At 46.7% G+C, this 225698-nt stretch overlaps 7 protein-coding genes and 1 non-coding gene across 36 annotated transcripts in view; 2 read left to right on the plus strand and 6 right to left on the minus strand.

The window, feature by feature from the left end:
* Positions 1–5117, minus strand: part of ARHGEF19 (Rho guanine nucleotide exchange factor 19) — a 14678-nt gene extending 9561 nt beyond the window's left edge. For 3 of the 7 annotated variants that reach the window (XM_045063820.1, XM_045063821.1, XM_045063819.1), the window contains exons 1-2: positions 745–2390; positions 60–341 (exon numbers count right to left, since the gene is read on the minus strand). In XM_045063820.1, coding sequence (XP_044919755.1) covers positions 60–341; positions 745–1342 — 880 coding nt within the window. In that variant the 5' untranslated portion in view covers positions 1343–2390. Of the gene's footprint in view, positions 1–59; positions 342–744; positions 3341–4887 lie in introns of those variants that run through there. The other 4 variants (XM_045063822.1, XM_045063818.1, XM_045063817.1 and 1 more) reach the window with 4 other exon arrangements.
* A 1857-nt stretch (positions 5118–6974) lies between these two features.
* On the minus strand, positions 6975–14495 carry LOC101674750 (anoctamin-7). 2 transcript variants are annotated; one of them, XM_004741395.3, is made up of 6 exons: positions 12689–14495; positions 11565–12479; positions 10926–11099; positions 8084–8149; positions 7426–7554; positions 6975–7177 (listed from the first exon to the last, which is right to left on the minus strand). In XM_004741395.3, exons 3-6 carry the CDS (start codon positions 10944–10946, stop codon positions 7100–7102), a joined length of 294 nt encoding a protein of 97 aa, XP_004741452.1. In that variant the 5' UTR covers positions 10947–11099; positions 11565–12479; positions 12689–14495; the 3' UTR covers positions 6975–7099. The 2 variants fall into 2 exon arrangements, with proteins under 2 accessions (XP_004741452.1, XP_012904107.1); XM_013048653.2 differs by lacking the exons at positions 10926–11099; positions 11565–12479; positions 12689–14495 and adding an exon at positions 8371–8724.
* A 2965-nt stretch (positions 14496–17460) lies between these two features.
* CPLANE2 (ciliogenesis and planar polarity effector 2) lies at positions 17461–21287 on the minus strand. Of its 4 annotated transcripts, none has more exons than XM_004741391.3 (6): positions 21216–21287; positions 20588–20701; positions 19443–19595; positions 18801–18925; positions 18416–18552; positions 17461–18185 (listed from the first exon to the last, which is right to left on the minus strand). In XM_004741391.3, exons 1-6 carry the CDS (start codon positions 21280–21282, stop codon positions 17936–17938), a joined length of 846 nt encoding a protein of 281 aa, XP_004741448.2. In that variant the 5' UTR covers positions 21283–21287; the 3' UTR covers positions 17461–17935. The 4 variants fall into 4 exon arrangements, with proteins under 4 accessions (XP_004741448.2, XP_004741446.1, XP_004741447.1 ...); XM_004741389.3 differs by having other exon boundaries at positions 20588–20736; XM_004741390.3 differs by lacking the exon at positions 21216–21287 and adding an exon at positions 21124–21206 and having other exon boundaries at positions 20588–20736.
* A 9108-nt stretch (positions 21288–30395) lies between these two features.
* FBXO42 (F-box protein 42) lies at positions 30396–135860 on the minus strand. 3 transcript variants are annotated; one of them, XM_045063824.1, is made up of 11 exons: positions 135639–135860; positions 78591–78858; positions 73766–73882; positions 66416–66550; positions 40352–40505; positions 39318–39428; positions 37778–37874; positions 37244–37300; positions 36118–36234; positions 35137–35280; positions 30396–31206 (listed from the first exon to the last, which is right to left on the minus strand). In XM_045063824.1, the coding sequence occupies exons 2-11, from the start codon at positions 78838–78840 to the stop codon at positions 31192–31194; spliced, it is 1197 nt and encodes a 398-aa protein (XP_044919759.1). In that variant the 5' UTR covers positions 78841–78858; positions 135639–135860; the 3' UTR covers positions 30396–31191. The 3 variants fall into 3 exon arrangements, with proteins under 3 accessions (XP_044919759.1, XP_004741445.1, XP_044919758.1); XM_004741388.3 differs by having other exon boundaries at positions 30396–35280; XM_045063823.1 differs by lacking the exon at positions 36118–36234 and having other exon boundaries at positions 30396–35280.
* Positions 83849–83921, minus strand: TRNAK-CUU. Its single transcript has one exon. It is a non-coding gene; the product is annotated as a tRNA-Lys (tRNA).
* Positions 135861–144911: 9051 nt separating the features above from the next.
* SZRD1 (SUZ RNA binding domain containing 1) lies at positions 144912–168082 on the plus strand. Of its 7 annotated transcripts, none has more exons than XM_045063831.1 (5): positions 144982–145049; positions 160840–160963; positions 161564–161613; positions 163358–163609; positions 164844–168082. In XM_045063831.1, exons 2-5 carry the CDS (start codon positions 160922–160924, stop codon positions 164944–164946), a joined length of 447 nt encoding a protein of 148 aa, XP_044919766.1. In that variant the 5' UTR covers positions 144982–145049; positions 160840–160921; the 3' UTR covers positions 164947–168082. The 7 variants fall into 7 exon arrangements, with proteins under 7 accessions (XP_044919768.1, XP_004741439.1, XP_004741440.1 ...); XM_004741385.3 differs by having other exon boundaries at positions 144983–145049; positions 163355–163609; XM_004741382.3 differs by lacking the exon at positions 160840–160963 and having other exon boundaries at positions 144934–145049; positions 163355–163609.
* Positions 168083–168638: 556 nt separating this feature from the next.
* Positions 168639–205447, minus strand: SPATA21 (spermatogenesis associated 21). 5 transcript variants are annotated; one of them, XM_045063827.1, is made up of 15 exons: positions 205404–205447; positions 205165–205253; positions 200393–200636; positions 198067–198218; positions 195273–195471; positions 190361–190623; positions 189944–189992; positions 188395–188855; positions 187904–187992; positions 185490–185627; positions 183276–183347; positions 183041–183158; positions 170337–170509; positions 169354–169528; positions 168639–168817 (listed from the first exon to the last, which is right to left on the minus strand). In XM_045063827.1, exons 3-15 carry the CDS (start codon positions 200510–200512, stop codon positions 168760–168762), a joined length of 2067 nt encoding a protein of 688 aa, XP_044919762.1. In that variant the 5' UTR covers positions 200513–200636; positions 205165–205253; positions 205404–205447; the 3' UTR covers positions 168639–168759. The 5 variants fall into 5 exon arrangements, with proteins under 5 accessions (XP_044919762.1, XP_044919761.1, XP_012904072.1 ...); XM_045063826.1 differs by having other exon boundaries at positions 205331–205435; XM_013048618.2 differs by having other exon boundaries at positions 205165–205443.
* A 3213-nt stretch (positions 205448–208660) lies between these two features.
* On the plus strand, positions 208661–223832 carry NECAP2 (NECAP endocytosis associated 2). Of its 7 annotated transcripts, none has more exons than XM_013048587.2 (8): positions 208663–208818; positions 210981–211081; positions 213714–213818; positions 213905–213986; positions 214949–215057; positions 217694–217871; positions 221719–221806; positions 222597–223832. In XM_013048587.2, the coding sequence occupies exons 1-8, from the start codon at positions 208727–208729 to the stop codon at positions 222643–222645; spliced, it is 804 nt and encodes a 267-aa protein (XP_012904041.1). In that variant the 5' UTR covers positions 208663–208726; the 3' UTR covers positions 222646–223832. The 7 variants fall into 7 exon arrangements, 6 of the variants coding, with proteins under 6 accessions (XP_044919769.1, XP_044919770.1, XP_012904041.1 ...); XM_004741376.3 differs by having other exon boundaries at positions 208664–208818; positions 221722–221806; XR_006601674.1 differs by lacking the exons at positions 221719–221806; positions 222597–223832 and adding an exon at positions 215914–216006 and having other exon boundaries at positions 208661–208818; positions 217694–217799.
* Positions 223833–225698: the final 1866 nt, after the last annotated feature.

Genomic DNA, 225698 nt, shown 5'->3' on the forward strand with positions numbered 1-225698 from the left:
TGCCCCATGCTGCATCTGGTTCATGGCCTGCTCTTAGGGCCCAGGGGAGAAGCTGGTACCTTCCCGAGCTGCGCCAGTGCCTGACCCTGGGGTCAGCACCCTGGCTGCTGAATTCCGCCCCAGACGCAGGGAAGAGTGCAGGCGGGTCATCAACTCGGAGGCTGAGAAGCGCCTGCGCTCAGGCCCCTCCAGGCCTACCCTGGAGGGTAGGGACAGCTCCGGTGGCCTGGGCTCCTCTGTGCTCAGGGTCTGCTCTGCTGCCTGGCCAGGCTCGAGGAAGACAGCATGGGCTCCGGGGCTGCCAGGGAGCTCTTCACGCTGATAGACCCGCATCTTGCGCCCTGTGGGGAAGTGGGGTGAGCGCACTGGCTGGCATCCACTAGGTGCTCTCTCCACTCCTCCCTGTTGCTACCCTGTGGCCCGGAGCATCTGAGGGAAAGGTCAGTATTTTGGCCAGGATCTGGTCCCCATCCCCAAATGGGATCAACAAGAGGGCTAGTAGAGAGAACAGAGCGCCTGACTGCAGTGGACAAAGGGCCAAGAGCTCAGGACAGCCCCTCATCTGCTGTGCAGCCTCTGAGAAGTCACCTGTCCTCCCTGATTTCCAGTTCTCTTGTCACTAGAATCTACCACTTGTCCTGCCTGTTTGGGGGAACTGTGGGGCTTATGAGTCTTAAAAGTGCCACCCAACTTCTCCCCTGTCTGTCCCACTAGGCCACCACCCCCTCACCCAGAGTGACTTACATGCAGATTTCTTCTCCGAACCGTGACTGGCCCGGCGCTGTGGCTGTGGGTGCTGGGGACTCCAGGGTCCCTCCAGAGCTTGGGGCTGGGCACTAGGACAGTGTGGCCAGCTGCCAGCTCTGCTGGGCCGCAGCCCCCCACTGGTGGAGATCTCGGTGTCTGGGACTTCCGGGGATGGTGGCCATGGCAGCCCTTGGAGAGGAGCAGGGGTCCCCAGGGACCAGCGGCTGCCGGGAGCCCGAAGCTCCTCTGGGGCAACAGGGAAGAGATCCAGACACACAGGGCTCGGGGGCTGCAGGGTGGGCAGCTCTGCAAAGGACAGACTCTCCTGCTGGCACACAGCTACTGGGCGGCGGTCAGTGCCACGTGGCCCAGCCAGGTGGGACGGGAGGGTGGCAGGTGGCCCACAGTCCATTCCTCCTTTGCTCTGCCACCCACCTGGGCCTGCAGGGGAAAAGGTATGAGAGGCAGACACAGAACAGGAGGCTGGCCAGCAAGCCACCTTTGTCTTGGAGGCCTGGACAAACCCTTGTGTACACACATGCGCACACATCTGTTCAAGCACACTCACACACCTAATCGCATAGTAACAGCTCATACTTACTGGGCACTTACCAAATGGCAGGCCAAGTGCTTTTTATATGTCATTTCATCTAATCCTCACCACCCTGAGGTGACGCTAGTTTTATCCCCATTTTTTTAGGTGAGGTCGGGGAGGCACAGAGGTTATTTGGCATAGGGGAGAGCCAAGATTCAAACCCAGGCAGTCTTGCTTCTGAGTCTGTGCTTTGAACCAGCTCGTGCATTTTCAACTCTCACTGACCTATGATCAGACACACATACATATGTTGTCACACAATCTGTGTATGTTCCATGCACATGCACACATGCTTCCTTCCAAGGAGACACATGGACATACACACTTTCATGGGTACACTCAGACACTTCATATTCACAGGCTTACACATTCACACTTTTCACACAACTACATATATTCACAGACTCTTTCTCTCTCTCTCTCTCTCACACACACACACACATGCTGACCTATTAGATATTTATGTATCTGCTCAAGCTTTCTCACACTCCTGTTCTATTCACACTCACACACCGAGATATCAACGCACACACACAGGCCCAGAAGTCCTTGCTTTGGTGTTACCCAACCTCCCCTCCCATGCCCAGAGTTGCAGCCTTCAGCTCTGAGTAGTGCCCACACCCTGCCAGGCTGGCTGGGAGGGTCACAGACTGGCAGGCGGGCCACCACGGAGATCAGGCTAGGCCCTCCCGGGAGAAGGGCAGGGAGATGTCCCAGCTCCCCAGTTTGGGGCGAGAGAGGGGTTCTTCCCTACCCGGGCTCTCAGCCCCAGATCTAGCCAGGCTGACTGGGTCCTCTCTGGGCAGGAAGTCATCCCCAAGGAGTCTGCCAGAGCCTCGGGACAGGCCTGATGACAGAGGGATCTGAGCCCTCACAGCCCTTCCCCAGGCCCTCCACCGGCGGTCCTCCCGCAGCCCCTCACCTCTCCAGCCGAGGGCCGCTGCTGATCTTGTTCTGCTCCTGCTCCCCGCGGCTGGGGAAGCCCTCTCTCTGCCCAGCTGGCTGGGGGAGATCCCACCCAGACAAAGAGTTTGATTCATCAAACCCTGTGGTGAGGCAAGCGGGAGGGAGGGAGGGAACAGGCAGCGGGCTGGGCGGGGGCCTACCCTTGCCTGGCCTCACTGTGGGCAGGCGGGGCAGCAAGGACCCCCCCCCCCAGAGGCCCCCTGTGGCCAGAGGAGCAATGCCCAGCCTGGCAGGGCAAGGAGACCCAGGAGACAGAGATAGAGACCCAGAGATACGGAGAGACTTTAGGCAGCATCTCAGGACGGGAGACACCAAAACACTCCAACCCAGAAAACCACAGATGCCGAGACATTCAGGGACCCAGGGATGGAGACAGAGAGACAGAGATACCGAAAATGTCACAGACCAGATACTCAGAGACAGATGCAAAGCCCAGAAAAAAAACAGGGAGACAGATGGACAAACGTTTTGTGGCCCATGCGTTGCCAGTCTAGTGAGGGAGCTAAAAATGAAGACAGTTTCAACTCAGGGTTGGCAGGAGCCAAGCCAGAGGAACCATCAGCGCTGGGTTCGACTTGACCTGAGCATTCCAGGAAGGCTTCCTGGAGGAGGTAACGGCTAACTGTTCCAGCTGAAATAGCCAGGGACCCAGTAAACATGGATAAGGAGAAAATCTTGACTTGAGAGAAACGGTGACGGTGTCAGTGACCGAGGGATGAGGGAGGGATGGAGGAGAGTACCGGGGGGAGGGGCACCACTCTATCTGCACAGCTTCTCCCCTGCTCTCTTCAGTGCCTGCCTGGGGTGGGGCTGCTCCCAAGAGACAGTTACTCTGCCAGGCCCTCTCCACAGGGACAACTTTAGCATGTACCTTAAACCTCTGTCCATCTGAGCACATCTCTGTTTCCTCATCTGATAAATAGGCCACTCATACCAGCTTTAAAACACTAAAGTGTGAGGGGCACCTGGGTGGCTCAGTGGGTTAAGCCTCTGCCTTTGGCTCAGGTCATGATCCCAGCGTCCTGGGATCGAGCCCCGCATCGGGCTCTCTGCTTGGCAGGGAGCCTGCTTCCTCCTCTCTCTCTCTGTCTGCCTCTCTGCCTACTTGTGATCTCCATCTGATAAATAAATAAATAAAATATTAAAAAAAAAACAACACTAATGTGTGAATCAATGACAGCGCGTGTAAAGCCCCTTGCATGTGGTAGGAGCTTCGTAGTTGATAGTCATTCTCCTGAGTATTATAATTAGTCTTTCTCTAGTCGGGCAGGTGGCCTGGGTCATCCCACGGATGGGGAAACTGAGTCAGTGAGGATGAGACCCACCGTTCTTTGTAGGAGCGTGAGGAAGGAGACTCGGGACCACTGCCTGCCAGAGAAGTCTCTTTCTCTCCAGGACTCTGAAGTTCTTGACATAGAAGTCCCACTTGCTTCCGTGAGGACCCGTGTGCAAGAATACACACGTGCTCTGCTCCCCTTATATCCTGGGAGATCCTCTCCACTTGGATCTCGGAAGCCCCTGGAAGGCAGGGAGCACACCACCCCACACCCTCCTGAGTTACAGGGATAAATGAGCAAAAACATGGAAGCCTTGGGGCAGGAGCACCCCCTATTAAGAGCTTAGAGGAGAAGCCTAGGTGAATGCCAGGGGAAGGTGGTAGGTTTTCTGTAGAGAGGAGGCTGGAGGCAGGTCCCTAGGGGAAAAGTCAGGGATGAGTCAACCTCCACCTCTGTCAGACCAAAAGGCAATGACCCATCTAGCTGGGATACCAGCCCTATGGCCTTCCAAAGATGTGGCCCACTCAACCTTGGTGCTCGGGACCAAGGAGACGTTGAGCTGTGTTCATATTGTGTGCAGCTCATCTCTGCTAGTAAAAAAAAAAAAAAAAAAAGGAAAAAGCCTCAGGAAGAGAACTGGCCCCAAGTAGCATGTTCATTCCCGGCCCCAGAAATGATCACTGAATATTCTAGTGCCAAGGGTCATTCTGGAACCTATAGGGGAAAACCCCTAAGGTTCAAGCCCAGTGTTGACACTACCAGCTGTGTGGCCCTAGGCGAGTCATAGCCTATTCCCGGGCCTCTGTGTCCCCATCTGTAAAGTAACATGGGAAGTCCCTCTTGGCTGCCCCCTCTAGGAAGCTCATGTCATCATGAGTGTCTCCATGGCCAGAGAAGGACAGTAGGGACCAAGGAGGGCTCCATCCAGTGGACGCTGCTAATCACACAGACAAGGAACCCACTTGACAAGGCTGGCAGGGAGGGTCTCTGGATACTACTGTGGTTCAGGGAGAGCACCTCTGGCTTCCTACGCCCAGGATTTCCCTGGCCCCTCCCTGGTCCCCCTTGCCCCAGTGCCCAGAGGAGTAGGGCCCTGCCATGGCCCCTGTGCCCTTTCAGGGACAAAGCCGAGTGGAAGGTCATGGCCGGAAGGGGGATCCAAGCCAAACAGGCTGTGGAGCCTCAGGAGGCCATAAGTGGGTGGGAGCCTGGATCAGAGGCCAGGCCGGCAGCACAAAGGACGCACTCTGGGAACACGGGCGGGAGGAGGATAGTACTGCCGGCAGCAGGGTGGGGCCCTACCTCAGCCAGGGAGCTCCGTCCAGCCTCCGACACGGTCCAGGGCTCCAGACCACCTGGGGGCTCTGGGGTTGCAGCTGGGTCCTCAGGGGGCGATGTCAGCATGGCCCCTGAGCCGGGCAGTGCACGATCCTGGGTATTGTGTGGGGCGGGGAGGGGGGGAGGCGAAGGCGGAGGGAACCTCGCAGGCAGGCGGGCGGCTGTCTCAACGTGCCTGCTCCCCGCCCCCCTTCCCCAGAACCGGTTTGGCCAGTCTGGGGTACAAGAGGGGGGCTGGAACAATGGGAGTCCTATGCCCAGGAGAGGTTTTGAAGGACCCCAGACCGATGTCCTAAAGATGGAGGAAGCACTGCTTTTCTGTCCAAGAAACAGTTCACCCCTCTTCTGAAGCTAACCCCCACATAAGACATGCTGGGGGAGGAGTGGCTTCACAGAGAAACTTCCAAGCCTTGGACTCCTCAGGGACCCTGAGAACTCTGTAGTTTGCTGACCCTCTCTGAGCTGGCTACAGCACCCATAAAATAGGAACACTCGTTTCCATGGTGGAGAGATGGAAATCACGAAAGTTGGTGATGTGAGGCATCGAGGACCAGCCCGACCAACCCTTTCAGCATCACTGCTGTCATGAATGACCCATCCTCCCCTGCTGCCTGGAATGACCCACCTTGCCATTTCCAATGGCCTCCTCCTCCAGGAAGCCTTCTGGGTCTGTAGTCCACACTGAATGAGCCCTCAATAAACCAACAGCCCAAGCAGAACCAGCCTCCAGTAAGGAGACTGCAGCAACCATGCAATCATCCCAAGCCCATGAAAGGGAAAGCTGTTCTTTTCCTAATACTGCCTGCCACTTATTTAAGCGCTCCATAATGGCCAGACACTCAGTGTTAATTCCAATATGTACACAAATACCAATACTCATGTTGTGAATAAATTATTGTGCACTATGTGCCAGGCACTATTCTGAGCACTTCACATCTGTTTACAGGTTTCCCCCACTACCCCAAAGTAGAGCCTTCCTACAAAAGCTTTCCTAAGCCAAAAATGGCACAAAATGAAGAAGCAGTTACCATTAATGTATATGGAAAAATGTTTTTTCAGCATTTCCATACCCCCAAAATAACCTCTCTTAGACTTTTCTGATACTTGAGGACACATCTTCCTAACAGATGGCAAAATTAATCGAGATAAAGGACAGATGCTCCTGGACACAGTTCAAAGTTCTGGTAGTTTGATACTGAGTTGCCGAGTGTGGGGCGGGGAAGAGCTTGGTGGGGCAGGCTCTCCGCTCAGGGTGTTTGCTGCCTCTATAACGGATCTTTGCAAAACAAATGTTGAATGCTATTTCCTCCTTTTTTCACCATTTTCCGCAATAGCAAACATTTTCTCTGTATTTCCTCTGGTTGGTGAAAACAGGTAGTAATAGAGGTCTTTGGGGGAAGCCAAGTGGTTGTAACACAAACTTTTGAAAAGCAGGGTATACTGTATTCATTTACTCTTGGCCACGACCCTGTTATTGCTCCCACAAGTACATGTTAAATCAGGGGGGATTATCCCATTCAATCTCTCATCAGCTCTATGAAGTCTCTATTTTATAGATATGACACTAAGGCCCAAAGGATTAAATCACTTGCTCAAGTTCATACAGCCAATAGGTGTCAGAACTCATACTCAAGCCCAGGTCTTTGACTCAGCCACCAACCTCTGTCCTAAGCCACAGCCCAGGACCACGTGACCAGGCTTTTGGGAAGATCTGGTGAAAAGTGTGTAAACGTCCATTGGGAGGTGTTTCAGCTCCCCTGACTTAAACCCTCTTACTATTACTCATACACTGCAGGCCTTCTTGAGCATATGGGGCAGGTGTCCAGGGCCCAGATCCCCTACCAACGGGTGACCATTCAGTACTGAGTGATTAGCGTCCCTCCACTCCTCGATCTCTAGAGCACGCAGACATGATGAAGAGACACTGCACAGCGTGTGTGTGTAAACCAAGTGTCCGTGGAGAGGCGGCACCCTGGGGGGCAGAGAGGTTTGTTGCCAGCACTGCACGTGGAAAAGGAGACTGCGACAGGGAGAGGGAGGCAATGCGAGACTAGCGGTCTTCAGAGAGCTTTAATCCTCACAGTCCAGTTCAGAGGCCGACGTTGGGGCCGCTGGCCAAGGTACTGCCCAGACCCCCTGCCAGAGGCAGAAGACCCCCCCCAAGGGGAAGGAAGCATCAGGAGAGCCCAGGATTCTTGAAAGACCGTTCCGCCTCACTCGCCCCGGGTCCCGGGCTCTGGGGACAATGCCCCTGCTGCAAAGGACAGAAAGCATGGCTTGGTCAGGCTAAGTAAATTGGTCCTGGAGAGCAGAGGGGACTCCAGTGGGGACACTGTCATAGAAGGGGCGGGAAGTGGGCGGAGTTTGGAGAAGGAAGCCGGCCAATTCTCCCTATGGGAGAGGCCAAACCAGAGGGCGTGGCAAGAGAGGGCTGAGCTAAGGCCTGGAGGCGGGCCGAGGGGCGTGGTCAGGGAGGGGCCAGGGTCTTTTAGCCGCGCTGACCGAAGGCAGCACCTCCCGGTTGTCCGCAGGCTCCTGCACGACCAGACAACGCTCGCGCTTCATTTTGGTCACCAGGGCGGCTGGAACGTCGGGCACGAGCCAGACGAGGAGGCGCACGAACACCACGTGCTGGGGGCATGGGGGAGCCAAAGAGACAGTGAATCCCTTAGTTACCTTCATTTATCGACGCTTGCTGAATGCTAGGCTCTGTTCTGAGGTTTCCCGGGTATTAATTCACTTAATTCTCACAACACTAGGAGGTGAGGACAGTTACTACTCCTGTTTTACAGATGAAGAGACTGAAGCATAAAGCGGTTGTCATTTGCCCAAAGACACAGGCATAATTCGAAACCTGTAACACTAGGGACCCTGGTAGAGGCCGAGCTGGAGAAAGGATCCTAAGCAAAGCTGGAGGGAGCATGCCTCCTCTCCTTCCTTCAGGTCGTTGCCTAAAGAGAACAGTGGTAGTGGTAGTGCTGCTTATTGAGCACGTACACAGTGCTGGACACTGTGTAAGGGCTTGGCACCGAATCTTCATAACGACCCTATGAAGTAGATACTACCCTATAGCATACCCCCCGTTTACATCTGGGCCGCGGCAGCGCTTAAACTTGAACTTGAACCCCAGTGTGTCCCACACACAAATAGCTGAGCCTACCTCGAAGGCGACGATGAAGCCCAGACGCAGGGCCAGTAGCTTCCAGTAGAAGAGGGTGAGGTTCCCCTGTGGGTCGCAAAAGGCCGCGTACCTGAGCTGAGGAGGGCACGGGGTCCGGCGAGTCTCTCCCGCCCCTCCGGGCCCTAGAGCCTGGCCCCGTCCCCTCAGGATACTCTCCCCCCCTCCCTCGCCCCCGCCCCCAGCTCTGCCCAGCAGTCCGCTGCGCAGACTCAGCTTTCTGTCCTCCCAGTCAGGCCCCGCCCCATCCCTCCCACCCACGGACTCACCGCTCTGCCTCCAGATTCAGCGCCCCGGCCCCCCAGCCAGGCCCCGTGCTTCCTAGGCTCAGCGCTCCACCCCTCCCAGACAGGCCCAGAGGCCCTCCTTGAGGCTCTCATTTGGAGGGCGTGAGGTCCACCTGGGCAAGGTAGATTGGAGGTGCGGGCGCAGTTGTGCAGTTGACTAAGCTGCACAGAAGGCTGTGGTGTTCCTACTGCCGCAGGAGATGCATTAGGTCCGCGGTGGAGGCGAGGAGAAAAGCTTGCAGGGCCAGAGGGACTCCAAGGCCCAATTCCCCAGCTACCCTGGGTCCAAACCCATTCCCGTGGGCAGGATGAGCCCGCGTCCAGAATCCTGGAACTCTACCTCTTACCTTCCTATCTCTGACCCTGGAATTCAGCCCCCATTTCCCCATTGCTAAGCCGCCTTTCCCGGACTCTGATCTCTATTTCCCCCTCTGACCCTGTATGCCCCTCCTTTGCCCCATGCTCACATTCACAATGAAGGTGAGCCATGGCCTTAAGCAGAGGCAGCCAGATTCCAGTGCCCTGTACCTGCTCAGCCTCTGGCCTCCAAAACTCACAGGGGAACCTGTGATAAATAAAAAATAAACGGCTCTCCAACTGGTTGTTGTTGAGCAAAGCAAGCAGGGGTGCCGGCGCAAGGGCCCAAAGCCCCCTCACCATGACAAGGATGGCTGCAGAGCTGGTGAGTTGGTGAGGAAGGCAGGAGCAATGTGGGAGGGAAGTGCGACTCCTTCAAAACCCTGTCACTGGGATCTGGGCCATCTGTGGGCCCAGAGTGGCCAACTCTGGACATGCACACTCGTGTTCAGAGAGGCAACAGGTGTGCCTCCTGGGGCCCAAGAGGCTGGGTGTTACAACCGCGGGGTGGGGGGAGCCCCCATCTTTTTCTGCCTGTGTAGGGAGTTCTGGAAATACAGGAATGAGGTCCAAGTCATTTTTGTCTCTGCAGGGCCTTTCCCCTCAAGGTTCTGGCTAAACACCTGTGGATGGATGCATGCATAGATGGAAGGTACGTGTGATGGACAGGAGAGGAACCAATGGGTGGGTAAACCGGATAGGAAAAATTGGCAAATCTCCATGAGTGGGTGCACAAGTGAGTGAGCAGAAGGGCAGATCGGTGGACAGACAGGTGGATAACTGTGGATGAGCAGAGGGATGGCTGACCGGCATGAGGACGGATGGACAGATAATGGATAATGCACTAGTTCATTCAATAACTGTGAACTGGGGCGCCTGGGTGGCTCAGTGGGTTAAAGCCTCTGCCTTCAGCTCAGGTCATGATCCCAGGGTCCAGGGATCGAGCCCGCATCGGGCTCTCTGCTCCGCAGGGAGCCTGTTTCCTCCTCTCTCTCTGCCTGCCTCTCTGCCTACTTGTGACCTCTGTCTGTCAAATAAATAAATAAAATGTTTAAAAAAAAACAACAACAAAAAACTGTGAACTGACTGCGGCACCTGGCTGGCTCAGATGACTGAGCATCCAACTCTTGGTTTTGGCTCAGGTCCTGATCTCAGGGCCATGAGATCGAGCCCCGTATCAGGCTCCAGACTCAGTGCAGAATCTGTGTGAGATTCTCTCTCTCTCTGCCCTCCCCCCAAAATAAATAATCTTTAAAAGAATTATTTTTAATAATCTTTAAAAGAATAACTATTAACTGACCACATACGGTTCTGCAGTAGATACTAGATATGCTGTGGTGAACAACCTGGGCACGGCTTAGGCCCTGATGGAACCACAGTCTAGTTGGGGAGACAGACCTCAAATGAACAAGCACAAATATGTAATTGTGAACAAGTCCGATGAAGGACTGATCTAAGTAAGGAGTTGTGGGGGGGGGGGGGAAGCATCCCACAGTGGTGGCGGTAATGGCAGGGAAGATCAGTCTGTGCAAAGGCAGGGCCATTCTTTAGGGTGCATGAGCTGTATACCACCATATTCTAGAGGGCACCATTCACATTGATTTTGCTACCTCTGTGTTCCCTGACTGCTTTCTCGGTCCTCCCACATCTGTTTAACCTCATGCAGCCCATAGGGCATAATACGACCCCCTAGAAGGTGTTGAATGAGGGCAATGCATGATGTGATTTGTGTTTTCAAAAGGTCACCCTGACCCTGAAAATGAATTAAGTAGGGTAAACATGGAAGCAGGGAGATCTTGGGAAAGCTACCACAGTGGTCCAGGTGAAGCGGTGTGGCTGGGACAGGGGGTGGGGATGGGGGAGGGAGCGGCGGTGGAGATGTGGACAAGCAAAGAGATTCAGGATCAGTGATGGGGTGTTTGGTGGGAAGCTGGCTGGATGGGTGAATGGAATGCTTCTCCTCTTCCTCCCTGTGCCAGAGTTTCTCTTTGAGACCCTAAATATGCCCAGTGTTTAATCTCACCAAACCTGGTTTCATCCTGATCTCAGGGGAGGGTGGTAAGTAACCCAGGAGGTGTGGGAAGGAGCCAGATTTGGAACCTGGAATGATGGTCTCTGGTCTGGGCTCTTCCCAGCATGCCTTGTGGTCTCTGAGAATTCTGGGAAGTGGAGTTCCGGACCTGGCAGGCTGTGCTGGGCATCACTTCCTCTTCCTGGAAGCCACTGAGGTCCTAGTGGTGGGCCAAGGGGATGCTCTTGCCCTTCCAGTGCTGCAGGAAGGCTGTGGCTCAGAAGGGCTCAGAAGGACATGAAGATGCTGAAGAACACAGTTGCCAGATAGAGAAGCAGCCCAGCTGTAAGGGAGGGAGAGAAGACACACTGCAGGACCAGAACTTCCTTCCCTGCAGCCAGGCCCAGGTGTTCCAAGCCCTGTCCATTCCCTTGTCCCTGTCTCACCTGGCCATGGGGCAGATCTTGGAAATATTCCACGTGGCACAGGTGTTGCAGAGTGGGCACATAAGGAAGGCACCCTCATGGCCCAGATCTCTTCCCTGTGAGCTAAAGCTGCCCATCCTGGGAAGGGCTGTTCTCAACCAGCCAGCTGATCTGGCCCACCCAGCCCATCCTCCTGCCCCCGGCTCCAGCCACTCATGGTGTGTTGGTACCCATGGTAATAAGGCCAGAGATAAAGACCAAGGTGCCCCTAAGGGCAGCAGACAGGCTGTGTGCAAAAGCCAGAAGAGGTGACAAAGTCCGTGAGTCATCATCACTGTACTTGACCTCAGCTCCCAGCCCCCACCCCCCATTGCCCGACTCACCTAGCCAAAGTCGATGGCCACTGTCTCCCCAAAGTATTCTCATACAAGGTGTAAGGGTTGGTGCCTGTGCCAGCATCGCCAGGAGGCCCAGGATGAGTGCAGCAATCGGTGAGGGTTGGGGTGTGCCTCAGGCACCTGATACCCGGGCAGTGCAAAGGGGTCCTAGGCAGATGAACAGAGGGAGGGCTGCAGGGCGGTCCCAGAATTCCCTCCTGATGCCCCAGCAGCAGAAGAGGGCTGAGCTCTGTCTTCTCTCCTTCACGCAGTGGGAAGCCTGTAGCGCAGACTCCGGCCAGCAGACAGACTATGGCTTTCTGCTCCCCATTGACTGCCACCTGCCTGAGAGGATCCTGACATCAGCTTCCTCCCCATAAGGTCCCAGGTCCACCCTCCCCAGGCAGCTGTCTTGCCATTCATGTCTCTGTGTGTTGGAGAAGTACGAGTGGTAGGACGCACTGCCTAGGAATCGGTGAGCAGAGCAGGGGTCAGACCTAACACAATGGGATTACAGGGTCTAATTTCTAGGCTGGGGCAGAGGGTGGAGACGTAGCAGTTGCTAAAGCCAGAGAGCCCATCTACCCACGAAGCTCAGCCTGGGCTGGTGTGTTCCAGCCAGATGGACAGCTGAGGGGGTACTGAAGAGGTGGGAATCAGGTATCAGGAGCCGCTAGAACACAGAATGGCTGAAGACATAGCATGAGGGAGGCGGGAGTTGCTTTTCTGAAGAACTTGGGAGCCAAGCGCCCCGCCCCTCCGCGGAAGGCCCCGCCCCCTCACGTAGCTTGCAGGGAGTTGCGGGCTGGGAGCGCCGGATAGTCCCCCGGCTTGGCCACGTGTAGCTGCAGAGAGTTGTATAGGCAGGCGCAGGCGTCGCAGCGGTTCTTCCGAGCCGTCCGAGGCCAGGTTGGATCGGGCCTGGGGGACAAGAGCAGAGTCACCCGCGCCTGGCGACACTCCACACCCGGGCCGACTCCTCCCCGGCCCACTACTCAGTCTCAGTTTCTCTGCGTAGAACCAGAGCAGCACCCGGGCTGCGCTCAGCTTGGCGAAGTGCACGGCCTGGGCGCGGGACCGTGCGCCTGGGGGCCAGGGTTCCCGGTGGGCCAGAGCCCCGAGCCCCTTACCTTGAGACCCCGGCTGGGGCTGACAGATCCCGTTGTGCGCGAGGGTCCTTTCCGCCTTCAAAAGCATTTTGACGCGCCTTTTCTCGTTTGAAATTCAAACGAGGAGGGAACTAGCGCCCCCGTTTTATAAACGTGGATACACGCTGAGCGGGCCGGCGTCCTCGAGCAGTGGCTGCTGTTTCCCAAGTATTGGGCATCTTCAGTGTGTCAGGCTGAGCGCTGTGCACACTTCGCCCACTAAAGCATCAGCCCCTCTGAGGGGCTGACACGACAGTAAAGTCCATTTTACAGATGAGGTGGTGCAGTCGCTTGCGCAGGTCCCAGAGCTTGTTAGGGGAGGCCGCGCTCAGCTTCGGGTACCCAGCCGGCTCAGCCCGTCTCCACTGGTTCCACTGGAGCGCACACTGCGAGCGCCGCCGCGCGGGGGGAGAGGGCACAGCTGCCCATCCCTTAAGAGCACGAAGACTACGCCATGGCAGGGAGGACAGTTAGGAAGGGTCCGCCTCTTTCTCTCCCGGGCGGGAGGCAGGGGACTGGGTTTATCAGTCCCACTGAAGCCAGAATTAAAGGAAGTAGGCTGCGCTGCAGCAAGAGGAATTGGGTTTGTTTCCAAGGGGGAACTACCCACTGCCCGTTGCAAGCAACGGACCAGAGATGCCACAGGCTTGCTCACAGAGGGAGAGGGGACTTAAGAGAGGGCCGTCCGTTGGCTACTCTGGGCTCGGGTGATGTGGGGCAAGAGTCTTGTCTGGCCCAAGTCTCGCCGAGTTTGGTTTTCCCGTCTAGGAAAAGGTTGCCCTGGATTCTGAGGCACAAATGCTGACGCAGGACGGGCAGAGACGGGCGTGGTCCGGGTCCTTGTCCTCAGTGCCATTGCCGTCCTGGGCGCAACAGGACGGAAGTGCGGGGGAGAGGAGTCCCCTGCAACCTGCAGTTGCAGGTGCCAGGAGTGTCTCCATTCTCGGTGGGCCCAGCTGGGCTGCCCCTCCCTCTGCCCACCAGCCGCCCATCCCTGGGTGAGTATGCAGTGTGGCAGCCCCTCTGCCGCTCTCAGCCCAGGAACAGCCACCACTACCCTAAGAACAACGTGGAAGATCATAGCCAGCCTCTGTGGTGCCCCTCAGGTGGTGCCTGGTGCAGCGCTGAACATTTACATACCATTTACTTACAACTCCCAGAAGCGGGTGTTGTTATCTTCATTTTACAGAGGAACACGCAGGAATTGAAGTGAATGGTTCAAGGTCCTAGTTCTCCTTCGCCTTCCTTCTGGAGCCCCTCCCCACCCTCAGCTCTCCGGATCTACCCCTACATTCAGACTGGAGTAGAACCCCAGCTTCTCCATCCCCACTGCCCCAGCCTTTGAGTCTGAGGTCCAAGGGAGGGGAGAACCTCCACCCTCTCACCCTTCACTCCCCACCCCCAGTTGGGCCCCCTCCGGTCCACGCAGCTCCAACTTGTCCAGGCCCCTGAGCCTCCTACCTCCATCTGGGCACTTCCCTCCCCTCCCCCAAGCCCGTGCCTGGCACATGGGGATCACAGCTGGCACCAGGCTGCCCAGGGAGTAAGATCCACCGCAAGACAGGAAACCCCCACCCCCACCCTGGACTCAGCCAGGGTCCTGCATCCCCTTCCTTATGCTGGGGCCAGGTTCCTTGCCAGGGGGTCCTCCCACTTGCCCAGTTGCCCAGGAGGCCAGCCAGATCTGGGTGGCAGAGGGAAGAACTTTTCAGTGACCAGCTGGGCATGGCCTGGGAAGGGAAGCAAGGGGTGGGGGGGCGGAGAAAAAGGGAAGGAAGTGAGGAAGGAGGTGACAGCACTGTATCTCCCCTCCTCCGGGCAGCCCCAGGCTTCACAGCTGGCAAAGCTGGGAGGGCCAGGAGTGGGCCAGTGAGGGGCTGGACCAGGAAGACAGCATTAGGAGATTGGAGGGGGGGATGGCTCAAGGGAGGGGCGTGCCTACGGCTGAGAGCATCAGAGATGCTTCGTGGCTCTGCAACCCTGGGCAAATGCCTGTCCCTCTCTGGATATCAGCTTCCCTAAGTCTATTTGGGCTATTATAATAAAATACCATAGACTGGGTGGCTCATAAACAACAGAAATTCACTTCTCACAGCTCTGAAGGTAGGAAGTCCAAGATCAAGGCACCAGCAGGGGCCTTGAGGACCATCTTCCTGGTTTATAGCCTGCACTTTCTGCGTCTTCTTCGGGTTGAAGGGGCTACAGAGCTCTGCATGAGGCTCTGCCCTCAAGAGATGATCACCTCCCAAAGGCCCCTAATACCTTTGCTTTGGAGATTCGGATTTCAAACTATAAATCTGGGAAGATCGGCAGCGGGGCTGGGCCACAGCACAGCCCACCTGCACCCTCACCTCAGGAGATGGTCCCTCCTCCTCCAGGCTTCCCTCCAGAGCCCCAAAGTTCAGTGGCTCCAGGGCCCTGGGCAGCAAGCATGGCTACTCTTTTCCCAAAGGTCCCTCTAAGTCAGGGCCCACCCCTGAACTGTTGTGGGGCACAGTCACTACCCCTTCCTCCCAGGGACCCTCAGGGCCCATGGAGGGGGTGGGGTGAGTGGAGAGGTATTCGTCTTTGAGCTGTTGTGATTTTTTTTTTTTAAGATTTTATTTATTTATTTGACAGAGAGAGCACAAGTAGGCAGAGCGTCAGGCAGAGAGAGAGGGAGAAGCAGGCTCCCCCCTGAGCAGAGAGTCCGATTCGGGGCTCGATCCCAGGACCCTGAGACCATGACCTGAGCTGAAGGCAGAGGCTTAACTCACTGAGCCACCCAGGCGCCCCTGAACTGTTGTGATCTAATGGTGGAATTTTTGGCACCAAAGCGGGAAGAAGGCAACTTCTTGGTGGCCCTGCGACACTTCACTGAAGTGGTCTCTCTCTCCAAGCCCTTAGAGGGGGGCTTCATCAGGACCCCAGACCCTCTCCCTGGACAACACACACAGGACCTGCCACATAATCTGTGGTGTGCAGAGTTTCAGGATGGCAACAGCAGAGCATTAAACCAGGTGGGAAGACCCCTCTGAGTGTGGGACCCACGTGGCAGGCCCATGAAGCTGGCCTGAACCCACACAGTGTGTCTACACACGCTTCTCGCTCTCCCTGTAACCTGCCCAGAGGACACACTGCAGGCACAGCCACCGGCTCTTACAACGGTTGCTCGCGGTTCCTTCCTCCCTCAGGCTCCCAGGTCTGCACTACCGTGGAGCAGCAGGCTCACGTGGCACAAGGGCTGGGCTTCCGGGGGCTGGGAAAGTGGGGCTGGGACAGCAGGCACTGGGCTGCCAGTCCACCGCCCTCCCCACCTTGTCCTTACGCAGCAAAACAGCAAAAGGGAATTGTTCACCTCTTGGTCTGGGCTGAAGGAGCGTGACAGGTGATTCTCTGACTGGAGCAGGGCTAACCGGGAGAAAACTGTCCTGCTGATGCAGAGCTGGTACCCTAGAAGGAGGCAGAGGCTTCCTTTTTGGGGGAGATTCAAGCCCAGAGGTAAGTGCTGGACGTGGGGCAGCTGGTGCTCACAACACAGGTACCAGTGCCTGGGAGGCAGGGTGTCACATTCAGGCCCAGAGGCCACCTTCTCTGGGTCCCACTCCCAAGCTTTTCTGTTGCCTGCTGGGGTAAGGTCTACTGGAGCTAAGAACAGAGAATGGGCTGAACTCACTGCCCGGAAGCAGAGCTGAAGCCTACCATGGGAGGGTCTATGGCACCTGCTGCGCGCCACTGTGAGGCATGGGCTCCTGCCCAGGGAATATTCCTACTCTGGGGTATGGGTAAGCTTGGGTCTCAGCTCTGAACCAGAGTTGGGGGTAAGAAGGCACTAAAATCAGCCCTTTAGGTCCTGGAAGGGGTGACGAACCTATGGGTAGTGCCCAGGGTGGCAGACATGGTAGACACCAGGCAGGCAATCAGGGTGTCCAGGAGTGGAGCCAGAGTGCAGAGGTACAAACCTCCTGTGCATGTCAGCAGGGGGTGTGTAAATGTGTGGACAGCAGCATTTTAGAAGGAGTGTTAGGATGGGGTCTTGCATGTTGATCCCATCTTGCATGTTGTACAGAGCTGCTGATGCTGCCTTTTCAAGAGGGGGTTCCAAGGGTCAGCTGGCTTTTGGGGTCACATATCTGGGCCCTCAGTCCCTTCCAGCTGGCTCAGACTCAGGCTGGGCCTCAGCCCACCATTGGGGGGTGTCAGAACACATAAGGGCCCTCTTCATAGCACCCACCCCCACACTTCAGCCTGCATTCACCGGTGTCTGGTAGACGGGGCAAATGTGAGACACAAGAATGGGCAAGTTCACTCGTTTTCCTTCACCTGCCCTTGCTGGCTTTCCATAGGGCAGAGCTGCCTAACAGGGCAACTCACTCCCTGACCCCACCTGGTCCAGTCCCTGGCCCTGTATAGTGAATTTTCTGATTCTCCAGGTTGGTGGGGCCCCTGTTCTAAGCCTAGCTTGACACCTTCCTGATGGAGAAAGGTGCTGCAGAGAGAGAGGGCTCACCTCCTGAACACGTTGGTGGACTACATTTCCCAGCATGCCCTGCCTCATGTAACCATGTGACTCTGTGTTAGCCAATGGATGGTGGGCAGAGGCCAGGTCCTTGGAGACCTTCTAGATAATCTTCCATTTGTGCTCATTCCCAGTGGGCTGATTGGGGGGTTGAAGTCCCAGGCCAAAACAGGAAGCCACATGTTAAAGACCTCAGAGTCAGGGTCTCTACATGAGTTCAATGAGCAGACAGAGCAAGAAAAAAACTTCTATAGAGTTAAACCACCAAGATTTCAGGATTTATCTGCTACAGCAGACGGCTGTAATGTAGGCTCTTGATTGAAGTCACTTGAGGTCCAGACCCAGCGGGGACACCCCCTCTTCCCAGTCACCCTCTCTGGGTGCTGCAGAAAGGGGGAGGACGGCAGGCAGCTGGGGGAACAGCTTGAGCCCTGGGGCCCTGCCCCTACAGTTCCTCAGCTTCCAGGGCCTAGACCCTCAGGTCAGAAGGAGAAGACCAGGGACACCCAGATGCCCTCAGACCACTGGCCCACTGAGCCTCGTGCCCCCATCTCACTGTCAGGAATTCTGCATGGAAGGTGCTGCTGGGGCAGGAGGCTTCTTCTCAGGGCACCATCCTCCCAACAGGGCCCTCTGGCCAGTCCTCGGGATGAGATCAGACATTTCTGCCTCAGCCCTAGGACCTGGCTGCTGCCCTCTGCCTTGGGTCATGTGAGGGTTGGGAGTAGGGATCAGCTTGGGGTGTTCTCAGAGGTGTTGGGAAGCACGCCAGCTGCCACCTGGTCCTGATGCCACAGCTGTTCAGCCAAGCCATTGAGCACATGGGCAATGTCGGCTAGCCCGGCCCGCCCATCCAGAGTGCGCCCATCTGCCAGCCGCCGCCCTGGCACACTCTTCACTCGCAGGAGCGGCAGTCCCCAAGCCTGCCGGAAGGCTGTGAGGTCCCGCTCAGGCACATCTGTGTGCATGTACTGGTCAAATCTGCAGGAGGGTCAAGGAGCCTGGCCGGGTACCTCTGTGTGCCACCTCATCACACCCAGCCTTAGCCCTCCTCCCTGGGATGGTGGCAGGGGGGAGCACGCCTGCTGCCTTTAAGATAAAGTCCATGGGACTAGACCCCACAGCTGGGCAGAGGCAGGGTTCCTGATCCCCTTGCTCCATGCCTTGCCAAGTGTGGCCTCTGACCGTCCTAGGGGCCACCCAAAGGATACTTGGAGCCGATGACCATCCTGACAACACCAGGGGCCTCGCCTGCTACTCGGGCCAGCTGTCCAGGGAGGTCTTCAAAGGACGCACGGTCGGTGAAGGAGAAGAGGAAGAGGAAAGCATCTGTTTTCTCCTTGCAGGCCTGGGTATGGAGAGGCTGATGAGAGGCTTATAACCACAGGCCCTAAGAAGTCTCAGCTCACTTCCTCCCTCCGCAGAACCAGTCCCCACTGCCAGCTCAGAGCTCTCCCACCTGGGGCAGCACCCTCAGCCTGTGCCCAGATCTGGCTCCTGCAGATCAAGCAGGCTGGGCTCAGACACTCAGATTCCGAAGCCCATCTCAGACAACCAGCTCCTCCCGGACCCTCCCAGGCCCGCCTGTCGGCTCACCGGCAGCATGTGATCGAACTTTTTGAGTGCAGACTCCCCACAGTCCCAGAACTCAAAGCGGAACATGACAACACGGTCGCTGGCCTGCAGCTTGGCTGGCCAAAATACCACAGTGGTCTGGATGCCTGGGGAGGGTCAGCCATTCAGCATGGGGAAGGCAGAGTGGAGAGGGTTAAGGGGACCAGGAAGGAATAGAAAGAAGACATGTCCCTGGTGGGTCACCAGCCTGAGAGGGAAGGCATAGTCACTGACCTGGGAGAATTCTCAGTCTGATGGGAGAAAACACCTGCCTAGATAAGCCTCCAGCTTGCTGGAGAGATGCAGCTTAGCCCTAGACGAAGCAGTTTCACTTGTATGCACAGGGGACCCAAAGGTACAGGATACTGGATAATGTTGCAACCTGCTGGCCAGCGTCCAGTGGGAGGACACACGAAGGGAGGGGTAATGCTCCCTGAGCACCTCTCTTGAGCCAGCTCAGTACTATCTCTAGTACTTTGGGGTTGGTACTATTACCTCTGCTGAACAGAGGAGCCAGATGTAGGCTCAGAGAAGTGAAGTGACTTTCCAAGGTTGCAGAGTAAATGGTGGGACAAGGGCCAGTCTCTCCTCCATCCCAGGCAAGGCCTCCCTGGCTGGACTCACCAGTGGTCTCATGGTGTATGACGGGTACCTCTAGGCCAGCCAGCTTGGCCACCAGCGCTGTCTTGCCCACGCCACTCTTCCCAGACACGAAGATCTTGTAGCTGGCTGTGTCAATGGCCACGGGTGGGGGCAGCACTGGTCGCTCCAGCAGCCCTGGAACAAGAAGGGAGCCAGAGGGGGTCAAGAGGTCCGCCCCACCAGACCCAGCAACTCTAAGAGCTTTTCAGTGCCTGCAGCCATGGTTTTCTATGCTCATTACAGAGGCCTGGGACACAAGGGGGGTCCCTGGATGAGCCCTGCTAAGAAGCTCACAGCTCACCTGTGCTCTATGAGCGGCACCAAGACCTACTCCAAATAATACCAAGTTACTTGTATCTGAAGTTGGATGCACGAGATTGTTTTTACTGATACTATTATCCCATGTTCTAGATTTCCCACACGTAAAGGCAAGGTTTTTCGTAGTTTTTCCTCAATGGAGAAATATTAGCAAAAATATTCTCAATTACTTCAAATAAACTCAGTACAATCAATAAATCAAGATCTTTATGAATCCTTTTAATTTGAAAAAAAAAAAAAAGAATTATGATACATCCATAGGCTTGGGATCTGAAAGTCCTAAGTTGTGGGCTGCCCTCTCATTTTCTGGCCAGAGCTGAGCCCCCACAGCGGATGCCAGGCCCCTCTGCTGATGTCAGCCCAACCCTGGGTGAGTTGGCTCATCCTGGGAAACATGAATGTCTTGTCTTAGAGACAGCAGGTTGTAGAAGAGGCATGCCTCTGATTACTAGGCTGGACCTTGGAGAAGTCTGTAAGGTATACTGCTGAGGGTAATTGGGAGTCTGTTGTATAACGTGCCCAACAGAAGGCCTGGCACAGGGTGAGAACTCAATCAACAGCCTCTCTGGTGACAGTGGTTCTTGGCAGCGTTTCGGCTGTTTCCATGTCCCTGGCTCTGATGATGGAATTAGCTCTAAGGTGATTCGGGGGTGGGAGCCCCAGAGATAGGGCTTCCAAGGGTCTCCAAGGTTGAAGAGTGCAGCAAAGCAGGCCCTCACTGCCCTACTTCTTCACTCTCCCCAGGGAACAACAGGTGACACTTCTCACCAGGGAGTGACAGGCGACAAGCCCGGGGGTCAGGCACTTACCAAACACCCGTCTGCGGTTCTTGCGTAAGATGCAAGCCAGGTACTCCTTGCCCTCAGCACTCTCGTGCCAGTCTGGAACAATCACCGAGCCCGGGGCAGGTGGTCTGGCCATGACTGGGCGACCCGAGGGGTAGGGAGATGGCAGAATGCTGAGTAGGGGATGGGAGACGGTAACCGTCCTGAGCTGGACCTGTGATCCCACTCAACCTGCTCTCTGACTCTCCTCCTTGGGGTGGGGGATCAGTCACGGCACCCCACCCTTATCCCCATTAACGCTATTGGAACCCGGGCTTCCTTTCACGGTCCTGGGGAGTTACGCAATCCCCGTCTCCCTCTTATTACCCAGAAGGTGCAATCCCATAGTTACTTCCCCATATTGCTCCCTGGGGGATACTCATCCCATTCATTGCCGGGGGTGGGGGTGGGGCATTTGCAGAGCCCTCCCCTCCCTTGTCATCTCCGGGCGGGCGGGGTTGTTACGTGGCCCTGCTTCTCCTCTGCCTCGATCCCGACTACCTGGGCCACCCAGCCCTCACCATCAGCGGGGCCCGTCGGCGAACGGGCCGGTGAAGAGCTGGTCCCTTTAAAAACCCAGCCCGCGCCCCCACCGCTTAGCCCGCTCGGGTACCTTCCGCCCGGCTCGCATCCGGCCTCGGAGCCCGCCGCCCGCCCAGGCGCGGGTGTTTGAGGCGCATGTGCGGACGCTGTTGTCAGGGAGACGCCGGGGGGCGGGGCTGGCCCCACTTGACAGTCCGCGGCTACCTCCCGGCGGCGACACCCAGGGCAGAGCCTTCCACCCTCATTGTTCAGTCCGATCCCCCAGGCATTCCTCCAAAAATCTGATCAACTCCCGCGTCTCCAGGAGCCTTCCCTGCCTCTCAGTGCCTCAATCTCCCTTCAAGAAAGTGGAGGTAAAATACTATTGCCTCCTAAGGTGTTTTGTTTTGTTGACAACAGCGCTCGGCCCATAGCAGTGCTCAGTAAGCTACTATTCTTGCTGTTACTATCGCTCTGTTAATTCTGCTCGCAGGACCTAAATGATGAGTTAGACACCTGTGGCTTCACCAGTGGGGAACCAGAAGCTCAGAGCGTGACGGACTTGCTCAAGGTCTTAAAAATGAGTCAGAGGCCCACAGGATTATGCTGGCCGGTCATTCATTTATTGATTGATTCATCCCATTCATTCAGCAAATACTTACTGAGCACCTACTATGTGTCCGTGCACCCCGCCCCCTGGCCCTGGCAATACAGAGACTACCAAGACCTGCTCCCCTCCCTGAGCTGATATTTCAGCACTGACGCCTACAGCCCCTCTCCACTGTTCCAGCAACAGGCACCGGCCTGTTTCCAGAAGGTGGGCGCTCAGGAAATGCCCGCTAGTGGGACTGGGTGTGGGTGGGTCCTTCCTGATAGATTGTCTATTATGCTTGATTTTCACCAGTATCTTCTTGCAGGGCCTTCACATTGGGCAAATCCCTGTTTTGTAAGGAATAATCTATAAGTTAACTTTTATTGAAGGCTAACTAGGTGCCAGACGGTGGGCGCTTTATAGCGGTGACCACATTTAATTTCATAAACAAGCCTGTGGAGGAAATATTATCCTTATCTTTTACAGATGAGGAAGCTCTCAGAGACAACGTGGTTATCTGAGGTCACATCATACAGATGGTCAGTGGGAAAACTAGACTTGGAGCCCAAGTAAGCCTTCTAAGTCTAGAAAACTAGACTCTGTCCTGCCAGACTGGGTCTCGCGTTTTTTACCCTCTGCCCCCAGCCACTAGGAGGGCTCTTCTTGGTAATGCTGAAAGCGTTTGAGGGCCATGAACCCGCAAATGACTGTGGCTCCTTATGTCCAAGAGAGTAGAGGGGATGTGGCCGTGTGAGACAGGGCGCTCGCTTTCAGCTTGCTTCCACAACAGCCAGGCAGAAACACAACTGAACACCAGTTCTTACAGGATCCTGCAGCTCGAAACTCTCGCCCACATTCCCAGGTTGCTCAGCTTCCTTTCCTGCAGGTCTGACCGCATCTGCCCAGAGTCAGGACTGGTCACAGTGTGTGAAGCGTTCTCCCTCCGTGGCAGGGCTCAGATCTCACTTATCTGAGTTTCCAGACTTCCTATTTAGCCCTGCTCTGTCTTGGCTCTTGGAGGTCTCAGAGACAGTGTAAGGAAATGAAGCAACTTGGCAGAATGAGCTTGCCGGTTCACCTGGAGGCCGAAGGTGAAGTCCTCTTGGACAGAGAGGGAGGCTGGTGATCAGAGGAGCTACTGGCCAAAGGTTCCTAGGGGAATGAGCCTTCACTGCCTCAGGAGCCCCAGAAAGGACACCAGTGAGCAACAGGAGCCTGTTCCAAACATGGATTCTTGGGGCCCATCCTCCAGAGATTCTGCTTTGGGGGCTGGATGGGTCTGTGAGCTTGCACACTTAACAAGAGCCCTGGGCAGTTCACAAGGTGGGTTCTGAAGCAGTCTGCGGGGGCTGCCCTAACAGAACACCACAGACTGGGGGGCTTCAACAACAGAAACCTATTTTCTCACAGTCCTGGCAGCTGGAAGTCCAAGCCCAAGGTGCCAGCAGGGTTGGTCTCTGATGAGGCCTTTCTTCCTGGCTTGCAGACAGCAGACGCCTTCTCTGTGCACACTTGTTCTTGGTGTGTCTTCGTCTTCTAAAGACACCAGTACTCCTGGGTCAGGGCCTTGCCTGATTACCTCTTTAACCTTGATTACCTCCTTTAAGGCCTATCTCCCAGGAAGTCACATTGGGGGTTAGGGCTTTACCATATGGATTTGGGTGGCGGGTGAGGGGGGGGGCACACAGTTCAGTCCGCAGCAGGGCCACAGATCTCACGTAAACACTGCTGCTGGCAGCAGGAAGCCAGTCGAGGGTTAGAGCTGGGAGTGAGGTGGTTCAGAATTTCATTTCAAGAGGATGCCTGTGGACTGTTCTGGTCTGGTGAGTTCCACTTTCCTGTGCCCACTCTGACCACTAAGTTGAGGGTCCTCCAAGCAAGATGCTTTTCCTTTTAAGGCCTAAGGTGAAGCAGGTTGGCCATTTATCTAAAGGCCCTTCTGATGTAAAACTTCCCAATTAATCCACTCATTTCTCATGGTTTGGTCTCTCTCCATCCCCCAAGTTGATCGAGCACCTTCTGGACAAGGCCCCATAAGGCCTGGAGAGGACTTATCAAAGCAGGGAGAGACAGTCACCTGCCTGAAATAGATGGCCCAGGGGGGCAAACACACAGGACTTCGGGGGCGGGGGGGGGGGAATGGGACGCCCAGGGAAGGTAAGTGGTGAAGGGACATGGGTTGTGTTTCTCTCTCTTCTCTGCCTGGACACTGCAGCGGTGTCCTGCAGGGTTTCCCAGCTTGCCTTCTGGAATACCACAGAGGCACGAGAGTAGTCTTTAAGCAGTGTAAATCCAGCAATGCCACACCCATGCTTCCAGTTTTCCAGTAGTTTTCACTGCACTCAGAATAAATCCAAACCTCGTGCCTTCAAGGCCTTCTGTAACTGGCTCCTCGTGCTTTCAAAGGGTCACCCTCTTCCCCTTGCCTACTGCACTCCAGCGCGCCCGGCCTTCTGTTCCCACACAGTGCCCAGCACGGCGCTCTCTCCATCTCCCCCCTAACCTCCTGTGCGTGGGCTGCCCCACCTGCCGGGAGCCCTGCCCCCTCCCGCACTCACGGACACGCCCTTCCTCCCTCCGCTGACTCCTTCACATCATCCTGTTCATGATTCTGAAATTTTACTTTTTTTGTTTTTTTAAAGATTTTTTTTAAGTAATCTCTCCACCCAACATGGGGTTCGACCTCACGAACCTCAGAGTAAGAATTGCATGACCTACCAGCCGAGCCAGCCAGGCGCCCTTTGGTTCTGGAATTTTAAAATTTATCGTCGGTCTCTCTCACCAGAACATAAGCTCCATGAGCATAAGGGCCTTTTTGTTCTGTTCTATCCCCGTATCCCCTCCACCTGCAGTCACGAAGGACCACAGACTGCGGCTTACGCAGCACAAACGTGTCTTCTCACTTCTGGAGGTCGGCAGTGAGAGAGACAAGGAGTCGGTAGGGGCGGGAGGGAGGATCTCCTCCAGGCCTCTCTCCGGCTTGTGGGTGACCGGGCTCTCCGCAGGTCCTCGCACTGCCTTCCCTCCGTGGAAGTCTGACTCCAAATTCGCTCTCCTTAAAAGGGCACAAACCATACTGGATCAGAGCCCACCCTGATGGCCTGGTTTTAACTTAATCACCTCAGTAAAGACCCTATCTCCAAATATGATTACAATCCGAGGTATTAGGGGTTAGCACTTCAGCATAAGAATTTGGCGGGGCGGGGCTGGGAGGGGCAGAAGGACACAATTTGGCCCATAATAATCTCTACCAGCTGGAGTATGTCTGACCCAGTAAAAGCTCAATAGAAATGTGTTGGCTGACTGGCTGTGGCTGCAGCTTGGGAAATGGCCTGAAGAGGGCGCACCGGGAAGGAGGACCGGTTAGGAAGCTGGGCGAACATCCCAGGCCCGAGGGGATGCAGACGGGTACTTGTCAAGTGTGGACAAACACACCTTGTGGCAGGCCAGACGCTGGGAAGGCCACTGGGAAGTAGATACGGACCCTGCCCTTGTGGATCCCACACTCTGGTGGGGACTGCGATTAAATAACCAGGCAACTGCACTTAGAAACAGGACAGCAGGGTAGAGAGAAAGGGCACACTGGAAATGTCTAGATCCTGTTTAAATATAAAATTTGGGGCTGAGCTGCCAAATTATCCCCAGAGAGTTCTTCTGAGCCTGGAATGTGTGAGGCCTGCTTGGCAGCAAGGCTGGTGTCCTTGACCTGGACAGCCTCATGTATCACTTCCCTGCTTACAGCCCTCTAATGGCCACCCACTGCACCTAGAGTCATGGCCACCCCAACCCCTCCCTCCCCATGGCCTAAAGGGCCACCTGCAACCTCTGCCTTCACTCACATACTCCAGACATGCTGGCCTTTCCTCTGCTCCTTGAACTTGTCAGTTTCATGCCTGCCTCAGGGCCTTTGCTGCTGCTGTTCTCTCTGCCCCGCTGCTCTTACATTCGGGTCTCAGCTAAAATGTCACCTCCTTGGAAAGGCCTTCTCTGGTGAGCCTAAGCCCATCACATTTTGTCACATCCCAACTTTATAATCCTCACGGTCCTCATCTGGAATGGTCCTGCTCAGCTCTTTACCCATTTGTTCCTTCTCCCTCACCCCCCACTGAAATGTCAGCTCCACAGGAAGGGTCTGGCACACAGCATTACATGCTTGCTTAAAGCAGGAGTGGGTGCCGGCCTCCTGTTCTCTTGATGTAGTCAGCCGCCAGGGGCTGAGTTTTCTCCCTATACATTTAACATCCTCTTGTGGTCGCCCCCACCTGGGTCCAGACCCCACGCCTGCCTGCCTCTCATCCCCCTCTCCAGTTCTGCCCTGTGTACTCAGGTCACACTGACCTTCCTCAAGGTCCCGGAAGGGCGGGTCACACTCAGATTTCTGTGCCTCCGCAAAGGCAATTCTCTCTACTGGAACACCCTTCTCCTTTCTCCCTCTGGCACTGGCCACAGCGCCTCTCACCCTCCGTTCTTGGGATTCCCTAGCCCTTCATCTGATTTCTTTCCTTCTAACGGGAGCAAGTACAAGCTCTTACCTTCACTGAAAAAGAGCTTTGTTTCCTGACTTGATTTAATCTGTCTGCAGCCATTTTAATCCAATAGTTTCCCGGTGAACTTAAATTCAGTTGACTTCTCATTCTCTACAGTTTTATCTCAATCTCCTCAAGGTTGTTTCTTTTTGTCTCCCCCTCCCCTGGCCCTGGGGCTCATTTTCCGTGTGTAGGACGGGTTACCCAAATGCCAGGGAAGCACGTGTGGGGAGGGGAGCACCCTCTCCTTGGACATCCTCTGTTCTGGACCCTGTGGGTCTCCTGCTCCAGGGAGAACTCTCTTTCAGAATTCCGCCATGGCCCCATCTGTGCTGGCCTCTCCTCCCACTGTGGCTGGTCATACGCTTCTTTCCCTGCTACATCTGAGGCAATAACCCCTGGTCATCAGATCCATATGGCTCACTCTGCATTGCCCTCAGCGCTTCTGATATGCCAGATCTCCCACAGCTCCTCTGCACTTGACCTGGCCCACAGTGAATGGGTCTTCCCCAGTGTGAGGCCTGGAGGACAGCCGACATCCTGCATTACGGACTGCCCCAGGCCAGGCCTGGGGTCCCCCAGACAGACTTAATTCTCATCTGCTCGCTGCCTCAGTTTAGTGGGGGTGAGGCTGGGGTATGGAGAAACCCATCTCTTAGCTCTCTCTGGCTTCCGAACAGCTCTCCTGCCCGCCTGGCTGTTGCTTCCAGACAGTTCTTTACCTTCTTTGTGTCTTTTTAGTCTGTTACCTAGGACTGTCTTCGGCTTCTGAAGCTCAGTGAAACAACCTCCCTGGTTGGTCAGGAGGCTGTGGGAAGCTCCAGGCGCAGGCCTCTTTTTAGCCATCTGTGTCCCTGCGCCTCGAGGGCCAGTCCACGCTCAGGCGAAGGTGTGCGGGAATGACTAATCCCCAGGGCAGTGCTGGGCTCTCGTGCCCTTGCTGATGGGTGGGCAGGAGCTTCCTTCTTCCTTCCAGGTTTCTGCCTGGTAAGGCCTGGACCCCAGCCCTCTTTCTCTTTCCTACAGTGGGTGGGCAGACAGGTGCCCCGGTGGGGAAATGGCACACTCTGCCAGCCCGCTTAGGCATTTTCTTCTAACATCAGCTCAGCTTTGTGAGTGCTGACAGGGCCTGGGCCCAGAGCCCAGCCTGGTGGGGAAAACACTGGTTTTCCCACAGCTGGGGGCTGGGGCAGAGAGGGCAGGGAGCCAGCCTGGGGGTGGTGCTCAGAAATGTGGCAGAGTCCAGGGATGGGGTCCTACCCAGGCTTTACCAACAGAGAGAAGGGAGAATGGGCATTTTTCTCCTCCAGCCCATTCAGTTTCCCTCCGAAGTCGGCCTCTGATAGAATGCCTAGGATGCAAAGCCTTTCACAGGGTGCCCCCAAGTGGTCTTCTGGGGAAGCACACCCACTCCACAGATGAACAATTACTGCTGAATTGCTAACCTGTGAGGCTAGCCTCGACCCAGGTTAGTGATAAAACTGAGGCTCAGATGGGATCAAGAGACTCCTATGTGACCTTTAGTTGTGGGATGACTTGTCTCAGCCCAAAGTGACAGTACCAGCTTTTGAACCAAGGTGTTTTCTGGTTGAAAGTCAGCCCACGTCCCTGTCCTGCAGCCTCTCTAGGCTGAAAGGGCATGGAGGGGTCTCTTGTCCCATTTTTGATCTGACGCACACATCAGCTCTGTCATTGCCTCCCATGCAAGTTCCCAATCTCTGAGCACTTCCGTAACAGTGGAAGCATGACCTCTCAGAGCATCTACAAGAGCTCTGGACTACTGCTGGCTGTGGTCAATCAGAGTGGGGAGGGGACAGTTATGGCCACTGAGGGCAGAAGGCGGACCCGGGCTAGGTATGCTCCCCCATCTCTGGGGAGGTGGTAAGGCACAAAGAAGCAAGGGTGGACACCGGTCCCCTGTGGTAGCACGACAAGCAGACCAGCCTGCAAGATTTGGAGGTGATGCCTCCTGTCCTGCTGGATATGAGGGTGCTCAAAGGTTGGTCTTTCAGGGTTCCCCAGATGAGGGTGATGGGATAAGCGATAGGCTACAGGACTCGCTGAGGGTAGGGACATGGGCAAGGCCTCGGTCTCCTCGTCTGAGTCAGTGATTCCCACACCGCTTACTCACAGAGCCAGTTAGAAAAGTAAACCCAAGTCCTGGGAAGGAGAAAGGGCAGTGTCGAGTGGCCCTTTCCCTGTAGGTGCTGTCATTTAGACCTAAACGTGCACAGGCCTCTGGCCCATCAATACCGAGGGGAGTGGCCCGGGAGTCTCGTGCTAGAACTGCATGGGAAGGCAGTGGCCGCCGCCTCCTGCCAGGCCTTGGGGGAATCATGGATCTTCTCTGAGGTGTGTTCTCCCTGACACTGGCATATCCTCTCTTCTCTGTTCCCACGCACCCTCTGACCTGGGGCCGATCACACTGCTGTCCTCACGTTCAGGTCATCATCTCTGGAGCAGGAGCATGGCCCGTGGTGGGACAGACTACATTAGGATGCTGTCTGGGGGGCTTACAGGCCAACCTATCCTGAAAGCTGAGTATGTGGGGTCCTCCCCAGGCACTGATGTTTGCCTCCTTCCGCAGGACCACAATCGCCCCGGCACCCTACGCACTAAACGCCGCCTCCTCTACAACATTCCAGACTGCCCAGGCAATGCCTGAATTCCCCCAGCAGTGCCAAACTGGTTCTGATACATACAGCTCTGACCATAATGGAGTTCTTCCCAACGATGAGGAAATCTCTTCTCTACAGCTTCTACCCACTGGACCTTGTTCTGCCCAACAGACCTACAATGAGCCCAGCCCTTCCACAAGGGTGACTGAGAAAGAATACAGAACAGTGGTTCTGCCTCTTGCCAGTTTAGCAGCGGCCAGCACATGGCGCTGGACCCTTCGGACCCAGGACCCTCCTGCGGCCATGCTTTAGTTTACTGTGTCTCAAAGTGCAGTGGGATAGACAGCATGCTGTTAGAAAGGGAAGTTTCATGCCACATCTTGGGAGGCACAAATGTGCAGCTAGCATGAGAGCTGCAGGCTCGCGGCACCTGAGCCTGGGACAGGGTCAGTACACGGTACTCACCGAACGAAAAGAACATAATGGTGCTCGGCACAAAGACCCATGGGTATAAGAAACTGGCATGTGGTCAGCAAGTGGTTTCAGCCCTCTACCCTCATGGTGCCTGTCTCCTCCCAGGCCCCCACGCAGCTGGGCAGACTCCTGTCATCAGTCCCCAACTGACACTTCCAGAATGGGAGCCAACTGAGTGTGCCCTTGAATCCAGGCAGAAGGATACCTTAAGTGCCAGAGGCAGAGTTCAACTAGCAAACCAAGGAATTCAAGTCCAAAAGGGAGATTAAACAATGAGACAATTCTGACCTGATTTATGGCAGCAGCTGCTGCTTACTGCTCTCGAGAGGCAAAAGCCTCAGAGGTTCTCACGCTGACATCTAAAAGATGACCCAGACAACCAGAGACACGCATAATCCTCAGCAGGGACATGCTTGTAGCAATTTACACAGCGAGCCTAGCCCTTTCCTTCCCCGAGCCTCTATTTTCTTCCAAGGTTCATTATAAATAGTAGCCACCATCTACTGAGCACTCACCATGCGCCAGACACTGTGCCTAGTGCTTTCATACACAACCTCAGCTAATCCTCATGAAACAACTGTATTTACAGATGAGGAAACTCACGTCCAAGGTTAAGCAGAAAGCAGGGGAAGGCAGGATTAGAACACAAGCCTCTGGGGCTTCAGGCTTGTGTTTCTAACCATTTGCCGTGCTGTTTCAAGATCCAGGGGCCCTGTGTCCTCCTCTTTGCTTAAGAGGCCAGCGATGATGTGGTTGTTGCTGTCCTGGTCCCTGGGGCCCTCCTCCAGCTCAGGCCCTCTCTTGAGTCTCCACCACAGGGCAGTGCCTGAGACTCTGAAATGCCAAGTCCTTCGAGCATGACTAAGAGTTGCCTCTTATTCAATGGGAGCTGTCCCCAGGGAAGGGCAGCTCCCCACCTCTACGCCCAAACACAACCTTCCTAGAGTGGTTAAGGGCAGGTTTTCCAGCTACCTTGCTTCCAATTTCCATCTCCAATCTCAACAGCTTCCATGACAGTTCCGTTTCTTTCTTCTTTTCTACTAATAAAACAGTTAAGACAATTCTGTCCATTTTGTTTTATTTGTTAAATCGCTAAAAAGTCATCAGGGAAAACCTTAACAAAAAAATGAAATTGACAGATTTAAATACCAATGAAGTCCACTTTTCATTCCTACACTGTTATGTGCCTAAAATGACCATCTCAGGGTAAGCCATCTGGGACCCCTGAGTTGTATGGGAAACATCACTCACAGCACCAGCTTCGCCAGGGCACGCCCGGGGTGCGCTGACATGAACCCTGGTTGGTGGGAAGGGAGCAGAGCGAGGACAGAGAGCAAGGGTGGAGCCAAGGCCGAAGGGCTGCTCTCATAGGACAATGAACACAGTGAGAGGGAGCCACTTACTGGTGACCATGCAGAACATGCCTTCTGCAGTTCGTGGGGAGGCCGCACGGGACGCAGGCCTCAAAGTTCGGCTTCCTTGCCCCTGGGTGTGTTCAGATCCTCCCCACTGACTTGTGCGCTGGTAAGAGAGCAGAGACAACGCAAAGCAGAGCACATCACCATGCCAGGATCACCACAACGACAAGGACAGACAGACAAACCCACAGGAACATCACTTTTAAGGGGAAGCAAAGAAGCAAAGCAGAGGGAAACCCAGAGAGAGAAAGTTAGAGGAAAGGAAGTATCCCTCTGTTCTCCATCAGCTGGTGGCTTTCTGTTCTCCAACGTCAAGACTTCTCAAGTTGGTTTTCTTTTGTTGTCCTCTTCTTTTCTTTATTTTAGAGAGTTCCAACACAGTTCCTGGGATAGTTCGTGGTTTTAGCTCTTGATATAAAACTCGAAGATTAAAATTAGATCAATCTGCAGAGGGCTGGGAGGAGAGGAAGGCCAGTATTACCTTACAACTAAATGTAAGCTTGTTTCAACACCTAGTTTGTGCTCCTAAAATACAGAAGTGTGTGCGGGGGGTGTGTGTAAAGGGGTGGTTGCGCAGCCCACCACCCATGAAATGTGAACGGAAATACAGAAGCCTCTCTACTGCCCGGCCTGCAAGGTGAGAAAACAGAAGCCCTGTCCAAGAGGCAAGGAAGACACCGAGACTCTCACAGGAGGTCCACGAGGGGGCCAGGGAAGTCCATGTGACGTGGGGCTCTCAAAGGCACACTTGCAGGAGTGGAAGGGGTTAAAGCTTCAAGTAAGAAACACCATGTATTTTAAATACTTCAACACTGACAAATATTTGCTAATTTAGGTGCTCGTGAAGGCCAAGGAAACTGTCTCATTTTTCTCAGTGAATCGTTAAGACAAAATTGGCATCCTGTCCAAACCAGAGTCGTGGTTAAATGTGCCCTCATGGAAGCAGCCAGGGTGTTGGGGAATGCTCTCCACAGGGGGGACACCTGAAGTTCCCCTGCACACGCGGCTTCACGGGGCCCTGAGGACACAACCACCCTGTGTGGAGATGCTCTCCTAAGCTATCTGGCCACAGTGCCCAAGAGCCACCAAGGCCACCACCACCAGGTGCAGATGAAGGAGATGTTCCTAAGGAGCTGTCAAAATACAGCGCGCTTCTGAGCAGTCTGGGTAGCACTGGGTGCCACGGAGCTCCAAGGAGCCAGCGACCTTCCAAGGGAGTCATCACCTCCGCTGCCTGCATGTTTGGGGAAAACAGAGGGAACCCACAAGCCAACAGCTGGCTGAGGAAGGCCACAGGACTAAGGGAATGGTCACAAAGCTGAGATTCCGAACTCTCAGGCTTCCAAATACTTTATATTTAAACAGGAACTGAGTTTGGGGACGCTGCCCATGCACAGATGCAATGTCATAAACACGGTTCGGTAATAGCAATAAAGTAATACCTAATCTTACAGGCTAGGCTTTCTCTTGCAAATAAGGACCCCACATGATCTAACAGTCTTTGCTGAAGAAGGACCGGCAATAGCCCAGGAGCAAGGTGTCCAGCAGGCAAAGTGCTGAGCTAGGAGTAGGTGGATACTACAGTAAATAGGCACATGGCAGTTCGTCATCTAAGGGAACAGTCTCTGGAACACAGACCTCTCCCTGTGAGCTGGCCTTTTCCTGGGCTTGGCACCAGGGGGGCTTTCCCACCAAGACCACATTGTAAAAGCTAATGGCTACGGGAAAGAATTCAACATGATGTCATAGGAGAAAACACACTTATCAGACAGATTGCTAAGGGCTGGCCTAAAGCCAGGACCCAGGGCCAGCTGTAGCAGGCTTGTGCTTGGGAAATGCTAACAGGAAAAAAGGGGAGTGTGAAAGATGGGAAATGCAGTGTTCTGAAATTCAAATCCTAAAGGCAAAGTAAAAATCTTTCCACTGATGAGAAATCACCAAAAATTAAAGTGGGGCCATCTGACTTACTCTAACATCTCCTAGGTCCAGGCCATGGTTTATAGACTGGTAATTTGTAACTTCCTGTCTCAACCAAAGGAATGCTCTAGTTGGTTGCACATTATCTCAGGAACCGTATGACATAAAAATCCAACTCTTATTTGGGTCACATGTGAAGGAGACAGTCACAAAGGAGGGGCTGCTCCCAAGGTGTGCCCTGCCTCAGAGAGGCTAAGCACCTGACACTCAACCCAACCACTAGTCAACAGCCACGCAGAAAAATGCATGTCACACCAAGAGGCGAAATTATTTCTAGAAGGAACTACTACTGGGATTCTCTTCCAGGATCAATTTCCACATGGTATAAATAATAATGGGTGTGCCTAATGCGCTTTGGAAGTAAAAAGAAGCCCAAAGGGAAATAACAGTATTCTTGACACTTCAAGGATTTCTCATGCTATTGGCATCTTGGAATTCCCTACCAGGTCCCTCCGTGATACCAGAAAACAGGATCCAGAAATATCTCTAAGAGATTTCCCTGGGCACCTTAGCTCTGTAAAAGAAACAGAAAGTGGGAACACTTTCAGGGCTTGCTTTAAAAAAAAAAAAAAAAAAAAAAAAAAAATCCACATATGCCAAAAAAAAAAAAAAAAGGGAAAGGCAGCTTCTGAGGATCAAGTCTTAAGGGAACAAATGTGGTTTTTGGCAGCTTGCAATCAAATACGATTGTCAGAAAGTTCCGAAAGCAGACACCAATATGTTTTCTGAGACAGAGAGGGAGTGTGCTCCAGACCAATGGACACTAGGCGACAGGCATCTCTGCATTAACACTGCCCCATGGTGATCCTGGGACACACACGTGCAACGGAATTCCTGGCTGGGTAACTTTCCTCGGTCACAAGGCCAGAACAGGGCCAGGCAGAGGGCATGACCGCAAAGAGACATTTGCACAGGTTCTGTGTGGTTTTAAGAGGAAGGGAGGAAGAGTGCTCTACAGGCGCCTTTCACCCTGCCGGCTCCTGGAGCTCGTGGATCGGGAGGCTCCACGTGTGCACCTTACACACGCTCTTTCTTTCTCTAACTCCAAGAAGGCCACATAAAAATTTACGGGGGCTCTTCAGTTGTTCTAGTTAAGTTCTGACATTAGTCTGTTCCCTAAATTCTTGGTCTAGTTACCAGCAAAGTAGAAAAAGGCAGCACAGCCTCTGCTAAAACACAGCAACAAATTTATCTGAACCAGGACGGAGATCTCTCCCTCTTTGTAAACAGAGTTGGCTATATAATATATATTTATATATTTATATATAATTCTTTTCTTAATGGAGTTTTGATCCCAGCCTGGAGTGAGTGAGGTTGGGAATTGGGGTTTTGGTTTATGGGAGTAATTCTGTCCTTTGTTTTCCCAATTCGCAGTCCAAATGCTTGCACGCTGGAAAATTAAAAGCCACAGAAAGGGGAGGGGGTTTAGAACACATTATCTCTTTGCTCGCACAAAGTACAAGGCGTTTGTTTTTGGATAGTACTTCACATTCTGTTTCTTGTCCATGAGTCCTCCAAATATGATGAGTTCACCCCTGCCTTGGACCACTGTATGGAGGCTGGTTTCAGGAGGTCCGACCACAGAACTGCTATTAAATACTTTCCATTTGACCCGCCCCTTCTCCTTGGTGTCTTTAATGTCTAGCACGTACATCTGCATGGGCTTGCAGTTCATACTCTGGTACAAAGGTTTGCCAACATTTAGGGACTGTGGAGGGTGGTGGCCCAGACGGCGGGCAATGGGAGGTAAGGAATGTCCGTCTCCTTGGGCAGGCCCTGGGCGGGGAACGGGAACTGTTTCTCCACTGCTCAGGTTCTGGTTCCCAGGAGAGCCTGGAGAAGACCCCAGAGGAGGACTTAGCACTGCGGAGGCTGAGGGGCCTTTGGATGACATTGCTTTGATGGCTTCTAGGCTCCGACGCAGGGCACCTGGGGAGACAGCTCCTGCAAGGGCACTGGCCACGTGTGGAGGGGTGTGCACACCATTCGTCTGCTCAGGAGGGTGTCTCATGCTTCCCCCAACTGTCCTGTTGTCCACACCATCCATATGATTGCTACTCGAAGCAGGTTTTAGATCCCAATTCAGATCTATTGATCCTAACCTCAGATCTTTCTGATCTGGTAGCGACCCTCGTCGGGGAGCCAAAGAAAGTCCCATTTTGAGGTCACACCCTTCAGTGGTAGACGGAGTGCCAGGAGATAGGGCCTGCACAGGGCTGTCCAAGGAAGAGCCACCTAGAGCTGCTGTCCCTGGAGACAAACTCCCGCCGTTGAGGATGGGAGAGCCATCCCCTCTGGCTGGGGAAAGGCTCCCTTCCCGGGAACTTGAGGGGGTCTGCCTTTGAGCTCTGGGCCTCAGTGTTCCCCAGCGGCCGTTAACACAAGGGGCTTCATCCATACTCCTTACTGGAGACTGTGAGCGGTACTCTCGGGTTTCAGGAACCAGGGCTGGAGGAGTGGCACTGATCGGTGATGGGCGGGAGTTCAAACTGGGGCTCAGTGGGGCTCTCCCACTAGGAGCCTGGCTGAAGACCACCACACACTGCCCCACCTGGAAGACAAAAGACCTATGTTCAGTTCTGATCATTCATTTAAGCCTCAAACATTTTATTATGAGCACCTGGGCAGGCCAGGCATTATACAGGTACCAGAGATACAGAGATGAAAATAATGCAGCCTGCCTTTCAGGCCAGAAGGGGAGACAGACATGGGAACAACCCATGGCTGAAGCATGACAAGTGCCATCATGAGAGGTGTGTGTGCAGGACAGGGATAGGGTGAAGGAGGAATCAGTTTTTGTTTGGGGACCCTGAGGAAAGGTTCACAGACAGAGAGATACTTAAAGCTGGCACTTAAAGGATCAGTGTGTGGGGGGGGCACCTTGCTGACTCAATCAGTGGAGTGTTCAACTCTTGATCTTGGTGTCAGGAGTTCGAGTCCCACATTCAGCGTAGAGTACATAAATAAATAAATAAACTTGGGGCACCCAGGTGGCTAAGTCAGTTAAGCTTCTGCCTTCGGCTCAGGTCATGATCCCATGGTCCTGGAATTGAGCCCTGAAGCAGGCTCTCTACTCAGTGGGAAGCCTGCTTCTCCCTCTCCCTCTGCCCTCCCTACCCTGACCGCTAATACCCAGCTCATGCTCACGCATGTTCTCTCAAATAAATATACTTAGAAAAAGGAAAAAAAGGATCAGTGGGGCCCACACAGGTTTCCCATCTAGAAGTTCACATATGAGCAATGCCCAAAGAACAATGGTTAATGTCCACTTCTTTTATGACATCAAGGTGTTTTTTATTTCCACACAAATCTGCTTAGAAATCTGACAAGCCAATTAGGCTTTACAATTAGGGCCCTTCTCTCACTGGCCTATCAGTGCCCTGCTTACCCGACAAGCTGGGTGGCACCACAGTTCTGGGGCCCCATGGTCTTCATTTTCTACCTTGAGTGGCTGCCAGGCCCAGGGGCCCGAGTGCATGTGCAATAACCAAGCATCCTTGAAGAGCTAGAAGAGAAGGACCAACAAGAGGACTCAGGTGAGGTACGCTACACAACACATACACATCACAGGAATCCCAAAGCTGTGCCGTCTGGTCTAGAGGGTGTGTGGGCTCTTCAGAAGAAGAGCAACATTTGTGGGGCACTTGGGTGGCTCAGTGGTTAAGCATCTGCCTTGAGCTTGGATCAGGATCCTGGGTTCCTGGGACTGAGCTCCATATGGGGCTCCTGCTCAGCGGGAAGCCTGCTTCTCCCTCTCCCACTCCCCCTGCTTGTGTTCTTTCTCTCACTATGCCTCTCTCTGTCAAATAAATAAATACAATCTTTTAAAAACAAACAAGTAATTTAAAAAAAAAGAATACAGCCACATTTGTGGCCGCTCTTTCACTCATGCCCTCATCATGCTCTCCTTTATTCACAAACTACGGCTGGACCGGAACATGGAATTGTGCTGTAACCCATGAATCAATTTTAAGTGGTTCTCAATCTCAATTTTGCCTGTGTGTGTGTTGGTGGGGAGAGGTAGATAATATATATTCACAACTTTCTCAATCTGCATTCTTCAATAAACTCCATGTAAATTTTGGCAGTTATCAGACTGTTGTTCTGCCCCACCCCTCCTTGAAAAAATGGTAGCAGCAAACCATACAGCCTAAAGAGGAAGCGCGAGTAGGAAGAATATAGATAGAGGTATGAATATTTAAGAGATGAATGTCTTTGATTTAAAGCACCTCTCACCCCACCAAAGAAAGAAAGAGGAAAGGAAGAAGAGAGAAGAGAAGAGAAGAGAAGAGAAGAGAAGAGAAGAGAAGAGAGAGAAGAGAAGAGAAGAGAAGGAAAGGAAGGGAAAGGAAAAAGAAAGCAGAGTTCGGCCAGAAAATATCATGGTTATATACCCAAAGTGAAAAAGGTATTCCTTCAATAAAAAGGACACCATGCTCACAAGGTGAGACAGGGAAGCAAGTTCTGAACCCTTAGCAGCATGTGCTTTGGAAAGCCACACCAGCAATACTCACAGCATTGGGACCGCCACACCCTCCAAGGATTAAGATAGTTGCATCATCTATGACAATCTGGGGAGAGGAAGACATTTAAAATAAACCAACAAAGACACAGGTATCTGACCTCCTATGCGTCAGTGGTATATGAAAACAGCCTACCCAGAACCCAAATCAGAGTATTCTAGTCACTATAAGTTCTCCACTCTCCCCAGACCATGTCAATTCCGATCCTTGTGAACAAATTACTGATGATTAGCCTGAATGGATATATTTTTTGTTGATCAAACATTAATGTGAGTGTACATAAAATGCAGGGTTCTCTTGAGAAATGAAACAGCAAAGTAAATGCTTTGGAGAGAGGATAATATAAAGCCACTAAAAATAAATACAACCCATTAGAAGTTGAAAAATAAATACCAGCAAAAAAAGAATGACAAAGTCTCTTTGGCTTATGCATGTGGGCAGCTTACCTGACTCCCTCCTCCCTCTCCCATCCCAACTGGAAGATGCTACAGTGTTTGCTGAATAGTTATTTTAATTCCTGAGCACCTGAGATTGGCCACCTCGAGGATGAGGACTGGGGCCGGAGATGTTCGGCTTGGACCACGCCCACTGCTCAAGGTCAAGGACCCAGACATCGTTGCTCCTATAAGATAAGGACATAAGGTTGAAAGAGTTGGGAGCTCCCAGGGACCACAGAGCTGATATAAATGAAGTTACATTTATATTTTATTTATTTTTTAAATTATTATTTTTAAGTAAGCTCTATGCCGGACGTGGGGACTGAACTCATGACCCTGAGATCAAGAGTTGTATGCTCTACCAACTAAACCAGCCAGGTGTCCCTGGAAGTTACATTTATAAAGATGCCCAGCAAAGTGCCATGGCCATAGCATTTTAAACTATAGTTTTCTTCCCCTTCTTTCCCTGGAACCCATCTCAAGACCTTCAAACCTTTGCTCTTCCCATGGACCCATAAGGCCTCTTTGGAGTTATGTCTGCAGCCACATACTAGTACCTGCAGTAAGAGTGAACCAGCGACAGTAGGAAACAGCTACTGACCAGGAGATAGCCGTTCAAAAGCAAAACCACAAGAAAGAGAGAAAACTGATGCAAACGGTAACTCTACCATTGTCCAGGAGATAAAGATTTATTGATTCTGGCTACAAAAGTAATTTCACCATGGCTCATGAGATCTGCAGTTTTATCAAGGACAAACTGGCATCTCCAACCCCCAAGGGGCCGGTATGGCCAGGAGAGACTACTGGAAGGCAATCTCTATTTTACCGTCACATCACTAAGGTCATTGACTCATAAAGAGGAAAACAGGAATAAGAACTCTAAGCCCTAAACTTTCTCATCTGGGGGGCAGCTCACAGTCTCTCCATAAATGTTTTAAAACAGGAAGATGGGGAATACCTTGTCTAACAGAGAATAGAATTGGATCTTGAATGTTTTCACTTCTGACAGCTCATCGACTTCCCTCTCCTGACCATTAACGCAGCTACCACCAACTCAGATAAAGAGTGATTCAGACGGAATGCTCTGGTTCTTGACTCTGGCCTGAGCTGGCCAGCTGTGGCCAGAGGTGGTAAGGACAGAAGGCAGGGAGCACAGCCTCACAGAAGTGCACTGGACCTGAGAGTTTTCTTGCTCCTACCCACTCTATCAACCATCTCAAATGAACCATTTTCAACTTGTCCTGTCAATCTACCTGTCTTCTCTAAAGCCCAAAAGGGCACAAGCTGGGTAATAAAGGAGAGAAAGTAAAAGGACTTTTTGCTTCTTAGATGGTAGCCTTCTGTAGGCACAGGGAGAAACAGACAAGGTGGAGGCTACATCAGAATTTGATCCCACTCAATGAACCACATACCAAATAAAAAGATTCTACATGGCTCTAATTTTATGGAGAAGTTTTTCATCCTACTGCTCTGTGATTCAGGGATCAAAAATGGGAATGCTAGGAAGCAACAACTGGTTGGATCAAAATCCTGCTGAGAATACTGACCTGACTAGTTCACTCTTCTGACCTGTTATTCCCAGGAGTATTTACCTTCAGGCTGACAGGCAGCAAGCCAAATATACTTACATTTGCCGGGATCCTAAGGAGCCACCAAAGACAATCATTTTATCATCTATCACACAGGAGGAATGGCCAGCCATGGGAGGTGGCCCATGGGTTGTCACAATGCAGTTCCACCTAATATAAAAAGAGAGGAGAAGCCAAGAAGTAAGCACCACCTGTATTGAATCTTAAGTATTTAAGGTGGAAACAGTAAGTGGGTATCCACTTAAATGACAATCCTATCACCTTCAGTAGAGATACTGTTAGCATAGTAAGTGGAAGATGGCAGAAGGTATGAGGACTTTCCCACAAACGTGCTAAAGCTATGCTCACTTTTAAGTTCTCAGTGTGTATGGCTTAGAGGTGGAGTGGACAGATGACCAGAGACGCCATCATGGCTCCCTGGCTGTTTCAGCCTAATGTGCTGGGCACCACCTTCCACTTCTTTCTATAGTCCTGATCAGCTGCAGCTGCCAAGAGCCCCGTACTAAGTAGACCATTACAAGGAAAAAGGAAAAAAAGTCAGGAATCAGTTGGAGACACAGCAGGGAACAAAGGATCATCTGGATCCACAGCACACCTGAGAAATGAGCCGCCAAAACTGAAGACATCCCCTGACCCCTGCCATTCTCCAAATGGCACATTTATTTTTCTAGGAAGAGGAATAAACCTATTCTACTTTTTCTCTTTGGAAGAGAGGATCTTAGCTTTAGTTTAGTTTTTTTAATTCTTTTTTTTCTTCTTTTTCACCTTTTTAAAAAAAACGTTTTTAATGTAAGCAATACACCCAACATACGACTTGAACTCACAACCTGATCAAGAGTCGCATGCCCCACTGACTGGACCAGCCAGGCATCCCTAGCTTTAGGTTTTAGGGGGCCCTGTAAACTCTCCATAACTGTCAGCACATCTGTGCATATGTGAATTTACTTCCTGGAACAGAGTCCAGAGCTTTTACCAAATTCTCAAAAGAGATTCCTGGACACAAAAAATGGAAGCTGTCCATTCATTTGAAATCTTTTATTCCAGACTGAAAGGATCTTATCTTTATGGCTTACCAGTTTTTAGAGGGTGAGTAAGTGTGTATTTCATCAAAGAATCTCTCTGGTTGGTGTAGGGGATATGGGCTCGGCCGCGTCCAGCCACCAAATAGTACCAGCAGGTCCTTGTACACAACCAGAGTTGCTCCAGCTTTAGGGGAAGGATAGGATCCTAGGAAAGGTAAATAACATGGTGGTTAGGATTCAGGGTCTCACAAGTCATAGGTAGGTTGTCTGTAGGTCACCTTTACCTGAAAGAATCACAAAAGTGGAACGTATAACTATAAAACATAAGGGAAGGGAGAGAACAAAACTGGTTTGCAGATCTGACAGAAAACCATCACCAATTTATACATCTTTTCTTTTCTTCTTTTTTTTTAGTATAGTTGACACACAATGTTATATTAGTTTCGGCTGTACAACATAGTGATTCCACAAGTTTATACATGATGCTAAATCCACCACAAGTGTGCCACCATCTGTTGCCATACATCGCTATTATAATACCACTGATTCCCAATTTATAAATTGTTTATAATTAAAACAGGGAAACCTGAGTTAGAGGAAAGTTACTTATTTTGCTTATCTGAAATTAGGGATGAAGAACACCTATCTCATAAAACTGTTTTGAGTATTAAACAATTCATCTGAGAGGCACCTGGGTGGCTCAGTCAGTTAAGCACCTGCCTTTGGCAGGGTCCTGGGTGTTGAGCCCCACCTGGGGCTCCCTACTCAGCAGGGAGCCTGCTTCACCCTCTTCCCTTCTGCATGTGCTTTCTTTCTCTCTCAAATAAATAAACAAATAATCGTTAAAAAAATAAAATAAAAAATAAATAATACTGTGTATGTGTATACACAGTGCTTGGCAGACAGCAGGTGCTCAATAAATGTTGATTCGCTCGCCCATCCTTTTAATCAGTTTAGTAGACCCTACACAGCAAACAATGTAAGGAAATCTAGGGAGTACTAGGGAGTACGCATACAGGCTAGTACCTGGATGCAACGTAGTAACAGCTGCTGTCTGAGAACCTGGGTAAAAGAGGAGGCACCCTGGAATTCTCCTTTGTGCTGAGCCACATGTTAGCATGGAGACCTCTAGGCCTCTAGCTGTGGGCCTCCCCAACACAAATGGGGGCGGAATTTCAGGCTCAGTATGAAGGCATTCCAGTGGAGCTGCAGGCCTGATACCAGCAGTGGCTACTAAGGCCCTCCAGGCTAGACTTCTGAGCTGTGTTGACCAAATCTTGAAACAAAAGAAATTTGGCTTATGCTAGAAAACCTGAGGGATAATAAATGTCACATAGAAGCAGGGTTTCTCAGAGCCTATTCTGTCTTTTAAATAACAGTTGCTATTTCTCCCAGCCTCTTACTCTATGTGCCGCCTTTAGTTTACTAAAGATCAAAGAAATTTGTCTCAATGTCCAGGTGTCAATTAATAAATACTGTAATATTTAAGAAAAAGAAATTGTTAACGCTGCAGGATTCATTTTAAAAAATCTTTTTTTTTTTTAAAGATTTATTTGAGAGAGAGAGAGATTGAGAGAACGAGTGGGAGGAGGGGCAGAGGGAGAATCAGAGTTCCTGCACAGCAGGGAGCCCAAGGTAGGACTCCATCCCAGGGTCCTGGGATCATGACCTGAGCTGAAGCCAGATGCTTAGTTGAGTCACCCAGGCGCCCTAAAAAAATCTTAAGCAGAAAGAATCCCGACACTATATTAAGCTAATAGCAGCTGAGGTGCTCCCATTCAGGCAGAGATCTGGGCCTTCCACTTCAGCAAGGGATTTTGGGAAACATGGTTTAATAGTGTTGATGACAAAGTCTCAAGGCTGAAAAAGGGAGCAAGTGGCTGTCTTCCTTGGGCTCCAACTTAAGAGTAACGTACCGTGATCTACGGAGAAGGAAGCAATCTTCGGAAAATGGAGTGAGTATCTAAGAGTACTATGTGGCATCAGCTATTCTGAACACTTTCCTAACGTAACAGACATCAATCCAAATAGGATCCGACCACAGAAATGAGGCTTCTCTAGGAATGATTCTCCTGTCAGTTAGCAGCACTGACTGAGGGAATGTTGGCTGAGTCCTCCATGAGCTTACTCCTGCTACCCTCATACCCTACTAGAATCATGGCTAAGGGAGCTAAAGTTCTACTTAAAACTTCTGCCTTCCCATGGGGTGCCTGGGTGACTCAGTCAGTTAAACCATCTGCCTTTGGCTCAGGTCACGATCCCAGGGTCCTAGGATTGAGCCCTACATGGGGCTCCCTGCTTGGCGGGAAGCCGGCTTCTCCCTCTGCCTGCCTGCCCTGCTTGTGCTCTCTCTCTCTGACAAATAAATAAAATTTAAACAAGCAAACAGAAAAAATTTTTGCTTTCCCAGGAGGAAGCCTCCTAGATCAACCAGAAAACTTAACTGATATAATGGTCTACTAAAATGCTAATACTACCCCAAAATGATTTGATTTATGAAATACCAAACAATGCTTCAAGTTCTTGACCTTACTCTGGAACTCATAAATACGATGAAAAAAGTTGGAAAAAGCAAATAAAACATGTAACAGATTCAGCAGAGTAGTTACTAACCTTACAGACTAAAATTTGGATTTGGATTTGAAATACTAGAAATCCTGGTTTTTAAAACCATGGGTATAAAATGAAGCAGCACCATTTGCAGTGACGTGGATGGAGCTGGAGTGTATTCTGCTGAGCAAAATAAGTCAGAGAAAGACAAATGCCATATGTGGACTTTAAGAAACAAAACAAATTAGCAAAGGGGGGGAAAGAGAGATAAACCAAGAAACAGACTCTTTCCTGAGAACAAACTCGCGGTCACCAAGGGGAGGTAGTGGGGGGATGGGTGAACCAGGTGATGGGGATGAAGGAGGGCGCTTGTGTACAGAAGCGCTGACTCACTACATCATACACCTGAAATAATATTACACTGTATGTTAACTAAGTGCCGCTTATTTTTTTTTTATTTTTTAAAGACTTTATTTATTTACTTGTCACAGAGAGAGTGCACATGTGCACAAGCAGGGGGAGGCAGAGGGAGCGACAGACAGAAGGAGAAGCAGGCTTCCAGCTAAGCAAGGAGTCTGACACGGGGCTCCATCCCAGAACCCTGGGATCACAACCCTAGCCGAGGGCAGACTTCCAACTGACTGAGCCACCCAGGCATCCCCCAAGTAACTGGAATTTAAATAAAAACCTTAAAAAAAAAAAGAAAAAGAAAAAGAAATGAAAGAGCAGACCAAGGGTCCCCAAAAGAGCACAACATGGGATCAGGAGCACCTCGGTGGCTCAGCTGAAGGAGTATGCAAGTCCTGACCTTGGGGTTGTTGAGTTCAAGCCCATGTCAGGCCCGGCACTTACTTTAAAAAATAAATTAATTAGATTTTTAAAAAAGCATGGAAACAAACAGAATTTCTAAATGGCCATTTGTATCAAATTTATATAAAAAATTTTTAAAGTGCAGGGCGCCTGGGTGGTTCAGCTGGTTAAGTGTCCAGCTCTTGGTTTCGGCTCAGGTCATGATCTCAGGGTGGTGAGTTCAGTCCCATGTCTGGCTCTGCGTTAAGTGTGGAGTCCGCTTAAGATTCTCTCCCTCCCTCTCCCTCTGCCCTTCCCTCCCGCCACTCTCTCTCTCTCTCACTCTCTCTCAAATAAATAAATCTAAAAAAAAAAAAATTTCTTTTAAGTGCATATGCTTTCAATCAGTAATTCCATTTCTAAGGATAATCTAATGATAGCTGGACAAAACAAAAAAAGAAATACAAGGATACTCATTTGAAGTATTAAAGTAGACAGAGGAATATTCATACAAAAAATACTATGTGGCAATTAAAACTTATGTGGCTCTCTGTCTTAGAATAATCAATGTCCAGGCTTTATTAGGTGAAAACTGAAAGCAGCAACTGACCATGCGCCTGTGTTTTGAGGTTATGGGGAAGGTGACAGGAAAGGATGGGTGACTTGATTTCTTTTTTCCCATAAAGATTTTATTTATTTACTTATTTCAGAGAGAGAGCAAAAAAGCACGAGAGAGAGCATGTGAGACATGCACCAGCGCCGGGTGGTGGTGGTTGGTGGGGGATGATGGGGCGGAGATGAGAAGCAGACGGGAGGGAGAGGGAGGGGAAAGAATCTCCAGCAGACTTCATACTGAGGGCAGAGCCTGGCTCCATTTCATGACCCTGAGATCACAACCTCAACTGAAAACAAGAGTCGGATGTTCAACTGATCCACCAAGGTGCTCTGGGTGACTTGATTTTTAAGAGAAATTGCAATGACTACTATTAACTACTGCTACTACTAATGATAATGACTAATATTGGTATTTATCATATGCTAGGCACCATCGAAGTATAGTCTGGGGGACTGAGCCCTGCATCAGGCTCCCCACTCAGTAGAGTCTGCTTCTCCCTCTGACCCTCTGATCCCCTCTCGTGCTCTCTCTCTAATAAGTGAGATCTTTAAAAAAAAAAAAAGTGACTTCTCAAATATCTTGACCTTTTAGAAAGCCAAAATCCTTTTCTCTACTTCCCATCCCAAGAAGTGGGAGAATTTCCTCATCCAGCATTACCAAGGCCTATTTCATGTCACAAATATACATTTTAATTTCAGCATTTAAATATTATGACAACTAAGTATGGTCATACTTAAAATTAACTGTGTTCCTCCACCTAAGTTCGTAAACAAAGTGGGGAAAAATTACCATACAAGAACAAATGAGGTGGGGTGGGGGGCGGGAGGAGGACACACAATTCAACGTACAACCCCCTAACAGTTAGTTCAGGAAGGAAAGGTCAAAGATACTGATGTATCTTTTTTTCTTTTTAAAAGATTTTATTTATTTATTTGACAGAGGGAGACACAGCGAGAGAGGGAACACAAGCAGGGGGAGCGGGAGAGGGAGAAGAAGGCTTCCTGCACAGCAGGGAGCCTGATGCAGGGCTTGATCCCAGGACCCTGGGATCCTGATCCAAGCTCAAGGCAGATGCTTAATGACTGAGCCACCCAAGCGCCCCGATACTGATGTATTTTATTTTCTATGACCCAATTATGCATATAATGTTTGTATTTGTTACAAACTGGATACTTTTAAATTCTTGTTACTTTAAGAATCAATAGTGAAGACCCTGTAAAAAGTCCCTAATTTGATCATTTCTAAGAATCTATGTATTTCACTTTTTTAAAAACGGGTTTTTAAAAAGATTTTATTTATAGGGGCGCCTGGGTGGCTCAGTGGATTAAGCCGTTGCCTTCAGCTCAGGTCATGATCTCAAGGTCCTGGGATCGAGTCCCGCATCGGGCTCTCTGCTCAGCAGGGGGCCTGCTTCGCGCGCGCTCTCTCTCTCTCTCTCTCTCTCTCTCTGCCTGCCTCTCCGTCTACTTGTGATCTCTCTCTGTCAAATAAATAAATAAATTCTTTAAAAAAAATAAAAAGATTTTATTTATTTGACAGAGAGATACAATGAGACAGGGAACACAAGAAGGAGGAGTGGGAGGGGGAGAAGCAGGCTTCCCGCCCAGCAAGGAGCCTGATGCCTGGGCTCTATTCCAGGACTCTGGGATCATGACCTGAGCGGAAGGCAGACACTTAACGACTGAACAATACAGGTGCCCCTGTATTTCATTAAAAAAAAAAAAAAAATTTTTTTTTTTTTTTTTTTTTTTTTTTGAGAAAGCAAGAGCAGGAAGGGTAGGGGAGAAGGGGGTGGGGAGAAGGAGGAGTAGAAACAGATGCCCCACTGAGCAGGGACCCCACCAGCCACGGGGCTCCATCCAAGGACCCTGAGATCATGACCCGAGCAGAAGGCAGACGCTTCATGGACTGAGCCACCCAGGTACCCTCAGATTTTGAATTTGTATAAAGTAGAGGGTCTTTTAACTCCTCTCCAATGATTCTAATTCAAGGTTCACAAATCAAATGAATTAAATTTATTGTGAGGTCAGAGACTGCAGGGGTCAATGAACTCTGGCAATTTCTATAACTTGAAGAATAAATGGTCTTTTAAGCCAAGTGGAGTTCTGGAAAGCAAACAGTAAGTCTCTACTAGGATTTTGAAAAAATAAGAAAACTTATATTCAAATTACATACCTTTATCTATTGTTTTAAGGTTCTAAGAAAAGCAAGCTATTTTAAGAGTACTTAAAACTTTCTAAAAAAAAAAAAAAAAAAAAAGAAACCCAAAACAACAAAAAAACAACCCCCAAAACATGACCACACTGTTAGATGAGGAAATAACTTTTATATGAACTAGTCCTAGACAAAAATGTGAAGTCAAAAACTTTGAAGAATACATGCATGCATTCATCTCATACAGTGGCTAGAATGATATCATATTTCATAAATTTTTATTAACACACACCTTTCTACCACACTAGAGACTGATTAATTGGAAATCTGGGGTACATTATAAAGTACTCTGACAACAGCAGAACCCTCCACAGTTAAGAGGCCCATCATCCTCATCTTGGTGATATATACTGAATAAATCCCCTTCCCTCCAGAAAATTTATATTTGAAGGATTTATACTCAGTAGGACATCTCTTGGCACAACTTCAAAATAATGTGGCTACTGAGCCTCTAGACAGAGTCTAAATATCATCATATCACAGAAGTAGAAGAAGAAAGGTTGACACAGGACCGAATGTGCCCGTATTTTTTTTTTTTTTAAGATTTTATTTATTTAACAGACAGAGATCACAAGTAGGCAGAGAGGCAGGCAGAGAGAGAGGAGGAAGCAGGCTCCCCGCTGAGCAGAGAGCCCAGCAGGGCTCGATCCCAGGACCCTGGGATCATGACCTGAGCCTAAGGCAGAGGCTTTTAACCCACTGAGCCACCCAAGTGTCCCCGAATGTGCCCATATTAAACCATGTTACTCAGGCCTGTTCCCCCAGAGCCAATGGTTAGCCTCACAGGGTTCATTCCCCAAACATAATCACACAGCAGGTATGATCAATGGAGCGAATCTCTAAACAAGGCATAAGCCAAAAGGCAGCTGTGGGAAACTGGATAATGAGACAAGCACACTCTACACAGAACTAACATTCCCTAAAATTGCTAATTAGTTCAGATGCTTCCCAAGGTTCCTATGAAATCGGGGAATTTCACATGTAAAAGATAGTGGCAGAATTACGAGGCATTCTTGTTTACTTTTGCAAAGAAGATGGTAAAACAGTGAAGCAATTTCCAATTCTATTTTGGTTTCTTTGCCACCTTCCCACTGTAGTTTCTATTCACACAGAACCAAGAACTAGGAGAGCAGTTCGAATGTTTGATACAAGATAAAACAAGTACTGGTTCCAATCAGGGATGCCTATAATGTTACAGATGGCTAAAACATTATTTCTATATCTCTATTCCATGACTGGTCTTTATTAATATTATTGATTTTTATTACTAAGATTTTATAGACAATAGCCACCGTCCCCCTGGAGCATTAGTTCTCAAACTCCAGCTTATGTTAAAAGCAGCTGGAGGAGTTCTTGCAACGCAGATCACTGGGCCTCACTTCTGCCTTTCCTATTTAAGTAGGTATGGGGTGGGGACGCAGTTAGATACATATCTAACAAACATCCAGGTGATGTTCATGTTTGGGGACTAGACTGTGAGAACCATGTTGTAGAGTTAAACCATCCTTGAGTGCGTTGTTAGAAAATTTTCCAAAAGGACATGAACATGGAATATATACAGCCTGCTCTTCTCCTTCCTCCCTGCCTCCCTGCCTTCCTTCCATTTACTTATATGAGAGAGAGAGAGGGAGTGAGTACATGTGTGTGCAAGTGGGGCAGGGGGTGGTGGTGCAAGGAAAACACAGGATCTCAAGCAGACTCCCCACTGAGTGCAGAGGTGGGCTTGATCCCACCATCCATAAGATCACAACCTGAGCCTAAACCAAGAGGAGGACCCTCAACCACCCAGATGCCCCATATTGAGTTTCTTCAATGCACACTCAATTTAGGACTATATGGGACTCTTCATTTTGGTTAACAGAATAAGAACAAGGGTCCAAAGTGGGCTTTCCTCAACAAATGCTTTTGCTCATGGGGGTGCTGAAAAGAACACGCAAGTTTTCAGTATACAAGCATTTTGCCTCATCTACAGGTCACTGAACTTACACTTTGCAAAATAAATAAAAGGAAAAAAAATGTTCTACCTACTGGCTTTCAGGCAAATCACTTTAAGACTTATTTATAGCAACACAGGTTACCTGCTAATAGTTCTCTAGGACTCTGAAAATAGATTGGAGACTAGGAATTAGGGACTTACAGGAGGTGAAGTTTGAAAATGATATCTATAAGCATGAAAAATTTAACCATGGGACTCACAAGCATACTAATAAATCCAGAAGAAAAGTACTGGACAAAATCTTTTACTTTGCTCAAGGAATTCCAGAATGTTCTGCTTTGTGATTTGCTTTTCAAGGGGGCTTGGTCTAAACAGGTTCTTAACTGGCAATCGAAAAGATTTCCTCTGGATGCTTTCAAATATTTTACAGTAATGCTGCTGAAGGGAACATAACAGCATGAGTAACTGCTGAGGTTCTAGGTCACAGTCCTTACTTTGAGCAACTCTTCACGTGCACTCACTTTCACAGGGCAGGTCCGAAGAAAGGCACTCCCTTGCAGCTCCACAGGCAGCACCCCAAGTCCTTCCCACATAGGACCAGCCTCTAGGGCGAAGTAAGACCCGATAGACCAAATTGACCTACAATCCTACCAAACAGCTTCTTTTGTGTGAGTACTACTTCTCTGTGGTAGTCAGGAGCCTTGAGCTGGTGTGTGCACAGGGGTTAGGAGAGATGAATTTTGCTGAGAGAATCCAAGTTGGGTCTTGGGAAGCTGACCAAGCCTTTGGCTTGATAGAGCTGTCTTTTTGGTAGTGTGTGAAGTGACTGACCTTGATAGCAAGAGTTCAGAGGTCAGGAAAAGAATAATTTGGAAAGGAATTTCCCAGAACACCACATTAGCATCTGAATCAGAAAACCTAGAGGGCATGAGAGGACAGGCTAGCACTTAATAACTTAGGAGGCAAGAAATCCCTCAAAGAAAAACTGCTGGAGTTATAATTTAACTGCTTCTATCTCTAAACTGTTGATTTTATAGGTAATACTTTGTCAGAGAAACAAGGAAAGCATGTTTCACAGTTTTATTGTTTGAGGAACAGAGAAACAAAAGGAAAATTGAGAACACTTTACAATTCCTGAGTATAAAGTCTGTCTTGGGCTGTAAACACCTAGAAGACAAATAACTATTCAGAATGGTCTCCAAAGTACACAGAAGGTCCACAGGGGTACCGTCTGGAACAGATAACAGTCTCTCTCCTGATAGTGAAAATATGTCCAATTTACCATCAGTGTGGCCAATAATAATTACAATAAGTCTTTGCATTTATAGAGATATGCTCAGAAGATACAAAAATATAGTGCTTATTTTATAGAAACAGAGTAGGAAGCAAACAGGAAGCAACTCTTTAGCAAAGTCACTATAGAACCCCTAAACCACTTTCTAGAATTTTGTTCTGGTCAAGTATGCTGCTTAAACTCAGCCTAAAATAGAGATTTAAGTTACAAAGAACATGGTACTGGATACAGAACACTAAATTCTTCTGAACTGGCAAGGCCTTCTTTGGGACCTCTGCCAGCACACCCCTCCCATGCCGGTTAAAGAGCCTCCTGGAAGGGGAGGGGTACACAGGGAAGGGACATCCTGTATCTACTTCAGTCCCAGAACTTAGCACACTGCGTTGAAGTTATCCATTTAGAGTATCCCGATAAGATTTCACTATCCCAAAGGGCAAGAACTATTTCTTAGGAAAATGCTGAACCAAATGCTTCCACGGAAACCAATGGTTAAAGATCCCTCCCTCCTGAGCTGGGATGAGAAGTGGCTCCAGTGAATCACAACCTACCCTGGAGGCTCCAGCTGGTCACTCAGCAGGGATGAGGCCAAACAATTTTTAGGGTGTCTCCTTTACACTTCCATTTTCTTTTCTTTTTCTATTTCTTTTTTCTTTCTTTCTTTCTTTCTTTCTTTTTTTTTTTTTTAAGATTTTATTGATTTATTTGACAGAGAGAGATCACAAGTAAGCAGAGAGGCAGGTGGAGAGAGAGGGGTAAGCAGCTCCCTGCTGAGCAGAGAGCCCAACGGCAGTAGGTCTCAATCCTAGGGCCCTGAGACCATGACCTGAGCCAAAGGCAGAGGCTTAACCCACTGAGCCACCCAGGTGCCCCTTCTTTTCCTATTTCATTCTTCAGTTGCAAAATAGCCAGAAAGGTACTGATTGATATCAAAACTATTCACTGATATTAGACAAAGCCTGTCTGGAACTTGGGTTTCAGGGCATACATTTTATTATTATAATTATACTCACATTTTAAAAAACATCACTCCTTGAGTCACTTACAGGACATCCAAAACAAGAGGAACTTTTGTAATGGGCATGAGAAACGTTTAGATCCTGTATGCCTGCATATGCCACATGCATTAACAAAAAGCAATTCCCTACTGGCACTGTTTTCCCTTCTAAATAAACCCACGTGAAAGGCCCTGAAAGGCCGCTTGATGAAAAGGATAGCACTTATCAGCTAAAAATTAACAACATGAAACCAATAATAGTTCCTTGTTATCCTTTCAAGCAGTCTTTTGATTCAGTTTCTCCTGGAAGAGAGGAGGGAGGCCCACAGTCTGCTTAATCTGTTAACTTGTTAACTGCAGTTCTAATGGGGGTTGGAGTGGGTACCCTTTGAAGTAGCTCTGTTTAGAAGTAAAAACAATGTTGCTAGTCATAACGTTTCTGGCCTGGTATCAAAACAGGAAAACCCTAGTGAGGCGGGAGAGAGCCAAACTGAAATACGGAATAATCTTACTTATTCTCTCCCCTGGAAGACCAAGGTTTACCCAGATTTGTGCTATGCAAATATTCCCACTCTTCTCTCCAGCAGGAGAGAAAGTGTACCCACCTTAGAAAAGCATGTATTCTGGAAAAATCCCAGGTTCTGAACTTTATACATAAACAGGAAGGACTCCTTCCTTCCCTAGGGAACCCAGTGGCTCTGCTCTCATGCACACCTCCTGAGGCCACCGCAGATCCAGGTTGTTTCCAGGACTGCAAGTGGCCAGAGGAGACAAGGACAAATCACCAACTCATAACAAAGATTAACCAGGAACTGGTCCAGGAATGAGGAAGAAGCTAATAAAACAGAGTAGTAGCTAAAATAATATCCTATGACTTCTTCACAGAGATTAGGCCATGAAAGTGGTATCTGGGCCCCTAACTGCCTTCCTCCTATGAAACAGAAATATGTTTAAAATACTTCACAGGCATTTTAATCAAAAGCAAATCATCTTAATAAAATCACATAACTGGCCTTAAAAATAAATTGTAACAAATTGTGAAAAGAATCCAAATTCATTAGTGTGCTACTTCTCTTTTCATAAATTAGATTTCCTATAAAAATCCATGCGTCCACACAGAAGTCCTGGCTTGACATAGTTTATAACTTATGTTTTTAAAAAGATTTTATTTATTTATTTGAGAGAGAGAGAGAGAGGAGAGCAGGGGAGGAGCAGAGGGAGCGGTACAAGCGAATTCCGTGCTGAGCACGGAGTCTGACACGGGGCTCAATCCCACGACCCTGAGATCATGACCCGAGCTGAAATCAAGAGTCAGATGCACAGACACGGGCTTCTCTGGGACTTGTGTGTGACTGAGCCACATAGGCACCCTTATAACTTACTTTAAACACGCCGTCTGCTCTCTGGAGCCAGCAGTTATTCTCTTCTTAGTGCTTTATATTCTCTTTGTACTGACTGGTTTATTGTCTGTTTTTCCCCAACAGACCCTGCATCTTACTCACGTCTGTGCTGCTATAGCTAGGACAGCACTGGCTATAAACAGTAAATAAAGGCATGAAAATGAATACAGACAGATGAATGCAATCACTTTTCAAGCTCTGGGAACGTGAGGGTAACTTCTGGCCACTCCCCACTCCATAGCTGGCACTTCAATATATATAAAGGTGTCAAATTCATCAGATTCTATATCCCCTCTCCAGCTGAACACCATATGGGATAGAATCGGAACAGAAGCTAGGAAAAGGTAGGTATTACCATCTCTACTCTAAAGTTAAGGCAAATGAGATGTTAAATACCCCATTTAAGGTCGCCAGTTACTAAGCAACAGATCTGATGCAAACCTGTTTCTGCCTAGCACAAAATCCAAGCTCTTAACGTGTTACCCACCAGCCTCCCTCCCTCTCCCAACACATTCCTTCCATCACTTTCGGTGGGGACACCTTCGTTACGAGCACTACCTTTAATTACTGGACACACAGTCTTTCCTCCTCAACCCTCTGTGATACTTCGCTATCTACCATCAGATCTTTCTATTTAGAGCAGGACTAAGTGAACAGAGAACTCTCTAGCAGACTCACAATATCTAGAATATTCCTTTTCTTTTTTTTTAAGTTATTATTATTATTATTTTTCAGTAATCTCCACACCCAATGTGGGGCTTGAATTTACAATCCCAAATTCAGGAGTCGCATGCCCTACGACTGAGCCAGGCAGGCCCTGCCCCTTAAGACCTAGTAGGTCTTTTTTTTTTTTTTTAAAGATTTTATTTATTTATTTAACACACAGAGAGATCACAAGTAGGCAGAGAGGCAAGCAGAGAGAGGGGGGAAGCAGGCTCCCCGCCAAGCAGAGAGCCCAATGCGGGGCTCGATCCTAGGACCCCGAGATCATTATCTGAGCAAAAGGCAGGGGTTTAACCCACTGAGCCACCCTGGCACCCCAAGACCTAGTAGGTCTTAAGAAATGAATGATATGTCCATAAACTTATATAAGAATGTTAACTCCCAACTATATTCAAAATGGAAATAACTCCAACATCCAACATCAAGAGGACGAACGGAAAAAAAAGAATATTCATGTCATAGAGCACTCACGGCAATGAGAAAGAATAAACCAATGGTAAATGCAGATGAATTGCAAACAAACCAAGATGAATCTCAAATCACGAAGAAGTCAAAAGGTGGTTACCTCTGTGGGGAGTGGTACTGACAGGAAAGGGCATGAGGGGATAGAAGTATTTTGTATCTTGACCTGGGTGATAATCACATGGCTGTATACATACTTCTTTTATTTTCAATATGTTTAATTTATTTGTTTGTTTGTTTATTTCAGGTGAGCACACATGTGTTGTGGGGAGAGGGCCAGAGGGGAAGGGAGAGAGAGAACTTAAGCAGACTCCAAAACCAGCGTAGAGCCTGACATGGGGCTTGATCTAACAACCCTGAGATCATAACCTGAACTGAAATGAAGAAAAAACAACTGAGCCACCCAGGTGCCCCTACTACTGTTACTGTTTTGTTTTGTTTTAAAGATTTTATTTATGTATTTGACAGAGATCACAAGCAGGCAGAGAGGCAGACAGAGGCGGGGGGTGGGGGGGTGGGGAAGCAGGCTCCCTGCTGAGCAGAAAGCCCAATGAGAGGCTCTATCCCAGTACCCTGAGATCATGACCTGAGCTGAAGGCAGAGGCTTAATCCACTGAGCCACCCAGGCGCCTCTGTTTTGTTTTGTTTTGTTAAGATTTGAGAGAGTGGTGGGGGGAGAAGGAAAGAGCGAATCTTAAGCAGACTCCCTGCTGAGCGCAGAGCCTGACACAGAGCTCCATCCCACGACCCTGAGAGCATGACCTGGGCTGAAATCAAGAGCTGGACATCAACTGACAGCCGGCTAGGTGCCCCTGTACACATACTTTCATAAGTCTGAGTTGGGTACTTAAAATCTGTTCATTTTACTACACATAAATTATGTCTTCAAAAGTATTTTTAAGAAAAAAGAAATAGCTAATGTCTGAACTGACAGAGTGAACTGTCAACCATGTTTTTACCACTGTCACATCAAGTCACCTACTGCTTTACCCAGTAAACAGAAAGACCACTGACCCACTGCCAGAAAATTCATTATGCGAGGTCTTTAAGAATATTCCTCAAATAAAATGCAATCATGTTATAACTCATATATGTAAATCAAACAAACAGCAAGAAACATTTTAAGCCTGGGCAATGGTTTTCAGAAACCTTACTAAAATGGGGAAGAAGGCAAAAAAGGAACACAGCATAAAGGTTAACAAATCAAATATACAATCCATAGCCCATAACCACTTCCAGAGAGACTTATGAACAGAGGAAATTATCAGGGAGACAGCTTGTGTGAAAAGAAGGGTTCCTTAAAGCAACACTGCAGGAGTTCATATCCCAAAGAGATGAGAGGTGGCTTCCAAGCTTTGAAAGGATAAGGCAGTCTCCTAGGATTGAAGATGATATTTCAAGTTAATAAATGACCCATCACAACCCTCGCCCACCGAGAAAGACCACCTGATAGATCTCTTACAAATCTTCTCAAAGTTACAAGAGCTAGAAAACTTAAGAAACCAGACCAACCCTGACTGTACAGAGAATAAGCAAACAAAATACACGCACTGGGCAGGAAGTGGTACAAGGCACTGCTGAGTGTCCGGAAAACCAACAGTGCCATCCATGGGGCAGGACTCAGGACTGACTCTAGGACAGTATCTTGTGTTCTCCCTAAGTAAGATTAGCCTTCTGCAATTTCACTCAGGACACAAAGTAACATCAATAAATCTATATAGCCATGGAGATACACAGGGATAAGGCACCATGCAAAATGAAGTCTACTGTGCTCATAACACAACAAGAGCTGCTGGGGGGAAGGAAGGTTATGTGGAGACCTGAGAAAAATAGAAATATTAGATGATTTGAGTTTTACTGCACAGGAAACCCCAAAGCAACCAAAAACTGCCTGTCAAGATGGTAGGTAGACAGTTAACAGTGCACAGATATGAAAGCCAAGAGGTGTTTTGTTTTTGTTTTTTTTAAGATTTTATTTATTTGAGAGAGAGAGAGAGAGGCGCACAGGCAGAGGAAGAGAGACAAGCAGACTCCCCACTGAGCAGGGAGCCCGACCTGGGACCCAATCCCAGGATCCTGAGATCATGACCCAAGGAAAGCAGATGCTTAACTGACTGAGCCATCCAGGCACCCCTAATGGCCTGTTTCTAGGACAGAGAGCAGAAGCTTGGAGTGTATTTGAAAGGCATGTGTGTCCTCTTGTTATATGGTCCAATATTTATCAGTTGATAAGCTTCCACCTCTCTCATCTCCACACAATTGGCATTCTCAGAACATACCGGCATATAATGCTGATTTTAAATAATGTATAGGGTGCCTGGGTGGCTCAGTGAATTAAAGACTCTGCCTTTGGCTCGGGTCATGATCCCAGGATCCTGGGATCAAGTCCCGCATGGGGCTCTCTACTGGGCAGGGAGCCTGCTTCCCCGCCCCACGCCCCACCTGCCTCTCTGCCTACTTGTGATCTCTCTGTCAAATAAATAAATAAAATCTTAAAAAAAAAAAAATAAAATAATGTATAAAGTGTTCAGATGCAGAACAATGTTAAAAAGCAGAATCTAATGCCTATGATTAAGTACACTAATACATTATTTTTAAAAATTCCACATTCAGCCATTTCAATGTCTACACCGACACCTGGAACCTAAACTGAGGAAAGGACTGTGTGATCTTTTCCAGAACAGACTCTTCTGGTTAGCTGTTTTGGTTATACCTGGTGCCAGGTTATCAGTCCCACACTCCCTTATTTGTTTTGACATTTCTTGGACACGTTACCACAGGCTCAGGAAAGGGCAGCAGAGAACCTAAGACTAAGCTTTTCTACCAGACACAGGACAACAAAACATCTGTGGATCCAAGAGCCCGATCTGCATCATTTTTAAGGTATCATTTACACAGTAAGAGAAACAATGATACTTTGGGCAGTTATTTCTAGACAGTTTCAGAACTTTCCAGCTTCTGAGGATATCCTGGCCTTCCCACAGACATCTGATATGACCAACACTCTTTCTTTTTGCTGCCCAACTCCAAAAGTAAACTAGCTTTCCTGCTGGAAACTCAGTGATTTTGGAAGATGTGATTATTCGTTTAGGGAACAGTCCTAATGAAACAAAATGATTTCCAGTAGAGCTTTTGGCTCTAGGTAGCTGGAAAGATCTGGATGTACAAGATCATAATAAAATAGATGTTGTCTTCAGCATTCTGCTCCCCACCAAAAAGTCTTAAAAAGTCTTACTGATATTTTAAAAATTCCCTAAGGGGTACCTGGGTGGCTCAGTCAGTTAAATGTCTGCCTTTAGCTCAGGTCATGATCTCAGGGTCCATGGATCGAGCCCCACATCGGGCTCCCTGCTCAGCAGAGAGCCTGCTTCTCCCTCTCCCTCTGCCTGCTGCTCTGTTTACCTGTGCTCTCTCTGTATCTGTCAAATAAATAAAAATCTTTTAAAAAAACCCCAAAACCTCCCTAAGCTGTGAAAATTTTTCTTTAAATGACACACCCTATGCTCATTATCCTTTCCTGACTCTGATGATAGACATAACACCAGATAGCTCAGTTATTCCCCGCCAACCCCAATTCAAAGGAAGATCAAGAACCAAGGACAACTACAAATAAAGGGAATCACAGGAAAAGAAAGAAAAATAAACTAGAAAGAACAATTTTTTAAAAGTAGGCTCCATGCCCAGTGTGGAGTCCAACATGGGCCTGAACTCATGACCCTGAGATCAAGACCTGAGCTGAGATCAAGAGTTGGACATGTAACCAACTGAGCCACCCAGCACCCTGAAAAAATAATTTTTAAAGAAAGAGCAAAAAAAGGAGAAAAATTTTATTGTAGAAAAAATCCAAGATACACTATCTCAGCCAGGTGATCAAATTATCAAAAGCAATAAAACATGTTCATAGTATGTCCTCTTGACAGCATATGATGAGAAGGATGCTTTACTGCTGTGGTGTTCCTCCTCCTAACTCCAAAACTCTAATCTAACCATAAGAAAAACCTTAGACAAACCCAAACCAAATGACAGTCCACAAAGTATCCGACAGTACTCATCAAAACTGTGAAAATCATGAAACAAGGGAAGTCTGAGAAACTGTCATAGCTAGGAGGAATGTAAGAAGACATTAAGATTAAATGTAATGTATCCTGAGACAGGATCTTGGAACAGATAAAAGTTTTTAAAAAAACAGATAATATGAAATAAATTATACAGAAAATGAAACTACTCACAGCATGACAGAGCAGAAAGAACACAGACTTTAGAGACAAAATCTTGGGTTTCTTTTTCTTTTCTTTTTTTTTTTAAATCTTGGGTTTCAATCACTGCTCCATCATTCATTGGCTGTGTGAGCTTAGGTAAATTACTAGGTGATTCTGAGCTTCAGCTTCCTCATCTGTAAAATGGGGATAAGAGTGCCAACCTAACTGGGTTGGTTTGAAGGTTAGATAGTTTGTTTAAAGAATCTGAGACCACCAACACTCCACCCCAAAGCCCTCTCACGGATGTCCATACACATTTCCTCAGACAGCAGGCCACTCGTGACTAAGCAGGGTAAAAGGCAGCCCTTTTTACAAAGCGGCAGTGAAGAGGGCACAGAGCACCCATCCTTCCTTAAAAGTCAGGGAGTACAGCTCTGCACATTACACACTCACCTAATAGACTGTGATAACAAAGTTAGGTCACAGACTGCACAGTAAGAAAGCCACAAGATTCCATAGGGATCCAGGATTTCCAAATTTAGCTAGGTTTAGAATCAACTGGGACATGTTCTGTTTTTTTTTTTTTTTTTTTAAGATTTTATTTATTTATTTGACAGAGAACACAAGTAGGCAGAAAGGCAGGCAGAGAGAGAGGAGGAAGCAGGCTCCCTGCTGAGCAGAGAGCCCGATGCGGGACTCGATCCCAGGACCCTGAGATCATGACCTGAGCCGAAGGCAGCGGCTTAACCCACTGAGCCACCCAGGCGCCCTGTTCTGTTTTTTTTTTTTTTTAAAGATCTACCACTCTATCCCCAACTCCTTCAGATAAGGTAAGTCTGATATGAGGTCGAGCAATATATTATTTTTATTATTTTTAGTTTACTTGGATAAATTGATCTGCTATGGGATTTTTGTTTTTATTTTTCTTATTATTATTTAAGATTTTACTTATTTATTTGACAGACAGATCACAAGTAGGCAGAGAGAGTGGGGGAGGAAGCAGGCTCCCTGCTGAGCAGAGAGCTCGATGCAGGGCTTGATCCCAGGACCCTGAGATCATGACCTGAGCTGAAGGCAGAGGATTTAACCCACTGAGCCACCCAGGCGCCCTGCTATGGGATTTTTAGAAACAGGGATCCTGTCTCTTCTTTCACAGAGAAGGAAATCAAGGCCCAAAGAATGCAGAAGTGATTAAGGATTAAGTTCAGAGGCAAGTGGCTCAGGAGTGGCAAGGCCAAGACCAGAACATGGCCTGGGCTCAGTTGTGTATCTCTGCCCTGTTTTCTAAAACAAAGGTCCCAAACCATAAGCTGTCACTTGAAACTGCATGTGTGACTGACAGGGAAGAAAATGAAAAGCAAAAGCATTTATTGGGCAAGAAGATTCTATGGGGAGAATGTAGTGGAAAAATATACTGTGCTCCAGGACTAGTTAACAGACATGACAGTGTGAGCTTTAAATCTTCCCCTAACATTTACCAACTCTCTTACCGGTGGAAAATTCGAATACTGAAATTTGTTCCCCTATTGTAAATGGGTGTTGGCTAATGTTTAAGAAGTTCTGAAAATCAGAACACTCCAATTTTAAGTGTAAAAATGTATGCTTGGAAATCTCTACTGTGATTTGAAGTAACCAAAAGAGACTGTGACTGATGATGTTATTATATATTAAACAGATGCCAAAATCAGCCCCAGTCTGATGAAAGGGTATTGTAGAAACAGTTTAAACCTTAGTCTTTTGAAGAACCTATCCCAAGAACTGCGCAGTTACTTTGGGAATCAAACACAGGCTGATTAAGAATTAAGGTGTTCCTTAGTACAACACCAGAGGGTGGAACATTCAACTTCCTAGAACCTTCTGGCAAAGACTACAATGTAGACAATTGTACATTCATAATCACCTGCCAGGATTTCCAAAGGCATCTGTTCTGTTGCACCCTCAGTTATTTTATCTGAGTGATAAAGCAATCAGTGATAACTTCCACTAGTTCCCACATCTATCCATCCGCCAGCATCTGTAATCATATAACCCTTCCTGTTCCTTTGGATAAATTGTCAATGCTCCCATCCACAACCAACATCCCTGCCTTTCTCACCACTGGAGGACACAGCTCTAACAATCCTTTCTCTCCATCCACACCCATTCCTCCCTCTAGATCACTCCCATCAGCACGAATTTGCTATACAACCTGTCATCTTAAAAATAAACCTCTTGGGGGCACCTGGGTGGCTCAGTGGGTTAAGGCCTCTGCCTTCAGCTCAGATCACGATCTCAGGGTCATGAGATAGAGCCCTGCATCGGGCTATCGAGCCCCACATCGGGCTCTCTGCTGGTCAGGGAGCCTGCCTTCTCTCTCTGCCTGCCTCTGCCTACTTGTGATATCTGTCTGTCAAATAAATAAATAAAATCTTTTAAAAAATACTCTATACTACTTTTAAGGACAGTTCTAAGTCCTCAAATGACTTGATCTCTTTGCTGTGCAGGACCGAGCTGATTATCTTTCTCCTGAAAACACTTCCAAGTATGGATTTCTAAGATGCCATGTTCTCCTTGTTTTTTGCCACCTCCTCGGGTGTTCCTTTTCTAGTTTTTTGCTGTTTCCCCTCTTCTCGTTGATCTCCAAATACTGCTATGTCCCAGACTTACCCTCCTCTACTATCCTCACTCACTCCCCTGGCAATCTCACCCAGCCTCATGGTTTTAAATCTATCCACATGCTAATAACTTCCATGCTATCTCCCAGAACTCCAGACACACCTCCACTTGGAGGTCCAAATGTGTGTTTCAACGCTGATGTTTCAAACTGAATTTCTCACAACTCCTGCACTTTACCAACCTTGACCACCCACAGGTCTTACCTGCCTCAGTTAATGGCAACACCATTCCTTCAAATGCCCAGGCTAAAAATCATTAGGGCCATCCTTGACGCCTCTTTTGTACTTCACATTCAAATCCTGTTGGCTGTGTCCAATCCATTCAGTTCTTAACTTCCTGACCACACCCTAGTCCATATCACCGTCATTTCTCGCCTAGATTATTGCTACCACTTCTAAGCTGGCCTCCTCACTGCCACACTTGTCCTCTTACACAGGCTTCTCAGAACCCCAAACGACCAGTCACTTCACTCAAAAAAATGTGAAAACCTCCCTACAGCAGCCAAGAAGCTGTACATGGATAACACATTCCCCTCCATTATTTGCCCGACCCCCTCTGCTAGGAGAGTCTCCTTTCTTTACCCGGTGCTAGTCACACTGATTTCTCATTATCCATGGACTATCACAAGCCGACTCCCACCTCTGGACCTTTGCATTGGCTCTCCTCTCTGTTTGTAATGTTGCTTCCTTAGCTCTCCACTCACTTCGCTTCTTTTACCCATTCAAGTCTCCGTTTCAATGTTGCCTCCTCCATGAGGTCTACCCTGGGCACTCCAGCTGTAATAGTTCCCCTATCCCTGACCCCCTTAACATGTGATCATTTTCCTTCAGTAGCTTAATCATCTTCTAATATACTGTATTACATTGTCATATATTTATTATTTTTATTTATTTATTTATTTTTATTTATTTTAATGGGACCCAGGCTTGGGGATTTTTTTCTTTTTAAGATTTTATTTACTTATTTGACAGACAGAGATCACAGGTAGGCAGAGAGGCAGGCAGAGAGAGAGAAGGAAGCAGGCTCCCCACTGAGCAGAGAGCCTGATGTGGGGCTCCATCCCAGGACCCTTGGGATCACGACCTGAGCCGAAGGCAGAGGATTTAACCCACTGAGCCACCCAGGCACCCCTATTTATTATTTTTTTAAAAATTTTTATTTATTTGAGAGAGAGTGAGTGCATGCCACCATAAGCAGGGGGAGTAGCAATGGGAGAGGCACAAGCAGTCTCCCTGCTGAGCACAGAGCCTGACAAAGGGCTCAATCCCAGGATCCCAAGATCATGACCTGAACCAAAGTCAGACACTCAACCGACTGAGTCACCCAGGTACCCAACATTGTTTGTCCTTTTATTTTATTTTTATTTTTTTGGGCAGACAGAGATCACAAGGAGGCAGAGAGGCAGGGGGCTGGGGAAGCAGGCTGAGCAGAGAGCCCAATGTGGGACTCAATCCCAGGACCCTGGGATCATGACCAGAGCCGAAGGCAGAGGCTTTAACCCACTGAGCCACCCAGGTGTCCCTATTTGTCCTTTAAAATATGTCTTCTCTCATTTGGATTTGATCTCCATTAAGAGTTGGATTTTTGTCTGTTTTATTCATTCCTGCATCCCCAGCATCTGAAATAATACCAGACACAAGGTAGTAAATTTATAAATATTTGCTGCCAGAACAAATGAATGATGAGAGTAGAATTAACCAAACAAAAGGAAGGGCTATGACATCATTTAAGGGAAGGCAGTCCCTCTATTTTAAATGTCAAAATCTCACAACAACTAATTATGGGATACCACCACTTAAAAGTATAAAGAAATTAAAACTTAAACTTCTTCCAAACATTTATTTTTATTTTTAAAGACTTTATTTATTTGACAGAGAGAGATAGAGATAACAAGTAGACAGAGAGGCAGGCAGAGGGAGAGGAGGAAGCAAGCTCCACGCTGAGCAGAGAGTCCAATGTGGGGCTTGATCCCAGGACCCTAAGACCATGACCTGAGCCAAAGGCAGAGGCCCAACCCGCTGCGCCACCCAGGCACCCCGCTTCCAAACATTTTCCATTTTAGCAAACAGGCCCACTGTCTACCTAGCTGCCAAACCTGAAACCTAAATCAGCCTTGACTAACCCTCTCACCCTCCCACAGTCAAACCATCAAGAAGTCCTATCGATTCTATCATAAAATTTTAGTTCAAATTCATCCGTTAGCCTTTTTCTCTACTACTAGAACTCTAGTCCAAGTCATCACCTCCTACCACTGTGATGGCCTCTTGGCCGGTCTCTGTTTTGTTCTCATGGCTTCAATCTATTTCCTAAACAGCAGCAAAAGAGTTCTATAAAACATAAATTGGATCCATAATATCCCTCTGCTTAAAATTTCAAAATCTTCCAGACCTCGAGGTAGGAATGAATTGGCTCCTGTCTACATCTCAACTCCATCTCTACCACGCTACTCCTTGCTCATCGTGCTACATCCACAGAGGTCTGCTTTCAGGTCCTCCAATACATTCCATTCTTTGCTGTCCCGGGGTCTTTGCACATGCTGGTCTCACTCACTCCACTCTTTATCCTTCAAATCAGCAAAGAATGTTGCCTCCTGTTTAAAGTAGCTCTTCCCCTCTTATTCTATCTCATTCCCTGCTCTCTTCATACTTTCTATTTGTTTTCATTTCTCCCCCAATACAATATAAGCTTCATGAGAGGAGGGGCTGCAGCAACAGCTGTAAGGGGAGAAGGAGGTACTTCACTGGAAATGTCTGAGAAGTACTGGCTGTAGGTAGGTCTCGCTCAGCTCTTTCTTTCTACATTTCTTTTTTCTTTTTTTTTTTTTTTTAAGATTTTATTTATTTATTTGAGAGAGAGAGAGAGCAGGGAGGCAAGGGAAAAGCAGTTCCCCACTGGCCAGGGAGCCTGACATGGGGCTTGATCCCAGGACCCTGGGCCTGAGCCAAAGGCAGATGCTTAACTGAATGGGCTACCCAGGCGCCTCTATTTGTTTGTTTTTGTTTGGTTGGTTTTTCAGTAGGCTCCACACCCAATGTTGGGCTAAGAACTCACGACTCTGGGATCAAGAGACATGTTCTACCAACTAAGTCTCTTAGCGGTGTGAGTTGTCATTCTAACACCAGTTACTACCACATTCCCTCGAGATGGAGCACTTCTACCATTTCAAAAGGAACTAATAATAAGGACTCAGGGGCAAGTCACATTAATTCTAATGGCTACGGCCTGAATTGTATCCTGTCAAAATTCGTATGTTGAAGCCCTAACACCAGTGTGGTGGCCTTTGGAGATAGAACCTTTGGGAAATAACCAGGTTTAATGAAGTTATGAGGTTGAGGCCTTTATAATAGGACTAATGCTCTTACAAAGAGGATGAGGCACCAGAACACAATCTCCTCCAGGTGAGGACAGAGCAAGAAGGTAGTCTGAAAGCCAGAAAGACGGCCCTCACCAGCACCCTGACCTTGGACCCCCAGCCTCTGGAACTATGAGAGAGAAAGTTGTGCTGTTTATGCCCCTAGTCTATGGTATGTTGCTATGGCAGCCTGAGCGGGTTACCGCTCACGTCACCAAAAATGAGAAGGCCCCAGTCTCATCTGCAGGATCAACAAATGAACAAGGAAAAAGACGCCTGATGCAGGAGCGCTCTCCAGAAAGACTGCTCCAAAATGAGACCGCCCCCTCCTGCTCATGGGATGCTCTTCTCTGCACCACTACACGAGCAGAGACTGAACCCTGTTCAGGCTGGTGCTTTGAATACTCGCTGCTTACCAATGCTCACATGTGAGAAGACTTCACAGCTGACACGGAAGGGTGGCACGCACCCTCCCTTTAGCCACCTTCCAACCTACCCACCCCCATGCACTAAAATGGGTGAGTCAGGCACACCAAGGCATATATCAACAACTGTGTTTTGTTCAGAAAGACTCACTGATGTTTCAGTTAGGAAGTAATTTGGTTGGAACTCATGACAGCAGGCAGAAACATTTCCTTAGGCAACCTTCCCATGGGATTTCTGCCTGAAGGAAAATCTCACAGGATTCTTTAAAAACTATTGCTTGCTTGTTTGTTTAAAAAGTAGACATTTCAAATAGCTGTTTCCCCCCCTTTAAAACTAGGCTTTAATTGTAGATTAGAGTGAAGTGGCTAGCAGATTCTTTGAGACACTTTGTTAGAAAATCAAACCTTCAGGAGTTTCTATGTTTTATAAAAGGAAAGAGTCAAACATTGTATTTTTATTTTTTGAAAGATTTTTATTTGAGAGCGAGCACATGCACATGCACAAGAGCGGGGGAGAGGGGATGGGGGAGACAGAATCTCAAGCAGACTCCCCCCACTGAGCATGGAGCCCAATACGGGGCTCAATCTCACGACCCTGAGATCATGACCTGAGCCAAAACCAGGAGCCAGATGCTCAACCAACAGAGCCACCCAGGCACACCTAACATTGTATTTTTTTTTTAAGATTTTATTTATTTATTTGACAGAGATTACAAGTAGGCAAGAGAGGCAGGCAGGAAGAGAGAGGAGGAAGCAGGCTCTCTATGGAGCAGAGAGCCCGATGCGGGGCTCGATCCCAGGACCCTGGGATCATGACCTGAGCCAAAAGCAGAGGCTTTAACCCACTGAGCCACACAGGCACTCCTAACATTGTATTTTTAAAGTCAGTTATTTCTCTGATACTTCTACCTTGGGGATTTCAAAACATAGCCTTAGTGGTTTTAATAAAAAGTCCCATATCTACCTTACAGGGAGAAATAAGGGAAACTAAGCAATAGGCTATGAAGGTCCCACAGTCCAGAGCTCCATATCAAATCATCAGAGGTATAAAGCTTGGTTACAAGACAGAGAAAGATGATATTGGTATTTTGTGATTAGAAAAATCAAAGCTGCTCTGAAATGGGACCTAGACACCAAGTACAGTGGCAACAGGATGCTTGAGCTGAATCTGTGATTCTAAATATTAATATTGCACGAAGTGCAACAGGGGACAGAGGGCTAGAAAAGGAAACCCTCACACAATTCTGAGGGCCCTAAAATAGTACAAACTTTCAAAATTTTTAAAAGATTAACACCTAGTCATCTTTCTAATGATTTTAATAGAGAGTTTCACCTATACACATGCCAGCCCCACTCGTGAATGAATACCCGCCGTCAGTAGGCTACTGCAGGGGAAGGAACAGGAGTTTACAGCTTTGGGGGAGCAAAATGTAGCCTCATCTCAAAAAGGTTTTAAGTCTCTGGCCTAGACATTCACAGCAGTCATCACAGAAAAAAAGGGAAGCATAAACCAGCCTTCCCAACCCTCTATAAAACAGAATCGCCTAGTCCTAATCCGTATTCATCCCAGAGAGATGCAGTCACCCGTACAAAGATACCTGGTGAACTGGCTGTTTTGCCAGGAAATGAAACTCAGGTCTCTTCATCTTAGCTCAGGGCACTTTTTACTATACCAAGTCACTTCCCATCTAATACTCAAAGCAGTAAATCAAGACCTAAATAAGAATCTGCTCAAGGAAAACCTCAGTCTCTTTAGTCCGAGAGTGAATTCCGACCTTGAAAAGCCAAATGAATGTCCGGGGAAAGCTTGCCAATGAATCTCGGAGAGTGCTTGATGCTTCGTGGACTCTATTTCTCTATCACCCCAGCTCCTTCAATCTTGTGGCTATGTCTTTTCAAACTGTCCTGCCTCAAGCATGCAAAAACAAATCCCCCACCCGCCTCAAGAAAGGTGAGGTCAAAAAGGAAAAAAAACAGTTGCTTTTTGCTAGAACCGTGGCACAGTGGGGCTGTGCAGGAATGTACCTACTCAAGAATCTTCCCACACTCCTAGGTTGTTGAGAGAAACCAGCAGAGGCATGTTCCATACACTCCCCAAATATCTGAGCTGGCGACAACAAAAGATACTCATTCAGAGTTCTCAGCCCTGGGACAACAGCTTCTGTCAGTCAGCTATAGTTCTCACGATGCTGTGTGTCTGCTCTTACTTCAACTTCATACCAAAAAGCATATCACACCAGTGCAAGCACTTGAGAAAACCACACAAACGAATTCACACAGTAGCCCAGCAATCCTGGCAGTGCACCAGTACTCAGGATAAAGCTTTTTAAAAAAATTTTATTTCAAAGACCTTATACAAACACATTACTTTTGGCATTTACACAGCAGATCTGACAAAGGACCTGGGGCCCCAGCACCAGAGACCAACATCAAAACAGCCAGAAAGAATTACCATGCACAGGGAGTTACCTGGTAAGAGGACAAAGATCGGCATTTTCTTTCTTACCTGAAGCCAAAGGTCGGATCCACTCTTTGCTATTTAGGTCAAGTCTCCAGAGGTCATTGAAGGCAGCATTGCAGCTGCTCTGGGTACAGCCTCCGAACACATACATAGACTGGTTAGCATCGTAATAGCATGCACCTAGAAAGAAAACAATAAATGCATAGTTGATGTTTAACTCTGAAGCCCCTCTAACACTGTAATTATAGCCCGTATCATTCAAAGATCAATTATCTCACGTGTTCTGCAACTCTTTGCCAGGTGCCATCTTTATATAACCAGCCTCTTGTCTTCAGATTGGTTAATATTATATTACTCTTTTTTTTTTCTTTAAAGGTTGTATTTATTCATTTGACAGAGAGAGAAAGCGTGTTAACAACCAGGGGGGAGAGGGAGAGGGAGAAGCAGGCTCCCTACTGAGCAGGGAGCCCAATGTGGGGCTCTTGGACCCCAGGATCATGACCTGAGCCAAAGGCAGAAGCTTAACCAACTAAGCCACCCAGGCACCCCTCACATTATTACTCTTTAAAATAAGGCCCAGAGAGGGGCACCTGGCTGATTCAGTCGGAGAAGCATACAACTCTTGATCTCAGGGTCATGAGTTTGGGCCCCACGCTGGGTGTAGAGATTATAAAAAATAATAAATTTTTAAAAAATGTGTGTGTGTGTGTGTGTGTGTGTGTGTATAAAATAAAACAAGGCCCAGAGAATGGCTATGGAAATGTGATTTCTGAGCACACTAAGCAAACTGACAATGTTGTCATTAAATAAGAGTATCATTCCAGCAAGAGCACACAAGAATTCAGATTAAGAGTGCTCAATGAGTAAAATTTCAGTACAGCTGCATATTTAATCTAAATCTACATCATTATGCTCTAGGGCTAGGCAGAGGCAGAGGCAGAGATTCTATCAAGAAGTAACATCCCCCCCACTACCAAGAAGTAAAATCCTATGAAAGTCCACTGCCCATACTTCAGATTGTTAAGAACTGCAAATAACAAAGGACAGAGTTTAGCTGACCTCAGACAAAAAGCCTAACTGCCAGAGTCACATTTCCATGTCCACTAATGGAGCTGAACTTCAGCATCTTGGTTTTCTCCTATCTGTCTTTAACTAGACACTCCAACAAACATGAAAGAAATTTTCAACTGAACCAACTGGTGCCAGGCACGAAAGAACATTCTTTTCCTCCTGGTAACCCATACTTACAGAACAGAAATTAGCAATGTCCTATGGTTTCTGAACCTTAATTTGTGTCCACTATAAGAATCTTTAGTAAGACAATTCCATAACTAAGAGAGTCAAGGGCTCATTTACGTTTCACCGTTCTTCAAAGACCAATTCTTGGCAGCTGTTTCCTTCATATAGCAGAAGAGCACGGTGCCTTTATTTTTCAAAGAGCTAGCCCACATTCTTCTTCTTCTCTATTTGGACTGAAACCTCAGCCAACAGCTGGGCCCCATGAGCTCCTTGCCACATGTATTTTAATCCCATACTAAAATAAGGCAATCGGCATTTTCCTGCTTCTCTTTTAGCAAACAAAGGTTTCTGGAAGAGGAAGGCACAGCCCAAATTCTGCAAACCTAGCAGGCCTGAAACGACAAGTTTCACACACACTGTATTCTCAATGCCTATCAGTTATTATCAACGAAGCTTGGAGAGGAAGGGAGTCAATTCAGGCAGCTATGTTTAGAACTCAGATATAATGGAATGAGAAAATAGCCATCAATAATACACTCAAAAATTTTAAGCATCCTACTAAACTTTTGTTTATTGTCTATTTTTATTTAAGACACCTACATGTTGGTATGGGTGGGGGTGGGGAGACCCAATGAGTTCAATGGGCCTTTTAGAAAAAATTAAGAATTTAAGCAAATACCAGCGCTCAAGTAGTCATTTCCCTTTTACCAGCATTCTCCACCCAAACAGCACATTTTCTTTTAGAACATCCAGACCACTGGAATGTGCAATACAAAAGTTATAGTTCACAGTACAGTATGAATATTCTGCTAAGAAGTAACATTAAGAATGTTTATTCTAATTGCTAAATCTCTTCAAATTTTCTAAAATGGTTTGATTGCTCCATGAATAACTATTCCAAGACATCTATTTCCAGTTAATATCTAATAATCCCTACTCAAAGGCAAGTCAAATATTCACATGAACATACAGCAAGCAGTTCTTCAGCACCCAGCACAATTGTCTACTGCAGTATAATCCTCTCCAGTGCAAGGTCTTCCAGTTGTTTCATATTTCCCATGATGCCTGGGAGTCACTTAAGAAATTTCACTGAACTCCAACCTTTGCACATTCAGATGTTAAATTCTCTTTTGTTTTCCACTTGTTTCTAGGGAAAGGTCCTGAGGCATTTATCCCATGCTTAAAGAGCTTTGCTGTCAAGTGTCTCACATCTACAAGCTAGGACATATTTGATAAGTAATTACGTAACTATGGAACAAGCAAGGCTGCTTATCCAGTCTGGGCCTGCTAGCTATTGCACGGGCACTACTAGCATGGGTAGGAAATGACCCGACCCTATGTGCAGCCTAAACCTAAACACTAAAAGCATGAGGCTAGGGACTCTAAGAGATCCTTCCATCAATCTGAAAAGGACATTCTCTGTTAGTCAAGACTTCATGATTAGTCATGCGCACAATCGCCAAATAGCTAGGAAAACTGGCTTCATTTTTGTCCCAGGCTTCTACGCAGGAAAGAAGCTGTACTGCTCCATCTTTGTGACACTTAATTTCACAGAATTCAATAGATTTCAACTCTGAAAGAAATGTCACGAAAGGTGCAAGGATGTCTAAGACCTGGAACCTGCTTATCCTCCAGGAGTCAACCACCTGTGGAGCAGACACCTTCAACACCCAATCACTCTGCAGTTTAAAACAAGCATTTCCTTGGTTAAATTTCCTAGCAATGCTGTGACATAAACAGAATTTGTTATATACACTTTACAGATGAGAAAACTGTGAGTTAGAAGAACTAAGGAGGGGCGCCTGGCTGGCTCAGTCAGGGGGGTGTGTGACTCCTGATCATGACTTTGAGCCCTATGTTGGGGTCCTGGGATAAAGTCCCGCATCATCCTCTCTGCTTGGCAGGGAACCCGCTTCTCCCTCTGCTTACAGCTCTGCTCGCTTGTGCTCCCTCCCTCTCTGTCAAATAAATAAAATCTTTTTTTAAAAATTTGCTAAATAAAAATTAAAAAATAAGAGCCAAGGGACTTGCTTCTCAAGTTTAAAGTTCTTCTATCAGGGGTGCCTGGGTGGCTCAATCATTGGGCATCTGCCTTTGGCTTGGGTCACGGTCCCAGGGTCCTGTGACTGGTCCCACATCGGGCTCCCTGCTTGGTGGGAGGCCTGCTTCTCCCTCTCCCACTTATATCCCCCCTGCTTGTGCTCTCTGTCGCTGTCTCTGTCAAATAAATAAAATCTTTAAAAAAAAAAAAAATTCTTCTTTCGTATACAGCCTCTCTGACAATTATGGGGACAGATAGATGGTAATGAACAGTACAAGGAAGGAAGGAAGAGTGCTTTAGGGGTGTACAAGTAGATGAAGGAAAGAGCTTAATCTCCATGCAGGAAATATGAGAGGAGTTTATGAAGAACGTGGCTTTTGGCTTTATCTCTGAGAACATGTTCAGGCCATTAACAAGGGACAAACAAGTCCAGGGATGAAAAAGGAATAGGAGGGAAAGGGAGAAGGCAATCGCGGCATCCAAACGAGGCCATGATGTAGGAAATTTTTTTTTTTTTTAAGATTTTATTTATTTGACACAGAGAGAGAGAGAACTCTAAGCAGAGAGCCTGATGCAGGGCTCGATCCTAGGACCCTGAGATCATGACTTGAGCCAAAGGCAGAGGCTTAACCCTCTGAGCCACCTATTAGGCACCCCTGACATAGGAAATTTAAGACATAATAAGGAGTCTTGTGTGGGTGGAGCCTAGTTGTGTGAGGATGTGGCAGAGATTCAGGCTGAAAGAGTATACTAGGGCCCTGAAAGTCCAGGGGAGTGGAAACTTCTGCATGCAGTGTAGAAAGGCTGAGTTTTCTCGGCAGAGGAGAGGTTTCAGACTTGCAGCGGATCCGGACAGGGGCTCCTGCCATTTTAGGCAGGTCCATTCTCTTTGTGTAAGAGCATCCCATTCACCACAGGACAGACAGCATCCTGGTCCTTGCTACTAAATTCATGCACTGCTCTCCAGTCAAGCCAATGAGCAATGAATGACCTTACATATTTCCAAATGCCCTAGGAGGTGGCACTGTCCCCAGTTTCAGAGATGGGTGCCAGAAGTGTCTAGTGCAGTTTTAGACGAAGCAAGAGAAAAAGACCATTTAGAAAAGATTTAGGAAAGATGGAATGATTAGCTCATAAAAGTGAGTAATGGGAAAAATAAGAAAAGATACAAGAGAGATTGCAGAAGTGGATGGAATCAGTAAGATTTGACTTTTGTTGCTGAAGGAAAGAGAAGAAGTGAGGATAAATCCAAGAATTCAAGTGTGTAACCAACAGAATGATAATGCCATTAACTAAACTATGGAGAGCAGAACATCTGGGGGAACTCCTAAGGGCCACGAGTAGCTGGCAAGATAGGAAACATCTGTGTATCTCTGTGGCAATATGAGCAAAGACCTGGAAATGCAGACCTTGAGCTCAACATGAGTCAAGAATAAGAAATAAAATTGGGCTCTGGGGAGAAACACAAAGTAGGAAGAGGAAGGAGCTAAGGAAAGACACTGAAGGAATTTCTGGTTTTTAACCTATTCTGAAAAATGCCGACTTCCCATGTAACAGTCATCTTCAGTCTGCCAGTTAGCACGCAGAGAGAAAGGGAACAATGAGAGATGCGCTCGGAGGAAATGAGACACAGCCCCTTTTTAAAAAAATCTATGGCACATTTTCTTGGCTTTCAAGTGAAGATATGAAAAAATTTTAAGGTTAAAAACATATATCTAAACCCACCAACCTCTGAATTTCTGTGAGCTTACTCGCTGCACTTTTCCTTTCCATTTTCCCTTCAAATAACTATCTCTATTTTGTGGTGATACTCTTTCCAAAGCTGTTAACAGAAAAATATTTCCTTCTTCTCTCACTAGAAAGCTGAACTATTGCTGTGATAATTATTCACCCCTGAATACTAGCCAGTCTGGTTTCTACTTTACCCAGATTCGCTCCATTTCCCTCACCTAGGGTTCTAAAACTACTTGTTTCAAAAAATCATCTGAAAAGTCTTTAGAAACCTTGTCTCCACTTTTTAGTCCAAATATCTGTAGGTAACTGAAGTTAACACCCCCTTGAACAATAAATTAAAAATCCTAACATAGGGACGCCTGGGTGGCTCAGTTGGTTAAGCGGCTGCCTTCGGCTCAGGTCATGATCCCAGCATCCTGGGATCGAGTCCCACATCGGGCTCCTTGCTCAGCGGGGAGCCTGCTTCTCCCTCTGCCTCTGCTGCCACTCTGCCTGCCTGTGCGCTCTCTCTCTCTCTCTGGCAAATAAATAAATAAAATCTTTAAAAAAAAACAAACAAACCTAACATAGATTCTTCTGTAATTTCATTAAATATTCCTTTCAAGAATTCATTTAGAGTCTATATTCCTGAAAATATTCAAGACCCTTTCTAAATTATGTTTGAGGTAATAAAATTGAGAAGGAGGAAGAGGAGAAGAGCAGGAGGAGGAGGAAATAGTAGTACTAGTCATTGGGTTTGGGGTAATTTTCAGTAGTTGCTGTTAATGGCCCTTTCACTATGTTGACATCTGCATGGATGGTCCAAAAGCAATGCTAGGTAAAATTGCTGCAGCCTGGGCAAGACTCAAGGCAGGGGTATTAAATTAAACAAAACCAGTTCTGACTCCGCAGACCCCCGAAAGGGTCTCACAGATGCCCTCCTCCCTGAGAAGCCCAGGAATCACACTTTGAGATCCACTGTCTTGGGGGGTTTACAACAGGACAAGTAAAAATAGCTCAAGAAATCTGAAAACACTGGAATAGTTTGGCCTGTTCCTTTGATCTATTTAGACTCGGTTCAAAGACAATAATAAATTGTAATTATGGACTGAATTCCCTCTGGATATGAGTACCACATACAGTCTGAGGCAGCCAGCCTCCAAGATGGCCTCCAACAGTCCTCACTTCCTGGTATTTATTCCGCTGGTCAATCGCTGTGTGACCATAAGGACTGAGCAGAAAAGTCAGTATTCACTTCAGAGATGAGGTTAAAAAAGACCATGGCTTCTGTCTTGATGTCTGTGTCTCTCTCTCAGTTCATTTTGTGGGAAGCCAGCTGCCAAGTAATTAGCAGCTCTACACAGAGGTCCATGTCCCAAAGAACGAAGCCTCGTGTCTACAGTTACTTGAGTGAACTTGGCAGCGGATCCCCTGGGCCCCAGTCAAGCCTTCAGGTGACTACAGCCCTGGCGGACAGACTGACTGCAACCTCATCAGAGACCCTGAGCCAGAAGCTCCTAGCTAAAGCACTCCCAAATTCCCGATCTTCAGGAACTCTGTAAGATAAACGTTGTGGGGCGCCTGGGTGGCTCTGTGGGTTAAAGCCTCTGCCTTCGGCTCAGGTCGTGGTCCCGGGGTCCTGGGATCGAGCCCCGCATTGGGCTCTCTGCTCGGCAGGAGCCTCCTTCCCTTCCTCTCTCTCTGCCTGCCTCTCTGCCTACCTGAGATCTCCGACTTAAAAAAAAAAAAAAAAAAAAAAAGAAATGTTGTTTTAAGCTGCTAAGTTTTGTGGTAATTTTTATGCAACATGAATAACCAATAAACTCTCCTGCTGAAGAGGTCAAAAAATATACACTGATCATGATGAGCACTGAGTGATTTATAGAACTGTGGAATAATTACACTGAACACCTGACACTAAGAAGATTTATAATTTCACTATTTAAATTTGTATTTTAAAGTTAATACCCTTTGTGTTCAAAAATTTTTGTGTTACCCCAGTCAAATTCAGTGTTTGCTAAACATATACTATGTTAAAATAAAGAATTATTGTTAAGACTTAGTGCTAAATCCTGGCTACTCCCAAAGTAGGATCTCAGAAATAGCCATGTGCACTCCTTTCCTTTGTTTCCTCTGACTTGACATCAGATGTTCAAGTCTAAGATAATACCTTGACTTCTTTGGAGCAGATACTAGAAAAATCCAAATATAAAATTGTACCAGAGTGTCTATGCTGTATCTAGGCTCACACTCTTCCCTGACTGTAATTATAAAATTAATATAAATCCTCATTTTGAATTCATTTCATTAAAAAGTCAAACTATAAAATACATGCCTCTGATGTAATTTTTAGAAATATGACTAAAGGCAGGGTGGCCTCTGCGCTCACAGTGAATACTTACTGTGTGAGAACCGCTGAGTGATCGGGGTTCCAGGGTAAGGGTATGTCCGACTCTCCCACTGAATGTGTCCTTCCTGGACAGCCTTTATGAAACCATGGTAACACTGGTGAGCTACACCTAAAGACAAAATAACAAAGGCCTCAGCCTGGATACTTCACTTTTCAATCAAATTATTAAAACTGCCTCTATTAACTATCTTATCACTTTTACAAGACTTAAGAATCCGGGATGTCTGGGTGGCTCAGTTGGTTAAGAGGCTGCTTTCAGCTCAGGTCATGATCCCTGGATCAGGGGACCCAGTCCTGCATCGGGCTCCTTGCTCAACAGGGAGCCTGCTTCTCCCTCCGCTTCTGTCTGTCACTCTGCCTGCTTGTGCGCGCGCTCTCTGCCTCTCTCTCATAAATTAATAAATAAATAAAATATGTAAAAAGACCTAAGTTTTTTGTTTTTTCTTAAAGATTTTATTTATTTGACAGGCAGAGATCACAAGTGGGCAGAGAGGCAGGCAGAGAGAGAGGAGGAAGCAGGCTCCCTGCTGAGCAGGGAGTCTGATGCGGGGCTTGATCCCAGGACCCTGGGATCATGACCTGAGCTGAAGGCAGAGGCTTTAACCCACTGAGCCACCCAGGCGCCCCAGACCTAAGTTTTTTTTGAGGAACTCCAAATTTCTCTGATTTTTCATTCAAAGAAGGAAAACAGAATTTCAAAACAAGAAAATCCACTCCTTTTACTTTACCAAGGTTCAGGGAGGTTAAGTGTTACTAAGCTCAAGGTTACAAAATTAGCTTGCACTGTAACTCTGCTCCCCTTTATGTCATATGATGGGGCAACACATTAAAATAATTGGTAGGGGCACGTGGCTCAGTCAGTAGAACATATGACTCTTGATCTCAGGGTTGTGAGTTTGAGCCTCACACTGGGCATAGAGTTTACTTTTAAAAATAAATAGGGGTGCCTGGATGGCTCAATGGGTTAAGTCTCCGCCTTCGGCTCAGGTCATGATCTCAGGGTCCTGGGATCAAACCCCACACTGGGATCTCTGCTCGGTGTCCCCCCCGCCCCTCTCTGCCTGCCTCTCTGCCTATTTGTGATCTCTGTCTGTCGAATAAATAAAATCTTTAAAATAATAAGTAAGTAAAAATAAAATAACTGTATTATTTACTCCAAAACAAAGAGGGTGGAGGAATAGTTTAGTTTTCTGAGAAAGAGCTGGTAAAACAGTGTCTGGAATATAAATAACAGGCATTGATTAATGCCTATGGTTATACCATGGTAACCAAGCATATTCCATCTTTTCTTTTTTTTTTTTAAAGATTTTATTTATTTATTTGACAGACAGATCACAAGTAGGCAGAGAGGCAGGCAGAGAGAAAGGAAAAGAAGCAGGCTCCCTGCGGAGCAGAGAGCCCAATGCGGGGCTCGATCCCAGGACCCTGAGATCATGACCTGAGCTGAAGGCAGAGGCTTTACCCCACTGAGCCACCCAGGCACCCCAAGCATATTCCATCTTAAACAAAGAGATAATAATTAGCTTACAGGGAATTATGAAATGATGAATTTACAACTACAGAAAGCTATCTTTAAAACTGAGAGCTTTTACTATAATGGTGGATACATGTCATTATCCAGTTGTTCAAACCCAAAGAATGTGCACCCTAATGTAAACTGTGGACTGTGGGCAATGAGTGGTCCAAGAGGTTCATCAACTGTAAAAAATGTACAACTCTGGTAGGGGATGTTGATAGGGGAGGCTGTGGATTTTGGGTATATAGGGAGATATATGGGAAATCCTAAAATTTCAATTCAATTTTGCTGTATACCTAAAACCACTCTAAAATATCCAGTCCATCTTCCTTTTTTTTAAAGTGAGAGCTTAATGTTTCTGGAACAATCTTTTTTTTTTTTTTTTAAATATTTATTTATTTGACAGAGATCACAACTGGACAGAGAGGCAGGCGGGGTGGGAGGTTGGGAAGCAGGCTCCCTGCTGATCAGAGAGCCTGATTCGGGGCTCAATCCCAGGACCCTGGGATCATGACCTGAGCCGAAGGCAGAGGCTTTAACCTACTGAGCCACCCCGGCGCCCCAACAATCTATCTTTTTAACACATGAAATGATTATCTTATTTCAAAGAGCAACATTCTGAATGAAGAGTATAACAAATTATGTTACACATTTTTAAATTCATGTTACCTTAGTGGATCCTTATGCAGGATCAGAGTACTTACACATGTTCTCCAATGATGATTACTATCCCTTGGCTGAACTCACAACTAAGAATTAAATATTAAGGGATGCCTGGGTGGCTCAGTTGGTTAAATGTCTGTCTTTGGCTCAGGCTCCTTGCCCACTCCCAGCTCATGCTCTCTCTCCCAAATACAGAAATAAAATCTTAAGAAAAAAAAAAAGATTTAGGGACATCTGGATGGTTCAGTGGGTTAAGCCTCTGCCTTCCACTCAGGTCATGGTCTCAGGGTCCTGGGATCAAGCCCTGCATCGGGCTCTCTGCTCAGCGGGGAGCCTGCTTCCTCCCCTCTCTCTGCCTGCCTCTCTACTTACTTGTGATTTCTGTCTGTCAAATAAATAAATAAATAAATAAATAAATAAAATCTTTTAAAAATAAAATAAATAAAATTTTAAAAATTTTAAAAAGGAATTAAATATTCAATGTGTGACAGCACTGCCAACTATACATTGATGAAGAAAGTAACACAGATTTATAAATACTGGAATGAGGTAAGGCAGCAAGGAATAAAAGACAGATACCTAGTGAAAGAACAGGACAGGGGGAAACTGTCTTGGCAGTAACTTCCTTCCCCCTGAAGATTTAAGTCTGTGAGTACTAGGTTAGGGTTTCTCTCCCTTAAAAAAAAATATATCAAAATAATTGGAATGCCAGAAAAACCCCACAAAAAACCCCTAAGAATAAATTCATGTATTTCATTAGATCACAGTCCCTCGAACGTGATTCTTCCACTTCTATTTTAGAGATGAAACCATATACTCCTACAGGTTAGGCCCCCAGTCTCTCCTGGGGAGTCCATTAAGTCTACAAGTGGAAGCAGGCTGTGCACACCAGTATTACCAGTTGTGAGCAAACGAGCACAGGGCCCACAAGCAGTTACAGCACAGATGGTCCTCAGTCTTCAGGCTGGATGCTGAGCAACTGACAATGACCCCACGCCTCCTAAGAACCACCCTGATGAAAAGATTTTAAAACTCAGTTTGATGTAAAGGTTTTTCTGTTGTAACTCTGACTGCCTGTTCCCACCAGGAAAGAACAAATTGATACAAACCTTGCTTTGATCAAAGATTATTTAACTGGCCTGATATCTTAATTTTACAAACAGGCCTTTTCCACTTAAAATGAAGTCAAGGGGCACCTGGGTGGCACAGTCGGTTGAACCCAACTCTTGGTTTCAGCTCAAGTCACGATCTCGGCGTCATGGGTACCAAGCCTTGGATCAGTGGGTTAAGTGCTTGCCTTCAGGGCAGGTCATGATCCCAGGGTTCTGGGATGGAGCCCCAAATCAGGCTCCCAGGCTCACATTCGGCATGGAGTCTGCTTAGGACTCTCTCTGCCCCTTCATTCCTCTCTCCCAAATAAATAAATGAATCTTAAAAAAATAAAAACAAAACCAAAAAAACCTGGGGTGCCTGGGTGGCTCAGTTGGTTAAGCATCTGCCTTTGGCTCAGGTCATGATCCCAGGGTCCTGGGACCAAGTCCCCACATCGGGCTCCCGGGATGCTCAATCTGCTTCTCCCTCTCCCTCTGCCTGTCACTCCCCCTGCTTGTGCCCTCTCCTCTCCTCTCTCTCTCTGAAATAAATAAATCTTAAAAAAAAAAAAACAAACAAACAAAAAACCAACCAACCACCTAATGAAGCCAATTACCTGCTCTCTGTTAATTCAAAATATAGTACACCTAGTAACTACAACATTTAGCCAGAGTTGAAATCTTGATTAGGAAATGATGGAAAAACAGGAGAAACTCATTTTTAAATGTTAAAGACATGCATAGAGCCCATATTGCTTGAGATAAAATTAAACAGTAAATGCTTGTACAACTCTACATTTGCCACAGTTAGCTACTTTAAGAAACACAATGATATCCTCATAGAGAACATGGACTCTAAACCCAGACTACCTGAATGCTGAGTGTTTGATCCTCCATTTACTACCTGGGTGACCTTGGCTAACATACTTAACTATGCCTCACACTCCATTTCTTCATCTAATTCAGAGTCTGTAGCCACTACACTGCCCAACAACAGTACGAGGTACATTAACGTTCATTATACTGTTACCCCATGTCCATCCCTACTTCACCAATTCAAGAACAATACAATTTACCAGATTACTCTAAGAATATGCAGAAAAAGAATCTTCGTTTTAAAACTGCAAGTGGGGGGCGCCTGGGTGGCTCAGTGGGTTAAAGCCTCTGCCTTCGGCTCAGGTCATGATCCCAGGGTGGTGGGATCGAGCCCCACATTGGGCTCTCTGCTCTGCGGGGAGCCTGCTTCCTCCTCCTCTCTCTCTCTGCCTGCCTCTGCCTGCTTGTGATCTCTGTCTGTCCAAAAAAAATTTTTTTAATTAAAAAAAAAAATACTACAAGTGGGATTAAATATCACAAAATTCAAGCTGTTCATAACACTAGCCAAAATTAAGAGAAAAGGAAAATGTACAGAGTTAATTGTCTTACACTAAATTTTAGAACCATGATACACTTCAGGGAGAATAGTGAAAATGAAAGTAGGAGTTCAAAAATAAATCATTAGAACAGATTTTAAATAAATAAATAAGCCTTTCCACTGTCCACAGTACCTTTGATAAGCCGATACCACTGTTTGCAGACAAGGGCTGCAGTTTTGTGCTCCTGGTATGGTGAAAGGAAGGACAGGATATACTCCAAAACCTCTTCTGGCAGTTCAGACATGGACCTGTTATGTCTTGTCTCCTCAGCCTCCAGTGCTGGGTGGGGCTCCTCATCCTGCTCCATTGTCCCTTCCAGCACAGCTTCTTCTTGGTCCACAGCCATGAAACTGTCATCTTCACTGTCCGAGGAGCTGGCCATGACATTCCACTCAAACAGCTATGGTAGGAAATGCACAAACATCAGTATACACTGTCAGAAGCTCTGAAACAACTCAGGCACACACATTCAAGCTGCACATGATGTCTTTCAGACCCTCAATGTGAAATTTGTTCCTTAGCCCTTTCCCACACTAGCTGTGAGCCGTCCTCATTTGACAGGTAGAGCTCATATACCAAGCCCATCCCAAATATCTAACAAATCTTTACAGGCTTCTGACTGTACTGTTTCTCTCACTGTAAACCAGAATGACAGCCAAGTTTTAGTACAACCATAAAACTAGAAGACTGTTCTCTAACAGCTCTTCTAAGACAAATTCCTGACAGGCAAACAGCAAAGGGTATAGCAACTAGACTCCCCCTAGGCATGATTCAAGACCTCAAACTTCAAAGAAAAAACAAACCGTGGGTCCTATAAAGAGTAATAAGAGCATTCTGAGGACGTGGATTAAGAAAAGTTTTTCTAGGGATATCTGGGTGGCTCAGTTGGTTGGACCACTGCCTTCGGCTCAGGTCATGATCCCAGAGTTCCAGGACTGAATCCCACATCAGGCTCACAGCTCCATGGGGAGTCTGCTTCTCCCTCTGACCTTCTCCTTGTTCATGCTCTCTCTCACTGTCTCTCTCTCTCAAATAAATAAATAAAATCTTTAAAAAAAAAAAAAAGAGTTTTTCTAGGGGCGCCTGGGTGGCTCGGTGGGTTAAGCTTCTGCCTTTGGCTTCGGTCATGATCTCAGGGTCCTGGGACTCCAACCCACATCCGGCTCTCTGCTCAGCAAGGGAGCCTGCTCCCACCCCCCAACCCCCGCCTGCCTCTGGCTACTTGTGATCTCTCTCTCTGTCAAATGCATAGATAAAACCTTTAAAAATAAAAGTTTTTCCGGCACCTGGGTGGCTCAGTGGGTTCAGCCTTTGCCTTTAGCTCAGGTCATAATCTCAGGGTCCTGGGACTGAGTCCCGCATCAGGCTCTCTGCTCTGCAGGGAGCCTGCTTCCTCCTCTCTCTCTCTCTGCCTGCCCCTCTGCCTACTTGTGATCTCTCTCCGTCAAATAAATAAATAAAATCTTAAAAAAAAATTTTCTAGATTTTATACAAGGCAATTCACTTAAGAGGAAAACAAATATTCCAAGAATAGGCCTAACTAGCTAAAATACCATATACAAGGCAATATTTACATTGTCTTGCATCAAAATAGATCCAGGGAGTAAAACAAAACAAAACAAAAACCAGAAAGAGATATATATGCCCATCAATAACGTAACAGATAAATTGTGGTACATTCACACAGTGAAATTAATACAATGGAATACAGCAAGGAACTACAGGCAGAGAAGATGGGGAAGCAGGCTCCCTGCAGAGCAGAGAGCCCAATGTGGCGCTCGATCCCAGGACCCTGAGATCATGACCCAAGCCAAAGGCAGAGGCCTAAACCACTGAGCCACCCAGGCTCTGCTCAGCCACTGGCTGGGAGTTCCTCCAAAGCTGAGGCCCACCATGAAGGGACTAAAGGATTTCTTTAGTTGTACTCCTTACAGATGGGCAGCAAGTTCTTTCCTGAAAGGACATCTGAGTTCATTTTCTTATTTTCCAATCAATCTATTCCCCTTGACCATATACAACTATCCAGATCACTCACTAGGACATTAAAATTTCCAGCATTCCCTCTAACACTGATGCAAAGAATAAAAAATAATGGGAAGAGAAGAGGACTCTTGAAATATACTTGGGGCTTTGAGAAAGATCTGCAATGTTCCAGGGTTGCCTGGCTGGCTGCCAGTAGGGCATGCAACTCTTGATCTTGGGGTTGTAAGTTCGAGCCCCACACTGGGTGTAGAGATTACTTAAAATAAATATAAATATAAATATAAATATAGATATAAATGTAAAGATATAGATATAGATATCTGAAATGTTCCAAAAGATGAGGGGGTGGGGAGAGCAAAGAATAGAAACCTTCCCTCTCATTTCCACCACTCCTGTAATTTATATAAGAATTATGTATGACATCTTAAAAACCAGGGGCACCTGGGTGGCTCAGTGGGTTAAGCCTCTGCTTTTGGCTCAGGTCATGATTTCAGGATCCTAGAATTGAGTCCTGCATTGGGCTCTCTGCTCAGCGGGGAGCCTGCTTCACCCCTCACCTCTGCCTGCCTCTCTGCCTACTTGTGATCTCTCTGTCAAATAAAATCTTTAAAAGATAAATAAACACTGGAAGAATGATCACATAAAGGAAAATGAAAACATGAATCAGCTCATGAAGTAGCTTCCAAGAAACTCATCTATCAAATTGGCTCACGATACTACAGTGTCCTAGCAAAGTGGCTGCTAGAATCTTAATGAGGTGGTAAACGACTGGTAGCTAATGGAAGTTGTGGGGTAGCCTAAGTTCTCCTAGCTGGGGAAAGAAGGACAATGGCAGAGGGAAGGTGGCAGCAATCTCCTCCATTCCCCAAAAGTAGAGCACTGCTTACTATAGGTTTACTGTAATTGTATTAAATGATCCTAGTTAGTTACCCCCATATTGGGTGAGCTGTTTTTCTACACGCTTAACTCACTAGAGGAAGGCCTTTCCATTTCCAGTCCTAACTCCTACCCCAAAGAGTTGTCATATAGGGGCACCTGGGTGGCTCAGTGGGTTAAGCCTTTGCCTTCGGCTCAGGTTGTGATCCCAGGGTCCTGGGATCGAGCCCCGCTTCGGGTTCCCTGCTCAGCGGCAAGCCTGCTTCCCCCCACCCACCCCCTCTGCCTGCCTCTCTGCCTACTTGTGATCTCTGTCAAACAAATAAAATCTTAAAAAAAAATAAGAGTAGTAATATAAAATATAAAACAAAAATTAAAAATTTTTTCTGGCAAAAAAGAAAAAAGGCACATTTACTACTGGGAAAAAAAATTACTTCCCATATTCCCTCTTATTCTTTCCCCTGCAAGTTATCATTTCTCACTGCCCACTGGCTATCTTCCCTAATATATTGACTTTCTCCTATTTTTAACCCCTGTAAATTTCAGCTCTGAAATTTCAGCTCTGAAATTTACTAGGGAAAAGAATCCAAAGAAACAGATTCCTTGAATTTGGCTGCATCTTTCACATTTGAATTACACATAGCAGTTGTTCCTTTACTCAACAGTCTGGCAGATTGTGAGGCTAAGGTCTGCTTCAGAACAGACTTAATCAGTATAGGCTATAAGAGCTTATTTACAGAATAATATTTTTTTCCTCAAGAAAATAAATGTTTGGGGGGGCACCTGGGTGGCACAGTGGGTTAAGCCGCTGCCTTCGGCTCAGGTCATGATCTCAGGGTCCTGGGATCGAGTCCTGCATCGGGCTCTCTGTTCGGCAGGGAGCCTGCTGCCCTCTCACTCTCTCTGCCTGCCTCTCCATCTACTTGTGATTTCTCTCTGTCAAATAAATAAATAAAATCTTAAAAAAAAGAAAAGAAAAGAAAAGAAATGTTTGGGGATGCCTGGGTGGTTCAGTCAGTTAAGCTACTGCCTTTGGCTCATCATGATCCCAGGGTCCTGGGATCGAGTCCTACATCGGGCTCCTTGCTCAGTGGGGAGCCTGCTTCTCTCTCTTTGCCTCTGCCTGCCACTATGCCTGCTTATGCACTCTCTCTCTCTCTCTGACAAATAAATAAATAAAATTTTAAAGAAAAATAAAAATAGGGGCACCTGGGTGGCTCAGTGGGTTAAGCCGCTGCCTTCGGCTCAGGTCATGATCTCAGAGTCCTGGGATCGAGTCCCGCATCGGGCTCTCCGCTCAGCGGAGAGCCTGCTTCCCTCTCTCTCTCTGCCTGCCTCTCCATCTACTTGTGATTTCTCTCTGTCAAATAAATAAATAAAATCTTTAAAAAAAAAAAAAAAAGAAAAAGAAAAATAAATGTTTGGCCCAATAAAAACAACTTCTTGGGCGCCTGGGTGGCTCAGTGGGTTAAGCCTCTGCCTTCGGCTCAGGTCAGTATCTCAGGGCCCTGGGATCCAGTCCCACATCGGGCTCTCTGCTCTACGCAGAGCCTGCTTTCTCTCTCTCTCTCTCTCTCTCCCTCCCCCACTGCCTGCCTGTCTGCCTACTTGTGATCTCTGTCAAATAAATTAATAAATAAATCTTAAAAAAAATTTTTAAGAAAACTTCTTACTCCCTTTCCAAATCTTCTCAAAGTACAATTAGCAAGCAAACATGAAGGGACTCACAGTTTTGTACCGACCAGTTTTAAGTAATTCTCCCATTCAACCATTTCCCTGTCCACAAAAGCACCAAACCCCATGCTCCTGAAGGCATGTTTCCAATCTTGGCCCTGAGCACAGATGCCAATGAGAATACACAGGAATGGGCTCAGATGCGATTCCTCTGTAATTACATGCCCAGTACCAATTTGCACAGTCCTTCATTTTCACTTCCATGATTAGGTAATGAAATCATCACTCATATTCCCACAGGATATGGAGGCCTTCTGAAACAGTTTTTGTTCCTTTCATGCCAAAAAAAGCCCTACAAAACAATTCACACGTAACTGTTGTTAACTCATTGAATGTGGTTTTCATGAAGCCTTTTTTTCTTTCTTTTTTTAACATCTTAATTCTTGGGACGCCTGGGTGGCTCAGTCAGATGGGTGGCTGCCTTCGGCTTGGGTCATGATCCCAGGGTCCTGGGATCGAGTTTCACATCAAGCTCCTTGTTCAGTGGAAAGCCCGCTTCTCCCTCTGCCTGCTCTGCCTGCCGGTCCCCCTGCTTATGCACGCACGTGCTCTTTCTCGTGCGTGCATGCTCCTGCTTTCTCTCTCTCTGATACATAAATAAATAAATAAAATCTTTTAAAAAAGAATAAAGATCTTATTTCTTAAGTAATTTTTACACCCAATGTGGGGCTCAAACTTACAATCATGAGATCAAGAGTCATACCCTGTACAGACTAAGCCAGCCAGGAACCCCAGTTTTCCTGAAGTCTTTTTTTTTTTTTTTTTTTTTTTTTTTTAAATTTTTAAAGTAATCGCTACACCCAACATGGGGCTCAAACCCACAACCCTGAGATCAAGAGTCACACACTCTACCGACTGAGCCAGCCAGGTACCCGATCATGAAGGCTTTAATAGAAATCTTCCTCATCCTTCACATTTTTGTTAGACCTTCTTAGTTTCCCCAAGTTTTTGGAAGAACCACAAACTGAAGCCAATTTACTGGAATCTGAGCTCTTTTGAGGACAGAGACCATGTCTAGCCATCTTGTCTTGCTAGAACTAGATATGCAAATGAGCCCAAGGTTTATTGAAATTTCTACTCACACCACCCCTGTGCTGACTTTGCCTTATTTTATACAGAAATTACATCATCAGTACATGTGAGAATAGCAGACCCTACCCTTATAGGTCACTGGATGCTGCCAAGATACTTTACTGGTCAGAATGAACATACTCTCTGGTTCCTTGTTTCGACCTTTTAAGGTGTACACTGGTCTGAGAGTCTGCGCCAGATTCCGGAGCCATACCCAGTGACCTTTTGCTGGGTCAAGATGGGTGGTACTAAAGAAACCATTTATTTGGCCCAATAATATCCCTACTATACTATACTACTACACTATACTATATATAGTATACTATGAGACTACATCCAACTAAATACAAATCACTTTTAAAAATCCAAACACCTTGTGGCACCTGCCTGGCTCAGTCGGTGAAGCATTGAGAGCTCAAGCCCCACATTGGGCATAGAGCTTATTTAAAAAAAAAAAAAAAAAGTGGAGGTGCCTGGATGGCTCAGTCATTAAGCATCTGCCTTCAGCTCAGGTCATGATTCCAAGGTCCTGGGATCAAGTCCCCCATTGGGCTCCCTGCTCTGGAAAGCCTACTTCTCCCTCTCCCACTCCCCCTGCTTGTGTTCCTTACCTCTTGAGTTTCTTTCTCTCTGTCAAATAAATAAACAAAATCTTTTTTAAAAATTACATATACCCTGCCCATCTGAAGTATAAATTAAAGTTAAGATTTCGAGACAGGGAGATCTGGCTACTGTTTCTCCTTGTAACACTGCATGATCTAGGATAGGTCCACACAGAACAACGTGGGAAAACCTCTTTACCCCTAAGTAATGAAAATTCCCTACTTTATGAAGATTCTGTAAACAGGTGGCAGCTATCAAGCAACAACTCTGAACTCCCTGAAGGAAACTGATTTCCTTGTGAAGAGTTAAAATCAATTCATAGAAATTCAGGATGGGAATAAAACTATTTTGTTAATCAAGTACAAGTTTTTATCAAATCCTAGAACAGTATTTGATTAACTGTGCCTTTGATTTCCGCAGAACTAGACATCTGACAATCCTCTTGGAATAAACATGTCTTTATGAAAATCAAAATACATTTCACTTACTAAAAGGAAGCTGAAGGCTTAAAATGCAATCAAGTTTATTCTTCACAATTTCAAAAAGCTAAAACAGAGAATGCAACGGGGAACCTCTCACTGACAGTAAGATAAAGCACTGAGACTTCACTGAAGAACATGTGGCTGGACTGAATGGAAAAGCAACCACAGTCATCTGCAATATGAGGGCTTCTGAGGTTCAGGAGCAAAGCAGCAACCTTGCACACAGTTAATGTGAACTCATGAAGTCACCCACCTCAGCAGCACTCATGTTAGCTAAAAGGTATCAGATATTACTCTTGAAAATATAAAATACTGTTAAACGAAGGCCACAATATGATTCAATCTAAGATGATAACAAGCCTTGTTAATATACCACATTATCATTCTACTAACTCAAATGAGTAAGTTATAGAAAACGGTAAAACACAAATTTCCACCCTCATGCATTCAATAAATATCAATGGAACATTTACTATACATGAAAATACTGTGCTTACATCCCATGGGAGTTAAAAAGAAGAGGACATTCCAGGGTGCCTGGGTGGCTCAGTCGGTTAAGCACCTGATTTTGGTTTCAGCTCAGGTTATGGTCTCATGGGTCAAGGATGGAGCCCTGCACGGGGCTCCATGCTCAGCAGGGAGTCTGCTTGAAGATTCTCTCCCCCTGCCCCTGCCCCTACTTGCATGCATGTTCTCTCTCTCCCTCAAATAAATAAATAAATAAATAAATAAATAAATAAATCTTTTAAAAAAAAAAAAAAAGAGGATATGCCACTATTTCCTCTTAAGGACATTAACCTGGTGAGAGCCAAAGACACATAAATAATGAATACCAACACAGGACAGACCTGTGATACAAACAAGCTTTGGCAGTTCAGGGAAGGAGGAGATGGCTTCCAACTAGTCTGAGGAGGAAATTACACAAAGACAAGCATTTCAACGTTGAAGAATAGGTAGGACTGCAGAGAATGAAGTGGGAGAAGGTGGAGGGATAAAGACGTATCTCTTAAAATGATATTCTTGCTATGGAATCATCTTTAGGACAAAGGGTAAAACTATTTTTTCACCATTTGCACATACTACTTAATATTTTATCTATATCAACAAAAGCTCATAATCTGGAGACTCCTTGGTTCCTGACAGTCAATGTTTTGACTAAGTCTAGAAATAGAGTCATTTGGCATAACTACTATTGCTATTAGCAAACTGTGAGCTATTTTGACAAGCAAATTCAGAGCGCTGTTTCTACAAAGCATTCCAAACCTAGTAAGAGATATCAGCTGCAGTAAGCTTTTTTTAAAGTGGTTAACTCATCACTGGGTTATCTAAGATCTGCTTTAATGAAATCGAAAAATATTTTCCCAAACTACCCACTTAGTATACTTTCATTCTCTACAATGACTGATTATTAGACTTTTATAGAGTAGCAGAAATGGACCAGGTCTCAGGGCATTCTCCATATTCATATGTAGCAGCAAAGGCCTTTGTCATTACCAAGTATATGGTCAAGAAAATGTACTGGTTTCATATCACGAATGGAAATACTCTAGGATCTGAAAATCCCATATGGAGGAACTACACATTCTAGGTTCAACAAACTGTTTCATTTGGTAGAAAGAATACAACAGAACTTTAATACTCAAATTTGTATTTTGTGAGAGCTTAAATTTTTGGGTTTTAAGAAAAGACAATGATAATGTACAAAATATAGAATAATTAGGATTGCAATAATTTAACACATAGTAATTTTAAACAAAGTGCTTTCATTTGAAGTACAGTATGAATCAGAGAGGGGTTAGAGGGGAAAAAAGGTACATTAAAAGGTGTATTATTCTGGGTTTGGAAATTTTTTTCTTCTCAAAAATAATTATTTAAGGGTGCCTGGGTGGATCAGTTGGTTAAGCATCTGCCTTCGGGGTCAGGTCATGATTCTGGAGTCCTAGGATCGAGTCCCACATCAGGCTCCCTGCTCCACAGAGAGCCCACCTCTCCCTTTGCCTCTTTGTCTCTTATGAATAAATAAAATCTTTAGAAAGTAGTATTTAAGAAAGAAAAATGCAAAAGGGGCAAATAACCATACTATAACCGTAGTAAACTGTATTAACTCAAAATTGACTCCATCAGGCTACAGAAATGCTCAGAACTTACCTACTTCTTCCTCTCTGCTCCCACAATACTAACTACCTGCCAGCAGTACCAGGAATTACTCCACTGCAGCGTCTGTCTGCCTTCTCCTCTCCCCTTAGGACATAATAGAAATTCGTTTTCTGCATCCATAAAAGAGATCAGCAAATAAGCAAATACAACTTTACGAATTCATTTTAAAGTCAATGACAAGGGGCGCCTGGGTGGCTCACTGGGTTAATTAAGCCTGTGCCTTCGGCTCAAGTCATAATCTCAGGGTCCTGGGATGGAGCCCTGCATCAGGCTCTCTGCTCAGCAGGGATCCTGCTTCCCCCTCGTCCTCTGCCTGCCTCTCTGCCTACTTGTGATCTCTCTCCCTCTCTCTGTCAAATAAATAAAATAAAATTTAAAAGAATAAATAAATAAAGCGAATGACAAAACCTACGTATTAATTCCTACATATTCTGATGGGGGAAAAAACACTTCATATCAAAAAGTAAAATTAAAAAAAAACAAAAACAGTTCAGATGGCTAAAGACTAATAAAACTGGAAGATGGAGGCTAGAAACAGGCATGAAATGGGAATTTTTATTTTTTTTTAAGATTTTATTTATTTGTCAGAGAAAGAGGGAGCACAAGCAGGGGGAGCAGCACACAGAGCAGGCAGAGGGAGAAGCAGGCTCCCTGCTGAGCAGGAAGCTCGATCCCAGGACTCTGGGATCACCAACCAACTGATCGCAGATGCTCAACCAACTGAGCCACCCAGGCGCCCAAATCACTACTACTTTTTTTTTTTTTAAAGATTCTACTTATCCATTTGACAGATAGAGATCACAAGTAGGCAGAGAGGCAGGCAGAGAGAGAGGAGGAAGCAGGCTCCCCACCAAGCAGAGAGCCCCATGCGGGGCTTGATCCCAGGACCCTGGGATCATGACCCATGTTGAAGGCAGAGGCTTTAACCCACTGAGCCACCCAGGTGCCCCATCACTACTACTTTTAAGATGTTCAGATTTTTCTGCCATTATGCATTTTCCTTCTGACAATGAGAGAGGAGTATGTAAAAACCACTGCAGGCCAGGATTCTTTAGCCTTTTGTGGAAAGATCGTATCACAATGGTTTCCCAGACTTATGAATTTCACAAATCAGCAATTTCTTTAGACTGACATAGGGTCAACAAATTTCTATTTTCCCAAGTAAGGACAAGGTGCCCCTTGCATTCAAATCCTTGGTTCATTTTGAGTTTACTCTTGTGTGTAGTGTAAGAAAGATCCAGTTTCATTCTTTTGCATGTAGATGTCCAGTTTTCCCAACATCATTTTGTTGAAAAGACTGTCTTTTTCCCATTGCAATATTTTTTCCTCCTCTGTCAAAGGTTAAATCCCATATTTATTAACCATTATAACTATGGGTTTATTTCTGAGCTTTTATTCTGTTCCATTGATCTATGTGTCTATTTTTGTACCAGTACCATACTGTTCTGACTGTTACAGCCTTGTAATTATAGTATTATGTCATCTGTGAATCAAGGAAGTTTTACTTCTCCCTTACCAATTTGGGAGCTTTTTATTTCTTTTTGTTGTCTGATTGCTGTGGCTAGGACTTCCACTACTATGTTGAATAAAAGCGGTGAGAGTGGACATCTTTGTCTTGTTCCTGACCCTACGGAAAAAGCTTTCAGTTTTTCCCTTTGAGTATGATGTGAGCTGTGGGTTTTTCATATAAGGCCTTTATTATGTTGAGGTATCTTCCCACTGAACCTACTTTGTCAAGAGTTTTTTTTTTATAAGGAATGGATGTTATACTTTGTGAAATGCTTTTTCTGCATCTATTGAAATGATTATACGGGTTTGTTTGTTTGTTTGTTTTTTCATTTGTTTTCTGGGTTTTTTCCCCCTAAAGATTGATTTGCTCTAGAGAGAGAGAGTAAGCGTGCACACGAGCATGTGCAAGCTGGTGGAGGGGCAGAGAGAGAGGGAGAGGGACAAGCAGACTCTGAGCTGAGCGTGGAGCCCATAGCAGGGCTTGATCCCATGACCCAAGCAGACACCAAGAGCCTGACGCTCACCTAGGCACCTGTTTTTTGTTTTTAAGTAGGCTCCACTTAAAAATTCCTCAATGCAGAACTTGAACTCATGACACTGAGATCAAGACCTGAGCTGAGATCAAGAGTTGGGTGCTTAACTGACTGAACCACCCAGGCACCCCATGATCCTATGTTTTTTTCCTTTCTCTTACTGGTATGATGTATCATGCTGATTGATTTTGATGCTGTTTGATTTATGAGCATCAAACCACTGTTGCATACCAGGAATAAATCTCACTTGATCGTGGTGAATGATTTTTTTTAATGCATTGTTGGATTTGATTTGTTAGTATTTTGTTGAGAATTCTGACACCCTGTTCATCAGAGATATTGGCCTGTAGTTCTCTTTTTTTGTTGTGTATTAACTCGTTTTGGAATCAGGGTAATGTTGGCCTTATAGAATGAATTCAGAAGTTTTCCTTCCTCTTCTATTTTTTGGAATAGTTTGAGAAGAATAGATAAGAACTCTTCTGAAATGCTCAGTAAAATTCACCTGTGAAATTGACTAATCCTGGACTTTTGTTTCTTGGGAGTTTTTATTACTGATTCAATTTCATTGCTGGTAATTGGTGTATTCAAATTTTCAATTTCTTCCTGCAGTTCTGGTAGGTCACGTTTCTAGGAATTTATCCATTTCTTCTAGGTTCTCCAGTTCGTTGGTGAATTTTATATTTATTTATTTACTTAGTGAAGTTTAACAAAATTAGCTGTTTCCCGTATGCTGGGAAACCATTTCCTAATGCTACAAAACAGAGGGAATGATGGTTAATGGCAAGAGTACATGAAAGATGAATATAACCTGATTTCTTTCAGAACTATCTTAGCTGCTCCTGGGGAACACGGGTGACACAGCTGACTGTCTGACCCTTGGATTCAGCTCTGGTCCTGATCTCAGGGTTGTGAGATCAAGCTTTCTGTCAGGCTCTGCCATCAGTACACAGTCTAAGACTCTCTCCCTTTCCCTTTTCCTCTGCCCCTCTTCAACCCCCACCCCGTGTGCGCGCTCGCTCTCTCTCTCTCTCAAATAAATAAATAAATAAATAAATCTTAAAAAGATATCTTAGCTGCTCTTTTCATAATGCTTTTTAATTTACAATTTTTCAAATTTTATTTTATTTACTTTTTATTTTTTATTAGATTTTATTTATCTATTTGACAAAGAGAAAGAGAGAGATCACAAGTAGGCAGAGAGGCAGGCAGAGAGAAAGGGAGAAAAGTAGGCTCCCCGCTGAGCAGAGAGCCTGACTCAGGGCTTGATGCCAGGACCCTGAGGTCACGACCTGAGCTGAAGGCAGAGGCTTAACCCACTGAGCCACCCAGGCACCCCAATTTACAATTTTTTTTAACTAATGTGTTTTCCCCACTAAATTCCTAATGTCTATATATATAAATATTTTTAAGATTTTATTATTTATTTATTTAACAGAGAAAAAGACCCAGCGAGAGAGGGAACACAAGCAGGGGGAGTGGGAGAGGGAGAAGCAGGCCTCCTGCTGAGCAGGAAGCCTGATATGGGACTCGGTCCCAGGACCCTAGAATCATGACCTGAGCTGAAGGCAGCTGCTTAACCAACCAAACCACTCAGGATCCCCTTCACTGTGCTATTTTATCACTCCCTTACTCTTCCTTATACCTTTACCACATAAAGATATGAAAGAAAAAATATATTCCTAAGCAATATATTGTTTAGTTGCTGGATATAGCTGCAGTTCATTTTCACTGCAATGTAAAACTGCTGTATGAAGACATCACAATTTATCCATTCTACTGTTGGAAGAAACCGATGTCTCCAATGTTTGCTCTTATGAAATAATGAGCATTTTTTAGTTTCTGTAGGTTAGGAGTTGCTTTTCTGTTAGTTTGTTTAAAGATTTCATTTATTATTTGACAGACAGTGAGAGCCCAGGTAGGGGGAGCAGCAGACACAGGGAGAGGGAGAAGCAAAGCAGGCTCCTCACTGAGCAGGGGGCCAGATGCAGGGATGGACCCCAGGACCCAGGGATCACGACCTGAGCTGAAGGGTAGAGACACAACTGAATGAGCCACCCAGGTGCCCCTAGGAATTGCTTTCAAACTTTCTTGATAGCAAGCATGTAAGAAAATACATTTTACCCCACAAGTCAGTTCCCCTACACATACAGATATATAATTGGGAGTAAGTTTCTCAAAATAATACCCTTACAATGAAGTACACGAATATTTTCTGTTGTATTTACCAGTTAAGAAAACTGTTGGCCAGGGGCGCCTGGTGGCTCAGTGGGTTAAGCCGCTGCCTTCAGCTCAGGTATGATCTCAGGGTCCTGGGATGGAGTCCCGAGTCAGGCTCTCTGCTCAGCGGGGAGCCTGCTTCCTCCTCTCTCTCTCTCTCTGCCTGCTTCTCTGCCTACTTGTGATCTCTCTGTCAAATAAATAAATAAAATCTTAAAAAAAAAAAAAAGAAAGAAAGAAAAGAAAACTGTTGGCCAAATGCCATTAAACTGCCTTCATTCTTACTACTGGACTACAAGCCATAGGCTGAAAACAGAGCTCTAGAAGACATGTTTAGGAGTACAATGTTTAGGAGTGAAACTGCAGGATATAAGGAGAGACATGTACATTTCTACAAGGTAATGTCAAACTATCTTCCAGAGTCATTATTCCAATTTACACTCCCACCTGCAGTGTATACAACAAGTAATTTTAATTTTTTTTAGAAGCTTATTTATTTTTAAGTAATCTCTTTATCTAACATGGGGCTTGACCTCATGCTCTTCCAGCTGAGCCAGCCAAGTGCTCCCATTTGATTTTATTTTAAAATTATAAATGAGTTTTAAAAGTTTATCAAATGTTTTTGCTGTAATTACTAAAATACATGGTTTTGTCAGTTTATTGAAGTAAATTACATTAAATTATATATGACTTTATTAATGTTAAAATAAGCTTGCATTCCTCAGATAAAATGAACTAGATAAAATAAAGTAAATGTACTGTATTTTTTTATAATGCTGGATTCAGTTTGCTAAATGTTTGGTTTAGAATTTTTGTATCTAGGGGCGCCTGAGTGGCTCAGTGGTTAAAGCCTCTGCCTTCGGCTCAGGTCATGATCCCAGGGTCCTGGGATCAAGCCTCACATCGGGCTCTCTGCTCAGCAGGGATCCTGCCTCCTCCTCCTCTTTCTCTCTGCCTGCCTCTCTGCCTACTTGTGATCTGTCAAATTAAAAAAAAAAAAAAACTTAAAAAAAAAAAGAATTTTTGTATCTACATTCATGAGAGAGACACGGCCTACAATTTTTCTTTATTATCTATCTCTGGTTTTGGAATCAAAATTATGCTAGTTTTATAAAATGATCTGGGGACTGTTCCTTTTCTCCCCATTGTCTGGAAGAGTTTAAATAAAGGGAATTATCTGCTCATTGAATATTTGGCAGAAATCACTAATACAACTATACAGGTCTAGAGTTTTCTTTCTTTCTTTCTTTTTTTAAATATTTTATTTATTTATTTGACAGACAGAGATCACAAGGAGGCAGAGAGACAGGCAGAGAGAGAGGAGGAAACAGGCTCCCTGCCAAGCAGAGAGCTCGACTCGGAGTTCGATCCCAGGACCCTGGGATCAGGACCCGAGCCGAAGGCAGAGGCTTCAACCCACTGAGCCACCCAGGCGCCCCAGGCCTAGAGTTTTCTTTGTGAGATTTTTCTGTCCCCAGATTCCATTTCTTGTATAATAGGACTACTTGAGTTTTCTGTTTCTTCTTGAGTCAATTTTGTAAGTCCTATCTTTTTCTAGAAATTTACACTTTGGGGCACCTGGGTGGCTCAGTTGGTTAAGCAGCTGCCTTCAGCTCAGGTCACAATCCCAGAATCCTGGGATCAAGCCCCACATCAGGCTCCTTCCTCAGCAGGGAGTCTGCTTCTCCCCTGCCTGCCTGCCGTTCCCCCTGCTTGTGCTTACTCTCTGTCTCGCTCTCACACTCTGGGTCAAGTAATTTTAAAAAAAGAAAGAAAGAAAGAAATTTACACTTCATCTAAGAGAAAACACACCAACCAGAATCAACTACAGCTTTCATTACCCATACAATTTAAACTTAAGACTAATGACAAAACACAGAAATAACTATACAGATACCATCTACATAATTGGTAAATGCCCTTAAACAAGGTATATATCCTCTGAAAACTTTCAATTTATGATGAGCATTTAACTTTTTCTAATCTCCAACAGATGTCACTAAAAAGTCCTGTTCACTTATACAGCCCTCCTTTTTCTATGACCTGCTTCTAAATTCCATTTTAACTTCCTTTCTTCCCCACTACATGGTACACTACTTGAGAAAAGAGGCCAACTCGTGTTCATCTTACCAGATTTTTTGGTAAGATTTTATTTAATTATTTGACACAGAGAGAGAGAGAGAGACAGTGAGAGAGAGAATACAAGCAGAGGGAGTGGGAGAGGAAGAAGCAGGCTTTCTGGCAAGCAGAGAGCCCAATGCGGGGCTCAATCCCAGAACCCTGGGATCATGACCCAGCCAAAGGCAGCCGCTCAACAAGTGAGCCCCACCCAGGCACACCTGTAACATCTGGCATATTAGTAGGTACCTTATCAATATAAAAACTTTTTTTAAAGATTTACTTATTTTAGAGAGAAACAGAATGCAAGTGGGGGAGGGGCAGAAGGGAAATAGAATCTCAAGTGGACTCCCTGCTGAGTGTGGAGCCTGATATGTGGCTCAGTCCCAGGACCCTGAGATCATGACCTGAGCTGAAATCAGGAATCAGATGCTCAACCAACTGAGCCACACAGGCACCTCTAAAAACTTTTTTAATGAATGAAGATCACAAGAAGAGGTTAGTGTTACTCATCTCTGGTTGCCATTCTTAAGGCAACCGAAGTTGGGTGGAAGAACTCTATTGGATTCTACTCTTACATAGCCCTCCTTGTGACCAAAAGTACAAAGCCATCTGTAAGACAGTCTGCCTTATTTGGAAGGAGAACACAAAATAGGTTCCCTTCATTGATACAGTTACTGGATTAAAAATAAATCTGCAATAAATAAATAAACAGATCTTCAACTACTCACTGTACTTAACTTCTTCCTAATCAAATAAGTCATCCGCCTAAGAATAAAACTATAAAATGAACAAAAGGAATAATGTCCCAAAACAAAGGTAAAAATGCCAAGATACTATTCAACACTAGATTCTGAATACCTGGATTCTTTGAAGATAGAACTATTCCTTCATGAAAATCTTCATGTTAGATTTAGGGGCTTAGCTGATTTAAAAGAAAAAACCCAAACAGACACCTGACCCCAAACCACTATCTTCTTTTGTTTTTAATTTTTATTTATTTTTAAAACATTGTTTATTTATTTATTTGACACACAGTGAGAGAGAGAGAGAGCGAGAGAGGGAACACAGGCAGGAGGAGTGGGAGAAGGAGAAGCAGACGTCCTGCAAAGCAGGGAGCTGGATATGGGGCTCAATCCCAGGACCCTGGGATCATGACCTGAGCCTGAAGTAGACGCTGAATGACTGAACCACCCAGGCGCCCCTTTTTATTCATTTGAAAGACAGAGAAAGCACAAGCATGGGGGGGGGGCAGAGGGAGAGAGAGGAGACTCGTTTACTCAGCGGGGAGCCCAATGCAGGACCTGATGCCAGGACCCGGGGATCATGACCTGAGCTGAAGGCAGCCACTCACCCAACTGAGCCACCCAGGTACCCTCAAATCACCATTTTAATAGTGAGAAGTCCCAGAAGAAAACCATTAAAAAGAGAAACCAAAAATAAAAAAGATAGATGTTAGGGGCGCCTGGGTGGCTCAGTGAGTTAAGCCTCTGCCTTTGGCTCAGGTCCTGATCTCAGGGTCCTGGGATAGAGCCTCTATCTGGCGCATCAGGCTCTGTTCTCAGCAGGGAGCCTGCTTCCACTTCTCTCTCTGCCTGCCTCTCTGCCTAGTTGTGATCTCTCTCTCTCTCTCTGTCAAATAAATGAATAAAATCTTAAGGAAAAAAAAAGAACTAGACTCTGACAATTTTAGTAGCTGACTTAACAATAGCTGACTTAATAATCATCATCACAAAACCCTTGCTTACAAGCTAGTCTTTCCTTTAGCTAAAATGAACTATCAATATTTGCTAATATACATTCAGCTTCTGCACAAATGAAAAACAGAAATGGTAAAAGAGCTGTATGACAAAAGCACAATCTTAAGAGGCCTCAGCTGACCTCTGTAACAGGATTTTCTGAAGGCCTGTTTTTTCATTTTTTTTTTTTAAAGATTGTGTTTATTTATTCATGAGAAACACAGAGAGAGAGGCAGAGGGAAAAGCAGGATCCCCTCAGAACAGGGAACCCAATGAGGGACCCAGGACCCTGGGATCACGACCTGACTCAAGGCATATGTTCAATGGACTGAGCCACCCAGGTGCCCTCTGACGGCCAGTCTTGATCATGCTTTAAGCAAACTCTTAAGATCTTCTATTCCTGGGGCGCCTGGGTGGCTCAGTGTGTTAAGCCACTGCCTTCGGCTCGGGTCATGATCTCAGGGTCCTGGGATCGAGTCCCGCGTCAGGCTCTCTGCTCAGCAGGGAGCCTGCTTCCCTTCCTCTCTCTCTGCCTGCCTCTCTGCCTACTTGTGATCTCTGTCAAATAAATAAATAAAATCTTTAAAAAAAAAAAAAAGATCTTCTATTCCTTTGGGAATTTCCTTGAAATGATAAAAACATAAAATCCTGAAGAGGAAGTCATTACCCTCTGTTATGGACTGAATGTTTGTGTCCCCCTCAAATTCTTATGTTGAAGCCCTAACCCCAATGGTATGTGGAGATGGGACATTTCTGGAGGTAACAGGGTTAGACGAAGTGATAAGGGTAGAGCCCTTAATGAGATTAGGGTCCTTGTACGATGAGCCACAAGAGACCTTTCCCTTTCTCCTTCCCTCTCTTCCCCAACTCCCAAATAGGTCGTGTGAGCACACAAGGAGATGGTAGGTACTTACAAGTCAAGAGAAAAGGATTCAGAACGAACACCACCTTGCTAGCACCTTGATCTTAGACATCACAGTCCAGAAATACATGAAAAATACATTTCTGGTGTTTAAGCCGCATAACCTATGGTATTTTGTCTTGGCACCCCAAGCCAAGACACTCTCCTTCCAAACACCTCATTAAAAAATGCTAACGTAAGTACACAGGAAGTAAGCCACAGGGAATTTATAGCATAATAAACTAACACTTTTTTTTTTAAGATTTTATCTATTTATTTGATAGAGAGACACAGCAAGAGAGGAAACACAAGCAGGGGAAGCAGAAGAGGGAGAAGCAGGCTTCCCACTAAGAAGGGAGCCCGATGCAGGGCTCAATCCCAGGACCCCCAGATCAAAATCTGAGCAGAAAGCAGACGCTCAACCGACTGAGCCACCCAGGTGCCCCTAAACTAACTTTTTTTTTTTTTTTTTTTTTTAAGAAATCTCTACAGCCAACATGGAACTCAAACTCACAACCCTGGGATCGAGAGTTGCACACTCCACCAACTGAGCCAGCCAGGTGCCCCAATAAACTAGTATATATATTTTTAATGATTTTATTTATTTGACAGAGAGAGAGACAGTGATGGAGGAAATACAAGCAGAGGGAGTGAGAGAGGGAGAAGCAGGCTTCCCGCAGAGCAGGGAGCCTGACATGCGGCTTGATCCCAGGACCCCAAGATCATGACCCAAGCCGATGGCAGATGCTTCAACTACTAAGCCACCCAGGTGCCCCATAAACCAACATTTTAAAGAAAGTATAAAGGATGGGTTACTGGTTATATCTCATTACCCTTAATACTTAGTCACTTTTGATGCAGCATATTTTTGCCTTAGAAAAGATCTATCGATTTAGTGATGTCCTTTTATATTGTGTTCCTTTGTCCTCCAAAAAAAACTATTGATAAATTGACTGATTTTGGGATAACAAACAGGTATGGGAAGGGAGAGAAACAAATGAAATAAAAATGTCACTGCCCCTCAGACAGCTTCAGTAAAATTTATCACATACAATGAGAGCTTTGTTTATATTTAAAAAATGATACTGCGGTGCACCTGACTGGCTCAGTTGATGGTTATGCGACTCAGTCTCCAGGTTGAGGGTTTGAGCCCCATGTTAGGTAGAAAGATTACTTAAAAATGGTATCTTTTAAAAAAAAAATTGTACTTACATGTTAAAATTTTTCAATTTCTTCGACACAGTAGGAAAACAGATTATTATTAATATTATTATTGAATGAAGGCAGATCAAATATACCTATTTTTCTCCCCCCAAAAAGGAACATTTATGGAACAGATGAAAAGACTTAATGGATTAAACTTTGCTATGTCACCTGGGCAGAAAGTAAATAAAATTATCCTCCTGGACCGTAGAAAATATATCTTACTTAGTTTAATTCTTCCTATCAACAATATAAATGTTTTGATAAAATGAATAAAATTACCAGACAATAGCCACCAAAGCATTCCAAGGATTTAAGAATAAGATTAATGACTCTTTCTCACAAATTTCAATCCAATTATTTTGAGCTACTTGTTTCTGTAATAGACTCAGCTCTTTTCCCATCTCTGGTCTTTCTTCTTGCTGGCCTCCCTGCCCTCCTAAAATACCCTTCTCCTACTTGTCAGCTTGGTAAATTCCTACTTGTTATTTAAGAGCAATTTCTTTTGTGAGATCCTCTCATCCCCTCCGGCTCATTAAGTACCTCCTGGCCTTCTATTCATTTTGTACAGTATCTTCATTATCTTAGAGCTATATAAATATTTGTTGTGTTAGGTGGCCTATAAGACTTAAGCCAACATTAGATAAATAACACAGATAGTTCCCACTCTTCATCACTTCACACGTTACAGTTCTACTCATTAATAACGTGCCTAATTAAAATCCGTATTTCACTTCTTACTGCTATTGTTTCCAATAAATTTAGGCCAGGCAAAGGCAACAGCACAAAAGGTAATCAAGATTCAACACACACAGCTAGAATTCTGCTTTCAGGTAGACAATATGCATTAAGACAGGGGGTCTAGAACATGTGAAATGACCAAAACCAACTGCATTTTCGCATGTGCTGCATCATATTGTACTTTAGATGGGTAATAGGAGGGCTGGAAATCTTCAATACCCTAATTTAAGTGTAAGAGTCCACTTTAAGGGGCGCCTGGGTGGCTCAGTAGGTTAAAGCCTCTGCCTTCGGTTCAGGTCATGATCCCAGGGTCCTGGGATCCAGCCCCGAGTCCGGCTCTGCTCAGCAAGGAGCCTGCTTCCTCCTCTCTCTCTCTCTGCCTGCCTCTCTGCCTCCTTGTGATCTCTGTCAAATAAATAAATAAAATCTTTAAAAAAAAAAAAAGAGTCCACCTTAAAAGGATGAAGTCAGGAAAACTGATTTCCATCTTTGATCTTTAAATATGCTGTGATCTGAGAGAAATTGATTTTGTATACTATTATCAATTAGCTGATAAAAAAAAAAAATCACCCAGAAATTTCAAAATGGGGCATTTTGTACCATTTCTATAAAAGTAAGTGAAGATTGGGGCGCCTGGGTGGCTCAGTGGGTTAAAGCCTCTGCCTTCGGCCCAGGTCACGATCCCAGGGTGCTGGGATCAAGCCCCGCATCGGGCTCTCTGCTCAGTGGGAAGCCTGCTTCCTCCTCTCTCTCTCCCTCTCTGCCTGCCTCTCTGCAGGCAGATCTGTCTGTCAAATAAATAAATAAAATCTTAAAAAAAAAAAAAAAGTGAAGATTGTACAGAATATAAATGTATTCAAAGAAAGCTTATTAATACTGAATTCAGCTAAGGTGCCACAGTGGCTCAGTTGGTTAAACATCTGCTTTTGGCTCAGGTCATGACCCCAGGTCCTGGGATCAAGTCCTAGCTACCTGGTCAGCAGAGGGTCTGCTTCTCCCTCTAACCTTCCCACTGCTTGTGATATCTCTCTCACATTCTCAAATAAATTAATAAAATCTTTAAAAATATACATATTGAATTCAGCTACCAGACAGAAATAATTGAAGGCAAAATTCTGTCCTTCCTTAAAATTAATTTTTTTTTAAAGATTTTATTTATTTATTTGACAGACAGAGATCACAAGTAGGCAGAGAGGCAGGCAGAGAGAGAGAAGGGGGAAGCAGGCTCCCTGCTGAGCAGAGAGCCCGATGTGGGGCTCGATCCCAGGACCCTGAGATCATGACCTGAGCCGAAGGCAGAGGCTTTAACCCACTGAGCCACCCAGGCGCCCCTTAAAATTGATTTTATAGACAAAACTAATGCCCTCAGACAACATCTTACTGGTATTTGGAGTCAAAGTCCAATTGTATGGTCTGTTCTAAACAGGTAACTTTTTTTTTTTTTCAAGATTTTATTTATTTATTTGTCAGAGAGATAGAGAGCAAGAGTGAGCACAGGCAGAGTGGCAGGCAGAGTCAGAGGGAGAAGCAGGCTCCCTGCGGAGCAAGGAGCCCGATGTGGGACTCGATCCCAGGACGCTGGGATCATGACCTGAGCCGAAGGCAGCTGCTTAACCAACTGAGCCACCCAGGCGTCCCTAAACAGGTAACTTTTAAATATTCTTTAAAAGAAACCCACAAGGAAGAACATAATATAAAAAAAACTACTAAAGGGGTGCCTGGGTGGCTTAGTGGGTTAAGGCCTCTGCCTTCGGCTCAGGTCATGATCCCAGGGTCCTGGGATCGAGTCCCGCATCGGGCTCTCTGCTCCGCGGGGAGCCTGCTTCCTCCTCTCTCTCTGCCTGCGTCTCTGCTTACTTGTGATCTCTGTCTGTCCAATAAATAAATCTTTAAAAAAAAAAAAAAAACTACTAAATTCACTGCTTCACATGTACTATTCTGGATCAGTTTACAAACTCTAAAATCAAACTGACATGCATTTATAGAATTCCCACTCACGTAATAACATTGTCATACAGAAGAAAGATGATACTTATGTTATTAAGAGTTAGCTACTTCTCGGGGCGCCTGGGTGGCTCAGTCCTTAAGCATCTGCCTTCAGCTCAGGTCATGATCCCAAGGTTGTGGAACTGAGCCCCTCACTGGGCTCCCTGCTAAGCAGGAAGCCTGCTCCTCCCTCTCCCGCTTCCCCCTGCCTGTGTTCCCTCTCTCACTGTGTCTGTCAAATAAATAAACAAAAATCTTAAAAAAAAGAATTATCTACTTCTCTGTTATTTCTTTTAAGCTGAAAATCATAAATCCAAACTTCAGGAGAAATTCTAAGCAGAGAGTGCATGAAGATGAACCATACAGGCAAACAGGTATACAGACATATTCAAATTCTCTTACTCTTATACACTGAAGTTCTTTGAATGAAAGCAAACTCCTAATAAATGGGAGTTCTAGAAACATAACCATGATCTTGATGCATTATCAAGAAGAAAAGAAAAATTTTTAAGAAATAAATTCCCTAATTTTATATCAAGTTGGTGGCATAAGGCCAAAGAGAAATTAGTTCAAGCTGCTTTAAAATACAGCATTTTTTTACTACATATCTTCTGTGAGTTATATTTTAAGTACAAAACCATAGGGCTTGGCTGGCTCAGTTGGTAGAGCATGTGACTCTTGGTCTCAGGATTATGAGTTCAAGCCCCATGTTGGGCACAGAGCTCACTTAAAAAAAAAAAAAAGTAAGAAAAAAATCCATACAAGAAATAATAAAGCTATATTTAGTCTTATTGTTAGTAATAATACTATCATTATTATTTTGAAACTAATATAGGTAAGGTATAGGATAAAGCCAACAAATAATTACATTAACAGCATTAAAAGCAAAAAATTAGCATAATCGAAGAGCTTTAAGTATAAAACTAAAGAGAGTAAATAAAACCCCTGTAATTGGGGAACGTGGGTGGCTCAGTTAGTTGGGTGTCTGATTCTTGGTTTCAGTTCAGGTCGTCATCTCGGGAGTCATGGGATCAAGTCCCATGTCAGAGAGCACTTGGCATAGGGTCTGCTTGAGATCCCCCCTCCCAATCCCATTCTGCTGCTCCTCCTGCTAGTGCTTTCTCTCTCTCTCAAATACATAAATAAATTTTTTTTAAATAAAAATAAAAACCCTGTAATTGTACATTTGAATCAGAAGTATCAGTAGGAACTCATCTTTTTCATCTCCTGGGGTGGTAGACCATAAGACTCTTCACTGACTCTAGATCTCAGGGTCATGAGTTCAAGCCCCATGTTGGGTATAGAGATCACATAAAAAAAAAAGATTTTTCTAACCCTGTCCACTGAGAAAGGTTCAAAAGCAATGAGTAGCAAAGAATATCCCAGAACCCAGATTGTGGTCTTTATATCCTATTTTCCACAAAAAAGACAGTCTCCTTGGAGAAATGGCTATTTCTAAAATTGGGGCAGGAAATGCACAAGGTGAGCCTGGAACATCTTGTTGTGCCCAAAGCAAGGAGACTATTAAAGACTAATACAGTCTTGTCAAAAGGTCACAGGGCCCAAAAAAAAAGCACTCCCACAGGCCTAAGAGGAAACACTTTAAGCATCAAAACTATAAAAAACAAAAGTGCTATGGATTCAAACATGAAATACATAAAAATATGTACATTTGTAATGGTGCTTAAGAAAATTCATGGTTGGGGCGCTTGGGTGGCTCAGTGGTTTATTTAAAGCCTCTGCCTTCAGCTTGGGTCATGACCCCAGGGTGCTGGAATGGAGCCCCATGTTGGGCTCTCTGCTCAGCAGGGAGCCTGCTTCCCTTCCTCTCTCTCTGCCTGCCTCTCTGCCTACTTGTGATCTCTCTCTCTCTGTCAAATAAATAAATAAAATCTTAAAAAAAAATTTTTTTTAAATTCATGGTCATCAGGGGAGGCTGCTAAAGGGACAATTCATGATTACTCTCAAATTATTTGAAAAATAAGGGAAAGAAATCGTTTTCTGCTTTTCCTATAATAATCAACAGGGTAACCAAATAGTTAATATGGTAGAATTCTTTCTGAGGAATTCCGTTTATAAGAAGGACGACAGAATAAGAAAAGTACCATTTTCCAAACCCTAATTTATAATTAACAAAAGGTACTAAAAACATTACATGATAGGTTGATAGGAAACATTCTAATGGAGAGATCAGGCTACTGTCATCTGAACCCAGAGCTCAGTCTGAGGATGGTTAAAAGTGAGACCTCTAGAAATTACACAACATGAGCCAAACAATGGGAAGTATACAGCATTGCCTCTGAAGTGTTCTTGCTTTAAATTTTTAATGTCATTATTTAGCCTCCAGATTAAGCTAAATGATACCACAAGAAAGCAATCGGATAAACGCAGACTATGGGACATTCTACTATTCAAAAGACTGAATGCCCAGGCTGTCTACCTAGAGGCCATTTTGGATCTCAACAATATGAAGAGGGAACCAAAAGAGCCCATCAACCGAAAGAATTCAGGGCTCAGGGAGTCTGAAGAGTCTAGAACTTCCGGGCAAAATTCCAAACAGGAAGGAAGCTACACAGAAAAAAAACTACAAAAATCTGCATTGTATTCCCTTGAATCTTTGCTAAGTACTGGGCAATACTTGCACAATGAATCAGGGTACTGTATGGATGGAAGTTTCTGTGATTTGTTCCGCGGAGCCCACCATCACGACCTGCACCTCTGCGGGCAGGCTGAAGAATGTTGTTCGTGAGACTTGTGCTGCATTAAGTGACCTTGGGAGTCTGATTAATTGACATTGGCGGCCTCCTGGTCAGAACCAGCCTTTCTGGTCTGGACACCAAGAGCTATAAATTTTGCCTTGTGTCCCTCCAGCTCCAGGCTGGTCCCCCAGAATGAAATCCAGGAAGGGAGGCAAACACACCTAGCCCAACCTCCTTGAATACGTAAAGACATGATAACATAGAAATGCAGCTCGCTTCAAACTGCACATAGGCAAACAAATGCTTAACTTCAGACCCCATCATCTGCTCTATAAATATGGCCTTTCTGCGAATGCTCAGTTGGAAGTCTCACCTGCGGGGAGGACAATCCACTTGGGCGCGTCAATCGGGATTCCGGCCTGGCTGTCTCTATGGGGTTTCCCCGCTGATGAGGTTAGGTGTTTTAAATCTCCAATTTGAGGTAACTCTTATTCTCCTTTACTGCTTACTACTACTGTCCTCACCTATACACAGATTTCCCTTTTCTTCTTTCTGTTTCTGTTCGATTTTTAGAACCTCAATAACGTGGTGTCCTTACTGCCCTCACGCCCCATCCCAGCCTTTGAAACTGAGAGATGGCTGCTGTGAATCTTGTTTTCAGAACAGTCAGGCCAAGAACGATGGGGAAGCTGTAAGCTGATCAGTCCTCACTGCTCATAAGCACAAAAACATTCGAGCTCTAGCAAGTCAGGGTTAACAAGTCCTTGGTGACCGCCTCAGATACCCAGCACAGACACTGTGGGGGTGTGACCCCTCAGGGGAGTGCTCAATGTCTTCCAGTAAAGACCACTCTAGATCTACCCTAGCAAAACCTAGAAACACCTCAAAGCCAAGAAACTGATCAGCAGGAGACCGAAATGTCTGAGAAAACACTTGTTAAAAATAGGCAACAAAACGCAGATACTCATCCAACACCCAACCGAAGAGTACTACATGTGCCAAAAGACAAAAATGAAAACAAAACCATACTAAAAGTTAGTCAACAGGACCAAACTTGGAAATGGCAGATGGGACTGAAAGATAAGGGTAAAACTTTGAAAATGTTATCTTTAAGAACTTAAAAAGAAACCTAACTGAAATAGAGAAAGAAATGGAAAATATTTAAAAGAAACTTCTAGGAAGGAAAAATACAATATATGAAACGAAAATATCACAGGGTGCCAGGATAGCTCAGTCAGTTAAACTGTGCCTTTGATTCAGGTCATGGGGCTCCCTGATCAGCAGAGAGCCTGCTTCTCTCTCTCTGCCTGCCGCTCTGCCTACTTGTGCTCTCTCTCCCTCTAATACATTGATAAAATCTTTAAAACATATATTTGTATAAAAAAAGAAAGTATCACTGCGTGCAACTAATGGAAGATTAGAGCGTGCAGAAGAAAAGTTTCAGTTGAAATATAAGACCCAGTAACACAAACTAACCAAAATGAAACATCAGGGGAAAAGAGATAGAAAAAAATTAACAAAGCCTCATTAAGACAATATGAGACAGTCTAATACACACATAATTGGAATCCTAATGGAATAGAGGGGAGGGGCCAGATAATCAGATAAAGTTTTTAAAAAATAAAGGAGAGAATTTTTCCCAATTTCGTGAAAACTCTAAACCCAGAGACCCAAAAATCTGAACAAACCAAGCAGAAAAAACACACACACAGAGACAAAACCACACCAAAGCATATCATAATCAAATTGCTGAAAACCAGTAATAATGACTATCAGGAACTATGAATGCCGGAAGAAAAAGAAATGGCATCTTTAAAGCACTGAAAGAAAAAAAATCAACTTGGAATTCTATATGCATAAAAATATCCTTGAAAAGAAAAGTGCAGGGGGGCACCTGGCTGGCTCAGTTGGAAGAGCATGTAACTCTTCATCTCAAGGTCATGCGTATGAGGCCTACATGGAGCGCAGATTAAGTAAAATTAAAAAAAAAAAAAAAAACTGAAATAAAAATATTTTCAGACAGACAGGGTGGAAATAACAGAACACCAATACACCTGCATGACAAGAAATGTTAAAGGTAGGATGGTATCAGCTAAAAATTTGGATATACACAAGAAATGAAGAGCACAGGAAATCATATACAATTAAATATAAAAGACTTCCAGGGGTGCCTGGGTGGCTCAGTGGGTTAAAGCCTCTGCCTTCGGCTCAGGTCATGATCCCAGGAACCTAGGATTGAGCCCTGCATCGGGCTCTGTGCTCAGCGGGGAGCCTGCTTCCTCCTCTCTCTCTGCCTGCCTCTCTGCCTACTTGTGAACTCTGTCTGACAAATAAATAAATAACATCTTTAAAAAAATAAAAATAAAATAAAAGACTTCCATTTTATCACTTTTAAAATTTCCTTAAAAGGTAACTGTTTGGGTGCCTGGCTGGCACAGCTCATTAAGCATCCAACTCTTAAGTTTAGGCCCAGGTTGTGATCTCGTGAAATTGGTCCTGCATTGTGCTTCAGGGTTTGCTTGGGATTCTCCCTCCCTCTCCCTCTGCCCTTTCCGCTGGTGCTCTCTCAAGTAAATAAATAAATCCTTTAAAAAAAAAAAAAAGAAGAAGAAGAAGAAGTGTCTAAAGCAAAAATAAAGGGGACCCAGGTGGCTCAGTTGGTAAAGTATCTGCCTTTGGCTCAGGTCATGACCCCAGGGTCCTGGGATTAAGGCACACATTGGGCTTCTGGCTCAGCAGTGAGTCTGTTTCTACCTCTCCCTCTACCCTTCTGCCTGCTCTAATAAATAAATAAAAATCTTTACAAAAATAAACAATAAAAATAAAGCAAAAATAATGTAGTTTAAGATTCACAACATAGGGGCGCCTGGGTGGCTCAGTGGATTAAAGCCTCTGTCTTTGGCTCAGTTCATGGTCTCAGGGTCCTGGAATGGAGCCCTGCATCAGGCTCTCTGCACAGCAGGGAGCCTGCTTCCTCCTCTCTCAGCCTGACTCTCTGCCTACTTGTGATCTCTGCCTGCCAAATAAATAAATAAAATCTTTAAAAAGAAAAAAAATATTTACAACATAAATAGAAATAAAATGCATATTGTGGGAGTGCCTGGGTACCTCGGTTAGTTGAATGACTGACTCTTGATTTTGGCTTGGGTCAGGATCTCAGGGTTGTGAAATTGAGAAACCGAGTTCCATGCTCCACATAGAGTCTACTCACACCCCCCCACTCCCGGTCCCGGTTTCGGCTCCTATCACCCTCTTGTGCATACATGCACTCTCTCTCGCTAAAGAAATAAAATATTTTGGGGGGGGTGCTTGGATGGCTCAGTCATTAAGCATCTGCCTTTGGCTCAGGGCATGATCCCAGGGTCCTGGGATTGAGCCCTCCATCAGGCTCCCTGCTCAGAAGAGATCCTGCTTCTCTCTCTCCCACTGCCTACTGCTCTGCCTACTTGTGCTCTCTCTCTCTCTCTCTGTGTCAAATAAATAAAGTCTTAAAAAAAAAAAAAAGAATAAAATCTTTTTAAAACTTTATAATGTATGTTGTGGACTGTGATAAATTAGCAGTATATACTATGAATGCTAAAACCACACATGTACACATGTGAAGTGCAACCAATAAGCCAAAGGTGAAAATAAAATGGAATACTAAAAAATATTCAATTACTTAATCCAGAAGAAGGTAGGAAAAGATATAAGGAACAAAGCACAGGTGGTACAAAGAAAAAACAGAAAAATAGTAAATTAAAACCTGTATAAAAACATATTAAGTATATATGGTCTAAAGACCCCAATAAAAAAAAAACAGAGATTAGCACACTGAATAATAAACCAATACCTAACTATACACTGCCTACAAAAAATGTACTTTAAATATAAAGATGCAGAGAGGCTAAAAGTCACAGGTAAGACAAAAGGGAAACACCAAGCATTAGAAAGCTATGGTTTCTTGGATGCCTGGGCGGCTCAGGCAGTGATCCCAGGGTCCTGGGATTGAGTCCCAGCACAGGGCTCCTTGCTCCACAGGGAGCCTGCTTCTCCCTCTGCCGCCATTCCCCCTGCTTGTGCTCACTCTCTCTCTTTGAAAAAATAAATTAAATCAAGAAAAGAAAAAAGAAAGCTACTGTGTCTATATTAATGACAGACATCGTAGGCTTCAAAACATATTAACAAGAAAAAAAGAAGGGCACTTCACAATGATATTTTATATGACAGGTAAATTCACTAAGAAGAAATAATCCTAGGGGCACGTGCACCCCAATGTTTACAGCAGCAATGTGCACAACAGCCAAACTACGGAAAGAGTCTAGATGTCCATCAACAGATGTATGGATAAAGAAGATGTTACACACACATACACACACACATATACACACAAACATATACATATATATAATGTTATTGTATGTTATATGTATACTAATAACATAGTTATAATAACTATGTTATGTTATATATTATATACACATAAAATACAGAATAATATATATTCACACATACACACACAGACACACTATGGAATATTAAACAGCCATATTAAAAAAAAAAACATGAAACCTTGCCACTTGCAATGACATGGATGGAACTAGAGGGTATTAATGCTAAGCGAAATAAGTCAATTATCATATGATCTCACTGAAATGAGGAATTTGAGAAACAAGACAAAGGATCATAGGAGAAGGGAGGGAAAATTTTAACATGACAAAACCAGAGAGGGTGACAAACCAAAAGAGACTTTTAATCTCAGGAAACAGAACTGAGGGTTGCTGAAGGGGAGAGGGTGGAGGGGAGGCGGTGGCTGGGTGATGAACACTGGGGAGGGTGTGTGCTATGGTGAGTGCTGTGAATTACGTAAGGCTGATGAATCACAGACCTGTACCCCTGAAACAAATAATACATTATATGTTAATTTTTTTAAAAAAAGAGAAAAATTATCAGGACAGAAACTAAGTATGATAATAAAACTAAGTGCTTATATTTATGTTTTAAAAAAAATATTTTAAAAAAATGTGTATACTGTCAGTAAGCAGGAAAGAAAAAAGAAAACAAAAAACAAACCCAAGACCCGAAAATCAGTTAAAGATGAGTATGTATTTACTTGTCAAATGAGAAGATGTATAGAATTTGCTTCAAGGGGCTCCTGGGTGGTTCAGTGGGTTAAAGCCTCTGCCTTCGGCTCAGGTCATGAAATCAGGGTCCTGGGATCGAGCCCCACATAGGGCTCTCTGTGTAATAGGGAGCCTGCTTCCTCCTCTCTCTCTGCCTGCCTCTCTACCTACTTGTGATCTCTGTCAAATAAATAAATAAATAAAATCTTTTATAAAAAAAAAATGTGAGTAATAATACCTATCTCATAAAAGCATTGTGAGGATTAAATGCTTTAATGCATGTTAAGTCTTTGAAAAGAATAAGGCATATACAGGAAATACATTTTTTTGTACTTTGTTTCACATTTCTATTTGCAGAAGTATGGTTAAAGTACAACATTTAAACAATCAGTAGTTAAAGTAAATTTGTTTTACCATATATACTTAATTTTTTAAAAGATTTTATTTATTAAAAAAAAAAAGATTTTATTTATTTATTTGGCAGAGAGACAAAGAGGGAGGGAGAGAGCATAAGCCAAGGGGAGAAGCAGAGGGAGAAGCTGACTCTCCACTGACCCGGGAATCCGACGCGGGGTTTGGACCAAGCCGAAGGCAGACTCTCAATTGACTGAGCTACCGAAGTGTCCCATATATACCAATTTACCAGAAGATGTGTTTCCTTTGAGGAAAGCTGTATATTCTACAGATTAGATGTATTTTGTATGTACAATGTATATTCTACATTAGATGAATCAATGTTCTTACTAAGCACAAAAATGTAAACATACTGGGCTTTATTTTAAACTGATATGGAAAATAGTGTGCCCTATATTATTACATAGGAAGGCAAAAATCATTCAAAGAAAAAGTTGCATTCTACATTCACTTACACCAAGAGTTCTAAGCCTAGCAAAAAAATTTCCACTGAAAGCAGTGCCACATATGAGGTCCAAAAGGAGATAAAACAGTGTGCCAGGACTGTCTGGTTTCGCTTGATTTTGGTTTCCAATGAGCATATAATGCTTTAGTCAGCTCCTCTGGAGATGTCTTGGGACACACAAGGCATACACAGAAAAATAATATACGTGTGTACATATTCCGTGACTTTTTAATGCAATTAAAAACCTCATACTGGGGGCGCCTGGGTGGCTCAGTGGGTTAAGCCGCTGCCTTCGGCTCAGGTCATGCCTCTCTGCCTACTTGTGATCTCTGTCTGTCAAATAAATAAATAAAAAATCTTAAAAAAAAAAAAAAAAAAAACAACCTCATACTGTTTTCTTTAAAATTTCCTGAAACTATTTTTTCCTCATGTAACACATATTGCTTGATTTCCAAATCATTTTAGAATTCCTAGTTTCACTTTCATAGAAGACTTCGTTATTGTCACTCTGTACAAATATTATCCCTACTTCTACCAGAGCAGAATATTTTATATATAAATAAAAATGTTCTTTTTTAAGGGCAACTAGGTGGCTCAGTGGGTTAAAGCCTCTGCCTTCAGCTCAGGTCATAATCTCAGGGTCCTGGGATCCAGCCCTGCATCGGGCTCTCTGCTCAACAGAGAGCCTGCTTCCCCCTCTCTCTCCCATCCTAGTACTAACCAGGCCCGCCCCTGCTTAGCTTCCAAGATCAGACAACATCCAGTGCGTTCAGGGTGGTATGGCCGTAGACCCCTGCCTCCCTCTACCTGCCTCTCTGCCTACTTATGATCTCTGTCTGTCAAATAAATAAATAAAATCTTTTTTAAAATTTATTTTTTTAAAGATTTTATTTATTTATTTGACAGAGGGAGAGAGATCACAAGTAGGCAGAGCAGCAGGCAGAGAGAGAGGGGGAAGCAGGCTCCCCGCTGAGCAGAGAGCCCCATGTGGGGCTTGATCCCTGGACCCTGAGATCATGACCCAGACTGAAGGCAGAGGCTCAACCCACTGAGCCACCCAGGCGCCCCGAAATCTTTTTTTTTTAAATCCTCTCTTTTAAATTTACAAAAGCAAAGAATTTTCTAATTGTAAGTCCTTTACAAATAATTAGTATGGAAACGATATTTATTGATAAAGTAAATCTAGGCAATTTATTTATACTAACGCTCATTTGCTTGTATTACACTCGGAGAAAAAATATATTGTTATTTTCCTCCAAAATGATCTGTAGTTGACTTCCTGACTAATGTATTCCAATTCAGGAAGCCCTAATACAACAAGAACCTTCTTTTAAAATCAGCTTAGCTACAAATTCTGTGAATAAAATGCAGCAATACTTGAGGGAAGCCTACAGTTATAGTTCTAAGTGTTTATTTTAATGTTATAAAGAAAAGCTTGCTTAACTAAAACAGATTATTGCAATTATCTTCATTATTACTTCTTATTTACATTAGTGCTATGGCCAGAACCAGGAGCTATTTGCAAACTTAAGTGAAGGAAAAAAGTATTCTTCAGACTTTAAACAACACAGTTACACCAAATTCTACAGATGTTTGTTTCTCCCAAAATCAGGTTTAGAAAGAAATGCAAAATCACATACATGCATATGTCCATATAGTGAGAGAGAGACACATACATATTTATGGGGAGTGGGGAAAAGCTTAAGATTTAGATGTTACAAAAGTTATTATTACTCACATTCACCTGCAGTGGTACTAATTTCAAATTTGTAATGATCAAAATGTTAGTCATTTACATGCAAAGCTGCAAAGAGTCACCAGGACTCTTCTATTTTAAATTTTCATGTTTTCTAGTCAGAATGGACACTGGCAGTTTTTCACATGGCTGAGCCCCCTCTGCTGGTTTAGCAGCAGTAGTTGTCCAAAACTTATTTGTGGCACAATTGAATACACTTTCATTAAATTAATGAAATAAGGGGCACTTGCGTGGCTCAGATGGTTGAGCATCCAACTCTTGATGTCAGCTCAGGTCATGATCTCAGGGTCCTGGGATCAAGCCCACATCCGGCTCCCTGCTCACCTGGGAGTCAGCCTGTCTCCACTGCCCTCTGTCCCTCCCCCCCTCAAATAAATAAATACATATTTTAAAAAATTAATGAAATAAATTGCTATTTCATTATATACACATTTCATAGAATGCATATTTTCAGTTTAAAGCAAGCTGCATTAACTTTAGACCTAAAAAGTTGTTAGTAAAAAAAAGTTATGTGTATTAGTAAAGAAAGACATGCTTCACCAACTCATTTTTTTTAAGTTATTTATTTTTAAGTAATCTCTAAACTCAACATGGGGCTTGAACTCAGACCAGAAGATCAACAACTACACACTCTACAACTGAGCCAGCCAGGCACCCCCCCTCACTAACTCATTTTTTACAGTCACAAAAATTACTTCATAAAACAAAATCTTATTTGTACAATATTGCCCATTTAAAAATAAAAATTGTCAGTTATATTAATATCTACATAATACTAACACTACATAGTGTTATAAATACATGAATATATAGTAAAATATGCAAACATGCCTGGGAATGATGAACAAAACTCATTGTGGTTATTTTAAAGAGTGATCAAGGCAACTGGAAGGGGAACACAGAAGGGTTTCAACTGGTACCTGTGTCTTTTATTTTCCTTTAAAAAAATTTGGGGGTGCCTGGGTGGTTTAGTGGATTAAAGCCTCTGCCTTGCTCGGGTCATGATCTTGGAGTCCTGGGATAGAGCCCCGTGTTGGGCTCTCTGCTTGGCGGGCAGCCTGCTTCTCCCTCTCTCTCTGCCTGCTGTCTGCCTACTTGTGATCTCTCTCTGTCAAATAAATTTTTTAAAAAAATCTGAAGCAAATATGGCAAAAGGACAAATCTCATAAAGCTAGTTGAAATGTTAAAAAAAAATATTATTGCCTCTAAAAAGAATTTTCTGTAAATGTGGTATAAAACATTGCATTTCTCGGGGCGCCTGGGTGGCTCAGTGGGTTAAGCCACTGCCTTCGGCTCAGGTCATGATCTCAGGGTCCTGGGATCGAGTCCCGCATTGGGCTCTCTGCTCAGCAGGGAGCCTGCTTCCCTCTCTCTCTCTCTGCCTGCCTCTCCGACTACTTGTGATTTCTCTCTGTCAAATAAATAAATAAAATCTTTTAAAAAAAAAATTGCATTTCTTGAAAAAAGAAAAAGCTAAGAAAATGAAGCATCACTCTTGAATCACTCTACTGGGCCCTTTGAAGTGATTTAAATATTAGAGTGAAATTAAACTTCAAGGAGAATCTATTTTATGTGTGAGAAAGATGAAACATTGCTAGCAAAGAGGTGTTTTTTTTTTTTTAAAGCAGTAAGAATAAAGAAATATATTACTGGTTACATAAAAATGTGAATATACTTAATGTCACTGAACTATACACTAAAATGGTTAATTTTATGTTATGTATATTTTACCATGACAAAAAAGAAAAGTATCATGAGTCTGGCCAGTTTAAATTGAAAGAAGATTGGGGCGCCTGGGTGGCTCAGTGGGTTAAGCCGCTGCCTTCAGCTCGGGTCGTGATCTCAGGGTCCTGGGATCCAGCCCCGCATCAGGCTCTCTGCTCAGCGGGGAGCCTGCTTCCTCCTCTCTCTCTCTGCCTGCCTCTCTGCCTACTTGTGATCGCTGTCTGTCAAATAAATAAATAAAATCTTTTAAATAAATAAATAAGTAAATAAATTGAAAGAAGACAATATTTTATTTACAGATAAAAACTAAGGATCAGAAAGAAAAAGAAAAAGAAAAAGAAAAAGAAAAAAGAACTAAGGACAAAAATTCTACTTAACAGCAGAAATCCAAAACTGAAGGCACAGCTGACTGGCATGCTGGTGTAATTCAATCTCAGTCATGGATCAAAAAATATGAAAAATGGCACAAGAGAAAAAAGATTTTTTAAGATTATACTGTCATCATGCCTATGAACAAAGAGAAGTGAAATAGCAAATCTTAAACTTACTCTGAAGAACAAATTTCTGAAAATTTCCAACTTCATCTGTTACCACTATTTTGATTCCATAAATTCAGATTAATTCTTGATGACTATATATTCCCATTGATCTCTACTACCCCTATGACCTCTCATTCTGAGATTCCATTCTCCTTTCATAACGTGGAGGTGGCCCCTAAAATTCCATTTTGCCTTTTCTTTCCTTGATATATTTTCTCATTTGGCAATCACATGGTTTCGAACATTGCTGCTAAGAGAATGATTCATTGCACCATGCGATCCTTGAGGTTACAGACTGCCGTGTTCACTTAATATGTCCAGTAAAGGCAGAGTTGATTCAACATTTATTCAGATGGACAGATGGACGGAGAAGCAAATCACTCCACAACTCATCTTTAGACCTGATTCCCCTAAATTATATCTCCCCATTTTCCTATTTCTCTTGCCTTCTGGAGAGGTGATGCCAAATTCATATTGAACATTCTTCCAGCCACCTACATATCTTCCTGTTTACCTGACTCAAAACCTAGCAGTCATCTTTCATTTTTCCTTTTCTCATTCTTCCCACATCTACTCAGTTGTCAAATATCCCATGCATCCGGGGCACCTGGGTGACTCAGTCGGTTAAGAATCTGAGTTTAGGGGGCGCCTGGGTGGCTCAGTGGGTTAAGCCTATGCCTTCAGCACAGGTCATGGTCTCAGGGTCCTGGGATCGAGCCCCACATCGGGCTCTCTGCTCAGCGGGGAGCCTGCTTCCTCCTCTCTCTCTGCCTGCCTATCTGCCTACTTGTGATCTCTGTCTGTCAAATAAATAAATAAAATCTTAAAAAAAAAAAAAAAAAGAAAGAAAAAGAAAAAAAGAATCTGATTCTAGGGTGCCTGGATGGCTCAGTGGGTTACAGCCTCTGCCTTCGGCTCAGGTCATGATCTCAGGGTCCTGGAATCGAATCCTGCATGGGGCTCTCTGCTCAGCAGGGAGCCTGTTTCCTTCTCTCTCTCTTCCTGCCTCTCTTGCGCTACTTATGATCTCTCTCTCTCTCTCTGTCAAATAAATAAATAAAATCTTTAAAAGAAAAAGAAGAAGAAGAAGAATCTGACTCTTGGTTAAGTGTCTGCCTTTGGCTCAGATCATGATCCCAGGGTCTTGGGACCACGCCTCACATCAGGCTCCCTGCTCAGCGGGAGGCCTGCTTCACCCTCTCCCACACCCCCTGCTTGTGTTCCCTCTCTCGGTGTGTCTCTCTCTATCAAATAAATAAAATCTTTAATCTTTTTTTTAAAGATTTGATTTATTTATTTGACAGACAGAGATCACAAGTAGGCAGAGAGAGGAGGAAGCAGGCTCCCCGCTGAGCAGAGAGCCCGATGTGGGGCTCAATCCCAGGACCCTGGAATCATGACCTGAGCTGAAGGCAGAGGCTTTAACCCACAAAGCCACCCAGGTGCCCCAATAAATAAAATCTTTAAAAAGAAAAAAAAAAAAAGGATCCGACTCTTGACTTTGGCTCAGGTAGTGATCTCAGGATCTTGGGATCAAAACCCGCATCAGGCTCTGTCTGCACTCAGCATGGAGTGAGCTTGAGATTCTCGCTCACACTCCCTCTCCCTCTGCCCCTTCCCTCTTTCTCTAAAATAAATAAATAAATCTTTAAAAAACAGAACAGATATACCCCACCTTCACCTTTGTTCCCACTTCTCTCCACTGCTGCCATAGAGGCCCAAATAATCTCTTAACTAATCTATTATAATAAAGAGGAAAAGCTGGTTTTTCCACTGCATACTCCTTTCTTCTCCAATTTCTCTCTCCTTCTTTTTTTCTTCTTCTTCTTTTTTTTTTAAGTAATCTCTACATCCAAAGTGGGGCTCAAACTCATGACCTTGAGATCAAGAGCCCCACACTCTACTGACTGAGCCAGACAGGCACCCCTCCACTCCTCCTCTTTTTTCTTTATTTTATTTAGGATTAATTTTCATTGTGCAAATCTGGATCAAGAACTTTCACCAAGTAGGGGATGGGTGAAATAAAGCAAATAAGGGATACAAAATTCCAAACATCACAGAGACAAAAAGTACAGCATAACGAATACAGCCAGCATGGCTACAGATGGTGGTGACTACACTTACTGTGGATGAGCACTGAGTAAAGCAAAGGATCACCAAATCAATACTGCACACCTGAAACTAATACAACACTGTATGTTAATTATACTTCAGGAAAAAAACTTTGATTAGTAAATGCCTCTTCTCTAATATTCAAGGTCTTCAGCACTGCATTTTTCTTATTTATTTCTATTTTTATTGTAAAATACATAAGACACAAAAAATAACATTTTAATCATTTTAAGTATATACTTCAATGGCATTATGTGCATTCACACTGTATAAACATCACTACTCTCCATCTCCAAAACTTCCTCATCATCCCAAACAGAAACTCCATACTCATTAAGCCAAATGCCCCATTTCTCCCCTCCCCTCAGCCCTCAGTAACCCCTACTCCCATCTCTATGAACTAGACTGCTCATATAGGTAGAATGACACAGTATTTGTCCTTCCGTGTTTGACTAATTTCAGTTAGTATAATGCTTTTAATCTTCATCCATGTTGTAGTATGCATCAGAATTTCGTTCCTTTCTAAGGCTGAATAATATATTCCATTGTACAGACTATTGTAATAGTGTATTTTTTGGTAAAGATTTTATTTATTTATTTGACAGACAGTGATCACAAGTAGGCAGAGAGGCAGGCAGAGAGAGAGGAGGAAGCAGACTCCCTGCGGAGCAGAGAGCCCGATGTGGGGCTCGATCCCAAGCCGAGCCAAAGGCAGAGGCTTTAACCCACTGAGCCAGCCAGGCGCCCCGTAATAGTGTATTTTAATACTCATCTCTCAATGGACCTTTGTGTTGTTTTCACCTTTTGGCTACCGTGAATATGCTACTAAGAATGTTGAGGCACAAATATCTGTCTGAATTCCTGCTTCAGTGCTCATGGATATATACCTAGAAGTGGAATTGTTAGATCATATGTTAATTCAGTATTTAATTTTTTGAGGAACTGGTTTCCACAGCTAACGTAACACTTCAAAGTCACCACAATCTGGGTCAACTCTCACTTTCTGTGTGTCTCTCCCACTCCAGCCTAGGCCTCTATCACTCCAACAAACTAAATTTCTGGAAAGCCAATGTTCCTCCTACCTGTGTCCTTTGTCCTTGATGCTCTCTGCACAATTTCATATGTGCAAACCTGCCTATCCATCAAGGCTGCCTCAAGCGCCCCCTACTCTAGAAACCATCCTTGATTTCTCCAACTAAAAGGAATCTCTTTTTCTGAATTCCCTTTAAATTTCCTTCTCACTTTCCACCATAAAGAATAATCTAAACTAAACAGGTACACACATTTCTCATTAAGTATGGGTTATATGTCTAATTATGCATGTACTGCCTTCAGTAACTAGCAGGGAGTAGACAATGAATAAATGAACAGAATGGATCAATGACAAAAGAATAAAGATAAAACAGAACTCAAAATTCCCAATCAAGTTGAGGATTGTGAAGGAAAACTAAACCATACCTGTCAAAATCTTTTAAAAACTGTTATCTGTCAATATTTTAATGGACATGCCAGATGACCCAGATGTTCTTCTATTAGAAATACGTCTGAAGTAAATGTTGGCACAATTGCAAAATGGAAGGTCAACATAGTACTTTATTCAAAGAAAAAAAAGCAAATAAAGAAAGCAAACTAAATGTCCATTCACAGGGGAGTAGATAAATTATGATACAATTGTAATCCTAAGCAGCTGTTAAAAAGGAGGTGGAACTACATGTACTAACTTTATATTCTACAACATATTGTGAAATTCCAAAAGCCATTTCTGCCTAAAAGTGTGAGGATGAATTTTTTGTAGCCACAGAAAAAAAAATTCATTTCAAACTGTTAAAAGTAGTTATCTATGGCAGTTTGTAAAAAGGATTCGCTTATGTGAACTGGTTACAGCAAGCATCTGTTCTTTAATTTTTAAAAATGTCTTCCAAATTTTCAGTAAAACCAACTCAGTTCCAATTTTAAAATGTAAAAATGCATATTTAAAAGTATGATATTTTATAGTCTAGTTAAAAAAAAAAAAAGACACCCAGGAGATTTTATAATATTCCTGCCGAAAACAAATACAATAAAATTAGCAATTTTGTAATGTTCAGAATCAAAGTGCTGAGTGGTTTATATATTACAACTGTATACCTTTAAGTAGGGGGAAAAGCAAACTCTGCATTAATGGGTGTTCTCCAGAGACAACGAAACATCAAGGTTTAATGCTAAAATTATTCTAAAATTGTTCAAAACTTGCCAGACTTTTTTGGGCTTTGCTACTTTAAAATTGAGCAAAAGACGACAACAAAAGAATACATAAAGTACGGTTCCATTTACATAAAGTTAGAAACAGGCAAAACTAAACTACTGCAGAGATATACTTGCAGGTGATAACAGTATCAAGAAAAGCAAGAGAATTATCACAAAAGAGGAACAGTGGTTATTTCCAAAACAGAAATGGATGTCATCAAAGAGGGGTACATTGGAAGTGCTTCTGAGGCACTAGCAATATTCTATTTCTTGACTTGGTTGGTGGTCACACTGGTGTTTGCTTATAGTTATTCTCTGAACACATACATTTATGCATTCTTCTGAATGTCTCACAATAGTTAAAAATCCAGCTGAACCTAACCTTTAACGCTATTTAATAATAACATGTAAAGTTTCTATAGTTCAACTCTCACTCTAAACGTCCGCTCATGTTTCACCTAAAATAGTTGCAGGAGTGTCTGACTGGCTCAGACCCTTGATCTTGGGGTTGTGAGTTCAAGTTCCATGCTGGGTGTGGAGATTACTTAAAAAATAAAATCTTAGGGATGTCTGGGTGGCTCAGTCGGCTAAGCATCTGCCTTAGCTCAGGTCATGATCCTAAGGGTCCTGGAATCACGTCCCACCTTGGGCTCTTTGCTCAGTTGGGGCCTGCTTCTCTCTCTGCCTGCCACTTCCCCTGCTCGGGCAGGTACATACTGGCGAGCGCGCTCTCTTGCTCTCTCTCTCACACAAATAAATAAATAAAATCTTAAAAAAAAAAAAAAAAAAGGAGTATGGATTTGGAATCAGATATTACTTTCCTTTCTAAATAAATAAATAGATAGATAGATAGATAGATGGATGAATAAAGTCTTAGGGCTGCCCGGGTGGCCCGGTTGGTTAAGCACCAACTCCTGATTTCAGCTCAGGTCATGTAGAGCCCTACGTTGGGCTTCAAGTTCCATGGTGTGTCTGCTTAAGGATTCTCTCTCCCTCTGCCTCCTCCCCCACTTTTTTTTTTTTTTGTACTCCCTATCAAATAATCTTTTTAAAATAAAATCTTTAAAAATAAATAAAACAGCTTCGGCTAATAGTGCACAGTAAAACCAACCTGCCAAAGGTAAAAAGAACAACCCAGTCATTAGGAACTCAGGCAAAAAGGGGGAAATCTCTCACTGGAAATCTGTTAAGGTTCCAATTCTCAAGGTTTTTTGTTTGGTTTGGTTTGGTTTTAATTGTTGTTGTTGTTTTGGTTTGGTTTTTTGGGTTTTTTTTTTTTTTTTTTGCTTCTCAAGTTTTAATGTGGACCTCATTAAACTACAGGTTTGGATTCAGTAGGCCCGGAGTAGAACCTGACAGCCTGCATTCTAACCCAGGTGATGCCATGCTGCCAGTCCACGGACTCGCCCTATAAAGTTCTTAAATAGCCACTAAAATGTGGCTGGTGTCAAAATGACAAAAGAAAAAAAAATGACAAAAGAAAAGGAAATGAGAGAGGGAGAGAAACCGTAAGAGATCAACCACAGAAAACTGAGGCTTGCTGCAGGGGCAGTGGGTGGGGGGCAGGGGGTGATGGGCATTAAGGAGGGCACTTGATATAATGAGCACTGGGTGTTATATGCAACTAAGGAATCACTAAACTGCACCTCTGAAATTAATAATACACTATGTGTTAACTAACTGAATTTAAATTAAAAAAAAAAAAAAGGAATCAACAGGTAATGGAGAATCTGTGCCAGATGCCTTATTTCATTTAATCCTTACCTCAATGCTATGAGGGGCATATTATCACTCATGTTTCACAGATAAGGGTAACAGGGCTCAGACAAATTAATTTGCCCATGATTACACAGCTGTGTAAAAAGAGGAACCAGAATTTGAACTGAATTCTATGATTCCATTTTTTAAAAAAGAGACTACAAATCAGGGTTTGAAATTAATTTAAAATAATTCTCAAAAAAATAACTATAACATGTTCCAGTTCAGAGTCTCTTACATACAGACTTTCACCTTCCCCCATTAGTTCATTCTTCAAAATGGCCTTTCTTTCATTGTTACTCCCTCTGCTATGATGCTGGATATTTGTTATTCGCATTTACACCTCTACAGCTAATACTTACCTAACATCTAACTTCCCCAATTCCAGTCTCTGGCCCACCAATTTATTCTGAAGTCTCCAGGAAGGAATTCACTAAAGGTGAGCTAATGAGAAGGGTGGGGAAGTAGAATTCAAAGTACTCTACGATCTCAAGATACTCTCACCAAATCTCCCAGTTTGCATAGAGCCAGCTTCCTCACTGACACACAAACACATTCTAGAAAGAACAGGATACAGTTTGACAATATGCTGTAAGGGAATGGAGATTTTTATTTCTACCTGTATTTTTTTGGTGGTGGTGAGAGCAAAGGAATTCATGAAAGGTGAATAATCATGTTTATTCCCTATCCTCCAAAAACCTAAAGGTTTTTTCTACACACAAAGCAAATCTTTTTTTTTTTTTAAGATTTTATTTATTTATTTGACAAAGAGAGAGACAGCAAAAGAGGGAACACAAGCAGGGGGACGAGGGAGAAGCAAGCTTCCCACCGAGCAGGGAGCCCCATGTGGGGCTCAATCCCAGGACCCTAGGATCATGACCTAATCTTAAGGCAGATGCTTAACAACTGAGCCACGCAGGCACCCCTCACATAAAGTAAATCTTTGTTTCACAAGCTCACTTGACCATTAAAAAAAAAAATCCCCTAGTAAGCAATTTCTCAGAGACTATCAGAAAAGAAGGACGGGTCCAGGAATTTTTTTTTTAAACAAACACTGCAGCAGATCCAAGTTCAGAAAACCTTCAGTAGTACTTTTAAAACTTAATCTGATGTTCTCATTTATCGTTTTCCTATGTGTTGCGTACTTTACTGAGCAACAGGTTTAAAATACGGGTAATAAAATTTCCAGAAAAATATAAAATATTATAGCAGGAAAGCTTAGAGATTACTGGGCAACTGAACCCTTACTTTACCAATGAGGAGAAACTGAGGTCAGGAAACATGCAACCTCCTAAGATCGTGTAGGTAACCTGGTGGCTAAACAGAACCTGTGTCTTTTGTTTTTCTGCTCAGTGCTCCAACACACCATACCAAAATCTACTTTCAAAAGAGTGGCAGTAAAGCATTACTTATTGCTGTTTATTGAAGACTGACTAGATGGACAAACCCAGCACATCCACACAACAAAGCTGTGACAAAGATGAAGGATTACTTCTGTTCCAATATGGCATGATCTCCAAGATACAGTAAAAGAGAATAGTGCTGAACAGTGTTACAGAGACCAAACCGGAGTCTCTTACGTCAAGCAGGAGCCTGCGTCAAGCAATGACACAGGCAGTTAAGGTACAGCAGCTAGGAGATATCACCAGGACCAACATCAGCTGACACCCCAGAACCGAAAACGAGCAGAATCAGAGGAGATCTGCAGAGACCCAAAACTGATTAAATCCCTTTAAAAAGGGAAGGATTTTGGCAGGAAACTGTCAGACTCTTCAGACGTGGCCCCTTTATGTCTGACCACTTAAAAAAGTCAACTATCGCCAATGGTCCGCCCAATGGATCTCTGAACAGAACTGAGACCCTTCCCTGCTTGAACAGAAGGAGCAGTAAATGCCGAGAGCTGACCCAGACCAGACCAAAGCCTTAGCTCAATGGCATGCTCAGAGACTACGTGTTGGGTTCGTTAACTTCCTGCACCTTCCTTTATCTTGTTTGTTGTATGGCTTGTCTTCTATCCTGCTCTGTGTGCTGTGTAAGAAGCCAAGTTTAATAACATGGTGAAGTGTCATTGAGTTTGGAATCCTAAACCTGCTTTATAATCGCGATTTAACTTTATGACTGAATAAGGCTGACTGTGGAAAGACAAACCTGTGCGTGCATCGTCATAGCGTGCTCGTGACAAGTGTACATACTATGGCAACCTTTTGTGTAAGAAGAGAGAAAAATGAATATATGCAGATATTCACTTACTCTTGCAAAAAGAAACATTGAAAGGATAAACCAAAAATTAATAAAAATTAGGAGAGTCCAAGTACCAGTCATGGGGCACCTCTTGGCAACCCCTCCTCATGGTCCCAGCTCTGAAAATGGCAGCCAGTGTTTGAGGTGGTCACCCTTCCTCCATATTTTTTTTTTTTTTTGAGATTTGATTTATCTACTTGAGAGAGAGCAAGGTGAGAGATCATGAACAGGGTGAAGGGCAGAGGCAGAAGCTCCCTGCTGAGCAGGGAGCTCAATGTGGGGCTCAATCCCGTGACTCCAGGATCATTAAATGAGCGGAAGGCTGACGCCTATGCAGCTGAGCCACCCAGGCGCCCCCTCCTCCATATTCTTTAAAAGTTCTGGTAGTCCCATCTACCCTTTCGGTTCCCCCAACTCTTGAGACTATAGTTTCACCTGTAATTATGAATCTCTAAATTACACCCTACTCCTTTTTTTACTGTCTTGCAACACATACACTACCAATTCTCTACATTAAGTCCCCATTTGAATATCTAGTACATTTTTCATTCTACTGAATGGATCCTGACAGAATGTTAAGGGTAAAAAGAATCACAAAGGAATCTTAAATTTGCCTCAGTAATTTTGTCAGTAGTAACATGGATACAGTATTTTAAAAATCTCTAATGTCTACTGTAAAATAAAGTAAATAAATGTGAACAATACTTAAAAACCAAGACTTCCAGTTGAAGAGAGACAAATACAAAATCGCTTAAAGAGGGGGGAATAAACCCTGCAATATGTTCAAAATAAACTGGAAACAGCAATATGAAGTTTTTATTTCTAAAAAACCTATTTTCCAATTCTGCTCATTGAAAGACCTAGAAATAATGAAGATCCAGTAGCAATGTGCATTCCTGGCACTCAGATCTTGGGTTTCTAATGGCATTCCCTATAAAAGAAACTAGGTCGGGGCAACTGGGTGGCTTGGTAAAGTCTCTGCTCAGGTCATGATCTCGGGTTCCTGAGATTGAACCCCCCCCCGCCCCCCGCATCCAGCTCTCTGCTCAGCAGGGAGCCTGCATGCCCCTCTCCTTTTGCCTGCCTCTCTGCCTACTTGTGCTTTCTCTCTGTGTCAAGTAAATAAATAAAATCTTCAAAAAAATTAAAAAAAAAAAAGAAAGAAACTAGGTCTTCCTAGAAAAAAAATGACTGATTTCAGTCAAGGACAGGGAAAGTAAAATGTGAATCTGGAATACCTTGTTGTGATAGAAAACATCCCAAAGACCAATTGGGGGCATGTCAAAAGGACACAATACCAGCTTAAAGAGACTTACATTAGGGGCGCCTGAGTGGCTCAGTGGGTTAAAGCCTCTGCCTTCAGCTCAGGTCATGATCCCAGGGTCCTGGGATCGAGCCCCGCATCGGGCTCTCTGCTCAGCGGGGAGCCTGCTTCCTCCTCCCTCTCTCTCTGCCTGCCTCTCTGCCTACTTGTGATCTCTGTCTGTCAAATAAAATAAATCTTTAAAAAAAAAAAGAGAGACTTACATTAGCTGAAGGTTAACTTGTCAGAAAGACTAATGCTACAACTACGTGTAAAACAATAAATAAAAACCACGTCACCTACAGTGATACAGAGAACAGCAAAGAAACTTACCACCACTGAGGTGACCAATTCTTTTTTTTTTTTTTTAAAGATTTATTTATTTATTTGACAGACAGAGATCACCAGTAGGCAGAGAGGCAGGCAGAGAGAGAGAGGAGGAAGCAGGCTCCCTGCTGAGCAGAGAGCCCGATGCGGGACTCGATCCCAGGACCCCGAGATCATGACCTGAGCCGAAGGCAGCGGCTTAACTCACTGAGCCACCCAGGCGCCCCAAGGTGACCAATTCTTGACTAAGAAAATTTACAATGAAAAGCAAAGAACTAAACATACTACCTTATTAGGAGAAATTTCTAGTAGCTCATTCTCAAGTTGATGGTATCTTGCCAGCTACTAAATGTGGAAGGAAGAGTAATAATCATCATCCTTCTGCAACCTCCAGTGAAATAACTGATTCTGACAGGGACCCTTAATAAGTGCTAAAACCAAGAAGGGAAAGACAGCTGAAAAATAGCATAATTGCGTTATGTTAAGTTGCTACCCCACAGATTGTCTGATCACTACAAAGGGAAAGCTTTACAACAGAAAGATCAAGACTTTCATATGAACCAAGAGATCAAATTTAGCATCATTATAATGATACAATATGAGTACACATATCACAAAGGATTGCAAATATGAATATAATCAAGACTTTAGAGTTGTCTAAAAAGAGGATAAAAGGGTTAAATGACACAAGGAAACATTGATACAAATCGTGAATGTGAAAAAGTCTACCAGAGAACCAGACTGGTACCCTCAAAAAGTCAATGTCATTTAGGGAAAAGAAAAAAAGGGGGGATTGGGGAGGAGGGGGCTGTTTTAGATTAAGAAGAAGAAGAAGCTAATTAAAACCAAATGCAATTTAGGAATCCTGACTGGATCCTGGTTTCTACTTCAGTCCTTTGCACTTGTTCTCTCTGTCCCCAGAACTTAACGTTGAACATTCTGCCTTGTGTCTCAGCCTGAACATGAACTTCTCACAGAGGCCTCCTCTAAACCGTCCAATCTCAGCCTTTCCCTTCCGCTCCATGTCCTTATCACATCACCGTTTTATTTTCTTCCTAGTACTTACTACTACCAGAAATTTTATTCATTCATTAATTGCTTTCTCCAATCTCAAAATATAAGATCCAGGAAACCAGACACCTTGACTATTTTGTCCACTGTAACCCTCATACCATGAGCCATGCCTAACACATAATAGCATTCAATAAATACTTGAGGTTTGGGGTTTGTTTGTTTGTTTGTTTTTAAGGTTTTATTTATTTATTTATTTGAGAGAGACAGAGAGCAAGCCCGCAAGCAAGCAAGAGAGGGAACACAAGGGGCACCTGGGTGGCTCAGTGGGTTGGGCTTCTGCCTTTGGCTCCGGTCATGATCTCAGGGTCCTGGGATCGAGTTCCACATCAGGCTCTGCTCGGTGGGGAGCCTGCTTCTCCCTCCCTCTCTGTCTGCCTCTCTGCCTGCTTGTGATCTCTGTCAAATAAATAGACAAAATCTTTAAAAAAAAAAAAAGTTTTAAGAGAGAGAACACAAGCAGGAGGAGTGGGAAAATGAGAAGCAGGCTTCCCACTGAGTAGGGAGCCTGATGTCGGGCTCAATCCCAGAACCCTGGGATCACGACCTGGGCCAAAAACGACTGGGCCACCCAGGCACCCATTCTTTTTTTCTTTTTTTTTTTTTTAAGATTTTATTCATTTATTTGACAGAGAGCAGGAGAGAGACAGAGAGAAAGCACAAGCAGGGGAAGCAGCAGAGAGAGAGAAGCAGGTTCCCCATTGAGCAGGGAGCCCAATATGGGGCTAGATCCCAGAATCCTGGGTGCCCCTTGGGGGGCTTTTTAAAAAAGATTTCATTTGGGGCACCTGGGTGGCTCAGTGGGTTAAAGCCTCCGCCTCTGGCTCAGGTCATGATCCCAGGGTCCTGGGATCGAGCCCTGCATCCGGCTCTCTGCTCAGCGGGGAGCCTGCTTCTTGCCTCTCTCTCTGCCTGCCTCTGTGCCTACTTGTGATCTCTGTCTGTCAAATAAATAAAATCTTTAAAAAAAAAAAAAAGATTTTATTTGACACAGAGAGCACAAGCAGGGGGAGCAGCAGGCAGAGGAAGAGGGAGCAGCAGTCTCCTCTCTGAGCAGAGAGACCAATGTGGGCTCAATCCCAGAACCCTGGGATCATGACCCAAGCTGAAGGCAGATGCTTAACTGACTGAGCCACCCAAGAGCCCCTCAATATTTGTTAAATAAATGGACCAACAAACAAAAACGCAACAAAGATTCAATAGACACTTGAGATCATACAATGTCTCAGAAAGCTCATGAGGAACAGCAATCTGTAAGAACTGAAAGTGTATACTACATGAATATCTGAGTGCCTAACACATAAGCACTAAAATGTGTCTACAAGGCACTAAAAGTATTATATATAAATTACACCACATGATATATCCCTTTTAAGCTGCTTGGCAGAAAGTAATTAGCGCAATAATTTTCTTTTTGAATACTGACTTTAACCTAATTGTGCAAGGACGAGTGGCTCAGTGGTAGAGCATACAGGAAATAATATACAGAGCTTCAGAAACTAATTAAATGGAAGAAGAAGGAAAAAAAAAAAAAAGACCCAGGCCACCTGGGTGACTCAGTCAGTTCAGCGTCTGCCTTTGGCTCAGGACATGATCCCAGGGTCTTGGCTTCGGGATTGCTGCTCAGCAGGGAGTTTCCTTCTCCTTCTGCCTCCCCAGCCCCCATGCTCTCCCTCAAGCATGCATGTGTTCTCCCTCGAGTGTGCGTAAACTCTAATAAAAATAAATAAAACCTTGGGATGCCTGGATAGCTCAATCGGTTAAGCATCTGCCTTTGGCTCAGGTCATGAACCCAGGGTCCTGGGATCGAGTCCCACGTCGGGCTCCTTGCTCAGCGGGGAGCCTGCTTCTGCCTCTGCCTGTTCTCCCTGCTTGTGCTTGCTCTCTTGCTCTCTCTGACAAATAAATAAAATCTTCAAAAGAAAAAAGACCCCCTTCCTAGGAAGATGAATGTTCAGTTGTACACATGAGCATAATATGCAAGAGAGGCAAGCCAAGATACAATGAAGGTCATACAGAGAGTTCAAAAGATAAGCAGGGGACACAGGCACTTAGAGAAGTTATCATGGGTTCTTGATCAGAGTAGAAACATTCAAATAATATCCCTTAAGACTGATCTGTCAAAACACTGTCACCTCAATCTTAACCATTTCCAAAGATTACTGAGAAGAAAATCTCAAATAACAGCAGCTTCTGTTTATTGAGTGTTTACCATGTGTTAGGCATTTAGTTAAATATTTTACACATATGTCATGAGACAGGAATTGTAATTGCCATTTGAAGATGAGGGAGACTGAGATCACAAAACTAGCAAATGGCAGAGCCCTGGCAACGAGAGCAGCTAAGAACTCTAACACTACCCCAGTCTGCTTTCAGCTCATGAAAGCCTGGTCTACAGTCACAGTCAAGTCAGGCAAATCTAAGGTATCTTGAGTAAGAGAATACAGAACTACATGGCCAGATACAAGTGATGAAAGATTTAAAGAAGAAAAAAAAAAAAAAAGATTCCTGGTTTTATGGTCTATCAGACCAGAATAAAATTATTCTACCTATAGATATGGGAATATTGAGAAAGGAACTTGTTTAGTAAGGTTTTTGCCTTAATAGAAGAGAGAGGTGAGATAATGGACTCAGTTGTGAACACCTGCACGGCTGAGTTAGAGGATATGCTCTATGAAACCCCTGGAGAACCAAGAAGCATAAAAGAAAGATCACATCTAGAGGGATTTAAGACACATCAGGGCAGTGGTGTCAAATGGAGCCATGAACAAGGCCAGTTCTCCAATCAAGGATAGAAAGAGAAGCACAGGAGAAAAACTAAAACATGAGCGGCGCCTGGGTGGCTCAGTGGGTTAAGCCTCTGCCTTCGGCTCAGGTCATGATCCCAGGGATCAAGCCCTGCATCCGGCTCTCTGCTTGAAGGAGAGCCTGCTTCCTGCTCTCTCTCTGCCTGCTGCTCTGCCTACTTGTGATTTCTCTCTCTGTCAAATAAACAAATAAAATCTTTTAAAAAATAAAAATAAATTAAAAAATGAAACATGCATTCCTGTGAAAGGACAGGTATGCCACTGGCTATACTATATACAATTTAGGAGATTAAGTTCCCTCTGTCCCAGTTTTATTTTCTTATTCCTTAAGTTTTCTTATTATTATCTTATTTCTTAAGTTTACTTATCTATTTATTTCTGTAACCTGTACACCCAACGTGAGGCTCAAACTCACATTTGAACCCACTGATTAAGAGCTGCATGACTGAGGGGCGCCTGGGTGGCTCAGTTGATTAAAGCCTCTGCTTCGGCTCAGGTCATGATCCCAGGGTCCTGGGATCAAGCTCTCTGCTCAGCAGGGAGCCTGCTTCCTCCTCTCTCTCTGCCTGCCTCTCTGCCTACTTGTAATCTCGGCCTGTCAAATAAAATAAATAAAATCTTTTAAAAAGAGGGGGGGGGCACCTGGGTGGCTCAGTGGGTTAAAGCCTCTGCTTTCGGCTCAGGTCATGGTCCCAGGGTCCTGGGATCGAGCCCCGCATCCCTGCTGAGCAGAGAGCCTGCTTCCTCCTCTCTCTCTGTCTGCCTCTCTGCCTACTTTTGATCTCTGTCAAATAAATAAAATCTTAAAAAAAAAAAAAAAAAAGAGCTGCATGATTGAGCCACACGATCCGTCCGATTGAGCCAGCCAGGTGCCCCTTGTCCCCAGTTTTAATGTTCCATAAAAACAATATAATAAAGTATAACATTTGGATATTTATATGTGCTACACAATGTGCTAAGAAGTTCACATACAGGGGTGCCAGGGTGGCTCAGTGGGTTGAGCCTCTGCCTTCAGCTCAGGTCATGATCTCAGGGTCCTGGGATCAAGCCCCACATCAGGCTCTCTGCTCAGCAGGGAGCTTGCTTCCCGCACCCCCCCCCCCACACACTCTCTCTTGTGATATCTCTCTCTGTCAAATAAATAAATAAATATCTTTTTTTTTAAGATTTCATTTATTTATTTGACAGACAGAGATCATAAGTAGGCAGAGAGACAGGCAGAGAGAGAGGAGGAAGCAGGCTCCCTGCTGAGCAGAGAGCCCGATGTGGGGCTCGATCCCAGGACCCTGGGATCATGACCTGAGCCGAAGGCAGAGGCCTTAATCCACTAAGTCACCCAGGTGCCCCCAAATAAATAAAAACTCTTAAAAAAAAATTCACATACATTCCCATATTTAATTGTCCCATAACACAGGCATCATTATCCTGATTTTATAGATGAAAAAAACTGAGACTTAGAGAAGCTAAGATCCATACCTCAGGAGAGAACTAGGGTATGAACCTGAGTCTACCGGGGGCTAAAGCCCAGGATCTTAATTACTATGTCAAAATAAATGGTTACCAAGCCATCCCACAGAGCATACAGGTTACCTTTTTTTTAATTGTGATAATATATACATAAAACTTGCCACCTCAACCATTTTTAAGTGTGCACTTTGGTTGTCTTATGTACATTGACACTGTTATAAAACCATCCCCCATCCATCTCCAGAACTTGTAATCATCCCAGACTGAGACTGTAACATTAAACAATAATTCCCCAAGCCCTCCTCTCCCCAGCCCTTGGCAACTACCAGTCCACTTTCTGTCACTATGAACTGGACTACTCTAGGTACTTCATATAGGTGGAATCATACAGTACTTGTTCTTTTTTGTCAGGCTTACTTCACCTATCATGACTTCAAGATCTGTTACCGTTAAGTTACTTTTAAGTTAAATAAAATGTGAAATTTTAACCCATGGGTCATTACGCATCTCTACAGAGAATTACATTCCCAAATTCCATACAATGTATAAAACACATTTTGGAGGAGAGAACTGCATTTAGTGAGAAAAGAGAGGTGAGTTAAATTTGAGAGACCCACAGGGAAGTAAATCTTTACGTTCAGTAATATGGAAGAGAGAAGCTGGCTTGATCTTGCTTGACTAGAGCAAAGGGCCTACTGGGGAAGATGTCATTAAGTATCAAATCAAAAGTTAAGAAAAACAGTCTTGCACAACACAAGGCAAACACAATACCGTTTGATTCTAAAAGAAGATGCTATTCCTTTTTGGCAAAAGACAGCAAGACTACTAATAAAAAAGCTTTAGGGGAACCTGGCTGGCTCAGTCAGTGGGGCCTGTGACTCCTCATCTCAGGGTTGTGGGTTTGAGCCCCATGCTGGGTGTAGAGATTGCTTAAAAATAAAAATCTTACCCCCAAACAACAACAATTTTAAAAGAACTATTGAAATAAAAGGATAAATTCCATTTCCCCTTGACTTCTATTTGAAAAGCCAGGAGATGGAAGAGGCAACATTTTAGTAAAACTGTATTGATGAATTCATAATTAACATCAATCTTTCCCTAAACAATGCACCAAGAGGTTCATTCCAGAAAAAAAATTCCTTGCTCTCTATTAGCGACATGAACCAAGCATTTAAAATGAGATTAATGGGGTGCCTGAGTGGCGCAGTACATTAAGCACCCAATTCTTGGTTTGGGTTCAGGTAGTCATCTCATGGTCTTGAGACAGAGCCCCTGCCAGGCTCTGCAGTCAAGGCAGAGTCGGCTTGAGATTCTCTCTCTCTCCCACTCTCCCTCTGCTCCTCCCACCCATGCACACCCTCTCAACTCTCTAAAATAAATAAATCTTAAAAAGTAAATAAATAATTTTAAAAAGAAAATAAATAAAATGAGAATAATAAAGGAAACACAAATTCGGAAATTATGTGTATTAGTGAATTCCTTAAAATAGTTGAAATAAAAGTATTCAAAATGGGGGCACCTGGCTGTCTCAGTCAGTAAAGTATGTGACTCTTGATCTTGGGGTCACGAGTACAAGCCCCACACCGGGCCTACAGCTTAACTTAAAGAAAAAGAAAAATAATATCCTAAATATTAAATATTCTAAAGAAATAGTAACAGCTGAAACTAAAACTTGTTTGTCTTTATTTTTTTTCTTGTTTGCCTTTACAGTAATGAACTGAACTATCCCAAATATATATATTACTAGAAGATAAAATAAGTTACTGTTCAAAGTAGTAAAATTTTCTAAGTGACTACTACTCTATATAATACCTATACATTTATCAGACATATATATAAATAAGTATCAAAGCATTACAAGAGCATTTCCACTTTAGAAACAAAACACTGAACAGTGACACTGGAAAAAATTAAAAACTTGGGGGATGGGGCGCCTGGGTGGCTCAGTCATTAAGCACCTGCCTTCAGCTCAGGTCATGATCTCAGATCCTGGGATCACACCCCACATTGGGCTCCCTGCTCAGCGGGAAACATGCTTCTCCCTCTCCCTCTGCTGCTCCCCCTGCTTGTATTCCCTCTCTTGCTGTCTCTATCAAATAAATAAATAAAATCTTTAAAAAAAAATAAAGATTTTATTTATTTGACAAAGGTCACAACTAGGCAGAGAGGCAGGCAGAGAGAGAGAAGGGGAAGCAGGCTCCCCACCGAGCAGAGAGCCCAATGTGGGGCTCAATCCCAGGGCCCTGGGATCATGACCTGAGCTGAAAGCAGAGGCTTTAACCCACTGACCCACCCAGGCGCCCCAATAAATAAAATCTTAAAAAAAAAAAAAAAACTTGGGGGAAACTCTACAACTTAAAAAATTTAATACAGGGGCACCTGGGTGGCTCAGTTGTTGGGCGTCTGCCTTCGGCTCAGGTCATGATCCCAGGGTCCTGGGATCAAGTCCTGCATCGGGCTCCCAGCTCGGTGGGAAACCTGCTCCTCCCTCTCCCTCACCAGCTCCCCTGCTCGTGTTCCCTCTATCACTGTGTCTCTCTCTGTCAAATGAGTAAATAAAATCTTAAAAAAAAAACAAAACAGAAAGAATCAAAATTCAAAGCAAATTTGCTTGCCAATACATCCATGAGTAAGGAAGAGCAAAATCAAGCTATAGGAATATCACAAAGTTGTAATTTTACAAGATATTTAAAAGGACACAAAAAACAATTTAATTCTTTTCTTGTTTTGCTTTGTTTTCTTCCAACACTTTTTTTAAAGTAAGCTAAACAGGGGCGCCTGGGTGGCTCAGTGGGTTAAAGCCTCTGCCTTCAGCTCAGGTCATGATCTCGGGGTCCTGGGATCGAGTCCCGCATCGGGCTCTCTGCTCAGGAGGGAGCCTGCTTCCCTCTCTCTCTCTCTCTCTGCCTGCCTCTCTGTCTACTTGCGATCTCTCTCTGTCAAATAAATAAATAATATCTTTTTAAAAAAATAAAAATAAAATAAAGTAAGCTAAACAGGGGGCGCCTGGGTGGCTCAGTGGATTAAGCCGCTGCCTTCAGCTCAGGTCATGATCCCAGGATCCTGGGATCGAGCCCTGTATCGGGCTCTCTGCTCTGTGGGGAGCCTGCTTCCTCCTCTCTCTCTGCCTGCCTCTCACTGACTTGTGATCTCGGTCTGTCAAATAAATAAATAAAATAAATCTTTAAAGTAAGCTAAACAGGGGGCGCCTGGCTGGCTCAGTGGGTTAAGGCCTCTGCCTTCGGCTCAGGTCATGATCCCAGGGTCCTGGGATCAAGCCCCACATCAGGTTCTCTGCTCTGCAGGGAGCCTGCTTCCTCCTCTCCCTCTGCCTATCAAATAAATAAATAAAATCTTTAAAAAAATAAAAAAAAATAAAGTAAGCTAAACGGGGAGCACTTGGGTGGCTCAGCCAGTTAACCAACTGGTCATTTTGGCTCAGGTCATGATATCATGGGTTGAGGAATGGAGTCCTACATCAGGTTCTGCGCTCAGCAAAGAGTCTGACCCAGGATTCTCTCTCTCCCTCTGCCTCTGCCCCTCCCCTCGCATGTGCACGCACTCTCTTGTTCACTCTCTCTCAAATAAATAAATCTTAAAGTAAGCCATATGGCCAACATGGGGCTTGAACCAACAGCCCAGAGATCAAGAGTAGCATGGTCTATAAACTGAGCCAGGCCGCAGCCCCAGGTCACAAAAAACAATTTAGAAAATAAGCTGGGGGCACCTGGGTGGCTCAGTCAGTTAGGCATCCAACTCCTGGTTTTGGCTCAGGTCATGATCTTGGAGTCCTGAGATCAAGCCCCATATGGGACTCCGAGTTCAGCATGGAGACTGCTTGAGATCCTCTCTCCCTCTGCCCCGCCCCCCATTCATGATCCCTCTCTCTCAAATAAATCTAGAAAGAAAGGAAGGAAGTGAAGGAAGGAAGGAAAGAAGCAAAGCTGAACTATGAGCACAATACTAGGCAATTTTTTTATTTTTCTGATGTTTATTTACTTAAGTAATCTATACCCCCAACATGGAGCTCCAACTCACAACCCTGAGATCAAGAGTTGCAAGCTCTTCCAACTGAGACACCCGGGTCCCCAAGACTGGGCAACTTTAAAGTTACTTCTCTATGTGTCATATCCTTCTATACATAACAAATTCACAATACAGAAAAATAAACAGACACATTACCTTCATTTTACTATCAACCACCATCTTAAAGCCCTCATTTTTAGTGTTGAGTATTTACATGGTTAATATGTAAACATGAGTATTATCAAATTGTAAATGTTCTATTGATACTGTACCACGTAAAGATTCTACACATCCCAAAACTCATGAAGTTTGCAATACAGACGACAACATGCTAAATTAATTATAAAACTACCACAGCACTAAGATGAGGAACTTGTATTGCGATACAGAAGTTCAATATCAGAGATGCTAAGCAACTTTTACCTACATGAATGAATATAAAATAGTTCAGTATAGTCCTGGTTTAAGTTGTCAGCTTCGCCCAAAAAGGAAAAAGGACCTTCTCGCTTAATTTATTACTGAGAGAAAGGAGACAGTACTACAACTACTTACAGTACACATTCTAAGGGACTGACTACTAAACATTAACTAAACGTGATCAAATTAAAATCATACATTGCTTCTTATACCGGTTTACACAACAAAAAACAAAAACATCATCACTCTAAAGTTGTCACCATTTAGTAATCTGAGATATTTTCACTGCAGCTGCAATGTTTGTGTTTGTTGCCTGGTATATGACTCACTCTCAGGTTCTCCCAAGACTTTGTTAGATTTTTGAGAATGCAGAAATCATAACTGGGGCATACTGTGTGGGAAGTGTCATGACTGTGAATGAATAAAAGGGAGAAAGAAGTCAAGATTAAAAAATATTTTTAAGTTTTTATAAAAAACAAATCACTCACAAAAGGCAGATTTTTCTGCAGAATAGGAAAGGCTATGGAGCCATCCTGGCCCTAAGAAGCCTTCCTTGACTCCCTCAGTTGGATTCTGTGCATTTCTTACTTTTTAAAGTACAACATACTTAACTACTTTCCTTGTCTGGCTCCCCAACCAGGCTATAGGCAACTTGAGACCAAAATGAGACCAAATGCCCAGCGTATATAGAGGGCCCTCGGTAAGGGGTTTTCATAAAACTGATCATTGAATAATCAATCTTACATTTACCTGTTATTTTACAAAGGACTCTCACAGAACATTATCTCTTCTGACCCACGTAACAATCTCCAAGTGGAAAAGGCATTAGTTAACCAAACGGCTTCTGGTTTTATAAAAAGTTGTTAATTCCGTGACTAAAACAACCCTGAAATCACAAAAGATAATCACGTATTTGTTCATCTTTGAGAAAACTTCTCCTTGGGACTTCAATATCCTTGTAAAACCCAGAGATTTTAATAGCATTTGTGCCTGCTCTTAATAATAGGTAGGAATCATGAACAGCTCTGAATCTTACAGAAGAGTTTAACTATATAAAGCAGTGTTATATGAAGGCTCTTTTAGCAATCAGACAATAAGGAGCATCCTAAGCTATTTTTCCTGATCCTGTTCTTTTGGAGACTCTGAGAAGGTAAGAAATTTACAAAGGGCGAAATGCTGGAGAGTGAATGATGTCATGGATGTCATGAAGTTGCATCAATACCTGATGATGATTTAGCACAACAATGCAACACATTATGCCAAGAAGCATAGTGTCAAACCATGAGGATGTTTTACTGCATTATTGCATGATTCTTAGCAAACTGAAATTTAAGGTGGCTCTTCAATTTTCTGTGAAGTTACTTGTTCAGGTTTATGGCCTTATGAAAGGCAATAAGAAAATCTACAAATCTCTATGGGAAAGCTTTAAGAGAAGGTCAAAGATTAGCTAATATTAAATCAAGCAGTTGTCACTTTAACAATTAAAAGCTTTCTAAGGTAAACAAAACATCCCTGCGTCAATGTAGATTGAGTAATAGATTTATACTGGGTTTGTCAAAAGCAAACAGTTACAGGATATAAAATGACAACACACAATAGAAAGGACGCCCAATCAGATTTTGCACATGAATATGCTCAAAGTTAGGAATTTGACACAGTCACTAGTCACTGTAAAAGCTGCAGACTGAATTTTAAATGTTCGATTCTAAATGATGGTATTTCTCCTCTAATTTCCTTCTCCCTTTAAACCCATGATGTCATCATTTTAAACACAAGGGAAACAAATTTTAGTTACAAAGATATTCAGTGTGTCCAAGCCAAAGCCATGGCCGAAACATTTTCCCCATAGCACAATTCCAGCTGATCCCATCATTCTTCAAGGAAGAGATCACAAGGCTTCAAGCCAGCTTCCCAACGTGAGAAACTAAATCAAAACCTCCCAATTAGCAGCTGAACAACAAAAACTTATTCTCAGGAAGGAATAACAATGTCCTTGCCAGTAGGTGAGAGCTGGTAAGGTGTCTGAATCTTCACCCAGAGCAATCAGAATCCCACGACAGAAAAGCCCAAAGACTCCGGCAATTAAGGGAAGCTTTTATTTTCCGAATAAAATTCAGGAGATTGAACAGACAAAAGCAATTAGCTATTCCGAAGCTCAAAAACACAAAGGTTTTCAAACAAACGAAGGCTTCATTAGCACCTAAGTTATACTCTGCAGAGACCATCAAGATCTCAGAATCGGGTTTTCCTCCGTTTACAAATTCGTTCCCACCCTCCACCGTTCCCTTTGCACAAACAATTCTCACAGTCACAACGTGGACTGCTGTCTCAATCAAGGAGACCCGCAGTCCCCCCACTTCGCCGGAGGAACACTCGAAAAGCTAAGCGGCAAGACAGGCTGCTTGTGTTTTATTTTTAAAACCAATTCCAAAATCTCCCCCTCTGCAGCTACAGCTTCACCACCGATGCCGGCCCCTCGCCGCAGCCCCAATTTTGGAAGGCGCTGGACTCCGGCTCCTCAGCGCAAGGCGGTAAAGATCCGGGGGCCGGGTGAAAGATTAGCTGACACCCTGACAGCCATCCCTGCCCTGGTCATAACACCCTTTCGTAGACGCGGTGAGGGGATGTGAACCGCCCTCCTTGAGGAGAGGGGCCGGGTTCACTCCCATTCCAAAGGCGAGGTGGAAAGGGGCACTCCTCCTCCTCCCTGCCTAACCCAGCGAGGCCGAGGATGACGACAGCAAGGCCCCCAGGCCAGCCGGCACCGACCCCCGCGCAGGATGCGCGGCCTGCGCCGGGCCGGGGACGCCCCCTGCCCCCTGCGGGCCTGGGGCATAAAGGGCAGAAGGCGCCGGCTCCCCGCCGCGGCCCCAGGAGAGGGAGAAGCCTCACCTGGTCCAGTCCGCGCCACGCTCTCGGGTTCGCTCCGCTGGCGACGGCGATGAAGGAGCCGGGGACAGAGCCAGAGCAGAGGTGCTCCGCCTCAAACGGCGCTTGCCGCACTGGGGCTCCTCACAGCTGGCGGGACCCCGAGCCGCCCGGAGCCGCCATCTTCCTCCACTCAAACGCCGCCGCCGCTGCTGCTGCTCTGGCCGGGAGAAGACAGCGCCGAGTGCGCATGCGTCGGGGACTGGCGCGGAGGACGCGCTCGCACAGACGTCAACGGGGCGTGCCCGAGCGAGGCGGCCTAGGGATGGCGCCATGTTGGGAAGGGACGTGGTCCCTGGCAGAGGTTCTCCGGCGGCTGGAACGCCGCCCCGCCGGGGCAGTGAAGCTGGCTGGAGTGGGGGAACGTCGAGCTTCTGCGCCAGCCTTCTTGAATCCCTAGAACCGACCCCAGAGCTGCACCCATCTCCCCTACTGCACTTAGGCCGAGGGGCAACTGGAATTTCCCCAATGGCTTGAGACTGTATAGACCTAGGGCCAGGAACTAAACTCTAACTCATTTGGATCCACGGGGGCTGATGGGCACGAGGGAGGGCTGTGCTGAATGGACGTGCTCTTGGACGTCAACCGAAGAAGGGAAACTGAGTGCCTTGATTGTGCAATGGAAGCCTCCCTTAATGGAGGCACCCACAGTGTGACTTGTTACTAGCTCCTTTTATCAGATGAGGAAAACTGAGATGCAGAGTAGTATCAGTATGTTTTCCCAAGACCTCACACCTGAGGAGCAAGGTCGGGCTGAGGGAGACAGGGCAGAATGTGGATTTAGACATATATGATTCCCAAGCTCCACTATCACCAGGCGGTGAGGTCCAACAAAATACCTCTTCCAAGGGGGCACCCTGGTGTGTAGGTGAGAATCTCCACCGTCTCATGCATTTGGTAAGTGGTCTAAGATAATGCCAGAGATACAGAGCCCAAGGGCTTCAGTCCTAACCATTTGCGCCTGAAACAAGCAATTCTCAGCTGCCAGCCCACCGTTTAGGAATAAAGTGGACCTTCTGGGGTATCTCTTGGGTCATAGGTCTGGGTCAGAACCCAAGTCCCTTTGGGTTGGGAGGACAAGGTACTCTTGAGGAGACGTGGGTCAGCCTCGCTCCAGAAAGTACTGGATAATTCAGTGGTCCTCAAACTTGGATAATTCAGAGACCCCAGGGGAAATACTTGTGAAACCCCAGCATGAGAAACTGATTTAAGAAACTCAAAGTTTTGGGACGCCTGGGTGGCTCAGTTGGTTAAGCAGCTGCCTTCGGCTCAGGTCATGATCCCAGCGTCCTGGGATCGAGTCCCATATCGGGCTCCTTGCTCCGCAGGGAGCCTGCTTCTCCGTCTGACTCTGCCTTCCACTCTGTCTGCCTGTGCTTGCTCTCGCTCACTCTCTCTGACAAATAAATAAAATCTTTAAAAAAAAAAAAAAAGAAACTCAAAGTTTTTCAGTTAGGAAATATCATAATGAAGGAGAAACTTGGCAACTGTAACTGGTAAAAGAAATATTAAAAGCCTGTTATTAAGAACCCCAAGCATAAAAATGGCCATAGAGCTTGTGACGAATCCCACCACTCACCAAAATACTCTATAGAGCTCAATGCTAGAAACACTGGACCAGCTATTAATTGCTTCCTTTTAAAAATGCAGGTTCCAGGGCCCACCTTAGCTCCCTCACCCACCCATCCATCCCACCCCCAACCCACCTCAGACTTTTTCTTAAAGTTCCTAGGACTTCTGATGCTCAGGTTGGTTTGGAATTGCTTGCTAGAACAAGTTCAAATATAGAACCATTCCCCCACTCTCCTCCCAAATCTAAGTGAAAGACGGCAGATACTCCTGTTTTGTTCACTGCTATATCATCTAATTTAGAGACTGGCACACAGTAGAGACTTACTAAGTATGTGTTGAATTCAATATGTTTTGAATTCACTGGAGCACATTGGGAATCTGACAACTAAGAGGGCATATAGTCAACAAATATTTAGTGAGTACCTGTATGTGCCAAACCATGTAATATGTATAGAACATATTTTTTTAAGATTTTATTTATTTATTTGACAGACAGACATCACAAGTAGGCAGAGAAGCAGGCAGAGAGAGAGGAGGAAGTAGGCAACACGCTGAGCAGAGAGCCCAAAGCAGGACTTGATCCCAGGACCCTGGGATCATGACCTGAGTCGAAGGCAGAGGCTTTAACCCACGGAGCTACCCAGGCACCCCGAACATATTTTTAAATAAAATTAACAAAGCCCCATGTCCTTGTAGAGGTTCCCTAGAGTTACTGGGAAAGACAGACAATAAACAAGTAAATAAGCCACTATAAAATTATTAATTGTGATTAGCATGAAAGATTTAATGTTAAAGCAAAATCTTTTTTTTTTTTTAAGATTTTATTTATTTATTTGACAGAGAGATCACAAGTAGGCAGAGAGGCAAGCAGAGAGAGTTGGGGGGGGGCAGGCTCCCTGCTGAGCAGACAGCCCAATGCCAGGATCCCTAAGATTATGACCTGAGCTGAAGGCAGAGGCCCAACCCACTGAGCCACCCAGGCGCCCCTTAAAGCAAAATCTTTAATAATAATCATAGCTGATGTTTATTGTGTACTCTTATGTGTCAAACTGCTAAGTAGTTGCCATTATTGTGCTTATTTTGCAGATGATGAAACTGAGGAGAGGTGCCTGGCTGGCTCATTTGGTGGAGCATGTGACTCTTGATCTCCTGGTTGTGAGTTTGAGCCTCACGTTAGTGTAGAGATAACTTAAAAATAAAATCTTTTAAAAATTAATTAACTAATTAAGACAAAAGAAACTGAGGCACATGGGGATTAACTAACTCAACCCAGGATCACAGGGAAAGGTTTGAACCCAGGTGGTTTTGCTTCAAAGCCTTTGTTATTGTTAATTTTGTGCATTATTTTTTCCAATTTTCTATTGTGGTAAAATACCCATAAAAAATAAACAACATTTACTATTTTACCCTTTTGAAGTGCAGCATTCATTGCTAATAAATACATTTATACTGTTGTGCAACCATCACTACGGTCCCTCTCCAGAACTGTTTTTTGACATACATTATATTGGTTTCAGGCATATGATACAATGATTCAACATTTATATACATTTCAAAGTGATCACTGCAGATGTAGCTAACAAGTGTTACCACACAAAGTTGTTACATATTATTAACTATAGTCCCCATGTTGTACATTGTATCACTGCGTCTTATTTATTTTATAACTGGAACTTTGTACTTTTCCTCTCCTCTTTTTTCACCCATTCTCCCACCTTTTCCCTCTGGCAACCACCACATTGTTCTCTGTATTTATCAGTCTGTATTCATTCTATTTTGTTTTTAAATTGTTTTAAGTTTATTTATTTATTGTTTTAAGTCATCTCTTACCCAATGTGGGGCTTGAACTCACAACCCTGAGATCAAGAGTTGCATGCTCTGCTGACGGAGCCAGCCAGGTGCCCCTGTTTTGTTTTTCAGATGCCATATGTAAGTTAAATCATACAGTATTTGCTTTTCTTTGCCTTATTTCATTTAGCATAATACCCTGTAGGTCCATCATGTTGTCACAGATGGCAAGATTTAATTCTTCTTTATGGCTGAGTGATATTCCATTGTATAAATATATCACATCTTCTTCTTCTTCTTCTTTTTTAAGATTTTATTTATTTGTCAGAAAGAGAGAGAAAGCACACAAGCAGGCAGAGAGGCAGGCAGAGGTGGAGAGAGAGACAGGCTCCCTGCAGAGCAAGGAGCCTGATGGGGGACTCGATCCCAGGACCCCAGGATCATGACCTGAGCCGAAGGCAGTGGCTTAACCCACTGAGCCACCCAGGCGTCCCTATATCACATCTTCTTTATCCATTCATCTATCAATGGACACTTAGATTGTTTCCATAGCTTAGCTAATGCAAATAATGAGGCAATGCATATAGAGATGCATATATCTTTTTGAATTAGTGTTTCTTTGGATAAGTATTTCTGTGGATAAATACCCAGAAATAGAATTGCTGGATGTTATGGTAGTTCTATTTTTGATTTTCTGAGGAATGTCCATACTGTTTTCCACAGTGGCTGCACCAATTTAAGGTATTTTTTTGGAAATATTTTATTTATTTATTTGACAGACAGAGATCACAAGTAGGCAGAGAGGCAGGCAGAGAGAGAGAGGGAAGCAGGCTCTCTGCTGAGCAGAGAGCCCAATGCGGGGCTTGATCCCAGGACCCCGAGATCATGACCTGAGCCGAAAGCAGAGGCTTTAACCCACTGAACCACCCAGGCGCCCCAGCCTGCACCAATTTATATCCCCACTAATAGTGCACAAGGGCTCCTTTTTCTCCACCTCCTTGGTAACACTTGTCTTTTCTTGTGCTTTTGATAATAGCCATTTTCACATGTGTGAGGTGATATCTCTTTGTGGTTTTTGTTTTTGTTTTTTTAAAGATTTTTTTTTTTTTTGACAGACAGAGATCACAAGTAGGCAGAGAGAGGGGAGGAAGCAGGCTCCCTGCAGAGCCGAGAGCCCGATATGGGGCTTGATCCCAAGACCCTGGGATCATGACCTGAGCCAAAGGCAGAGGCTCAGCCAAACCTAGGCTATTCAACTCTATGCAATGTTCCTTCTGATAAAGAGGAGATAAGATTGACATCAGTTATATATGATCTGAAATATCATCAGGAAAACTGGATGTTACCTCTAGGTCATAGAGATTTCGGGACAGGGAAGATATGTGTTGAAAATAGTATTTTAGAGAGGCATCTCGGTGGCTCAGTCAGTTAAGCATCTGCCTTCAGCTCAGGTCATGATCCTAGGGTCCTGGGATGGGGCCCCGAATTGGGCTCCCTGCTAAGCAGGGAGCATCCCCCTCCCTCTCCCTCTGCCTGCCACTCCTCCTGCTTGTGCTCTCTCTCTGTCAAATAAATAAAATCTTAGAAAGAAAAAGAAAATGTTATTTTAGAATAATCTTTCTGCAGTGTGAAGGCTGATTGGGATATGATTGGACACAATAGGACAAGAGATGAGGCAGGGATGAAAGGGGCAGCCATTGCCTCTCTATAAGTAAAAGAAAAGTTAGTTTTCCTCCAGTCTATTCCAATAATCAATTAGTGAAGTACAATTCTTATATATATACTCATGTATATACATGAATAAAGACTTTATTTACTTATTTGACAGACAGAGATCACAAGTAGGCAGAGAGGCAGGCGGGGGTGGTGGGGAAGAGCAGGCTCCCTGCTGAGCAGAAAGTCTGATGTGGGGCTCCATCCCAGGACCCTGGGATCATGACCTGAGCCAAAGGCAGAGGCTTTAACCCACTGAGCCACCCAGGCACCCCTAGAATAAGTAAGCTATTAACATAGAACAACATTCAAAAGCTACAAAAGGACATATAAAGATCAAGTCCATCATACTGGTCCCCCAGCAACCTCTCTCCTCCATCAATGTGATTACCATGACAAGTTCCTTATATCTTTCCAGAGAGGCATACACAATACACACATACACATATAGGAGCGCCGGCCTGGCTCAGTCAGAAAAGCACGCAACTCTTGATCTCTGCATTGTGAGTTTGAGCCCCACACTAGGGGTAGAAGTTGCTTAAATTAAAAAAACAAAAAACAAAGCAAAACCCCCACATACATATTTAAATAAATAAACCTACAGATAGCAGCAAACTAAACATGTTGTTCTTTACCTGGCTGCTTAAAAAAAAAAAATTATTTAACTATAATTCTCTGAGGTCATTCCGTGTCAGCATACTTAGGACCAACGAAATTTTGTTAACAAATTGCATTCTGTTCCTTTGTATGAATGTACCATATATCTTTTAAACAAATGCTCTAGAGATGGACATTCAACTCTACTGCTTTGTGACTATAAACAAAGTAGCCAAGAATATCTTTGTCCTTTTGTTATTTGCATATGGGCAAATGTATCTACAGGTAAATTTCCCAGAAATGCAATTGTTGGGTCAAAAGGCATGAACCCTTTAAATATTGGTAAGTTTTCCCTTTCTTTCTTTCTTTTTTTTTTTTTAAGGTTCTATTTATTCATTTGAGAGTGAAAGACAGAACACAAGTGAGGGAGGAGACAGAGGGAAAGAGAGAGAAGCAGCTGGGAGTTGATGTGGGACTCGATCCCGGGATCTGGAGATCATGACCTGAGTTGAATGCAGACGCTTAATCATCTGAGCCACCCAGGCACCCCTAACATTTATTTCTTGACATAACTGCCTACATAGCTCCAGTTCATGCATTAGATGGAAAGTTTGTTCACTGTGGGCTTTGCTCTTTTGGAGGAGGGGAGGGGCAAAGGGAGAGGGAGATAGAAAATCTCAAGCAGGCTCCAGGCTCACCAGGCAGGGCTCACAACCCTGAGACCATGACCCGAGTTGAAATCAAGAGTCAGATGCTTAACTGACTGAGCCACCCAGGCGTGCCTGGGGCTTTGCTCTTAATTCTTTTCACATCTCAATGTTTTACATGGTCTATAAAAGGTGCCTGCAGTTCTGAGTGCAAGTCCCAAACATGCGTGGTATATCATGTTTTAGGATATCTGTTAATATATGTATGTGCCCTACTTCAACTTTTGGGGCTTTCCCCCAGTGGAAGAAAACCACCACCACTTCCTCAATTTTAGAGTTCATTTGGCCCCATTTCTTCATTTTACAGATGAGGAAGGGACTTGCCCAAAGTCACAAAGGGCCCATATGATTAACTAGGGCTGGTCTCCTGGTGGCCCATCGGTTGGAACAAAGGCTATTTCCTTTGCAGCATCCTCCAATGGTCTCCTAGATCTTTATCTTTCTGTTCTCCTAGAAAACTCAGTCCCAGGAATGCCCAGCTAATTGCTTTGTTAAGGCGCATTGCCAAATACAACAAAATTGTAAGGAACTATCTCCCTCTGCTGGTAACATGCTACAATCACAAAGCCTTCAAAAAAAAAGTGTCCTCAGCCTTAAAAAACTAATCACACCCCAAGAGTGAGACTTACGGTCCCTAAGACTTAGTCAGGGTAATTCATTTAAGGAAATAGGTTCACAGAAGAATGTATTCAAAATAAATATAGCTCCAGAGAATGAACAAGACAAAATCCTTTTTCTTTGGACAGGCTGTCCATAGTATTAGCTGTATTTTAGAGAATTTGAGCTGCAAATGAACTATCCATGTGGAGATGCCAAGAAGAAGCCTCAGAAACACCCAGGGAGGTCAGGACTGGAATCAACTTTGGGAATTTTAGTGTTCAGTGGGTGGCTCACACCGTGAGCATCAAGGCAAAAATGACGGACTGAGGACACACCCTGAGATGATCCATATTTCAGACACAGGAAGTCATGAAACCAGAGAATTAGTAAGCACATCACTTTAACTTCTAAAGACGTAACATTTAATACATGATTGCAGTTTACAACAATCATTATTAGGATTGCAATTGCAAAAATTCTCAACAGGAAGCTGTTACTTTAGGAAGATGACTGGCATGCTAAAAACATGAAAGGAAACACATTTTAGGTTAGATAATTTGATTACAATGGCTAAATGCAACAGTACCAAATGACAGGGCTTTAATACTGGGAGGCCTATATGAACATCAGTGAGAATAAAAACACATGGTGTTTACTTTTCCCTTGTTTTTGTGTTTTGGGAAAGAATGGATGAGTAGAGAGTTTTAAGTCTTCTTAGGGAGGCAAGACACCTGGTAATGATAAGAGTTAATGTTTGGAAGTCTTACTGCTGGCCAAGCATTGTCCCATGCTTTATATAGTAACTAGTTTAATTCTGACGATTTAAAAAAAAATTTTATACTCTTCAGGGTGCCTGGGTGGCTCAGTGGGTTGAGGCCTCTGCCTTCGGTTCAGGTCATGATCTCAGGGTCCTGGGATCGAGTCCCGCATCAGGCTCTCTGCTCATCAGGGAGCCTGCTTCCTCCTCTCTCTGCCTACCTCTCTGCCTGCTTCCTCCTCTCTCTGCCTACTTTTAAATAAAATTTAAAAAATTAAAAAAAATTTTATACTCTTCAGGGTTTTTTCTTTTTTAAGATTTTATTCATTTATTTGACAGACAGAGATCACAAGTAAGCAGAGAGGCAGGCAGAAAGAGAGGGGGAAGCAGGCTCCCTGCTGAGCAGAGAGCCTGATGTGGGCTCAATCGTCAGACCCTGGGATCATGACCTGAGCAGAAGGCAGAGGTTTTAACCCACTGAGCCACAGGTGCCCATAATTCTGACGATTTATAGTAACTAGCTTAATTCTGACGATCTGCCTTTGAAGCGGCTAGTACTACTATTATCTCTGTTTTTGTACACTCAGGGAAACTGAGGAACAGACACCTTAAGTAACTTCATAAGATCACAGGAGCTTGGGGCGCCTGGGTGGCTCAGCAGGTTAAAGCCGCTGCCTTCGGCTCAGGTCATGATCCCAGAGTTCTGGGATCCAGCCCCGCATCGAGCCCCGCATAGGGCTCTCTGCTCAGCAGGGAGCCTGCTTCCTGCTCTCTCTCTCTGCCTGCCTCTCCGCCTGCTTGTGATTTCTGTCAAATAAATAAATAAAATCTTAAAAAAAAAAAAAGATCACAGGAGCTTGAGTTGAAAGTGTCAAAGTTGAACTTTAAAGTTGAAGGTCTCTACCACTGCACTGGAAAAAAATGAAACAAGAATATTGTTTAGGGAGATGCGTAAGGAAATGATTATGTATCTGTCGTTAATGACTCAGGAGAACTTTAGTAGTGCTGGTTGTCCAACTCGGGTGCTGGTATTATCAACTAAGGATGTTCTTACTGAGGATACAAAGGAGGGTTAACAGACGCTTGTAATACTGCTTTGTGTGCAGGAAAACTGTAAAAAATTCTCCCCATCACACAAAAATAATGTCTTATGCATCAGCAGGTATTCTTCATTATCTGGTGAGGTATAAAACATTTTCAGAACTTTGAAAAAAGCGTAGTCTGCAGTTTATAAAGATTACGACTCACTTAAAAAAAAAAAAAAAAGTTTTCAGTAATTGCCTGCCCTTAGAAAAGATGGCTCCAAAGAACACACTCTCCGTACTCAAGACGATGACTTCACAGGGGCTCTCCCATTCACTACGAAAGTCAACACTTGCCCTTAAGAAAAATGGCGACTTTCGGGATCGTCTGCCCTTTCCCAAGATGGCTCTCTCTACGCTAGTGGGCCCCGGCGGGATGCGTCTTCCGGGCTTGGCAAGGGGCGGGGTCCATTGAGTAAAGCTTTGCGTGCCGGCGCCCGCGACGGAGGCGCGCTTCAGGGCGCAGGCGCGGGGAGGGGGTGGGGGAGGAGGGAAAGCGGCGAGTAAGATGGAAGATGAGGAGGTCGCTGAGAGCTGGGAGGAGGCGGCAGACAGCGGGGTAAGGAGGAGTCGCCGCCGCGGGGCAGGGCCGGGCGGGACCTGGCGTGAGGGGAGCCTCCGGGGAGCGGGCCTGGGGATGGTTCTCCCCAAGGAAAGACCCACACGCCGGGCCGGGGGTGGAGGAGAGGCCCCCGGTCCCTGAGCGCCGTGAAGGCCTCTTAAAGGGGCCGCGTTCCATTTCTCCCTCCCCCTTTGCCCGGTGCGCCTCCCTCAGTACCCCCGACGTGCGCGTCACCCAGGGCGCCCCACCCGCCACCCAGGGGCTCTTTCCTTGACTCCCGCGCCCGCTTGCTCGTCCCGGGGCTCTTTGACCCTTCCTCTCCTGTCGCCGCCCCCCCCCCCGCGCCCGAGTCACCATTTTAAAGTTCATGTGCTCTGATGAGGAGGGACACACCATGTGGGGGCGGGGGGTGCGCGGACCTGGGCGGCATGCGGGGCTCCGGAGAAGAGCTGCGGAGGGCAGGAGAGGAAATTGAGTCGTCTCTGGGCCCCTCCACTCTGCGCTAAAATCCCCTATTGCTTCGCGCCTTCCGCCACGGTGGGCGAGTCTGGGGTTTTTTTCTGTTTCAGTTTTACTGAGAGCCCGTTGCAGGCGGGTCTCCCGGGGACCCCACCGGAACAACCGAAAGCCCGGCGGGCAGCCCCTCTCCCTTGGGAGTCACCCAACGATCTGAGCCCCGGGCGAAGGTCTCGGAGAGTGCTTGCGAATTGTAAAGTGGCCACATTCCTGGGGGAGGGGGGAAGGGGCCGTTCGATTTTTCTTTTGGAGTTTTTGTTTGACTCCCAGAAGCTGTAGGAAAATAGTTTTATCCTAAGCTGGGACAGCCGGAACCAATTCCATTAGGTTTGTGATTAATTTGGGTCTTCTGAGAGTTTGTGGTTCTGTGGTGACCCTCGTGAAGATGGGGAGATGGCCTTTTGGTCTCCCCGTGTTCGTGTCTGTCCAGTGCTGGGCTCGAGTGACAGCCACCTTCAAGGTTTATGTGTTGGGAGTGGAGCTTTGGAGAGCCGAGTGTACCAGGGTAGAACAGGAGCTGGGCGCCCCCCACCTCGCCCCACCCCTCAGTCCCTTTGAGGGTGCTCAGTAGAGCTGGAAGACGCCAAGAAATTGACCCTCGCCGCAGTGGGTGTATCCCTGCGGGAATGTTGAAACTGCTTGGCTTCGAAGTTTTTTCCGGTGGTTCAGCATTTCTTTGACGGTGTTTATGTTTTTCCACGTAGCATAATTAAGGTTTTGAAAATTTATGTCGTTCAGGTGTTTGGTACAGTTCTTATGTGCTGACAGTCTTTCTTGAATTTTGACTTAAGTTAGGAGAAAAATTGAAAGATTTTGTCCGGAGCGGAGCAACAGGTGTCATCTGGGTATTTATTCAACAAACATTTTTTGAGTGTCTCTATGTGCTAGGTACGCAGTGTGTTTAGCTGTGACTTTGTGCCAGAGAATGCAAAAGTTCCGGGTACAGGCATTTATTGCCTACCACTAATATGAGTGTATCATTCAGACACCCTCCTGCAAAGAAAAAGAAGCCTGGCCTGCAATTTGAGAGACTCCGATGATAAGCTGCTTGAGCATCTTGGCCTTTCTGTGATTTTTCTCACCTGTTTTTAAGGGACATGAGCATTTCATGTTCAGAAGGAAATGATAAGAATGCATGCAGGATTCGGAAATTGGGGATTACTTTTGTTTTTCAGAACGTGTGATTCACTAAGGGATCAGCTAGCCCAGTCCCACATTTTACAGCTGAACGAACCCCAGAGATCTAAGATTTAATTCAGATCTTCCTGATGTTTTCACTATTCTTTCTTGCTTTGCTTCAGTAAAATCCTTTAAAAGTGCCAGGTACAGAGATGGAACCCAGACCTTGCCTTGTTGACATAATGAGTGGTAATTGCCAAAATCCTTGTTTCTTCTCTATCTTTTAATTGAACCATTGACATAACCTGTGGTTATTGTCCTTTTATAAACAAGGAAACTGAGGTTTAGGGAGTAACTTGCCTTGCCCAAGATCACACAGATGTAAGGAGCTGGGATTTGACACCAAGCCTATCTGACTCCAAAGCAGGGTTCAGTCTATAGCATTTTGCTGTCTACCGGGACCTCGAGAAGACTTGGGAGTTGGGCATCACCTTTCTTTTTTAATATGTTTGTTTGGGGCTTATATTTGAAGGCTCTCTTGAATTTGGTTCCCATTTTGAATTTCATGAAGGATTTTGTAGACATGCACTTTTGCAGGAGAGCCAGAGAGGGGGATGAAGCACTATGTCCACATGACTGGGAAACCAATGCATTGTACAAGTCTTTCAGATGTAGCTAGTTGCATAGGTAATGGAAAAAGTTTCAGCTTCTGTTTATCCTGTCTTCCAACTGATACATAGTAATGAGTGTTAAGTACCCACCCTTCCAAAGAAGCAACCTGGATGGCGGGAAGACAAGCAAATGGGGATTGGCTAATTTCTGAAGTGAGCCCTCTAACGTTATATGATCTGAAAGTAGTTCTCACCCTTGAAAGTAGAGGCTTTTGGTGATCCCTGCCCTCAGCACCACAAAAAATTTTTGACATGCTGGAATGTCTTTTTTTTTTTTTTTAATATTTTATTTATTTATTTGACAGAGAGAAATCACAAGTAGATGGAGAGGCAGGCAGAGAGAGAGAGAGAGAGAGGGAAGCGGGCTCTCTGCTCAGCAGGGAGCCCGATGCGGGACTCGATCCCAGGACCCTGAGATCATGACCTGAGCCGAAGGCAACGGCTTAACCCACTGAGCCACCCAGGCGCCCTGGAATGTCTTATATGTCAATACATCTGAGGTCATTTTTTTCTTGCATATCTTCAAAATACTCAATATCAAATGCTGTTGTGTCATTTTAGGGAAGGCTTTGAGAAACACTACATATGTTCTGCAAATAGGCTGCTTTTTGCTTTTAGTATGGTGAACATTGACCTAATATAGAATTGTGCCTTTGCCTGTTTCCTCCCAAGGAGTTCCATCCCCAATCAAAGGACAATTCAAGGAATATGGCTTACATTCCACTAAGGAAATGCTTCTTTCAAAATATACTGCCTTTGGGAGAAATGAAAATGTAAATTGAGTTAATGTTGATTCAAACTCTAAATTCTGTATTTTTCTTAAGCACATTTCAGGGGACAAATAGAGCATTTTGTAATTGGAAGACATCATTGTGCTTCAGGAAAGAAAAATCAGGTCAACAGTTTGCTCAGTTTCTGATAGTTTGAAGCTTTATATATTCACTTACTTAGACTTAAAAAAAAAAAAAAAGACATGACTGAGTCTGTTTCATAGGTAATGGGCTAATCCAATCCTGGGGGAAGATAGATGGTACACAAATGGAATTGGACTGGTAGTTAATTATAATGCATTGGCAACTTCTCTGATTTCTTTGCATCTTGAAAGTGCTTTTTGTTTTTGGCAAGGGCAAGTTGTGTAGCTAATTGAAAGAAAATGTATCTTAAGTTAAAGGATAACTGATCTTCTGGACTAGAATTCAAATTTATTTTTACTTTTTTCCCCTCTTTGAGCCTCTAAACATGACCACCCAGCAATGCTGCGTGGCATACAAGTCTACTGTAGGAAGGTGTCAGTAAACACTGAATACTATATACCAGGCACTGGACCCAGTCCAGTGGAGGAGTCAGACGGGTAAGGCAGCACTTTTTTTGGAAGAGGCATAGATGGGGTACCATGGCTGGGATCAGAGACAGCCTTGTAGAGAAGGTGATGATTCAAAGGACACTTGAATTAAGTTGTAGTAAATCTGGGAGGGGTGGGTAGAGTGTAGGGCCAGTGTGCATACAGGCAGCAAGAGAAGAATGTGCTGCATTGGAAGAGCTACAAATACTCAAATACTTCCTTCTGGCTGTAGTGTAGGGGGTTGGCAGAGAGGAATGGAAAGAGATGAGGCCCGAGAGGTATGCAGGGACCAGATCAGGAAGGGGGGCCTCATTGTTTTTGGTTCTGGGGCCCTTGGACTTTGTCCTGAAAGAGAACTTTAAAGGATTTTTTATTTTTTAGCAGGGTAGTGACGTAGATTTTAAGAGATAAGAACTTTGATTAACTTCTTATTTATTTTAAAGATTCTATTTATTTATTTGACAGCGATCACAAGTAGGCAGAGAGGCAGGCAGGGAAAGAGGAAGAAGTAGGCTCCCAGCTGATCAGAGAGCCCGATGTGGAGCTCGATCCCAGGACCCTGAGATTGTGACCTGAGCCGAAGGCAGAGGCTTAACCCACTGAGCCACCCAGTCGCCCCAGACTTCTTATTCTTTAGAGAAGAGGCTGTTCTCCCTGAAGCATGGCTTCTACCTCACTTTGAGGTCCTCAGCACTTCCTGTAACTGTTGTCATTATAGAATATTTACAGTGGCTGTGGGTAAGTGGGCAAATAACAGTCATTTTGGAGCTCCCTGGTGCTGATTTCTTTGTCTATCCTTATAGTAAAGAAGGCATTTAAGACTTGTGGTATGAAGCCCAGTCCCGGTGTACTGCTGTGCCTGAAGGAACCACTTCTAAGCTATTCCAGTCTTTCCGGGAAGACTGGGTCGGAAGGACTGTGATGTGTTCAGTGAGGGCTTTCTGTAAAGCAGCTGGCTAGTGTAGACATCATCATGCTGAGCAGTCTGTCCCTGAGATTCTGGAAAAAGATCTGTTTCACTATGATTTCAAAGAAGGTAGGATAATGAGCTTTTCACTCTAACTTCTCAGCTCTTTTCATTGGGCTGCATGGGGGGCCTGTTCCCAGCATGCCCTGGGTGTTTGAGAGCACTGCCATGGTTGCTGTGGGCCAGAAATTCAGGCAGTCACAGACAGGCCTTCTTGCTTTTCCTTACACAACGGGAGAGAACTTAGTGTATCGCTCTGAAGCTTTCAGTAAATGCCTACAAAGAGAAAAGGCACTGCTGTCTCGATCTGATGACTCAAACGTATCCTTGGGGCCAGCCCTTTCTTTCCAGTTTTCACGTTTATACTGCAGTGGCTTCCCTGCCATAATGCCCCTTTCTGGCTGTATCAGGTTGAAGCCTTCACAAGGTATGCTGTGTTCTTTCCTGCACACTTGCCCTACAGGAATAGAAATTTTTTTTTTCTCTTGGGACAGTTACTGACTTGTTGGTTTCCTAGGAGAAGACTGAGTTTAGCTGCTTATAGCTGTGGCCAAAACACAGAATGCATTTTTTTTTAAGTAGTAACCATAGAGATTTCTCTTGCTGAAGTGTTTTTAACTGCTAGCCTCTGCCAAGCATCCTTCTCTTTAACATTCAGTTCTCTGCAGGATGTTCGACGGGAAGATAGAGGTTAAGACCCACTACCTCAGAAATTAGCAACACATCCTGACTTTGGCCCTTATGTAGATAAAGACTCTAATCCTGGAGGGTGAGGCATTTCCAAATGTCCTTCCCAGCAAGTCCTCTCCTCCCCACACCCAAAACCCTTGCCCTTATAAAATGAACACAGGAAATAACAGTCATTCCTTTCTAAAAGGAATAATACGTACAGTTGCAGGATAATTATGACGCGAATCTGGAGAGGTCAGGATTGTCACTGCTCTTCCTAGACCTCGAAAGCCAAATTCCCAGCCCTCCATGCGCTGGCTGCCTTGGCTTATGCAGGCATTTGTGACCCTCCAGCTGTCAGTTCTGTTTTTTGCTACCTGGTTGCTTGTCTCACTGGTGAGTGGACTCGGACCATGAGCCCACAGACCCCTTTTGGAAGGGCTTCTTAGATGGTATGTGAAGGACTCACTACAGCCTGGGCAGAGTGCATTTGTATGTTCCTTTCCCCAGTCTGTCTCTGTGACCTAGAGACGTGGAGGTGTGTTTTTTTTTTTTTTTTAAAGATTTTATTTATTTATTTGACAGAGAGAAATCACAAGTAGATGGAGAGGCAGGCAGAGAGAGAGGGAAGCAGGCTCCCCGCTGAGCAGAGAGCCCGATACGGGACTCGATCCCAGGACCCCGAGATCATAACCCGAGCCGAAGGCAGCGGCTCAACCCACTGAGCCACCCAGGCGCCCCTGGAGGTGTTTTTATTCCTAGTGTCCAGGAGAGGAAATCACTTGGTTGATTTGTTCTCAGCTTGGCTGTTGGCATCCTGAGCCCACACTGGAGGGAGTGTTCTGGACTGTTTATTTACCTTTGCTTTTCAGCAGATAATTAACTAGTTAAGTGCTTTAGGATATTTAGTTGCTAGTTCCTTTGAGGTGTTGTTACTTGTCTCACCTGGGATTGACCTTTTGCCTCTGTTGATGATGATGAGGCCTGATGATGAGGTACTAAATTTCCATGTCTGAGAAAGGATGCTGCTGCTCTCCGTTGTAAGACTAAGAATAGTGAACACTGATGGCAAGTGACATACTGGTGGAAACATGGATTATAGGAGGGAAATAACTTTTTAACGTCTGGCCAAGTGAGAAGAGATAAATAAGTTTTGCTCAGATCTCTTGAGAAGATTGAATAACCCCATCTGCTGTCTGAAGGACTCCTGTATCTGTAGTTGCATACTGGCAGCTCTTGGGTATTCAGCCTGTACACTCTTTGGGGTGCACATTGTTTTTTATATATTGAATTCGGATCCCTTTACCTGAGTCTTCCTTGCTCTCTTCTCCTCTCCTCTCTGGAGTCCCCACTTTATGTATTGTGTTACCTCTTGTGTTCTGTCCTGCTTGCTTTATCGGCTTGGCCCTGGAGGCATTGTGTTTGCTGCCCCTGCTTAGTGCCATGATTCTAATTAGCCTTTGATGGTAGTGCCTTTGGGTGTTAGGATAAAACCTGGTGGTGGTGTAGCTGATGGTATAGAGGGGAGGGAAGAATGACTTTGTGCCATTCCCCAGAGTCCAAATGCATATTTCCTTTGGGAGAGGAGCCTTTCTGTCTTCATTTTCAAGGGAGGAAAGAGTAGGACACTCCTGCCAGTTAGTGACCCACTTCCTCCATCTGTGGCAATAACAGAAGTTAGAAGGCTAGGCTAAGGGTTTAGGTGCCAGGTTTGGTTTTGGGGCAGATCACTGCCTATCTTTCTGTCAGCTTCGGTTTCTTCTTTTGTAAACTTAGGTTGATAAAGTCTTGCCTTGCCTGACGGTGAGAGCTGAGTGGAACACTTAGTAAAGTGTCACACAAAGGCAGGTGTTAGAGCAGAGTGCGATGCCGTCAGCCCTCCAGCCCCTCCAGTGCGCCCTCTGTCTGGGTAGAGAGGAAAGTTCTGAGACTGGCTGAGAGGTCTCTTTTATTGCTTCACCCGAGGACTAATACACTCCTTTTTCTATGAGTTGTAGGGAAAAGCAATAATAAGCTTGGAGAAAGGGGAGCCCTGTTAGATTCTACTCACTGTTTTATTCCAAGGACAGGGCTCACCACCATTATTACTCCCACTGCTGCCTGTTCTGCACCTTTAAAGGAAAGGGTTGCATGGATTCCCTCCCATGGAGCCCCTTTGAAGAGGTCCTGGAAGCAGAAGGAAACAGTGTCTCAACATGGCAACTCATAGTTTCTCAGGCTCTCTAGCTTGGGATACATCTAAATTGTAAGGTTTGTCCTCTGCTGAAGAATTACTTCCTTTTGGGAGTTTCTTCACCGATTTAAGCTCCGGACTTCGTTGTGATCTACCACTGCTGTAGTCCTTCCTCAGGTTAATGCGCTTGCATTAACCTGACCTGGGGTGCAGGGGAGGCAGGTTGGTGTTCCCCATCAGCCTTTATTCCTGCTTTAGTAGTTCTGTGGCCGCACGCTAGCTAGCTCCTGAACCTTTCGGCTTCCTCCTCTCGAGATTTAGGGATCAGTTTTGTCACTTACTAGTTGAGTGGCCTTAGTCAAGTCATTGAACCTCTGCGTGTGTAGCAAGGCTGCTGTCCATCCCTCAGATTGTGCTGAGTATGAGCGGTGGTCAAGGGAGGGAGGGTACCGTGTCTTCCTTACATGAATCTGTGGCAGGTGCTGGGAGAATGCTGCTGCCACCACCATTGCTGAAAAATGCCTACGGCAGCCTTAGCTCTTATTTTTTTTTTTGTTTGTTTGTTTTTTAAATATTTATTTGAGAGAGGGTGTGTACAGGTGGGAGGGAAGGGGCAGAGGGAGAGAGAGTCCCAAGCAAATTCCACACTTGAGTGTAGAGCCTGATATGGGTCTTGATCTCCCAATCCTGAGATCATGACCTGAGCCAAAACCAAGAGTTGGACGCCCAACCAACTGTGCTACCCAGGTGCCCCCTTCACTCTTATTTAGAATATGGACAGTGTTGCTGCCTTTGGACCCACTAGACCCACTTCGGATTCTGGCTCGGCTCCATCATATGCACTGTGGAACCATGCTGAGTTACATTAAACTCTCAGAGTCAGTTTCTAAGTCATTCGTGAAATGGGAATATATCCCTAAAACCCTGCTTCATAGGATGGTTCATGAATTCATGTGTTGGGTACTATTTTAGGCACGGTGGATAACTGTAGAGAATGAAGTTTCTCATAAAGCTTGCTTTCTGTTGGAGGAAGATGGGCAGTAAAGCAGTAATGTTTTCTGCACATACACAATGAAGAAAAGTAAAACAGGGGTAGCTGGGTGCCTCAGTCCTTAATTCAGCGTGTGCCTTCAACTCAGGTCATGATCCCAGGGTTCTGGGATCGAGCGCTCTGCATCAGGCTCCTTGCTCACTGGGAAGCCTGCTTCTCCCTCTCACACTCCCCCTGCTTGTGTTCCCTCTCTCACTATCTCTCTCTCTGTCAAATAAATAAATATTTTAAAATCTCTAAAAAAAAATATGGAGCATAGAAAGTGTCTGGGGTAAGTGTCTTTTGGGGGGGCTGGGGGGGTGGTTAGAGAAGGCCTCTCAACAAGGATAGGCAGAGAGACCTGAAGGAAGTGAGAAGGAAAGTGTGCAGAAGCTGGTGGAAGTGCATTTCAGGCGGAGGGAACAGCACGTGCAAAGGCCTTGAGGCTGGAGCATGCTTGTTTTATTTGAGGAATGGTGGAGGCTAATAGTAATTGCAGAGTGGTAAGAGAAGAGGTTAGAAGTTTCAGGGAGCCAGATCCTGTAGACTAGTAGGCCATGGTGGATATGACCTTGAAATAGGAAGCTATGTGAGGGTGTTGAGCAGAGGCTGACTTGGTTTTTAAAAGGATCGTTCTGGCCACTGTGTGTGAAATAAGCTGTAGGGGCAAGAGTAGAAACACAGACTGATGAAAATGCTATTTCAGCTGTCCATTCAAGGGCCGTGGTAATTTGGACCAGGGAGGTCATAGCAGCAGAAGTGTTGAGAAAATCCAGGACATGTTTTGGAAGTAGAACCAAGTTCCACTGATTAGAAGTATGAAGGAGGCATCAGAGATGACTCCAGAGTCTTTGGCCTGATCTGCGAGAAGACTGGAATTTCTGAGATGGGCTAAGTGGAGGGTCTATGGGAGAAACAGGCTTGGGTGAGTCAATGAAATCAAGAGTTTGATTTTGGACCTGGTGAGGTTAGGTCCCTTGCAAAATCAAAGTAGGCATGTCGAGTCATCAGTTGTCTATTAGTGTCTATAAAGCTGTGGAGGGGTCCCTGGGGGGGCTCGGTCGGTTAAGCGTTTGCCTTCAACTTGGATCATGATTCCAGAGTCCCCGGATTGAGTCCCACCTCTGGCGGCCTGCTTAGCGGGGAGTCTGCTTTTCCCCCCTGCTCGTGCGCACTCCCTCTCTCAAATAAATAAATAAAATCTAAAAAGTAGGGGGGGGAAAAAAGGCTGTGGAAGTAGATGAGATCACTGAATAAGCCAGTGGAGTTACAGAAGAGGAGAGGTGCGAACTCTCCAACCTCTAGGGATCTAGAGAGGAAGAGGAGCCTGTCCTGTTGCAAAAGAAATCAAATATGGGGTAAGAGAGAAGCTACCAGGGAGGTAGGAGGAGACTGGGAGGCTGGTCTAGAAGATGGGGCACCATCTTCAGGAGGGGCATATGGGTGGCTCAGTCAGTTGAGTGTGCAACTCTTGATTTCCGCTCCGGTCATGATCTTAGGCTTGTGGGATTGAACCCCCTGTCAGGTTCTGTGTTTCCCATGGAGACTGCTTGGGGTTCTCTCCCTCTGCCCCTCCCTTCCTCCCTGTCTAAAGAAAAAGGAAGGAAGGAAAGACGGACGGACAGACATGCCTTAAGGAGGGAGTTTTGAGCAGTGTTGGATGAGGCTGGGAGGTTGAGTGAAGTGAGGATGTAGAATTTACCGTGGAATTTGGCAGCAGTGGAGGTCACTGGTGACTCCAGCAACAGCAGTTTCAGAGCTGGTTTGACTCGAGGTGGTGAGTGTTACTCAGAGCCGGGCCTGGGCCAGACATTGGGCCCTGGGTAAGCGCTCGTTGCTGTACTGCCAAAATGAAGGGACGCACCAGAGGAGGTTTTGCACAGCGTAAACAGCATGCCCCTTGGGTACCTAAGGCATTCGGTTGCTAGTTGCTGAAAGATTAAATGTGTAGCAGAGGGCACCTGGGTGACTCAGTTAAAGCACCTGCCTTCTGTTTGGGTCATGATCTCAGAGTCCTGGGATCAAGCCCTGCGTTGGGCTCCCTGCTCAGCCGGTAGCCTTTCCCTCTTTCCCACTAACCCTGGTTGTGCCTGCGAGCACACACACTTTCTCTCTCTCTATCAAATGAATAGATGGAATCGTTGGGAAAAGAAAAAAAAATTGTGTACCAGAGATAGATACATCTTATTTTAAGATTAGAATTCTGAGACTCAAAAGTTAGCTCTCAAGCAGTGTTGCCCAGGGACGTACCATGCAAGCAGCACATAAGTAACTTAAAACTTTCTCAAAGCCACATTTAAAAAGTGGAAAGAGGGTGCCTGGGTGGCTCAGTGGGTTAAGCCGCTGCCTTCAGCTCAGGTCATGATCTCAGGGTTCTGGGATCGAGCCCCGCATCGGGCTCTCTGCTCAGCAGGCAACCTTGCTCCCCCTCTCTCTCTGCCTGTCTCTCTGCCTATTGTGATCGCTCTCTATCAAATAAATAAATAAAATCTTTAAAAAAAATTTTTTTTAAGTGGAAAGAAATAGGTGGGATTAACTTTATTTTTTAAAGTTTTATTTATTTAAGTAATCTTTACAACCAGTGGGCATGGGAGTGTGGGGGGAGGGGGGTTCAAACTCAACAACCCTGAGATCAAGAGGTGCATGCTCTACCTGCTGAGTCAGCCAGGTGCCCCTAATTTTAATATTTTAAATACTAAAATTGCAGTATCTCCCAAATAGTATCATGTCAGCATGTAATCAATCCTGATAATAGGTTAACAAGCTATTTTACACTATTTTTGGACCAAGTCTGGGAAACCTGCTGTGAATTTGGTGTTTACAGTACAGCTCAGTTGGGATTGGCCATGTGTGGTGGCCACAGGACTGGGTGGTGTAGCTGGAAAGTGTGCCCAATTTGGGGTAGCTATACAAGACCAGACGAGCCTGTGGGACATCATGGGTCACAAAGAGTCCAAAACCAGTCATTACAGAATTTGAGAGGAAGGTCAGAAAATGTCACCTTCTGAAATGGAAACTGACAGAGAGAAGCAAATTATCTGAGAAGAGTCACTTAAATAGTAACTTCTGCGGATAAAAAGAGATTATTTCTTAACCTGAGCCAGGAATCTCCATTTGATACAAGATTTCTGAAATCTTAGGACTTGTGTTGATTGTGTTGGTGACCAGGGATCTTAGTTACCAGGGGAGGGACGCACTGGTGGAGCCGGATAGTTCTGTCCCTGGCACTCTTGCTGGCGGACAGCAGAAGGTCAGGCATCAGAAAGGGGAGGACACCCCCTCCACCCCATAGTGTAGCAGAGCCGGATTTGGGTTTGTGCACTCTGTCTCTTCTGAGTTGGGCTAGTTGAATTGGTCCCCCTGGGCTTCCCCACCCCTAGGTAAACTAGCAAAGTCTGCTTCTTGAATATTCCGGTCTGCAGTACGGCTGTGGCTGATGCTGTTACTTCCTGGATTTTGCCCGGAGCCCGGAGCAGCCCAGTCCCTGCTCTCCTTTGCCTTTCTGCCCCTCCTCTCCACTTCCTACCTTTGTTTTTTCCTTCCTCATCCACCTCTTACTCCTAACCTGCCTCCCCTTAAAGATTCATCCCTAACCTCTTTGTCTCCTTTGATCCTTTTGAAGACGGGGACTCTAAAGACGGGGACTCTAACAAAATGGGCTGGGATGTCCCCTTCCCTGGTGTGCCTCCATCCCCCAGCTTTCTGTGGGGGCTCACAAAGACCGTCATTGCAAGGGCAAGGGCAAGAGCAAGGGCGGCAGCAGCCAGTGATGCTGTGCTGCTTCCTCAGGTGAGTGGAATTTGCAGATGTTGCTTCATTGCATCTGACTTCGTTCAGCTTGTCACCCAGGCCTCTCCCATAAGGGACCTGCCCTGTCCAGACTGCCTGGCTCCCCATTATGGTTTTCGTGACCTTCTGCCTCTATGCCTTCCACCTGGTTTTGCTTGTTCTCTCAGACCAAGAAGGGTGTACTTCATTTTTGTAGAGATGTAGCCCCACAGGGCAAGTGATACCCGTTATCGTTAGTCACAGCAGAGCTTTTGTTTAGGTTTTGACCCAAAGAGGAGACCACACCACTCAGCAGAGCACTGGGCATCATCTTCTGGAGTCTGCTCAGTGCTACGTGACCAAAAATAGCCTTTCCAGTAATAGTCGCGGGGTCAGACTTTCCTTAGCAGCCCCTCTGGGATGCTTCTGTCCTAACACGTGCTCGTGTCCTGGTGAGCCATGGTCACTCCGAGAAGTCGTAGAGTGAGCAGCTTATATGTGTATTCCTTTCACTACGTGTGGTGTTTAGGCCTCTGACACACAAGTCTTGACCGTGGACCAGGGTTCTGTTCATCCTTATGAAAAGAGAAGTTGCGTTCAGGTGATAAGATTTCTTGTCAGGGCCCACATCTAGATGCTTCCTCACACAGCGTTCTGAGGCCTGTGTAATTCCACTGAGCTACTGCATCTCTGGAGGAGACAGGCATTCTCCTTATAGTGTACCCTGTGGGAAGGTTTTGGCTTGGTGCAGCTCTCGGAGCATGAGACTGACAGCAGACTGATCGCAAGTCCTTGTCCAAAAAGAGAATGGACTGACTCATGATACCTGGACAGACTCCAGAGGGAGCTGCTCTCTCCGTTTGCTGGCAGGGTACCCCCTCTTAGCGGGGCTAGCTCTGGGCACACTGGTGTCCAGCTAGCCATCTGGACGTAGTCAGGATCAGCTTTCTCCTGAAGCTGTTGCATTTCCATCTTGTTCTCTAATCTGATGGAAGAATTCCTGCTCGGCTCTGATAAGCCATCCTGCCTGGTGTGATGGTGTGTGAGGGAGTTTGATGGGAGTGCGCGGGCGCGGTGTGGCGTTCAGAGGACACGAGGAAGAGAAGATCGGGATCTAATGGCTTTACCATCTCCAGGGGTTTGAGCATCTTGGTGGGGAGTTGCTGGCATCAGAGAGGGCCTCAAAAGATCTCAATTCTTGGGCTGCCTCTGTGGTTTACTGTGTGACGTCGGGTTGGTTTCTTAACCTCCCAGAGCCACAGAAGACGATAAAAGCTCTTTGTCTGTTAGGGGTGGTGGGAACAGAAAATGAGTGTCGTGGAAGCGCACTGACAGCCGTAAAGCTTTATACTGATGTGAGTCATTACTTTTAGAGCCAGCCATTTACATTACATGGCAGGTATGTCTACCTTGGGGACAGAGGCCCATTTATTCAGGCATGGTCCATAGTGCCATCTTGAAGGGCTTTTCTCTATCCCGTCTCCATCTGCTGGGCCTGGGCAAATTCTCTATCTTCCCTGAGGCCCTACAGAAAGAAGGAAGCAGTTTGCTCTCCTGAGAAAAGCCTGGTTGGGACATCTCACATTCAGCTAAAGTAATATGTATTTTAACACAATTTTTTTTTAAAAAATGGACTCCTATTAAAAAATAGTCCATTAAAAAATGGACTCCTTTATTAAGCTGTTTGCCTGTATGCCTTATTTGGCCCTCATAGTGATATGAAAGTGAGAATTCATGTAATAAAATTTAAAAATGTAAGCTTTCCCACAAAATCTTGAATTCGTTTTTTCCTAAAATAGGAGCTCTGGCCTCTCAGCCAAGGCTCTGATGCATGTCTGTGTCCTGCAGCCGGCGCAGTGCCCTGCGGCGCCTCTCAGCTCCTTTAGTTCCCCACTGTGCTCCCTGCGAAAGGAGTTTGGGTTACTTGCCCGGCCCCTGGAGGCACTTGGTTCTGACCCTGTTTGAGGGCCTCTAAATTCCACAGATCTTAAACCTTGCATTTATGGTGGAGAAACTTGAGTAGGAAGTATCATTTGCAGATGGGAACAAAATGATACTGTGTGGAAATTTCAAACTGTAAGTTATTTGTGGAAAGCCTTGGAAAGCCCTTACATGGTAACGGGCTTTAGGCTAATATGAGACATAGTATCTACTCAGGCCACAACACTGGTAGTAATAAAAAAAATTTTTTTAAAGAATTACAATTCCGATATAGACAGTGCTGTGGGCCTAGATTCTCCCTGCCTGCCAATCATTTCCCAGAAGCCATCCAAGGTAAATTACCTTGTTCATCATTATGAAATGATCTTCTTTGCCTTAAAATCTATTATTTAACATGAATAAAGCTGCACCTGTTTTTCTTTTGGTTACTACTCCCCGGAGTATGTTTCTCTCTTTTCCTTCTCATCTTCCCCTCTTCTTGTTTTTGTCTCCTGTAAACAATATGAAGCTTGACTCACTGTACAGAGCTAGATTTCAATCCAGTCTGACACTGACATTTATTCTGCCTGGTGCTGAGTTGTGTTTAACATTGTTTTTATGACTTACCCCACATATATTTAGGGGCAAGCACAACAGACTGTGTTCTGAGGGTCCCATTAACTCTGTGGAGGGGCCAGGAGCCACCAGATGGAAGACCTCTCACTCACGCTTAGGACATACGCTGGCATTCAACAACTGTTTGAGGACCAAGAGCATGGGAATGACCTGGATGGCTTCTGGGAAATGATTGGCAGGCAGGGAGAATCTAGGCCCACAGCACAAATAATCTCTGATTCTTTGCCTAGTGGGTAGCCCTAACAAGTGAGTAAGGATGGAGAGGTTCTGAACGCTCGAGTCAACCAGCGTGACCTGTACTTACCAACCGGAGAATAGTCATTTGCAGGACATTTGGAACATTACCCAAAACTGGCTACCACCCGGCCTTGAGGTGGGTCTCAGCAAATTTCAAAGACTTTACTGGCAGTTAAGGAAGTGATTCTTCACATTTTGCAAGTTCTAGACTCCTTTGAAAATCCCATACGTCCTGTAGGTCAGGATTGTTGGCTTCAACACTGCTGACATTTGGGGCTAGGTGACACTGCCATGGGGCTGTTCTGTACATTATAGGATTTTCACAGCATAGCGTCCCTGGACTCTACCCACTGGTTGCCTCCTCTCTGGCAGGGACAACCGAAAACATCTCCAGACATCGCTAAATGTCCCCTAGTGGGCAAAGCCAGTCCTGCTTTAGAACCACTATAAGAGTTCTTTTCTTCAGAGAAATAATAGTTTTTCATACACTTTTTCCTACTCCAGTAGCTAAATGGTCTTGCCCTCACTGAGGACAGCTGAGTGGAATGTTTTGTAGGAAAAGGTAGTGGGGCAGCCAAGGAGCCGGAAGGTTCGGTCTTTGTCCACGCACAGCCTCCCCTGTCCAGTGTGTGCACGCTTGTGCACAGGCTGTGGGAACACCTCAGAGTTCCCGGTGCCGAGGGCATGAGGGATCACTGCCATCCAGTTTCACGGATGTTAGGCTTCTGTTTTGTTCTAGACCTTTGGCTAGGCGCCAGTCCCAGAGTCCAAGTCCATAACAGTGGGGAGAAGAGGCTGGAAAATATGTGATACCTGTGGTCATGAAGGACTGGGAAAGGGAGAGCTTAATGTCTGAGAAGCAGGTGAGGAACTACGCGCGGGGCCAGGGAGGACTTCACCACGCAAAGGCCGATGTCAATGTGGAGTTCGCAGGGTCAGTGGAGGTTTGCAAAGGGGAGGCCACTGCGGGCAGGTTGATCGGCATGCAGAGTTCTTCCGGGGCTTAGGGACAGCCGAGCTTCACAGTGATGTAAAACAGGAGCAGAAGACAAAGGAAGCTAGGGGGCGAGGCGGGCTCAGGAGCTTGGACTTGATCTGGCAAGCAGTTGAGGGGTTTTAGTGGGGAAGTGACACAACCAGATTTTTGTGTAGAGAGGTGATTTGAGTGGCTCTGTGAAGGACAGATGGCAGGCCAGGAGATGAGTTGGAAGCTCTACAAAGAACCCAGCTGCATGACGAGGTCTAGAACTGTCAACGTGGCCATGGGGATGGAGGAAGATGAACCCTCAGGGAGTCAGGTTCCCAAACCCAAGTCTAGTAAAGGGAGGTCTGCATCCATTACCTCAAAGGGCACAGTAACGCCCCTGCTCAGAGGACACCATCCTTAGCTCTGAAAATAAAGACATAAGTTTTTATCTAAGAGAGATTTTTTTTCCACTTTTATATACATTTTTTTCCTCTAGGAAATAGACAGACGGTTGGAAAAAAAACTGAAGATCACACAAAAGGAGAGGTAAGGCTGCTGTCTGGTCTGAGGGCTCACGCTCTCTGCCAGTTGAGGCTGGGCAGTCAGTGGTGTTCTCCAGGTGGCCGTTAGGGTTCCAGGGCAGGCTCCCGAGCATGTCCCTCCAGGATATGGTGGCTTGAGGCTTTGAGAGTGAGGCTCGACTGTCGCATCTGCCTTCTAACTTAGTGGGTACGTGGTGTGAGGTGGTTTGGTGGAAAGTGGGGAGGTGACATGTCAGAAAACGTGGGTTTTAGGTCTGGCTCTGTTCTAATTGCTCCGAGGTTTGGGACAAGTGGTTTTCCCCTCTGGACATGAGTTTCTTTCTCTGTGACATAAAGAGGTTGGACAGATGATTTCTCTGGGCCTTCCATGACGTGGTGGCTGAGGGCATTACAGGGGTATTCTGGAAGAAAAGATTCTCAGTTCTCAAAGGCCGTTTTAAGGATATTTTCCCAGACAGAGGAGAAAGTGGGTTTCAGAGCAGGTGAAAGTTAACCTCAGCCGTCTGACTTTGGACTTAGGTAACCTGTGGGCTTCCCACAGGGACAGGGAAGGGAGGAGGAGGAGACCTCTCTGGACTTGGCTTACCATTCCCCAGGGGTGCCAGGGTGCCCTGCCTGCCCGCTAGTTTCCTGGCTCCCTGCCTCTGATCAGGTGGCCGGCTCCTTGTCTGTCTGCTCGTCTCAGCAACTGCACTGATGTCTGGTTACAGTCCCCTTGGCACGCCATTCCTGTCCTGCGCAGGACTTGTTCCAGGTCCCCTGGCGGCAGCTGAGTTCCTCTAGCCCCTTCCCTTCCTGACAACCATGGCTCTGAAAACAGGCCCTTATAGGCTGTTGGGTTCTGAAGAGAAGCTAGTTTGGGCTGCTCTGGGGAGGGTCTTTGTGGCTGCTGAAGGTCCATCATTCCTGCCTGGATCCCTTTTTCCCTTTGGCTTTTGTTTCTCTCCCTTCCTGTGTGGTTTTCCACCTCTCCTTATGGACACGTTGCCCGGTGTGCACATCCACCAGCCTTGGACAATGCTTCTCCTCTGAGCACTGCCAAGCACTGTTTCTAGGATTGTCCTCTACCCAGCCCCGCCGCGTCCCGCATCCCAGGGAGCCATGGTGAGGGAGGTGTCTCTGCTCAGAAGCTCTTCTGAAGAGATCACCCAGTTGTCTGGTGTAGCTTGTCTCGGGGAGGCCCTGGTCACTTGCCGAAGGCTGAGGCAGTTTGGTAAATCCTGTCTTGGTGCCAGGCAGGGATGGTGGAGTGGGCTCCTTTGTAGTGTTTGACTGGCGTGAGCACATGTGGTGGAAGGCCATGGCTGGCGTGAACACTTCGCTGACCCTGCGCTAAGGGGCTCCCACCACACCAGCCTGTTATATACTCTGCTCTGTGTAGGGAAGTTGGGATTTTAACTGACGTCTTTGGAATCTGGGCATAAATATTTTGCCACAGGGGCCAAACAGTGGTTGACGTGACTGTGAACCTGGGGATAGAAGTCCCAGAATGAGGTGCTGTTCCAGCCCCCCTTTGCCTGGGGTTAGGTCTGAGGAGCAGACCTGAGGACCTCGTGAGCTTATGGCAAGGTGGCTCTTTTGAGAAATCCCCCTTAAGGAGTGAGAGTTTTGCTGTCTGGTCAGAGGCCAGAGAATAACAGATAGAATTAGGAGGAGGGAGGGAAAAGCGGGGGTGGGTGAGGGACACAGATGGGTCCTCTGTAGTCAAGGGCAGGACTTGTGAAGCTGTATTTGCTCTTTGTCAGCAGGAAATCCAAATCTCCTCCCAAAGTGCCCATTGTGATTCAGGACGATAGCCTTCCCACGGGGCCCCCTCCACAGATCCGCATCCTCAAGAGGCCCACCAGCAACGGTGTGGTCAGCAGCCCCAACTCCACCAGCAGGCCAGCCCTTCCTGTCAAGTCCCTAGCGCAGCGGGAGGCAGAGTACGCCGAGGCCCGGAAGCGGATCCTGGGCAGCGCCAGCCCTGAGGAGGAACAAGAGAAACCCATCCTCGACAGGTGAGTGTAGCTGGTGGGGCTCACCAGCAACCACTCTGCCGGGCCGGCAGAGTGGTGAGAAGCAGGCAGAATCGGGTCTGGAACGTGGCAGCTCCAGCTGCCAAGCCTGACCTGGTGGGCAAGTTCAGGGTCTGCTCCGTTGGCTCAGGACTGCAAGCTTTGAGGTCATGGCTTCCTGCTCAGCCCCCTCTGCAGTTGCGGGCACGGGCGGGTTGCGGGGTCGGGGGGAGGCAGCGTGGCACAAAGGTTAGAGGCACAGACTCTGAGTCAGAACCTGCCATTTCCTTCCACTTCCGGCTGCCTAACCTCTCTGCACCCTGTCGCCTCATCTGTGGAGGAAATGGGATAACCAGAGAACCTCCCTTGTCAGCTCGTTGTACAAATAAATGAGTATAGTGTTCTGAGAACCCCACCTGGCACAGCAGATGGCACCCCACGACGTGCTTAGATGTTATCTTCCAGGTTTCATAATAGCTCTCTGTGATGTTTGGTGAACTTTCTAAATCCTTTTTTGTTCCCAGCATTTTTTTTTTTCCCTCTGCAGTCCTAGAAGTTGCATTATGTAAATTTGTCAGCTCCTGCTAAAGTGGTATTTGTTAAAACAGCCTCTTTCTGACTTTGAGAGGCCTCCTTGGGATTGCTATTCTGGGACTTAAACTAATCTATATACCTTCTTCCTGTCCCCTCATTCATTCGATAGACTCCCGTTCTCCTCCAAGCCTTCACTTGGCGACAGAAAAGGTCTCTCTCCTTATACTCTTCCATGTTAATGTGAGTCAGCCATTAACCACATGATTTGAAGAGAAGCAGGAGGGCAGCCATAGCTGGTGCCTGGTCCCTCTACTGAGTTCTTGGTTAGGAGTTTTCCTTTGCCTGAGACCCTGAAGGGTCATGCCACATAGTTCTGTGGAGGCTGAGCTGTCCGTGGTCATGACCTCAGGACAAGATGGGCCCTTGAGCACCAGCACCCCCCCCACTCCCCCCACCCCCGCCCTCTAGATTCAGGGGAAGAGCGTGGCCACTGCTCAAGGTGAACACAGATCACCTGCCCCATGTGCCCACGGGGACTTCCCAGCTTGCAGATTTCCCAAGTCCGCTTGTCAGAGAGGGAGTCAGAGTTGGCTGACAGCTACTTTGCCTTCTGCCCTAGCTGCAGTTTTAAGATTTGGTTTTAAGAGTTGGGGACCTCTTTTATGTCCTTTTTCAGGGCTCCCTCTGATCTTTTTCTCTTCAGGCCTACCAGGATCTCCCAACCCGAGGACAGCAGGCAGCCCAATAATGTGATCAGACAGCCTTTGGGTCCAGATGGGTCACAGGGCTTCAAACAGCGCAGATAAATGCGTGCGGGGAAGGATGCCGCCGCCGCCGCCGCCGTCATCACCGCCTCTTGGGTCGTCCGCCACGGGTCGCACTGCCGTGGCAGACAGCTGGACTTGAGCAGAGGGAACGACCTGACTTACTTGCACTGTGATCCCCTTTGCTCCGCCCACTGTGACCTTGAACCCCATGCACTGTGACCTCCCTCCTTCCCCCCCTCTTCCCACTGTGATTGGCACGTCTACAAGGGCTGTCCCAAGTCAATGGAAAGGGAAAGGGTGGGGGTCAGGGGAGGGTTGGGGGGACCCACGAAGGACTCAGAGTAGAGAGTCAGACGGTGCCACTTGGCCACTTGGGGTAAAGCCAGTGCCAGCAATAACAGTTTATCATGCTCATTAATTTGGGATTTCAAAACACAGATGAGAACTCCCGTCCACCCACCCTCAAGTGCATGTCTTCATCACTTAAAAGCAAGTTCCATTTGAAAATATCCTTTCTTTTTTTTTTTCTCCTTCCTATTTTTGTTTGTTTATACAAATACCTGATTTGCAAGAAAAAGTGCATGGGAGGGGTTTTAGCAGTTTAATGAATTTTTAATTGAGAAAGGGTAGTTTGGTAGTCTACTTAAAAATGTTTCTAGGAAATTCACTAGAAACATTAACCAATAGGACTTTGGTGAGCTTAGCTTCTGTATTCCTACTGCCGCCCAGAAAAGGGGCAGGGCTCTGCAGCCCCCAGGACAGATGAGCACCCCATGCCTATACCTCCCTCCCTCGGCTAAGTCCCAGGGCATCTTGGCCCTACCTGGAGACTGAGCTAGCTCTACAGGCTCAGAGAGCCTGGGGAGGGTGCCAACCCCACCTCTAGTATTTTGGGAAGATAGGGGAAGTGAACAGACTTCCCCTTCCCATCCCCCTCAGGGTGGCTCCCCTGCCAGCCAGGCCTGCTCCCTCTCGAAGAGAGCAGGGAGTGAGATGCACTCCGGGCTTAGAAGCAAGGGATGTGAGACTTGCTCAGTGTTTTGCTCTTAGCCCGAGTAGAGCCAGGAGAAAGTGGCTGCAGGACCCTGAGCCTCCTGCCCAGTGTGCACAGAAGGCGGCTGGATCTTCCCACTCCAGCGAGGCCTGAGCTCTGAGAGGTCTGTGGGCACCGTCTCTGTTGATGGCGCCAGCTCGGTAACCACGCCTGGTACATTTCCTTCGTGAAGTCATTACCTTGGGAGCCAACCATTCTGAATACATTTGGGAAAAGGCAAGCTGTGCATTGCAAAGTTGGGTGGTGACAGATTGGTTCCCCATAGACCCAGGCTACCCTTCACCCATTTTTCCAGAGCGAGGGCCTGGAATGAAGGCAGTTTCCTCTCTGTCTCTAGAGCCTAGAGTTTTGCTTTGGCTCTTTAAGGTGGAAGAGGCTAAGGGCAACTGCCTAGAGCAGCTGTGCGTGTGTGTGTGTGTTTGTGTGTGTGTGTACAATCTGGGTCCTCTCAGGCTCTCTGGTCTCTTCTCTTGCATTGCGCCTTATCCCTCAGCCAGCCAGATAGCCTCCCCACTCAGTGGATGAGTTAGGGAGTGCGTGATAGGACATTTTGTGATTCGGGCAGCTAGTGGCCAAGGTGACAAGCTAGGTTTTGCGGGCTTACTCCACCTTTGGCTCACCTGGCTCTCAGCCTTGCCCTGTGAGAACGTTGGCCCAGCAAGCCATGTCCCACTGCATCTCCCACTGCGGAGGAAGGGCCAGCTGCCAGCTGAATCAGCGACTCGTCCGTAGCACAGCTTTGTGACGGTGAGCAGCCAGGAGACTGTGCGTGCGGAGAGCTGGAGCCGAGCTTCGGTCATGGAGAAGGCCCGGGCTGTTGCGTGTTGCCCACTGGCTGTTGTGACGGGGATGACCCCCAGGACTGGGCAAGGAAGAAGGTTGGCTGCTGTCTTTATAGTTCCACTGCCCCAACCAAGTTTCCTCCTTTTTGCTGTACAGTGTCTAGCCCTCATGTAATAGTGGTTACTGGCCCAATGACACTGTCCTTTCAGTTGGAGAGGGGTACAGAGGTAGGCCAGGTGGCATGGCCAGGAGTACTGATTGCTCAGCCATCGGGACCACCTGCTCTTTCCCCCTCCCCTAGTGGGAGCCGAAGGGAAGGCCAGCTGATGGGTGTCTGCGGATTGAGGATGTAGTAGGGACTGATGTTCCCACCTCCCTTGGGCCAAAGATGGGGCTTTGCCCGCTGTGTGCCTGCCATCACCCACCAGCAGTTGTACCCTTGGCTTCCCAGATGGAGAGGTGGCAGGCAAAATTTTAAAAAGAAAGAAAAGAAAAATGAAAACAAGGAACGGTATTGTGTTGGGGGGAGGTGGGAGGGAAGTTGGGAGAATGGTTTGGATTTTGTGTGTGTGGGGTTTTTTGTTTGTTTTTTGTTGGTTTTTTTTGGGGGGGGTAGTTGTCTGTAACTTTCCTTAAGTGCTTCTTCTATTTCTTTTTCTTTTCTTTTCTTTTTTTTTTTTAAAGTAAGCTGCAGGCTTTGGCTTGGAAAACCCCAGGGGGGCGGGGGGGCAGAAACCTGAGGCTGCTGCCCCTTTATCTGCCTTCATGGTACTGTCCCCTTCCCCCAGCTCCTCCCTGACCCCATGAGCCAGGCCTCAGACCTTCCAGCTAACCGCTTCCCATGAGCCACTACTCTGATGTCAGCCTATAACCAAAGGAGCTGGGGGTCCAGGCCTGGTGACCAACCCTTCTCAGCCCACTCAATCAGGGTGCTCCCCACCTGCAGGCAGGAGGCAACACCCGATCTGCTACCATCAGCCCCTTCCAGAGCCCACTGCCCCGCCCTGCCCTGTCCAGCCCAGCCATACCCTGCTCTGCCCCATGTGGGGATGCTCTGCTCAGGGATGGGCCGGCAGGGCTGCCCCAGCCTCCCTGGTAAGCAGAGACTCTGGAAACCTCTAGGGTCCTGTTTCCTGGTCGTGTGATCCCCAGGGTGCACATGGGCCCCTTGGGTGTCTGAACAGAAGGGCATGGGAGGGAGGGCCGCACCCCTGCAGTCCTGCTCTGCTGGTCTAGCGGGCAGCTGCCTACCCCACCCCACCCCGCACCGCGGGCTCCTGAGTCGGCAGATTAAGCATTTTATAAATTGTATTTTAAATACATGTTTTAAACTTGTCAGAGCCTTGTCCTCATTTCAGTCCCTGGCCTCCTGTCCTCTTGCTGTGCCTGCTTGTTGAACCACTGGGGGAGCTACCTCTGCTCCATCCCAGGGAGGAGCTCTCTCTCTGTTAGAGAAATAGGCCTGGGGTGGTGTGTGGGTTGGGGGACAAAGACCCACACAACCTTAGGTTCCAAGAGAAGGGCCCCCATGGATCCTGGGCTCTTCGGGTGAGAGTATGGCTGACACCCCCTTCTGCCCTTCTGCAGGGTCGGTCTGCTCCTTTTAGGGCCCAGAATCTTTCCTATCATTCCCTTCGAGCAATTGGAGAGAGATGCTCTCTGCCCTTGGGGGAGACTCAACGGAAGAGAGTCCCAGCTCTGTGCTTTGAGAATGCGTAGAAAGTCAAGATTTTGCCCCCAGCGTCGCTCTAGTGGGAGCCCCAACCCTGGCAGGGTTTCAGGGTGTGTCTTGCTTCGGGGTTTCCTAAGCCTGTGGGAGGCAGGGGCCCTGCACTCTGAGAGCCAGGTGGAAGGGTGAAAACCTGGGGGCCTTCCCAGCACTGGACACAGAGGCCAAGGCTCTTGGTGTTTATTGGCTTACCAGGCCACAAAAGCAAAATCCAGCAGCAATACCGGCCTAAGAACCTGTCCGCCTGCAGGTCCTGAATGGCTGCCCCGAGTCGGGACTCCAGAGGTCAGTGGGTTCGAGCTGGCACAGAACTGAGCCACTTGCAGCTCTCAGAGCCGTGTTCCCTAAGGTGAGAAGTGAAGGGGGGGTAAGAAATGAGCCATTCCCAAGTGCCCCAGGGGAGAGGTGGCTTCCCTGGGATGCAGTGGAGCCAGGCTGGTGGGCTGGGGGGCCTGAGCGCAAGTCCTGAGTTCTTTTGCTCCCAAAGTACCTGGGAGGGGACTGGGAGGGAAGCTGCCGCCATCCAGCAGCCCAGCCTGTTTCCTACCACTCCTAACATGGAATCAGACTCCGGCAAAGGACGTGCAAGCTAACCCCTGCGTGGTGGTGCCAGCCTGAGAGAAAGATGGTGTGTGCCACTGAGTCTGGGCACAGCAAGGCAAAAGTTCCCGGACTTAAGCACAGTCGATGGGGCACATGGGCCCTCAACGAAGCTTAGTTCCTTACTATTTCCATTATTTCCCCTTTTCCTCCCGGGAGCAGCGGTATTCCAGGTATCATCTCTTGCAAGGTTTAGGCCAGGGCCCCATTTTAAAAAAAAAAAAAAAAAAAAAGGTGGTGGATGGGCCTGGGCTGGAGCTCTGGCTTTCGGGGTACCCACCTGCTTCCTTGGGATCCTGACTGGAAGAGGAGGCTCCGGATGTCAGGGCCCAGGCTGGCGGGGGTGCACGGGTCCAGCACGTAGTGGCTGCCCTGCTTCCGACGGACCATCTTGTCCAGCCGCGGACAGAGAGGGATGCAGGGCACCTGCGCGTAGGGGCTCTGCAGGTTGGCAGCTGGCAAGGGAGGAGGAAGCAGGCCGACCCAGCTGAAGTCCCAGCTTGGCCGCATCCTGAGCTGGGTGGGTTTGGGCAAATTGCTTAACCTCTCTGAGCCTCTGTGTAAGCTGGAGGTGAGTACCCACCTCACAGAGCAGACGGTGAGGATTAAAGGGATAACACACCGAGCACAGTGTAAGGGCTAATAACAGCTCACACAAGAGCACATGTCTTTGTGATGGGTCGGGTAGGCACGCTAGAGAGACTCTAGAAAGCTCCTAGCCCATGACTTGGCACACAGTCGGAGTCTAATCAGTGACACTTGCTTTTATGGGGAGGCAACCTTGCCCAGTGAAAAGAGAACAGGTTTTAGAGTCAGACCTGGCTATACAGTGCCTTTTCTAAAACATGTTAGCTGTGGGGCCCTGGGCCTTGGCCTTAAACTTGCTCAGTTCCACTGTTCTCACCTGTAACATCGAGTGAATACATGATCATGAGCATTAAATTCTAGCCCATCTACAAAGGGCCTAGCACCGGGAGTGACCCCAGCGGGTGTTCAGTAAATGGTGAGCTGGGATTGCTAATTACCCTTCCTGCTCGGTGGAGGCTCTTGGGACCAACGTGTGCTCAGGGCTAAGCCCTGGGGAAGAATGCAGAAGACCCTCATCAGAGGGCTAGAGGTGGGATACCGTGATTCTCAGACCACTGGCTGATGCGCACAGTTATATGCCCGAAGTGGGAAACCATGTCTCTTAGCTCCTGGGTCTGGCTGTGGGGGCCCAGGGAAAGAGGAGAGCAGAGTGTTCACAGTGCCCAAGGCCCTCACCATAGTTCTGCTGCTTCAGCCGGCTCAGGATCCTGAGAACCCTTCGTTCTGGGACTTCCAAGTCTGCCTGCTGGGGATTGTAGGGAAGCTTCTTCCGGGACCGCAGCCGGCCTATGGCTGTCTCCATCTCTCGGGCCTTACAGGTGCCCTCCTTCAGCTTCTTCTGGTAATAGCTGGGGAGGCAGTGCCCACCCAGCTCAGCCTGGCTGTGTTTAATTTACCCTTCCTACCCCCCTCACTCTTTCTGAGCTCCTGTTCTGTCTGGCCAGCTCTGGGACAGGGACACCAGCCCAGGAGTTAGGGGACCTGAGTTTTGGTCCCAGCTCTGTCATTAACTCCCTGTCACTGCCTTGCTTTGGGCTCCAGTCACCCGGACCCTCCATCTGCAAGTCACATAACTTCGGGCTTCAGGTCCGTCCCCTGTCCCCCTACCCCCCTGCCCAAAAAGGGATCAAACAGGTAACAAAGCCCGTCTGAGCACTCAGCAACGTGGCTGGTGGAAAGAGCCTGGTCACTGTCACCTCTGCTTTCTGCCACTGATATTTTTACCTACACGTACACATGCTCTGTAAGACAGCTGTGTGATTAACCTGCTCCCGAGTTCGAGTTTTATTTTCTAGACTTAATGCTGCTTATCTGCCCACTAGACTGTGGCTCTACACATGCATTCAGCAGATACCTAGTGGCTGTTTTCCTCAGGCCAGCGCACGTCTAGGTGCTTGGGGAAGCAGTGCAGGAGATCTCCACAGAAGGTCCCTGCCTCCTGGCATCCCAGCCCCCGCCTCTCTCTCTGGCCACCACAGCAGTGACCACTGCACATGGACTTTGAGCAGCTTTGCACAGGGACAGTCGGAGGTGGCCTCACCTCAGGAGTCTCCTGCCTGGAAGCTTCTTTGATGCCCCGGAAGTGCAGGGGAATGAAACTGCCATGGGGGCCACCTTTGACCAAAGGAGCTAGCAGCTGAGGTACATGGGTTTCTCTTTCTTCTCCTGACAGAATTCTGAACCACTATCCATAGTCTCCTCAGAAGATCATGTGGGTGGCTGACTCAACACAGGCTTGTATTGGTTCCTCCTCTGGTCCCATTCCTTCTCTCACTCCTCCCTGGAATCCCTTTCTAAATTGACCACCTAGGCAAGCACCTAGTAGGAAGGACTGTGAACAAATAAATACAGTACCTGGTTGGTGGTAGTGGGTGTAATGAGTAAAAGCTGGACAGTGGGTAGTGATGAGGGACGATTTTGCTCACAGGGGCCAGCAGGATCTCAGAGGTGGTGATATTTGAGCAGAATGAGGGGAGGGAGCAAGTCAAATGGATATCTCTGGAGGAAGAGTCTTTCAAGTAGAGGGAATGGCATGTGGAAAGGCCAGGAAGTGGGTGAGAGCTCAGTGAGCTCTAGGAATGGCAAGGAGGCCAGGAGAGGCTAGGGCCTGGTATGTGAGGAAGAGTGGGAGATGTGGGCATCGAGAAGGCAGAGACAGACCACCCAGGGCTTTGAGGCAGTGGTGAGGGGTGGGCATGCTACTCTTGGTGCTGGGAAACACTTAAGGCTTACATTGCTGGTTCTGCTGTGGTCTCTGCCTATCTCTGGTGCCTGGAATTTGGGGTTTTGATGAGCTTCACACATAGAACACAGAAAATGAATATCAGAGCCCTTACATGGAAGTTGGATCTAGACCCCTGTGTAAAACTAGGCCCTGAAAAGGTAGCATGTGGAGTAAAAACGATGACTTAGAAAATAACTTCACCCCACAGGGGCCAAAGGGACAAGAGCAAAATGTGTGCAACTTTCTCAGTCACAATTTTAAAGGAAATTGCTTGTTCTCCACTTCCTCTCTCCCTTTCCCATGGGCTTGAATTCAGATGTGTTGCTGGTAAATTAGCTTAGGTTTGATCTAGGAAATGGTGGGAAAATAAGTTAGAAACAATAAGTTGTGTGCTGGGCAGCCTTGTCTTCCTGCCTGCTTCTTCTGGAGTGTCAATATAAGAGAGAAATAAACTATCTTGTTTCAACTGTAGTGCATCGGGGGCTGTTCCTGAACTAATACACCAATATAGAATTCTATACCCAGCTAAACTACTCAGTGCGACTATAAATAAACTCTTTTGCAGACACATAAAATCTCAAAAATTTTGTATCCCATGCATTCTTTCTCAAGAAGCTGCGGGGGGACATAGTCTTCTAAAATGAGGGCATACACCAAAACAGAAAAGATATACATAGAGAAAACAGGAGATCAACACAGGAGATGCAAAGGTAGTGGAAGCTGGTAAAGGGGAATCCCACATTGGTGGTGCAGTTGCCATAAAGGACAAGTTTAGATTAGATCACTACAGTGTAGAAGACAGAATAGGGCTGCTGTTATTGCACCGGTGATTGAGTCACTTCCCATGTAACCCAAAAAAGCTGTCAGGGTAACATGCGCCTGTTATTTTTTAACTAAACCAAACAAACCAAGAAGGATTAAGCAAACCAAGAGTAAGGCATGTACTCTAACAGAGAATCCTAAAGAGGAAAGGAAGAAAGAATTCCTATGATGACAGCAGATCCCCAAGATAACAACTCTGCAACAGGCTTACAAAATTAATCCAAGGGGCGCCAGGGTGGCTCAGTGGGTTGAGCCTCTGCCTTTGGCTCAGGTCATGATCTCAGGGTCCTGGGATCGAGCCCCACATTGGGCTCTCTGTTCAGCAGGGAGCCTGCTTCCCCTTCTCTCTCTGCCTGCCTCTCTGCCTACTTGTGATCTCTCTCTCTCTCTCTCTGTCAAATAAATAAAGTAATTTTCTAAAAAGAAATTAATCCAAAAATAAGAATAATGAAATTATTTAGAACATGCCTTCAAGAAAAAGAAACTCTAAGAAGGTGGCACAGGAATTATTAATGGGTACAAAGAAAAAAAAACTAAGGCAATCATCAACTTCAGGAGTTAGACAAGGAAAGGGGCATCTGGGTGGCTCAGTTGTTAAGTGTCTGACTTCAGCTCAGGTGATGATCCCAGGGTCCTCAGATGCAGCCCCCCATCCAGCTCCCTGCTCAGCAGGATGCCTGCTTCTCCCTCTCTCACTCCCCCTGCTTGTGTTCCCTCTCTTGCTGTCTCAGTGTCTTGCTATCAAATAAATAAACAATCTTAAAAAAAAAAAAAAAGGAAAGGAAGTCATAGTATAATAAAATACTCAGCTGTTAAAAATTGCATAACCATAATAATGGACCCCCCAGAATTTAGTAAAAAATGATAATATATTAAAACAGGTAGAGGGGAGCTTAGAGGATGGTTGTATCAGACAGCTAAACCCATACCATAATTGGAAGTCAATAGATACATGTAAAAAAAAAATCACTAACCAAAATATTGTAGTACATGCATGTTATTTCAAAATGAGAAGAGAGTCAAAAGTATTTGTCTTGGGAAGGGAGACTTCAGGGAATGGGGTACTACAAGTGTTTATTACTAACCTTTTTGCACTACTTGGTTTTTCCATTGTTCTTAACTTTTTTTTTTTTTAAAGATTTTACTTAAGAGAGAGAGAGAGACAGTGAGAGAGGGAACACAAGCAGGGGAAGTGGGAGTGGAAGAAGCAGGCCTCCCACCAAGTAGGGAGCCCGAAGCAGGGCCGAATCCCAGGACCCTGGGATCATCACCTGAGCTGAAGTCGGACACATAACAACTGAGCCACCCAGGTCCACTGGACTATTTGTGGTTTCTTTGTTGTTTTTTGGGTTTTTTTAAACAATGTATACATTACTTTAAATTTTTAAGAATTAACTGAAAGGATAAAGTTATGTCAGTTGAATACTAACCAAAGGATTTCGGTATAACCATATTATATTTAAAAAACTAGGTCTTACGGCAAAAAGCATTACTAAAGACACAAATGATTACCATATAATGATAAAATGTTCAGTTTGTCAGGAAACAAAATTCTAAACATGAAATAGAAGGCAAAATCTGATAAAACTACAAGAAGTAGAAAATAATTTTATTATCACAGAAGTGATAATGGATACTGAGCTTTGCCAATGTAGCATCAAGAAATCCATATACTATATGGGGATGAATGGATGTGGCTGCATTTTGATAAAAGTTTAACTGTAAAAACAGAGCAAGCTAGGGGGCCTGGGTAGCTCAGTCGTTGAGTGCCTGCCTTTGGCTCAGGTCATGATCCCAGGGTCCTGGGATGGAGCCCAGGCATCGGGCTTCTTGCTCAGCGGGGAGCCTGCTTTCCCTCTCCTACTCCTCCTGCTTGTGTTCCCTCTCTTACCGTCTCTCTCTGTCAAATAAACAAATAAAATCTTAAAAAAAAAAACACAAAAACTGAGTGTGGCCTGCAGCCCATAACTTGCTGACTTCTGTCTACCGTAGGCCTTACCTAAAACTAAAATCCGTAGGAGAAAAACAGAGTTTGGAAGTTGAGTCTACCAAGTTAGAGGGTTTAGGTAACACCTGGGCCTTTCACAAATATGCCTGAACAAAATAAAAAACCAAGACTACATAAACTGGCAAGGAATTGCCCACAGGAACAAAAAATGCTCATCAAAGGAAGAGTCCCGCTTCCAAACAAAACAATCCAGTCTCTAATGCATATCATCTAAAATGTCCAGGACACAATAAAAAATTACCAGACATGACAGGGTGCCTGGATGGCTCGTCGGTTAAGCGTCTGACTCTTGGTTTCAGCTCAGGTCTTGATCTCAGAGTCCTGAGACTCTGACCCTTGGCTCAAGTTATGATCTCACGGTCCTGGGACGGAGCCCCACATCAGGTTCCCTGCTCAGCAGGAGTCTGCTTCTCTCTCTTCCTCTGCCCCTCCTCCCATTCATGTGCTCTCTCTCAAATAAATAAAATCTTTTTTTTAAAGGTTTTATTTATTTATTTGACAGAGATCACAAGTAGTTAAAGAGGCAGGCAGAGAGAGAGGGAGAAGGAAGCAGGCTCCCCGCTGAGCTGAGAGCCCGATGTGGGACTCGATCCCAGGACCCTGAGATCACATGACCTGAGCTGAAGGCAGCGGCTTAACCCACTGAGCCACCCAGGTGCCCTAAATAAAATCTTTTTTAAAAGGTATTAAAAAAGGGGGCACCTGGGTGGCTCAGCGGGTTAAAGCCTCTGTCTTCAGATCAGGTCGTGTTCCCAGGGTCCTGGGATTGAGTCCTACATCAGGCTCTCTGCTCAGCAGGGAGCCTGCTTCCCTTCCTCTCTCTCTGTCTGCCTCTCTGCCTACCTGTGATCTCTGTCTGTTAAATAAATAGATAAAATCTTTTTTTTAAAGTTTTAAAAAGGTATTAAAATATATATTCAAATAATTGAGGGAAAATCTGATCTTAATGAATAGAGAAACAAACTACAAACATGAAACAAATGGAAATTCTAGAACCAAAAGGTACAATAACTGAAGTGAAAAAGTCTGAACAGTCTTTGTAGCAGACTAGAGAATTAGTAAACTTGAAGACAGATCAGTAGAAATCATCCAATCTGAAGAACAGTGGATTAAAAAATTGAAGACAAATGAACAGAATTCTGTTTCTGGCCATAATGAAGGACCTGGTACTGAACTTGTCCTCCTGCCATAAATAAATATATGAAACTTGTGAGATATTGAACAATAGGCAGCACAAGACTATAGTCCCTGAGGGGAGAAACCAATGAGGTGAGCTGACCGGTTCTCCAGAGAACTTTGCCTGGAGGTACAGGAAGTCGCACCCAGGCAGAACCGTCGTAGACCCACTGAGGTAAGGGGACAGACAGTGTAGCTGGTGAACATGGAGGCGACAGGGATTAGTGTATCAGGATATCAAAGAGATAGGAGTCATGTAATGAAAGTTGCAGAAATACACATGGGGTTTTCTTCAGTTTTTGGTTGCATACTAAGTAGTACACACATAGTGTGAAATTTCACGAAGCCAGACAAAGAACAAAAAACAGAAGTAATTACCAGGGTTAACCTAGGGCTGAGAGACACATGACGTTCCAACAGAGCAGAAGCTCTTTGTTGAACACCTGAAGAATTAATAGAGCTCTTAAATGAGTCCTCTTTCAGTAGTTGGGACTGAGTCCTAGAGGAGAGACTACACTGGATCTTCCCTAACAAAGCTTTATTTTTATTTTATTAAAAGATTTTATTTATTTATTTGACAGAGAGATCACAAGTAGGCAGAGAGGCAGGTAGAGAGAGTGGGGGAAGCAGGCTCCCTGCTGAGCAGAGAGCCCGATGTGGGGCTCTATCCCAGGACCCTGAGATCATGACCTGAGCTAAAGTCAGAGGCTTAACCCACTGAGCCACCTTGGTGGCCCCCTAACAAAGCTTTAAAACCTTGAAAGAGGGATACCCCCCTGGCAGAGTTGGTACAGCATGTGGCTCTTGATCTCAGGGTCATGAATATAATAAGCCCCATGTTGGGAGTAGAGTTTAATAAAATAAAATAACATAACCTTGAAAGAAAGATTATCAGTAACATAACATAACATAACATAACATTAACGTAACGTAAACACCTGCCCTCTAGTTCAACACTTTAAGGAATAAAATCCAGACACTCAGTAAAGTGCCACAATGTCCAGCATCCAATCAAAAACTAACAGACACGAGAAGCAGGAAAGTACCAATAAAAAAAGGAAAATCAGAAAAAAAAGAAAAATCAGTTTACAGAAACAGACCCAGAAATGACAAAGATGGCAGAATTAGCAGAAAAGGACCTTAATTGAGGTATTATAAATATGCCCAAGGATTTGAAGGAAATATGAACAAGAGGAAAGAAAACTATGAAATAGAACTGAATTAAATATTTAAATATGAAAAATGCAACAGCTGAAATGAAAAATTCACTGGATACACTTAAGAGGAGATTAGACACAGCAAAAGAAAATACCAGCAGGGGCGCCTGGGTGGCTCAGTGGGTTAGGGCTCTGCCTTCGGCTCAGGTCATGATCCCAGGGTCCTGGGGATAGAGCCCCACATCGAGCTCCCTGCTGGGTGGGATCCCAGGACCACCTAAGCTATAGGCAGACACTTACTTGACTGAGCCACCCAAGCACCCCAGGAAGAAACATTCTTATCTCAAGAGATGCGGAGCCTTGGCTGAGAGAACTCTGTAATAAACCTCCTTAAAATAACTCATCTTCCCTTAGTCTGCCCATATAGTTTCACTACTATTCCACATTCACTACTCTCTGTTCAACCTAGGATAGAAACACTTAGGCCGAGTCATTTCTTTTTTTTTTTTTTTTTAAAGATTTTATTTATTTATTTGACAGAGAGAGATCACAAGTAGGCAGAGAGGCAGGCAGAGAGACAGAGAGGAGGAAGCAGACTCCCTGCTGAGCAGAGAGCCCGATGCGGGACTCGATCCCAGGACCCTGAGATCATGACCTGAGCCGAAGGCAGCGGCTTAACCCACTGAGCCACCCAGGCACCCAGGCCGAGTCATTTCTTTGGGTCTTCTTTTTCTTGTGAGGGTGCCCAGGTATGTGTAAATAAGATTCATATGCTTTTCTCCTCTTCATCTATCTTTTTTTTTTTTTTTAAGTTTTCTTTCCTTATTTAAATGATCTCTACACCCAATGTGGGACTTGAACTAACAACTCTGAGATCAAGAATTGCATGGTCTACTGACGGAGCCAGCCAGGCAGGCATCCCTCCTATTCGTCTATCATATGTCTGTTCCAGTTGGAAATTCTGAGAGAGTAACAGACAGTTTTTCCTTTCCTGGACATCAAATGACATTTTTATTTGAACAAAGGAGAAACCATGGTTATTCAGCCTTTGGTTTTCAGTGGATATTTCTCTAAAAGTAGACGAAGTTAGCCTGTCATTTCAAGGAGAACAACTGACAGCATTTTTTGCCTCTGATCAAATTAAAGCTTTCAGGAAAAAGTTAGACTTTTGGGAAACTTAAACCCATCAACATGGGCATATACATGTCTTTATACAAAATACTTTATAGCAGTGAAAATGAATGAACTATAGCCACACACAACACTTCTAATACTTAAAGACTTTCCTGATACTAGTGGTGATATTAATTATAATATCATAGTATATCTATACTAATTAATATAGTGTCATAGTATATATATACTAGCTATATATAGTGTATATAGATATAAATATACATATACTAATTAAAATGAAATGTGCTAACACCTGAGAGATATGCAGTATTTTCCAAATGACGAGTGCACGTTACCAAAACATTCGTGGGAGAAGGGCCGTTTAAACTACAAGATAGGGGCGCGCCTGGGTGGCTCAGTGGGTTAAAGCTTCTGCCTTCTGCTCAGGTCATGATCCCAGGGTCCTGGGATCAAGCCCCGCATTGGGCTCCCTGCTCAAGTGGGGAGCCTGCTTCCCCCTCTCTCTCTGCCTGCCTCTCGGCCTACTTGTGATCTCTGTCTGTCAAATAAATAAATACAATCTTTAAAAAAAATAAACTACAAGATAGACCAATAGACTCTTCCATTTAAGAGTACAAGCGCTTCTAGCTGGCTCAGTTCGTAGACTGTGAGGCTCTTGAGTTTGAGCCCCATGCTGGATGTAGAGAGTGCTTAAATAAATAAACTTTAAAAAATAAATAAAGGAGTACAGGGGTACCTGGCTGGCACAGTCAGTAGAGCGTCCGACTCTTGGGTTCATCTCACGTCATGATCTCAGGGTCATGACATCAAGCTCCGTGTCCAGCTCTCCGCTCAGCATGGGAATCTGCTTGGGATTCTTTCCCCCTTCCTCTCCCTCCCCCTCTGCTCCTCCCCCTGCTCTCTCTTTTTCTCTAAAAAGAAAGAAATTTTTTTTTAAGATTTTTTTTTTTTTAATTTGACACAGAGAGACGCAGTGAGAGAGGGAGCACAAGCAGAGGGAGTTGGAGAAGCAGGCTTCCCGCCGATCCAGAAGCCCAATGTGAGGCTTGTTCCCAGAATCCTGGGATCATGACCTGAGCTGAAGGTGCATGCTTAACCAACTGAGCCACCCAGGTACCCAGAAAGAAAAAAAAATTTTTTTTTAAGATTTTTATTTATTCATTTGACACCAGAGATCACAAGTAGGCAGAGAGGCAGGCAGAGAGAGAGAGTGGAGGAAGCAGAGAACCCAATGGGGGGCTCGATCCCAGGACCCTGAGATCATGACCTGAGCCGAAGGTAGAGGCTTAACCCACTGAGCCACCCAGGTGCCTACATAAAATCTTTTTTTAAAAAATGAGTGTAGGGGCGCCTGGGTGGCTCAGCGGGTTGGGCCACTGCCTTCGGCTCGGGTCATGATCCCAGGGTCTTGGGATCGAGCCCCACGTTGGGCTCTCTGCTCAACGGGGAGCCTGCTTCCCCTTCTCTCTCTGCCTGCCTCTCTGCCTACTTGTGATCTCTGTCAAATAAATAAATAAAATCTTAAAAAAAATGAGTGTAAAGGGATGTTGGCCTAAAAGTATAAAAACTACGCTCTTTAGAATCTTTTGCCCATGTGTCCCAGGAGACATATACAAGAATATTCACACTGTTTCTACACAGTTGAAAACTGAACATAACCCTGATGGCTATCAGCAGAATGAATAAGTATACTGTGATATAGTCACACATAATAGTATGTAGCAGTTGGGATACCTGGGTGGCTCAGTCAGTTAAGCATCTGCCTTTGGCTTAGGACATGATCCCAGGGTGCTGGGATAGAGACCCACATTGGGCTCCCTGCTCAGCGGGGAGCCTGCTTCTCCCTCTCCCCCTGCCTGCCGTTCTTCCTGGTTGTGCTTGCTCCCTCTCTCTGTCAAAAAAAATAAAATTTTTTAAAAAATAGTATGTAGCAGTGAGAACAATAAACGGTTTTTTTTCAGAATCTATTTATTTGACAGACCAAGATCACAAGTAGGCAGAGAGGCAGGCAGAGATAGAGGAGGGAGGAAGCAGGCTCCCCACTGAGCAGAGAGCCCAATGCAGGGCTCGATCCCTGGACCCTGAGACCATGATCTGAGCCAAAGGCAGAGGCTTTAACCCACTGAGCCACCCAGGTGCCCCAAGAACAATAAATGATTGATAATTACTCACAAGGATGTGAATGAATCATAAAACATAAGGTTGAGGGAGAAAAAACAAGTAACAAAAGACTTAACACAGTATGAATCCATTCATAGAAAGTTTATGAAAAGTGGGGTGCCTGGGTGGTTCAGTGGGGTAAGCCTCTGCCTTCAGCTCAGGTCATGATCCCAGGGTCCTGGGATTGAGCCCCGCATCGGGCTCTCTGCCCAGCGGGGAGCCTGCTTCCCCCACCCCCTGCCTGCCTCTCTACCTACTGTGTTCTCTGTCTGTCAAATAAATAAATAAAATCTTTTAAAAAAAATAAAGTTTATGAAAAGGTGAACAATAAAATACTCAGGAATACAAATGAAGGTGAGTAAAGACCAGAGCGCCACTCCATATCTACCAGGAGGAAGACCGACAATACCAAATTTGCACAGGATGTGGAGCAACTGGAACTCTCCTACGAATGGTGGGATTGTAAAATGGTGCAACCACTTGGAAAAAGGTCTGATGAGTTCTCAGAAGTAAAATACACCTACCCACAATTCCCTTCTGCATATTCACCCGAAGAAGCCAAAGTATGTGTCCACAGAAGGACTTGCACAAAAATATTAACGGCAGCTTTGTTCACGATAACCCCAACGGAGAAACATGGAGAGACCCGTCAGAATGGACGAACCAACTGTGGTAGATTCATGAGTGGGACACTGGTCAGCAGTAGAAACGGGTCAACCCTGACGCCCACAACGACACGGACAAATCTCAGAAGCCTTGTGCTGAGTTCGAGAAGCTGACCCTAGGGCTGCATACTGTAGGTTTCCATTGATGTGAAGTTGCCAAAAAAGCGAAGTCAATCTGGGATGGAAAACAAACTGGAAGAGTGATTGCCTTGCAGGGGTGGGTTCGGAGACCCACTGGGAAGGATGGTGAGGGCATCTTCGGGAGTGATGGCAAAGTTGTGTATGACTTGAGAGGGGTTCGGGTTGCCCGGGTGTGAGAAGTGGCTGAGATTCATGGACTGATGATTTGTGTGTTTCACTGAATGTAAATGATACCTCCAATAACGAAAAAGAAGAAAAAAGCTCTAAACAAATGTCAATCTTTAGTTATTGATATGTATGCTGAAGTATTTAGAAGGAAATGACTATCAATTATTGTGAAATGAATAAAAAACTGATATGGTTGTACGAAAAAAGGTTAGGTAGACACAAGATTAAAACAAGCATGGCGGATTGGCAATGGTAGAATCTGGTTGGTGAATATATAAACATTCACTGTGAAATTCTCTCAACTTTGCTGTGTATTTGAAATTTTCAGTAAGCAAAGGGAAAAACAAGTAGTGAAAGTTTAAAAAAGAAAGCAAGGGAATAATGGTTAGTTCTTATCTGGGGAGATGTGATTGGGGTAGGGCACACAGGGCTTCAAGATTATTGGAAATGATCTATTTTTATTTATTTATTTATTTTTAAAGATTTTATTTATTTATTTGACAGACAGAGATCACAAGTAGGCAGAGAGAGAAGAGGAAACAGGCTCCCCGCTGAGCAGAGAGCCCGATGCGGGGCTCGATCCCAGGACCCTGGGATCATGACCGGAGCTGAAGGCAGAGGCTTTAACCCCCTAAGCCACCCAGGCGCTGGCGCCCCGGAAATGATCTATTTTTAAACTGGGGAAATGGACACATGGGAATCTTATTGTTTCTAAAATTATACATTAATGCTCCTTGCTCAGTGGGGAGCCTGCTTCTCCCTCTGCCTGCCTCTCCACCTTCTTGTGTTCTTTCTCTGACAAATACATAATTTTAAAAAAATTAAATTAAAAATAAAATTATGCATTTATATTCTTTAGAGTTATATATACTTAGAGTGATTTACAGATGCTGGGAGGAAAAAAGACCTTTTGTCTTTGGGGTTCCTGAGCTTGTGTTGCTGGAACAACTTGCTGTCATTCCCCTACCTCTGGGCCCATGTGGACAAGGCCTGGTCTCAGTGGCAGAGACAGTCCTCTGTGTGATACACAGAGACCAGCTGGGCTGTTCTGCCATCACAGTTTGCTTTTAGCCTTGGAATGTTGAAGTTCCTTTTGTGCGTAGCCATTCCTTCCTTAGTTGAACCAGTAACCACCACCTCCACCCAGCCCAGTCTGGAAACATGGGGAGGCTTTCATCTCCAGCGTTCTCTGGCTCCAGGCAGTCTCTATCACATACCCGTTCTGAGATTGTCCTCTGGGTACTGCAAGAAAGTATTCCTCTTGCTGTTGAATTGGTTCAGCTAGGCGGGTGTGAGTATAGGGCTGCCAGTTGCCATCCTTCCCACTGAGGGAGAGGGAGAAGCAGACTCCTCACTGAGCAGAGAGCACAACACAAGGCCTGATCCCAGGATCCTGAGATCATGACCTGTGCTGAAGGCAGAGGCTTAACCCACTGAGCCACCCAGGCGCCCTGACCTAGTTGAGCTTGAAACCATGGTACAGAGATGGGTAGGAGAGATAAAACCTTAAGAGTATCATCTGATCTCCTGGATCCAGCCATTCCTGAGGCCATGATCCATTATATGAGCCAATACATTCCCCTTTTGCTTAGGCCAATTTTATTTGGGTGCCTTTCACTTGCAACTAAGAGTCCTAACTATCAAGATTCTTCAGCTGCCACAATACTAGGTGCCATTTCTGTGTCTGTCACCCTCCACCCACAACCACCGGCCGCACTCACTTGGTGATCTCTTCTAAGGCCGCCTCCGGTAAGGCCAGCATCTCCACCAGCAGGGACAGGATCTCAAAGAGCAGAGTGTGGGGGTTTGGGGGAGCCATGTCCGTCAGGGCATTCTGCTCTGGGGACATGGGAAGATGTCTGCTGTTACCATTCCGTAGTTCTGGAGGCCAACTGGTCCCACCAGCCACCAGGCCCCTCCCCGAGCTCTGACTCCTCTGGGCTCACCCCTGCTCACCCACAGAGCAGAAGAAGCGCCTGGTGTCTGTCATCACAGCCAAGAAGTCCTTGAAGCCTACGTGACCATCTCCTGTGGAGGCCAGGGGTATAACAGTGGGCAAGGGCCTGCCAGAGTGGGCGCAGGCACTGCACCCCGGGCATGTTAGCATGTACTCAATGGGTTTGATTATAAAACACAAAGAAGACACATACTCAGTGCAGCATGTGCGGTGCACACAGCAAAGTAGAAGGTGAAAATTAGGGGTGCCTGGGTTGGAAGCTTCTAGAACTGAGGGCAGCAGTCTGAGTTCCCATCCCTGGTCCACCACTTATATCCGTGTGACCTTGGCAAAGCCCCCAACCCCTCTAAGCCTTAGCTTTCTTACCTAGAGAGTGGAGATAACCATAATACTTATCTCATGGGAGAACAAATGAAGCAATGTGATTAGAACAGAGCCGTGGGTATTATACAAGCTCAGTAAATGTCAGCAACTGTCATTATTACCATGTGCTAGTCACTGCATGAGAATTAGGTACCCGCAAGATTCCCACCTCGGCCTTCAAGGCCCTGTAGGACCTGCCTATTACCTGTCTCCAGTCTCACCTGGTGCCAAGGGCCCCCAGCATGAACCTGTTCTTCCACTGGGGCCACGTTCCCTGTTCCGGGCCTTTGCACATGCTGCTTCCTCTTCCTGGAATCTTCTCTACTGCCCTCTAACTCTTTAGTAAACATCCTACACGTGCTTCTTCTTGATCATCCCTTCCCCAAGAGAAGTCAGACCGGACCGCGTCAACTGCCTCACTACACATTCTCATAAAACCCTGTGTTTCAACCACACACTTGTAAGATCTGGAATTTAATGGAGATGCCAAAAGGGTCTGTTTTGTTCTGTACTGTGTCCTCAGGGCTTAAGACAGGTAGTTTTGGGGGGCACCTGGCTGGCTCAATCCAGAGGAACATGTGACTTTTGATCTCAGAGTTTTGAATTTGAGCCCCACATTTGGGGTAGAGATTCCTTAAATAAATAAAACTTTAAAAAAAAAAAAAAGACAGACAAGTCTTAGCAGATGTTTCCTGAGCTACTAGACAAATGAATAAATGGTCTCTAATCCTGAAAACCACCCCCTGGAGGTGCCTAATACTCTTATCCCCACGTCACAGATGGGGCCTGAGGCATAGAGAAAAAGGAAGCTTTTGCCAAGAGTCACATAGGGGCAGAGCTAAGGTGGTTCCTGGCTTGTGTGTGTGGATTCGCCCCCATATGGTGATGGAGGAAGCAGAGCCAGATGGGTAGTGGCCAGGAGCCCAGGCCCCCTACAGCTCCACGGCTCCTCACGGCCTGCATCTAGCCAAGCAAACCACGGGGGATTCCCCTCGCCCTGTATCCTCCTCCCTTTGTCTCGTTTATTTCTGTCACGGGGGATGCCCTTTTTTCTTCCCTCCCTGCCTAACCGCTATTTAATCTTTCACGATTTGGCTCGGTCATCACCTCCTCCAGGAAGTCTTCCTTCCTGATCCCTCCCTCTAAGCCACCTGAAGTGCTGCTTCCTTTGGTGACTCTTCTGTGTCCCTGTCTCTGTGAGCACCTTGAGGGCAGGGCTCATGGGCCTTACCCGTCTCTTTATTCTCAGTGCCCAGATCAGGAAGGCGCACTACTTATAAATACTTCCTGGATGGCGAACACTAGCAGCTCAATGTCTTATAAATACGTTCTGTGCACCAGGCATTGGGCTCAATGCTCTGCCTGGATTATCTCACTTGCTTTCCAGCAGCCTGCTGAGATGGATGCTATCAGCCCCATTGTATGGAAACCGAAGCCTGGCCAACTTCACTGATTTGTCCAAGGTCACATAGCTGGTCAAATGAGTGACCCGGTCATGGGAGAAGGTCCCACGAAGCACACACACAGGCCTAAAAGGGAGGTATCTCAGATACCACCTACATCCTAGGGTCAGAAGATAGGTCATGGCCATCTCCAGGTGCCCAGAACCCGGTGCTGAGTAGGTACTCAGAGAGCATTAACTTTGGGGGCCCAGAGTGATGGGACCCCAGTGGAAAATAAAAATGCAGGATGGGGTCCCTCACTCAAAAATTTATGAAGAATTTCCGGACTGCAACAGCTGAGTATTAAACCATGTGCAGGCCCCTTGAAGCGTGGAGGCCTGCAGGGCCAGAAAGGTCTCCCGTTGCTGGCCCTGCCTGGGACTCAGAGTGGCGCCTCCTGTCACTCACCATCGATGTCGGCGCTCCTCAGGGCGTCCTGTACCTGAGCCGGCGTGAGGGAGATGCCCACAAGCAGCAGGATGTTGCCAAGGTTCTGTGCGTTCACCTCGCCATGGCCATTGAAGATCTCAAAGTAACTGCGGAAGGCTGTGGTGGGGTGGCGGAGGTCACGGGAGGCGGGGACACGCCTTGTTCCCACCATCCAACGCCCCCACTTTCCAACCACCCTCCTGCCCAGCATCCTTCACCACCGTGGCTGGGTGGAGAGACAGGGGCAGCTTAAACAGCCATAGTGGAAGGCGCCATCCCACTAACTCACTCCACTCTCTATCCCAAGGTCAGGCCAAGGTCTCAGCAGGTGTGCCAACACCTAAGCTCCTTAATGACCTTCACTCTGTGCCAGGAGCACAACCACCTTAGGGCATCCCTGCTATGTGCCAGGCACTGTGCTAGGCTCTTCATGGCCACGTTCTCATTAAAGTCTTACAATGGCCTCATAAGAGTGGGATGCTTGTTCCTTTTGTCCCAATAGGGAAACTGAGGCTTAAAGATTAAGTGACCAGGTAGGTCTTTCTGACCCTTAGGTCTGTGCCTTTGACTTTGGTGCTCTATGGTCACTTATCCGCATGGACGTGCTTTCCAGGATAGCTTGGTACCAAAAGCTGCACCTGACTTCTCAGCCCGCAGCCAAATGTTGGCAGAATCAACAGACCGAGGGAGGGGGCTGGGTCTGCCCTTTAATAATAAGCTGGGTGGCTGCTTTGGCCTGAACTGCATCCCACTGAAACTCTTATGCTGAAGCCCTGACCCCCAGGACATTAGCATGGGACTGTATTTAGAGACAGGGCCTTTCTCTCTGCTCAGCGGGGAGCCTGCTTCCTCCTCTCTCTCTGTCTGCCTCCCTGCCTACTTGTGATCTCTGTCTGTCAAATAAATAAATAAAATATTTAAAAAAAAAGAGGTGGTTAAGTTAAAATGAGATAGTAGCGTGGGCCCTATTCCAGTCCAACTGGCGTCCTTACAAGAAAAGGAAATGCGGAAACACGAGAGACAGCAGGGATGTCTGTGCACAGAGGAAAGGCCACGTGAGACCACATGAGGACACAGGAGGGTACACGCAGCCACCTGCAAGGCGAGGGGAGGGGCCTCAAAAAAAACCCCATTCTGCCGCCACCTTGATCTGAGATCTGCTTGGTTTGCGACCTCCTGAGCTCTGAGCAAAGAAGTGCTCAGCCACCCCATGCTGCTGCTGTTACGGCAGCCCAAGCAAACCACACAACTGCCACGGGCAAACCACCGTACTTCTCTGAGACTCGATTTTCTCATCTGTGAGATGGACAAAACGGTTCATCCTCCGAGAGCAGTTGTGTTAATTCAGTGTCTGGCACGTAAGAGACTGAAGTCTGACACACAGAACTGAGATGAGGACAGAGGGAGCACTAGGGAGCTCAGATTGGGGTGAGCGGTGACCCCCCAAGGGCAGGCATGCCAAAAAAAAAAAAAAGGGTAAGACAAGAACCGCTCTTAAAAGCAGGCGTGGGCAAAATGCCCCGTGGTTTGGACTATGAGAGCAGAGCAGCCAGAGAGGGCTGCGGGGCATGGCAGAAAGCCCGGGTCTCTAAGCCACGGCGGCACCTTGTCCGTGAACTCTGCTCAAGGACGCGGGGCAGAAGGGCCTTTTTGAAAATGGCTAGAGAGTTGTAATGCTGGAAGGAGCCAGCGCCCAGGAAGCGCTCATGGGGAGCTGGAAAGAGGAAATCAGAAGGGGCCAGTGGAGAGGGTCAAAGATTTAGGGGAGGAGTCAAGGGTGGAGGGAGGACTGATCCCTGCTCTTCTGGGGCTGGGGCAGGGTGTAGCCGGGCTGCAGGAAACCCGTGGAGCTCACGGAGTCAGCACTCCCTCCTCCTCCCTCTCGTGGCCAGTGGAGTCGTGGGGCCCAGGGCCTCCCCCAGGTGGGTATTCAGAACTTTAAAACTTTTGGGAGGGGGTAGGATGTGGCAGGAAATGGGACTTGTCCAGGGCAACTGGTCTTGTTAAATGGTGAGGGATGGTCTAGGGCGGACGGGGGGCCCTGGAACTCTGCCTCCCATCCAAGCGGCCTCCAGACGACCAGCAGAGTGGGCTTGGATGGAGGGAGGCAGAAATGCCTCCAAGCCTGAAGAACCTTGCTGGGTTTGATCTGTTTACTCAAGGAGGCAGTTCCGGAAGAGGACTGGACCCCAAGGAAGAGGGCCCAGCAGGGACTCAGACTCCCACGGCCAGCTGCCACCCCGCACTGTCTCCCTAGGCAGGAAGTCTCCCCCGGGCCCAGAACACAGGGCTGCGGTGGGCCTCAGGTGAGCGGTGTGGTGTGGAGCACCCCATCCCCCCAGGACTGAGCCTTCTGCCACTGGAGGTGCTTCCCTGGGCAGGCCGGCCCTCACCTTCCTCTTGCCTCAGGGTGAGATGCTCCTCGAACCTTTCATCCCAGCTCTGGTACAGCTTGAGGAGGCCGCGCTCCTCCAGCTCCTGCCTACAGAGGACAGACCCCAGACACAGGGCACACATCCAGTCACCCTTGCCCGGGGCCACCCCCAGAAGCTAGAGGCGGGCAAGGGGGGAGGGTGGGGCAGAGGAGGGCATGGGAAGGACCCTGGGGGAGGCTTTGGGAGGTCAGGAGAGGCTCAGAGTGACCCTGGGGAGGAGGAGGCAGGAGTGAGGGGACATGAGGGGAAGGGACACGCCTCCATGTCCCTTAGAGGGACTTAGATTAGAAAGAGAGAAGCTGGCAGAAATGGGGGTGGGGGTGGTGGAGCAGAAGTGAGAAATGAAGAGGGGACACACGTGACGGGGACGAGAGTCTGGAAGAAAGATGCCAGGGACCCTGGGACCCCAGCTCTGACCTCGGGCGCTCTTTTTGGGGGGCGACTCCTACCGTGTCTTGGTGCTGCTCAGGCTCCTCTCTCCACTCGGGTGCAAGAGTTCTGCCCTTCTCCAGCCCACGTCCAGGGTGGGGGCCGGCAGGGCTGTGACCAGCCCTGAGGCCGGGACCGGGGATCCCACAGGGGCAGGGACAGGGACTGGCCCGGGGGCTGGCGACCGGGCCCAGGAAGGGGCCATCGCAGGGGCCGAGGCAGGGGTCTGAGGCAGGGTCAGAGGCAGGCTTGGGGCCGAGGAGGGCACGGGGGTCAGGGTCCTGGGGGACTTCCGGTTTGGCAGGGCCCGGGCCTTGGCAGCCCTCCGATGTGTGACCTCCTCCTCCTCCACCTCCAGCAAGCACTTCATGAAGCCTTGCCGAAGGCTCCCAAGGTTCTGGGCCTCCACAGCCACCGTGGGCTCCCGAGGCTGCTTCTGCACAGGGTCCAGATCCCTCCTCTCTCCAGTGCCCCTCACCTCCTGGGGACAGCACAGGAGAGGGAATCCAGCCAGACTGTCCCACAGAGCGTCTCCTGCCCTTCACTCTCCAGGGCAACCTCGCAGTGCTCTTCCTCTCTGGGCCCCTGGACGATGCCCTCCAAATCTCCTATGCACCCCACGAGGCTCCTCCCTGCACTTGACCTTGGCTCCCCCGCCTTCCAGCACTGTGAGCCTGGGGGGCTTGAGTAAGTCACTCCCTGCCCCACCTTTCATTTATTTCTGTCCCCGGGATCAGCACAGCCTCAGTGGTCTTGTCAGTAACCTGTTGTTTGCAGACCTGACCAGAAGGTAAGCTTCATGTGAGCAGGACCTTGTCTGCCTCCTTTATCCGTGACTACCCAGGGACGACACGTGGCAGGCACTTAATAAACGCCCACTCATTCATCCAACAAATCTAGCCATCTCCTGCTTCTGTCCCTCCTATGACAGGGACGGGTCATCCCCAGCCTACCTCTAGCACGCACGCCCCTGCCCAGCCCTTTGTCCCACATGAGAAGCAGCTCTTGTCCCTAAAGCACCAGCTCTATTTTGTCCATCAGCAGAAACATGCTATTATTACTTTCCTTCCAACTAAAATCACCCGTATGGGCGCCTGGGTGGCTCAGTGGGTTAAAGCCTCTGCCTTCGGTTCAGGTCCTGATCCCAGGGTCCTGGAATCAAGCCCCTCTTCGGGCTCTCTGCTCAGCAGGGAGCCTGCTTCCTTTCCTCTCTCTGCCTGCCTCTCTACCTACTTGTGATCTCTGCCAAATAAATAAATAAATAAAAACCTTAAAAAAAAAAGAAATCTCCCCTGACAAATCCCATTAGCTACCAGCTACTAGCCCAGGGTTCTGCTCCTATTTCCAAGCTCCAGAGTCTAAGGGCATCCTTTGCCCCTGCCCAAGATGCACACACGTGTGCATGCACACATGCAAACACACACACGTGTGCACACTCACACAGACACACAGGCTCACTCACACCTTCCCCAGTTGGATTCCAGATACCAGCCCAGTCCCTCCTCTGCCTCCTCCCTCCTCCTGATTCCCAGCAGGCGCCCTCCCCACCCCAACTCTGGCTCTACTTACCAGTGCAGGAACAGGCCCTGGTGTTGGTTGGGTCTCCATGGCCTTGACCCTAAACAAGGAAGAGACCCTGGAGTGGCAGAGCGGCTCAGTGCAAGCTCATCCTCTGCACTGACCTTCCCTCCGCCCCCAGGACACTCAGGCCCACTACCCCAGCCTCATCTCTCCAGCCTCATAATCTCAGAGGGACCCCTCATTCCCTCACATCCCCATGTTGGGACGAGGCCTTTAAAGTACAGGTTTGCAGAAGTGGTGTTAGAAGTATCCTACAGATGGGGAAACTGAGGCCCAGAGGGGCATGGCTTGCCCAAGGTCCTACATCAGGTCAGGAGCTAGAATTCACCTCACCTGTAACTTAACAGAAGTGTGATCTTGTTGGGTCAGGGGTCGGGTAGGGGAGGGCATCAGAGGATAGCTTACCTTCCTTTGGGTGGGTCAGGTCCTGGCGTGGATGGTGGGAAGGAGTTGGCCGTCTTTTCCTCTGGAGTTGCCAAGGGTATCAGGGGCACTGCCTCCTCAGAAATGTCCTCCTGTGGCCTGATGTGGGGGGTGTCCAACTCCTTGGGGAGCTTGTCTCCCCGTGGCTGCCCACAGCTGTCCAAGGTGCAGGAAGTGTCCACTGGCTGCACTATGTCTGCCACATGAGCTGCCTGGTGACCTGGGATGGGCTGACACTCCTGGCCCTGCCGAGGACAAGACACCAAAATGAGGAGCCTGAGCCTGGCTCCCAGGTGAACCTCAACGCTGGCCTGGAAGCTGGTCATCCCAGGCTTACTGTGATCCAGACACGGCGAGTGTTCTCTCACTGAGTGCTCTCAGCACCCCTAGAAGTAGCAGAGCCTCATTTTCAGGGATGAGGACACGAAGGCCCACAGGAGTCACAGCCTACCCAAAGTCATGGTCCATGCTTCTCTGCGGCATAGAAGGGGAGCCTGGAGGAACTGAGATAGTTCCCTTTAAATCCCAAACTCCTTGGTATTTTCCAAGGAATATTCAAAATACAAGAATCCTTCTTGGAACGCCTGGGTGGCTCAGTGGGTTAAAGCCGCTGCCTTCGGCTCAGGTCATGATCTCAGGGTCCTGGGATCGAGTCCCGCATCAGGCTCTCTGCTCGGCAGGGAGCCTGCTTCCTCCTCTCTCCGCCTGCCTCTCTGCCTACTTGTGGTCTCTGTCTGTCAAATAAATAAATAAAATCTTAAAAAAAAAAAAAAAAGAATCCTTCTTGTACGCTCCCTAAAAAGGGGATATGTTAACTGATTTCAAGACTTACTGTAAAGTGACTTATGATCAGGACAGGATGGTATTGGAATAAAGATAAATAGATGAGTGACAAAGAATCCAGAAATCGACTTACACAGAGCTCAACTGATTTGCAACAAAAGTGCCAGTAGGGAAAGGGGAGTCTTCAACAAATGGTGCTAGAATGGTTGGATGGCCACGGGCCAAAACCCAAACCATGATCCAACATGCCGTACACAAAAATTAACTCAAGATGGATCATAAATTTAAATATTAGGGCGCCTGGGCTCAGTGGGTTGAGGGTCTGCCTTCAGCTCAGATCATGATCCCGAGGTCCTGGGAGGAGGCAGAGGAGGGACTGGGCTGGTATCTGGAATCCAACTGGGGAAGGTGTGAGTGAGCCTGTGTGTCTGTGTGAGTGTGCACACGTGTGTGTGTTTGCATGTGTGCATGCACACGTGTGTGCATCTTGGGCAGGGGCAAAGGATGCCCTTAGACTCTGGAGCTTGGAAATAGGAGCAGAACCCTGCTCGAGCCCCACATCAGGCTCCCTCTGATCTATGAGGGATCTATGCTTCTCCCTCTCTCTCTGCCTGCCACTCCCCTTCCTTGTGCTCTCTCTCTCTGTCAAATAAATAAATAAAATCTTTTAAAAAAATATTAAGCCTAAAATTATAAAACTTCTTGAAGAAAACATAGGAGAAAATCTGACGTGATCTTGGGTTAAGCAAAGATGTGCAAGAAATAACATCAGAAACTCGAGCCCTAACGAAAAGATTGATAAATTAGGCCTTATCAAAATTCAGAACTTCTGTTCTTAGAAAATCTCTGTTAAGAGAATGGAAAAGACAAGGCACAGCCTTGGGGAGAGCATTCACCAATCACATATCTTATAAAGGACTTGTATTCAGAATATCTAAGGACCTCCAAACTCAATAATAAGAAAGCAAAGAACTTGTTTTGTTTTTTAAAGGCAGAAAGTAAAAAGATGATCCATAAAGTGGAAGGAAAAAAATGTGTGTAAATCCTGTATCTCCTAAGGGACTAGTATCCAGAATATATAAAGAACTCCTACAACTCAACCATAAAATAATCCAATTAAAATAATGGGCAAAGGGGCGCCTGGGTGGCTCAGTGGGTTAAAGCTGCTGCCTTCGGCTCGGGTCATGATTCCAGTCCTGGGATCGAGTCCCGAATCGGGCTGTCTGCTCAGCAGGGTGCCTGCTTCCCTTCCTCTCTCTCTCTGCCTGCTTCTCTGCCTACTTGTGATCTCTGTCAAATAAATAAATAAATATCTTTTTTTTTTAAAGATTTTATTTATTTATTTAACAGAGATCACAAGTAAGCAGAGAGGCAGGCAGAGAGAGAGGAGGAAGCAGGCTCCCCGCTGAGCAGAGAGCCTGATGTGGGGCTCGATCTCAGGACCCTGAGACCATGACCCGAGCTGAAAGCAGAGGCTTCAACCCACTGAGCCACCCAGGCGCCCCATAAATAAAAATCTTTAAAAAACAAAACAAAAACAAAAACAAATGGGCAAAGTATTTGAATAGACATTTCTCCAAAAAAGATATGCAGATGACCTATAAGCACATTAAAAAAATGTTCAACATTGGGGCGGCCTGGGTGGCTCATTCAGTTGGGTGTCTGACTTTGGCTCCAGTCATGATCTCAGGGTCCTGGGATCGAGCCCCGCTTGGGTTCCCTGCACTTACTGGGGAGTCTGCCTTTCCCTCTCCCTCTGCCCCTCCTCCCTCTTGTTCTTCTCTCTCAAATAAATACAAAATTTTTTTAAAAAAATGCTCAACATCATTTGTCATCAGGAAAATGAGGGGCGCCTGGGTGGCTCAGTTGGCTAAGCAGCTGCCTTCGGCTCAGGTCACGATCCCAGCGTCCTGGGATGGAGCCCCACATCGGGCTCCCTGCTCAGCGGGAGTTCACCCTGCCTCTCTGTTGCTCTGCCTACTTGTGCTCTCTAACTGCGTCCAAAAAAAAAAAAAAAAAAAAAAGAGAAGAAAAGAAAAAGAAAAACTTTTAAAAAAGGAAAATTGAGGCCACAATGACAGCCCACTAGACACCTATTAGAACGCTTAAAATTAAGGACTGGCTCTACCAAGTGTTGGGGAGGATGTGGCTCAGCTGAAATGCTCATACCTCTGCTGGGGTTGGAAAAAGGCACAACGGCTTTGGAGAAGACTTTGGCGTTTTCTTAGGAAGTGCCATATACACCTACCATAGGATCCCTTCTATGCCGAGGAGGGTATTTGCTCCAGAGCAATGAAAGCCTTTGCTCCTGCGGACACGAATCTTTGCAGAAGTTTTTTTTGTTTTGTTTTGTTTTTTCAGAATCAAAAAGTGAGAAGGAACCATATGGCCATGGGTAGGTGAAAAAATGAAGGTGTCTGTGTGCAGGTGTCTGGATGGAGGTGTCTGTGTGCAGCGGCCTGGACTATCACTCCGCGTCAAAAAGGAGGGTGTTTTGAGACCTCAAGAGCTTGCGTGAATCTCAAAATAATCGTGCTGAGGGAAAGCAGCTGGGCAGAAGAAATGTACCCTGTCCCCTTCCGTTTGTGTAAAATTCCAGGCACGACAAACAAATCTGTAGCAAAAAGTGTGGATCAGAGGTGGCCTGCGGATGGGGGTGGGTGGGAGGAGGGATGGCAAGGGGCATGAGGAAACTTGGTGGGGAGGGGACAGCTACGTTTATTATTTTTTTTTATGTGTTTTTCATTTTTTTTAAGATTTTATTTATTTATTTGACAGACAGATCACAAGTAGGCAGAGAGGCAGGCAGAGAGAAAGGAGGAAGCAGGCTCCCTGCCGAGCAGAGAGCCCGATGCGGGGGCTCGATCCCAGGACCTTGGGATCATGACCTGAGCTGAAGGCAGAGGCTTTAACCCACTGAGCCACCCAGGCGCCCCTACGTTTATTTTCTTGATGGTGGTGACTGCTTCAGGGGTGACGATGTGCGTCCAAAACATCACTGAAGCTTGCCATTTATTATTTACTTATTTATTTATTTTAAGATTTTATTTATTTGACACGGAGGGAGTGAGACACAGCGAGAGAGAGAATATAGGCAAGGGGAGTGGGAGAGAGAGAAGCAGCGGGGAGCCTGAGGCGGGGCTCCGTCCTAGGACCCTGAGATCACAACCTGAGCCCAAGGCAGACACTTAAGGACTGAGCCACCCAGGCACTCCTGAAGCTCTTTTTTTAAAGACTGTATTTGTGGGGCGCCTGGGTGGCTCAGTGGGTTAAAGCCTCTGCCTTCAGCTCGGGTCGTGATCCCAGGGTCCTGGGATCGAACCCCGCATCGGGCTCTCTGCTCAGCGGGGGGCCTGCTTCCCTCTCTCTCTCTCTCTCTCTGCCTGCCTCTCTGCCTACTTGTGATCTCTGTCTGTCAAATAAATAAATAAAATCTTTTAAAAAAGTAAATAAAAAATAAAGACTGTATTTGTTTATTTGAGACAGAGCATGCATGGGATGGAAAGGAAGAGGAACAAACAGACTCTGCTCTGAGCACGGAGCCTGATGCAGGGCTCGATCCCAGGACCCCGAGATCATGACCTGAGCTGAAACCAAGAGCTGTATGCTTAGCTGACTGAGGCACCCAGGCTCCCCATACCTCACTGAAGCTTTAAAAGAATTAATCCCAAAATGAAAATAAGTGAAAAGATATTTTGTAGACAAATAACTTAAAAAAGGCACCAAGCTCTAACCACCTCTTGCAAAGTCCCACAACACTCAGTGGTTAAGAAACAGCTTCTAGGATATCCTAGCCTGAAGAAAACCACTGAGTGTGGTTACATCCAGCGTGTCCCTATTTTTCTCGTACACAGAACCTCTCCACTCACCCCCACCTCCAGCATCCGTTGACATACCGTGGGGCCACTCTGGAAACAGGTTACACAGTCTTGCAATTAAGAATATCCAGAATATCCCAGTGGCCCACAGAGACGGGACACTTGACATCTCCAGGGAATGGAGAGAAGTAGACACAAGTGTACCAAAATGTGGGGCATGGGGGGAAGCTCCATCGTCTTCCCTGTGGGGCAGTCATTCTGTACCCTCCTCCCCACGTCTCCATGGACATTACCTGGTGGCTCTGGAGGGCCTGACCCTTCACCGTCCCTGGGTTCTGCTGTCTCCCCCGCTGGTCCTCGGTCTCCTTCCCTTCCTGTGCTGCAGGGACCCCGGAAGGCAGCACCCCCAGATCACTTCCTGGCTTGGCTTGACCCCGGCTTGCTTGCAGCTCCCTGGGCCCTTCCTGGGGGGCCGGAGTTGACTGTTTCTTCCTGGGGAGAACAGAAAAGTGACACCTCAGCTCCCGGATTGGGCCACAGTTTTATATTCGTAGGCTCCTATATGGTTCCCAGAGCACCTGTCCACACCTAGGTACACCATAGGTGCATACTTAATGCTGGAGAGGATGAATGAAGAACTGACATGAATTCTCCAAATCCCAAACACTTTGATGTCAATGTTTAGGGGAGTTAGGATTTTATTATTATTATTACTGTTGTTGTTGTTTAGAAAAAAAGAAAAAAACAGGAGCATCTGGCTGGCTTGGTTGGTAGAGCATGTGACTCCTGATCTCAGGGTTGTGAGTTCGAGCCCCATGTTGGGTGTAGAGATGACTTAAAAATAAATCTTGGGGGCGCCTGGGTGGCTCAGTGGGTTAATCCTCTGCCTTTGGTTCGGGTCATGATCTCAGGGTCCTGGGATCAAGCCCCGCATCGGGATCTCTGCTCAGCGGGGGGCCTGCTTCCTCCTCTCTGCCTCCTCTCTGCCTGTGTCTCTGCCTACTTGTGATCTCTGTCAAATAAATAAATAAAATCTTAAAAATAAATAAATAAATAAATAAATAAATCTTGGAGGAGTGCCTGGGTGGCTCAGTGGGTTAAAGCCTCTGCCTTCGGCTCAAGTCATGATCTCAGGGTCCTGGAATCAAGCCCCACATCGGGCTCTCTGCTCAACCGGAAGCCTGCTTCCCCCCCACCCCCTGCCTGCCTCTCTGCCTACTTGAGATCTCTGTCAGTCAAATAAATAAATAAAATCTTTAAAAAAAATAGAAAATAAATAAATCTTGGACCGCCTGGCTGGCTCAGTCAGTTAGCATCTGACTCTTGATTTGGGCTCAGGTCATGATCTCAGGGTCATGGTCAGGCTCCACGCTCAGCAGGGAGCCTGCTTGAGATTCTTTCCCTCTGCCCCTCCCACTGCTTTCACTCACTCTCTCTCTCAAATAAATAAATCTTAAGAAAAAAGAAGCAAAATCAGAGAGGTTGCGCGGAGAGGTTGAGACTAAAGACTCGAGCTTATAGTCATCAAGTTGCTGGTGACAGCTCAGGGTTTGACTCTGTGTCATTCAGATCCCACTTTCACGTCCTGGAGTACTTTGCCCAGGCTTCTTCCTATGGGTGTGTATATGTGATTGTCGTGGGGGATTTATGTCATTATCATCTTCAAATAATTGCCCAACTTTACATAATACAGTCATATTTCATATATAGTTTTGCAATCCTTTTTCGATTATTATAACCTAAATTTTCCGTGCCAAAAAAGCTTTCATAAACATGCTTTTAAAGGGAAAGTATAAAATTCCATATTTTATTTTACTTATTTATTTTTTAAGTCATCTCTACACCCAACGTGGGGCTCGAACTCACAGCCCTGAGAACAAGAGTTGCACACTCCACCGACGGAACCCACCAGGGACCCCTAAAATTCTGTATTTTATAAATAAACATACTTGACTTTACCATTCCTCTATTGTGGGTATTTGAGGCATCTTGGCATTTCTAGTTTTTTCATATTTAAAATGACATGACAGAGGAAAAAACTTGCATAAAACTTTGCCTAATTATTTAGGGGTACCTTCGTGGCTCAGTTGTTGGAGCATGTGACTCTTGATCTCGGGGTTATGAGTTCAAGCCCTAGGCTGGACATAGAGATTACTTAAAAATAAAATCTTAAAAATAAATAAATAAAAATAAAAAATAAAAAAAGATTAAGGCAACACTCTTGGGCCCTCTCCTTCTTCGAAACTTCATACTATTACTCAATAAACTTTACTATCACTCAATTTAAATATATAAATAAATAAGATTACTCTCACTGTACACACGTTTAAAAGTGTACAGTAGGGGCGCCTGGGTGGCTCAGTGGGTTAAAGCCTCTGCCTTCGGCTCAGGTCATGATCCGGGGGTCCTGGGATTGAGCCCCGCGTAGGGCTCTCTGCTCTGCGGGGAGCCTGCTTCCTCCTCTCTCTCTGCCTGCCTCTCTGCCTGCTTGTGATCTGTCAAATAAATAAATAAAATCTTTAAAAAATAAAATAAAATAAATAAAAATGTACAGTATTTAGGAGCACCTGGGTGGCTCAGTGGGTTAAAGCCTCTGCCTTGGGCTGAGGTCATGATCACGGGGTCCTGGGATCAAGCCGCACATTGGGCTCTCTGCTCAACCAGGAGCCTGCTTCCTCCTCTCTCTCTCTCTGCCTGCCTCTCTGCCTACTTGTGATCTCTGTCTGTCAAATAAACAAAATCTTTTTTTTTAAAGTGTACAGTATTTAGAAAACAGTAACAATAATGCACGTAAATATTTTCCCTCTCTTTTGTTCATTCTTCCATTGATTTGGTGAATACATATTTATTGAGCATCTACTATGTGCCAGTCCCAGTCCCAGGCATGAGGGACACATCAAAGAAGCATGGGGTCTAGTCAGGCAATGCAGATGAAAGTTTCCACGAGTAATTGTGTAGCATGATTTATGCTGCATGAGAGAGAAGCAAGAGCGCTTCTATCTTAGGCCGGGAGTCCTACAACATCCTTGTCCCCCAGGTGGCTCACAGGGTTCTCTCCTGGACCTTCTCTAAGAAGTCCCAGCTCACCTTGGTCCTGCCGGATACGTCTGCTCCCGGGTCCTGAGCTCCAGAGGACCCTCCTCTGTGGATTCCCTGTGTCTCGGTCCCTTTTCTGGCCCTCCTGAGGCTGAAAAGGGCTGCTTCCCACCGTCCATCCCTGCAGAATCTGGGAGTGCAACCTGGAACAGAGATGTCCATGGCGCTGGCCCGAGGGTGGCCACAAGTACCCATTCTGGAGGGTTCCTCCCTCTCCCTGCGTATCATCCTGGCCTCACAGGCAGGGAGATCCTGTATCTGACTGGAGAAAGGTGAGGAGGAGGAGACAGGGGGCTCCTAGAGAGAGTGGCTGTGTGTTAAGACCTGGCTGAGCCCAGAGGCAGTCATTCAGTGCTAATGGCTCTAGCACAAAGCTGAAGTCCAGAGTAGGACCTTAGGAGAGGGGACTCCCTGAGGTTAGCCTCAAAGGACCCCCTGGGGGACATCAACACCCTGAGAAGATCCAAGAGAGCCATCCTCAATTTCCGCTGCTTCAGAGCTCAGGCTCTAGAACTGGGCTTTGATGCCCATCTTGGTCTATCAGTCCCTAGTGGAGCCAGTGACTTAGGGCTAGCTCCAAGCCTCATCTGAGTCAGCAAACTCCAGAAGGCCTGGCTCAATCAATCGATAATTGTTCTACTGCAAGACTGTGCCGGAAGCCAACACCAAGGTCACCTACTGCAGGAGGCAGGACCTGTGCCCGTGCCTCCAAGGATTGAACCCAGTTGGTCCTCACCATGACACACACACAACAGTGGGGGTCAACGGGGTGCAGAGGCTTGCCCAAGGTCATACAGATGGTTATGTAATGGGACTGAGACCCATGACTTTGCTCATTTAAAAAATAAATCAGGGATAGAGGTGAAGGAAGCCCTGAATGTCTTCCCCAACGTCCTTCCAAGACCACCCCCCCCAACATACACACACCTTCAAGGTGCTCTCCCTGCCCCCAGGGGAAGCCATGATTTGTAACAAAAGCAACAGGGAGAAGGCAATGCTTTACCCATGAGAATGCTGATCTTTTTTTATGGGGACATTTTTGGCTCTGGGGAAACTAGATGGGAAGGAGGGCCTTCTTTGTGCTCTTCAGTTCATGCCACTTGGCACTTAGAAGGATGGACGGAAAGAGGTTCAGAAGTGTGATAAAAGCTCAGGGTGCAGGCTGGGGGCTGGGGAGGGTCATGGGTAGAGGCCAGGAGCAGTTGCCAGGGGAATAAGGGTTAGAAAGGGGCTGGATGGGGCGCCTGGGTGGCTCAGTGGGTTAAGCCGCTGCCTTCAGCTCAGGTCATGATCTCAGGGTCCTGGGGTCGAGCCCCGCATCGGACTCTCTGCTCAGCAGGGAGCCTGCTTCCTCCTCTCTCTTTGCCTGCCTCTCTGCCTGCTTGTGATCTCTCTCTGTCAAATAAATAAATAAATAAAATCTTTAAAAAAAAAAAAAGAAAGAAAAGAAAGGGGCTGGACACCATGGAATTTGCATAGTAGAGTAAGTAGGAATTCTTATTTTACTCATCCAGCATTTATCCTGGTAAAAGAAGCCACATTTTGTGTGTGTGTGGTGGGGGGGCCAGCTCGTGGGGTCAGTGGAGCCACCTGAGTACCATTTCTGACTTCATTATACCAAGAGCTCCAGGCCACTGTGTTCTGCCATGGTGACTAATTCAGGGATAACCATGTGACAGTGGGCCAATGACAGTGGTACCAGAAACTTTCTTCAACTATTGCAAAGAGGTTCTCTTCCTGTTGGGGACGCTATTCCAGAGGATGTAAGATGAGAAGATTAAAGTCTGGAGTGGCCAGGGAAATCCTTGCCATCTTTCAGGGAGAGTCTGCCAGGGAATGGCATGTTGGAAGGCAGAACCAAGGGACACTCATCTATCACCTTGATGGAGCCATACCTGAAATCTTCTGATAGATCTGTCAGTTATCCAAACTGACATATTCTCATTTCTGCGTAATTCAGTTTGAATTGGGTTTTGTATCACTTATAACTGAGTCTTAATTAAAATAGTTGGGGAGGGGGGGCGCCTGGGTGGCTCAGTGGGTAAAAGCCTCTGCCTTGGGCTGAGGTCATGATCCCAGGGTCCTGGGGTCGAGCCCCGCATCGGGCTGTCTGCTCCGCAGAGAGCCTGCTTCCTCCTCTCTTTCTCTCTGCCTGCCTCTCTGCCTACTTGTGATCTCCGTCTGTCAAATAAATAAATAAAATCTTTAAAATAAAATTAAAAAAAAAATAAAATAGTTGGGGAGGGAGCCTGGGCAGGGGAGGGGAAAGGTGACTGCTGGGAATAGCAGGGTCAGAACAAGGGGTGCAGGGCCCTACCTGGTTAACTCCTGATATGGTAGGCTCAGCACAAGGCCTCTGGCTGGTGGCGCTCATGCCAGGACTTGGCTGGGCCCCAGGAGCCTTGATCCTTGCCTCCACGTACATTTTCTTGTCCATTGTGCCACAGCCAATGGCGGGTACCCAGGGATGGGCATCAGTTGCTGTGGTCCCACAGGAGAAATCCAGTCAAAGTTCCATCAAGCTCATTATCTAAGCACTGCTGCAGCAGCCCACGTGGAACCTGTAACAGAAAGCCTGACTGAAGAGAAGAGTCAGTGCTGGGCCTGGCTCTGAAGGGCACGCATCGAAACCAAAGAGCTGGCCACACCCAATTTACCCACAGATCCTTCCTAATTCTCACAATGACTCTGAGGAAAAAGAGGCTCTGGGAAGCAAAGTGATTTGCCCAAGGTCTGACACCAACTGAGCCACAGAACAGGAATTAAACCATAGCCTATTGGATCCCAAGACATACGTACTTTCTTCTACCACAGCATTGCCTAATGGGTGCTCTTTGATCCTAATATTGGTCCCACGAGGGGCACTGCAAAAAAACATTCTGATGCCAAATGTGTTTGGAAAGAGCAGAGTTGGAATAGGAATAGGAATAAGAATAGGCTGTGTTGCAGGACTTCTCAGAGCCTTTAGTATACATTTCAGACATGCATTTTAAAGACTGCCCAAGAATGTCATGGTTGCTGTTGTTCTAGATGAAAACTCCAAGTTCTTCTTGGGGTTAAGGAACAGAAGTTGGGAACATCTGTCTGGAGAACCCCAAGAACTCCAATGGCATATGTAGTTCACCAAAGCACCCCCATCCCCCGGCTGCCTCTGCCCTGGACACATCCCTTTCTAAAGCCTTTCCTGGTGTCTCTCCTGCCTCTCCCATCCAACCTCATATTAGGCTGTACGACCATCCCCTACATAAGCATGCTCTTTTAACCTGGACAGCCTCCTGCAATCCTAATCCCACAGATCCCCAGCCTCTGTACCTGCAGCCTGCTTCTCTGTCTCTCTAACCCCCGCTCCCATTTCTTCAGCCTCCCACCTCTTCTCCAAACTTCCAGCCACCCCAGCTCTCCCTCCAGCCTCTGAGCTCCTCTGACGCTCATATTTCTATGGGTGCATCACAGACCCCATTTTACTGTTAGCGAGTTTCTAGGGGGGTAAATCCTACCCCTCCGTGAGATCGTGGGGTCATGGAGATCTTGTGTTTTCACTCTAAATCATGGCAGGCCAGCCAACAGACACGGAGGAACCCTCTATTTGCTGGGCACGTTTGCAAGCAGTATTCTCCTAAGCCCGTGAGGTCAGTGGGTTTAGCCCTAAAGCTCAGAGAAGCCCAATGTCTTGTCCAATATAGCACAGCTAGCCTGCAGGAGATCTGGATTCAGACCCAGGACTGTGAGGCTGTCAAGCCTGCTTGTCTCATCATATTATCTTGCCTCCAAGCTGCTCATTCGTTTACCTACACAACCAACAACTGTCTCAGGGACCTGTGCCCAAGCTATAGGCAGAGCACAAAGCCCTGAGGGTACACAGGGTGTTCAGAAGTCTCTCACCATTTACCAGGGGCACAGAGGAGATGCCCTCATCAGCCACGAACCCAAATCCCCACTCCCTCCTCTCCTCCCACCCCTGCCTACCCTACAGTCCTTCCCGCAGCTACACCAGCACCCCACAATGCAAACAAGATCTCCGCTCCTGTAGGGCGCCCACCCCAGGCACAGCGCCCACCTCCCAAAGGGTCTAGGCTCTCACTTGGCACAGGAAGTCAGCACTGTGACCAAGTTCCTCCCTCTCCCTGGAGAGTTCCTCTCTCTTCCGGTCTCTCTCCCATGAGGACTCCCTGTGCATTCCCCTTTCCTCCAGGGCTTCCTGCCCCAGGGATAGATGACCCATCTGGAGGAATCCCCTTCAGAACGCCTCACACACGCCCCCCATTGTCCACTATCTCCACCTCAGAATCTTCAGTCCCCAATATTCCACAAGCTGAAATTTTAAGGGGGCGGAGTTTCCAGAAGAGGTCCAGCGCCCTCTCCGTCCCCATCTGAAACTTACGAACTCTGTGAGCATTCGAACAAGGGATGTCCCCAGCCCTAATAGAAGGGCGTGGAATCTGTGGACAGAATTGAGGGGGGGTGGCTGGTACATATGGACGATATTCTCCTTTTGGAGCACTTGGTGCATTTTCTTTTTGTTCACAGCTTTATTGAGATTTAATTCACATACCATACGATTCTCCCATTTAAAGTGTATAATTCAGGGGCACCTGGGTGGATCAGTTGGTTAAGCATCTGGTCATGATCTTGGGGGTCCTGGGATTGAGCCCTGTGTTGGGCTCCCTGCTCAGCGGGGAGTCTCCTTCTCCCTCTGCCTGCCCCCACCCTGCTCATGCTCTTTCTCTCTCTCTCTCAAATAGTGTACAATTCAGTGGCATTTAATACAGTCACATAATTGACATTGGGGAGGGTATGTGAAACGGTGAGTGCTGTGAAGTGTGTAAGCCTAACGATTCACAGACCTGTACCCCTGGGGCAAATAATACATTATATGCTAATAAAAGTAATTAATAAAATTTTAAAAAGTAAAAAAAATACAGTCACAGAATTATTTGACCATCACCCAATATTAGAACATTTTTATCATCCTAAATAGAAAACTCACTACCCCATAGCCATCACCTCCATCCTCCCAAGCAACCCCCAGCCATAGGCAATCAGTAATCTACTCTCTGCCTTTTAGGTTTACCCATTCCAGACATTTCACATAAATGGAATCATGTGATATGTAGTCCTTGGTCACAGGCTTCTTCACTCAGCAGAATGTCAAGATTAATCCACATTGTAGCCTACTCCCATCATTCCCTTTTAGAACCAACATACTACATGTTTATATTCATTCATCGGTTAATAGACATTTGCATGTTTCTACTTCTGGGGTATCAGGAATAATACTGCTATAAACATTCATGTACAAATTTTTGGTTAAGCATCTCATTTCATGATCTCATTTCTCTTGACTATATATCGAGGAGAGTAATTGCTGGGTCATACGCTAACTCTATGTTTAGTCTCGGGTAATTGCCAGACTGTTTTCCAAGAGAGCTGTATCATTTTCCATTCCCAGATGCAGTATGTGAGAGTTCCAACTTTCCTACATCCTGACCAACACTTGTTATTATCGACCTTTTTAAATTCTAGGCATCCTAGTGGGTGTGGGTATGAAGTGGCATCTCATTGCGGTTTTGATTGGCATCTCCCTGATGGCTGATGAGATGGAGCATGTATCTTTCTTTCTTTTTTTTTTTTTTTTTTAATTTTGTTTTTGGGGCTCCTGGGTGGTGAAGTCCACTGGACGTCCAACTTTTGGTTTTGGCTTGGGTCATGATCTCAGGGTCATAAGATCAAGCCCTCCCCCATCCCCAGACTCAGTGCGGAGTCTCCTTGAGACTCTCCCTGCTTCCCCCTGTTACCCACACTCAGCTTCTCTCTCACTCAAATAAAATAAATAAATCTTCAGAAATAAATACATATTTTAAAGTAATCTCTATGCCCAACATAGAGCTTGAACTGGCAACTCCAAGAGATCAAGCGTGGTGTGCTGTACTGACTGAGCCAATCTGGTGCCCCACAATGGCACATCTTTCTATGTGCTTACTGGCTATTCATATAGCTCCTCTGGGAAAATGTCTACTAGAGTCCATTGTTCATGTATAAACTGGGTTGTCTTTTTACTGTTGAATGGTAAGAGTTCTTTATATCGATGTAAGTCTTACTAGGTGTGAGTCCCTTGCCAGATAAATAATTTGCAAAATTTTCTCACCTGATGTGCTTGTATTTTCACTTTTTTGTCCTTTGAAGCACAAAGTTTTAAGTTTTGTTGAAGTCTTATTTATCTATTTTTTTCTTTTGTTACTTGTGCTTTTAACGTCATTTCTGAGAATCCATTAGATTATTATTTATTAGAACATAAATCCAAGGTCATGAAGACTTAGGTCTATGTTTTCTTCTAAAAGTTCTGAGTTTTAGCTCTTACACTAAAACTAGGATCCATTTTTAATTCATTTTGTATATGGTGTGAGGTAGGGATCCGTCTTCATTCTTCTGCATGTGGACATCTCAGCACCATTTGTTGAAAAGACCATGGTTTCTCTATTGAATTATTTTGGCACATTTCTGGAAAGTCAACTGACTATAAATGTGAGGGTTCATTTCTGGATCCTGAATTCTATTCCATTAATCTATACATTTAGCCTTTTTTCAATATTCTACTATATTCTACTAGTTTTGTAGTAAGTGTTGAAACCAGGAAGTAGAGGAGTTCTCCAATTTCATTCTTTTTCAAGATTGTTTTGTTACTGAGTGTCCTTTTATAAGTGGACACTTATATGTGTCCCGTTCTGAGGAATGGGGTAATTTCTCTTAGAAATGTCTCTGATGGGGGTGCCTGGGTGGCTCAGCGAGTTAAGCCTCTGCCTTCGGCTTGGGTCGTGGTCCCAGAGTCCTGGGATCAAGCCCTGTGTTGGGCTCTTTGCTCGGCGGGGAGCCTGCTTCCCTCTCTCTCTCTGCCTGCCTCTCTGCCTACTTGTGATTCTCTCTCTCTCTCTCTCTCTGTCAAATAAATAAATAAAATCCTTAAAAAAATAAATGTCTATGATGGAAGAAAAATGCAGCAAAGAAAAATAATAAGTGACCTATAATATATATTTCAGGAAGCCACCAAGGACAGCTGTCCACACCAAACCCCCACCCTGGCCCTGGACCTACCAGAAAGCAGCTGGATGAATCCACAAGACTTTGCCTCCCTGCTCACCTCCTCATGCTTGGGATGGGTTCTCTCTGAGCCTATACTCTGCCTGTTGGGTTGAATTGAATTCGTTTGGTAAATAATGTAATTAACCTGGGAGTAGACAGTAGATCCCGTTGGTCTCACCAGAGAGGTCTAGGGGTGCGTTTTGGGCAATGTCCAGCTATGGGTTTGAGAAAAAGTCCAGGGACTGTCTGACCTCCAGCTGCAGGACAATGTGGTTTCCCTGGGACTTGTCGCAGTTTCAGTGCCCTCCCTTGCACAATGGAGGTAACAACCTTTGCCCTGCCTACCTCACAGGGATTATTATGTCGCTGCTGTAACCTCTTCCGGAGAGCCTTCCCTGACTGCCCCAGGCTAAGATGGGCCTCTCTCCTCTTGGCACCCACAGCCCCTGGGAATTCCTCTGTCCTAGCCCTTCCCACTGTGCATCCTAAAGTACTCTTTTCCTCGCTGTGTCCTCTGGTTTGCGCACTCGATGAAAGCAGGAGCTGGGCTGGCTCCACCCAGTGACGCTGGCACCCAGCATGTATTACACAGAACTGACCTGCCAGTGTTTTGACACACGGGAAGCCAGGCTGCCCCTCGGCATGGAGTGATGATTTCCTCCGAGGTTCATGAGGGGAAGGCTTCTTACCTTCTTACCTTCTTACACGGCAGCCACGTGGAGAGGCCAGACTGCTACTGTGTACACGCTGCTTGGCTTCCAGAGTGGACACGATGGAGTTTGGTGGTGACTATGGACACCACCCCAAAGTTCAGCTCTCAAGAGCTGGTCGTAGATGCTGTCCCCACTGGAAGTTCTCTAAATGAGTCCAGGTGATTTACTCCTTGGCTACCCTCTCTGCCCCTCCGTTGTTCAGTGAGTATTGATGCAAGGGGTCAGAGCGTGAAAGAGAAAACACAGCAGCCCATCCCCAAATTGCCACTTGCTTTTGGGATGTAACCAATGGAACACACACACATTTACTCATTCATTCTCTGAGCACTGCCTCTGTGCCCAAACCTGTGTGGCTGAATACAGGGTCCCACAGATGAGAGGGGACAGGGTCCTGCATTCAGGAAGCTCACAGTCTGGGGCCCCTGGGTGGCTCATTTGGTTAAGTGGCTGCCTTCAGCTCAGGTCATGATCTTCAGGTCCTGGGACCGAGCCCCATGTAGGGTTCCCTGCTCAGTGGGGTGTCTGCCTTTCTCTCTCACTCTGCCCCTCACCCCTACTCGTGTGCTCTCTCTCTCTTTCTCTCTCTGCCTCTCTCTTTCTAATAAATAAATAAAATCTTTTTAAAAAGTAGAAGCTCATGGCTGGAGAGAGGGAATGCGAGGGGGAGTGCACCTTCCCTGCCCCTCTTGGTGTATCTCCCCTTCCACCTTCAAAGGGGAGTTCTGTCCTCGGCACTCCAGGACTTTAGGATGATGAGAGACAGGATCAAAGAAGAGGGAAGAAGAAATCTCATGTTCTGGGCCATTTCTCAATTTCTTCTCTGTTGTAGAGAATCACGATAATGAGCAACGTTGAAATTAGAGGTTAAAGCAATTCACATAAAGAAACGTTAACTTCACACCCACCAGAATGGCTGTGATCAAAGAAATGGAAAATAGATATTGGTGAAGATGTGAACAAACCGGAACCCTTGTTCAGAGCTGGTGCAAACGTAACATGGCGCAGCCACTAAGGAAAACAGGTTGGTGGCTCCTCAAAAAGCTAAACATAAAATTACCATTTGGTGGGCACCGGGGTGGCTCAGTCGTTAAGTGTCTGCCTTCGGCTCAGGTTATGATCTCAGGGTCCTGGGATCGAGTCCCACATCAGGCTCCCTGCTCACCGGGAAGGCTGCTTCTCCCTCTCCCATGCCTCTGTGTTCCGACTCTCGCTATGTCTCTCTGTCAAATAAATAAAATCTTTAAACAAAATTACCATATGGCCCTGTAAATCCACTTCTAGATTAATACTCAAGAGAACTGAAAACGGGGACTCAAACTTAGTGGCATTCTTCACAGTAACCAAAAGGTGGAAAGAACCCAAATGTCCATCAACGGAGGAGTGGGTAAACAAAGTGGGGACTGCCCTGCTCCCACAGCTGTCAGAAGAAATGAAATTCTGTTAGATGCTAGGACAGAGAGGAACCTTGAAAACATTATGCAAAGTGAGATTAGCCAGATTCAAAGGACAGATACCGGAGGACTCCACTTACATGAGATTTCTAGAATAGGCTATTTCATAGACACAGAAAGCAGAACAGAGGTTACCTGGGGCTTGGGGCTAGGGGGAAATGGGGTGTTATTGCTTAATGGGTATAGAGTTTCTGTTAGGGAAGGTGAAAAAATTCTGGAAATGGTGGTGATAGTTATGCAATATTGTGTACGTACTTAACGCCACTGAATTGCACACTTAAAAATGGTTAAAGCCGTCAAGTATAGGCTATGTATATTTTACCACAATTTTTTAAAAAAGATATTTTAAAAGATTAGATTAATTCTGTAATAAAGAACTTCGACAGCGTGAGTACAAGGAGAGCGCGGAGCGGGGATGCGCAGGTGGAGCAAGTGTGCGGGCGTTCAGTGAAGCAAAGGCGAGATCAGCACCATCACTTAGTAAACAATAGTGGAACGAATGAATGAGGGATGGCACAGGAGAAGAAGGGATTTTTTTTAAAGATTTTACTTATTTATCTGACAAAGATCACAAGCAAGCAGAGAGGCAGGCGGGGGCGGGGGGGGAGGGGGAGGGGGAGCTGACTCCCCACTGTGCAGAGAGCCGGATGCGGGGCTCGATTCCAGGACTCTGGGATCATGACCTGAGCTGAAGGCAAAGGCTTTAACCCACTGAGCCACCCAGGCGCCCCGAGGAGAAGGGATTTGGAGAACTTGACTATGGTAGGACAAAATGTATCCCCTACGACATTCTATGAGAAATCCACGAGGACTGGGAGTCTTTTTTCGAGGCTTATGTTAGTAGACTTTAATCTTTTGTCGAGTGGACGTCACACTGGGCACGTGGTGGGTGAGGATAAGGGTGGCGCCCCACGTAGCGGTGGCTCAGGTCAGCCTCTCTCTAGGAGGAAGAGCCTCCGTGGAGATTTCTAGAGTCAGGAGAAGGCAGGACGTTCAGGAAGAGCCCAGGGAAGTAGAGGCTGGAGACCATACTGGCTTCAGGGTGAGCTGTGTAGGCAGATACAGCTTTGAATTTCAGCCAGCTGGGATGCAGGTGTAAGTGTTGAGGGGATGGGGATGAGCCACAACCAGACAATGGACTGCAGCGGGGTCGGCACTGAAGTTTTCTCGGCTGCGCACAAGGCCTCGTACGAGCCCAAAGCCCCTAAAACCTCTTGTGCCTCAGCGCACGGCTCCAGGATCCGTCCGCCGCGTGTCTTGAGCCAGAGTCGCCAGCAGAGGGCGGGAGGGAGACGGACGTGCTGAGGCTCGCAAGCTGCCGCTCTAGCCTGAGCCGGGTCATAGAGTCGAGCCGCTTCCGGCCCCGAGGCTAGGAAGGAGCCGGAAGTCCGGTGGGCTCCGGGTGTCGAGATGGAGGAGGGAGAGTACGAGTCGGTGCTCTGTGTCAAGCCGGAGGTCCACGTCTACCGCATCCCGCCGCGAGCCACCAACCGTGGTTACAGGTGACCGCTTGCCGCCGGGCCAGGCTAACCCCGATTTAACCGCTTCCCCGCCGCCCGACACGCCCACCATGGGAGCCGAGGACGGCTCCGGCCGGTTGAGGGGAGAGGCGGGAGGTAATGCGGGGGCTTCTCCCAGTTCGAGGCCAGAACGAGGAGGGAGACCCAGACTTGGGGCTGTGTCAGGCCGGCGCACGGGGCTTCCAGCGCGGGGAGGGCTTTGGAGCCGTGCGTAGCCGGTCCCCTAAGTGTGGTTCGGGGTGGTGGTGTCACAAGCCCTTTTCTTTCAGCCCTAACTGGTGGCCTTGAGGGGAACCTTGAAAAGCCTGAAGGGGTGTGTGTGGGGGGGGGGAGGGTCCTATCACGGGCGGAAATCCCCAGGGGCAGGAAAACAGCTCAGAACCCGCCAAAAGGACCCGTCTGAGGGAGCTGTAGGCGGATGGCCAGAGCCCGGGGACCCCTCCCTGCCCAGCTCCCTTCGCGCGAACCTTAGTCCTTATCACAGCTGGTGGCGGTTGGGAGGAGTGCATCGCGCTTCTCCGGTGAAACGTTCACCCGAGACGGATAGACAGATGCTTGTAGGGTCTGGAAGGGAACGCAGGAAAGGGCGCTACGGGAGGGCAGCGGGAGTTGGAAGGAGACTTCCTTTCGCCATATGCTTTTTTTGGTGCTGTTTGCATTTTGTTACCAAGCCTGTGCATTATCTGTGAAAAGGTGGGGGAGGGGAGATGTACCTGTTACAGACAACCTTGGTCTGTGGCTATTTTGTGCCCCTGGAGTGGGGGTGGAGTCGCTTTGGAAGGCCATGTTTTTGTCTCCGTGGTTCGGAAATACGGGATTGGCCGGCATCGCAAGGATGGTGGAGTGGCCACATCATCTGGCTTCTTGTTACTCTCCAGGTGTGTTAACACAGACGCCTGGCTGATTTTCTAGACAGCAGATTACTTGTTTGAACACCTGTGACATCCGTGGTGTAACTAGAAAGTAGTTTGAAAGCAACAAGAGAAGCCGTTCCAAAAACACATCCGCTTTCTGTTATCAGACTGGAGAAGGGACACCGAACCCAGGATGGTCAGCCTCCTCTGATCCCCTTCAGTAGGATGGGTTTTGTCCCTCCTGGTCCCCGCAAGAGTGAGGTTCCCAAGTGTCCCGCTGGCTGGTTTGGCGTAGAGGAAGCCGGCAGCCCCTGCCCTTGACCCTGAGAGCTCCAGTTAGCTTGGATCTGAGGCCTGTGTTGCCCCAGTAGGAGGAACTGAAACGGAGTCAGCTGACTTGTGAATCCAGAGTCTGCATTTGTGTGGTCCTCAAAAAGACCTGTGTCTGTAGTTAATGGTGTTGCTTAGGGACTTCCAGGAAGAGCCTTTGAAAACACCCAAAGTTCTTGCTATTTGGGGATTTTACTGAATTGCTTCTTAGAAGTAAAATGTGAAGTTACTACTTTAAAAGTCCCCAAAGAAGCTATCGTGATAGGTCCACGGTTTCCTGGGGTTCTTTTGGCCTGGAACACCTTTGGGGTTAAATTTCCTGGATTCACTTTTCTCAGGTGTATAATTGCTTTCTTTTTCTCTTTCTGCTAATGATTGCTCGCTCTCTGCTTTTCCTCGAAGATCATCTCACTGGTCCCAGGTGGTCACTCTCGCCACTGCAGCCTGGCAGTGTCTTAAACAGCAGGCCCAGGAGCTGCTGCTCTTACTGAAAGAAAACTGGAAGTCCTGCTTCTGAGAAAAATCTCTGTAGTCTAGAACTGGGGCCGGCAAACTGCGACCCACTGTGTTTTTGTATGTCTCACAGGCTAAGGATGGTTTTTATATTTTTAAATAGTAGTTAGGGAACATTTAAAAAGAATATCTCTTAATGCAAAAATTACGTGAAATTCAGGTTTTTCGTGTCCAGAGAGTTGCGCTGAAATACAGTCACACGCCGCAGCAGACGTTCAGATAGAATATATAAAGCACCAAGACGCTGCTGTACTCTGTATCACTGCTGTCACCCTACAGCAGCAGAGTGGGTAGTTGTGACAGAGATGGGATGGTCCTTTTCGGAGAAAGTCTGACAGCCTCTGGTCCTGCGCAGGCAGCCCACATGCCCTTCCCATTCCCGTCCCCAGCCCTGGAGTAAAGGAGCAGGACCCCCTAGCAGAGGCTCAATGGTTTTTGTCCCCGTAGGGCCGCGGAGTGGCAGCTGGACCAGCCATCATGGAGTGGCCGGCTGCGGATCACTGCAAAAGGGCAGGTGGCCTACATCAAGCTGGAGGACAGGACCTCAGGTAAAGGCCAGGGAGGCCCTTGTGGGGCTGAGATGCTGTGCCTCCTACTTTGTGAAGGGAGAAGCAGCCCTGGCGAGTCCACTCGGGTCACGGGAACTGATCCTCCAAATCAAAGGCCCAGCGGCCCGCTAAGCCGCCTCCATCCCCCCCCTTTAATTGTAGAAAGCCCGGTCTCCAGGTGTAAAAGGGTGCATTTCCTGTCATACACCTGCCTTTGGTGGGGGGCATCCTTAAGAATATACTAATTTTGGAATCCAGGAAGAGGAGACAGACAAGTTGGTCTCAGGTAGGAAGCCCCAGAGTTTGCCTTTAAGACCAGCTTGGCCAGGGGGAGACGCACAACACTGTGCCGCTGAGCAAGGCTTCCTCCTCAGAAATTCTGTTTATCAACTGAATGGTAACTCCCCAGACTGACCACGCCCATGAACTGAAAGTGCTGGAAGTTGTCCTACTCAGCGGTTTCTTTGGTGAAAGGACAAGCCAAGCTGGGCTGTGTTGGGGTCAGCTGGCAGATGTCACCTTAGGGGAAATCTGTCTGGAAGTCATGTGCCCCCAGGGCCTCCGGGTGAGCTGTGGAGGCCACCGCAGCCTGAAAGAGCCCCAGCCCCCAGAGCCGGAGTTGGGCTTGGTGCTGCTCGGTTGGGGGCTACAGCCTTCGGTCATTTATTTTTCTAACGTGTAAGAGATTCTCCCGGGTGGGACCAGCTGTAAAGCGCCACAGGCAAAACCGCTTCCTCTGAGAACTGCAGTCTCTTGTGTCTGAGCCGTGGGACCTTTGGCGAGCGATGTGACTGCTGGTGCCTTGGCCTCCTTTTTGAAATGGGGATCACATTAGCTCCTGCTTCACAAGATTGCTGGAAATACGAAGTGAGCACACATTTATCCAACTGTTTTGTGAACTGCAAGGTGACCAGAGCATTGATGCGTATGGAACATGGCGCTGGCTGGGTATTGGCTGTAGAGGAGTTTGAAAAAACAGCTGCTGTGACGAGGCCTGAGAATTCCGGGGTGTTCCAGGTGATCTCCCAAGGGATGGCAACAGCTGTTTCCTGGGGACCTTGGGAATGGACTTAAGGTGCCTGCCTAGTGGAACAGCGGCTGCCCAGGGCTGAGCCTCCCCTGCAGGAGCCGCCCTAGGAATGCTTGTGTCTCCGGGTCAGGCCTGCTGGGTCCTCTTGTCTCTCGCTCCGCGCTCCTTCTTGGCCAAGACTAGTGGCATCTGGGCCAGGGGAGTGTTGGGACTGTCAAGTCAAATGTCAGATATGTAGCAACATCTCTGGCCTCTGCCTACCAGATGCCAGTCGCACCCCCCAAGCTGTGAAAAACCAAAAGTGTTTCTGCACATTGTCACATGTCCCTGGTTGGGGGCGGGGGCAAAACCACCACTGGTTGAGAATCACTGCTCTAGGCCAAAGGCATCCAGGTGGGTACTAGATCCCCAAGGGCCAAGCTGGGGTAGGGGGCACGGAGAAATTACCAAGAAGCGACAGACTCGAGGGCCGCCAGTTTGGATTCAGCTGAGCCTTGATTACAGTCACCTGTGAACCCCAGCACTGAGTAGAGGAGCCAGAAGCTCCGACAGAGGTCACCACCTGTGGAAGCGACACGAGTTCAGAATTCCCCCAAAGGCATGCACCGCACCGGGGCCTAGAGTGCCGGAGTGACAAGAGATGCATTCGGCAGGGGCTTCTTTTAAAACTGGTGGTCCTCTTGTCCTGTCTCAGCTGCTTCAGATCCTCCTTCTTGTTAATATTTTATTTATTTGTCAGAGAAAGAGAGACAGAAAGCACAAGCAAGGAAAGAGGCAGGTAGAGGAGAAGCAGGCTCCCCGCTGAGCAAGGAGCCCGATGTGGGGCTCGATCCTGGGACCCTGGGATCATGACCAGAGCCGAGGGCAGCACTTAACCGACTGAGCCACCCCGGCGACCCTGCTTCAGGTTCTTCTGTGGGCCCTCAAGCCCCTTTCACTGGGTTCTGCAGCTTCTCTGCAGTCCTGCCTCGGGTTCCAGGCCTTTCCTGAGGTGGTGCTGTTCCTGGACTAGGGCCCTCCGGTGCAGGCAGGTGGGCTCCAGCCGAGCTCTCCTGTGCGGATGGAGTCCCAGCATCGCTAGAGGTTTGATTGCCAGGGAAGACCAGAAATCTGGATGATTTTGCATGTAATTTGATTTTGAAGAGTTTGGCACTTAAATCAAGGATACTAACCTTGGGCTGTATCTGACCTGCAGGCCACTCCTGACTAAAACCTTTGCTTGGTTATACGTCTGTGTCCTCTCTTCCATCAGAATGGATTTGATTTGAACCCTGGAGTAAGGTTTGCCTCGCTGCCTTCCATGCCTTTTAGGAAAAAGGCTGCAGTGGTTTGATAGAAATGTCAGGCGGGGGGCGCCTGGGTGGCTCAGTGGGTTAAGCCGCTGCCTTCGGCTCAGGTCATGATCTCAGGGTCCTGGGATCGAGTCCCGCATCGGGCTCTCTGCTCAGCAGGGAGCCTGCTTCCTCCTCTCTCTCTCTCTGCCTGCCTCTCTGCCTGCTTGTGATTTCTCTCTGTCAAATAAATAAATAAAATCTTAAAAAAAAAAAAAAGAAATGTCAGGCGGGAAGGGGCCTCCAGGCTCACCCTAACCTGTGCTTCCAGGGGAGCTCTTTGCTCAGGCCCCAGTGGATCAGTTTCCTGGCACGGCCGTCGAGAGCGTGACGGATTCCAGCAGGTACTTCGTTATCCGCATCGAAGATGGAAACGGTGCGTGTGGGTCTCGGGGGTTCCTCCTCGTAAGAAGAGTTTCCTTTGCCTCTGGCGAGTGGGATTAATCCTGTGTTGTCCCCCAGGGCGCCGGGCATTTATTGGAATTGGCTTCGTGGACCGAGGCGATGCCTTTGACTTCAATGTTGCGCTGCAGGACCACTTCAAGTGAGTGGTTCCAAGACACCCGTGCTCATGCCTCTTTCCCTGCTTTCCTGGGACAGAATGGTTTCCCAGCCTAGGATACTTAGGTGCTTGTGTGGGATTCGTCTGCTCGCAGAGCCCCCGAGAGACTCCCTGCTCCTGGCGGGCAGGCTGCCTTCTCTGCTTTCCAGTCCTCTCCGTTTCCGCAGGCCCATCTCTCTGGTCAGCTAGCCTAGCCTCTGAGGTGCCATACCTCTCCCCTGACCAGGCCCCAGAGGAGCCAGAGTCCGTGCGGGGCTCCTGGGGCCTTCCTGAGCCTGCTCCTCCGTGATACAATAAGTGGTGGCAGGTGGCCACTGTCTGGGAGTCCTTTCGAAAGCTGAAAGACGGGGCAGGAAAAACTGCTCCCCTCACCTTCAGGCCTCCGTCTCTGGCTGCCGTCGAGTTAGTGTGTGTGCAGCCACTCACGTGGGCACCCCTGGCTCTTCCCTGGCCTGCTGTCCCTTCCCAGGTGGCTGCTAGATGGGTATCGAATGGGGGGTGGAGGGTACCTTTGTGTTGCTCACCTCTTCCTGGGCATCTGTCTTGTCTCACCATCTACCTTATGAGTCCTTATGTGTGGGGGGTGTGGATATGTTGTCCTGGTCCACATGCCAAGTGCTAGGGGGGAGAGGGCCAGTTCTCCGATTTCCTGAAGACCGGTGTGAGGACCTTTGTCTGCATGCATGAGCTCACTGAATTTTCAGAGCTGTGTTTAACACATACGTAACTGTCATCCCATTTTGTTGATGAAGGAACTGATCTGCTCGCAGCCACTTATGTGTCAGAATCAGGATTCGAATTCAGGCCCAGCTCCCAAGCCTGCGTGTGCTCTTTCTGCCATGTAAAACCTCTTCCCGGACGGTTGGCAGGTGGAGGGGGCGTGAGGGAGTGGAATGCAGGGCAGCGGGTCTCTTCCTCACCTTTTTCTTCCGTCCTCTCCCCAGGTGGGTGAAACAGCAGTGTGAATTTGCGAAACAGGCCCAGAACCCAGACCAGGGCCCCAAGTTGGACCTAGGCTTCAAAGAGGGCCAGACCATCAAGCTCAACATCGCGGTGAGTCCCACCTCACTTGGCTTTGTTGGCCAGCCCCCAGCCCCGGCCCGGAGCCCGCCTGCCCTTTTCCTAAGCTTCAGTTCCATCGGTTGAGTAGATGTTTGTGGATCAGCTGCCTTTTGCCAGGTCCTGTGCTGGGGGTGAACGAGAGAGCTCTGGCCTTGCGGAGCTCAGAGTTAAACAGAAGGCGGAGGCGAGATGCGACCATAGCCGGGGAGGGGACGCCTTGAGCACCTAGAGGAGGGGCACACAGCCTGTAGTTAAGGGAAGCGAGGAAGGGTTCCGAGAAAAAGTGACCTGTAAGGAAGGGGAAGGAGGGGGGATCAAAGGCCGTTCAAGCAGAGGGAACAGCATGTGCAAAGCCTCTGAGTTGAGAAGAAGCATCAGTCCCTTGTCGCCAGAGCTGGTGTTCCTGACCAGGCTGTTAGAGTGGGGGTCAGCCGCGTCCTGGCCTTGCTCCTCAAGGAAGAATAGGGAGGGCTCTGGACAGGAAGGCATTGAGGTGGGCGCTGGGAATCATGGGCAGCTTCTGCTGGTGGTGGGGGTGTCCTGACGCCCCATGTCTCACCCTGAGCTGCCCTGCCTCTGGGTTTCCGCGTGTTAGCTCCTGTGGAGGACGGGAAAAGGTAGGGCAGGCTGGGTGTCCGGACTGGGTCCTCACCTGACTGCAGGCAGTGGGGTTGGAGTGATTGGGGGATCCAAGGACACATGGGAATGTTTTTTGAAGAAACTTTGTAACCCTAAGATAATGTTTTTCCTCTTTACTTCCCTTTATTTACTATCTCTTTCTCCTCTTTTCTGCTTCATGCTGGTGATGATTTGGGACCCTTGACGTTGGCTAACTGGCCCTTAACAGAAAATACAGGTCATGTCCAGTGGACTGGTCGGGGTGTGACTCCTCTCTTGCTGGGAGGAAACTAACATTTAATGAGCATCACCTGTGTGCCAGGTAGTGTTTTTAGGCACTTACGCGAATAAACATTCTCCCATTTTACAGGCAAGGAAATTGAGGCTTAGAGAATTTAAGGGACTTGCCCAGATCATAGAGCTGAAAATAACCAGCCCAGGTGGACTCTCACCGAGGCCTTTGAGGGTTCTGGCTTCAGGGCTGTGGTCTTGGACTGCAAGTGGGTAATCTTGTCTTCATCTTCGTAACTTACACTGGTTTCTGGCTCACATCGGTGCTCAGGTTTTTGTTTTTTAATTTTGTCTTTTTTTTTTTTTTTAAAGATTTTATTTATTTACTTAAGAGAGAGCAGGAGCAGGGACAGAGGGGGAGAGGAAAGGGAGAAGCAGGGAGCCCAGTGCAGGGCTCGATCCCAAGACACTGAGGTCATGATCGGAGCCAAAGTCAGATGCTTAACCGGCTGAGCCAGCTAGACACCCGCCCCCCCCGCCTTTTTTTAATGTTTTATGGAAGTATGATACACATACAGGAAATGCACACTCATAAATGCAGAACTCAGTGAATCTTTGAAAACCAAATGGACCCATGCAAACTAGCCCCCAGGTCAAGAAGCAGAGATTATCAGCATTCTGGAAGCCCGTCTCCTGTTCCGTCCACATGCCGGAGCCACCACCGTCCTGATGTTGAATGCCCTGGATTTTGTTTTCAGACAAAATCTGCCTTTGTTTTGTTGCTCGTGGTTTGTCCATTGTCACTGCAGTGGCGTATTTCATTGTGAGAATGTGTCATAGCGTTACTGTTTGTGGGTTTGTTTTTTATTTAAAGATTGATTGATTTATTCGAGGTGGGGAGGGGCAGAGGGAGAGAGATCCTCTCCAGCAGACTCCCTGCTGAGCACAGATCCCCCCAGGAGGCTCGATCCCACGACCTGAGATCACGACCTGAGCTAAAACCAAGAACCAGACGCTTAACTGACGGAGGGCCCCAGGTTCCCCCAGTGTTATTCTTTAATCAATGGTAGATACTGGGTAATTGCCAATTTGGAGCTATTCCAGATGGTGTGGCTATGGACGTCCAAGGGCATGTCTTTTGGTGCCATGAGTATGTTTCCTTGGGGTCTGTTTCCAGCAGGAAATTGCAGGGTCAGCAGTTCAGGTAGTGCTGTGCGAGGGGCTTCTGTCTGCTCCCCGCCCTTGTCAGTACCGACAGTCTGCATCCCTGCTGTTCCAGTGTGTGTGTGATGACCCAGCACTCGTTTTTGTTTTTTTGTTTTTTAAGATTTTTATTTATTTATTTGACGGACAGAGATCACAAGTAGGCAGAGATGATAGGCAGAGAGAGAGGAGGAAGCAGGCTCCCCGCCGAGCAGAGAGCCTGATGTGGGGCTTGATCCCAGGACCCTGGGACCATGACCTGAGCCGAAGGCAGAGGCTTTAGTCCACTGAGCCACCCAGGCGCCCCACAGCACTCGTTTTGATTTGTAGTTTTAAATTGTATTTCCCTGCTGCTTAATGAAGCCAGAGCTGATGGGACGTATTTGGGATCACTCTGGAACTGTGATGCCTTGACCACCACTCAAAACAGTGAGAGTGCTGGATGGCTCTTGATTACCTTTTGGTTATATAGACGTTTGGGGCTTGGGGGCCACCTTGGCCCTCTTTGTGGGGTTTTCTGATAAGCAGGGGTCCCCAGCAGAACTGACTGGTTTGCATTCCTCGCCTCTCTTCAGAACATGAAGAAGAAGGAAGGAGCAGCTGGGACCCCCCGAGCACGGCCTGCCAGCACAGGAGGACTGAGCCTGCTTCCCCCACCCCCCGGGGGAAAAACCTCCACCCTGATCCCTCCCCCTGGGGAGCAGGTGTCTGTGGGGGGATCACTCGTCCAGACAGCAGTTGGTCCCAGTTCAGGTCAGTAAGCTGCACCTGCAGGTTCCTCTCCCCCCCACACCCCAGCAGCTGGGGCCCCATGCCATTCCCGCCTTCACTCACGTTGTCCATCATTTGGTACCTGTCTGTGATACCATGAAGCCGATCCTGCCCGGGCTGGGTAAGGGGTTCCTCTGTTTTCTGATACCTGCTACATCCCCCGCTCAGTGCCTCTGTCTACCCCTGCCAGGCGGGGGCTGCAGCCTGTTTGCTGTGACACTGATTTGCTGTGAAATCATCAGTGTGTGGGCACCTGGTTCTTAGAGGCTGCTCAGTGGTTGTCACATGAGTAAGTGACAGAGAGAGACAAGCTCTGCTCGTATCTAGGAGACAGGAGCCCAGGGCACAGAGACCGAATGAATGGGTCCACATACGACCAGCCAGGATGATGTGGGGAGGCTCCGTGGAAAAGGTGGCATTGAGGTGGGCCTTGGAGAAGGAGGTTGGGGCAGGGGACGCTTGGCCTTCCAGACAGAAGAGTAGGAGAAGGGCTCAAATTTTTAAACACCTGGTGTGTGTAGGGAAATGGATGTATCGTAAGTCAAGTGAGTGGTGGGAGGTAAAGTTAGGGATTTAATTTAGAGCAAGCTCCTTGGTAAGGCCCTCGGGATGCTGGGAAGTAGAGAGGCAACTCCCCCAGCACACTGTGTTAGTGTTTGCTCTAAGGTGTAAGGAATGCCTTTTGGTGATCCCAGGATTCCAGAACTTAGTGCCCAGTACCAGCCATCGGTAGTGCTGGGGAGCTAGCCCATTTTCCTTGGCCCCCGACCCTACCCACCCAGCCTAGCTGAGGTTCCAGGCCTTTCCCAGGCTGGGTGATTATCCCAGCTTGGTTTCTCCACACAGATCTCACTAGGTTCTAGGAAGCAGGATCTAGGCAGGAAGCCTGCTTTCTTTCCCTTTTAAGGGTGTGGACAGAGGCTTCCCCATCTGGCGGTCAGCTTCCAACCTCAGCCTTTGGGGGAATTCCCAGCCCAGGAGTGGGCAGGAGTAGCGGTCAGCCAGCCTCTGCCCTGGTACCAGGAACCATTCTTCCAGCATCGTTTCTCAGAATAACGGGACCACCTGCCTTGGCATCGCCAGGAGCGTGGACAGGAATCTGTGTTCCTAACGGTGTTTGGATCCTCACCGCGGCGGGAGAACCATTATCTCAGGCCTTCCCTTGGTCGCTGGCGCATGTTTAACAGCCCATACGGAGTATCCGCTACGCGCCAGGCAGTGTTTTAGGCCCTGGGGGATGTTGCAGGTACAGCACCAAGTCCCTGCTCTCAAGAGCCTATGGAGTTTTTTTGTTTGTTTGTTTGTTTTAAAGGTTTTATGTATTTATTTTGAGAAGCAAGAGTGATGGGTGCAGAGGGAGAGGGAGAATCTCAAGGAGACTCCACCCGGAACTCAGAGCACGATGTGAGGCTTGATCTCATACCCTGAGATCATGACCTGAGCCAAAGGCAAGAGTTGGACACAACCAACTGAGCCACCCAGATGCCCCTCAAGGGCTTACATTATTTTTTAAAAATAATTTTTGTATTAGCACAAGCAGGGGGAGCAGCAGAGGGAGACAGAGAAGCAGACTCCCCTCTGAGCAGGGAACTGATGTGGGGCTCAATCCCAGGGCCCTGGGATCATGACATGAGCCAAAGGCAGATGCTTAATGCCTGAGCCGCCCAGGTGCCCTGCTCTAGTGATTTTTTAAAAAAAAAAGATTTTATTTATCTATTAGAGAGAGAGCTCATGCACACAGGGGAGAGGGAGAGGGAGAAGCAGACTCCTGGCTGAGCAGGGAGCCCGATGTGGGGCTCGATCCTAGGACTCCAGGATCATGACCTGAGCCAAAGGTAGACACTCAACTGACTGGGCCATCCAGGCGCCCCAAGGGCTTATGTTCTTTTCTTTTTTTTTTTTAAGATTTTATTTATTTGACAGAGATCACAAGTAGGCAGAGAGGCAGGCAGAGAGAGAGGGGGAAGCAGACTCCTGGCTGAGCAGGGAGCCCGATGTGGGGCTCGATCCTAGGACTCCAGGATCATGACCTGAGCCAAAGGTAGACACTCAACTGACTGGGCCATCCAGGCGCCCCAAGGGCTTATGTTCTTTTCTTTTCTTTTTTTTTTTTAAGATTTTATTTATTTGACAGAGATCACAAGTAGGCAGAGAGGCAGGCAGAGAGAGAGGGGGAAGCAGGCTCACCGCTTAGCAGAGAGCCTGATGTGAGGCTTGATCTCAGGACCCTGAGATCATGATTTGAGCTGAAGGCAGAGGCTTAACCCACTAAGCCACCCAGGCACCCCAAGGGCTTAGGTTCTAATGTACAAGACAGGCAGTCAGTGTGTCTGCAGACAGCATGCTGTCAGATAATAAGCCACGAAGAGCTACTGTTTGTTGAACACTTAGTATATCCTCTAAAACCAGACTGGCTGAGTTCATGTTCTGGCTTATCCATTGTGTGATAGAAGATTGATTGCCTGCTTCTCTGGGTCTTGGTTTTCTGATCTCTAGGCTGAAGGGGGGTCATGATAACCTACAGTGTGGGTTTCTTGTGAGGGTTCAGCGAGCTAATCTGTGTGTAGCACTTGCAAACGATACCTAAAGCACTAAGTGCTCGTGTTCGGTAGGTCTCGTTCCACTGATGCGGTCGTTATCACCACCACGTGCTGGCCTCCTCCAGGCTTGCCGCTGTTCTGACTGCTGCAGCCCAGGCTGGTTCTGTGAAGTAGTCACTGTACCGTCCCCAACCCCCGCATGAGATAAGGAAACCGACTTGAGGGATGTGCATTGAGTCACCCCGTTGGTCCTGGCCTGTCTTCCCCCAGGGACTGTGATGGGTCTGAATGGGACAGTTCACTATAAGCACTTGGCAGGCATTTGGTGAGCTGTAAAACTAAATCCTTGAGGGCCCTGCTGTTATCTGGTCTCCCTGCCCAGAGCAGATTAGAAATAGCAAATTGGTGGGAGGGTGGAGAGAGGGGGACACAGAGCCCTCAGCAGGGACAGCGGCCTGGAGGGCAGTGCCGGAAGAGCGCAGAAGCCTGCCTGGCTGCCCCAGGTGCCCCCCACCTCGGTGAAGGGGCACACAGACCACCCTGTGTTACTTCTTCTGGAAGGCTTGCTCCAAACCCTAACCAGTTTGGGTCCCAGCCCTTGGCACATGTCTGGAGCATAACTTCTTCAACTAGTCGATCCAGACCCTGGACTGAGGGCTTTATTGAGGATGACCTTGCATTCTGTGGGGTATTTTCCATTCAACAAGCCAGGGCGGATGGGGCGCTTGGGTGGCTCAGTGGGTTAAGCCTCTGCCCTTGGCTCCAGTCATGATCCCAGGGTCCTGGGATCGAGCCCTGCATCAGGCTCTCTGCTCGGCAGGGAGCCTGTTTCCTTTCCTCTCTCTCTACCTGTCTCTCTGCCTGCTTGTGTTCTTTGTCAAATAAATAAATAAAATCTTAAAAAAAAAAAAGAAGAAGAAGAAGAAGCCAGGGCGGGAGCATGTGAATTTTAAACAGATTGCCAACATAAGCGGTTGAAGACCTCAGCTTGGTCAGTGAGTCAGTCTGAGTGACGGATGATGTGTGACTTGTCTTCACCGGCACCCTGCCCTCCACCTTGTGTGTATGTGGTTTTCCACTTTTCTCCAGGAGGCCTCAAGGGCTCATGAGCAGATAGAAATGTGGCAGCTTATTTGTTTGTTTTTTGTCCCAGAGTGGGTCTCTGTGTGTCTTTCTCGGCCACCTGGAATCATGAGACTGATTTCAGGGTCACTAAGACCAGAAAGAGAGATCTCTGACTCCTGTGTCTCCTTTCCTTCTCTCCCTGCCGGCGGATTTGGGGACGTCAGTAGGAGGGGCCACTGTATCTTGGCCGCAACCCAGGCCTGCCACGACTGCCACCACCGACATCTGGGGAGACTTTACCAAATCCACAGGGTGAGGAGAGGGTCACATTCTTGTGGTGGGACTGGGGCCAGGGCTGTGTCCATAGAAACCTGAGATTGTTCCAGATGCTTTTTTTCTGGTGCTTGGAGCTACAGCTCAGACTTGAATGTTTTCTGGCCAGCCAGAGGGCAGAGCCCCAGAGTGCCTGCTTTGGGTGGCTGGCTTTGCTTCATGAAGGGTTTTTGCTGCTCTCTACTGCTAGGTGACCTGGGGCTGCGCTGTAACTCTTTCTGGTCTTCCAGCCACCTTTGCTTGCCCCAGTAGTTGCTCCCCTTCGTCCTCCACTCCACACTCCCTAACCCCGCCCCAGCTCTCCTGGACACTGGACTGAGAGTTAACCTTGGATCTGGCCTTGGCCCGCTTGCATTCTCTGCCTCAATAAAACTTCAAGCCTTTCCTTGGAGTCCAGGGGGAAAGACACTAAAAACTGACTGCACCTTTGTTTATGGGGATGGGCTGTAGCACAGGACTCAGCACCTGTGTTTACTATAAAGACAGATCGTTTCAACTTGATAGACCTCATGGTCTCTACTTGGTTTTGATTTGTAGCTCAAAAGCATCCATAGATGGTGTGTGAATGAGTGGGCGTGTCTCTGTGCCAATGACTATACAAACAGAGGACTAGATTTGGTCCCTGGGCCATAGTTTACTGACTCCTGCTCTAGAACATTCAGGGACTGACTTCTTAGAGCTCTTTCTGCCCAGAGAGAAGCTTCATTTTACTGACTTTGTATTTTCAAACATCTGAACTCTCCTACCTTTCCCTTTTTTCCTTTTACAGGTCGACTTCCAGCCAGACTCCACCAGGTACAGGCTGGGTCCAGTTCTGATCTGAGTGTAGTCCCTCTTTTTCCTCATACAATTTCTGGAAAGAAGCCACGTCACCTGAGCCAAAGGAAGGAGGACGAAGCACTCCCCGGCCAGCCTCTGTTTGGAGCACGACTCTCTCCTCTCCTCAGCTGACTTGGACAGACTGGCGTGTTAGGCAGTAAATGGGTGCAGTGTCACACTGTTCCCTAGGGCTTGAGGAGGAAAGCCCAGCATCCCTGTCCCTGCCCATCTCTTGACATGAGAGACTCTGAGACTGCTGCTTCCATCACGTGACCCATATTAAACAGAAGCCCCCAAAGCAAAAGAAGGGCTTAAGCGTGCTACCTGGCCTCACTGGGCCCTTCTCAGTGGTTGCAGATGTCCCGTGATCACTGGCCAGAAGGAGGAGGGTCTTCTGTACGCTCGTTGGCAGTAGCCACGTCATTCATGGTGCCTTCAGAGGGGGGATTCCTTCCTGATTTTTGGCAGGTTTATAGGCTGCAGCTCGAGCAGATAATCAGGAGGGAAATCAAGAGTATTAACCAGCTTTTAAAAATTTTTTAATTGCTTTGCTAACGTGCTGATCTGCACTAACTCATCTTTGCAAAAGGGACTGCTCCTGGAAGATGTCCCAGCAGGGACCTCGGAAAGCATCCCGCCCTATCCGCCATAGGAGCTGCTCTGAGCTTTAGAAAGTGTTGTTCCTTCTTGGCTAAGTGGCCTGGCTGCCTGGTCACCACGTGGGCAGTGCGGGCTGAGGCAGGTGCTGGAAGCTGCTCAGGCAGGAAAGCCGGCACTGTTCTCATGGCGGTGGGTGGTCCAGCCGTCCTGTCCACTGACAGCTCTCTGGGCTCACGGGCTCCCAGCGCGGTTCCCAGGGGCCTTGGGTTTTCTCCTTGGTGTGGTTTCTGAAGTGCCTTGTTTGCAGACAGCCTCTTACTTTCTTTTCTCCTTCAGAGACTGTACACGACGGAAGGAGTTCTGAGTGAACTGGGAGACTAGGGCTGCCTGTTTTACTGGTTGATGAGAAATAATTTTATCTGAGCACACCTCGAAATTTGCTTTTTACCAACATACTTTACCTCTTAATTGAAGATCGATTTTTTGAAGGGTCAAGACAACTGAAAGAAAAAGTGTTGGCCTTTTTGTGGGACCAGATTCCGAAGATAAATAAATATTTTTACTTCTGTCTCGTGTATGTCAAAAATGAGCCTGTTTTTGGCAGCATGGCCACGAAGCCATCCAGGGTGCCGCAGCTAGACTCACAGCCACCTCCCACTGCTGATCGTGTGTCCAGATTTAAAGTCCGGTGCCAGGATGTCACATGAGGCAGAATAAGAGAATTGGGTCTTGTTGCTCTAAGACAACCAGTAACGTCTCCCCGGTGTATCTAGAAGAGCACTGGGACATTTTTAGCTTAATGTGGGAGGGGGCCCCTGCCTACCCCCAAGACCTCACCGGGGGAACCACTCCTTAAATAGGAAGGGTGTAACAGGCACGCAGAAGCAAAAAACTAAAGGCCCCAGCACTTCCCGTGCTCAAGGGTTCGATAAGAAAGCTGCAGTTTTTGTTATGGAAACAGCTGTTCTGGCTAATAAACCATGTAAGGAGGGACATAGAAGATTAGAATGAAGGGTCCTCTGCCCTTCGAGTAAGAGTAAGGAGTTAGCATCAGAGTCTGGAGTAGGATACCTTGTGTCTCTTGCCCGTTATGTCCCATCTTCTTCCTTCCTGAGTGCTTGGAGGCTGGAAAGGAAGTTTACCTTGAACTCTTCCTGGAGTGGAAGTTCCTCTCCTTGGAGGTGGGCTCTCGGGTTCTGGAGCTGGACCTGGGCTTTGGGTCTGGGTACTGTCCTTGTTAGGCTCCTTCCTTAACTCAGGGGTCAGTCCCAGGAGGCCTAGCAGCACTAGCACGTGCCCACATACCATAGTTTGGCCTTAATTACCTTCATCTAGAATCAGAAAACCGTTACTCCTAATGGGGGTGGTGAGGCGGCTGGTGAAGCAGCCTTCAAGGGTCTAACCGGAAAAACACCTTGACACATCCGTGAGGGGTTGGGGGGCAGGTAATAAAACAGTTCGGGGCTCTCCATCACCAGCTGGAAGCCTGGCTGGGAAGAACCTACCAGGGTCCCCAGGAAAATCCCCACTGCCAAACCAGGCTTCTCTTCAGACACCCGGACTGGAGCTTCCAAGAGGGTGGGGTGGGGTGGGGGGACACGGGGCCTGGGCTGCAGTCTACAGAGCAGGGGGATTTGAATACCCTCCAGATGAGCGTTGCTCCCACAACTGCCACCACCAGGTGTGCCCATCTCCAGGAATCTTCTAGCGCAGGCCAGACCCGTGACTTCTAAGCAACACAATAAGGCAAAGAGGACAAAATGTGGCTTCCATGATCACGTTACAGAACATCGCATCTGTTCTGCTGTCAGGACATCTGTCCAGAGAGAGACCCTCTGTTACTGGCTTTGGAGAAACAAGCTGCTCCGTGTGTGCTGCCCCGGTTGGAGGGTCAAAGAGGTGAGGAGCTAGGACAGCCTCAGGCTGACAGCCAGCAGGAGACCAGAGCCCCTGGTCCAGCAGTCTGCAAGGAGGGGAGCTCCCTCCATGGGAGCCTGGAAGCCGCGGTCCTTGCCCAGCTGGTTGTTCAGATGAGCCCCATGCCCTGGCCAAGCCTTGACTGCAGCTGTGCCCAGACGCCTGATCCAGAGAAACAACCAGTAAATGTTTTGAACTGCTGCATTTGTGGGAATCCTGTTAGACAATAGATCACCGAGACAAGAAGTGAGCAAAACATGTTTGAAGTGGGAGTCTCGGAGAAAAGCATCTGGACAGATCTGAGGCCTCCGTGGCCTTGGCAGCTCTCTTCGCATGCTCCTTTGGGCTTCCTCTCCCCCTTTATGTTGCCAGCAGCGATGCTTACTCTTACTCCGTGCTAGGCACTGTTCCATGCACTTGGCCTAAAACTCGTTTTGCCATCACATCTGCCCTCCGAGGTAGGTACTCACCTGTTTTACAAATGACAAGACTGAAGCAGTGAGATGAGGTAGTTTGCCTGAAGTCACACGGCTGC

This window comes from Mustela putorius, unplaced genomic scaffold (genome assembly GCF_011764305.1).
Source record: "Mustela putorius furo isolate JIRA1106 unplaced genomic scaffold, ASM1176430v1.1 tig00003853_pilon_pilon_pilon, whole genome shotgun sequence".
Classification (NCBI taxonomy): Eukaryota; Metazoa; Chordata; class Mammalia; order Carnivora; family Mustelidae; genus Mustela; species Mustela putorius.

Excerpts from the sequence above, each read along its gene's own strand:
- LOC101674750 (XM_013048653.2), bottom strand. The coding sequence starts at position 8,481 with ATGAGAGCCTCAAGGAGGGCCTCTGGGCCTGTCTGGGAGGGGTGGAGC. Across the intron at positions 7,555-8,083 it reads GCTTCATCGTCGCCTTCGAG|CACGTGGTGTTCGTGCGCCT; the intron begins GTAGGCTCAGCT and ends CCATGCCCCCAG. Across the intron at positions 7,178-7,425 it reads ACCGGGAGGTGCTGCCTTCG|CAGGGGCATTGTCCCCAGAG; the intron begins GTCAGCGCGGCT and ends TGTCCTTTGCAG.
- CPLANE2 (XM_004741391.3), bottom strand. The coding sequence starts at position 21,282 with ATGCGCCTCAAACACCCGCGCCTGGGCGGGCGGCGGGCTCCGAGGCCG. Across the intron at positions 19,596-20,587 it reads GAACCGCAGACGGGTGTTTG|GGCTGCTGGAGCGACCAGTG; the intron begins GTAAGTGCCTGA and ends TTCTTGTTCCAG. Across the intron at positions 18,926-19,442 it reads CATACACCATGAGACCACTG|GCATCCAGACCACTGTGGTA; the intron begins GTGAGTCCAGCC and ends GACCCTCCCCAG.
- FBXO42 (XM_004741388.3), bottom strand. The coding sequence starts at position 78,840 with ATGGCCAGCTCCTCGGACAGTGAAGATGACAGTTTCATGGCTGTGGAC. Across the intron at positions 66,551-73,765 it reads CACTCAGCGGTTCTCACACA|GTGCATGCTATTACGATGCT; the intron begins GTAAGTATTCAC and ends TTTTCTTTCTAG. Across the intron at positions 39,429-40,351 it reads TACTCACCCTCTAAAAACTG|GTGGAACTGCATTGTGACAA; the intron begins GTAAGCCATAAA and ends TTTTTATATTAG.
- SZRD1 (XM_045063829.1), top strand. The coding sequence starts at position 157,194 with ATGGGCTGGGATGTCCCCTTCCCTGGTGTGCCTCCATCCCCCAGCTTT. Across the intron at positions 157,329-161,563 it reads ATGCTGTGCTGCTTCCTCAG|GAAATAGACAGACGGTTGGA; the intron begins GTGAGTGGAATT and ends TTTTTCCTCTAG. Across the intron at positions 161,614-163,354 it reads AAGATCACACAAAAGGAGAG|CAGGAAATCCAAATCTCCTC; the intron begins GTAAGGCTGCTG and ends GCTCTTTGTCAG.
- SPATA21 (XM_045063827.1), bottom strand. The coding sequence starts at position 200,512 with ATGGACAAGAAAATGTACGTGGAGGCAAGGATCAAGGCTCCTGGGGCC. Across the intron at positions 188,856-189,943 it reads CAGGGCCTGTTCCTGCACTG|GAGGTGAGGGGCACTGGAGA; the intron begins GTAAGTAGAGCC and ends TGCTGTCCCCAG. Across the intron at positions 187,993-188,394 it reads CTGAGCAGCACCAAGACACG|GCAGGAGCTGGAGGAGCGCG; the intron begins GTAGGAGTCGCC and ends TGTCCTCTGTAG.
- NECAP2 (XM_004741374.3), top strand. The coding sequence starts at position 208,727 with ATGGAGGAGGGAGAGTACGAGTCGGTGCTCTGTGTCAAGCCGGAGGTC. Across the intron at positions 213,987-214,948 it reads GCGCTGCAGGACCACTTCAA|GTGGGTGAAACAGCAGTGTG; the intron begins GTGAGTGGTTCC and ends TCCTCTCCCCAG. Across the intron at positions 215,058-217,693 it reads CCATCAAGCTCAACATCGCG|AACATGAAGAAGAAGGAAGG; the intron begins GTGAGTCCCACC and ends GCCTCTCTTCAG.